This window comes from Salvelinus alpinus, chromosome 12 (genome assembly GCF_045679555.1).
Source record: "Salvelinus alpinus chromosome 12, SLU_Salpinus.1, whole genome shotgun sequence".
Taxonomy (NCBI): domain Eukaryota; kingdom Metazoa; phylum Chordata; class Actinopteri; order Salmoniformes; family Salmonidae; genus Salvelinus; species Salvelinus alpinus.
Window position 1 is genome coordinate 26,055,075 of NC_092097.1, and position 288,358 is coordinate 26,343,432.

A 288,358-nucleotide genomic window follows, 5' to 3' on the forward strand; every position below is an offset into this window, starting at 1 on the left:
AGGCTACGTTCATCTTTAGAACCTTCTTAGCAGCGTTATTACATCTCAGAGCTGTTTCCCAAATCCATCGTTGCTAAAGTTGCACTTGAAAACGCTTGTTATTTACTGAATGTCTCAGACCACTCGTAGAACAGCTAAGTGCGTCGTTTGAATCTTAGAATCATGTTTATCTGTGATTGCGGATAACTTTAGAATGAAGTTGACTACAAATACAAAGTTGCCTATGTATTTGCAATTGTTACAAACAAGTGAATGATAAAAATATTAAATGAAAACCGAGATGACTGCGTTAAAAGATAAATACTACAGTATAGGATATAGGCTAAGGCCAGACAAGGCCAGTCTTAATTAATTGTTAAATTTAACCACAGAGTTGTTTTCATGTTTTAATCCCATCCCAACCTTAATCCTTAATTTAACCAATCAAAATGAATGCCTGCATTTAATTTACCCTATCCCGAACCTTAATCCATAGTTTAACCAATCAGAATTAATGCCTGGACATGATCCTAGAGTTGTTTCTGTTTCAACCCTATCCCAAACCTTAATTTAACCAAGTCGGAAGTAATGCCTTAATTAATTGAACTGTAGAGTTGCTTCTGTGTGCCTAAATACAGGATGTCGGGAGATTAAGTCAGTTTACTAGTCAAAAATAGACAATGCTTATAAGCATTAGAATAAGCTGCCGCAATATTTGCAGCCATAGGTGATAAAATCTCTCTAGAAACTGATCCGTTTTTGGTATTGTGGAATCATTCAATTGTTAAGGTAAGATTTTCATGGAAAAAGCTGATCCGAGAGCAACTCTGCTTTTCTTGTTGACTCCATGTTGACTCCAATGCTTCCCACACTTGTGTCAAGTTTAGCGGTGTAAAGTACTTAAGTAAAAATACTTTAAAGTGCTACTTAAGTGTTTTTTTTGGGTACTTGTACTTTAATTTACTATTTACATTTTTTTACAACTTTTCCGGTTACTTCAATACATTCCTAATGAAAATAATGTACTTACAAAAATATATATATATTGTATTTTACCCCCTATTTCGATAGGAGAACTCTAAACGGGCTCGGGAGGCGAAGGTCGAGTCATGCATCCTCCGAAACATGACTCGCCAAACCACGCTTCTTAACATCCGCCCGCTTAACCCAGAAACCAGCCACACCAATGTGTCGGAGGAAACAAAGTTCAACTGACAACCGAGGTCAGCCTGTAGGTGCCCGGCCCGCCATAAGGAGTCGCTAGTGCGCAATGATCCAAGTAAAGCCCCCCCAGCCAAACCTTCCCATAACCCGGACTACGCTGGGCAAATTGTGCGCCGCCCTATGGGACTCCTGATCACAGCCAGTTGTGAAACAGCCTGAAATCAAACCCAGGTCAGTAGTGACACCTCTAGCAGTGCGATGCAGTGCCTTAGACCAATGCGCCACTTGGGAGGCAATAATGTACATTTTCCCTGACACCCAAAAGTACTCGTTACATTTTGAACGCTTAGCAGGACAGGAAAATGGTCCAATTCACGCACTTATCAAGAGAACATCCATGGTCATCCATCCTGCCTCTGATCTGGCGGACTCATTAAACACGCTTCATTTGTAAATTATGTCTGATTGTTGGACTGTGCCCCAAATTATTTAATTTTTTTTTTTTTTTTTTTAAATACATCAAAATGTTGCCTTCTGGTTTGCTTAATATAAGGAATTTGAAATTATTCATTTTAACAAATATTTTAGGAATTTACTTTTGATACATAAGTATATTTAAAACCAAATACTTTGACTTTTACTCAAGTCGTATTTTACTGGGTGACTTCCACTTTCACTTGAGTCATTTTCTATGAAGGTATCTTTACTTTTACTGAAGTATGACAATTGGGTACTTTTTCCACCACTGGTCAAGTTGGCTGGATATCCTTCCGGTGGTGGATCACTCTTGATACACACGGGAAACTGTTGAGCTTGAAAAACGCAATAGCATTGCAGTTCTTGACACAAACCGGTGTGCCTGGCACCTACTATGATACCCTGTTCAAAGGCACACATCTTTTGTCTTGTCCTTTCACCCTCTGAATGGCACACAAACACAATCTATGTCTCAATTATTTCAAGGCTTAAAAATGATTCTTTAACCTGTCTCCTCCCCTTCATCTACACTGATTTAAGTGGATTTAATGAGAGACATCAATAAGGGATCATATCTCTTACCTGGATTCACCTGGGCAGTCTATGTCATGGAAAGTGCAGGTGTTCTTAATATTTTGTACACTCAGTGTAGAAGTAGTAGTAGGCCTATATTTCATTCAAACATTTCACCTTAAATGGCAAAATAATATATGTAATTTCAAATAACTTTATTAGCCTACATTTACATTTGATTAAACAAAATATAGATTATATAACTCAATCACGATTGACTTGATTTAGTTACACATTTCAAATATGGACAGTCCTGGGATATATTACCCCCGACCTTGATAAGAAATGATTGTACCAGACCACTTTCTTTTAAAGACAGTTGTATTTAATTACATCAATTGGAAACAAATCAAATAATAAGAGCAGGCTACTGTACAGCAACGTTAGTTTTCCATTCATACAACGTGTCAGGTAAATTGCCACAGTAGATTTGCCGTGGAAAACAAGGAAATACTGTATTTCAGTTGTACGGAATGATTGTCAAGTAGATGATTCGCCTTTAGTCTGCTCAAAAAGTAGGACTATGCTGTACCGATGATAATACCTACCAGAGGACGAACATATCTTGAAAGACTTTGGTAGCAAGCAGGACTAAAGTAACACAGACATCAGCTTTTAGGGAGTGGTAATGAGGTGACCAATAATGGATGCAATTGAGATCAGTTGTGGAGCAGGGTTGGGCTCAATTCGAATTGAAGGCAGTCAATTCACTAAGTGATCTGAATATACAATTCAGAAATGTAACTTTTGAATAAATAGCTTCTTCTTTTCAGTTTACTGAGAAGTCATTGAAAATAAATGCACTTTTTCAATTATTGAATTGTAATTTTAGTTTACTTTCTGAATTAACTGCCTTAAATTCAAATTGAGCCCAATCCTGCTTTGCAGGTGAATTTAGCACTTATTGATGGTGATAATCGATGAGCCATCGATGGTTGCAATGTAAGCTTGTTTTACTCCAATTTTTGTAAACATTGTAAATGTGAACACTGTATAGCCTAGGCTACATTTGATATCATGGATGGTCAGTGCTTGCATCCATAGTTCTGTCTATGATTTTGATTGAGTGGTTATATTTCTCCAGCCCCATCCCTTAGCTTTTTAGCGAAACAGGGGGGCAGGCTTTATTATTGTTTCAAATAAGGTTTCTAGCTTTAAAACTCCTGATTACTAAACCAGTGGATTCTCCCAAATAGACATCTCTATGAGTAAACTGAAGCATCTCATCAAAGTCCTACGTTAAGAAACATGAATGTTTGAGAAAAAACGACGGAGAGAGCTTTTTTATATAACATGTTTTTATATAGCATGTTTTTATATAACATGTTTTTATATAGCATGTTTTTATATAGCATGTTTTTATATAACATGTTTTTATATAACATGTTTTTATATAACATATTTTTATATAACATGTTTTTATATAGCATGTTTTTATATAACATGTTTTTATATAGCATGTTTTTATATAACATGTTTTTATATAGCATGTTTTTATATAACATGTTTTTATATAACATGTTTTTATATAACATGTTTTTATATAGCATGTTTTTATATAACATGTTTTTATATAGCATGTTTTTATATAACATGTTTTTATATAGCATGTTTTTATATAACATGTTTTTATATAACATGTTTTTATATAACATGTTTTTATATAGCATGTTTTTATATAACATGTTTTTATATAGCATGTTTTTATATAACATGTTTTTATATAGCATGTTTTTATATAACATGTTTTTATATAGCATGTTTTTATATAGCATGTTTTTATATAACATGTTTTTATATAGCATGTTTTTATATAACATGTTTTTATATAGCATGTTTTTATATAACATGTTTTTATATAGCATGTTTTTATATAGCATGTTTTTATATAACATGTTTTTATATAACATGTTTTTATATAGCATGTTTTTATATAACATGTTTTTATATAGCATGTTTTTATATAACATGTTTTTATATAGCATGTTTTTATATAGCATGTTTTTATATAACATGTTTTTATATAACATGTTTTTATATAGCATGTTTTTATATAACATGTTTTTATATAACATGTTTTTATATAACATGTTTTTATATAGCATGTTTTTATATAACATGTTTTTATATAACATGTTTTTATATAGCATGTTTTTATATAACATGTTTTTATATAGCATGTTTTTATATAACATGTTTTTATATAGCATGTTTTTATATAGCATGTTTTTATATAGCATGTTTTTATATAACATGTTTTTATATAGCATGTTTTTATATAGCATGTTTTTATATAACATGTTTTTATATAACATGTTTTTATATAGCATGTTTTTATATAACATGTTTTTATATAACATGTTTTTATATAGCATGTTTTTATATAACATGTTTTTATATAGCATGTTTTTATATAACATGTTTTTATATAGCATGTTTTTATATAACATGTTTTTATATAACATGTTTTTATATAGCATGTTTTTATATAACATGTTTTTATATAGCATGCCAACAGAAAGCCTGTAGGGAGTAGAGGGGAATTTCAGAACAGACTATTGCTCACAGAGCCTCCCACAGAGAAAGTCAGACACCAGGGATTTAGAATAATCCTGTTATCATGATTATTATGGCCCTGGTATGAAGGATGACAGAGAGCAGATTTGAATGTAATAAAAATAATATGGTCATTTAGCAGGCGCTTTTATCCATCTCTAAAACATATATTCAGTATATGTGGCCCATGAGGGATTAAAACTACCACTTTGTAGGTTTAAACACCATTCTACCAACTGAGCTATGGGAACCGAGTTTATACTGTATCTACACTTCCCATGCTCATATATGTAACTGTAAGTTCTACTCTTCATCTCTAGCGCAAAAAGGGTGCTGCAAGCATCCAATTAGCAACCGACAACCCAACAAACCTGTCAAGGTGGATTAGCCCAACAAGCTCTTGCAAGCTCTTTCCCAACAATGCAGTAATCAATAACACTAGTACTATAAAAAAAGTAAAGTAGTACGTAAACACACGAGAAATATAAATAATAAGAACACGAGAAAGTACGTTTTCTACTGTATGTTTGCATTACTATGTTTGTGTTTGTGTGACTGTAATGACAATAAAATCTCGAAACTATGCCGGTATTATTTTGATTGATAAATTACATCATAGAGGGTTCTATATGGATCCAATGTTGGTTCAGTGAAGAAAAACCTTTGGGGTTTAATATTTGGTTCAGTGAAGGAGAACCCCTATGGTTCTAATCAAAGAACCCTACAAAAGCGTTCTATATAGAACTTTTAGGGGTTCCATATACAGTTCCTTCAGAAAGTATTCACACCCCTTGACTTTTTCCACATTTTGTTGTGTTACTGCCTGAATTTAATTAAATTGAGATTTGTTTTGTCGCTGGTCTACACACAATACCCCATAGTGTTTTTTGAAATTTTTACAAATTAATAAAAAATGAAAGCCTGAAATGTTTTGAGTCAGTAAGTATTCAACCCCTTAGTTTTGGCAATCCTAAATGGGTTCAGGAGTAAACATTTGCTTAACAAGTCACATAATAAGTTGCATGGACTCACTCTGTGTGAAATAGTAGTGTTTAACATGATTTTTGAATGACTATCTCATCTCTGTACCCCACATATACAATGATGTACTGTATTTCCCTCAGTAGAGCAGTGAATTTCAAACACAGGTTCAACCACAAAGACCAGGGAGGTAAAAAAAGCAGGCATTGAATATCCCTTTGAGCATGGTTATGTTATTAATTACACTTTGGATGGTGTATCAATACACCCAGTCACTACAAAGAGAAAGGCGTCCTTCCTAACTCAGTTGCCGAAGAGGAAGGAAACCGCTCAGGGATTTCACCATGAGAGCAATGGTGACTTTAAAACAGGTACAGAGTTTAATGGTTGTGATAGAAGAAAACTGAGGATGGATCAACAACAGTGTGAAAAGGAGGAAGCCTTTACAGAATAAACACATTCCAAAACATGCATCCTGTTTGCACCAAGGCACTAAAGTAATAATGCAAAAAATGTGGCAAAGCGATTAACTTCTTGTCCTGAATACAAAGAGTTATGTTTCGGGCAAATTCAGTACTACACATGACTGAGTACCACTCTCCTTATTTTCACAAGAATAGCGGTGGCTGCATCATGTTATGGGTATGCTTGTAATCATTAAGGATTGGGGAGTTTTCCAGGACAAAAAAGAAACGGAAATAGAGCTAAACACAGACAAAATCCTAGAGGAAAACCTGGTTCAGTCTGCTTTCCAACAGACACAGGGAGATTAATTCACCTTTCAGCAGGACAATAACCTAAAACCCAAGGCAATATCTACACTGAGTTGGTTGCCAAGAAGACAGTGACCGAGTTACAGTTTTGACTTAAATCTACTTGAAAAACTCTGGTAGGATCTGAAAAACGTTGTCTAGCAATGATCAACAACCAATTTGACAGAGCTTGAAACATTTAGAAAATAATAATTTGAAAATGTTGCACAATCCAGGTGTGAAAGCTCTTGGAGACTTACCCAGAAAGACTCACAGCTGTAATCACTGCCAAAGGTGGCTCTACAAAATATTGACTCAAGGGCGTGAATATTTACATACATTTGATATTTCTGTATTTCATTTTAAATACATTTGTAAAAAAATAAATAATAATAATTGTCATGATGGGGTACTGTGTGTAGATGAGTGAGGAATTCAGGCTGTAAAAACAAAATGTAGGATAAGTCAAGGGGTATGAATACTTTCTGAAGGCACTGTATGAAGCGATAGAACCCTTTTTCATATGAGTGTACAGTGATAAATACCGCCGTTCTCTCTCACACGTGTGCATGCACTCACACGCACACACATATATACACATACACCACACACACACTGTCAAGGGGTGTGTAACTGGTGGCATGGAAGTCAAACGCAGTAGAGCAGAACTTGGCAAATGGCCAGAGCCGTTTAATGCACTTAACTACCGGCTTACAAAAATCACAAAAAAACACATGGGCACAAAACCCGCCTTGCACCAGTCACAAAAGGCACACGTACTTACAATGAACAATTCCCGACAAGGACATGGGGGGGGAACAGAGGGAACATATACAACATGTAATTAGGAAATTGAAACCAGGTGAGTGTGACAATCAGACAAAACAAATGGAACATGGAAAATGGATCGGCGATGGCTAGAAGACCGGTGACGTCGACCGCCAAACACCGCCCGAACAAGGAGAGGAACCGACTTCGGCAGAAGTCGTGACACACACACACACACACACACACACACACACACACACACACACACACACACACACACACACACACACACACACACACACACACACACACACACACACACACACACACACACACACACACACACACACCCTGTGCAATTAACTCTGCAACTCATCACATCACATTAAATTGCATCGCACTGAAGCCCCACTGTAGAGTGATGGGTGATGATAAACACAGATGCCTCAGCGGCTCTAATTGAGCCAAGATGGTTGCCAGGTGCCAGTCTCCAGCATGCTGAAGTGTCACGTATTGTGAAGCTGTCAGAGCTCGTTCCACAGATGGCCCACAGCGTTGTTGTCTATAGTTATGTGTTAATAACGAGCAGCAATAATCATCATCTCTAATTCACCTGGAGACGCTGCCAATTTGGCACTTAGAGACTAAGATCACCAATGCTTCTCCAAAAGTACCTTTGTTATTACACTCCTATGTAAACATTTGTGCAGTTTAAAACACCTTAAGATGAATCATCTAATTTCTAAGGGTCCCTGACAACAATGTATACATCTGATAATACAAATAATAAACAGTTATCGTGTAGCTATAAAGTAATAATGTAAACAATGTATAGAATAAATAATGTATACATAGCTTTATAATATCTGTTGTCTTGGTGTTGTGTTAGTGGTGTGTTAACCACAGTGATGATCCAATAAGATCCCAGAGCAGCAGAGACCGTGAGACAGTCTTCACCAGCCAGCTCATCAATAATGAGGTCACACTGATTAAACAGAGAGCTAGGTGTGTGAGTGTATGTGTTTGTGCATGTGTATGTGTGTGTTTGTGTTTGTGTGTGTTTGTGTGTATGTGGTCAGTTTTGTTGTTTTCCTGAATCAGGATAATTAAGGAGTGTTTTTCAGCCTCAAGCCTCCTCTCACAATGAGGAAACACTGTACATCTAACAGCAAAACAAAGTGGAGACTGATGTAGGCCGACTCTGGTTGGGCTTCCTAACAAGCTCATACAATATAGGTAGGCACTTTGAGAAGCAAAGCAATGCATTATTTATAATCCTCATTATGTGTTTTCTATCTAAACCTTGATCTTGTTTTAAATCAGTTCTTTAGATGACATTTCAATAAAAGAGAGAACGGGATATCAGACAACATTTCCATATAGGACACACAGTACCAAATTATGGTGGGGGAGAGAGAGCTGTTATCTTGTCAAGTAGAAAACACTGGTGACTTGCCTTGACTTGTTTTCAGACCCTGAAAGTTGACAGACTGACAGAGAGTTATCCATAGAGACCCAAACAGACTCTCTCTCTGTATGTGTGCGCGCGCGTGTGTGTGTTATAGGGAGGTTCTGGGTTGGAAGATGTGGAACTGAGGAGAGGATAATGGGAGAAAGCGTGTCACTTTACCCTTGGGTTCCGCACTTTCGGAAACAGCAGCATTATATAATTTTTTAAGGTGTTATAAAACTCCCATTTTCAGAGTCTTAACACACACACACACACACACACACACACACACACACACACACACACACACACACACACACACACACACACACACACACACACACACACACACACACACACACACACACACACACACACACACACACACACACACCCCTTTATGGGAGAATAAAGGGAGACTGAAATAGATTGCTGGATTCCTGACAGACAAGGAGCAATACACTGCTGAGGAGACAGCTAGGATCTACCTTTGATCTGTCTACAGGTGTAGGATCTTAATTTGAGCCAGTTTTCTACAGTAGGAAAATAATCCTGTAGCAACCGGAAATGTGAAATATTATGTGTATTATAATTTGATAAATGTTTTGATATGGCAGAAACAAGTATGACATTTTAAAGTGGAAATTACAACATTTAGAAGCCTTTTAAAATATTGAATACACTACAAATGTGCATTTCCTGTTGTGCAGGAAAATTCTCAGCAACAAAAGAGTGATCAAATTTAGATCCTACATCTGTGCCTCTCTCTCTCTCTCTCTCTCTCTCTCTCTCTCTCTCTCTCTCTCTCTCTCTCTCTCTCTCTCTCTCTCTCTCTCTCTCTCTCTCTCTCTCTCTCTCTCCCTCTCTCTCTCTCTCTCTCTCTCTTTCTCTCTCTCTCTCTCTCTCTCTCTCTCTCTCTCTCTCTCTCTCTCTCTCTCTCTCTCTCTCTCTCTCTCTCTCTCTCTCTCTCTCTCTCTCTCTCTCTCTCTCTCTCTCTCTCTCAGGACCCTTTATCGCTGATAAAGAGAGATTTTAAGGGAACAGGAGCAGAGGAAGGAGAGTGCAGAGTGAGAAAGAAGAGAGAAACGCAGGAGGGAGAGAGGAGGAAAGGGGGAGGATATTGGGTAAAAAGAACTGTCACTATGCTGCTGGGCTCTTTGTCACTTTGAGAGTAAAGCGATACTGGAGAGCGAGGGGCGGAGGGGGGTGCAGTGAAAGCAAGTGCGGAGTAAGAGATTATGGGGAACCGTGGGAGGCTGGAAACTAGGAGTGTGGCATCATGGGAAGTGGGGTGAGAGAGAGTTCAGCCTGGTAGATCACTGTAGTATGTTCCTGGGATCAGGGATGAGTCCACAGTTTGTCATTCCAGCACAGGGATGGCCACAGTCCGATAATCCACAGACTGCACGCACACACACATACGCATGCACGCACGCAGCCACGCTTGCACGCACACGCAGACACACACGCAGACACACGCAGACACACGCAGACACACGCAGACACACACACACACACACACACACACACACACACACACACACACACACACACACACACACACACACACACACACACACACACACACACACACACACACACACACACACACACACACACACACACACACACACACACACACACACACACACACAGCAGAGGGACATAAAACACCATACACTAAAAAACTGTGTGTGGTTGGCTATGATTCATCTGCATGGTCAACTCACTATAATGATTCAGTACTAGCCAGAAAATCCTTAAACACACACACATATACACCCGCACACATCAACACACACTGCCAAACACAAACATCTTTCCAAGCATATCAGGTTCTAGACTAATGTTACTAGGGTCAACTTTGTTAAAATAACATTATTACCCAGAAGCATATTCCCATTCACACTTTCATTGGACAATGTCTTCAACAGCAAAGAGTGACGGACAATGATCATTTAGCATGCTTTACCTGCTCAAATAAGGACAGTGTGACTTCTTACAGTTTTTTACAATCCCTTTTGCACTAATTTCAGAACCTTATGGTCATTTTTTAAAACTCTAGACACAAAACTCAAAACGGTCATCACTTGTAACACAGTCTGTCCAATGTTCAAAACATTGCATTGTGCATTCAAATCTTTAAAGAAACCTTGCACTTGCAGAATCATTGGTTCAATTAACTCATTTATCATGAAATACCATAGGAACATTCATTTAGATCACCCACACACAAGATACCGATAGTTTCACTGTGTAGTTGTTCGTTCAATCATTAAATATTGTAGTACAAAATATGTGATACATGTCTCATTATGGTACGACACGTAAATACAACACTGTAAAAGGACTAGTAAAGAGAATACTACAGACACAGTAGAATCATTGAACAAAATATGAAATTTATTGATGAAGTACAATAAAATCACTCATAGGTTTCTTTGAATACTTATTTTCCACTATAATTTGCAAATTAATTAATTAAAAATCCTATGTGACTTTCTGGATATTTTTTCTCATTTTGTCTGTCATAGTTGAAGTGTACCTATGATGACAATTACAGGCCTCTCATCTTTTTAAGTGGGAGAACTTGCACAATTGGTGGCTGACTAAATACTTTTTTGCCCCACTGTACCTTCCACCTCTATGTGGAGAAAAATTCCTCAATCGGGTTTTAGGAAAGGAGAGTATGGGGGTAAGTACAGGGTGGTAAATTGTGGATGGGCCTGAAACCATGCTTGCACCATTTGAGCATGGTGGAACCTGACATTTTCCCACACAATGACATAGGTCATGCCATCAGCTCTACAAACCTGATTTAGCCCGTCAAGGAAGGTTACATTCGAACAGCGAATCATGTGACTACCTGCAACTGAATATATAGAGTATATAGAGTAGAGAGCTTTAGATGTTGTTCGACCAAACATTAGAAAGGGTAAGATGCGTAATCTAAGCAACTTTGACCGTGGTATGATTGTTGATGACACACATGGTGATTCTAGCCTCTCAGAAACAGCTGATAAGATAAGATAAGTAACTGTTGCATTAAGAGTAATGCAACAGTTACTTATCATTTTGAGCCGTTGTATCAATTGATAGTTAGATCATTGTAATGAAATTAAAAGACAGTCATCTCAGATGTAATGTGAATTGCATTTTGAAATGGTAATACTTTGATGTTAAGTTGTGTCATTTTGAACAGGTGATTTTAGTTCAATGAACAAATGATCTTAGCTTTATGTGTATTGTATCCAAGCAATTGGAAAAAGTGTTAGAGTTTTGAAAAATTTGCATTTTGATCATAGGTTGTGAGTTTTGTGTCTAGAGTTTTGTATATTGACATCAAGGTTCCAAAATTAGTGCTAAAGGGATTGTAAAAAACTGTAATTAACACACTCAAACACATCTACACATTATTTTTTGTGCATTTAGGTGCATGTGTCTGTTCGTGTTTGTGTGTGTGAGTGAGTGTGTGTCTGTCCATGTGTGTATGTGAGCACGGCAGGAACAGTGGAGTAATGTTCCTCAGCACACAGCTGCTAACTGACAACAAAATCCCTGTCAGTGTGATTAATGGCAGAGAATGTCTCTGTATGTGTTTTCTGTCCACTACTGTACAGGAGGAGAGGAGGGGAGGGGAGGACAGGATAGGTTTAGGAACCACAATAATACATCTGATTAAATAATCTTCCAACTAATGGGAAAAGAGTGAACTATCAGATAAGAGAGAGCGAGAGAGAGAGAGAGAGAGATAGAGAAAGAAAGAAAGAAAGAAAGAAAGAGAGGGGGTAGGTGGGTGGGAAGAGAGGTAATAAGAACATAAATTAAGACCAAAATGTTCTCTCTTCTGGCTAAACGTGCTAAATGTCGTTATATAAAACCTGAATCCCAGTGACATCGGCAACCTGGGTCGTGTTCATTAGGTACAAACAGGAGAACAGAAGGTTTTGCTATCTTATCTATCTGAATGAAAAACCCTCACTCATACACACACACTCACATTCAATTTTTAAACAAAGGTCACAAGTCCGTGTTGGCATTACCTACGTGAGGGAGAAATAGCAGCACAATAACAGCTGTTGTTGTGAATGTGTACCAAGTGTCTGGTTGAACACAGCGTGTGTGTTACTGAGGTTGAACATGGCGTGTGTGTGTGTGTGGAGCGGAGGGGGGTATTGTGGTTGAACAACGCAAGCGGATGTGTTTGTGTGTGCGTTATTTTGGTTGAACACAGTGTGTGAGTCAGCGGAAGCTCCTCAGAGGGGGAAGGGGAGGACCATCCTCCTCAGTGAATTTCATAAAAATATAACTAGTTACACATTTAAATTAAATCCCTTTTAGATAAAACTATACTAAATATATTGACAGGTCACCAAATAATTGATTAAAACACCCTGTTCTGCAATGAAGGTCTACAGTTGCCTCAAAGGGACTCTGTGTGGTAGCACCATGGTGTGGCCGGAGGACAGCTAGCTTCCGTCCTCCAACCCACCAGAGCTCTTGTAGCATGAACTGACATGTTGTCCACCCAATCAAATGATCAGAGAATTATTCTAGTACTAAACTCATAAGCTGCAGGTAGCTACCACTGCAGTGAATAAAATGCAGTGAGTAGTTGACTCAAAGAGAGAGAAAGACAATAGTTGAACAGTTTTGAACACATTAATTTCTTTGAAAATGAAGGAGAAGCAAGAGACAGATAGAGAGAGATTTTGTGATTTTTTTCTCAATTTCAGTTTTACGTACTTAGCTAGCAAATGCAGCTAGCTAGTTTAGCCTACTCAAACACCCTGCTCAAACAGAGGGATGCTGTGTTAGATAGCTAGCTATGACTATCCAACACAACACTAGAACTCTTCCAAGTCAAGGTTTTACTAATTTAATGCCGGTGTAAGTGCTAAACTGTTTACTGACTACACTGTAACATTACTGCATGATTGTAGCAGGTTTACTAATGCATTAGTTCTATTAGTTATGTTGACTATAATGTTACTTTAGCTAAAATGGTGAGAACGATGTAGGCTGTGTGTAGCGGTTATGATATGGTTTGGCTTGGATATTTTTTTTTTCCTGGTCACATACAGCTGATGTGTTGTGCATTGAAGTCCACAAGCGAAGGGAAAAGGAGAGGAGGAGAGCACATATATGCGAGAAGGAATACAACATGGCTGCTATGAAAGTGAACTGTGTTTACATGTGATCAGTGGTGTATTTATTCTGCTAATTCTGTTGAATTTGTCCAATAGAAACTCTTGTTTGCAACTGTTGGACTAATTACTACACCCTAGATCAGCTAGATGCAGGCAAGAGTGTGCAAGGCGGTATTGAATGTGTCATCGTCTGTCCAAATGTTTCTCCCGACCTGCGTGCATCTACGTTGTAAACTTTGATTCATAGGCTATGTTGTAGAAACCTCATGACGGGTATAGGGAACATTTGAACGTCATGCACTTGCCTAAACCTATCACTGTTACATTGCACTGGGTGAATGGAGTATGAATGGCAGTCATCCAATATGCTGCAACAGAAATAAGGCCATGCTTATAAAAAAATAAACCGCCCTCCTTCATCTTAAATGTCACCGACTGCCACTGTTGTGTGTGTGTGTGTGTTATTGCGCGGAGGAGAAAGAGCTTGGCGAGAAACACTACAGTGGCTCAGTCCCTCTCCTGCTTGCCCTGAACACTGGGGAGACTGAGCACCAAGGTTGTTGTAGTTTTGTGATTTAATATTCATTTTCATTTCTATATGCTTTTTGATTATTGAAATTCAGTTTAGTTTCAGTTAGTTTTCAGACTTGATTTACTCGTTTTTATTTAGTTTAATTTCTATAATATTTGTTTATATTATTTCGTTATAGTGTTAGGGACACAAAGTAGCCTATGTGTCCAAGGCTAGGAGCCATTTATGTGTTGTAGTACAATAGTTCCTTTTTTGGGATGTCACTTCTTGCCACTGGGGGGCAGTAATACATAAGGTATTGGCCAGGACCATAGCCTTGGATAAACATAAAATCTCTGTATCTGTGTCATGATGGCATCTCTGAGAGCATGTGCAGTGCCACAGAGACCATCTCAATCTTAAAATAGTAAATGTTCTTCTTCACAAGTACATTTTTAATTTTTAAATGTAACCGTTATTTAACTAGTAACTAGTAAAATTCATTGGCTGAGCCCTCCTGATGACCTGCCTGTCATGACTCCAACCCCATCATCAGGGGGATCAGCCAATGAAGTTGGAAATCCCGCCCAATTGACTAAATCAAAATGGAGAAAGTCCTCAATGGCACTACACATGCTAACACAGGCTTTTGGCCACTAGAGGACTCCATACAACTCCATGGTCAGGACATAGGTTTGGTTAGGTTTAAATTATAAATCAATCCTAATGTGACTTGGATTTAAAGGATAAGCATCTAGACTAATGTAAAAATAATGGTGGAAAAAAACTCTCTTTCCCATGTTTACACTAATCCAACTGTTAGTAGTAGATGTAATAAGAATCAAGTACCTTTAACCTTATCTGACAGAAAGAGAGAGGAAAAAACAACAAATGAAGTCATGGCACATTTGACATGTTATGTTTATGTAATATTAAACATGTATCACTGACTTAAACCTTCAAATAGGGTTAAACAACTCTGCTTCCCTCATCAGTAGCTCCATCTCTGTTGAGCGAGGTGCCAGAGACACACTTGTGTACATCAGGCAAGCTGCTGCAGGGGTTGTATTGAAGTTGGCTGCAAAGGATTCAGTATGCATGCAAAGCACTCATGCAGTGACTTCAGGAAGACCTGGGCCAATTATTTTGCAACAGTAGTTAACTGCAAGTGTGCCTCAAGGTTGAGAAGGCAAAGCACCACATCCGACAGCGACTGGCTGTACATTTGAAGTTGGTCGGTGTGCATTGCGAACAGCTCCAGAAACTTCACAAGCTGTTCTAGCTTGGCTCAGTCATTGGTCAAAGAGTTGGTCAGTGTGGATTGCAAATGGCTCCACCAACTTCACAAGCTGTTCTAGCTTGGCCCAGTCACGCTCCGTGGTCCCCCTTGGATTTCTTCCCTGTTAGCTAGTGATAGCTAGTGATAGTGATGCACAAGCTAGGCCTATTTGAAACTATTTGAAACGAATCTACTGGCAACATTTACCCGCCAGATTCAGAAGCTCAAAAATCCCATTAGAGCAAAAGCTTGAAAACCCCATTTGATTTTTGGCCAAAGATTAGAAGAAAAAAAGAAACATAACTTATTATGTTTTTTATTTTAGTTCCTTTGCATTCAAAGATAATATTTTCAGTATAGTTTTAGTTTTTCAAATGTTTTCCATTTTTATTTTAGTTTACTAAATAGACTTTACAATTGTATTTTGTATTTTAGGTTCAGTTTTCGTTTACTATAATAACCTTGCTGAGCACAATTAAAACAACCCAGCTGCAATTATTAGAAGCCTCTTTTATTCCTTCCTTCCCTACTTCTCCTCTCTCTCCTCCTCTGTCCAAAACAGAGAGATAAAGACTAGCCCCTGATGCCTGTAATCTTAGGCAGAGTTACTTTCAGAACTGGTGAAATTACAGAAGGGAGAGAGGGAGAGAGGGACTGGGAGAGTTTGACATCGAAGCTGAAGGGAGGAGAGGAGGCTGGGTGTTCCTAATCTTAGCTGGCGGCGCGCAGCTCTGTTGATGTAACAGTGTTTAGGAGAGGCTTATCTCAAACTCCAGCTCTAACGCTACACACACCGGCCCGCCACACACACAAACGCACAAACACACACGGCAAAGGGTGCAGAGACAAAAAGCAGAAATGGAGAGAATGAAGATGAATAGAAATTGTAGCTGTAAGACATCATACAGCCATACAGAGAAGCCGTGGAGAGGAGGAGGACAGGAGACAGTAGTCATGGTGAAGTCTATACCCTGGAGGGTGCTTGACTCTCTGCTCTACTCTCTCTCTCTCTGCTCTACCCTTCTTGCCATAGCATCTCCTTCCATGCCTCAACCCCATCTATATTCTGCTTGGTACCTCTCTCTCTTGCTCTATCTATCTTTCTTTCTCTCTAGGTCAGTTACTGACAGAGCCCAGCTCCTCACAGTGTCCCTACTGACCTGCACTAACACCCAGCTATCCTATAACACTGTCCTGCCCTCCCCTCTTTCCTTTCTGCCCATCCATCATGTCAACCCTCTCCAGCCCCTAACATTCCCTTCACTCACCCTTCACCCCTTTCACTCACCCCTCACCCCTTTATCTTATCCCTCAACGTCTCATTTCACCCCTCACCCATTTCCTGCCATGTCACAGGCTCTGTCTAGGCAGCAACTGGGATTTCCACCCCAGAGTCCAAAGTTTGTGTTTCCAACATGTCCGTGTGATTCTTGCATTTGATGTGTTCATATGTCGTTTACATGCATGTTTCTATGGGGTTGACATGCATGTTTGAGAATGGGTGACATGTGTGATCATGATCATATGGCGAGTGACAGGGGTGTGGCAGAGAGCTCATGGATTGCCGCCCCTACCCCTCCCTTCCTGGTAGGATTGAGTACAGTTCATTAGTTCAGCTTACATAACTATGCTAATGAGTCACTGTTTTTATTGGCCTAATTATACCGGTGGGGATTAAAGCAGATAAAAAGTGAATTACATAAGAGAGCAGAGAGATGAGAGCTTTAACATCTGCTCTGCCACATCGTTAGCTCCGCCAGCAAAGCGGCGTGTTGCTATCGCACAGACGCTATCTCAACATCACAGTGGGAGGTGTGTGTGTGGGAGTGTGTGTGTGTCTGTGTGTGTCTGTGTGTGAATGCACACGCATGCGTAGGCCTAACTCAAGTCTTTGAGAGTTTTTCTTACCCATTAGAATTTGTTCAGTTTTCAGTCTGAATAAATTACAGTTGAGCTCAGTTTGTCATATAGCAGTCCTTCTGTAGACTGAAATACACACGGTGCCTTCAGAAAGTATTCATACCCTTTGACTTATTCCACATTTTCTTGTTACAACCTGCATAAAAAAAATCTCACCCATCTACACACAATACCCCATAATGACAAAGTGAAAACATGTTTTTAGAAATGTTGGCAAAATTATAGAAAATCAAATACAGAACTATCTAATTTACATGTTATAATCACCTTTGGCAGCGATTACAGCTGTGCGTCTTTCTAGGTAAGTCTCTAAGAGCGTTACACAACTGGATTGTGCAACATTTGCATATTATTCTTTTTTAAATTATTTAAGCTCTGTCAATTGCTTGTTGATCATTACTAGACAGTTGTTTTCAAGTCTTGCCATAGATTTTCAAGCCGATTTAAGTCAAAGCTGTAACTTAGGCCACTCAGGAACATTCACTATAGTTTTGGTAAGCAACTCAGGTGTATATTTGGCTTTTTGTTTTAGATTATTGTCCTGCTGAAAGGTGAATTTTTCTCCAAGTGTCTGTGGGAAAACAGACTGAACCAGGTTTTCCTCTAGGATTTTGCTTGTTTTGCCATTTATTTTTATCCTAAAAACTCCCTAGTTCTTGCCGATGACAAGCATACCCATAACATGATGCAGCCACCACCATGCTTGAATATATGAAGAGTGGTACTCAGTGATGTGTTGTGTTGGATTTGTCCCAAACATAACGCTTTGTATTCAGGACATAAAGTTAATTTCTTTGTCACATGATTTACAGTTTTACTTTAGTGCCTCATTGCAAACATGATGCATGTTTTTGAATATTTTAATTCTGTACAGGCTTCCTTCTTTTCACTCTGTCATTTATGTTAGTATAGTGGAGTAACAACAATGTTGTTGATCCATCCTCAGTTTTCTCCTATCATAGCCATTCAACTCTGTTACTGTTTTAAAGTCACCATTGGCATCAAAGTGAAATCCCTGAGCGGTTTCCTTCCTCTCCGGCAACTGAGTTAGGAATGACCTTACTTTGCTACCTGACAACTTTACGGTTTTTACTTTTTAAATTACCGTTTATAATTTTAGTTTTTCCCTCACTCAACTTTTTTTTTTCATTCAACTTTTTCCCTCCGGATGCTTTATCTGGACATGGTTCGTCAGGGCTTCCAACAGCCGAAGCTAAGTAGTAACATTAACATGATGCCTTCTAATTGCAGTCACTGTACTCATAATATACAAGAGAACGATCGCCTTACGGCAAGGATAGCTGTGCTGCAAGCCCAGCACAGTCAGTGTAGACAGCTCAGCTATCCCCATTGAGACCGTGTCTGTGCCTCAACCTAGGTTGGGCAAAACTAAACAAGGCGGTGTTCGCCTAAGCAATCTCACTAGAATAAAGACCTCCTCCATTCCTGCCATTATTGAAAGAGATCGTGATACCTCACATCTCAAAATAGGGCTACTTAATGTTAGATCCCTCACTTCAAAGGCAGTTTTAGTCAATGAACGAATCACTGATCATAATCTTGATGTGATTGGACTGACTGAAACATGGCTTAAGCCTGATGAATTTACTGTGTTAAATGAGGCCTCAACTCCTGGTTACACTAGTGACCATATCCCCCGTGCATCCCGCAAAGGCGGAGGTGTTGCTAACATTTACGATAGCAAATTTCCGACATTTTCGTCTTTTAAGCTTCTAGTCATGAAATCTATGCAGTCTACTCAATCACTTTTTATAGCTACTGTTTACAGGCCTCCTGGGCCATATACAGCATTCCTCACTCAGTTCCCTGAATTCCTATCGGACCTTGTAGTCATAGCAGATAATATTCTAATTTTTGGTGATTTTAATATTCACATGGAAAAGTCCACAGACCCACTCCAGAAGGCTTTCGGAGCCATCATCGACTCAGTGGGTTTTGTCAACATGTCTCTGGACCTACTCACTTTCACAGTCATACTCTGGACCTAGTTTTGTCCCATGGAATAAATGTTGTGGATCTTAATGTTTTTCCTCATAATCCTGGACTATCGGACCACCATTTTATTACATTTGCAATCGCAAGAAATAATCTGCTCAGACCCCAATCAAGGAGCATCAAAAGTTGTGCTATAAATTCTCAGACAACCCAAAGATTGCTTGATGCCCTTCCAGACTCCCTCTGCCTACCCAAGGACGTCAGAGGACAAAAATCAGTTTATCATCTAACTGAGGAACTCAATTTAACCTTGCGCAATACTCTAGATGCAGTTGCACCCCTAAAAACAAAAAACATTTGTCATAAGAAACTAGCTCCCTGGTATACAGAAAATACCCGAGCTCTGAAGCAAGCTTCCAGAAAATTGGAACAGAAATGGCGCCACACCAAACTGGAAGAGTTCCAACTAGCTTGGAAAGACAGTACCGTGCAGTACCGAAGAGCCCTCACTGCTGCTCGATCATCCTATTTTTCCAAATGAATTGAGGAAAATAAGAACAATCTGAAATATATTTTTGATACTGTCGCAAAGCTAAATAAAAAACAGCATTCCCCAAGAGAGGATGGCTTTCACTTCAGCAGTAATAAATTCATGAACTTCTTTGAGGAAAGGATCATGATCATTAGAAAGCAAATTACGGACTCCTCTTTAAATCTGCGTATTCCTCCAAAGCTCAGCTGTCCTGAGTCTGCACAACTCTGCCAGGACCTAGGATCAAGAGAGACACTAAAGCGTTTTAGTACTATATCTCCTGACACAATGATGAAAATAATCATGGCCTCTAAACCTTCAAGCTGCATACTGGACCCTATTCCAACTAAACTACTGAAAGAGCTGCTTCCTGTGCTTGGCCCTCCTATGTTGAACATAATAAACGGCTCTCTATCCACCGGATGTGTACCAAACTCACTAAAAGTGGCAGTAATAAAGCACCTCTTGAAAAAGCCAAACCTTGACCCAGAAAATATAAAAAACAATCGACCTATATCGAATCTTCCATTCCTCTGAAAATTTTTAGAAAAAGCTGTTGCGCAGCAACTCACTGCCTTCCTGAAGACAAACAATGTATACGAAATGCTTCAGTCTGGTTTCAGACCCCATCATAGCACTGAGACTGCACTTGTGAAGGTGGTAAATTACCTTTTAATGGCATCAGACCGAGGCTCTGCATCTGTCCTCGTGCTCCTAGACCTTAGTGCTGCTTTTGATAGCATCGATCACCACATTCTTTTGGAGAGATTGTTAACCCAAATTGGTCTACATGGACAAGTTCTGGCCTGGTTTAGATCTTATCCGTCGGAAAGATATCAGTTTGTCTCTGTGAATGGTTTGGCCTCTGACAAATCAACTATACATTTCGGTGTTCTCCAAGGTTCCATTTTAGGACCACTATTGTTTTCATTATACATTTTACCTCTTGGGGATGTCATTCGAAAACATAAGGTTAACTTTCACTGCTATGCGGATGACACACAGCTGTACATTTCAATGAAACATGGTGAAGCCCCAAAATTGGCCTTGCTAGAAGCCTGTGTTTCAGACATAAGGAAGTGGATGGCTGCAAACTTTCTACTTTTAAACTCGAAAAAAACAGAGATGCTTGTTCTAGGTCCCAAGAAACAAGGAGATCTTCCTGTTGAATCTGACATTTAATCTTGATGGTTGTACAGTCGTCTCAAATAAAACTGTGAAGGACCTCGGCGTTACTCTGGACCCTGATCTCTCTTTTGACGAACATATCAAGACTGTTTCAAGGACAGCTTTTTTTCATCTACGTAACATTGCAAAAATCAGAAACTTTCTGTCCAAAAATGATGCAGAAAAATTTATCCATGCTTCTAGGTTAGACTACTGCAATGCTCTACTTTCCGGCTTCCCGGATAAAGCACTAAATAAACTTCAGTTAGTGCTAAATACGGCTGCTAGAATCCTGACTAGAACCCAAAAATTTGATCATATTACTCCAGTGCTAGCCTCCCTATACTGGCTTCCTGTTAAGGCAAGGGCTGATTTCAAGGTTTTACTGCTAACCTACAAAGCATTACATGGGCTTGCTCCTACCTATCTTTTCGATTTGGTCCTGCCAAATCGCAGGCCTCCTAATTGTCCCTAGAATTTCTAAGCAAACAGCTGGAGGCAGGGCTTTCTCCTATAGAGTTCAATTTTTATGGAATAGTCTGCTTACCCATGTGAGAGACACAGACTCGGTCTCAACCTTTAAGTCTTTACTGAAGACTCATCTCTTCAGTAGGTCATATGATTGAGTGTAGTCTGGCCCAGGAGTGTGAAGGTGAACGGAAAGGCTCTGGAGCAACGAACCGTCCTTGCTGTCTCTGCCTGGCCGGTTCCCCTCTCTCCACTGGGATTCTCTTCCTCTAACCCTATTACAGGGGCTGAGTCACTGGCTTACTGGTGCTCTTCCATGCCGTCCCTAGGAGGGGTGCGTCACTTGAGTGGGTTGAGTCACTGACGTGATCTTCCTGTCTGGGTTGGCGCCCCACCTTGGGTTGTGCCGTGGTGGAGATCTTTGTGGGCTATACTCGGCCTTGTCTCAGGATGGTAAGTTGGTGGTTGAATATATCCCTCTAGTGGTGTGGGGGCTGTGCTTTGGCAAAGTGGGTTGGTTTATATCCTGCCTGCTTGGCCCTGTCCGGGGGTATCATCGGATGGGGCCACAGTGTCTCCTGACCCCTCCTGTCTCAGCCTCCAGTATTTATGCTGCAATAGTTTATGTGTCGGGGGCCAGGGTCAGTCTGTTATATCTGGAGTACTTCTCCTGTCTTATCCGGTGCCCTGTATGAATTTAAGTATTCTCTCTAATTCTCAATTTCTCTCTTTATTTATTTCTCTCTCTCGGAGGACCTGAGCCCTAGGACCGTGCCTCAGGACTACCTGGCATGATGACTCCTTGCTGTCCCCAGTCCACCTGGCCGTGCTGCTGCTCCAGTTTCAACTGTTCTGCCTGTGGCTATGGAACCCTGACCTGTTCACCGAACGTGCTACCTGTCCCAGACCTGCTGTTTTCAACTCTCTAGAGACAGCAGGAGCGGTAGAGATACTCTCAATGATCAGCTATGAAAAGCCAACTGACATTTACTCCTGAGGTGCTGACTTGTTGCACCCTCGACAACCACTGTGATTATTATTATTTGACCATGCTGGTCATTTATGAACATTTGAACATCTTGGCCATGTTCTGTTATAATCTCCACCCGGCACAGCCAGAAGAGGACTGGCCACCCCTCATAGACGGGTTCCTCTCTAGGTTTCTTGTTAGGTTTTGGCCTTTCTAGGGAGTTTTTCCTAGCCACCGTACTTCTACACCTGCATTGCTTGCTGTTTGGGGTTTTAGACTGGGTTTCTGTACAGCACTTAGAGATTTCAGTTGATGTAAGAAGGGCTATATAAATACATTTGATTTGATTTGATTTGATGCCTGTATCCTTGTAGTGACTGGGTGTATTTATACACCTTCCAAAATGTAATTAATAACTTCACCATGCTCAAAGAGACGTTCAATGTCTTTTTTTTATTCTTCTTTTTCCACCAATCTACCAATAGGTGCATTTCTTTGCGAGGCATTAGAATACCTTCCATTTCTTTGTGGTTGAATCTGTGTTTGGAATTCATTGCTTGACTGAGGGACCTTACATATAATTGTATGTATTTTTTTAACCTTTATTTAACTAGGCAAGCCAGTTAAAAACAAATTCTTATTTACAAAGACGGCCTACCGGGGAACAGTGGGTTAACTGCCTTGTTCAGGGGTAGAATGACAGATCTTTACCTTGTCATCTCTGGGATTTTATCCAGAAACCTTTCGGTTACTGGCCCAACTGCTCTAACCGCTAGGCTACCTGCCGCCCCTACATGTTTGGGGTACAGAGATGAGGTAGTCATTCAAAAATCATGGTAAACACTTTTATTGCACACAGAGTGAGTCCATGCAACTTATTATGTGACTTGTTATGCAAATCGTTACTCCTTTCAGATTTTCGTTTGTAATTCATTTGTAAAAACATAATTCCACTTTGACATGATGGGTTATTGTGTGGAGGCCAGTAACATAAAATCTCAATTTAATCCATTTTTAATTCAGGCTGTTACAATTTTTGGGGAAAAAATCAAGGGGTTTGATTACTTCCTGAATTATTTAAAAAAAAATGTATTTAAAATGTATTTAACTAGACATGTCAGTTAAGAACAAATTCTTATTTACAATGACAACCTAGTAAAAGGCAAAAGGCCTCCTGCGGGGATGGGGGCTGGGATAAAAAAAAAGAAAAGAAAAAGGACAAAACACACATCACGACAAGACAGACACCACAACACTACATAAAGAGAGACCTTAGACAACAACATAGCATGACAGCATTGCTGAACGCATTATAGATATTCTATCAAAACTGTCCCTGGTGCCAAATACTTGGAAATTAAACATATCATATTGGAATTAGTTTGGGTATTTTCCTTCACTAACCTCGGACAGCTGCCCTTTAATTTACTACAATATCACCACCAAAAAATGAAATGATTGCTCTGTCTCGTATCTTGAATGAATTTGCTTTAAACACAGAGAGAATCTATTGGATGTGTTTATGAGAGGAGATTGCTAAACATATCAATTAATTGGTTACTTCATTACGGTTGGCTTTGTGTGTTTCATCAAAGACACACCTTGGGACTGGGACACTAATTACCTGGGATGATGGAGTCATTCTTACAGACACACTGGCAGAATAACTCCACACATACATTTGAAGTCAGAAGTTTACATACACTTTAGCCAAATACATTTAAACTCAGTTTTTCACAATTCCTGACATGTAATCCTAGTAAAAATGTACCCCTGTCTTAGGTCAGTTAGAATCACCACTTTACTTTAAGAATGTGAAATGTCAGAATAATAGTAGAGAGAATGCTTTATTTGAGCTTTTATTTCTTTCATCACATTCCCAGTGGGTCAGAAGTTTACATGCACTCAATTAGTATTTGGTAGCATTGCCTTTAAATTGTTTAACTTGGGTCAAACGTGTCGGGTAGCCTTCCACGAGCGTCCCACAATAAGTTGGGTGAATTTTGGCCCATTCCTCCTGACAGAGCTGGTGTAACTGAGTCAGGTTTTGTAGGCCTACTTGCTCGCACATGCTTTTTCAGTTCTGCCCACAAATGTTCTATGGGATTGAGGTCGGGGCTTTGTGATGGCCACTCCAATACCTTGACTTTGTTGTCCTTAAGCCATTTTGCCACAACTTTGGAAGTATGCTTGGGGTCATTGTCCATTTGGAAGACACATTTGCGACCAAGCTTTAAATTCCTGACTGATATCTTGAGAGTTGCTTCAATATATCCACATCATCCACCATCTATTTTGTGAAGTGCACCAGTCCCTCCTGCAGCAAAGCACCCCACAACATGATGCTGCCACCCCCGTGCTTCATGGTTGGGATAATGTTCTTTGGCTTGCAAGCCTCCCCCTTTTTCCTCCAAACATAACGATGGTCATTATGACCAAACAGTTCTATTTTTGTTTCATCAGACCAGAGGACATTTCTCCAAAAAGTACGATCTTTGTCCCCATGTGCAGTTGCAAACCGTAGTCTGGCTTTTTTATGGCGGTTTTGGAGCAGTGTCTTCTTCCTTGCTGAGCGGCCTTTCAGGTTATGTCGATATAGGACTCGTTTTACTGTGGATATAGATATGTTTGTACCTGTTTCCTCCAGCATCCTCACAAGGTCCTTTGCTGTTGTTCTGGGATTGATTTGCACTTTTCGCACCAAAGTACATTCATCTCTAGGACAGAAGGCATCTCCTTCCTGAGCGGTATGACGGCTGCGTGGTCCCATGATGTCAACTTTCTGAAGATGCAACGAAGGGCAATGCCGCTGTCTGTCTGTATGTGCTGTGTGCAGTTTGCGCGTATGTCTACCACTTTGTGTAGAAGTTAGCTATGCTAATGATAACTGCCTTCTGGTAGTTGGAAAGGCTTTCCCAAAAAACTTCTCAATTAAATGTTGACTACAAAGTAGCCTATGCCTACCTGACAGAAAGATATTGTGATTATTGGCATACATCCACTGGGCATTTGTTTTGCAAACTCTGTGGTCTACAGAAACACTGCTAACTAAACAACAGTATATTGCTATAGGTGGATGGTGTGCCCTTGAATTAAAGGGTAACTAAACTCAGAAATACAAATGTCTTCAAAAGTGGTCTCCTGATTTGGTTTAAGCATTGTTGTGGACTTAGAACATCAAATTTTGTAGTTTTTCAACAACAAAAAATTACTGTGATTTTGAGAGAAAAAACCTGGAAAAAAAACCTGGAGAAACCTGAATTTCTTTTACAGAGAAAAAAAGATTTGGCACAAAACAAAAAGTAATTTCAAATCACATTTTATTTGTCATATGCTTGGTAACCAACAGTTATAGACTAACAGTGAAATAAATGCTTACTTATGGGCCCTTCCAAACAATGCGGAGAGAAAGAAAATTGAGAAATAATAGGAAAGTAAGTAGCACATAATAATAAAAGTAATAATAAATATACAATGAGTAAAGATAAGTTGGCTATATACATGGGGTACCAGTTCCAAGTCGATGTGCAGGAGCACAAGGTTATTGAGACAATGTAGATTTTAACATATAACTAGGATAGATAATAAACAGTTGTAGCAGCATATGTGATGAGTAAAAAAATATTTAAGGCCTTCCTCTGACACTGCCTGGTATAGGGGTCCTGGATGGCAGGGAGCTCGGCGCTAGTGATATACTGGGCCATATGTACAACCCTCTGTAGCACCTTGCAGTCGGATGCCAAGCAGTTGCCATTACAAGCGATGATGTAGCCAGTCATGATGCTCTCAATGGTGCAGGTGTATATCTTTTTGAGGATCTGAGGGCCCATGCCAAATCTTTTCCGCCTCCCGAGGGGGAAGAGGCAATGTTGTGCCCTCTTTATGACTGTGCTGGTGTGTGTGGACCATGAAAGATCCTTAATGATCTGTATACAGAGGATCTTGAAGCTCTTGACCAGCTCCACTACAGCCCTGTCAATGTGTAGTTCACGATCAGCTCCTTCGATATTTCAATGACAGGTATTTGTATCAAAATATTTGCTTTTTATAATAAAACAAATCACATTTTATTTGTCACATGGGTCTACACCCGAATACAATGGGTGTAGACTTTACTGTGAAATGCTTGTTTAAGAGTTCTTATTCCCAAAGTGAATAAAAATAAATAGTAACACAAGAGGAATAAAATACACAAGAATGGAGATATATACAGGCAGTACCAGTACCAGATCAATGTGCAGAGGTACAAAGTATTTGAGGTAGATATGTACATGAAGGCAGGGTAAAGTGACTAGGCATCAGGATCCATAATAATAAGAGTAAAATAAAGAACAGAGTAGCAGCAGCAAATGATGATGTAAAAGTGTGTGTATTTGTGTGTGTATGTGTGTGCGTGTGGTGTGTATGTATGTTAGTGTTGTGTCATTATGCGTATGTAGTGTATGTGAATGGGTGTGAGAATGTCAGTGTACTGTGGTGTGTGACTGAGTGTGTACTGGACAGTCTTGTGAGTGTGCATAGAGTCAGTGCAGATAGTCCTAATGTATTTAAGAATGTATTTGAAAAGTTACCTATTAGATTCTAGGGCACAATATGTGCTTCAGAAGTACCTCAAATGTATATAGGCCCAATATAGGCTATAGGCTATATCTCAATCAGTAATTTCTAAATGTTATGTTGTGCTCTTTTTAATTTAACTTTTTAATGTTAGGAGCACCAGTGCTAACAATTATTATTTTTATTTGGAGTCCTGGATGTGTGGCAAAGTAATGAAATGGAGCCATTGAGTGACATTAAAGTAGATGTTTTAAGAAAACCAATTGTAAAATGTGTAGTTTAAAAGAAACCATTTCTTACAGATGTTTACAAATGTTTATAGCCATTAAGCCAATTAAGTTGTATTGCCATTGAGAGTAAGTAATTAGACTAGTACAAGACTATATTTAGGGCAGAGTCAAGTACAGCTGATCCTCTAAGGATACAGCATTTACTGTAGAATACCAGTGACCTTTAAAGCATCCCAGCATGCACAATGTTATCCCCTGTGAAACAGATGTTAACGAACAGGCACCAGCCGCACCGTCCTCTCAACTACACTCCACAAACTACTATATCCCCGGAAAGTAAACTTTTAAAGAAAAAGTGGGTACATCACATGCACTGTTAGATTCACATAGATTTTATGATTGCAATAGTATTTTCAAAAGTAATCAATTTTGGACGTTTTTCATGAGTAGCTCCTATTTGGTGACCATTGCAATGTCATCGACACAAACATAGGGACACCCTGTCACCTCTAAGAGTCAGTGAGGTGTGTGTGTCTGTGAGTCCGTGCATGCGTGCGTGTCTGCGTGTTTACAGAGTAAAAACAGGATTCTACGTAGTCCTAATGAACTTCAGCCCAGTAGCCTCTCCATGACTCTGTCCTCACTGCGGGAAGAGCCATTGTCCCAGTTCACTGTGCCTAAAGTCCATTATGAACGCAGCTCCCAGGCTGTCCCCATGGAACATTCACATAAACAGCATAACAACAGACAGTACAGCTGATTATTTCACACAAGAAGTTCACTTAGGAACTAAGGAAAATCATGAATACATTTTTTCAAAGTTCACTTTATGTGGGTTCTAATGTTTGGGGACCTAGGTTGCTGTTTTCTTAGGCTACTATGCAACTACGATCTGACTGGGGATTGAACCTAGGTTGCCAGTCACAGTATAACAGAGAGATGGTGCAATGAACTACTTTCGCATGATGAAAAGACTTGCCTGTTTGTGTGTGCTTGTGTGTCTGCTTTGGAAGTGTGTGTGGAGATAGCTCACCCTCAATTAAAGATTGAGAACTGCAGTATCACATCATTATCTATCTTACAGTGAGAGGGAAACAGCTGTGTGTGTGTGTGTGTGTGTGTGTGTGTGTGTGTGTGTGTGTGTGTGTGTGTGTGTGTGTGTGTGTGTGTGTGTGTGTGTGTGTGTGTGTGTGTGTTTGCATGCGTGAGTGCATGTGTGTTCATTTCAGCTTGAACTCGTTAGCAGGCCGGAGAGAGATAGTATAAAATTATGATGATGAATATTCAAACTGCTGCAGCAGAAGAACTATGGTTTTGGAACTTCACTGCAGTGGTTCTCTAACTTCTTTCATTATGCTCTAGCCCACTTAAGAGGCCTTTCACAAAAAGAAAAATATTGTCTTACATCACATCCCAGTGTCTAAAAAGGGTACATTCAGACAGTGGGTCACAATTCTGACCTCAGTCTTTTAGGGCATGGTTCTTTGCCATCTATAAGAAAAACAAGTGCTCTTAAGCCAGTAGAGCGGCTCCCCTTTCAAGGACAGGGACATAGCACATTAGTAGAGTTAACAGTGAGGAAACACTGTAGTCATTCTGCAATCAGAAGATTTGATTTCTGCTTGGACCAAGGCTTTGTGTGTTACTGTGCGTGTGTGTGGCTACATTTCTGCATATGTGTGCATGTACTGTATGTCTGAGCAGCTGAATTGTTACACAGGCCTTAATTCTTCTGTCAAACAAAACCAGCCATGTCACCCGTGATACAAGTCAGTATTTGACGTCCATCCATGTCTGAGGATGTCAGGAGACGACGTGGAAACCGGCCACTAGGGGCAAAAGTGAGTGCTGTTACCTCCAAGTAGGTTTTGGTTTTGCTAGTGTTGTGGATGGGGATGGGGATGGTGGATGGGCGTAATCATCTGCCTCTGATTGCAAAGATTGCAAATTTGAATTTTTCTTTTAAGCCTATCCCAAAACTTAACCCTTACCTTAATAACCATTCAGAGTTAATGTCTAACCTTAAGGATTTGGAGTTAATGCCTGAACTTAACCCTAACCTTATAAATTCAGAATGAATGTCTAAATTTAACCTTAAACACTTAAAAATGTGATGTTTGGAACAACTAATTCTGACGTGAGACAGTGAGAGCAGGTAGAACAAAGCACTGCTCACACACCGATAACGCATGGCACACACAAGACATACACTGATAACAAAATTAGTGACTATACAGGTACCACCAAGCTGCTTACGCTCTACTTGGGCCACTGCACTCCAAGGCCCAGTTTTTCAAAAGTTATCTATCTGGATTTTGCCTAATGGATAGGACTACATGTATAGAAATAGAATGAATAGATTAGACAAATCATTGACTTGAATGGGGACCCCAGTTCTATTAATTATATTTCTATGAATTTAATCCTATCTAATAGGGGAAATGCTCAAAGAAGTGTGTGTGCAGCCAGGTCGCTCAAGATTCACTTCGAAATTGGACATCTGTCCCAGTCTTGAGGACGTTGGGAGATGCCTTCAAAACCCACCATTAGGGGCAACTTGAGCACTATTACCATCAAGAAGGCTGTGTGTGTGTGTGTGTGTGTGTGTGTGTGTGTGTGTGTGTGTGTGTGTGTGTGTGTGTGTGTGTGTGTGTGTGTGTGTGTGTGTGTGTGTGTGTGTGTGTGTGTGTGTGTGTGTGTGTGCATGTGTGTGTGTGTCTCTGTTTGTGTGTCTGTGTGTGTGTCTGTGTGTGTGTCTCTGTTTGTGTGTCTCTGTGTGTGTGTCTGTGTGTCTGTGTGCTTGGGTATGATGTGATTGGTTGTGTTTGTATTTACAGTATGACAGTATTTGCAAGAATATAATGCATACTGTATGTATAGCGTGTGTATGTGGGTGTGTTTGTTTTGAGATCTAGCATGTGTGTGTGATGTATTGCTTGCGTGAGTGAGCCTGTGTCCTTGTTGCTTCCGTGACTTGCCAGGGAGCCCCCTGCTGTGCTACTGAGTGCCTCCCCTTCAGATGCATTAAAATATGATGTGAGTGTGTGTGAGTGAGTGTGCATGAGTGTGTGTGTGAAAGAGAGACATTTCAAGTGCACATTCAGTATATCGTGAGTTTATTTACACACACATCTGCCACTGCGCATGCGTGCCTCTGTGTCTGTGATCGTGTGTGTCTCAGGGCCATTAAAGTAAGATGAGAGCCATGAGGGAAAGGAGGAAGAGAGGATAGAGGGAGGGAGGAGGATTGTACTTGGTGGGTAATTGTCTCTTAAGTGCTGCACATGCCTTTACCCAAGAGTCTCTTCTCCCCTGCTCTCATGGCCGCGGCAAACTCCAACCACTTATCCTCTCCACTGGCAGTCACTACAACACACACACACACACACACACACACACACACACACACACACACACACACACACACACACACACACACACACACACACACACACACACACACACACACACACACACACACACACACATAAACATGCGCACACAGACACACACACACACACACAAACAGACACACACACACACAAACAGACACACGCACAAACAGATACAGACACACAGACACACGCACTCACACACGCACACACAGACGCAGACACTGCTGAGACAGCCGCTGAGGGACTAGGGGAGATGCAGTGGGGCTTATAGAGAAGTCAGAGGAGGGCCATGGGAGAAGCACTTGAAGGACACTAGGGAACATTAAACTGACTGTTACTGTCTAAGCTATTAGACCTCTCCATTCATATTTATACTATCCGAACTAGGGCTGTGGCGGTCATAACATTTTGGCAGCCGGTTATTGTCATAAAAATAACTGCCGGTCTCAAGGTAATTGACCGTTGATGAACATAAACAGTTTTAGCATCTCCAGGCCTCCAGGCCTCCTTGCATACAGTGGGGCAAAAAAGTATTTAGTCAGCCACCAATTGTGCAAGTTCTCCCACTTAAAAAGATGAGAGAGGCCTGTAATTTTCATCATAGGTACACTTCAACTATGACAGACAAAATGAGAAGAAAAAAAAATCCAGAAAATCACATTGTAGGATTTTTTATGAATTTATTTGCAAATTATGGTGGAAAATAAGTATTTGGTCACCTACAAACAAGCAAGATTTCTGGCTCTCACAGACCTGTAACTTATTCTTTAAGAGGCTCCTCTGCCCTCCACTCGTTACCTGTATTAATGGCACCTGTTTGAACTTGTTATCAGTATAAAAGACACCTGTCCACAACCTCAAACAGTCACACTCCAAACTCCACTATGGCCAAGACCAAAGAGCTGTCAAAGGACACCAGAAACAAAATTGTAGACCTGCACCAGGCTGGGAAGACTGAATCTGCAATAGGTAAGCAGCTTGGTTTGAAGAAATCAACTGTGGGAGCAATTATTAGGAAATGGAAGACATACAAGACCACTGATAATCTCCCTCGAACTGTTTTTTTTGTTGATACATTGTGGATGGGCCTGAAATTAATAGACAGTCATTTCAGATGTAATTTGTGAATTGCATTTTGAAATGGTAATAATTTCATGTTAAGTTGTGTCATTTTGAACGGTGATTTTAGTTCAATGAACAAATTATCTTAGCTTTGTGTGTATTGTCTCCAAGCAATTGGAAAAAGTGTTAGAGTTTAGAAAAATTAGCATTTTGATCATTGGTTGTGAGTTTTGTGGCTAGACTTTTGAAAAATTACATCAAGGTTCCGAAATTAGTGCCAAAGTGATTGTAAAAAACTGTAATACAAACTGTCACACCAGCCATCGCTTAGGCTCCCCCTCCTGGCCAGCTCAGGCGTTCGGCAATGCCAGCTCTCTAGCTGCTGCCGAACCTGCTGCTGGCAAACGCCCTTCACTCATCAACCCCGGACTTTTCTCGTCATCATCTCACACACCTGGTTCATATCCCCCAAAAAGTTTGGAGTGTAGCATCAGGTAACCAGTCCATCTAGTATGCATAATAATACAGTCCACACTCAAAGGTGATTACTAGAATGTGTTGACTTTGGAGAATATTTTTTTAAATTTTAATTTCACCTTTATTTAACCAGGTAGGCTAGTTGAGAACAAGTTCTCATTTACAACTGCGACCTGGCCAAGATGAAGCAAAGCAGTTCGACACATACAACAACACAGAGTTACACATGAATAAACAAACATACAGTCAATATTACAGTAGAAAAAGTTTATATACAGTGTGTACAAATGAGGTAGGATAAGGGAGGTAAGGCAATAAATAGGCCATGGTGGCGAAGTAATTACAATATAGCAAATTAAACACTGGAATGGTAGATGTGCAGAAGATGAATGTGCAAGTAGAGATACTGGGGTGCAAAGGAGCAAGATAAATAAATAAATAGAGTATGGAGATGAGGTAGTTGGATGAGCTATTTACAGATGGGCTATGTACAGGTGCAGTGATCTGTGAGCTGCTCTGACAGTTGGTGCTTAAAGCTAGTGAGGGAGATATGAGTCTCCAGCTTCAGTGAATTTTGCAGTTTGTTCCAGTCATTGGCAGCAGAGAACTGGAAGGAAAGGCGGCCAAAGGAAGAATTGGCTTTGGGGGTGACCAGAGAGATATACCTGCTGGAGCGCATGCTACAGGTGGGTGCTGCTATGGTGACCAGCGAGCTGAGATAAGGAGGGGCTTTACCTAGCAGGGTCTTGTAGATGACCTGGAGCCAGTGGGTTTGGAGGTGAGTATGAAGCAAGGGCCAGCCAACGAGAGCGTACAGGTTGCAGTGGTGGGTAGTTTATGGGGCTTTGGTGACAAAACGCATGGCACTGTGATAGACTGCATCCAATTTGTTGAGTAGAGTGTTGGAGGCTATTTTGTAAATGACATCGCCAAAGTCAAGGATCGGTAGGATGGTCTGATGGTCAGATTTATGAGGGTATGTTTGGCAGCATGAGTGAAGGATGTTTTGTTGCGAAATAGGAAGCCGATTCTAGATTTACTTTTGGATTGGAGATGCTTAATGTGAGTCTGGAAGGAGAGTTTACAGTCTAACCAGACACCTAGGTATTTGTAGTTTGTAATATGCTAGACCAATTATGTACCAAAGATATCATAAATCAATGTTTTTTTCTTCTTCTGTGCCTAATATGCCATAGGCTATTAGGCTATGTATTGTATAACAGCACCATCATTATTTTAATTCAGTTTTTTTTTCAGGCTTGGGCTCATATATAGGTCATGCGTATGTTTAAAAAAAATGTATCATCACCTTAGAAAGCACTATCCATTTCATTGTGTTTGTCTTTGAAACAACATCCACAACGACCATGTTTTCCACTCACTTTCAACCTGTTGTTGAACTTCTTTCTTCAAACTGATTGATCACAATCAGGTGAGTTTTAAAAGCATGATACTGTTTTGATGATCAGTGTTTGATGTAATTTTCAATGGCATTTGTACTGATGTTAGAGTGGTTAGCGGGGCAAAAGAACACTCAGTACCAGGTCATTAGCGACCGGACGGTTGTTTGCGAGTTGGGTACTACCAATGCATGTTCAGAGTGCATAAAATTAGATTACCGTGGCTCAACAGTCACGTGGAATTTGACTGCGGTCATGACTCATGACTGCCGGCAGTGTGGCGGTAATACAGTCACCGCAACAGCCCCAGTCTGGACATTTTCAGCTCTACAGAAAATGTGTATTTACAATGTAAACCAACACATGTAAATCCCATGAAACAACTTTTCACATGAGTAAAAGGACTGATATTGTTTAAGCATAAAGCTAAAATAGCGCTGATCAAGGATACATACAGCACCACTGAAGCGGACAGCGAAGTCATTGGAATTCTGAAGTACAGCACCACATTACAATGGACAGCGACCATTTAAAATGCGGTCAGCCAGTCACATTTAAAATGCGGTCAGCCAGAATACCTGGAAATATATCCAGGAAGGCTTAACCAGGAAGTGAGAAGCCTAAAAGCCTGGACTGGGAACTCTGTTTGATAGCCTGTGTGACGAAAAATATTGTTATGTGACTGAGCAAAGTAGTCAAAGCATCTGTGAAGTATTTTATGGGCCACATGAGAAAACACTCAAGCTCTCTCCCACTTCCTCTTCCTTTGTCCCTCTCTCTCCCTCTCCCTCTTCCTTCGTCTCCCTCTCTCTCCCACTCCCTCTTCCTTCTTCACTCTCTCTTTCTCTTCTTCCGTCCGTCCCTCTCTCCCGCTCCCACTTCCTTCGTCCCTCTCTCTCTCTCTCCTTCACCCTCCCTCTTCTATATACTCCCTCTTTTTCCTTCATCCTATGCACACACACATATCTAAGTGTGAAACAGAGTGGGAGAAGCGCTCTTCATGAGCTGAAATAAAACATCCCAGAAATGTTTCATACGCACAAAAAGCTTATTTCTCTAAAATGTTGTGCACACATATGTTTACATCCCTGTTAGTGAGCATTTCTCCTTTGACAAGATAATACATCCACCTGACATGTGTGGCGTATCAAGAAGCGAATAAAACAGCATGATCATTACACAGATGCACCTTGTGCTGGGAAAATATAATGCCTCTAAAATGTGTAGTTTTGTCACACAACACAATGCTACAGATGTCTCAAGTTTTGAATGAGTGTGCAAATGGCATGCTGACTGCAAGATATGTCCACCATAGATGTTGCCAGAGAATTTAATGTTCATTCCTCTACCATAAGCTGCCTCCAACGTTGTTTTAGAGAATTTGGTAGTATGTCTGACCAGCCTCATAACCTCAGACCATGTGTAACCAAGCCAGCCCAGGACCTCCACATCCTGCTTCTTCACCTGCGGGATGGTCTCAGAGGAGCCACCCGGACAGCTGATGAAACTGTGGGTTTGCACAACAGAAGAATTTCTGCACACAAATCTAAAGGGGTGAATGAGAATATGTACATATAAGTACATGGATGAGCGATGGCCGAGCGACATAGGCAAGGTGCAGTAGATGGTATAAAATACAGTATATACATGTGATATGAGTAATGTAAGATATGTAACATTATTAAAGTTGCATTGTTTAAAGTGACTAGTGATCCATTTATTAAAGTGTCCAGTGATTGGGTTTCAGTGTAGGCAGCAGCCTCGTTGAGTTAGTGATGGCTATTTAACAGTCTGATGGCCTTGAGATAGAAGCTGTTTTTTAATCTCTCGGTCTCAGCTTTGATGCACCTGTACTGACCTCGCCTTCTGGATGATAGTGGTGTGAACAGGTAGTGGATTGGGTGGTTGTTGTCCTTGATGAAGTTTTTGGCCTTCCTGTGACGTTGGGTGCTGTAGGTGTCATGGAGGGCAGGTAGTTTGCCCCCGGTGGTGCGTTGTGCAGACCGCACAGCCCTCTAAAGAGACTTGCGGTTGAGGGCGGTGCAGTTGCGTACCAGGATGTGATACAGCCCGACAGGATGCTCTCGATTGTGCATCTGTAAAAGTTTGTCAGGGTTTTGGGTGACAGGCCAAATTTCTTCAGCCTCCTGAGGTTGAAGAGGCGCTGTTGCGCATTCTTCACCACACTGTCTGTGTGGGTGGACCATTTCAATTTGTCTGTGATGTGTACCCTCAGGAACTTAAAACTTTCCACCTTCTCCACTGCTGTCCCTTCGATGTGGATAGGGGGGTGCTGTGACAATACAGAGGCGGATGCAAGATGCAAGCAACGATGGTTTAATGAATACAGTTTACAGCAGCAACAGGACAGACAGACTGTACTCAGACGGAATCCGACCCAGGGACTAGAGCGCATCTTCCGATGATAGCGTGCTGAGAAATCCAGGGGAGTGTGTCCGGATGGGTAGGAAGGAGCACAGAAGATAATCCACACAAGGGCGGCGAGAGAAAGAGCACGGACACACGACACAACCTCAGGGAAGTAACAACGATCTGACAACAAGAAACACTGGTTACAGAACATATAAAGGGAAGATAAGTGATTCCAGCTGGCGCAGACAATCAGGCCGAGATTGGGAACCACGCCCACACAAACACGGGAGAGAGAGAGAGAGAGAGAAAAAGAGAAAGAGAGAGGGAGGCAGTGGATTCATGAACCGTGACAATACCCCCCCCCCTAGGAACGCCTCTTGGCGTTCCCAGGCGAATTTACCTGTCGATTGAAATCATCGATAAGGGAGTGATCCAGAATGTCCCTAGCAGGTACCCAACTTCTCTCCTCCGGACCGTAACCCTCCCAGTCCACCAGGTACTGGAATCCGCGTCCCCTCCTTCTAGAGTCCAAAATACGATTGACAGAAAAGGTGGGTTCCCCATCAACAAGTCGTGGCGGCGGGGGAACCGGGACCGGCGGGTTAATGCGTGCCTGAAACACAGGTTTTATTTTAGACACATGAAAGGTAGGATGAATTCTCCTATACGCCGGAGGAAGCTTGAGCCGGACCGCCACCGGACTAATGATCCTGGTGACTTTGAACGGCCCGATAAATTTGGGGGCAAGCTTGTTCGAAACGGATCGGAGTGGAATGTTCTTAGTAGAAAGCCACACTCTTTGGCCAACGACGTATACCGGAGGCTTCGACCGGCGGCGATCGGCCTTAGCCTTGGTGCGCGCCCCCACCCGGAGAAGAGTCTCACGGGCTCTGCTCCATGCGTGACGGCACCTCTGGATGAAAGCGTGAGCGGAGGGAACAGTGACCTCGGACTCCGTACTGGGAAAGATAGGTGGCTGGTAACCTAAACTTCACTCAAACGGAGAGAGACCCGTGGCTGCCACTGGCAACGAATTGTGAGCGTACTCAACCATAGAGAGTTGTTGACTCCAGGAAGAGGGATTCTTAGAAACCAAACATCGCAACACTCTCTCCAAATCTTGGTTGGCCCTCTCCGTTTGACCGTTGCTCTGGGGATGAAACCCTGAAGACAGACTGACACTCGCTCCCAGTAACCTACAAAACTCTTGCCAAAACTTGGACACAAATTGGGGCCCCCTGTCAGAAACTACGTCCATCGGCAGGCCATGTAAGCGAAAGACGTGATCCACGACAGTTACCGCTGTCTCCTTGGCAGATGGTAATTTAGGCAAGGGAATAAAATGAGCCGCCTTCGAGAACCGGTCCACCACGGTCAAAACAACCGTCTTGCCCTGGGAGGGCGGGAGGGCGGTAACAAAATCTAGCGCGATGTGGGACCAGGGTCTCGAAGGGACCGACAGCGGTTGGAGTAACCCATCTGGGGGTCGATTAGAAGTCTTCCCAGTGGCACAAACCGAGCAAGCCGAGACAAAACTGTGAATGTCACGAGCCATCAGTGGCCACCAAAAGCGTTGCTTAACCAAAAAGCTAGTGCGGCTGACTCCTGGATGACACGCTACGTTGGAGCAATGCCCCCACCGAATAACATCGGACCGACACCCCTCCGGCACAAACAACCGATTAGGCGGGCAACCGGGCGGAGGCTTTACCCCTTCTAAGGCCGTTTTGACCCTCGATTCAACCTCCCATGTGAGTGTGGAGACCACTAGGGTCCCGGGTAGGATGCACTCGGGAGTGGATGGGCGTTCGGAATGGTCAAAAATGCGAGAAAGGGAATCGGGTTTGACATTCTTGGAACCCGGGCGATACGAGAGAGAGAAGTCAAAACGTCAGAAAAAGAGTGCCCCCGCGCCTGCCTGGAGTTGAGTCGCTTGGCGGTTCTGATATATTCCAAATTTTTGTGATCGGTCCAAACTATAAAAGGTACCCCCGAACCCTCTAACCAATGGCGCCACTCCTCCAGTGCTAACTTCACTGCCAACAACTCTCTGTTGCCAATGTCGTAGTTGCGTTCCACAGGTGATAACCGATGGGAAAGGAACGCGCAAGGGTGCATCTTGTCGTCAGAAGAGGAACGTTGGGAAAGTACCGCACCTACCCCCACCTCTGAAGCGTCCACCTCCACCACGAACTGACGCGAGGGATCGGGAGCTATGAGGATGGGGGCCGAAACAAAGCGGCTCTTGAGTTTGGCGAATGCAGCCTCGGCTGTATCGGACCACCTGAACGTCACTCTGGGGGAGGTTAAGGCGGTAAGAGAAGCGACTATCTGGCTAAAGTTGCGAACGAAACGCCGGTAGAAATTGGCGAATCCCAGAAACCTCTGTAAGGCCTTACGGGAATCTGGGCTTGGCCAATCCACCACAGCCTTAACCTTGTCAGGATCCATACGAATACCTTCAGTCGAGACGATGTAACCTAGGAATGGAACGGATTGTGCATGAAAAATGCATTTCTCCGCCTTGACAAAAAGTCCATTCTCCAACAACCTCTGAAGCACTCGTCTGACGTGCTGAACGTGTTCCTGGAGAGAAGAAGAAAAAATCAGTATGTCATCCAGGTAAACATATATGAACTGATCAATCATATCTCTCAGCACGTCATTGACGAGTGCCTGGAAAACCGCTGGGGAGTTGGATAGCCCAAAAGGCATGACCAAATATTCGAAGTGCCCTCTGGGGGTGTTAAACGCGGTCTTCCATTCGTCCCCCCTCCTTATGCGAACCAAATGATATGCATTACGTAAATCCAACTTAGTGAACACGGATGCTCCCTGTAACCTTTCAAAGGCTGAGGACATCAACGGTAAGGGATAGGTATTCTTCACTGTGATGTTATTCAACCCACGGTAATCAATGCAAGGACGCAGAGATCCGTCCTTCTTCCCCACAAAGAAGAACCCCGCCCCCGCTGGAGAAGAGGAAGGACGAATGAATCCAGATGCCAGAGAATCAGAGATGTATCTCTCCATAGCCTCCCTCTCAGGAACAGAGAATGAATATAACTTGCCTTTAGGCGGAGACTCACCTGGCAATAATTCTATTGCACAGTCATAGGGACAATGCGGAGGAAGAGAAGCAGCACGGGACTTACTGAACACCTCCTTCAGGTCGAGGTATTCAACGGGCACGTTAGACAAATCCACTGCCTCCTCTAGAAACACAGAATCAGACACAGATGAACAAGCAGACACTAAACAGGACTCAAGACACTTGTTACTCCACATGGATATAGAGTTATGACCCCAGTCAACTCTGGGGTTGTGTTGGGTGAGCCAAGGGTGGCCGAGAACTAATGGTGCAAGGGGTGAGTCCATGAGTAGAAATGATAGTGTCTCAGTGTGATTGCCAGAAGTGATGAGTGTGATAGGTTCAGTGGTGTGAGAAATGTTGGGGAGTTCTTGACCATTGAGAGCGTTGACGGATATCTTGTGCGTGAGTGAGGTGATAGGAATCTGGAGTTTGTGAGCGAGCTTGAAGTCCATGAAATTACCCTCTGCTCCTGAGTCCAGTAAGGCTTGGGTGTCGTGCGTGTGGGTGGCCCATCTTAGTCTTACCGGGAGGAGAGTAGATGATGAGGTCTTCTCTGTGGTGACACCACCCGATAGTAGCCTCATACTTACTACCGGGCCTGATCTTTTACCGGGCAGGAGTGGATAAAGTGGCCCGCTCTACCACAGTAGAGACAGAGTCCTTGGGATCTCCGCCTCTCCCTCTCTTCCCGGGAGAGGCGAGCTCTCCCCAGCTGCATGGGTTCGTGAGCGGAGGCTGAACTGGCCGTGTTCCCGCCGCTGGCATGCCAGCCCTCCGTGTCGTTATACGGTCTGTTAGGGCATGCTCGGCGGCCAATACGACTCAGACGAGCGTCGACCCTCAAGGCTAGTTCCACTAGTCCATTTAAACTCCTGGGAAGGTCCAGAACATAAATCTCCTTCTGGATCCGGTCCTCCAGCCCATGCAGGAACATGTCCCACTGCGCCTCCTCGTTCCACTGACACTCTGCGGCCAGAGTGCGGAATTGGATGGAGTATTCCGATACTGAACGGTCTCCTTGGCGAAGGTCAGCGAGTAGTCTGGCCGCCTCCCTACCCGCCACGGCCCGATCGAAGACCCTTCTCATCTCCTCGGAGAGTGTCTGGAAAGAGGTGCAGCATGGGTCCTGGTTCGCCCACACCGCCGTTCCCCAAAGAGCCGCTTTGCCTGATAGCAGTGTGAGTACGAATGCTACCTTAGACTGTTCACGGTTGAAGGTCCGTGGCTGCAACGAGAAATGCATGGAACATCTCGTAAGAAAAGCTCTGCAATAGTCAGGATCACCTGAATAACCCTCTGGTGTCGGTAGCCGTGGCTCTAGCTGGGAATCCGGCTCTGGCGGGGCGGGTTGAACTGCCGGTGTAGGTGGCGCAGCGAGACCCCTCAGATGTTGTAATTGTTGGGTCAGCTGGGATACCTGCGTCGCAAGGGCTTGTACTGCCCGACCTGTGCTGGAGATGTTCTCCTCTTGTTGATCCATTCTCGTGATACTGCGGGAAATGAATTCGGTCAGACTCGTTGAACTCGCTGCATCCATGGTCTGGTCAGATCGTTCTGTGACAATACAGAGGCGGATGCAAGATGCAAGCAACGATGGTTTAATGAATACAGTTTACAGCAGCAACAGGACAGACAGACTGTACTCAGACGGAATCCGACCCAGGGACTAGAGCGCATCTTCCGATGATAGCGTGCTGAGAAATCCAGGGGAGTGTGTCCGGATGGGTAGGAAGGAGCACAGAAGATAATCCACACAAGGGCGGCGAGAGAAAGAGCACGGACACACGACACAACCTCAGGGAAGTAACAACGATCTGACAACAAGAAACACTGGTTACAGAACATATAAAGGGAAGATAAGTGATTCCAGCTGGCGCAGACAATCAGGCCGAGATTGGGAACCACGCCCACACAAACACGGGAGAGAGAGAGAGAGAGAGAGAGAGAGAAAAAGAGAAAGAGAAAGAGAGAGGGAGGCAGTGGATTCATGAACCGTGACAGGTGCTCCCTCACTGTTTCCTGAAGTCCACAATCATCTCCTTTGTTTTGTTGACGTTGAGTGAGAGGTTGTTTTCCTGACACCACACTCCGAGTGCCCTCACCTCCTCCCTGTAGGCTGTCTCGTCATTGTTGGTGATCAAGCCCACTACTGTTGTGTTGTCTGCAAACTTGATGATTGAGTTGGAGACGTATATGGACACACAGCTGTGGGTGAACAGGGAGTACAGGAGAGGGCTGAGCACACACCCTTGTGGGGCCCCAGAGTTGAGGGTCAGCGAAGTGGAGATGTTGTTTCCTACCTTCACCACCTGGGATGGCCTGTCAGGAAGTCCAGGACCCAGTTGCACAGGGAGGGGTTGAGACCCAGGGCCTCCAGCTTGATGATGAGCTTGGAAGGTACTATCGTGTTGAATGCTGAGCTGTAGTCAATGAACAGTGTTCTTACATAGGTATTATTTTTGTCCAGATGGGATAGGGCAGTGTGCAGTGTGATGGCGATTGTGTCATCTGTGGACCTGTTGGGGCGGTATGCAATCTGAAATGGGTCTAGGGTGGCCGGTAAGGTGGTGGTGATATGATCCTTGACTAGCCTCTCAAAGCACTTCATGATGACAGAAGTGAGTGCTACGGGGCGGTAGTCATTTAGTTCAGTTATCTTTGCCTTCTTGGGTACAGGAACAATGGTAGCCATCTTGAAGCATGTGGGGACAACAGCTTGGGATAGGGAACAATTAAATATGTCTGTAAACACACCAGCCAGCTGGTCTGCGCATGCCCTGAGGACGCGGCTAGGGATGCCGTCTGGGCCAGCAGTGAGGGTTAACACGTTTAAATGATTTACCCACGTCAGCCACTGAGAAGTCTTTGTTAGCGATCCGCGACGGTGGCACTGTATTATCCTCAAAGCATGCAAAGAAGGTGTTTAGTTTGTCTGGAAGCGTGAACTGGGGTGTCCGTGACGTGGCTGTTTTTGTTTTTGTAGTCCGTGATTTCCTGTAGACCCTGCCACATACGTCTCGTGTCTGAGCCGTTGAATTGAGACTCCACCTTGTCCCTGTATCAGCATTTCACTTGTTTGATTGCCTTGCGGAGCAAATAACTACACTGTTTATATTCAGCCATATTACCAGACCTCTTTCCATGATTAAATGCGGTGGATCGCGCTTTCAGGTTTACGCAAATTCTGCCATCCATCCATGGTTTCTGGTTAGGGTAGGTTTTAATAGTCACGGTGGGTACGACGTCTCCAATGCACTTATTTATAAACGCACTCACCGAGTCAGCGTATAGGTCGATGTTGTCCTCTGTGGCTGATCGGAACATATTCCTTGTCCGCGTGATCAAAACAATCTTGGAGCGTGGCTTCTGATTGGTCAGACCAGCGTTGAATGGTTCTCGTCACTGGTACATCCTGTTTGAGTTTCTGCCTATAAGCCGAGACGAGCAAGATGGCGCCGTGGTCGGATATGCCGAAGGGAGGGTGGGTGAGGACTTTACATGCATCGCGGAAGTTAGAGTAGCAGTGGTCGAGAGTATTAGCCCTACGTGTTGTGCAATCAACATGCTAATAAAATGTAGGTAGCATTGTTCTCAAATTTGTTTTGTTAAAATCCCCAGCTACGATAAATGCAGCCTCCGGATATATAGTTTCCGGTTTACATAGAGTCGAGTGAAGTTCCTTGAGGGCCCTCTTGGTGTTAGCTTGAGGGAGGATGTACACAGCTTGACTATAACTGACGAGAATCCTCTTGGTAGGTAAAATGGCCGACATTTGATTGTAAGGAATTCTAGGTCGGGTGAGCAGAAGGACTTGAGTTCCTGTATGTTGTTATGATTACACCAAGAGTTGTTAATCATAAAGCATACACCCCCGCCCTTCCTCTTCCCAGAGAGGTGTTTATCTCTGTCGGCTGAACCGATTCCGACAACATATCCCGAGAGAGCCATGTTTCCGTGAAACAGAATGTTACAATCACTGATGTCTCTCTGGAAGGCAACACTCGCTTGGATTTTGTCTACCTTGTTGTCAAGAGACTGGACATTGGCGAGTAGTATACTCTGGAGCGGAGAGCGATGTGCCTGTTTACGAAGCCTGACCAGAAGACCGCTGCCCTTCTGCGTCGCCGTTGTTTTCAGTCAGCTGCTGGGATTAGATCCATTGTCCTGGGTGGTGTTCCGAAGAGAGGATCTGCTTCAGGAAGTCGTATTCCTGGTCGCAATGTTGGAAAGTTGACGCTGCTCTTATATCCAATAGTTCTTCCCGGCTGTATGTAAGTAATTAGACTTAAGATTTCCTGGGGTAACAATGTAAGAAATAATACATAAAAAAAACGAAATACTGCATAGTTTCCTAAGAACGCGAAGCAAGGTGTAACGCTCGTCTTCCTCCTCTTCTGAGGAGGAGTAGTAGGAAGAATCGGAGGACTAATGCGCAGCGTGGTAAGTGTCCATATTTTAATAAAGCAAATAGAACACTGAACAAAAACAACAAAGTGAAACGAACGAAAACGAAACAGACCCGTATGGTTAAACACAGACACAGGAACAATCACCCACAACCCACAATGACGAAACAGGCTACCTAAATATGGCTCCCAATCAGAGACAACGACTGACACCTGCCTCTGATTGAGAACCATATCAGGCCAAACACATAGAAACAGACAAACTAGACATACAACATAGAATGCCCACTCACATCACACCCTGACCAAACAAAACATAGAAACAAACAAAGCAAACTATGGTCAGGGCGTGACACAAGGCGACCATCTCTGTCGGCTCCATCTTACAACTTACAACTCCACAGGCCACAATCAACAGCCTGATCAACTCTATGCGAAGGAGATGTGTCGCGTTGCATGAGGCAAATCGGGGTCATACAGATACTGACTGGTTTTCTGATCCACACCCCTACCTTTCTTTTAAATGATCTGTGACCAACAGATGCATATCTGTATTGCCAGTCATGTGAAATCCATAGATTAGGGCTTAATTAATGTATTTCAACTGACTGATATCCTTATAGGAACTGTAACTCAGTAAAATATTTGAAATGGTTGCATGTTGCATTTATATTTTTGTTCAGTGTAGCAAAAGATATGAACAATATAAAACAAATTCCAATAATCTCTCAAACAATGACCATTTATCAATATTCTACAGCAATCTTTACATTATAGCTTCAGTCCTACTACTTCCATGCACAAAATTGTGCCTCATGTAAAGTTCCTAGCAATAACACGCTAATGCACACACATAAGCACACATAAGCACACACACACACACACACACACACACACACACACACACACACACACACAGTCTTTGACATGCGATGTGCACCAAACACAATCTTTTTCTCTCTTTGTCTCTTTCTCTCATGACATCCCTACTGGTTGTATCTAGATTTCACTCTTGATGGGGCAGAGTCACAAATGTGTGAGGAGGTGCCTTTACAAATTACCACACGAGTCCTCTCCTTCTCCGGTCACACACACAAACACACACCCACACAAAGCCAACCCCCTACAGTGGGCTCAGCAGGGGTTACACACGCTCTTTCAGACAGCACGAGACCCTTGCATGCCAGACAAGAAGCAAAGTTCTATACACTTAACACACACACAGCCCTGCACACTTGTCAGCAAAATTGCATACACACTCACTATGCAAACCAGACAGTAAAGTTGTCCACCCTGCAGCCTTTTAGTTAATCAGTGAAATAGGGCATGTTTAAAGTGTGTTGTCTCATCCTTAGCAAACATTCCTTTCCTTTGCACTTACATGTTCCATGCTAAACCCTGTTTCATCTGAGCAGCATGGGTTATGCAATGACATGCAGACTACATGCTTCAGGGACACGCTGCATGGAGAGGGCAAACATAACAAGGAAAGGTCTATGATAACACACAAATGACTGTGTGTGTATGTGTGTGTGTGTGTTTGCGTGTCTGTGTCTGAGTTTCCGTGTCTCACAGTCAATAACCCCCATGCCACCCCGACAACACGACTCATTAATGATTCATGATTTAGCAGAAATCATGTCCAACTCTGCACATGCAATCGCTTTTACTCTCCTTCAAACCTCTCTCCCTCATTCCATCTCTCCTTCCCTCCCAGACAGTAATAACAGCTTTAGACTTGACTACTTCCTTAGAATTCAATGACAGATAAGCTGCTCTGGTTTGCAGTCTGCAGTGATAAATGGCTTCTGGACATTTTTCCTCAACAGTGCAGGAGAAAGGCTTCTGTTTATGATTTTCCAAAAACAAATTTATTTCTGACCTCTCGAAAATCCTCGGAAATCCTTTCAATTAGAGAATGTGGAAGTTCTCCTATTACTGGAAACTCCAGTCTAAGGCAAGTGCAGGCAGAGGCAGGGAGTGGGAGATAATTGGCCAATAAAAATGTAAATAGGGGAGCGGAGTAAACCAGCGTGTTGTGATGTGTGTGTGTGTGTGCGTTGGGGGATTGTTGGGCTAAGCCATTTTGACAGGTTTGTTGGTTGCTAATTGGATCCTAGCAGCCCCCGTATTTCACTAATACTGTACAGACATCATTATTGATAGGAGCCATATAGACGGAAATATGCAGGAAACCTTGATAATGTGTGTGTGTGTGTGTGTACATGTATAGGTGGGTGTTGACCCTGTACAGTTGAAGAGTAGAACTTACAGTTACGTATATGAAGCATGGGAAGTTTAGATACAATATAAACTTGGTTTCCATAGCTCAGTTGGTAGTGTCATGACGTCGCCTGCTTGGGTATTGCAAACCCCATCCCCCTCTCCCTGCCTTTCCCTTTCCTCCTTCAACCCATGCTGTGATCACAGAGAGACATCGTAAATTCCTGAGAATCTCCTCATGGCCAAACAGTATTAAGAGAGAGGGTAAACTTTCAGGACAAAGGAATTTTCTCCCACCTCACAGAACTTGAGGTACGAACATATTTCATGTTCCTGCAAAAGTATAAAAGATCGGTGGAGAGTCCAGCTATTAACATGCCCATTGGTCACCATGTCTGAAACTCATGAGAGACTGTGGGACTACATTACCATACCGCTGTTTATATAATAACCTCAGATATGAGGTTTACATCTGTTTGTTGTATAAAATGAATGAGTGAGTATGATACTGTTTGTATAATTGTGTAATATGATTTTGGACTGTTTAATTAAGAAAAATACAATTTGAACTAAACCCGAGGACCCGCCCCTGAGCCAGTTGGGTCAGACATCCACGGACAGCCCCTTCCTGCTATCTGAATAAAAGTCAACTGAGAAATTACCATTAGACCATGTTTTCTCTCCATGGGGAGAACGAAGGTTAAGTAACATTGCTGAATCTTTAACCATACCACGTGGTTAAACTCTTATACGAATAAGAACAAGTTTTGATATTGACTACTAGTCTGCAGCTAGGAATTCGGTATCATTGAACGCGAAGAAAGACAACCGCCGAAACATCCATTCTATAACGAATGTCACTCTGAACTATCCACAATAACCGAGACAGAAGGAACTCCAACAAACTAACTTCACTCCAACGATCAAGACGACACACACCGAGCGTAACTATATATATATTGATTGCAATTGTTCCCGAATGAGTGAGCGTTCATGTGTAAAGGATTAGCATGTCAATTGTTATAATTATGGACTCTGTAGTGAATTCTTAGTCGAACGCAATTCTCCCTTTTGTCTAACGAGCCGCCATGCCGGTTCAGCCACTAGGGCATATTTCTCCCATTTCATGTAACCCTTTTTAAGTTTGTTTGTTTGTGCATTTCTGTGAATTAATTAGTTAGTAATAAATAAATGATTTAAGACAATTGATGTATGGATGACTCATAGTGAAGACTGGGTTCGTGCAGATAATCAACAATTTACAACGTTTGGAATGAGACTAACGTGAGGTAAAGTAAATAAATCATTAATTAGAAGACTATTGATCAGATATGAAAATATCTTTAAGGTTATATTGGGAAATTATAACTTTGTAATCTAATAACTTTCCCTGGTGCCCTCGAATTCATAGTTAATTAGTTACGTTATTACTCAAGTGATCGCGTAATCCCTAATTACAGGAATCTTTGATAAAAACTATAAGTCTTCAATTTAACGATAGCAAAGACACGACAGTAGAATGGTGTTGTCAAAACCCCAGTCTCAGGTGGGACATAATTAACCAATAAAAATGTAAATGGGGGAATGGAGTGAACCAGCATGTTGTGATGTGTGTGTGTGTGCATGAATGCGTTCGGGGGACTAGTGAGATGGAAGCCCCTGCAGCCCCCGAAAGGTGTGTGTGTGCGGGGGGGGGGGGGGGGGGGGTCACGAGCTCTGGGAGCCCATGCGCCCGTCATCTTACACCTAAGTCTAAATTCTATTCGTTTTATTTCAATAAACAGTTTTGACAGTAACTATTCTTTTTAAATTCCTCATGTACCATGTGAAGTGTTTGTGTTGTCCAATTTACAGTACATGGTAGTAGGTGAGTCAGACAGACAATATATAGTTGTTATACTTCTAATTGGCCTATTTCGCAGTGGTGCCGGCGCCAGCCCGCCTCGGACTCATCACCTAATTGGCTATCAAGTTGAAAAAATGTAGGTGAATCAGGTCGGATTGTGTGGAGAGTGAGTGAATCGTTCAATATGGATAAACAAAAGGCGTGTCAAATTACAGAAGATAACCACATCAGAAAAGTTCCTGCCTTGTCCTCGACAAACAAAACACCATCGCAGGGGGAAGCTAGTAGACCAACTTATGCAGCAGCTAGCACCAGCAGCCTCCCAGTTCTGACAGAGACCTCACCGCATGGGCCCGACAATGACAGTGGTCTTGTTCCTCCTCTTCTTCCACCCTCAAATATAGTAACAGTTCCTCTAGTGAGAGTGCCGACCGTCCTTCTCCTCCTCCTCCTCTCCCAGAAAACCAAGATGATGACTGCGAGACCCAGCAGTACTCATGAGAGCGACCCTACTTCTGTGAACACTGGTAAGCCTACAAGTGGTGAGACGGATAGCCCCGACAGCGTGGAATCTGAGTTCCAATGTGTAATATAAATATAGATAGGCTTGTAGTCTAGACTGCATTGTCTGTATAATGAAACAATCCCTAGTAAGCTATTGTTTTGACGGTGGACTGATTACTTTATTTGGCATTAATAGCCTGATTTTATGCAGCACAATTGTTCTATCCAAGATGTGAGACAGCACGAGGACGGCTAAGGTAGACTATATTTAAAAAAAATCTATTGGTTCCGGATTAGTATGCTATTGCATCAAATGTATTTTACAATCTGCAATTTTTAATTTCCCACTTTAATTACTGAACAAGTAAATACATTATTGCCTCCAGCTAGCATTCTAAATAGCAGCATTGTGACACCGTAGGCCTATAGCTTCTTGAAACAAAGAATATGACAACCAAATAAATGACGACCAACTAAAAATAAACATGTATCAATTAATAATGTTATGCTAGTAAAGTATAAATAACATACATTTGTCTAAACTAATCCAATCTGTTACTTGGACTTATTGCACCCGTTACTGAAATGGTTTTTCCAGTTTACATGCTTTAGGTAGTCTCATATCTTATTCTTCTCAACCCTGGCAGTCATTCTGAATGCAGGTTGCGGGTGAGTACAAATTCCAATTTTTGAATATCCACATTCTGGCTGGATTCCAATAGGAATTACACATAATTTTGCAAGCCAGCATAATATGACTTTCAGTTCTGATGTGGCCTGTAAACAATGAGTTTCAGACCACTGTATTAGGGTAAAACTAGACCCTCAAAATAAGAATGAAAGCTTTGGTTTCAAGTTTTATTAGTCGTATGGGATATACATGGTATACATCGTCCAAGGAAAGGCTTACTTGCAGGTTCCTTCTCGATAATGCAACAACAATAATAAAATATAAGCATACGAACATAAAATAAATGGCTCAGTAGAATATAATAAACATTTTGGCATAAGTATAATACAGGAAGGAACAATTTCTAGTCGAATATTGACACGTACACTACCGGTCAAAAGTTTTAGAACACCTACTCATTCAAGGTTTTTTCTTTATTTTTACTATTTTCTGCATTGTAGAATAATAGTGAAGACATTAACACTAGGAAATAACACATATGGAATCATGTAGTAAAAAAGTGTATTTGAGATTCTTCAAATAGAATCTTTGCCTTGATGACAGCTTTGCACACTCTTGGCATTCTCTCAACCAGCTTCACCTGGAATGCTTTTCCAACAGTCTTGAAGGAGGTCCCACATATGCTGAGCACTTGTTGGCTGCTTTTCCTTCACTCTGCGGTCCGACTCATCCCAAACCATCTCAATTTGATTACGGTCAAGGTGATTGTGGAGGACAGGTCATCTGATGCAGCACTCCATCACTCTCCTTACACAGCCTGGAAGTATGCTGGGTCATTGTCCTGTTGAAAAACAAATGATAGTCCCACTAAGTCCAAACCAGATGTGATGGCGTATCGCTGAAAAATGCTGTGGTAGCCATGCTGGTTAAGTGTGCCTTGAATTCTAAATAAATCACAGACAGTGTCACCAGCAAAGCACCCCCACACCATAACTTCTCCTTCTCCATGCTTTACGGTGGGAAATACACATGCGGAGATCATCTGTTCACCCGCAACCCATCTCACAAAGACACGGCAGTTGGAACCAAAAATCTCCAATTTGGACTCCAGACCAAAAGACAAATTTCCACCGGTCTAATGTCCATTGCTTATGTTTCTTGGTCCAAGCAAGTCTCTTCTTCTTATTGGTGCCCTTTAGTAGTGGTTTATCTGCAGCAATATGACCTTGAAAGCCTGATTCAAGCAGTCTCCTCTGAACAGTTGATGTTGAGATGGGTCTGTTACTTGAAGTCTGTGAAGCATTTATTTGGGCTGTAATTTCTGAGGCTGGTAACTCTAATGACCTTGCACGCTGACCACACTGTCTTGTTTAGCACGCTTTGTACAAAATAATAAAATGCAGTACGACAGGATATTTCTTAATGTAGCCCTTTATTAGCTAGTTATAACTGGCATGTTCACGTGTCTCATACCATGATCAACTGACCATGACCCCACCACCTGGGTGGTCTTAACCAATCATAGCGCAGTATGATACGATGGTAAAATGCATCCAAATACAATTCAGTATGTTTACACATATGAATTATACATCCCCCTTCTTTTAAAACAAAAATAAAAATGTTTCTTTTGAATACATGCTCTGTAGTTTGAACTCAAGGTAAGTAACCATTTATACTGCATACTGCACCAACTGAATCAACATAACAGACTCTGAAACAATGATCCAACATACTGTTACTTTTAGAACAAGGGATTCTCAGCAACTCAGTTTTCACTGTAGCAATGACATCTTAACATTTCAAACAAATACAATACCAATGCATTTCAAGTCAACTTTTCAATAACACGTTTACAGTCTGGAACTCTTTTAGGGCAACGATCCGCCAACACCCTTTGACATTTCACAAGTCTACGACAGCTCTGGGCGTGACCTGATGGTGCTGAGCATGCTTCTGTGTCGGTCAACAGTTATTGTGGTGTTGCAGGTATGTATGGTGTATGTTGTGCTGTGTGTGTTTAGTCCATCACGTTCTCTTTCAGGGGAACAGTTAATCTCGTCAGTGTATTGTTCTTTTGTGTTCAGTAGGTGACGACGATTGCAGTGGTACACCGCTCCTTCTGCGGTGCGGACGTGATATGAACGTTCAGTGTCAACTGGCTGGATGACGACTGCTGGCTTCCAGGGGCCATGCTCCTGGATTCTAACTGACTCTCCGTCGTTCAGTGGTGGCAGTGGTCTAGCTGACCTGTCGTAGTATAGCTTTTGTGTTGTTGTCTGTGCACGTTTTTCATGTATTTCCTAGTAGCTGATGACCTCAGGTTGCAGCTGCTGGTTGGTGCTGGGAAGGTTGAGCGAAGTCTGTGGCTCATCAACAGCTGGGCTGGTGATTTGAAGTTGTCAACTGGAGTGTTGCGGTATTCAAGGAGACTGAGGTAGGGGTCTCTCTTGTCTGCTTTTGCTTTGTCCATGAGTGATTTAGCAATCTGCACAGATTTTTCAGCAAGGCCATTACTTTGAGGGTAATGTGGGCTTGTGGTGACATGTGTGAACTCCAATGCTTTTGTGAAGGATTCAAACTTATTTGATTTGTAACAGGGGCCATTGTCAGATAATAAAGTCTATACAATGCCATGCCTGGCAAAGATTGCTTTCAGCTTGTGTATCACAGCTGCAGATGTGGCGCTGTGAAGCTTGTCGAGTTCGAAGTATCTGCTGTAGTTGTCCACTGTTACGATGTAGTCCTCGTTGTTCCAGGTGAACAGATCGGTTGCCACGACCTGCCAGGGTCGGTCTGGGATACAGTAAGGTAACATTGGCTCTTTGGTGTTTGAGGGGCGTCGTTCAAGACAGGTTTACCAACAATGTCCTCTATTTGTTTTCACATTCCGGGCCAAAACAAAATGTCCCGTGCTCTCTGTTTGCACTTTTCCATGCACATGTGTCCAGCATGGATCTTCGTCAAAATCTCTTCATTGAGACTGGTAGGAATGAGGATTTTCTCTCCTTTGAAAATGATTCCGTTGATCTGTGATAGAGTTCTGGAACCATCGTGATGAACTGAGACGCTCTGAAGGCATTTTCTCCTCTCCTCAGGCCATCCATCCTGTATGACTTTCCTCAGCTGTGTGAAATGTGAGTCCTTTTCTGTTTCTGCTCGGATCTCCTTCAGTCTTGTGTCACTAACTGGTAAGTTGCTGTACACAGTGTGCACTTGCATGTCCATGCCTTCACTGAGGCTGCTGTCCTTGTAGGTAGGAAACTTCCTGGAGAGTGTGTCTGCGACAGGGATGTCTTTGCCTGGGCGGTGAGTGATTGTGAAGTCGTTTTTTTGTAGTTGAAGGATCATTCTCTGTAGCCTTGGTGGGGCTGCGGCTAGAGGCTAGTTTCCTCATGATTGACTCGAGGGGCTTGTGGTCGGATTCCACAATGACTTGTTGTCCATATACGTACTGATGGAAACACTTACATCCGAACAGAATGGTGTAGAGCTCCTTTTCGATTTGAGCGTAGTTGATTTCACAGTCTGAGAGATTTGGAAGAGTTGCCGATGGGCTTTCCTTCTTGCAGTAGCACTGCACCTAGTCCATACTTCGAAGCGTCCACTTGTAGTCTGAGCTCTTTGTTGGGGTCGTAGTAGGCAAGGATTGGTCCTGGTTCTCTCGTGATCAATTCTTTCACTCTCTGGAAAGCAATGTTGTGTTGCTTGTCCCAGAGAAACTCACTGGACTGCTTTAGCAGCTGATGCAGGGGTGCATTAGCATTGGAGAAGCTGGGTGCAAACTTGGCTAAGTAGTTGACCATGCAAAGCACTGTTTCCAGCTCTGCATGGCTATTTGGTGGCTCCATTTCTTTTATGGCTGAGATCTTCTGTGAATCTGGCTTGATTCCATTTGCTGTGAGAAGATGTCCGAAGTAGCTGACCTCTGTAGAGCCGACTGTGCTCTTCTCGGGGTTGAGCCGGACTCCTCTCTCGCGGGACCTTTGCAGCACCGTGCGGAGATTTCTGTCACGTTCCTCTTTGGTTCGACCATAGACAAGGATGTCGTCCACAATTGCCACAACTCCGTCGAGGCCTTCGTACACTTCGTCAATCTTTCTCTTAAACTTGTCTTGGGCTGAAATAATCCCAAAAGGCAGGCGACGGAACCTGTAGCGTCTAAATGGTGTGTTGAACATTGTGAGCTTTGATTACTCTTCTGTGAGCTTGATAGCCCAGTGGCTTGATCTGGCGTCAATGACACTGAAGTAGCGTGCTCTCGCTAGCTTGTGTGTGATGCCATCTAGTGTTGGTAAAGGGTAATGGGGGCGTTTGATAGACTTGTTCAAGTCTCTTGGATCTCCACCACCACTAACGCGTTTACCCAATCTGTCGGTTCTGTAACTTTGGTGATTATGTCAGATTGCTCCATGCTCTCTAACTCTTTCTTCAGACGGGCGTGGAGAGCAAGGGGAATCTTTCTCGTGGGTAGACCACAGGGGTTGTGTCTTTATCAAGGTGAATGGTACATTCTCATGGGAATAGTTATATTCCTGTATAAACATCAGCAAACTCCTCCAGTACATGTTCTGTCTCTACTGGTGCTGTCACTGATAAAACTAGCTTGATGAGGTCCATGTTCTGTCTCTACTGGTGCTGTCACTGATTAAACTAGCTTGTTGAGGTCCATGTTCTGTCTTTACTGGTGCTGTCACTGACAAAACTAGCTTGATGAGGTCCATGTTCTGTCTCTACTGTCACTGATAGAACTAGCTTGATGAGGTCCATGTTCTGTCTCTACTGTCACTGATAGAACTAGCTTGATGAGGTCCATGCTCTGTCTCTACTGGTGCTGTCACTGATAAAACTAGCTTGATGAGATCCATGTTCTGTCTTTACTGGTGCTGTCACTGATAGAACTAGCTTGATGAGGTCCATGTTTTGTCTCTACTGGTACTGTCACTGATAAAACTAGCTTGATGAGGTCCATGTTCTGTCTCTACTGGTACTGTCACTGATAAAACCAGCTTGATGAGGTCCATGTTCTGTCTCTACTGGTGCTGTCACTGATTAAACTAGCTTGATGAGGTCCATGTTCTGTCTCTACTGGTACTGTCACTGATAAAACTAGCTTGATGAGGTCCATGTTCTGTCTCTACTGGTACTGTCACTGATAAAACTAGCTTGATGAGGTCCATGTTCTGTCTCTACTGGTGCTGTCACTGATAAAACTAGCTTGATGAGGTCCATGTTCTGTCTTTACTGGTGCTGTCACTGATAAAACTGGCTTGATGAGGTCCATGTTCTGTCTCTACTGGTACTGTCACTGATAAAACTAGCTTGATGAGGTCCATGTTCTGTCTCTACTGGTGCTGTCACTGATAGAACTAGCTTGATGAGGTACATGTCTAAACATGCTTTCAGACCTAGCACTGCAGCTGCTCTAGTGTCAACAACGTAAACGTCCAACATCATGTCACTTTCCTTGTATTTGCATTTGAAAGTGCATGTGCCTTTTACTGGGAGCTGTTCACCACCATAACCAGTCAGTCTGCATGTGGTGGGCTGTAGCTCACACTCAGATATCAAGCTGTGGTACTTATTCAGAGGAATAAAGTTTACTTGTGCACCAGTGTCTAGTTTGAACTTTAGCTCTGTGCCTTGTGTTCCTATCTCAATGTCAGCAAAGGCTTGCTCTGTCTCTGATATTTGATTTTTCTGTGTCACTGAATCAATAAACAGTTCATCAGCATTTGACTCTTTGCTTGACATTTCATCTTCACTCACTGTGTGTACTGTTTTTCCACGGTAAGCTCTGCACACTTTTGCAAAGTGATTCCATTTTCCACATTTAGTACACTGTTTGCCTTTAGCTGGGCAATTTCCATGTTCGCCATGCATTTTGTATCCACAATATCCACATGTTTTGGGACGTTTTGAGTCTGTGTCGCTCTGTTTTGGAGTTATGTCTCTCTCCGTTCTGAAGTGCGCTCTCTGGGCACCGGCACTGCTTGTTCACGTGATGCGCTCGTGCTGCCGCCCAAAAATGTTTTTTTTCTGAACCTGTGCTAGCTCGTGAGATGTCTATGTCGATAGCTTTGTCCAGCGTTACCTCAGACCCAACATTCAAAAGTTTCTCTCTCACTCGTGGTGAGTGTATTCCAAATACAATACGGTCCCTGACCATCTCATCCTTGTTTGCATAATCACAGTCTTTCACAAGCAGATGCAGCTCAGTCACAAACTGTTCAAACGATTCGCTAGCTCCATGTACTTTCTCATGGAATTTGTACCTAGCGAAAATCCTATTGGTCTTCGGCACAACATATGCTTCAAAATGATCGTAGTATGTTTTCTGTACCTTTGATTCAGCCTCGGTAAGTGTCCATGTGTTGTAAATACCTGTCCTTTTTTCACCGATCCAGAGGAGCAGGTAGCTGCACTTTTCCTCTTCTCCTCTTTCCTACAGAGGACCCGTGAACATTAGCTCCACATGCTGTTTAAACTTGCACCATGCACCGGGTAAGTTTGTAGACTCCCAGACCATTCGAGGTGATGGAACTCCAGCAAAATCCATCTTTTAGTCCTTTTCCTCTGACACCATGTCTTGATTTGCACTCTTTGTACAAAATAATAAATGCAGTACAACAGGATATTTCATATTTCATATATATTGTAAGAAGTTAATGTAGCCCTTTATTAGCTAGCTATAACTGGCATGTTCACGTGTCTCATACCATGATCAACTGACCATGACCTCTCCACCTCGGTGGTCTTAACCAATCATAGCACAGTATGATACAGCAGTAAAATGCATCCAATTACAATTCAGTATGTTTACACATATGAATATTACACACACCGCTCGCGTTGCAAAATAAATTTAAACATACATGTTATTAAATGATTGCGCCCGCGCCAACGAGCATCTGCGTTGTCAAGGGCTAAAACAGAAGTCAGTTCTATTCGTGACGCTGATCGCGGTGCAAGTCCTGCCTCTCCCATCTCCTCATTGGTTTATAGAAGCAGATACCCACGTGCCATCTCCTCATTGGCTATACCCACGTGGGTTATTGAAAGATGAGCTGAGTTCGGTCGGTCGTCGTGGTAGCTATGTGATGCCAATCACAATATAAAGTCCAAAGAAGAAAAAGCCTGGAAGGAGGAGAGATGTCTAGAAATGATTTGGTTGACCATTATATGTGTGGATAAATTGTCGAAGTAGAGGAGCTTGTGCATTTCAGGTAAAATAACAACTCAACGTTTATTTCCCAGGACAAATTAGCTAGTAACAGCAAGCTAGCTAAATTGGACAAATTAGCTAGCAACTGCAAGCTAGCTAGCTAAATTACCATAAATGTTTATTACTTTTCGACCGGTCCTCAAATTAATAGAATTGGTTCAGTTTGTTTCGATATTTTAACCTGCGTGTCGTGATCGCGTTTGGTGTGGGGGGGCAAAATTAATTTGCGCATGATAGCGCACGCGCGCAGCCGGTTTGGGTACGGTGTTATCCTCTGCAGCAGAGGTAACTCTGGGTCTTCCATTCCTGTGGCGGTCTTCATGAGAGCCAGTTTCAAGATAGCGCTTGATGGTTTTTGAAACTGCACTTTAAGAAACTTTCAAAGTTCTTGAAATGTTCCGTATTGAGTGACCTTCATGTCTTAAAGTAATGATGGACTGTCATTTCTCCTTGCTTATTTGAGCTGTTATTTGACCTGTAAAAGACCAAGTCCATAATATGGACTTGGTCTTTTACCAAATAGGGCTAACTTCTGTATACCCCTCCTACCTTGTCACAACACAACTGATTGGCTCAAACGCATTAAGAATGAAAGAAATTCCACAAATGTACTTTTAACAAGGCACACCTGTCAATTGAAATGCATTCCAGGTGACTACCTCACGATCTGGTTGAGAGAATGCCAAGAGTGTGCAAACCTGTCATCAAGGCAAAGGGTGGCTATTTGAAGAACCTCAAATGTAAAATATATTCTGATTTGTTTAACACTTTTTTTGGTTACTACATGATTACATATGTGTTACTTCATAGTTTTGATTTCTTCACTTTTATTCTACAATGTAGAAAATAGTCAAAATAAAGAAAAACCCTTGAATGAGTAGGTCTTCTAAAACTTTTTACCGGTAGTGTATATTTGGGAATGGGCAGTGTATAAACTGAGCAGTATAATAAGAGTCTGGTAGCAGCAGTTGTGATGTGTGTGTGTGTGTGTGTGTGTGTGTGTGTGTGTGCATGATTGCTAAAATGTGGCGAATCAGAGCATGTGGTCAGTCCAGTTCATGTGTACAGCAGTCTGATGATTTGCAGATAAAAACTGTCTCTGAGCCTGTTGGTATCCGCCCTCATGCTCCAATACTGTCTGCCTGATGGTAAAGGAGAGAACAGCTTGTGGCTGGGGTGTGTGGGGTCCTTGATGATGCTGCATTCCTTCCTCAGGCACCGTTTTAAGTAGATGTCCTGGATGGGTAGGAGCACGTTCCCAGTGATGTACTGGGCCGTCTTCACCCCCCGCTGGAGGGCCTTGCAGCCGTGGTGGAGCAATTCTCAAAGCAGGCCGTGATGCAACTAGTCAGGATGCTCTCAATGGTGCAGTGGTAGTATTTGGAGAGTATTTCTACAGCCGCCTTAGGAGGTAGATATGCTGTTGCGTACACTGTTGCGTACTCGAAATACAGGAAACTGCAAAAATAATGGAAACACTTCAATAAATGAGGGATACAAAGTTTATTGAAAGCAGGTGCTTCCACACAGGTGAGGTTCCTGAGTTATTTAAGCAATTAACATACGATCATGCTTAGGGTCAAGTATAAAAATGCTGGGCAGGCCATTATTTTGGCCAGTATTTTGGCTACAATGGCTATGCCCCAATAGGATGACAATGCCCCATCAACAGGGCATGAACGGTCACTGAATGGTTTGATGAGCATGAAAACGATGTAAACCATACATATGGCATGGCCATCTCAGTCACCAGATCTCAACCCAATTATACCCTTATGGGAGATTTTAGAGAGGCGCCTGAGACAGCGTTTTCCACCACCATCAACAAAACACCAAATTATGGAATTTCTCATGGAAGAATGGTGTTGCATCCCTCCAATAGAGTTCCAGACACTTGTAGGTTCTATGCCAAGGTGTATTGAATCTTTTCTTGCTCATGGTGGCCCAACACACTATTAAGACACGTGTTGGTGTTTCCTTTATTTTGGCAATTACCTGTATGTATTGTATTGTCTTAAAGAATTTACTTTTAATGAAAAAAATATATTCACTTAGGATCTCACTTGGTGAAGGCCACAGGACTGAATATTTATAAATGCAACAACCCATCCCAGCAAAACAGGAACATTCCCTGAACATTAGCTTAAGTTTTATCTAACATTAGCATGATAACATCCCAACAACATTTAAATAAGGTTCTTGAAAACACATATGTTTTATTCAGAAAATGTTTTCAATGAAATGTCCTTTGATTGTTCTCCTAACATTCACTAAAATGTTTTGCATAACATCTGTAACAACTACCACAGAACATTCCACAAATATTCTCTTTAGGTTTCCAGGTAATGTTAAAACACAATGTACCAGTAATGTGTTTAGAACATTCTGCCGCAACAAAATGTGAGAGCAACATTCTGGGAATGTTCTTGCAACATCAGGTGAATGTTTTATACAAACATTGTATAATCATCAGCACAACTGGACAGTTTTCGTGTTATGATAACATTTTCCGCAACCTAACAAATGTTCTGCAAACTTTCACAGAACCAGTTTTGGTTTGCTGGGATGTGTCTGTCACTTACAAATACAGCCATGTGTGGTAACTCTACAATTCACTAAAAAGGCAAGGAAACCTGAGAAATATGCAAATAAGGCTTTACACTTAACCGTGTGTTAATTTAACACTGAAAAGTGCGAACCCGTATAGACACTGGAACAGCATTACATTTAACACTCTCAGTGTTGATTTAACACTGAATAATTTGCTGTGTACTTTCCTTGTGTGTCACTAACAGTGTAAATCTCATGGTGTCTCTGTCGCTGAGAGTGAGTGTTTCTCATAGTGAGTGAGTATCTCTAAGAGTGTGTCACTTGTCGTGTAGTACATCACACCTCTGGCCCAGCACGATGTTTAAGCTGCAGCTACCTGATAAGTGTGTCACTGACCCAGTATTTAAGAAAGGAGCAGAGGAAAGAGGGACATAACAAAAAGTAGTTTAGAATGACTCCTGCTGAGATTAAAGGGGAGAGGGGGAGGACAGGGGGCGGAGAGGGGGGAGGAGAGGTAGGAAGATGGGGAGATCAATGGGACCGGAGTAGGGGGAGAAGAAAAGGAAAGGAGCGGAAAGGAATGTGTTTGATAAAGTTGAAGTCGGAAGTTTACATACACCTTAGCCAAATACATTTAAACTCAGTTTCTCACAATTCCTGACATTTAATCCTAGTAAAAATTCCCTATTTTAAGTCAGTTAGGATCACCACTTTATTTTAAGAATGTGAAATGTCAGAATAATAGTAGAGAGAATTATTTATTTCAGCTTTTATTTCTTTCATCACATTCCCCGTGGGTCAGAAGTTTACATGCACTCAATTAGTATTTGGTAGCATTGCCTTTAAATTGTTTAACTTGGGTCAAACGTGTCGGGTAGCCGTCCACAAGCTTCCCACAATAAGTTGGGTGAATTTTGGCCCATTCCTCCTGACAGAGCTGGTGTAACTGAATCGGAGTTGTAGGCCTCCTTACTCGCACACGCTTTTTCAGTTCTGCCCACACATTTTCTATAGGATTGAGGTCAGGGCTTTGTGATGGCCACTCCAATACCTTGACTTTGTTGTCCTTAAGCCATTTTGCCACAACTTTGGAAGTATGCTTGGGGTCATTGTCCATTTGGAAGAGACATTGGCAACCAAGCTTTAACTTCCTGACTGAGGTCTTGAGATGTTGCTTCAATATATCCACATAATTTTCCTGCCTCATGATGCCATCTATTTTGTGAAGTGCACCAGTCCCTCCTGCAGAATGCACCCCCACAACATGATCCTGCCACCCCCGTGCTTCACGGTTGGGATGGTGTTCTTCGGTTTGCAAGCTTCCACCTTTTTCCTCCAAACATAACAACGGTCATTATGGCCAAACAGTTCTATTTTTGTTTCATCAGACCAGAGGACATTTCTCAAAAAATTACAATCTCTGTCCCCATGTGCAGATGCAAACCGTAGTCTGGCTTTTTTAATGGCGGTTTTGGAGCAGTGGCTTCTGACTTGCTGAGCGGCCTTTCAGGTTATATCGATATAGGACTTGTTTTACTGTGGATATAGATACTTTTGTACCTGTTTCCTCCAGCATCTTCACAAGTTCCTTTGCTGTTGTTCTGGGATTGATTTGCACTTTCGCACCAAAGTATGTTCATCTCTAGGAGCCAGCACGCATCTCCTTCCTGAGCAGTATGAAGGCTACGTGGTCCCATGGTGTTTATACTTGCGTACAATTGTTTGTACAGATGAAAGTGGTACCTTCAGGCATTTGGAAATTGCTCCCAAGGATGTACCAGACTTGTGGAGGTCTACAATTTTTTTCTGAGGTCTTGGCTGATTTCTTTTGATTTTCCCAGGATGTCAAGCAAAGAGGCACTGAGCTTGAATGTAGGCCTTGAAATACATAAACAGGTACACCTCCAATCGACTCAAATGATGTCAATTAGCCTATCAGAAGCTTCTAAAGCCATGACATCCTTTTCTGGAATTTTTCAAGCTGTTAAAAGGCACAGTCAAATTAGTGTATGTAAACTTCTGACCCACTGGAATTGTAATGCAGTGAATTATAAGTGAAATAATCTGTCTGTAAAAAATTGTTGGAAAAATTACTTGTGTCATGCACAAAGTAAGTGTCCTAACCGACTTGCCACAAGAAATTTGTGGAGTGGTTGAAAAACAAGTTTTAATGACTCCAACCTAAGTGTATGTAAACTTCCGACTTCAACTGTATTTCCAAAACGATTCCTGGTGCTATGAATGATATATTTATCAGAAAAGGTCAAGGACATGTCAGTAGTCAAATGGACAACAGCTTACCTTAACCCCCAAGTAAGCTGTTTGCACCATGGCAATTTTACTGAATGTATTGAATTGAACAAAAAGCAGAGAAGAACAGTGATACATTCAGTTGGTGTGCTCTAAACAGCTCTGTCACTGGTTATATTTAGCCAACAAAACACCAGCAAGCACAGCGACAAATGGTTACAAACTGACCCCTACCATCTGCTCCCCCCCCCCCCCCCCCCCACACACACACACACACTCGTGTTCCCCATCCCCTTTACGTAACAGGGTTAGTTATGTTTCCACATGGTCTGCGGTTGTAAGGCTTGTTGGACGTACAGCCAAATTCTCTAAAACAACATTGGAGGCGGCTTTGGACGCTCCCTCAAAACTAGAGACATCTGTGGCATTGTGCTGTGTGACAAAACCACACATTTTAGAGAGGCATTTTATTGTCCCCAGCAGAAAGTGCACCTGTGTAATGATCATGCTGTTTAATCAGCTTCTTGATATGCCACACCTGTCAAGTGGATGGATTATCATGGCAAAAGAGAAATGCTCACTAACAGGTATGTAAACAAATTTGTGAACAGAATTGGAGAGAAATAAGCTTTTTGTGCATATAGAAAATGTATGCAATCTTTTGTTTCAGCTCATGAACTTTACATGTTGCATTTATATTTTTGTTCAGTATATATACACTATGTATACAAAAGTATGAGGACACTCATAGTGGATTTACGAGTGTTAGTGGATTCGGCTATTTCAGCCACAACTGTTGCTGAAAGGTCTATAAAATCGAGCACATAGCCATGCAATCTCCATAGACAAACATTGGCAGTAGAATGGCCTTACTGAAAACCTCAGTGACTTTCAACGTGGTACCGTCATAGGATGCAATTTTTCCAACAAGTCAGTTTGTCAAGTTTCTGCCTTGCTAGAGCTTCCCCGGTCAACTGTAAGTCCTGCTATTGTGAAGTGGAAACATCTAGGAGCAACAATGGCTCAGCAGCAAAGTAGTGGACCACACAAGCTCACAGAATAAGGCTGCCAATTGCTGAAGCGAGTAGCGTACAAAAATCGTCTGTCCTCGGTTGCATTACTCACTACTGAGTTCCAAACTGCCTCCGGAAGCAACGTCAGCCCAATAACTGTTCGTCGGGAGCTTCATGAAATGGGTTTTCATGGCCGAGCAGCCACACACAAGGCTAAGATCACCATGTGCAATGCTAAGCGTCGGCTGGAGTGGTGAAAAGCTCGCCACCATTGAACTCTGGAGCAGTGGAGTGATGAATCACGCTTCAACATTGACAGTCCGATGGACTAATCTGGGTTTGGTGGATGCCAGGAGAATGCTACCTGCCAGAATGCATAGTTCCAACTAAAGTTTGGTGGAGGAGGAATAATGGTCTGGGGCTGCTTGTCATGGGTCAGGCTAGGCCCCTTAGTTTCAGGGAAGGGAAATCTTAACGCTAAAGCATATAATTACATTCTAGGCGATTCTGTGCTTCCAACTTCATGGCAACAGTTTGGGGAAGGCCATTTCCTGTTTCAGTTTGACAATCCCCCATGCATAAAGGGAGGTCCGTACAGAAATAGTTTGCAGAGATCGGTGTGGTAGAACTTGACTGGCCTGCACAGAGCCCTGACCTCAACCCCATTGAACAGCTTTGGGATGAATTGGAACGCTGACTGCGAGCCAGGCCTAATTGCCCAACATCAGTGCCCGACCTCACTAATGCTCCTGTGGCTGAAGTCCCCTCAGCAATGTTCCAACATCTAGTGGAATAGCTTTGGAGGGAGTTGAAAGTCCGTGTTGCCCAGCAACAGCCCCAAAACATCACTGCTCTAGAGGAGATCTGCATGGAAGAATGGGCCAAAATACCAGCAACAGTGTGTGAAAACCTTGTGAAGACTTACAGAAAACGTTTGACCTCTCATTGCCAACAAAGGGTATATAACAAAGTATTGAGAAACTTTTGTTATTGACCAAATACTTATTTTCCACCATAATTTGCAAATAAATTCATAAAAAATCCTACAATGTGATTTTCTGGAGAACAAAAATCTCATTTTGTCTGTCATAGTTGAAGTGTACCTATGATGACAATTACAGGCCTCTCATCTTTTTAAGTGGGAGAACTTGCACAATTGGTGGCTGACTAAATACTTTTTTGCCCCACTGTATATTTGGCTAAGGTTTTTGTCAGCCGGTTATTGTCATGCAAAAGTTAGCATCTCCAGGCCTCCATACGTACAAGCTGCTGATGCATGCCTTTGGGACATCTACATTTTAACAAGTCTAATAAATCCATGTAATTTACACCATCACAATAAATCCATTATTTAATTTAGGTAGGTCTAAAGAAACATTATGATATGAAGAAAATGTATTTCAGATTAACAGAATATGAGTTGGCCTATTATGTTATCCATAGGCTGTCATTTAGCAGACAAGACATGCTTATAAGTCTTGTGCCATTATTTTAAATTCTATGATTTTATAGTAAGACGAATATAATTGAACTGAACTGAATAACACAGAAATTATATTTTTTCAGAGTGTGCTGATGAAAACTATGTTCAGCGTAAAATTGAGAATTTGAAACAGGTCCTACAGGCTACGCTATATTTAGTTATTTGGCAACTTTATTTGTTAATGACATAGAGTATATGGGCTGCAGGGTGTGACTATAGGCTACTGATGATTTGAAAAAGTTGCAAAAAAAGCTTGCGCTCTGTTCCTTGCCTCAGGCAGCACAGCTGTTCTCTCATCAAGTGATCATAGTATCACCCATTAGACTATTCTCAATGTAACAATGTCTTTACTAATATGTTGAATTAGTTTTGGCCCATTATCAAATGGGTAGGAACAGGGGCAGGGGGAAAAAATACATGTCATCCGCCTATGCACCCGAATAGGAAATGGAAGCAGCTTTCCCGCTTGTTCTTTTTGGTAGGCTACTCTGGTTATTTCACTCCAGGCACCAACCACTGCTTGAGGATCATGCAGCCTCTCGCTGCGTAAAGGGTGATATTCCGTCCCAACTCTGTATGCCATGGGCTTCACAACCCTGTTTCGGCAGCTACCAAGTGCTTAATTTTGGAAACCATGTGAAATCTTTTCGGGAACATGAAAAGTAACATGTTTTCACAACAAAACATATTTAATTAACCTGTTGACAGCTCTTCTCTCTGCTTGAAAAAGTGAGGAGATGGAAATGCACAGTGGTGAGATATTCTGTAGCTAAAGATAGCTTAATGTGTCCTCTTATTAATTACGAAATTATAAACATTCCCTTTACTTTGCTATTCAAAATCAAATACAAATTCACAATAATTGTAGGCTAACTCTGTCAGCCACTCTGCACAATCAATCAACCAACAACATGGCCTAGGCCTATACATTCTCTCCAAGACTCATGGATAGAAAGTTTGGAGTGTAGCATCAGGTAACCAGTCCATCTAGTATGCATAATAATACAGTCCACACTCAAAGGTGATTACTAGAATGTGATGAATTTTGGAATACAGGCTAGTTCAATCAGTTTCTTTTAAAATGTTTTTCTGCAGTACGTAATATGCGGTAGGATATGTATTGTATAAGGAATGGCACAATCATTATTTTAATTCTGTTTTCTTCAGGCTTGGGCTCATATATAGGCCTATGCCTATGTATAAGCTTTAATATGTGTATGGTTGTTAAGAATTAATCATCACCTTAGAAAGCGCTGCCCATTTCATTGTGTTTGTTTTTGAAGCACTCAGTTTCAACCTGTTGTTGAACCTCTTCCTTCAAATTGATCAATCACAGTGAGGTGAGTTGTAAAAGCACAATACTGTTTTGATAATAAAAGTTTGATGTCATTTTCGATTGCTTTGATGTCAGAGTGGTTAGAAGGACAATAGAGCCCTGAGTACCAGGCCATTAGCGAGTTGGATACTACCAAAGCATGCCCTGAATGCATAAAAGGAGATTACCCAGACTCAACGGTCACATGGAATGACTCATGACTGCCAGTGTTGTGGTAAAATGGTCACTGCAACAGCCCTATATTGGATGGAGTACTAAGAATAGCCCTTGTGTTTCATTAAGTAATATCTTTGTACGTCTCACATCATCCCTAAAAACAAATAGAAACAGTCAAAACACACTGACTGAAAATGGCACATTTCTTGTTTCAAGCAAGAATGATTTAAGCTTATTGATACAGTGAATACAGTAAGCATTATGTTAGAAAATCTACATTTGATGAGATTGAAATTGAGGTGAAATGAAGAAGAGGTATAGATGAGATGAAAAGAGGTTGATATGAGTTTGATCAAACATCCTCCAGGGGAGCTGTCTTCCTTGAGTTGTAGCCTGCATATCCCAACCCCCCCTGAGAGTCGGGTCATTGCCAGGGTCAGCCATTATCAACGGTAACCCTGGAGCAATTAAGGTTAAGTGCCTCGCTCAAGGGCACATCAACAGATTTTTCACCTTGTCATCTCAGGGATTAGAATTAGCAACTTTTCGGGTACTGGCCCAATGCTCTAACTGATAGGCTACCTGCCACCCTTGCTGTGTGTGTGTTTTTATATTTGTAAGTGTCTTCCCCTCCTGTATTAAGCCGCTGCACGTAGGCACGAGGCACACTACACATGATGAGGGGGAACCATTGTACCCCCCCGTGTCCCTTTGCCTGGGGAAGGGTTTGGCAGGCTCACCACTGCCCGCATTTGGCCGTGGCACTCATCTCCTCCATCCCTCCCTCTCTCCATCCCTCACTCAGTCTCCCTGTTCACAAGGCCAGCTGCACACACACACACACACACACACACACACACACACACACACACACACACACACACACACACACACACACAGTCTTCTACAGCTAACCTTGTGGGGGCACACAATTCAGACCCATTCCAAATTCTATTTTCCCTAACCTCTAACCCTAAAGCTAATCCTCCCGGGTGGCGCAGTGGTCTAGGGCACTGCATCGCAGTGCTAGCTGCGCCACCAGAGTCTCTGGGTTCGCGCCCAGGCTGGGCTGGGTTCGCGCCCAGGCTCTGTCGCAGCCGGCCGCAACCGGGAGATCCGTGGGGCGACGCACAATTGGCATAGCGTCGTCCGGGTTAGGGAGGGTTTGGCCGGTAGGGATATCCTTGTCTCAGTATGTAAAAAAAAATAAATAAAAAAAATAAATAAAATAATATGTAATAAAATGTATGCACTCTACTGTAAGTCGCTCTGGATAAGAGCGTCTGCTCTTGGCCGGTAGGGATATCCTTGTCTCAGTATGTAAAAAATGTAATAAAATGTATGCACTCTACTGTAAGTCGCTCTGGATAAGAGCGTCTGCTAAATGACTAAAAAAATAATAATAAAAAAAAAATAAAATCCTAACCCATACTCTTACCCTAACTCAACCTTAACCCAAAATCCTAACCCCACAAGAACAGTTAAACACGACCACACACAAACACAGTTGGTGGCCTTTCGATAGTGGGGGCTAAAACAGAGAGACTACATTGCTTTCACCAAGAGCAGTGTCCTCAGAAAACTTTGCTGTGATTGATGGGAAGACAGCCAAAACCCTTGATCCAGTCAGCCTTTAGCTACAGGGAAAACACAGTACTCATTCTGCAATCAGACAAGTTACAGTTTGATGCCAAGTTTCTCTGCATCAGTAGGATCCATAGATGATAATTGTCCTTGATTCACACGCAGGCCCGTATGCGCACGCACTCACACATCCTTCAGTAATAATGTCAATGCCAAGTGAAGTTTCCCTTTGTCAGAAGGATCAATATCTGATCATTGTCCTTGAATCTAACACTCCCACACACTCACACACTCACACTCCCACCAGGACTTCTGACTATCTGAATCAGAAATTCGCCACAGGGAACGTTTAGGATTTGGCTGTATGTAGCAACAAAAAGCTTACACACACACACACACACACACAGATGGACGCACACGCAAGGGTGCACACACACACCTCTAATTATTGATGACCTTCAGTTGAGCATTCTCCTATATTCCACTGTCTCAATCTAAACAGTGTTGAAAGAAATACATTGAATTGATTTCCGTTAATATCAATAGGGAACCTTTTTCTAAAAGAAGAAAAGCTGGTGGAATATGTTCTATGTTGTGGAGTTTTCTTGATATCCAAGAACAGACACAAGACTAGGACATTTGTATGTAAAAAGGACAGAAAATATGATGATAATTAGTTGCAAGTGTTTCTTAAAGAATTTGTAGAAGAGTACAAAAAAGAAAGAGGGGGAGAGGTGAAAGAGTTGAGAGAGTGTGTGAGTGAGTGAGGGAAAGAGGAGTAAGAGCAAGCAAGGCAGAGAGGGAGGCGACAGAGTTGGGAGGGAGAGTAAAAGAGGAGAGATCGAGATGTAGAGAGTGAAAGAGCGAGAGAGGCAGAGAACAGTCGAAAGTGCATGCAAGAGTGAGAGAAAAGAAAGAGAGTGGGAGCGTCAGAGATAGTGAACACGTTAGAGATTGAGAGAAAGAGTCTCTAAGGTAGGATAGGTAAAGGTGAGGTATCGTGAGAGTATTTGGTTAGTGGACCGTCAGAATCCTGCCCTCTAATTGGTTACTGAGAGTTGGAGTGACAGTCTGGTCCCTCCCCTGAGTGTGTATGTATGTGTGAGAGCAGATAGAGAGGCTGAGAGGCACAGAGGCAGTCTCTAACTCTATCCCAGCCCCTCAGACCCACTCTCTCTCACTCACTCACAGACGCACCCTCAGCGCTGGCTCGGGCTCCGCTTCAACACTGGGACACAGAGAGAGGCAGCAAGAGTCTGAGGGAGAGTAAGAGCGAGGGAGTGAGAGAGAGGAAGAGAGAGGGAGATCGGTAGTGCGTGAGTGTGTGTGTGTGTGTTTGTGTGTGTGTGTGTAAGCACCATGTCTTCAGACCCAGGGCTCATAGCACTGTTTCTATGGACTATATCACTACAGACTCTGGGCACCGCCGGAAACAACAACAACGACAACAATGAAGGTAAGGCAGGAGTGTGAATCTGTGTGTGTGTCTGTGTGCGCATGTATGTGTGTGAAGGTATGAAACTGACAGCAGGGGAATACACACTGGCACTCACACTTATATTCGCAAGGACAGGTGTGAATTATTTGTGTCTCATGCCTTCAGCCAGGATTCATTTCATAATTTCATCATGTGTGGAGCTTAGCTGAATTACGATGCACATATATACATACATACATACAAACACACACCCATGCCATCGAACCCCATCTGAACTTCCTATCTGTTAGAATGTTTATCCTGGCAAGGTGATGTGAGTCATAGGCAAGACCTTACGGGGATGCTCTCTGTGTGTGTGCTGATGTGAGCCTATGTGGGTGTTTGCGCACATGCTGAGATTTTCAAGTTGCTTGGATATGCATGAGCTAGTATATGAGTGTGTATCTGCATGAGAGAGATTGGATATGTGTGTCTCTGTCGCATGCCATCTAAATACAGTATTTCCTTAACAAAGTGTTATCTTGGAAAAAGCCTGAAAAACCAGTTACGCTGGGCACTAGGCCAGGGTTAGAAGATTACAGAGAAGTTGATTGATGTGTTCAGTGACAAAATGACACAGGGACAACATGCAGTGACAATAATCATGCCTCAAATTCACAGTAGTGTTTCCCTCTGAGTCCTCTGTAGAATAGACCATGCTGATGGTCAAATCCTGTGAGTGGGATCTTTCTTGGTGTTATTTTTCAGACAGTCTTGTGTTCATGATACAACTGAGAGATGAATCACTGTGTTTCTGAGGGGCACCTAGACAACAACAGATGCTAGGCAAAACAATACCATCCATAACCCTGTGAGAAATATTAGGGTTTGTTTATGTCCTTCTTCCTGTCCTCCGTCCTACGATCTCGTGACAGCATCCATTTGTTTTCACTTGTTAAGCTCGTGTCACTCATCCTCTGGGGTGTTTGTGTGCATGGGTGTGAACGTGCCAGTTTGACCCAGTGTGTGTGTATATCTGGGTGTGTGTGCGTGTGTGCGTGCGTGCGTTCGTCCGTGTGTGTGTGACATGATGGGTCTCTGTCCTTGTCATGGGTCCTGAGACTCAGAGCAGAGTCAGCCTTGGCGTGACTGTCACACCCACGAAAGAGTGATGGAAAGAGAGAGGAAAGGGAAGGGGAGAGATCTCATTATTTATCCCAGAAAAGAGAGAAGTAAGCACACAGGACAGAGGGATGATGGGGAAAAGGGAGGATGGCAGTTTATCCTCAGTTTAGCACAGTGAAGAACGGAGAGAGGAGTTCAGTGATAGGCTGTAACGAGGGTGAGACAACGGATGAAGAGGAATGTTTCAGGGCCATCTCTTTCCTCCTCACTCTTTCCATTCATATCCCTCTCTAGAAGCTAGCAATGATTACAAAAACATAAGAGACAAATGTGTATACAGATGTAGGATCTTAATTTGGTCACCCTGTTGCGGGAGAACTTTCCTGCAGGACATTTGAAACTTGTACCGTATTTGTACTGTAATTTCCACTTTTAGATTTCAGACTTGATTTTCCCTTACGAAAAATATTTCAACCCTCATAAAAAATGGCCAATAATTCTAATCCACATAATAATTCATATTTACCTGCGGTAGCAAACTGGCTCAAATTAAGATCCTACATCTGTAGTTGTACGTTACTCCACTAAAATGAGACCATACAGTTTAGACTACTACAAATAATTGTTCCCACTAGTTTCAAGTTCCTGCTTTCAGTTGGTGATGCAGCGTGTGTGATCTAGTCTGAAGTCTCACCACTGCTGATCACGCAACCCCCTGACTCACTCACGCTAGTGGCTGCTACAGTGCAAATGCATGCTTGCTCACGCACCAGCCAGGTCACTCAAGATCCACTTCGAACTCCAACATTGGTCCAGGTACCCAGGACATCGGGATATGCCTTCAAAACTGGCCACTAGGGGCAACAGTGAGTGCTATTACCATCAAGTAGGCTTGGGTTTTGCAAGGTTGTTGTGGACTGGGGTGACAGAGCAGAGTCAGCCTTGGTGTAAACTCCAAGGGTCAAGTGTTCAATCCCAGTGATAGGAGCAAGATTTTTTTAACCCTATCACAAACCTTAACTGGGACAAGAATTTGGCCCTGGTGCTGTATCCACACCAGCCCACCTCACTGCGTGTTTCCAGCCAACTCACTCTCTCATCACCCTACCGGTGGGCACCAGCCATACACAACTCATACCCACACATAGCCTACACCATGACCTTACACACCCTATTCATTCACAGGCAGTAGTGCTGACACATAACAGAGGCAGTACAGTATAGTGTTCCTCAACTATTGCTGTACCAGTGACTGGCGGGACATGGACACCACTGGAGATACAACTCACCACTATAATTGTGGCTCCACTTTTGTAGCAAACTATGACAAACTTGTAACCCCACATTTGAGAAAATGGCCCATGAATGTTTTGGTACACCTACTGGAGAGCTCTTCTTTGTCTACACCCATTCAGCATCATTCACACCCTCTTAAGCCTTAGTCCCACCCATCTCTTTCAGGATTCACAGTGTAGTAAACAACCAAAGATTTGGTAGTAGTAGAAAGTAGCAGTAAAAATACCAAAAGTAGTAGTAGAAAGTAGCAGGAAAAATACACTTTAACAAGTTCTTTCCCTATATCCTAATCTGACTTTGCTGCAGGTCATGTTGTTCTTCACATTACTGTTTCTGGTAAACACACATTATATAAAAAAATTACAGTTTATTTGTCACATGCATAGGATACAGAAGGTGTAAACGGTACAGTGATATGGTTACTTGCATAGAGTCTTTTGTTTAGACATGTAGCTAGCTAGCTAAACAATGAACCATAATCCCAACTCTAACTTCTTCCGTGTCCTCCAGCAAGTAGTCCATCACAACTTTTTCCCACGGATCTTTGTCAATAGCGCTATTATCTTAAGGGCAGCAATGTTGAGAGCAGTAGCATGATATCTTTCAAAATAAGCTGCGATAGAAAGAATTGTCCACACATACTGAGCAGCTCATGTTATCGAAAGAAGCATTCTACATGGCAGACCAATACGAACTCATTTCTTTGCATGTCCAGCCCACTCATTATCTCAGCCAATCATGGCTAGCTGGAAGGTTCCTGCATTTTTCCGTGGCTAAACCAACTAGGCTCATAATTTAACAATTGTATTCATATTTACAGACGACATACAAGTCTGGCAACTGAAAGTTCACATGTTCCAGAAGGCATTTCTGCCAAGAATGCATTTTGATAAAAATTTACATATTAATTAAACTGCCTCTCCGGTGAATTGCGACATGCTTCTTGAAACAGGTCACAACTATCGGCACAGTTGCTGCCTTTGGCACAAAGGGTTTGGTTTTGATGAATAAACAAGTTGTGGGTGTGTCAAGGCTTGGCCCCTCACTGGCCAATCAGAACGTGTTCCATGGCTAAATATATGGTTTCTTCAAGTTGTGCATTTACAGTCTTATATTTATTGCCTTGGACTCCAATTCCAATGTTAGTCCGTTATAGTTTGTTGAACAGCTTACAGAAACAAAATAAAAAAAATGTATCTTTGCTAAATATGTTAACTTGAATCTGTTTTCAGCCCACATTGTTCTAAGTAATTCCATGGCTTCATTGTTGAAATACATACAGTACCAGTCAAAAGTTTGGACACTCCTACTCTAAGAGTGTGCAAAGTTGTCATCAAAGCAAAGGGTGGCTATTTGAAGAATCTCAAATATAAAATATATTTTGATTTGTTTAACACTTTTTTGGTTACTACATGATTCCATATGTGTTACTTCATAGTTTTGATGTCTTCACTATTATTCTACAATGTAGAAAATGGTAAAAATATAGAAAAACCCTTGAATGAGTAGGTGTTCTAAAACTTTTGACCGGTAGTGTATTTTACAGCTCATTTGGAGTTTATTCCATTAGATTCCCTGATAGTGTAATGACCCATACATGATAGAGAATATGCAAAAAATAGACATTTTTGAGTTATTGCAAACATCTCATATTATTGATTTGATGGAGAAAAAAAAAGAATGGTCTTACATTTGATTCGTCTAGGGATGAAATTCTTATTACTAACAATATGTTAGCATGCATAAGAAAACATATACGAAGATGTGAATTCTAGAGCTTGTTGTGTTTTTATTTGGGAAAATGAATTGCGACACAGCAAACTAGCATTGAACATCCTTGATACAAATGTGAAGTCCCAGAGGACATCAGAGTGCAAAATAGAGCAGTTGCAGTCAGAACTTCAAGCATTCGAAAAATAACATGATTTGACTAGGTCATTTCTACATGACGCGCAGAGAGATTTGTTTGAACAGAGCACAAATAGGCTCTAAATAGCGGGATGGACGCACAGTCAGTCCAACCTACTGGTGTGGTGTGTGAGTCCATGCTGCTCTGTGGTATGCAAACGGGTCAAGCTTCCAAAATAGCTAATCCCAAAGCATTGTTGTGATTTCTGTAAAAGGGAATGGTCAGGCGTTGTTGGAACCTAGGCCGAAGAAATCCTCCTGCACATTTTAGACAGCCTGCAGGCTCACAGAATACACCCAAATATTCAGTTAGGTTTTGTTACTCTTGTCACATAAGTGGTCATACGATGCAGAAATGTTGGGATATAGGTTGAGACAGACCGTCTCGATTCTACTTGCAGCATAGGCTAGATTTAGAGCTTTCTCTAAACAGGATGATGATTATTTGACTATTATGCATTAATATTTTCTTCCTTTGCAACTCAATCATTTCTATATTAATTTATGATGGTTATATAGGTTACTTACATGAATGTGCTTTCTTTGATGTATACAGAGTGTTAGATCAAATGTAATGGCTCCTGTTAAAACACAAAGAATTGTTTGTTTTCCTATTCATGGTGCATATGGCTAAGTCCATCTGAATGTATAGATGTGCGTGTGCTATTTAAAGTCATTGCTTTGTTTGTCACAAAATGGCCTTAGAACTTTGACCATTGATGTGCTAATGTTGGCTGCTTTAAACTGAGATTCTAATATATTTCATGTTCAAATGTGACCCGTTTCAGGAAGCTAGACGTATCTCGCGGGTCACTACTTCACAGGAGAGCCGTTTGAATATAAAAACATTTTTGTTGTTGGAAGAAATGCCTTCTCAAACATGTGAACTTTCATGTGCCTTAATAACAAATGTGTATGCCATCTGTAAATACCAATACAATTGTTAAATTACGAGCCTAGTTGGTTTAGCCACAGAAAACGTCAGCAACCTTCCCACCAGCCATTATTGGCTGAGATAATGAGTAGGCTGGACATGCCGAGAGATGAGTTTGGATTGGTCTGCCATATAGCACGCTTCTGTCTATTTGAGCTGGTCAGTATGTCTAGGTAATCCTGTCTAACACAGTTTAAAAACAAATGTATCACGTAGTAAAACTGCATAAGTGTTGCTCTCCACTTTCTGGAGGACCGAGTTTTGAAATCAGTGTAATTCGAGTATGATAGCAAACTAAGGGCAACCATGGCATCCGACAGAAGACACGTCCATCCATGATGTATACGGTTTAAGATTGTCTAGCTAGCTACATTCAGATATTACACGTTTCTAATTTTGACAGAAAGTGGTTTCATTTCAAGTTAAAGTGTACTGTTAGCTAGCTAACGTTAGCTGACTGGCTCGCTAGCTAACGTTACGTGTATGATCTTATTATTCGTATCGCAGAGCTATTTGCTTGGCTAGTTATAGCCTAATGTTAGCTAGCTAACATTGAACCTGGTTAGTTAGCTACCTGCAGATTCATGCAGGGTAGTAACGTCATGAGTTGGAATTATGGTTCATTGTTTAGTTAGTTAGCTAGCTAGCTACATGTCTTAACAAAAGACTCCATTATGAAAGTTTCTATTTCAATAGAATGTCACTGCAAAAACTGTTGATGGATGTACTAGCTTGTAAATTCGCTCTAGCTATCTACTCCGATTTCAGACCACAGGTAAGATAGTCTAGCTAGCTACATTTTCAGATATTACACGTTTCTAATTTTGACATGAAGTCTTTTAATTTCAAGTTAAAGTGTACTGTTAGCTAACTAAAGCCTAAGAGGGTGTGAACAATGCTGAATGGGTGCAGACAAAAGTGCTCTCCAGTCGGTACCAAAACATTCAAACCCATTTTCTCAAAGGTGAGGTTACAAGTTTATCAACTTTCAAAGCAGAATTACTTTCCCATTGTTCCTCAAATGCAGTGTATGTTATACCATTTTGTAGCTCTGCGTCTCTGCTATTATCCAATGTACAAAAACACAATTTCAAATTTGCTACATAAGACCGATTTGAGCCGGTCACAAATTGGTTGTGAAACCATTCTGAACCTATATTGTAATTCTCACACATAGAATAGGCCTAAAACTTTGTTAGATTTATGCTTGAAAGTTGTTTTGATTTGACTTCAAGAATTGTTCTTGATTGTTTAAAAATTCTGGTTATCCATTTTCTCTCAAAGGGAGGAGAGTTTGAGAGTTTTGTCTCAAATATACTGTCTTTGAGATAGTGATCTTTGATCATATTTTATGTATATTTGACTGATTAGAAAAAAATACATTTGAAGTTGCTATTGACCAATCCAATCAGATAAATAGACAATTGTATATTCGTTGAAATGTTGATTAATCTGTGATATACCTTCAGTTATGTGTTTTGCTTTTACAAAGAAAAATGGAGAGTTGCTTGCAGAAAGGTGTTACCTAAGAACATTTGCATGTCTAAAGAAGAAGACAATGCTAAGGCGCCAAAAAGACACACCTGAAGTGATGCTGCTAGGACCATGAACTGCTGATTGTCTACAGTGACTACAGTGCTAGCCGTCCGGTTTTGAACACTTCTCTCTGATGTAGAATCAGATAAGAACAATCTCTGTGTTAGTCTTGCCAACACCCATTGTCACACTTCTGAGAAGCAGAGGTTACATCATGTAGGTCTGACTTCTGATTGGAGATTAACTTTACAGTAATACTATTGGTCAGCAATTCAGGTTTTGAATCCAAACAACTCAGATGCTTATAAAAGGGTTTACGGTTCCTTGTTCTTTCTTTTATTTGTTCCTGAACTGCTGTGGTGAGATACTCTTCTTTTCATTCTCTCTCTCTCCACCCAATGGACTATTACTGGAACTCAACTATGATGTCCTTGCATATTGCTAAATAATCTTTATGGAGTCAGTTAAATATTTGAATAGTCTAATTGCTTAGTCTTATCACGAGTCGCATGTGATGTACTTATAATATACACATATAACAAATTACTGCCCACTACAAAACCAGAACAGTGAATCCTTCTAATAAGTTTTGTTTTAATCAAATTTAATGAAAAACAAGCAATATGTTTGTTGTTTCAACAACAATAAATACATGTAAAATGTAATCATATCACAAAATCGCCAGGATAAAAAAAAGATATGACACATTGCTGTTGTAGCAGCCTTCATTATAGTAGGCCTAGGGTAAGTAAGGGTAGCCTATGGAGGGCTTGGGTTTTAAAAATATGAAACAGAAAACAAACAATTTATACAAGAAAATAACTTCTAAATATGAGGTTCACCGGTATACACCGAGGTTCAAATCTCTTGTTTCATGATGGGCATGAACACATGTAGCCTACATCATGGAGTTTTTTTTTTACACACATCCAAAGCATGCCTAAAATAATGTAGGCCATATTATACTTGACTAGCCAACTTGATCACATTGGGCAGAACAAAAAGAAAACAGCCTTCATTGAGAGGGGGAGGCTATGCTTGGTTTATAAACAATTAAAACGAAATGGGGAAAAACATTACTGTTTCATGTTTCTAAATACGAAGTATACAGACACCAAAAGCACACAATTAACAATTTGGATCATGAGATGCGTCTCAATATTTGAGACACATCTCAAATATTTCAACCCCTCCCTCTGAGCGCAAGCCTGCTGATGTTAGAAAGGTAAATAACCAAAGCTGGTGTTAGGGCTGGAAAATGCCAGTGCGCTAGTTTTTACATGACGAAATTGCAAACTAACGTGCGCTTGACACTAACGCCACCTTAACGGCAGCTAAAAATAGAGTCCTAAGTGTTAACTACTATAACAGAGCTCCACACTAACATATTCCTCTGGTGTCACTAACTTTTACTATTGGTGGCACCAGCACTGGATTTGGTAGGACCCAAATCATGAGTAATCTTATAAAGTCATTCAGAGTTCTTTAGTAAGAGTCGATTCATCTAATTAAATCCGTCTGTTTAAGCTAGAGATATATGTTTTTTGTATGGGCTGCATCTCAATCCACCGCATCCGCCTGTCAGCCTTCCGCATCTGCAGTGGAAAGTGGCAGAGCTACAGCGCTGTGTCAGGACCCGGTTACGAACTCGGGTCTCCGGTTAGAGAAACAGTCACTTAGCAAACTGAGCCACTAATAGTCGGCAGAACCCAGAAGATGAGGCAGACACAGCAGTACTTGAGACGGTGTTTTAATAAAGTAAAAAGGAAAGTACTTCAGGCAAAAATATAAATCCACAACGTCAAAAGTAATTCCAAGAGAAAAAAGGTATATCCTCCAAGTCACAAGGTAAATCCACAAAAGTGGTAAGTACAGCAGGGAAAAAACCTCAAAAGAAAAATCTAAATAAACGAGTACCTCAAGAGAATCCAACTGGAGTAACAAAAGTTAACAGCATGGCTGGGTGCTAACATTCAAACACAGAGCAAAGAACTGAGGAAAACTACGGGTTTAAATACATACAAGGGAAACGAGGCACAGGTGCAAATAATAACTGGAAATAAGGGAAAACAAAAGGGTCAAAAAAGCCCAATGGGGGCATCTAGTGACCAAAACCGGAACAATCCTGGCCAAATCCTGACACGCTGTTTGTCATAGCAGGAGACATCCTGAAAATTGGTCTTCTCACGTAAATGTCTGTAGCATCAGAATGTTTTTTTGGATGGATTTTAACCCCTAATGACTCTCTGGAAAGAGGAGACTCACGAACTTGATGGTGTTCTCCATTTCGCTCTACAACTCCCACAAGTGCACTCGTCTGACGGTAACCCAGTACTGGCCCCAAAAAATTATGGAAGTATGGAAGTCATTTTGTGCCAGCTAAATAAAAGGGTTGGATATATGTCTAAAAATATTTATTGAGCTTTCTTACATCTCTTAGATAAAAGACTTTAAAACCTTACTCCTTACGATAGTTTTTTAGACTGTCTGTTTTGCTATTTATGATTGTGTTATTCAATGCTTTTCTATGGGCTGTAGTAGTCAAATGGAATATTTTATCAAACAATTGTTTTTGATACCTACAGGGGTCCTACAATTCAAAATCAAATAGCTAAATTATCCATGGTTTGACCTTCTTTAAACAATTCAATATGTTAGCTTAGTAGAAGTGCTTATTTCCTTTGAAATGGGATCTGTTTGAATAGTCTCAAATTAACAACTTTGTATAAGTAAAATGGTGCAGTGGACTAATTCCATGGATAAAAAACAGAAGAACATGAGTTTGAATCTCACTGCCACAACAAAAAAATGTGTTTGCATGATTAATGCCAAAGCAACTGAATTTCCATGTGCTTGGAGTTCAAAACAGTTAACTTAAGCTAGCAATGCTATTAGAAGTCTTATTGAAAACATGTTCTCAGGACGTTAGTTATTTACTGTGTGTGTGTGTGTTTGTGTGTGTGCGTGCGTCCATCAAGATAAATGTAATGTTAAAAAAAAACTTTGCGGTTGGTACTACCCATGAGAGCTATAGGCCTTACAATAGCCTGTGTGCATTTCATGTGCTCGAAGCCATATCAAATAGCTTTGTTGTGAAATAGTTGAGATGAATATTAAATGTTGAGAAATAATAATTATACTTACAGTAAGACCCTACTCTCTTCGGCAGGGACAAAGGTACATTTTGAAATGTTATATGATCAGAACGCATTTTTCTCAGAACACATTTTTCTCTCGGGCACATTGGATCAACCTACCCAACAAAAAAATGTGTCCAGCCCATCTGGCATTTGCCAGAATTCCCAGATGGCCAATCCACCCCTGATTTGGAATAAATGCCTAAACTTAACCATGGACATGCTTTTGTTTTAACCCTATCACAAACCGTAACTCTTATTAACTTAACCATTCAGATTGAATGCCTACATTTAATCAGTTCAACCAGTTAACCGGCGATAGCAGCGGTGCAGCTGCAGCAGGAGTAGTTCCAAAACACCACAAAATGTGTAATTTGGAGCAACAGAAATTTGATGTTTGGCGAAACGTAGACAAATTGGCTAAACAGAGATCTTGTGCGCGCACTGTTCGCCGCCTCCTTATAATACAGTAGTTTGTACCAGGCTACAAGGAACTCCTAATTGCCAGGGAAAATGTGTGTTTTATAACGTTTCTGTCAAACGTTATGTTTAATATATTTTATTCTGTTGATCAACGTTCAAATAACACTCAGTTCATGTGTTCTGCATTTGTTCTAACTTAATTTAAACACTCCAATAAATAAGTCTTTCTGAATAAGTACAGATCTGAATCAGTCCCATGATTACTGTTTCCGATCTACATTAATATTATTATTCATAGTCATATAACTGTGTTCAATTACTTTCCAGTTCTTAATTAATGTTCAATTCAACATATCTTAAAAACAAATAAAACTGTCAATTGGAAATATTTAACTTGTTCTTTGAGATAAAATATTCAGATATATTATATAGAATGTATTATATATATGAAAATATAATTTATTAATCATTTTTTTCCCCTGTTATGTAATACATTGTTCATTTAATTCTGATAACATTGTATTAACTAATTGTAAAATGCTGAATAGAATGTAAATAATTATTCTGCCAGGATAATGTTTATTTGTTATTTTATGCATCTCACTGTAATTCTGTTTAACTCCAAACCCTTATACTGTCAATTGTAATTGTGTGAAATATTATATAGATAATTATGCCAATCTTAATTTTGTATACAATATTGTCAATGGATTTACTTATATATTTGTTTCATAAACCACATATTGAATAGGTAGCCTGTTTTCCCCATTTTGGTTGTGGGTGGTTGTTTCCTGTGTTAGTACCATACGGGACTGTTTCGGTTGTTTGTTTGTACTTTTGTTATTTTGTTCAGTGTTCTGTTGAGTTATTTAATATCTCATTATGGACACTTCCCACGCTGCACATTGGTCCGATCCTTGCTACTCCTCCTCAGACAAAGAGGAAATCCGTTACAGAACCACCCACCAGAAAAGTACCACGCTGCACATTGGTCCGATCCTTGCTACTCCTCCTCAGACGAAGAGGAAATCCGTTACAGAATCATTAATGCGTACATTGTAACGGTACTCGTCCTCGTCTGATGACGAGTATGAAAGATCGGACCAATGTGCAGCGTGGTAAGTGTCCATTTTAATGAAATGCAACTGAACACTGAATGACAAAACAAAAAGAGAATGAACGAGACTGAAACAGTTCTGTATGGAAAAACACAGAAAACAACTACCCACAACCCATAGTGGGAAAACAGGCTACCTAAGTATGATTCTCAATCAGAGACAACGATCGACAGCTGCCTCTGATTGAGAACCATACCAGGCCAAACACAGAAATACAAAACCTAGACTACAAAACATAGAATGCCCACCCCAACTCACGCCCTGACCAAACTAAAATAAAGACATAAAAAAAGGAACTAAGGTCAGAACGTGACATACATACTGTACATACAAAGAGAAAACCATAAAACATGGTTTTGCTATTATCCAACAGATTAATATTCTTAACATTCATTCCGTAAAATATTTACGGATTAAAATCTTAAAATGTCACCAAATCCTTATTTGGAAAATTGTACATTGATAATTTAAAAAAAGCAATTAAGGCCTCCCACTGCATCGCAGTGCTAGAGGTGTCACTACAGACCCAGGTTCGATCCTGGGCAGTATCACAACCGGCCTTGATTGGGAGTCCCATAGGGCCGCGCACAACTGGCCCAGTGTCATCCGGGTTAGGGGAGGGTTTGGCCGTGGGGGTGCATTACTTGGCTCATCCTGCTCTAGCAACTCCTTGCGGCAGGTCAGGTTGACTTCAGTCGTCAGTTGAATGGTGTTTTCTCCGACACATTGATGCGGTTGGCTTCCGGGTTAGCGGGCGGGTGTTAATAAGTGCAGTTTGGCGGATCATGTTTCGGAGGACGCATGACTCGACCTTATCCTCCCGCTCCAATTGGGGAGTTGCAGCAATGAGACAAGATCAAAAAGTGGGTATTTAAACAAAAAATGCAATAAATCTAAAGATATGTCCCACTGATAGCAGATTCCTTTTTAAACACTTCTGTTGGATGTCCTGAAGGTTTCAACTGAGAATTGCTTGGAAAAATGTTTTTCACTTTAGCTGAAGGGCAATTACAAATATTACAAGTACACTGGAAAGCAGATGATCTTACAAATGAAAGTAAGACGAATAAAATGTAGTTTAAAGCTCTCAGGGAAGGCGGTTAACACTCAGTCAAGCGTATACCTTTTTCTGATGAGGAGCACAACACACACACTAATCCCAAACCCACACACACTAACAGACAAACACTCAGACTCCCAAGGACACCGTTATCTGAAGAAAACTGAAAGAATATCCATTGCGTCTCTCTCTCTCACACACACACACACACACAGTGATATATGGCAATGAATTCGCAGAACATACAGAACAACTTATTCACACAGCGTTTTTTGTAAATTCGGTATCCAAAGTCAGATATGTCCATGATCCCAGGCTGAGACTTGGCTGTATTGTACCCATGTTCGATTAGATTGGTCCCATGGTTTTTTATGTTATATTTAAAAATATATATATTTCACCTTTATTTAACCAGGTAGGCCAGTTGAGAACAAAGCAAAGCAGTGCGACAAAAACAACAACACAGAGTTACACATGGGATAAACAAACGTACAGTCAAAAACACAATAGAAAAATCTATATACAGTGTGTGCAAATGTAGTAACATTATGGAGGTAAGGCAATAAATAGGCCATAGTGGCGAAATAATTACAATTTAGCATTAACACTGGAGTGATAAATGTGCAGTTGATGATGTGTAAGTAGAGATACTGGGGTGCAAAAGAGCAAAAATAAATAACAATTTGGGGAATGAGGTAGTTGGGTGGGCTATTTACAGATGGGCTGTGTACATGTGCAGTGATCGTAGGCTGCTCTGAGAGCTGATGCTTAAAGTTAGTGATGGGATATAAGTCTCCAGCTTCAGTGATTTTTGCAATTCGTTCCAGTCATTGGCAGCAGAGAACTGTAAGGAAAGGCGGCCAAAGGAGGAGTTGGCTTTGGGGATGACCAGTGAAATATACCTGCTGGAGCGCGTGCTATGGGTGGGTGTTGCTATGGTGACCAGTGAGCAGAGATACGGCGGGTCCTTACCTAGCAAAGACTTATAGATGACCTGGAGCCAGTGGGTTTGGCAACGAATATGTAGTGAGGGCCAGCCAACGAGAGAATACAGGTCGCAGTGGTGGGTAGTTTATGGGGCTTTGGTGACAAAACGGATGGCACTGTGATAGACTACATCTAATTTGCTGAGTAGAGTGTTGGAGGCTATTTTGTAAATGACATCGCCGAAGTCAAGGATCGGTATGATAGTCAGTTTTACGAGGGTATGTTTAGCAGCTTGGGTGAATGAGGCTTTGTTGTGAAATAGGAAGCCGATTCTAGATTTAATTTTGGATTGGAGATGCTTAATATGAGTCTGGAAGGAGAGTTTACAGTCTAACCAGACACCTACATATTTGTATTTGTCCACATATTGTAAGTCAGAACTGTCCAGAGTAGTGATGCTAGTCGGACGGGCGGCTGCGGGCAGTGATCGGTTGAAAAGCATGTATTTCGTTTTACTAGCATTTAAGAGCAGTTGGAGGCCACGGAAGGAGTGTTGTATGGCATTGAACCTCGTCTGGAGGTTTGTTAACACAGTGTCCAAAGAAGGGCCAGAAGAATACAGAATGGTGTCATCTACATAGAGGTGGAATCAGGGAATCACCAGCAGCAGGAGCGACTTCATTGATATATACAGAGAAAAGAGTCGGCCCGAGAATTGAACCCTGTGGCACCCCCATAGAGACTGCCAGAGGTCCGGACAACAGGCCCTCCAATTTGACACCCTGAACTCTATCTGAGAAGTAGTTGGTGAACCAGGCGAGGCAGTCATTTCAGAAACCATGGCTGTCGAGTCTGCCGATAAGAATGCGGTGATTGACAGAGTCGAAAGCCTTGGCCAGGTCGATGTAGACGGCTGCACAGTACTGTCTTTTATCGATGGCGGTTATGATATTGTTTAGGACCTTGAGCGTGGCTGAGGTGCACCCATGACCAGCTCGGAAACCAGATTGCATAGCGGAGAAGGTACGGTGGGATTCGAAATGGTCGGTGATCTGATTGTTAACTTGGCTTTTGAAGACTTTCGAAAGGCAGGGCAGGATGGATATAGGTCTATAACAGTTTGGGTCTAGAGTGTCTCCCCCTTTGAAGAGGGGGCTGACCGCGGCAGCTTTCCAATCTTTAGGGATCTCAGACGATACGAAAGAGAGGTTGAACAGGCTAGTAATAGGGGTTGCAACAATTGCGGAGGATCATTTTAGAAGAGAGGTTCCAGATTGTCTAGCCCAGCTGATTTGTAGGGATCCAGATTTTGCAGCTCTTTCAGAACATCAGCTGTCTGGATTTGGGTGAAGGAGAAGCGGGGGGGGGGGGGGGGGGTTGGGCAAGTTGCTGTGGGGGGTGCAGAGTTGTTTGCCGGGTAGGGGTAGCCAGGTGGAAAGCAAGGCCAGCCGTCGAGAAAAAGCTTATTGAAATTCTCAATAATCATGGATTTATCGGTGGTAACATTGTTTCCTAGCCCCAGTGCAGTGGGCAGATGGGAGGATGTGCTCGCTCTTATTCTCCATAGATGTTACAGTGTCCCAAAACCTTTGGAATTAGTGCTGCAGGATGCATATTTCTTTTTGAAAAAGCTAGCCTTTGCTTTCTTAACTGAGTGTGTATATTGGTTCCTAACTTCCCTGAAATGTTGCATATCGTGGGGGCTATTCAACGCTAATGCAGTACGCCACAGGATGTTTCTGTGCTGGTCAAGGGCAGTCAAGTCTGGAGTGAACCAACAGCTATATCTGTTCTTAGTTCTACATTTTTTGAACGGGGCATGCTTATTTAAGCATTTTAAAGAATGACCAGGCATCCTCTACTGACGGGATGTGGTCAATATCCTTCCAAGATATCCAGGCCAGGTCGATAAGAAAGGCCTGCTTGCTGAAGTGTTTTAGGGAGTGTTTGACAGTGATGAGGGGTGGTCGTTTGACTGCGGACCCATTACGGACGCAGGCAATGAGGCATTGATCGCTGAGATCCTGGTTGAAGACAGCAGAGGTGTATTTAGAGGGCAGGTTGGTCAGGATTATATCTATGAGGGTGCCCGTGTTTACGGATTTGGGGTTGTACCTGGTGAGTTCCTTGATAATTTGTGTGAGATTGAGGGCATCTAGCTTAGATTGTAGCACGACCGGGGTGTTAAGTTTAGGTCACCCAACAGTACGAACTCTGAAGATGAATGGGGGGCAATCAATTCGCATATGGAGTCCAGGGCACAACTGGGGGCTGAGGGGGGTCTATAGCAAACGGCAACAGTGAGAGACTTATTTTTGGAAAGGTGGAATTTTAGAAGTAGAAGCTCAAACGGTTTGGGCACAGACCTGAATAGCATGACAGAACTCTGCAGACTATCTTGTGGATGGAAATTTCAGAATTTTTGGTGGCCTTCCTAAGCCAGGATTCAGACACGGCTAGGACATCAGGGTTGGCGGAGTGTGCTAAAGCAGTGAATAAAACAAACTTAGGGAGGAGGCTTTTGATGTTAACATGCATGAAACCAAGTCTTTTATGGCTACAGAAGTCAACAAATGATAGCGCCTGGGGAATAGGTGTGGTACTGGTGTCTACAGGGTCTAGGTTAAGCTCTACATCACCAGAGGAAGAGAGGAGGAGTACGATAAGGGTTCGGCTAAAGGCTATTAGAACTGGGGCCTCCCGGGTGGCGCAGTGGTCTAGGGCACTGCATCGCAGCGCTAGCTGTGCCACCAGAGTCTCTGGGTTCGCGCCCAGGCTCTGTCGCAGCCGGCCGCGACCGGGGGGTCCGTGGGGCGACGCACAATTGGCCTAGCGTTGTCCGGGTTAGGGAGGGTTTGGCCGGTAGGGATATCCTTGTCTCATCGCGCTCCAGCGACTCCTGTGGCGGGCCGGGCGCAGTGCGCGCTAACCAAGGGGGGCGGGTGCACGGTGTTTCCTCCGACACATTAGTGCGGCTGGCTTCCGGGTTGGAGGCGCGCTGTGTTAAGAAGCAGTGCGGCTTGGTTGGGTTGTGCTTCGGAGGACGCATGACTTTCGACCTTCGTCTCTCCCGAGCCCGTACGGGAGTTGTAGCGATGAGACAAGATAGTAATTACTAGCGATTGGATACCACGAAAATTGGGGAGAAAAGGGGGTAAAAAAAAAAAAAAATAAATAAAAGGCTATTAGAACTGGTCGTCTAGTGCGTTGGGAACAGAGAATGAAGGGAGCAGATTTCTGGGAATGGTAGAATAGATTCAGGGCATAATGTTCAGACAAGGGTATGGTAGGATGTGAGTACAATGGAGGTAAACCTAGGCGTTGAGTGACGATGAGAGAGGTTTTGTCTCTGGTGAGACCAGTTAAGCCAGGTGAGGTCTCCGCATGTGTGGGGGGTGGGACAAAATAGCTATCTAAGGCAAGGTGAGCGGGACTGAGGGCTCTACAGTGAAATAAAACAATAAGGACTAGCTGAGACGGCAGGAGACAAGGCATATTGACATTAGAGAGAGGCATAAAGCAGTCACAGGTGTTGATCGGGAGAGCTGAGACAACAACGGGTAAATGTCGATGAATGGGCAGAGCGGGTCAGTTAGGTACATACAGGACCTGAGTTCGAGGCTGGGGCCGACAGATAAACAAAATTAGGTACCGTGTTATTGAAACAGTACAGGGGGCATCAGCTGTGTAGCCGAGTGATCATAGGGTCCAAAGAACAGCAATAGGTGAGTCAGGGAGCCATTCAGTAGTCAGTACTACGCTAGGCGAGTGGAAGACACTGCGCTTAGAAAGTTAGCGGTCACCAGACTCTTGCAATTGCCCACATAGACAATGCCAGAGGAAATGTGTTGGTATTTTATCGACTTGTTACAGTGTTATTTGACAGCTAATTTTAATTTGATCAGCTATTTTGACAGGTGAATGTTTGAATTCAACAATATTGTTTTGTATGGTATTTGCCTGGTAGCAAACATATTGTCAAACGTTTACATGTGGGAATGCTAATGAAGAGATCATCTACAAATGGCCTAAAGGTGCACGTCAGGTACAGTGTGTTTCAGTGCACACTGATGGACTAAATGCTGTGTGCTGCATGGGTTTCTGAGCAGTCAGGCACTGTAATAAGTATGTCCATCAAAGTCTGTAGGGTGTGTGTGTTAATGTTTTGACATCTGCTGACAGTTAACTGGGTTTCTGTTAAATCAGGCACAAAGAGTGAGATGCTGAATCAAACCCCTCCTTTGCCCTGAGAGAGAAAAATAGAGAGACAGAGGAATGAGAGAAAAATAGAGAGATAGACAGAAAAAGGATGACGTAGGACAAGTAAAGGTTTTTGGAGGGGAGGAGAGAGGAGAGAATAAATGGAAGATGGATTCCACTACTACATGAGTGTAGAATCTCCATGCATGTATCTCTTCTGCATCTCTGCATCTCTCTCTTCCTTTGAAATCAGTCTCTGGCCAATTCCTAACTTGAGATCCCAATTTTCTTGCATATCTCCCATCGACATAATTTCATGATTTACTAATGTCTAGGTGTACCACGGTTCGAATTTAAATGTGGTCCAGACAGGACGGGATGGGATATAATGGGACATGTGAAACTTTGCCTCGACATCAGATGAAAATGTCTGTCATGTCAGTCTTTGAGGTGTGCCTGCCTTGACAAGGTTGACTCCAACATGAGAAAAAAAGAAAACACATTGCTGCAATACAAAATGAACTTTTTGAATTTGAATTTCTTCCCTTGTCTCTGACAATAAACCAGAATGTGAACTGGTGTCCCTAGTCTCTCTTTCTCTCTCACTCGATCTCTGGTCCCTATTGAAGCACACTAATAGCTTTCCCTCAGCTAGCTTCCCCTCCAGCCTGGTAAACTGCAGGATATGAAAAGCCCCACATAAGAGAATGGGGCATACGCCGAATAAGGCACTGAGTAGGATTACTACAGTATACTCCTCTACTGCAGGGAAGAGCTAATGAGAGATACATCATTTAAATGAGACAGAGATGCAATGTATAATGTGATGGATATCTGGCAAAGTTATGGTTTCAACGTTCTACAGAGTTCAGAGCCACAAAATGGGAGTGCCGAAACGTCTATTGTGACATACAGTACGTCCACGACTCAAACAGCCAATGAATCTAGATGAATAAATATGTAATAATCAGCTGCCGGACTATCACGGCTATGCGGCTGTGGACTCAGATTATATTGTTGAAAGCCTTACAAGGAAGTTAACCAGTGGATAGTCTAGGAAACTAAATGTGTAATGAACTTCAGACTTGTGAGTGAGAGATACCGATGTCCACAGTGGCGACCCGTCATTCAGGGCAGATGGGTGAACATGGTCTCTTTTTTGCTTTGTTGACTAAAGCAGCTCCAAAATGCAGGTGTTTCATTCTAGCTCAGTGCTTTCTGTGGTGGTGGGGCAGCCAGCAGAAAATACAGAGCATACACAAGAGGTATGTGGCAGGGTCTACAGTCAATCACGGATTACAAAAGGAAAACCAGCCCCGTCGCGGACCAGGATGTCTTGCTCCCAGACAGACTAAATCACTTTTTTGCTCGCTTTGAGGACAATACAGTGCCACTGACACGGCCCGCTACCAAAACCTGCGGGCTCTCCTTCACTGCAGCCGAGGTGAGTAAAACATTTAAACGTGTTAACACTCGCAAGGCTGCAGGCCCAGACGGCATTCCCAGCCGCGTCCTCAGAGCATGCGCAGACCAGCTGGCTGGTGTGTTTAAGGACATATTCAATCAATCCTTATCCCAGTGTGCTGTTCCCACATGCTTCAAGAGGGCCACCATTGTTCCTGTTCCCAAGAAAGCTAAGGTAACTGAGCTAAATGACTACCGCCCCGTAGCACTCACTTCCGTCATCATGAAGTGCTTTGAAAGACTAGTCAAGGACCATATCACCTCCACCCTACCTGACACCCTAGACCCACTCCAATTTGCTTACCGACCCAATAGGTCCACAGACGACACAATCGCAACCACACTGCACACTGCCCTAACCCATCTGGACAAGAGGAATACCTATGTGAGAATACATTAAATGTTAAATGCTGACTACAGCTCTGCATTTAACACCATAGTACCCTCCAAACTCGTCATCAAGCTCGAGACCCTGGGTCTCGACCCCGCCCTGTGCAACTGGGTCCTGGACTTCCTGACGGGCCGCCCCCAGGTGGTGAGAGTAGGTAACAACATCTCCACCCCGCTGATCCTCAACACTGAGCCCTCTCCTGTACTCCCTGTTCACCCACAACTGCGTGGCCATGCACGCCTTCAACTCAATCATCAAGTTTGCGGACGACACTACAGTGGTAGGCTTGATTACCAACAACGACGAGACGGCCTACAGGGAGGAGGTGAGGGCCCTCGGAGTGTGGTGTCAGGAAAATAACCTCACACTCAACGTCAACAAAACAAAGGAGATGATTGTGGACTTCAGGAAACAGCAGAGGGAGCACCCCCCTATCCACATCGACGAGACAGTAGTGGAGAAGGTGGAAAGTTAAGTTCCTCGGTGTACACATCACGGACAAACTGAATTGGTCCACCCACACAGACAGCGTTGTGAAGGCGGCGCAGCAGCGCCTCTTCAACCTCAGGAGGCTGAAGAAATTCGGCTTGTCACCAAAAGCACTCACAAACTTCTACAGATGCACAATCGAGAGCATCCTGTCGGGCTGTATCACCGCCTGGTACGGCAACTGCTCCGCCCACAACCGTAAGGATCTCCAGAGGGTAGTGAGGTCTGCACAACACATCACCGGGGGCAAACTACCTGCCCTCCAGGACACCTACACCACCCGATGTCACAGGAAGGCCATAAAGATCATCAAGGACAACAACCACCCGAGCCACTGCCTGTTCAACCCGCTATCATCCAGAAGGCGAGGTCAGTACAGGTGCATCAAAGCGGGGACCGAGAGACTGAAAAACAGCTTCTATCTCAAGGCCATCAGACTGTTAAACAGCCACCACTAACATTTAGTGGCCGCTGCCAACATACTGACTCAACTCCAGTCACTTTAATAATGGGAATTGATGGAAATTATGTAAAAATGTATCACTAGCCACTTTAAACTATGCCACTTTATGTTTACATACCCTACATTACTCATCTCATATGTATAGACTGTACACTATATCATCTACTGCATCTTGCCTATGCCGTTCTGTACCATCACTCATTCATATATCTTTATGTACATATTATTTATCCCATTACACTTGTGTGTATAAGGTAGTAGTTGTGGAATTGTTAGGTTAGATTACTTGTTGGTTATTACTGCATTGTCGGAACTAGAAGCACAAGCATTTCGCTACACTCGCATTAACATCTGCTAACCATGTGTATGTGACAAATAACATTTGATTTTGATTTGATTTGATTTTATAGGGGTTGGTAATGTTCTCTATTTGCGCATGATTGTCTCAGTGTTCTGTCACTCGTGGGGACACTACATTACCACAAAATCTACAGGTAGATTACATTAGAAGTGCTCATCCAAGATGGCTGAAGGTCATTGGCCACAGATATAATGACGTCAAATGACGTTAAATATTCTGGAGCTTTGATTCTGTAGCTTTGATTGGGCGGCAGGTAGCCTAGTGGTTAGAGTGTTGGACTAGTAACCGAAAGTTTGCAAAATCAAATCCCTGCGCTGACAAGGAAAAAATCTGTTGTTCTGCCCCTGAACAAGGCAGTTAACCCACTGTTCCTAGGCTGTCAGTGAAAATAAGAATTTGTTCTTAATTCTTAACTAACTTGCCTAGTTAAATAAAAGTTAGAAATATATATTTAAAAAAAATTGTACTGATCATACTTTCAAAATCTTAGCAGTCGTTATCATGAATCAATTCGACAATCTACTGGCAAATCCTTTTCAATCCTTGTCATATGAAGAGAAATGATAGATAAAACGTATTGGTTTAAGTCTGGGTTTAAGGGTCTCTTTTCCAAGCTTAAAAGGATAAAAATTCACATGCAACACCATGGGCCAGAAAAGGTTGAATATATTGGCCATGCTGTCAATCCAGCATGACTTCTGCCGCTTTCAAAACAACTGGAAACTCGGACCTGGGAAACTCAGAGTTCAAGACACAAAAAATGAGCTACGACTAGGAAAATACGTTTTTAACGGTCATCCAACTTGGCATTCCAAGTCAGGAACTCTGACTTCTTTTTAGAGCTCTAACCTGAAGATCCCTGATGCCATGATTCAAACTTGTTTTTTTATGAGTTCCCAGTTGTCTTGAAAGCGTCACCTTCCTTTTCAAGTGAGCACAGTACAACAAGGTCCAAAAATGTATTGTATGCTGCTGCATAAATTATGTAAATGATGTAACATAACTTCTGACTTGGTGGTGCTATAAGGACCGACGCTGGAGTCGAGAAGCAGGTACAGGGAGTCAAACATTTAATGAGGAACAGACAAGGAACAAGACAGGAACAGCGTCAGCACGGGGGTAACAAAACAACATATGAACCTTAATGCAGAAGCTGGGAACAGAGCTGGTGGACAGACTGATATAGGGAAGGAAATAATGATGGTGGCAGGAGTGCGTAATGCTGGGGGAGCCCGGCGTCCTCGAGCGCCAGGGGGGAAGAACGGGAGCAGGCGAGATAGGGGCACACGTAGCCTATAGCCTGATTTAGACTAATGGAATATTGTAAGAGGTTTCATTGTCTGCTTTTATGCCCCCTTTATTTATCCTGACTTGGTGTACAGGGAGAATACCGTAAGAACGGTCCATGTTCTAAATTCTGTCGCTATACATTTCAAAGGTGCTGAACAAATAGTTATATCACCGCCTGGTATTGCAACTTCTCGGCATCTGACCATAAGGCGCTACAGAGGGTAGTGCGTATGGCCCAATACATCACTGGGGCCAAGCTTCCTGTCATCCAGGACCTGTCAGAGGAAGGCCCCAAAAATTGTCTAAGTCATAGACCGTTCTCTCTGCTATCGCACGTCAAGTGTACTGGAGCACCAAGTCTAGGTTCAAAGCGCTCCTTAACAGCTTCTACCCCCAAGCCATAAGACTGCATAACAATTTCTCAATTGGCTATTTACATTGACCCCCCCCACTGGAGAGCTCTTTGTCTACACCCATTCAGCATCATTCACACCCTGTTGAGCGTTAGCCCCACCCATCTCTTTAAGGATTCATTTGTGAGGCCATTAACTGAACAACCAAAGATTTCAAGACTAGACGAGAGTGTGCCTTTTTTGTTTTTCTTTTATATTGACGACGCTATTGTCCGGTTGAAATATTATCGATTATTTAGGCTATAAACAACCTGAGGATTGATTATAAACATCGTTTCACATGTTTCTACGAACTTTACGGATACTATTTGGAATTTTCGTCTGCCCGTTGTGACCGCATTTGAGCCATTGGATTACAGAACAAAACGCGCCAACAAAATTTAGGTTTTTGGATATAAAGAGGGACTTTATCAAACAAAACAAACATTTATTGTGTAACTGGGAGTCTTGTGAGTGCAACCATACGAAGATCATCAAAGGTAAGTGATTCAATTTATTGCTATTTCTGACTTTTGTGACTAATCTACTTGGCTGCTAACTGTTTGTAATGTTTTGTGTGCTGAGCGCTGTCCTCAGATAATCACATGGTTTGCTTTCGCCGTAAAGCCTTTTTAAAATCTGACACGGCGGCTGGATTAACAACAAGTTAAGCTTATTTTGATGTATTGCACTTGTGATTTCATGAAAGTTAAATATTTTTAGTATAGTATTTATAGTATATTTATTTAATTTGAATTTGGCGTTCTGCAATTTCACCGGAAGTTGTCGATATGGGATGCTAGCGTCCCACTGATCCATATTTAATAATATTTTTGTATTTACATATATTGTTTATGTTTTTATTTTACCTTTATTGAACTAGGCAAGTCAGTTAAGAACAAATTCCTATTTTCAATGACGGCCTAGTAGCAGTGGGTTAACTGCCTTGTTCAGGGGCAGAACAACAGATGGTATACAAGTTTGTTATTAACTTCTTCTTAATAGGGGGCGCCATTTCCACTTTGGGAAAAAATAGTGCCCAAATTACACGACCTCATACTCTGTTCTAGATCATATGATATGCATATTATTATTACTATTGGATGGAAAACACTCTGAAGTTTCTAAAACTGTTTGAATTATATCTGTGAGTAAAACAGAACTCATTTGGCAAGCAAAGTTCCAAACAGGAAGTGAAAATTCTGAAATGGGTCTCTGTGACAGGCCTCGCCTAATTCGACAGAAGAAATGTACATTCTAAAACAAAACAACGATTTATTGTGGAACTAGGACTCCTGGCACTGCATTTTGATGAAAGTTCATCAAAGGTAAGAGAATATTTATGATGTTATTTCGTATTTTTGTTGAATATGTGGACTCCAACATGGCGGAGAATGGCTGAGCGCTGTCTCAGATTATTGTATGCTGTGCTTTTCACTAAAGTTATTTTTTTAAATCTAACACAGCGGTTGCATTAAGAACCAGTGTATCTTTAATTATTTGTCCAACATGTATTTTTCAGCAAAGTTTATGATGAGTTTTTCTGTTAGATTACGTGACTCTCCAAAATTTCTCCGGACATTTTGGTGCTATTTATGACGATGGCTGCGTTGTAAAACCCAGATTTGTAGCTATAAATATGCAAATTTTCGAACAAAACATAAATGTATTGTATAACATGATGTCATAAGACTGTCATCTGATGAAGTTGTTCAAAGGTTAGTGATTCATTTTATCTCTATTTGTGGGTTTTGTGAAAGCTATCTTTGCGGTGAAAAAATGGCGTTGTGTGTTTGGCTATTGTGGTGAGCTAACATAAATATATATTGTGTTTTCGCTGTAAAACATTAAAAAAATCGGAAATGTTGGCTGGATTCACAAGATGTTTATCTTTCATTTGCTGTATTGGACTTGTGATTTCATGAAATTATATTATATTTAAGGGACATGAAAGTTCACATGTTCCAGAAGGCATTTCTGCCAAAAAACATATTTTGATTGAAAACAGGTTTATGTTCAAATGGCTCTCAAATGGCTCTCCTGGCTCTCACTCCTAGTTTCCTGAAACGAGTCACAATTTCCACACCGCTGCTAGGCCAATAACAAATAAAGACATGCGTATTCTGATACTGGTTATAGCATGTGGGGCATCAAAGACTATGCTGGGTCTCTTTCTTTATTCATTATGTTGTTCCGGTGACGAGGCAGGTAGTATATTACTGAAATCCCACCTTTCAGACGGCATTCGTAATCCATCAATTTGTCAATAAAGTCTCTCTCTTGGAAAACTAGCAGAGTCAATGAGACACTATTGAATAATATATATAATCGAAATAGAACCGTAATGATCAGGAGACTATATTGGCTAACACAGTCTACAAAGGATGAGTCTGTAAAGAGTTTGGTCTGAAGTTGCATTGGAAGTGATGGTAACAAAACAAAACTATATGCAATAGCTCTGAATAAATGTACAGTTTTTTTCTCCTCTATTTACAATCACTGACTTTGAATTATTGAGACCCTTTACTCTGTACTTTGTTTAAGCTCCTTTGGCAGCAATTACAGCCTCAAGTCTTCTTTGATGTGACACTACAAGCTTGGCACACCAGTATTTTGGGGGGTTTCTCCCATTCTTCTCTGCAGATCCTCTCAAGCTCTGTCAGGTTGGATGGGGAGCGTTGCCGCACAGCTATTTTCAGGTCTCTCCATAGATGTTCAATCAGGTTCAAGTCCGGGCTCTGGCTGGGCCACACAATGACATTCACAGGCTTGTCCCGAAGCCACTCCTGTGTTGTCTTGGCTGTGTGCTTAGGGTAGTTATCCTGTTAGAAGGTGAACCAGGTTTTCATTAAGGATCTCTGTGTACTTTGCTCCATTCATATTTCCATCGATCCTGACTAGTCTCCCAGCCCCTGCAGCTGAAAAACATCCCCACAGGTGATGCTTGGCCTTCAGGCCAAAGAGTTCAATCTTGGTTTCATCGGAGTAGAGAATCTTGTTTCTCATAGTCTGAGAGTCCTTTAGGTGCCTTTTGGCAAACTCCAAGCGGGCTGTCATGTGCTTTTTATAATGTATTACATTTGTAAAGTGCTTTTCATTATACACAATAATCTCAAAGTGCATAAAATAAAAACCAAACAGGGCTTTAGAAGGCAACTGACGCAAAGAACACAGCTGACACTACAAGGGACTAGGTCACCAAGGAGCATAGCTATCAACAGAAAGCCTTCCTAAAGAGAAAGGTTTTATTGCCCGTTTTAAAGGAGCCCAGAGTCAGTGGTGCCTCCAGGAGGGCATTCCAGAAGCTGGGGGCAGTCGAGCTGAAAGCCTGAGGCACTTGACCACCATTGGCACGTCCCCGCTGTAGGACACGGCATAAGGTTTCCCATTGTCCAGGGTCTCCAGTTCCGCTAGGTAGGCTGTGCCCCTCTCGATTGTATCTGCCAGCCAGCTCAGGAGCAGTCCGCGGTCCTACGCGTCCATGCGTCACCATGGTGACCCAAACCTGAAGGCCTCCCTGGCAGCCTTCACAGCCTTGTCCACATCTGCCTTGTCTGCCTCAGCCACATGACCTCTCCTGTGGCTGGGCTGATGGTGGGGAAGGACCTCTTGCTGACGGCATCATGCCACTCGTTATTGATTAAGCACTTCGGGCTGTGCGCTTGGAACGGGATGGCGGCAACTGAATACTGACAATTCGAAATGCCAGAGATTCAAGGCAAGGTTCGGGACAACACAATTCGGAGCATGGTGCTTCTTCAACACAAACGTGTGTGTCAACATTTTACTGAGGAGTTGCTTCTGTCTGGCCACTCTACCATAAAAGCCTGATTGGTGGAGTGCTGCAGAGATGGTTGTCCATTTGGAAGGTACTCCCATCTCCACAGAGGAACTCTAGAGCTCAGTCAGAGTGACCATCGTGTACTTGATCACCTCCCTGACCAAGGCCCTTCTCACCCAATTGCTCAGTTTGGCCGGGCGGCCAGCTCTAGGAAGAGTCTTGGTGGTTCCAAACTTCTTACATTTAAAACTGATGGAGGCCACTATGTTTTTGGGGACCTTAAATTCTGCAGAAATGTTTTGGTACCCTTCCCCAGATCTGTGCCTTGACATAATCCTGTCTCAGAGCACTACAGACAATTCCCTTGGTTTTTGCTCTGACATGTACTGTCAACTGTGGGACCTTATATAGAAAGGTGTGTGCCTTTCCAAATCATGTCCAATCATTTGAATTTAGTGGACTCCAAAAAGTTGTAGAAACATCTCAATGATGATCAATGGAAACAGGATGCACCTGAGCTCAATTCCATGTCGCATAGGAAAGGGTATGTATACTTATGTAAATAAGGTATATGTGATTTTTAGGTTGAAATACATTTGCAAAAATGTTAAGTCTGTTTTCACTTTGTCATTCTATACAGTGCTCAAAAAAATAAAGGGAACACTCAAACAACACAATGTAACTCCAAGTCAATCACACGTCTGTGAAATCAAACTGTCCACTTAGGAAGCAACATTGATTGACAATAAATTTCACATGCTGTTGTGCAAATGGAATAGACAACAGGTGGAAATTATAGGCAATTAATGGCTGCAGTCCCGATATCGGGACCAATATGACAACAGCCAGTCCAAGTGCAGGGCGCCAAATTCAAAAACCAGAAATCTCGTAATTAAAATTCCTCAAACATACATGTGTCTTATATCATTTTAAAGGTGATCTTGTTGTTAATCCCACCAAAGTGTCGAAGTGTTGATAGCTTCACAAAAACCAGAATAGAGATAAAATGAATCACTAACCTTCGATTTTTTCATCAGATGACACTCATAGGACTTCATGTTACACAATACATGCGTGTTTTGTTTGATTAAATTCATATTTATATAAAAAAATCTGAGTTTACATTGAGGCTACAAGATGCACTAAATGCAAAAGCCCATCGTTTCAACATGAATACTCATCATAAATATAGATGATAATACAAGTTATACACATTGAATTATAGATATACCTCTCCTTAATGCAACCGCTATGTCAGATTTCAAAAAAACTTTACGGAAAAATAATTGCACGCTATAATCTGAGACGGCGCTCAAACTAGCATACCACAGCTGCAAAGATAGCGTCACTATAAACAATAAAATACATGATAAATATTTCATTACCTTTGTTGATTTAGATCAGAAGGCACAGCAGGAATCCCAGGTCCACAATAAATGTTTGTTTTGTTCGAAAATATCCGTTATTTATGTCCAAATACCTTCTTTTGTTAGCGCCTCTGGTTTACATATCCAAAGGCTAATTCTGGTCAGCGTTATATTGGACAAAAACTTCAAAATGTGATATTACCGGTCGAAGAAACATTTCAAACTAAGTACTGAATCAATCATTAGGATGTTTTTAACATATAGCTTCAATAAAGTTCCAACCGGAGTATTCTTTCTTGTCTTCGTGAGCAATGGAACGTCAGTGGCTTGCATGAGGAAGTGGCATGATAAGCGCATGGCTGCTTGATGGACACCTGACTGATTCTGCTCTCATTCTCTCCCACAACATCATAGAAGTCTCATTGGAATTTCTATTGATTGTTGACATCTAGTGGAACCCCTAGGCAGTGCAACCTCAGTCATAACACAATTGGATTTCTTAAAGGACTCTGGTGAATACAGACAAGCTCAGATTTCTGACTTCCTGTTTTGATTTCAACTCAGGATTTTGCCTGCCAATATGAGTTCTGTTAATCTCACAGACATAATTCAAACAGTTTTAGAAACTTTGGAGTGTTTTCTATCCAATACTAATAATAATATGCAAATATTAGGAACTATGACTGGGGAGCAGGCCGTTTGAAATGGGCACCTTTCATCCAAGCTACTCAATACTGCCCCTGCAGCCATAAAAAGTTAACAAGACACCCCCCAATAAAGGAGTGGTTCTGCAGGTGGTGACCACAGACCACTTCTCAGTTCCTATGCTTCCTGGCTGATGTTTTGGTCACTTTTGAATGCTGGTGGTGCTTTCACTCTAGTGGTAGCATGAGACGGAGTCTACAACCCACACAAGTGGCTCAGGTAGTGCAGTTCATCCAGGATGGCACATCAATGCGAGCTGTGGCAAGAAGGTTTGCTGTGTCTGTCAGCGTAGTGTCCAGAGCATGGAGGCGCTACCAGGAGACAGGCCAGTACATCAGGAGACGTGGAGGAGGCCGTAGGAGGGCAACAACCCAGCAACAGGACCGCTACCTCTGCCTTTGTGCATGGAGGAGCACTGCCAGAGCCCTGCAAAATGACCTCCAGCAGGCCACAAATGTGCATGTGTCTGCTCAAACGAACTCCATGAGGGTGGTATGAGAGCCCGACGTCCACAGGTGGGGGTTGTGCTTACAGCCCAACACCGTGCAGGACGTTTGGCATTTGCCAGAGAACACCAAGATTGGCAAATTCGCCACTGGCGCCCTGTGCTCTTCAAAGATGAAAGCAGGTTCACACTGAGCACATGTGACAGACGTGACAGAGTCTGGAGACGCCGTGGAGAACGTTCTGCTGCCTGCAACATCCTCCAGCATGACCGGTTTGGCGGTGGGTCAGTCATGGTGTGGGGTGGCATTTCTTTGGGGGGCCGCACAGCCCTCCATGTGCTCGCCAGAGGTAGCCTGACTGCCATTAGATGAGATCCTCAGACCCCTTGTGAGACCATATGCTGGTGCGGTTGGCCCTTGGTTCCTCCTAATGCAAGACAATGCAAGACCTCATGTGGCTGGAGTGTGTCAGCAGTTCCTGCAAGAGGAAGGCATTGATGCTATGGACTGGCCCGCCCGTTCCCCAGACCTGAATCCAATTGAGCACATCTGGGACATCATGTCTCGCTCCATCCACCAACGCCACGTTGCACCACAGACTGTCCAGGAGTTGGCGGATGCTTTAGTCCAGGTCTGGGAGGAGATCCCTCAGGAGACCATCCGCCACCTCATCAGGAGCATGCCCAGGCGTTGTAGGGAGGTCATACAGGCACGTGGAGGCCACACACACTACTGAGCCTCATTTTGACTTGTTTTAAGAACATTACATCAAAGTTGGATCAGCCTGTAGTGTGGTTTTCCACTTTAATTTTGAGTGTGACTCCAAATCCAGACCTCCATGGGTTGATAAATTTGATTTCCATTGATCATTTTTGTGTGATTTTGTTGTCAGCACATTCAACTATGTAAAGAAAAAAGTATTTAATAAAAATATTTCATTTATTCAGATCTAGGATGTGTTATTTTAGTGTTCCCTTTATTTTTTTGAGCAGTGTATATTGATGAGGATATTTTTTATTGAATCAATTTTAGAATAAGGCTGTAACGTAACAAAAATTGGAAGGGTTCTGAATAGTTTCCGTATGCACTGTAAAGCGGAATATGGACAAAAAATGCATTGGTCTTCACAAGTGACCTTGAATATTATTATGAACCCCTCCCCCCTACTCCAAAGTGAGTGGGTGACATTTAGTTTCAAAACAAGCAGCACTCAGACCTTGCCCAAATAACCTTAAAGCTCCAATGCAGTCTTTTTAATGTTATTTTTTATGTCTAATAAATCACTGTGTGTGTTATTTTTTTTAAATGTAACTCCAGAATATATTGTTAATAACTTATTTCCCTAAGCCTCCTTGGGACACTGAAATTCTCAGTCCGACTGTGAGGGAGTGGGGATGCAAATGTAAATATATTTACATACAGCCCTGATTGGCTGATGGAATCATCTAGAGCCCACCCCCTTACCCCTTCAAAAAACAAAAGAACAAAGGCACATATTCAACCTGTCAGTTGGAGGTGGACTCTGAAAGTAACAAACTTCCACAGGTGTGTAGGCTACTTTGTTTTGTCATCAAAACAAAAGGCATACATCACACATCTTATTTTGCTATGTCATTGTTGTACTGTTTTCAATAGGTCAGCAGAAGATGCAGGACCCAAACATTCTGTTTGCATGGAGGACCATCCTGGCTTATACCCTGTCTCCCATATATTCATTGCAGAATGCAATGATTATTTATAGGGCAGACTATAGGCCTGTGAGATGCAGAGGCCCATGGTATAACCCCAGTATCATCACAAAGTCTATTTCATAATTTTGCAAGATAGACTTTGTGATGATATTGGAGATTATGATTAATAAAAAAATGTCTAATGAGTAAACACTTGAGAATTACACATTTTGGAATGTTTTCTGTCGTTGAAAGTAAAGAAACCAGACTGCAATAAAAGGTTGCTGTCATTCTTCGTAAATGCTCTTGTCAGTTCTTTACATAACATAATAAACTGATCGTAAACAAGGTTATAATGAAAGTCAAAGTCAAGGCATGTAAGAATCTTTTCAAGTTCAGTTAAGCTCTGGAAGGTATAACTCACAGTAAATAGTATTTATGTTCTGATGCTTACAAAATAAGGGACACTGGTTTAAGTGACTGATGGTACTTACAATGTTTTATTTGTAATTATCAGACACTTCCTTATCTGGAGAGTAAATAAAACATATTATCTGGACCCAAAAAAATTACAGAAAACATTGAGTCTTGCATATGATAAGGAACACATACACAAGTAATTGAATATGAATAAAACAATTACTTTATTGAAAGAATAAGGTCAGGGGAATACATTGTTTCATTCAAACCTGAAAAAGTCCAAGTTACATCACTATCATAAAATCATACAGAACCGCTTGCCTTCCCATTCAGGTGCCACACAAGCAAACCACGTCATATTCTCCTTTCTGTCTTTCCTCTAACAAAGCCAACAATTTCTAGAGTAGTCCTCAAGTACATTGAAGTTTCACTCTTTCTGTTCTGACAATCAACGAAATGTTAGCTTGGTATTCGATCTGTTTGTGCTCTAAGGTTAACTCCTATGCATAGCCAACTGCTATGGTAACATGGCATGACAATTATCATACATTAGGATTTAGGGTGACAGAATAAACAGATCTGGGACCAGGCCAGAGCATTTATACACCCTGCACCACCAGCTTGTAAAGCAGCCACCTTTACCAGCATTAACCTAGGAGGGTTAGGGGGGAACCAGTTCAGCTGCTTCTCTGTCAGTCAATGTTCACCTGTCTGTCCTGTGTGTGTGTGTCATACTCTTCATCCTCATCTTCACCAGGTTGCTCCTCATCAAAATCATCTTCCTCCAAAAAGTCCATGACCTCATGGTCCTCCTCATCCTGCAGGCCTTCCTCAGCAATGACCCAATCATAAATGGAAGGGAATTGTGTAACTACAAGTTATCAACCTGTTTGAAAGGTGGCAAAAATACATTTTATAATCCTAAGGTTTTCACTCTAACATTTGAGGAAACATGTAACATCATTTCATATCTGATTGTCCATATCTAATAATATGATCATGTGTATGCTTGTAGCAAAGTCAAACCAACTAGACCTCTAGCCTGAGCTTTCACAAGTCATCTTTGAAGTCTCGTAGATCGATGCATTGCACTCTTTGTGTTTATAAAGCCCTCCTGCATAAACCTCCGCTGTACCTTACTTCATTGTTACCATCCAATTTGTAAGTCGCTCTGGATAAGAGCGTCTGCTAAATGACTTAAATGTAAATGTAAATATAGACGCACGAGATACCAGACCCGGTGTCAGGGATGGCTAACTCTGGAGATCCCTTCAGTCTCCACTGAGTTGGGTAGATCTGCTTTTTGATTTTTTGCAACTTGTGTGGCATGATCTCCAAATCACTTTAAAATTGCAGGAATTGGTGACTCCAGGGCATTTCAAACAACTGTTAGGGTACCTTTTTTTACTGAAGAATGTGTCCATTTTTTATGATTGTGTTATGCTCTTCATGTGTCATTTTGTATAATAACGTGTATTTGGATGTGTACTTTAATGTGTATATTGTATTTTGATGTGTATTGTTGTGCTAAACAGGGCTCATCTAGAAAAGAGACCTTGGTCTCAGAATTGTCTGGCTGTCAAAATAAAGGTGAAATAAAATGTAAAATCACAAGGGTTATACATCCATTCTTTCATTCAACAGCCAGAAGGCTTACTATTTTATAGGAATCATATCACAGATAATCATAAGCCTAATGAGATATATAGCTAGCTAATAATAAACCCTCTCTTTCTTCTCACTGGCAGGCAAGTAGCTATTAATCCAATCACAAGCCAGTTCATTTTAGTTCTAATACCTAATGACGAATAGACTTCAAATTATAAATGTAAGCATTTTATTATGTACAGTCAATGCAAAAACAGCATAAAAAGACAGGACACAAGCAAAGACACATCAAGTAGGCTACCTTGGTCGCAGCTTAAACAACAGTCAGCAGGCTAGTTAGGTAGCTACCATTAGTTAGCTCACAGACTTTGGTAGCTAGCAATCTAGCTAACATTATCGGTAGCTAGCAATCTAGCTAACATTATCGGTAGCTAGCAATCTAGCTAACATTATCTGAGGAGACACTATAGTGGCCTGGAAATATGATGTCATGGCTAAAGTAAGCAAGTAATTAGTAGGTAACAACTTTGCCATCATTATCATGTATTCAAATTTACTTCAGAGAGATGGCAATTACAATAGCTAGAAAAGATTGTAAAAAAATAGCTAGCAAAGTAAAAAAAATTGCTAGTTCAAAATCCAGTCCTGTCACTCAATTTTAGCCAGCTAGCTAAAGTTATTGTCACGCCTGCACCTGCTCTCCCTCTCTGGCACTCGAGGGCGCCAGGTGGCCCATCATTATGCACACCTGTCACCATCATTAAGCGCATCTGTGCAATATTAGAATCACCTGGACTCCATTACTTTGTTGATTGCCCCTCTATATCTGTCTGCTCCTGAGTTTGTTCTCTGTGTCAGTATTGATGTCGTTATGTTTTCCCTTGTCCAGACGCTGTCCTTGTGTCACATGACGCTGGAGAGACGAAGCAGGTACTGGGAGTAAAACATTTAATAAAGACGGACATGGAACGAGACAGAAACAGCGTCAGCAAACTAATACTAAAGACAAAAACAATACAATGCAGCAGCGGGAAACAGAGCTGGGGAACTGACAAATATAGGGGAGGAAGTGAACAGGTGATAAGTGAGTCCAGGTGAGTCCAATAACGCTGATGCACGTGACGAGGGAAGGCAGGTGTGCATGATGGATGGCAGGAGTGAGTGATGCAGGGCAACCTGGCGCCCTCAAGCGCCAGGGAAGAGCGGGAGCAGACGTGACGCCTTGTTTGTTTCTTGTATGTTATTCATTAAATGTTCACTCCCTGTACTTGCTTCTCATCTCCTAGCGTCGGTCCTTACAGTTATACTCCATCTAAAGTCAATCTGGCGACATCACAATGATGACAAAAGGTTTTCCTAGTAATGATTTGCCTCATTTAGAAATGTCATTGTTTTTACAAGTCACTATCATGCACTTTAGACTAAATCTTCATCAGCACATTGCTCAGAGAATGCCATGAGTAGTAGAATGTCCATTCGGGCATCATTCCTCAAGAAAACTTTCAAAACAATATTGTGATGCCCGAATGAAAACCATGAATAGCATGTCCTTTACTTACAATAGAAAAAAATATATTTCCTGTCGACATTTATTTAATGAATGGTTGCTGCTGCTGTCGCTTTGAAGATCCATACGGCACAACCTTGATGGAGCTGTTGGGAAATCCACTTGTGCAACTAGCCTGATTTGCAGTGCAGTCCGATGTGAAGTGTGCTGTGCAAATGCAAAGGTTCGGACTGATCTTCTCTGGAGGTTCGGACTGAACTTCCCTGACACTCATTATGAAAATTATATCAAAGCCACATTTCGATTATGTGATTGTTTGGACGGAAGACAGATTTTGCAGTATGGCTGTCTTTGCACTATCTTGCTTTTGGGGCACCAGCACCAGAACGAGGAGGATATATGCAAATAAACGATGAACGTTCATTGGTCTTTTATAATCAGATCGCCTTAAGATGTTATGGGGCGGGCCAAAAACTCCATCCCACCTGAACAGGCTGGGAATCCCATTATTATTTTTCAAACAGCTCTTACACAAAAAGAGCATCATCATTTTGACAATTTCAGAGTGTTATTTCAACCTCAGTGTGGAAATATTTATTTTTTACTGGAAAATTACTCATTTTATATGTGCTGGACCGTTAACATCTGGAATACATAGGACAGCAGATTTATAGTACTACTGCAAGCGATTGCATTGCACGCAACAGATTTGTGTGCAGTTTATTTAAATGAGTTAAATCATTACTGCCTTTTTACGAACATGCACATAAAGCACAAAATATATATTGACATAGAGAGGGCATGAACTTCTCCCTCCCCCAACAGTATTATCTATGTTGTTTTAATGCAGGTCGCCTGTCTCCCGGTTCCCTTATTAAGAGATCAGCCTTGTTAGCAGCATGTCAGCTCGAGTATATGAGCCAATTGATCGATACAGCCTTCCCAGTCCCCCAGAGCAATGGCCTCAGCCTGATTCTGACACGTCAAGGCCGGAGGATTCTTTATGGGGACTGATGGATGACTGAGATTGGTCTGTGGAGTGAGAGCATCTCTCTGTCTCATAGCACCACAATAAGAATAAGTGGAAAATAGCCAGAGAATGACAGAGAAAAAAAAGTGAGAGGGAGAGAGAGTATTATAAACGAGATGGTGAAAGAAAGTAGGAATAAGAATAGGAGAAAATGACATGTATAGAGAAATGGATAGAAAATGGCACCGATAGAGGGTAGCTGTGCTTCTAGCCCCTAGGCAACTTTGCAGCATTTCGTTTTTTTATGTGTTATTTCTAACATTATTAGGCCAGAATTTTTTTGTGTTATTATATATAGCCGGGAAGAACTTTTGGTTATCAGAGTGGTGGTAACTCACCAGCATTACGACCAGGAATACGACTTTTCCGAATCAGATCCTTTGTTTGTAACCCTCAATGCAATTTAACTGATTCCAGAGGCTGATCCAAAACGTCGCCCGCAGAGAAGAGGTACTTGGAGTAGACTTCTAGTCTGACCCAGGAGATGTGCACACCACCCACCGCTTCCGAGTGTATTACTCGCTAATGTTCAGTCTCTGGATAATAATGTTGACAAGCTGAGGGTGAGGATTTTCTTCCAGAGAGAAATCAGGGATTGTAACATACTCTGTTTCACGGAAACATGGCTCTCTCGGGATATACTGTCTGAGTCCGTACAGCCAGCTGGATTCTCAGTTCATCGCGCAGACAGGAATACATATCTCCCAGAGAAGAAGGGCAAGGGTGTTTTTTTCATGATTATCTACTCTTGGTGTGATTGTGATAACATACAGGAACTCAAGTCAATTTGTTCACCTGACCTAGACTACCTCACAATCAAATTCTCTTCGGTTCTAGTCACAGTCCTCCACCTTACCTGCCACCCTAGACCCATTTATATTTGCTTACCGCCCCAATAGATCCACAGATGATGCAATCGCCATCGCAATGCACACTGCCCTATCCCATCTGGACAAGAGGAATACCTATGTAAGACTGCTGTTCATTGACTACAGCTCAGCATTCAACACGATAGTACACTCCAAGCTCATCATTAAGCTTGAGGCCCTGGGTCTCAACCCCACCATGTGCAACTGGGTCCTGGACTTCGTGTTGGGCCGCCCCCAGGTGGTGAATGTAGGAAATGACACCTCCACTTCGCTGACCCTCAACATTGGGACCCCACAATGGTGTGTGCTCAGCCCCCTCCTGTACTCCCTGTTCACCCATGACTGCGTGGCCATGCACGCCTCCAACTCAATCATCAAGTTGGCAGACGACACAACAGTAGTAATCTTGATTAAAAACAATGATGAGACAGCCTACAGGGAGGAGGTGAGGGCTCTGGTGCCAGGAAATTAACCCTTCACTCAACAACACAGGAGCTGATTGTGGACTTCAGGAAACAGCAGAGGGAGAACCCCCCTACCCACATCGACGGAACAAGAGTGGAGAAGGTGGAAAGCTTCAAGTTCCTCGACGAACACATCACTGACAAACTGAAATGGTCCACCCACACAGACAGTGTGGTGAAGGCACAACAGCGCCTCTTCAACTTCAGGAGGCTGAAATTTGGCTTGGCACCTAAAACCCTCACAAACTTCTACAGATGCACAATTGAGATTATCCTGTCGGGCTGTATCACCGCCTGGTATGGCAACTGAACCATCCTCAACCGCAGGGCTCTCCAGAGGGTGGTGCGGTCTGCCCAACGCATCACCGGGGGAAAACTACCTGCCCTCCAGGACACCTACAGTAGCCGATGTCACAGAAAGGCCAAAAAGATCATCAAGGACAACAACCACCCGAGCCACTGCCTGTTCATCCAGAAGGCGAGGTCAGTACAGGTGCATCAAAGCTAGGACCGAGAGAGTGAAAAACAGCTTCTATCTCAAGTCCATCAGACTGTTAATCAGCCATCACTAGCTCATTAGAGGCTGTTGCCTATAGACAGACTTGAAATCACTGGCTAATAATAGAACACTAGTCACTTTAATAAAGTTTACATATTGTAGCAGGATCAAGTGTGTGGTGTATCAACGTCACCAAGTTCAATAAGAAAACAGGCACTAGTAGCACAAATAGCACAAATGCTAAGGGGACGTGAATTACGGATTTTTGTACACCGGGAAAGAAGGGGGAATTCACCAATCACCGCACAGTCCACAAGCCGTTCTCTTTGTCCGTTCCTTTTTCCAGGGGTAATCCTCACACTCGGGTTCTCAGCCAATCCGGTCCGGTACACAAGGGGGTTAGTCCGACAGTCCAGGTCACAACATGTGATCAGTATGCTCTCTTCTCCCGATCTTCATATCACACTTGGTTCTCTCATACTCTGCCCTGTTGTGCAGGCTGCTTCCCCCTTTCATCCCCAAACCCTCCCTGGCTTAATGAGTTACAGTCTTTCCTCGTTGGGGCAGGAAGTCCACATAAGGCCCGGGGGTGGAGCCAACAGACTGCCAGATATCTCCCCTCAATCACCACTCCCCCCACCTCTCCCTGCCGGCTGCCACAATATTTTGCATTACTCATCTCATATGTTTATACTGTATTCTATTCTACTGTATCTTAGTCTATGCCGCAATGACACTGGTCGTCCATATATTTATAGATTCTTAATTCCATTCCTTTACTTAGATTTGTGAACATTGTGTGTATTGTTGTGAAATTGTTAAATTTTACTTATTAGATATTACTGCACTGTCGGAGCTAGAAACACAAGAATTTTGCTACACAATTACATCTGCTAAACACGTGCATGTTACCCTCTACAATTTGATTTGATTTGAAAGGGTGAGACAGTTTAAATGAGAGAGAGGGAGAGAAAGGTGAAGAGAGCGGATGGAGGAGTGAGAGAGAGACACACATGTTCCATTCTGTCAGTATCTTTATCAACAGCGCACGGCAGCGTTTGCCTGATAAGTCTTGACTCCCTCAATTCAGCCCAATCTATTACGGGATTTAAATGTTCATTAAGTTTAATAGAAGCCTCGCGGAGGTCTAATACCCTCTGATAAATATCTGCAAACCTGGCTACCTTCTCCAATTGCTGCGATGACAGAGATGTATGACAGTAATAAGGTCAAACAGGACAGCCGTAACCCATCTCAAACTTTCTGTTTGTTTGTTGAGAGCTTTGTCCACTTATTAAGTGCTTGAATATTCCAACAAGCAATATGTGTACTTGTTGCAACAAGCAATATGTGAAGTCGAAGCATGTGTATTGAATAGGTTTAGAGATGCTCTCTCTCTCTCTCTATCTCTGGCTCGTAAGCTTACTACTCAGATATGATGTAGTGATCCACAAACCCAGTGTGATCCAGTGTGATAGATTCCTCACTGGGACTGTTTCCATGAGGAACTAATGCATTTTATGCCAGTAATCTGTCCATAAATCACCAGGCCAACATAATTAAGACACAGATATAGGGAGGGGAGAGGAGCACACACCTCTCCTCTAACAAACACAATACTATCTCTGCACAGTGATATTAATGCCTGGAACACACAACCATTACTCTTAATGTACCCAAATCATCTATAATGCATGAGAGAGAGAGAGAGAGAGAGCGAGAGCGAGAGAGCGAGAGCGAGAGCGAGAGCGAGAGCGAGAGAGAGAGAGAGAGAGAGAGAGAGAGAGAGAGAGAGAGAGAGAGAGAGAGAGAGAGAGAGAGAGAGAGAGAGAGAGAGAGAGAGAGAGAGAGAGAGAGAGAGAGAGAGAGAGAGAGAGAGAGAGATGAAATGGAGGGAATTCGGGGAAAAGGGTTCAATTTCACACTATAAAGTCTATTTCACACTCTTGCATCAGCGCTCGGCCCCTAAGCTACCTAGTGGCCCGGAACCCCAGAGGAAATACTTACTGACGCTCCAGTCATTTGTTACAAGAGAGGACGGTCCCTCCCTCGCTCCACTCATCTATTAGAGGAGGAGAAGATCTAGGATCTGTTTGAAAGCGGAATGAACCGAACTACAGAAGCCTATAAACGGCACTCTCCAATGAACTCTCGGAAACTGAGAAACTCAAAGAGAAACTCAGCAGAGCCATTACACTCCCTTACCCATTGTACTTTCTGTACTAGTGGTTGAAGTGAAGTGGTGCGATGCTGATCAGTATGGAGAACCAGCACCTCAAACATTTTTTTTTAAATATCTTACTTTCTTTTATTATATTATTTTAATTCAGTTTGTATCTTTTACACAGAATGCAGTACATTCGGAAAGTATTCAGAACCCTTAACCTTTTCCACATTTTGTTACGTTACAACCTTATTCTAAATTGGATTAAATGAAACAAATTTGCTCATCAATCTAAACACAACACCCCAAAAAACAGTTTTTTAGACATTTTTGCAAAAGTATTAAATATAAAACACAGAAACACCGTATTCACATAAGTACTCAAACCCTTTGCAAAATTGAGCTCAGGTACATCCTGTTTCCATTGATCTTCCTTGACATGTTTCTACAACTTGATTGGAGTCCACTTGTGGTAAATTCAATTGATTGGACTTGATTTGGAAAGGCACACACCTGTCTATATAAGATCCCACAGTTGAAAGTGCATGTCATAGCAAAAACCTAGCCATGAGGTCAAAGAAATTGTCTGTAGAACTCTGAGACATGATTGTGTCGAGGCACAGATCTGGGGAAGGGTACCAAAACATTTCTGCAGCATTGAAGGTCCCCAAGAACACAGTGGCCTCTATTATTCTTAAATGGAAGAAGTTTGGAACCACCAAGTCTTTTCCTAGAGCTGTCCGCCCGGCCAAACTGAGCAATCAGGGTCAGGGAGGTGACCATGAACCCAATGATCACTCTGACAGAGCTCCAGAGTTCCTCTGTGGAGATGGGAGAACCTTCCAGTAGGACAACCATCTCTGCAGCACATTATGGTAGCGTGGCCAGACGGAAGCCACTCCTCAGTAAAAGGCACATGACAGCTGGCTTGGAGTTTGCCAAAAGGCACCTAAAGGACTCTCAGACCATGAGAGACAAGATTCTCTTGGCTTGAATGCCAAGCGTCACGTCTGGAGGAAACCAGGCACCGCTCAACAGCTGGCCAATACCATCACTATGGTTAAACATGGTGGTGGCAGCATCATGCTGTCGGGATGTTTTTCAGCAAGAGGGAATGGTCAGGATCAAGGGAAAAATGAAAGGAGCAAATTACAGAGAGATCCGTGATGAAAACCTGCTCCAGAGCGCTCTGGACCTCAGACTGGGGCGAAGGTTCACCTTACAACAGGACAATGATTCTAAGCACACAACCAAGACAATGCAGGAGTGGCTTCGGGACAAGTCACTGAATGTCCTTGAGTGGCTCAGCCAGACCCCGGACTTGAACCGGATCGAACATCTCTGGAGAGACCTGGAAATAGCTGTGCAGCGACCTGACAGAGTTTGAGAGGATCTGCAGAGAAAAATGGCAGAAACTCCCCAAATACAGTGTCAAGCTTGTAGCATCATACCCAAGAAGACTTGAGGCTGTAATCGCTGCCAAAGGTATATCAAATTTGCAAAAAATTCTAAAAAGTTTGTGTAGATTGATGAAAAAAACAACAATTTAATACATTTTAGAATAAGACTTTAACTTAACAAAATATGGAAAAAGTCAAGGGGTCTGAACACTTTCGGAATGCACTGTATATAAGCATAAAAAATGCACATAACAAACCCTTCTATCAGATCAAATTGAAAACAGCTCAAAGCTTTCCTTTTTTAGCATTCACCACAGTACTTATTCTTGACGCAATATTGGTCAAATGTTTTACACTGTTTACATCTCCTCCTCCTAACAACCAAACAGCACAATAGCTCTGCATGCTTGGACAAATAATATTCATTGACCAGCACTGTATGACAACAAAACAGAGAAATACATTCTGAATTCAACTTTAAGTTCAAAACTCTTTTGTGTCTGACGAAAAACAAATGCATTAATCTGACATCATGTCAAAACAGACAGGATAAGACTTTATCCTCGGATACACTGCCACGCGTTGTTTATTCCTTCCATTTTTATATCAGTCCTCCTAATAATGGATTGTATCTCTGTGTGTCATGGTGTCAGCACACGGACAGCTGGTGACGGTGTGTCACATGCATGGGCTCAGTCAGACATGCTACAGCAGGACTTAATACTGCATGGATACACACACACACACACACACACACACACACACACACACACACACACACACACACACACACACACACACACACACACACACACACACACACACACACACACACACACACACACACACACACACACACACACACACACACACACACACACACACACAATGATACAGGTCTTTAAGGGGAACAGGAATAGGTCTATAATGCATGGCACTATAGACACAGACTGAAAGCAATTATTAAGGCTCATCAGTAGACAGGAGCAGAGTGTGTTAGATAATATCTCTGGACAGGTCGACACGATTAAAGGTCTTTGTTTGACATTTGATTAATTGAACTGATGAAAGGTTTCTATGTGAAATAGAGACATTAAAGTAGACCTTCCCAGGTCTGAACTAACCTGACAGCAGAGCCACAGGCTGAAAGTGAAAGAGAGAGAGAAAATAAATAAGAGATATTTAGTTGACTTATTTATGAGGAGAGTAGACTGTGGAGAGGAGCTGAGATACAGTACAACATTTGAGGGAGAGTCAGGGTTGTATTGATGAAAGATCGCTGGGTAAATTCAATCACTTTTTTGACAGCATCCCTTTTGATTTATGCAAATCTTTCCATACATGTCTGTGTTCAGAAGTGGTCAGAAAGGTACTTTTTGTACCTGAATGCCAAAACATTCAGGAGATAAAGGTGCTCAAAGTTGACACATTTTGCATACCCCAGCATACTGTGAGAAATCCATGTCTTCATCACTGGAAAAGATAAACAATTGAGTTTGATATAATTTAAAAGCATATATATATTTTTTTACATTGAACCTCAATTACCTAAAAATTAGTAAACTCATTTTCTAAAAACATTTGCATATGTTGTAGCTTAAACCCTACTTTACATCATCTGAGGTTTTTGTGTTGTACCTGCCCTTGGTTGAGACACAACTCTCAACATTGAACACTCTTGAATACAGGGTGGGTGTCATTTGAAAGTAGAAGACATTTCAATTGTATTCCCATTTTAGTACAATTAACAGCCAAAACATGACAACCACCCTGTATTCAAGAGCGTCTAGTATCTCAACCAATGGTGGGCACAACACAAAAACATTTGATAATGTGAAATAGGATCTAAGTTACAACATATGCAAATATAGAAAAAATCTGTACTTAAATGTTTTTAGACAGTTGACGTTAAACCCGTAAGAGTCTAAGCCCCCCAACTTTAAACAAGTTTGGCATTCTCTCAACCAGATTCACTTGGAATGATTTCCAACAGTCTTGAAGGAGTTTCCACATAGGCTGAGCACTTGTTGTCTGCTTTTCCTTCACTCTACGGTCCAACTCATCCCAAACCATCTCAATTGGGTTGAAGCCCAGGTGATTGTGGAGGCCAGGTAACCTGAAACAGCACTCCATCACTCTCCTTCTTGGTCAAATTGCCCTTATACAGCCTGGGGGTGTGTTGAGTCATTGTCCTGTTGAAAAACAAATGATAGTCCCACTAAGCGCAAACCAGATGGGATGGCGTATCACTGCAGAATGCTGTGGTAGCCATGCTGATTAAGTGTGTCTTGAATTCTAAATAAATCGTGTCACCAGCAAAACACACCCACACCATCACACCTCCTCCTCCATGCTTCACGGTGGGAACCACACAGAGATCATCTGTTCACCTACTCTGCATCTCACAAAGACACGACAGTTGGAACCAAAAATCCAAAAGACTCATCAGAACAAACAACTTATTTCCACCGGTCTAATGTCCATTGCATGTGTTTCTTGGCCAAAGTAAGTCTATTCTTATTATTGGTGTCCTTTAGTAGTGGTTTCCTTGCAGCAATTTGACCATGGAGACCTGATTCACACAGTCTCCTCTGATCAGTTGATATTGAGATGTGTCTGTTACTTGAACTCTGTGAAGCATTTATTTGGGCAAACATTTTTGAGGCTGGTAACTCTAATGAACTTATCCTCTGCAGCAGAGGTAGCTCTGGGTCTTCCTTTCCTTTGGCGGTCCTCTTGAGAGCTAGTTTCATCATAGTTCTTGATGGTTTTGCGACTGCACTTGGAGAAACTTTCAAAGTTCTTGAAATGTTCTGGATTGACTGACCTTCATGTCTTAAAGTAATGATGGACTGTCATTTCTCTTTGCTTAATTGAGCTGTTCTTACCATAATATGGACTTGGTTTTTTACCAAATAGGGCTTTCTTCCTTATATCATCCCTACGTTGTCACAACACAACTGATTAACTCAAATGCATTAACTTCATATGGCTGCAATCCCGGTAACGGGATCGATATGACAACAGCCAGTGAAAGTGCAGGGCGCCAAATTCAAACAACAGAAATCTCATAATTAAAATTCCTCAAATATACATGTGTCTTATACCATTTTAAAGGTAATCTTGTTGTTAATCCCACCAAAGTGTCCGATTTCAAATAGGCTTTTCAGCAAAAGCACCACAAACGATTATGTTAGGTCACCACCAACTCAAAGAAAAATTCTGCCATTTTTCCAGCCAAAGAGAGGAGCCACAAATAGCACAAATAGAGATAAAATTAATCACTAACCTTTGATGATCTTCATCAGATGACACTCATAGGACTTCATGTTACACAATACATACATGTTTTGTTTGATAAAGTTCATATTTATATAAAAAAGTTTACATTGGCGCGTTACATATCACTAAAAACATCCAGTGATAGTGCATAGCCACATCGTTTCATCCGAAATACTCATCATAAATGTAGATGATAATACACATGGAATTATAGATATACCTCTCCTTAATGCAACCGCTGTGTCAGATTTCAATTTTTTTTTACGGAAAAAGCAAACTATGCAATAATCTGATACCGAGCTCAGAACAATAGTAAAATTAGCCGCCATGTTGGAGTCAACAGAAACCAGAAAATACATGATAAATGTTTCCTTACCTTTGATGAACTTCATCAGAATGCAGTCCTAGGAATCCCAGGTCCACAATAAATGCTTGATTTGTTCGATAATGTCCGTTATTTATGTCCAAAAAGCGCGTCCACAATAACGTGACGAAATGTCCAAAAGTTCCGTAACAGTCAGTAGAAACATGTCAAACGATGTATTGAATCAATCTTAAGAATGTTGTTAACATACATCTTGAATAACGTTCCAACCGGAGAATTACATTGACTTCAGTTGTGCGATGGAACGGAGCTGCCTCCCACGTGAACGCGCGTGGTCAAAGAGTGGTCACCTCATGGCTTTGGTTACTCATTCCTGTCTCCTTCGGCCCCCCTTCACAGCAGAGTCATCAGACAAAGTTCTATTGACTGTTGACATCTAGTGGAAGCCATAGGAAGTGAAAACTCATCCATATCTCGCTGTAATTTCAATGAGAGGTTGGTTGAAAAACTACCAGCCTCAGAAAAATTCCAAACAGGAAGTGGAACTTCTCAGGTTTTTGCCTGCCATATGAGTTCTGTTATACTCACAGACATAATTCAAACAGTTTTAGAAACTTCAGAGTGTTTCCTATCCAATACTAATAATAATATGCATATATTAGCAACTCTGACTGAGGAGCAGGCCGTTTACTCTGGGCACCTCTGTGTACCTTTCATCCAAGCTACTCAATACTGCCCCTGCAGCCATAAGAAGTTTTAAGAAGGAAAGAAATTCCACAAATTGACTTTTAAGAAGGCACACCTGTTAATTGAAATGCATTCCAGGTGACTACCTCATGAAGCTGGTTGAGAGAATGCCAAGAGTGTGCAAAGCTGTCATCAAGGCAAAGGATGGCTACTTTGAAGAATCTGAAATGTATTTGGATGTTTAACACATTTTTGTTTACTGCAGGATTCCAAACAATGTAGAAAATAGTAAAAAATAAAGAACAACCCTTGAATGAGTAGGTGATTCCAAACTTTTGACTAGTACTGTACGTGTTCGTGACAGTCTCACCTTCATATTAGTGTGTAGCCCAAACTTTTCGTAAGCTGCAGACAGAAGTTGGCAGATCGGCTGTACCGACTTTAAACGAGTCCCAAGACGCTTGTGGGGGTCGTAGAACAAAACGGAAAACACGTCAAAACGGGAAGACGTCGTGTTTGTGAGAGTCTCATCTTTGTAATAGTTTGTAGGCCAAACCGTTCAGATGCTACAGATGATCTTCGTGATGTCTCATGGTCTGACAAACACTCTCTGGCTCTGTCACCTTTCACCGCAGATGCGCAAGTGTGACATAGGCAGATGCGGTGGATTGAGACGTATCCAATGCAAAAATATATATACAGTATATCTAGCTTAAACTGACAGATGTTTATGGGATTCATTATGCTAATTCGATTTCAGGCTAACCCCCTAGAGTCTATTGGCGCACTGGAGTTGCTTACCAAGACGCCATTGAATATTCCTGAGTGGCTTAGTTACAGTTTTGACTTAAATTGGCTTGAAAATCTATGGCAAGACTTGAAAATGATTGCCTAGCAATGATCAACAACTAGCTTGACGGAACTTTCAGAATTTCTAAATAATAATGTCCAACTATTGTACAATCTAGGCGTGCAAAGCTCTTACAGACTTACCCAGATAGACTCACAGCTGTAATCATTACAAAGGTGATTCTAACATGTATTGACTCAGGGGGTTGAATACTGATGGAAATGAGATATTTCTGTATTTCATTTTCAATACATTTACAAACATTTCTAAAAATATGTTTTCACTTTGTCATTATGGAGTATAGTGTGTACATGGGTGAGAAAACAAATCTGTTTAATCCATTTTGAATTCAGACTGTAACACAACAAAATGTGGAATAAGTTACTGTTCTGAATAATTTCTGAAGGCACTGTACATTTTTTCATTAACAGGTTATGGTCAATAAAATCAAAGGCTACAGCTCTCACAATCTTCTTCTTGTTCATTTCTTTCAACCAATCACCAGTCATTTGTGTCAGTGCAGTACTGCCCATCTGTATAAAGTCTGTTGTTAATTTGTTTACAGAAAAAAATAGCATTGTGTTTGGTCAAACAAACAGCTTGCTAAGAGCTGGCAACAAGCTGATAGGTCGGCTGTTAGAATCAGTAAAGGCCTCTGCCGTTCCTGGGTAGCGGACGGACTTTGGCTTCCCTCCAGGCCTGAGAACAAACACTTTCCTCTAGGCTCAGATTAAAGATATGACAGATAGGAGTGGCTATAGAGTCAGCTACCATCCTCAGTGGCTTTCCATCTAAGTTTTCAATGCCATAACTCCCCTATCTTAAATTAATACGTGTGTCTGTACATGGTTAGCTTCTGTAGCTAGCTACACTCCTGCAGAACACTTCTAAAACGTTCACTTTTACCAACCAGCAGCCTCCTAATGTCTGTACATACCTGTATTATGTGAACTTGTATTATGTCAACCTGTATTATGTCTACAATATGTGCTGTGTCTATATGGTGCGGTTTACTCTCCCTACTCTCTTCTACTCTCTCTCTCTCTCTCTCTCTCTCTCTCTCTCTCTCTCTCTCTCTCTCTCTCTCTCTCTCTCTCTCTCTCTCTCCTCTCTCTCTCTCTCTCTCTCTCTCTCTCTCTCTCTCTCTCTCTCTCTCTCTCTCTCTCTCTCTCTCTCTCTCTCTCTCTCTCTCTCTCTCTCTCTCGTCTTTCTCCTTCCCCATTTTCTCCTTTCCCATTTTCTCCTTTCCTCTCACATTTCCTCTTTCTCAATCACTACCTGGTCTATAAATAGTGTTGCATACCTCTCATCCTCTCCTCCACACCTCTGGAGGTGTTCCCTAAGGGCCCAGGCCTCAATGGCAGTATGCCCAACTATACGCTGCTCTCTGGGGACAGAGGGGGCCTAGCTCCCCTGTAGCATCCCCCATCCTCTATCCTGCAGCAAAGCTAATGCCATGCAGCCAGGGAAAGGGAGAAACACCCATAACAGAAGCTCAGTCTTTATCTGCTATAAAAGATGCTTAACACTGCTAAAACAGTAGCAGATAGAAGGGCCATATAGAGTTGCATCTGAGATAATATTTGAGTGTTTGTTTGCTTACTCACAGTGAGAGGTGAAAACATGTGTGTGGTTCTGGTATCCAGGTGCCTGTCATCAGCATCCTTGATGCAGCAGTCAGGTCAATAGCAGGTGAAATATTACAAGAAGACCAAAGACTAGTTTGTTGCGAGTCTACAAAATATAATAACATGCAGAATGATATTCACAGTTTACACAGCTTCCGGGACCTGTTTGAATTCACAGATTTTAGCAAATTTTTTAATGCAGGGCTGTGAGGTAGGCTTTAGGGCTGGGGTTGTTCATTCTGTTTACAGCTTCACGCCTCCAGGGAATTGTTCTCTCACTCATGACAAAGAGGAGGAGGAGATGAAATGTAAGGGATGAAAACGACAGTTTGGGGGACGTCTAAGTCAGAGGGGTAAAAAGTCTCCCCACAGACTCTCCCTCTGTTTCTGCGGCTGTTCTAAGCTAGTGTTCTTATTCCTGAGGAGACAATGCTCCAAGGACAAACATTTATACTAGGAGAGAGGGGGAGGGTGAAGAGGAGGAAGAGTTGGGGGATGATGAGGTACAGAAATGGAGAGATGGGGTGAGGAGTGAGAGATAATGGGGAGGGAAAAGTAGAGGAGATGATGGGGGATGGACAGGTAGAGGAGTGAGAGGTGGGGTAGATGGATACATTGTGGAGATGGGGTGGTGAAGTAGAGTAAGAGTCACCTGAAAGGCAGTGGTGTGATGTGGAGTTCTCATAATTGGAGAGTGGGGAATTCGATTTGGACTACAGTACAATCATAACACTTTACAAAACAAGAGGACAAAAAACAGTTCACATTGCTAACCGTAGCTCTGTATTTGAAGTGGATGGTAGGATTCCTGTCTCTCATGTTGTGAGGAAGCTTTTATCCTATCTGGAGCTCTGCTGGTGATAAGTGGAGAGAGAAACTTGTTAGATAGGAGGGGGGTTGATGAAGTCATTACAGAGATGTTGGTAACACTTTACAATAAGGTTCCATTTGTACAGTGTTTATAAAAGGGTTATAATTACGTTATTAACGGTTATTTAAAAATGTGTGAATGCATTATAAACCATGAAAAAACAGTTATATTGCATTGGTCAAAATAGTGCAATAAATGGTCAATGCTTGCCAAATAGTGAGCCAATACTTACCCCCAGTTATTAACCATTTATAAATGCCCTTACAAGGGCTTATAAGATTAATCCTTAGGTATCATCAATAAAACCTATTTTCAATGGGTGCACAGTTGAACAATAGTTATTTTCTCACTTTTGGGTGTGAAGCATTGGTGCTCTGTCCCAGAAACAGAAAAGATTGTTTTTTATGATCTTGACCCACCTTTGAAACCTTCATGCCCTGGCCAAATGTACATCCTGGACATTATTCAATCATATCATTCCTAACATATTACTACCCCTTACCAGAATATAAACACACTTACCACTTCTCTGTCATAGTCCAAGTATAGTGAACACTCTGGTGTGAAATGGTAACTATAATACTTTTGGTTGGTGAAACAGTGGAGGAGGTATCCTCTCACAACGTTGAATGTTTTGGTCTTCATAACCGCCAATTATTGACTGAACATGTTTAACAGAAGTGTTGAATCTTCTCTCATTTATGCAGTGATGAGTATCAAACTACTGCCTATATGTATATCTAAGCTCTGAGTGAACTCTCAATTCATCTGTAAATGATTTGCCAACATGTATAACTGTTAAAAGTATACCTTATTTTAAAGTGACAGACCTATGGGCATTTATAACTATGTTATCAAAGTGCATAACTACTAAAATGATATCTTATTTTCAAGTGGGAGTCCACTGACTATTAACAGATGAGTTACCTGTCACGAATCCCGCCGAAGGTAGTTCCTCTTCCTGTTCGGGCGGCGCTCGGCGGTCGTCGTCGCGGGTCTACTAGCTTCCACCGATCCCCTTTTCTGTTTCAGTTAGTTTTGTCTGATTTGTTACACCTGTTTCTTGTTTGGGTTTTGATTTGGGCTATTTAAACCAGGTATGCCCGCCTGCTTTTGTGCGGGCTTGTTTTTCTGTTCATGTGGTGTGTATTCTCGTGGACTATTTTCTCCGGACTGTTTGGTCCTGTTTTTGGGCTGGTTTAAGTGATGCGCCGTAGTGTTTGGCGTTACGGTTACTTGTTGTTCTGGATTTAAAGATCACGATTGAACTACCTCTGCTCTCTGCGCCTGACTCCTCCACCCACTACTCCTAGAAGCCCTGACATTACCCACATTTATAACTGCTGAAAAATCGCTTTAAATAAAGTAGAAACCTTCTGATCATTTATTGATGAGTAACCAGCAGGTATAAATTCTAAAATGATAGTGGACACCTACTGTCCATTTATTAATGAGGTACAACATGTATAACAGCATATCATCTCCTCATAAACATGCAATACATAGTAAGACCAACATTTAATTTAATAATAGGATACATTGGGAGAAAAATCTATATCAGTGACTCAAATCTGTAGCCTATCATTGCTAGTAGCCTAGCTGTATCAGTAGCCTAGCTGTATCAGTTAACATGGGTTGTCTTTTTCTCCCCTTTTTAATAGTCAAAATAGAAATTGATAACATATTAAAAGGTCATGAACAGTCAAAATCATGTTTTTAATGAAATTGGATGATATTTGGATGAAACCAGATCAAAGTACGATGATCAAAGTATGAATAATGACTGTTGCTTCTACATTGATAAAGTTTGATCATAAAGTTACTGGTCCCCTCCCCCATGTCAACCACTTGGATTCAGGAGATGTAATTATTAAGGGGATAGGGTGACATCACCCTAACTCAGATTTTTATACATAGTAACATGATATTCTCTTACCTAATTTAAATAAGTACCGCCCTGTAACCAACATCAGAGAAGGCGTGTTTGCAGAGGGACAGGGTTTATATAGGTAGATAGCTGCTCTACTGGTTCCAAAATGTCCAAAATGTGATGTATGGTGTCAGTAAATATAATTAAAAGTTTGCACTATTAATCTATGGCAAAGATACTTATATGTTTCCCTTTCATCTGTGTCTGGTGTTGGGAAGTTACTGGGTAGCTAGGTCTTCAGGCAGCATGGAACAAAATGGGTCGTTCAAAACTCTGACATCCATCAGTGCTGCTGTGAACCGCATCATAAGAGACATGCCAAACACGAGATGCATAAAGAAAATTGAAATCACTGATGCAATTTCAATGTTGTTTGAGTTGCTTTGAGTATCACCACATTTTCTTAAGATGATTCTACTGCAACACTGGATCCAAGTTTCTTGACATAGGTGTTTCAAAGAACTGCCAGTCAAGGCGAGGTCATGAATATAAGCTCCCCGCCCACTCAGCCTGTCTTTTCAAACTTCCTGGTACTTAGCCATGAGAGAAAAAGTATTTTCCTAAACAATTTTGCATTTCTGTTAGTTACTAAAAATACTATTTTACATGGAAATCAGAATGCCTGTTTGGGACCTTTACCTATTTCGAGTACAACCTAGGGTCTCATGTTCCCCTTCTGTGTCTTCATCAGTTTCTTCATGTTAAGCATTTTAACATCCTGGAGTCTGTGAATTTAGAAAAGTAATTGATGGCAATGTAGCATACACACTAGCTACATTATCCTAGCTACTATCATCATTATCATGATTTATTTAATTTAGGTTTATGGCTAGCCTTGTTGTCATAATTGTGGCTAATAGGTCATTATCAATAAAACATCACAATGAGGTACAGAGCATTCGATTTGGCTGCTGGAGGGCAAGGAGACCCCCAGCTCGGCTAAAACCATTGACAACTAAGTGACGTTTTCAAAAGATTGTTAAATAAATATTATAACTCATTGGTTTTAATATCATCACCTCTTGAAGAATATAGACATTTTGGATTATTCCACGTAGCTCTATCCATATTCTAGCTAGCTAGCTAACATTTCCTAGCTAGGTCGGACAGAGGTCCTAGCAAACATTAGCTAGCTAGCTACTTAGCTTGCAGAGCAGCGTGATTAATCATCCAGAATAACTTGTGTATCCAAAAAAGAAAGTGCATAGAGATTTATTAATTTTTATTTCACCTTTATTTAACCAGGTAGGCTAGTTGAGAACAAGTTCTCATTTACAACTGCGACCTGGCCAAGATAAAGCAAAGCAGTTTGACACATACAACAACACAGAGTTACACATGGAATAAACAAACATACAGACAATAATACAGTTGAACAAGTCTATATACAGTGTGTGCAAATGAGGTAAGATAAGGCAATAAATAGGCCATGGTGGCGACGTAATTACAATATAGCAAATTAAACACTGGAGTGATGTGCAGAAGAGGAATGTGCAAGTAGAGATACTGGGGTGCAAAGGAGCAAGATAAATAAATAAATACAGTATGGGGATGAGGAAGTTGGATGGGCTATTTACAGAGTTACCCTCTTTACGAAGTTACCCTCTTTCCTATGTCAACATTTGTATCTTGTGAACAACATTTATTTTGCCAATCTCTTCTGCCTGGCCTTTGCAACAAACGTGAATTCAACTTAAAAATAAACTAACCCTTTAAATGCTGTTAGGTCATTCTTGAATTACGATGGCATTTGGGCATGGCATTTTGGAGAAAGAAAAACATAATCTTTCCAGATTTGTTTATTTATTTAAATGTATCTGGGTACATCTTCCCATTCTAAATCAATTAATATGGTAGCTTAATGATTTAAAAAAAATTTTTTTACCACTATGATAACATTGTGCAACCAGTAGGAGTGGTAACGCCAATGATGTTAGCAACATTTACAGTACCAGTCAAAAGTTTGTGTGCAAAGCTGTCAATAAGGCAAAGGGTGGCTACTTTGAAGAATTTCAAATATAAAATATATTTTTATTTGTTTAACACTTTTTTGGTTACTACATGATTCCATATGTGTTATTTCATGGTTTTGATATCTTCACTATTATTCTGCAATGTAGAAAATAGTAAAAAATAAAGAAAAACCCTGAAATGAGTAGGTGTGTCCAACTTTTGACAGGTACTGTAGATTTTCTGAAATGGAGGCCATATATTCTCAAATCTAAGGTAATCAATCCTTTAAAAATAATTTACTAAAGTGATATGATTCATGATTTACTCACAATGTTATTGCTCTTCATTTAAATTGACTAACACCAAGTGACACTTTGGATTTAGACACACCAAATTTTCAATGGAATCCTTAAATCACTGGTCACCAACCGATCGACTGGTCGATCTCCAAGGCCTTCCTAGTCGATGACCAACATTTCTGAAAAACAAAACAATGATAAAGCCTTGCGTTCCTCTTTTTTTATATATTTTTGCTCTTTTGGCGGTAGGTGAACTTGATTCAGCAGCCCTAGCGCTGGGATGGCAAAGTGTTCCCATTTTGAACCATTTCATGTGTCTGAATGTAGAACTCTGAGAGAGCAATTCAAGTCCAGCTAAAGGCCTACCGCTGGCCAATCAGATAGCTCAGATCACCATGTATGCACAGTTTCCTCACGCCATAGACTGTAAAATGAAGCCTTGAACGCACAACAAAGTTGATCATGTAAGATTTCAAAACTTTTAAAACCATGATTGGAGAGGAACTCAACGAATACAGCAAAGAGCTGCTGTTTGTAAGAGTAAGTTCATGTTTAGGTTGTTATTCAGCACTGTCAACACCTTGTTCAACACTTTATAAGCCATAAATTGCGTTTTCTCCCTAATTCCACTTACGCTACAACCAGCATTGCAGCTGCAATGAATAAGTATAGCAACATGTTTCGATAAGCTTGCTTTGTTATTATTAGGTGCTTGTATCTTTTTTAATATCGAGGAATATTTCACTTTCTCTGGTCATAGGATTAACAACATGAATTGATGCATGAGATAGAAATAATGCAGTGCAACTTGAGTTTTGCCATCAGCTGGAAGACTGTGTCCCCTTTTCAAATCAAATCAAATCAAATTGTATTTGTCACATGCGCCAAATACAACAGGTGTAGTAGACCTTGCAGTGAAATGCTTACTTACAAGCTCTTAACCAACAATGCAGTTTTAAGAAAATACATAAAAAAAGAGATGAGAATAATTAAAGAGCAGCAGTAAATAACAATAGAGGGGCTATATACAGGGGGTATCGGTACAGAGTCAATGTACGGGGGGGCATCAGCGTGCGGGGGCACCGGTTTTCTCAGCGGATTTGAGGGAAAGCGGAGGGATGGTGAGTTGGGTGAGATGCAAACTCACTGCTGCCCCCTCCATCCCCTCAGACTGTCCATGAGATGCAGGCCATCAGTCCAGTAAAAATATATATATATATATACACTCACTCATCTGTGCAAATTATCTTTTACCAGTGTGATCATATGCCTACAATTTTGAAATATTATTTTAAAAATGGTCTGAGAAGAACAACATTGGGAGGAGGGTCACGTGACCAACCGGTGTTATGGTTGCTAGTCACCAGAGCTCTGCAAACCCAATACCTCTTTTTCATACTTTATTACATTATTTCAATAATGAACTCTTAAAAAATGAACCCAAGACTGACTAACAATGCCGACTACCCAAAGAGGTAAGAAAAATGGTGCTTCTCTTACTTCTTCACCTTTAATTAAGAGTCAGAAGACAGCCCTCAGCACTGAAACTGAGGCCTTCGTAGCTGGTGCAATTTCTGAGTTGTTAGCCAAGCAACAGAACTCTCTCAAGGCTATGCTACAATGGGTGTTAGCTGAGGCGGTGGAACCACTCAACAAAAAACATCAAGAGATTGTAGCGGCTGTTGAAGCCCTAACAATTGACGTTGATAGACGGATGAAAGTGACTGACAATCTTTCTAAGAAAGTGGACAATCTGCAAGGTGGAAATGGGGAAAGCAAATGGAAAATCAAAGTCTGTTCTTCACATCTGGAGAAGATGCAGCTCAAGATGGCTTAAATGGAGGACTGTTCACGTCACTCAAATGTACGATTAATTTCTTTAAAAGAACCAGACGAGACTGATGATCCCATCGAATTCCTAAAGAGAATGATCTCTAAATGGATCCCATCCATTTCTCACAAGGTTGAGATAGAAGGAGCCCATCTACACATCTACATCTAATGCTTCAGACAGACCGAGGACATGGATCTTCAAGGTTCTCCGGTACAAGGACTGCCAAGCCATTCTACCAGGAGCCAGAGCAGCAGAGCTCATTTGTCTATCCAGCTACGCTCTGGGCCACACAGAGGGGAGAGCGCCTGTCATTCACCACAGCACAAGACGCCGAGGAGTTTGTGGCATCACTGGGAGAGGACAACCATGAGCACCACAGTGAACACCACACCGCTGGTCCTGTTGTGAGGAGGAAGACTCAACAACGGGGCCACGCAAGCACCTGGGAACCTATGGAAGAAGTGAACTGGTCAAGAGGATTTATCCACAACTTCAAGGAACCTTGAGGAACATTTGATCTAATTACTTGTGATCATTATGAACTTCGACAACGGAGCACCAGCAAAGCTAGCTAGCTAGCGAACTAATTTTCCAGCTAGCTGGGTGATTGGGACCGTAACGTTACAGCTAACGTTAGCAGCTAGCTAAGTAAGTCATCAACACAACTCTTAGCTAGCTAACTGGTTATCTCTTCAGTAGTGTTCAGTATAACCAACATGTTATTGAAGGTTTATCTGGCTTCGATTAACTAAAATTGTGTTTTACAACTAAGTCACGTTTACAACATTCGTTTGATAACTTTGTCTGGTGGTAGCTGGCTAGCTAACTTGTCTCATGTTGCTATGACAACAACTGCATAGCTAGAGAAGTCAACTATCACAATCACCACTGAATTATTTTGCAAGATAATTCTCCATTCTTTGTGCTACATCCTCGGCTTAATAATTCAGTCAATTGAGCATTTCTTGCCATTCTCATATCTCCATTGTGTCAGTTAATGCAAGATATTTAGGAAATAGAGTAAGAGATTAAGGGGTGTTAGGAGGGTTTTAGTGATAGACACTGCTGGGTTCAGTTACGGGTATAACATTGAGTGGAGAGGGAGGACTGTGGTGTCCTAACTTGTCAGGGAGTGGAGGGATTCTTTATTTCAATTGTTGTGATACATTTTGCAGGGTTATTGTGGTGGAATGGAAATCTGAAGGGTTTTGTAATTTTATATATTATTTCATCCAACAATGGATATGTTTACTGTTTTTATGGAATATCTGGTTTTAAATGATTTAGTTGGTAGCTGAATAGTCATTTTATAACTATCATAAGTTAACCCCCCCCTTTTATCCATCAAACTGGTATTCACGTCACCTCAGATGGATCATGGCTAATTTAGTGATAATTTCCTCTAATCTGAGGGGTTCTAATGAGCCAAATAAGTTAATTAAATGTCTTGATTTATTACATAGGAAGAAAGTTGACATTGCTCTATTGCAAGAGACACATATTTTAGAGGGTGATGTCCATAGACTTCAAAAACAAATACTACAAACCGGCAGCTGCTTCCGGCTTCATATCTAAATCTAAAGGGGTTCTTAAACAGGGCAGATTTACTTGCATATGTTCCACTCTGTATGGAAGGAAAACGGAATTTGTATCTATTTAGGCTCCTAACTCATATGACAAAGATTTTCTCCCTACTGTAAACAGAAGCCTGCTCAATTTATCAGAATATACACTTATTATTGGAACTGACATGAATGCCATTATTGATTCTAAGCTAGGTAGATGTGGACCTTCTCATAGCTCATCACAAGTGAATGCTTCCAATGCACTTAAACCATTTCTTAAAGATCTCCATTTTAATGACTGTTGGAGAAGTTATAATCCCACAACTAAGGACTATACATGCTTTTCTGCTAGATTGAAACTTTCTAGAGAACTGACTACGTTTTAACATCTACTGATATTACAGGTAACATGAAATTTATAAAAACATTACCAGCCATTCTATCTGATCATAATCCCATTCTTTGTAAATTGTAAATCTTCCCAATGAAAAAGTATGCACTGAGAGGATTAATAATACTTTACTACACAACTCTGACTTCATCTTTCAATTTAGATCCAATTTAAAATATGTTTTAGAAATAAATGATTACTCAGTGGAGGACTCGACTATGGTATGGTTAGCTGTTAAAGGTTTCAGAAGAGGAAACACTCCACATTTTTCCTCTAATTTACAGAAACGAAGACTCCAGAAGATCAGTGAAACAGAAAATCATTTTAAAATTCTGGAAGACTCCTTTAAAAACAACTATTCAACAGAGAAAGAAATTGAATGAAAAACAATTAGACCGAAACTTAATGACCTGTTGCAAAGTAGAGCAGAATTCATTATGCAGAGGGTGTAACAAAAATACTATTTTCAAGCGAGTAGGCCTAGCAACTTACTGGCGCTGCAGCTTAAACATGCTGAAACAAGATACAATACAGCTGATCAGATCCCCTACTAAAGGAGGGATATCTGATCAGCAGTTCCTGGAGAACCTTACGTTGCCCAAACTCTCTCAAGAAGAAACAGTTTTAATAGAGGAACCTGTCACTTTATCTGAACTTAAAGCTGCTCTTTTAAATATGAAGAAAGATAAAGCACCTGGTATTGATGGAATACCTCCTGAACTCATTCTCAACTTTTCGGATGAGCTTGGACCAGTTATTCTTGAATCGCTTAACATTTCTATTGAAAAAGGACAATTCCACAGAGACATCAATAGAGCAATTATATTCCTAATCTCTAAGAAAGGAAATACCTCACAAATTTTGATAACTGTCAGCCAATCAGTTTAATCCGAACCTAAATGAAGCTGTATGCCAAAGTTCTAGCCTTGCGCCTACATGAAGTTATTAACAAGCTCATACATCCTGACCAAACAGGGTTTTGTAAGGGTCGTCAGGCAGCAATCAGGCATTAATGTGGTTGCTGCAAACTTCCAATCTTGATACCCCGTGTTCTGTGTTATCATTAAATGCAGAGAAAGCCTTTGACTGCTTAGAGTGGGAAAATGTATGACTTGTTCTTGAACATAATGGTTTTGGGGCTAGATTGATACATATGATCCGCACCGTGTACAGAAGACGGAAGTTTACATACACCTCAGCCAAATACATTTAAACTCAGTTTTTCACAATTCCTGACGTTTAATCCTAGTAAAAATTCCCTGTCTTAGGTCAGTTATGATCACCACTTTATTTTCAGAATGTGAAATGTCAGAATAGTTTTGAGAATGATTTATTTAAGCTTTTATTTCTTTCATCACATTCCCAGTGGGTCAGAAGTTTACATACACTCGATTAGTATTTGGTAGCATTGCCTTTCAAATGTTTAACTTGGGTCAAACGTTTCGGGTAGCCTTCCACAAGCTTCCCACAATAAGTTGGGTGAATTTTGGCCCATTCCTCCTGACAGAGCTGCTGTAACTGAGTCAGGTTTCTAGGCCTCATTGCTCACACGCACTTTTTCAGTTCTGCCCACAAATGTTCTATAGGACTGAGATCAGGGCTTTGTGATGGCCACTCCAATACCTTGACTTTGTTGTCTTTAAGCCATTTTGCCACAACTTTGGAAGGATGCTTGGGGTCAATGTCCATTTGGAAGACACATTTGCGACCAAGCTTTAACTTCCTGACTGATGTCTTGAGATGTTGCTTCAATATATCCACATCATTTTCCTGCCTCATGATGCCATCTATTTTGTGAAGTGCACCAGTCCCTCCTGCAGCAAAGCACCCCACAACATGATGCTGCCACCCCCGTGCTTCACGGTTGGGATGATGTTCTTCGGCTTGCAATCCTCCCCCTTTTTCCTCCAAACATAACGATGGTCATTATGGCCAAACAGTTCTATTTTTGTTTCATCAGACCAGAGGACCTTTTCTCCAAAAGTACGATCGTTGTCCCCATGTGCAGTTGCAAACCGTAGTCTGGCTTTTTTATGGCGGTTTTGGAGCAGTGGCTTCTTCCTTGCTGAGCGGCCTTTCAGGTTATGTCGATATAGGACTCGTTTTACTGTGGATATAGATACTTTGTACCTGTTTCCTCCAGCATCTTCACAAGGTCCTTTGCTGTTGTTCTGGGGTTGATTTGCACTTTTCGCACCAAAGTACGTTCATCTCTAGGAGACAGAACGCGTCTCCTTCCTGAGCGGTATGACGGCTGCATGGTCCCATGGTGCTTAGACTCGCGTGCTATTGTTTGTACAGATGAACGTGGTACCTTCAGACGTTTGGAAATTGTTCCCAAGGATGAACCAGACTTGTGGAGGTCTACAATTTATTTTCTGAGTTCTTGGCTGATTTCTTTTGATTTTCCCATGGTGTCAAGCAAAAATGCACTACGTTAGAAGGTAGGCCTTGAAATACATCCACAGGTGCACCTCCAGTTAACTCAAATTACGTCAATTAACCTATCAGAAGCTTCTAAAGCCATTACATCATTTTCTGGAATTTTCCAAGCTGTTTAAAAGCACAGTCAACTTAGTGTATGTAATCTTCTGACCCACTGGAATTGTGATACAGTGAATAATTGTAACGAAAGTCGTCGGGAAAAGGAGAGGAGGACCAAAGTGCAGCGTTGTATGTATCCATAATTACTTTTAATCAAGATGAATACACGAACAAAAACAACAAAACAGTACCCCCCCCCCCCAAAGGTGCGGACTCCGGCCGCAAAACCTGAACTAATAGGAGAGGGTCTGGGTGGGCATTTTACCGCGGTGGCGGCTCTGGTGCGGGACGTGGACCCCGCTCCACCTTAGTCTTGGCCCCCTTATGTAGCGCCTCTGGAGTGGCGACCCTCGCCGCCGACCCCGGACTGGGGACCCTTACAACGGACCCCGAATAGGAGGGAAACTCTGGCAGCGCCGGACAGGCGGGAGGCTCTGGCAGCGCCGGACAGGCGGGAGGCTCTGGCAGCGCCCGACAGGCGGGAGGCTCTGGCAGCGCCCGACAGGCGGGAGGCTCTGGCAGCGCCCGACAGGCGGGAGGCTCTGGCTGCACCCGACAGGAGGGAGACTCTGGCTGCTCCGGACAGGAGGGAGACTCTGGCTGCTCCGGACAGGAGGGAGACTCTGGCTGCTCCGGACAGGAGGGAGACTCTGGCTGCTCCGGACAGGAGGGAGACTCTGGCTGCTCCGGACAGGAGGGAGACTCTGGCTGCTCCGGACAGGAGGGAGACTCTGGCTGCTCCGGACAGGAGGGAGACTCTGGCTGCTCCGGACAGGAGGGAGACTCTGGCTGCTCCTGACTGAAGCTCGTCGCTGGAGGCTCCGGACTAGAGGGCGTCGCTGGAGACTACGGACTAGAGGGCGACGCTGGAGGCTCCGGACTAGCGTCCTTCGTTGGAGGCCTCGTGCCATAACTCCTCACTGGAGATTTCGTGCCATGGATCCTCACTGGAGGCTTCGTGCCCTGGATCCTCACTGGAGGCTTCGTGCCATGGATCATCACTGGAGGCTTCGTGCCATGGGTCATCACTGGAGGCTTCTTGCCATGAATCATCACTGGAGGCTTCATGCCATGGATCATCACTGGAGGCTTCGTGTCATGGATCATCACTGGAGGCTTCGTGCCATGGATCATCACTGGAGGCTTCGTGCCATGGATCATCACCGGAGGCTTCTTGCCATGGATCATCACTGGAGGCTTCTTGCCATGGATCATCACTGGAGGCTTCTAGCCATGGATCATCACTGGAGGCTTCTTGCCATGGATCATCACTGGAGTGGAGAGACACACAGGAGGCCTGGCTCTGGGAGAAGTCACAGGACTCACCAGGCTGGGGATACATGCAGGAGGGTTAGGGCTTAGCACAGGCACAGAACTCATCAGGCTGGGGATACATGCAGGAGGCCTTGTCCTTGGCCGAGGCACCGGATGCACTGGACCGTGGAGGAGCACTGGCGGTCTCGAGCGCAGAGCTAGCACCACTCGTCCTGGCAGGATCCTCCCTGTAGCCCGGCAAGTGCGGGGAGTTGGAACAGGCCGCACTGGGCTGTGCTGGCGAACTGGGGACACCGTGCGTAGGGCTGGTGCAGTATACCCCGGGCCGAGGAGACGCACTGGAGACCAGATGCGCTGAGCCGGCATCATCCCTCCTGGCTCGATGCCCACTCTAGCCCGGCCGATTCGAGGAGCTGCGATGTAGCGCACCGGGCGGGCTATGCGTGCGCACTGGGGACACCTTGCGCTTCCTCGCATAACACGGTGCCTGCCCAGTCACTCTCTCGCCACGGTAAGCACGGGGAGTTGGCTCAGGTCTCCTACCTGAGTCCGCCAATCTCCCTGTGTGTTCCCCCCCCAAAAATCTGGGGCTGCCTCTCGTGCACTTCTCCTCGAGCCAACTCCTCATAGCATCGCCGCTCCGCTTTAGCTGCCTCGGACGGCGATACTCTCCCGGCTGTGCCCATGGTCCTTTGCCGTCCAAAATTTCCTCCCATGTCCAGGAGTCCATTTTCCCACGCTGCTTGGTCCTTTGTTGGTGGGTGGTTCTGTAACGAAAGTCGCCGGGAGAAGGAGAGGAGGACCAAAGTGCAGCGTGGTACGTATCCATAATTACTTTTAATCAAGATGAATACACAAACAAAAACAACAAAACGACCAACGAACAGTTCTGACAGGTGCAACAAACACTAACCAGAAAATAACCACCCACAAACAAAAGTGGGAAAACAGGCTACCTAAGTATGGCTCTCAATCAGAGACAACGATAGACAGCTGCCTCTGATTGAGAACCATACCAGGCCAAACACATAGAAATTGAAAACCTATACCTACAACATAGAATACCCACCCACATCACACCCTGACCAAACTAAAAATAGAAACATACAAAGCAATCTACGGTCAGGGCGTGACAATAATAAGTGAAATAATCTGTCTGTAAAAAATTGTTAGAAAAAAAACTGTCATGCACAAAGTAGATGTCTTAAAAGACTTGCCAAAACTATAGTTTGTTAACAAGAAATTTGTGGAATGGTAGAGAAACGAGTTTTAATGACTCCAACCTAAGTGTATGTAAACTTCCGACTTCAACTGTATGTGAGTCCTTCTATTATATTTACTGGAATACCAATTCTAATCCATGTACCATACAAAAAGGATGTCAAATCAAATCAAATTGTATTGGTCACATACACATGGTTAGCAGATGTTAATGCGAGTGTAGCGAAATGCTTGTGCTTCTAGTTCCGACAGTGTAGTAATATATAACAAGTATTCTAACAATTCCACAACAACTACCTAATACACACAAATCTAAAAGGATGGAATAAGGATATGTACATATAAATATATGGATGAGTGAAGACAGAGCGGAATAGGCAAGATGCAATAGATAGTATAAGATGAAGTATATATATATGAGATGAGTAATATAAGATATGTAAACATCATTAAAGTGGCATTATTTAAAGTGACTAGTGATCCATTTATTAAAGTGGCCAATGATTTGAATCTGTATGTAGGCAGCAGTCTCTCTGTGTTAGTGATGGCTGTTTAAAAGTCTGATGGTCTTGAGATAGAAGCTGTTTTTCAGTCTCTCAGTCCCAGCTTTGATGCACCTGTACTGACCTCACCTTCTGGATGTTAGCAGGGTGAACAGGCAGTGACTCGGGTGGTTGTTGTCCTTGATCCTCTTTTTGGCCTTCCTGTGACATCGGGTGCTGTAGGTGTCCTGGAGTGCAGGTAATTTGCCTCCGGTGATGCGTTGTGCAGACCGCACGACCACACCCTCTGGAGAGCCTTGCAGTTGAGGGCGGTGCAGTTGCCATACCAGTTGATTATACAGCCCGACAGGATGCTCTCAATTGTGCATTAGTAAAAGTTTGTCAGGGTTTTAGGTGACAAGCAAATTTCCTCAGCCTCCTGAAGTTGAAGAGGAGCTGTTGTGCCTTCTTCACCACATTGTCTGTGTGGGTGGACCATTTCAGTTTGTCTGTGATGTGTACGCCGAGGAACTTAACACTTTCCACCTTCTCCACTACTGTCCTGTTGATGTGGATAGGGGGGTGCTCCCTCTGCTGTTTCCTGGAGTCCATGATCATCTCCTTTGTTTTGCTGACGTTGAGTGAGAGGTTGTCAAAATCACATATCAAAATCAAACAAACTGTCACGCCCTGATCTGTTCCACCTGTCTTTGTGCCTGTCTCCACCCCCTCCAGGTGTCGCTCATCATCCCAGTGTATTTATCCCTGTGTTTTCTGTCTCTCTGTGCCATTTCGTCTTATTTGCCATGTCAACCAGCGTTTATCTCCTAGCTCCAATTTTTCCCAGTCTCTGTTTTTCCAAGTCCTCCTGGTTTTGACCTTTGCCTGTCCTGACACTGAACCCGTCTGCCTGACCATTCTTCCTGCCCTGACCTCGAGCCTGCCTACTATTTGGACTCTGACCTGGTTACTGAACCCCTGCCTGTCCTGACCTTAAGACTGTCGATCACCCTGTACTGTTTGGACTCTGACCTGCTTTATGAACTCTCTCTTGTACCCGACCTGCCTTTTGCCTACCCCTTGTGTTATAAAAAATATCGGAGCTCAACCATCTGCCTCCTGTGTCTGTATATGGCTCTCGCCTTCTGCCCTTATAGTACAAACTAGCCATGATAGACCCGGCAGACTTGGACCAGCTCCGTCACGCTGTCTCCCTGCAGGGAGCCACCGTTGGGAGGCATGAGGAGCAACTTCGGGACCTTTTGGAAGGGCTTCATTCTCTGGCGGAACGCCATGACCAAGGGTTGAAGGCGGTAACGGAACCGTGAATTAGCTCATAGGGCAGCACACCAAATCTGAGACCTCTCAACCACTCAGTAACCTCTCTACTCGTGGTGGATTTGTTCAACCTACCCCGGCTCCCCGAGAACTCCGCTTACCTCCTCCGGAGCATTATGCTGGCAATCCTGGTACTTGCAATCCTGGTACTTATACAAACTGAACAAGCAATTTTTCTGTATGCAGATGACATACTACTCTACGTCGTAAATGCTCAGAAATCCCTCCAGACAATAATGTCTATTTTCACAGCATTCAGCTCATGATCTGGTTACAAGATCAACTGGTCCAAATCAGCTCTTCTACCTCTTAACTCAGCTAAGGGAATCGTGCAACTAACACCCATGATCCCAGTGAAGAAACAAATCACCTACTTAGGCTTTACCATATCCCCCTTTATTCACACTACTTGTAGGAAGACTACTTAGAAACCTTTAAAAAGATCCAAAAATACATAGAAATATGGTCTGCTATGGCCACTTCTTTGCATGCTAGAATCTCAATTATTAAAATGAATGTCCTCCCTCGTATCAGTTTTATGAGTTCCATGTTACCTCTGCCTCCTCCTATTGGTCTAAACTTGACTCTGTCATAAAGAAGTTAATTTCGGGGAGAAAGAGACCACAGATTAAATATGCAATCCTACAGAGAACAAAAGCATCAGGTGGACTTGCAGTTGCAAATCAAAAATGTTATCACCTATCATTCCAAATGAATTTCCTGAAGACCTGGTTAAACCCAGAGGCTTCTGTTCCTTGGCGTGCTGAAGAAGAGTCAATAGTTTCACCAATTAGATTACAAGATGTATTATTTTCTGGATTGACTCCTAAAAAATTTGCTATATTGTTTGGACTAGTTATAGCATACTCAGTACATGTGTGGAAAGCTACAGAGAAGCACATGAGATCTGATCTTAAATGGCATTCATACTCTCCAATATGGCGTAATAAAGAATTCTTAGCATGTAAGAAACCATTCATATCAGATTCTTGGTCTAAGAAAGGTATTTATACTTTCAAAGACATACTCAATGTGAATGGACACCTCAGTTTCTAGGAAATCCGCCAGTGTTTTAATTCATAGTTTTGTCTTTACCTTCAACTCCACCTATACATGCGAGCCTATGGTGTCCCCTGGGGAGCGGAATAACCAGTATACCCATTGGTTAAACTTCTAACAGACAGACGCCCCTCAAAATGAGTTGTTTCTGATATCTATAGTCAATTCATTCTAGCAGCACAGAAAACATCCACTGTATGGGAAAAAATATATTACACTTGCTGACAGACAAATAAATTGGGAGACAGTATCCCCATTATCTGAGTTCTGCACCACAGGGGACCTAGGTACTTTTCAGCATGTGCTGTGGAAATGCCCGGGGGTGGTTGAATTCTGGGGGAAAGTCAACGATGCAATCTCTGTACATATTGATAAAATATTGCCATTAGATCCAATAGTGATGTTGCATTGTGATGACTCTGATTTGCACTTGTCAGAATGCCAACGGAGAGTGTGGTTGGCAGGAACCACGGACGCTTAGAAAATTATTATAAAAGGGTGTATTCCACCTCATTAGTTACCATTACAACAATGGCTGCTCACAACAATGGAGCTCTCCACGGCCAAGATCCACAGGGCCAAAGTTTCCACTCGGGACACATGGAAAAAGCAGCAGCAGACATTTCTGAACTCTTAACCAATGGACATTTACATCCATGATTGTGTATCAATAATTTGTCACTATTTCTGAGGCTAGATGATGTATTGTTCAGTAGATTTACTATGTAAATAAATGTATTTGTTTCTATTTTATGATTTACTTTACGTGCTATCAGATTGAGGGCAGTGGGGACCTTAAAAAAAATATTTATAAATGTATTATATTAATCCTATGAAATGAAATAATAAAAACTTGATGTAAAAAAAAAAGAAACAATTTGAAAGAGTTTGAAGAATTTTGAAAATAATAATGGGCAAATGTTGCACAATGCAGAAAGACTCACAGCTGTAATCGCTGCTAAAGATACTTCTACAAAGTTTGACTCAGGGTGTGAATACTTATGTAAATTAGATATTTCTGTATTGAATTTTCAATACATTTGCAAACAAAACAATTATGGGAAAAAAAGAAGAACAATTCAAGCATAGCCAATATGCAGTAATAATATATTTGCGCCTTTAGTCTACTGCACAAACCCTATTGCTACAAAACTGTTTTAAATAAATTAATGTTGCATAGGTTCATGTTTTTTAAAGTCATGTTTAAAAAAAGATCTGAGCAATAGATCTCAGCCTACATTTTGATTCAGAAAGGGATCTTGACGCAGAAAAGGTTGGTGTGATTAGCTAATAATTTTCTATACGACCACACCGGGTTCCACTCCTATCAGCTAAAAACAAGAAGAAACGGCTTCAGTGCGAACACGATCACCAACAGTGGACAATTGAGGAGTGGAAAAATATTGCCTGGTCCGACAAATCCCAGCTCCTGTTGCGTCATGCTGATGGCAGAGTCAGGATTTGGCATAAGCAACCTGAGTCCATGGACCCATCCTGCCTGGTGGCAACGTTTCACGCTGGTGGTGGTGATGTACCGCCGTTCAATCTGCAGAAACTGCATGATGCCAGTGCATTAGCATGGACCAATATCCCTGTGGAACGTTTCCGAGAATCCATGCCCCGAGAATCCATGCCCCGAAGAATTCAGGTTATTCTGGAGGAAAAGGGGGGTCCAACACGGTACTATATAGGTGTACCTAATAAACTGAACTGTGAGTGTATATCTTTGTAATCAGTGATTTTTAAGGCGGCAACACCAACGACATAAAACTGAGGGACACACATTATACTAGTAAAAAAAGGGATTTTAATTTCCTTCTTTCTTTTTATTGATCTATACAATATATGAAATACTTCTGCTCACTGTCTAGCATTCAAAATAATAGATAGGTATCTCAAAATCCCCAAAACATATCACTACACCTCAACACATGAACAGTGGGACATGCCAATTTACATGCATACAAATAGATGTTTTACAGTATAAAGGACTTACATATATTTTTTATTAAATAACAAATAAAACAGAACATTTACTATGGTGCCAAAGTAAAGGGAAAGCATTTATCACCACAATTCACAAATGACACTGTTTATTTGTGGTTATACAAACAATAAAATAGCACATAAGGTGATGGTTGAGAAATTGTGTATTTCCTAGAGGAAAAGTTGACTTTCAAAAGTGAAGTTCAAAAGTTTAAAAAACCCAATGATGTTCTGTTGGAAACCTGACCCTATGAGGGAAATTTGATTTTGAACACTTGCTCTCTCAGGTTATTTTTCCTTCATGTTTATTTTCCCTGTTTGATTTTAAACGTGTTGTTGTGCTGGAGACTGCATTGCAGGCATTAAACCTAACTTCCTCTCCTTCTGCCCAGTCCATAATTCACCTGTGTTTCCTGAGACACACGCCTCGGCACGGCCTGCCGTGACCAGCGCTGTTAGAGCGGGAGAGAGAGAATGACAGAGAGAGAGAGAGAGAGAGAGAGAGAGAGAGAGAGAGAGAGAGAGAGAGAGAGAGAGAGAGAGAGAGAGAGAGAGAGAGAGAGAGAGAGAGAGAGAGAGAGAGAGAGAGAGAGAGAGAGAGAGAGAGAGAGAGAGAGAGAGAGAGAGAGAGAGAGATAGAGAGATAGAGAGATGAGGGTTTCTTTTTGTGGGTTTCTGTTATGAACAGAGAGCAGTGAAAGATGAAAAAACAACATTTTAAGCTGAGAGCCCTTTAGGAGAAGCACTCTGGCCCCTCAAGCAAAATATTTAACTCTCTCATTGCTGGCACTACTGGAGTGGGTGTACTTGGAAAACAGCAATATCATAATATACTGTTATACTACTACTATCTTTCTCTGCCAGTCTGTCAGTTTCAACTATGACGACTTTGTGCAGTCATTTAGGTTTATTGTGGGTTCTTGAATGGCTCAGGAGTCAGAGTTCTGAAGCTCATACTCTGAGAAATTTTCGACACTTGCTTCTGCTGGTGTTGCTGGTCTGATTATGCGGGAATGACGCTTTGCTCTGGCTGCAGTTAGTTGTGTCTGTCCTGCTCAAAGTTGTCACTGCTGTGAGGGGTTTGGAGTGCCAGGTGGATCAGAAGGAAGTGATGTCTGTGAGTTGGCTGGGTTGTGATTATAGATTTTCAAAGAGTGATAGTTGAGTATCTTGTTCTGAGGCTGAGGCCATCCCAATGACTGGCTTGCTTTCTGGTTTCTGCTTATTATCTACTGGTCGAGTGAGCCGTCCTTGGAGATGGTGCTCCCCAGATATGTGAAGTGGTCTACATTCTGGAGCGCAGATCTACTGAGGTGGATGCTGGGGGGGTCACTGGGTTGGACATGGGTGATAGTTGACTGAGGACTATGTTCCTGTGGCCCCCTGTACTATAACCATATTGAAACTGCACCACAACTGCTACTGTCACAATTAGTGCAAGCGATAACCTATCCACTCTTATTTACTCTCTCCAGGGTAGTGATAGATAAACAGTCTGCAGACCTGGCATTGAGTTAGGCTATGCTCCGGGGCATGTCTGGGTGTCTGCACCAGTCAAGGGCTAGCTAATTCATATTACTATCTGGTCTCTATCTAATCACTCTGTGAATACCTCTCTCTTTCTCTCTGTCTCTCGTTCTCTCTCCCACATCTCTTTCTCTCATATATCAGAGAAGAAGATGTGAACAACAACTGGCTAATTACTGTCTCACTGCCCACTTCTTCCACACTATCTACAGTATGTCACAATAAAGAGACATCTACAGCGCTGATGGTTGTGTATAAGTCCTATTCCAGACAGGCAGAGCAAATTAAATAAATGACTTGTACCATCCTCAAAAACAGGGGAATTTTTTATTTGAGAGGAAATTAAATGAATACCTTTGGGACACCTCTTATGTCTCAAAGGCTTTGGCGTGATATGATGTATCAATGTCTGCCAGAGAAACTTGTCTTGTTTTTTGTCCTGTATTCACAACAGCATAGCGGTATTCCCCCAGTGCCTGGCAGAATGACTAAATCCAGTCACATTGGGCTGATATTTTCATCATGTCATTTGAGCTAACACTTAAAGGCGCGTAATAGTGACATCAATTTGTGACCTTGGATTGAGAGAGGGGCTGAACGCATCATCAGCGCAAAATGGTGGGAGAGATGCACCCTGGGGGAGGGAGAGGGGGAGAAAGATGACAGAGGGAGATGGGGGTGAGGGGTGGCAGTGCCATCTGTTTCAGTGTTCTGACCCACTGCCCTCCTCAGCACCACCACACCCAAATTAGGACCTCCACCATGCCAACGATTTACAATACGAGAGAGAGCAGGAGCGAGTGAGAGAGAGAGAGAGAAAGCAGGAGCGAGAGAGAGAGAGAGAGAGAGAGCGCGAGAGCGAGAGAGCGAGAGAGCGAGAGAGCGAGAGAGCGAGAGAGCGAGAGAGAGCGAGAGAGCGAGAGAGCGAGAGAGCGAGAGAGCAAGAGAGCGAGAGAGCGAGAGAGCGAGAGAGCGAGCGAGAGAGAGAGAGAGAGAGAGAGAGAGAGAGAGAGAGAGAGAGAGAGAGGGTGTGAATAGTCCTGTAAAGCTCATTTTAATGTGTGGAACATCAGCTGGTGTGACTGTAAACCCTGGGGCAGACATCAATTCCTCTTGATAAGTTTGTGAGAACTGAAGGAAGCTGGTAAACAAACAAACACACACACACAGAAAGAAAGAGAGAGAGAAGGAGAGAGAGAGAGAAATTGAGAAAAAGCACACGCGCAAGAGAGAGAGATGGAGAGAAAGCAAGAGACAGAGCAAGAGAGATAGAGAGAGAGATGGAGAGAGAGATGGAGAGAAAGCAAGAGAGAGAGAGAGAACGATAAAGGGAGGGAGATAGAGGGAGGTAGAGAGTGGTGTAGCTATGCAGACCTCCCTGAGTATGAGGTGGAGGTTTGGGCTCCCAGGGCTCGGAGGGTAAACTGGGTCAAGGCGACATAACTGCGGTGATGCTCTGCTCCAGGATGCTGTGACAACGACCCCGGCCTCAGGCATCCCACCTCATCTGTCACACAGGTATGTGTATCTCTGTATGGTGACAGCCTTTCCCTCAATGTCAGTAAGTCCAAGGACCTAATCGTGGACTACAGGAAACAGGGGGGAGAGCACGTTTCCATCCACATCAACGCGGCTGTAGTGGAGCGGGTCCAGAGCTTTGTTCCTTGGCGTCCACATCACTGAGAACTTAACATGGTCCACACACACCTGCACAGTCGTGAAGAGGGCACGACAGCACCTCTTCCTCTTCTGGGGCCGAGCTCCCTGCCACTTGGACCTCTATATCAGACGGTGTCAGAGGAAGGCCTGAAGAATTGCCAAATACTCCAGCCACCCTAGCCATAGACTGTTCACTCTGCGACAGTCCTGCAAACAGTACCAGAGAATCGGCAATCGGACTAACAGGCTCCGAGACAGATGCCACCCCCAAGCCATAAGACGACTAAATATTTAATAAAGTGGTTACCCTGTCTATTCTGAATTGACTCTATCTTGCACTGACTCTATGCACACTCACAAGACTATATATACACTCACTCACACACACTACACTGGCTCTCTCACACAAACACACACACATACACATACACATACACATACACATACACATGCACACAAACACTACATACTGTACACACACACACACACACAACAAACACACACATACACACACACACACACACTTTCACAGTCATCATATACTGCTACTCTGTTCTTTATTTTACTCTTATTATTATCTATCCTGATGCCTAGTCCCTTTACCCTGCCTTTACATACTGTATCTTCCTCAAACACCTTGCACCCCTGCACAGTTATACGGGACAGGTATTGGTACTCCCTGTATATAGCTTCATTCTTGTGTACTTTACTCCTCTTGTGTTAGAGCGATTAGAGCGTTGGGCCAGTAACCGAAAGGTTCTAGTTCACATTTCCATTTCACAACACAGGTGACACATTTTGTACGTGTGAAACTAAAATGCAAATGTGAAAAGGACAAATATAAACATTTGACCTTTTTGCAATTTCTATTCTTATTTTTAACTCTGAATCATTAGGAAAGACTCGTAAGTGAGCATTTCACAGTAAAGTCTACACCTGTTGTATTCTACGCATGTGACAAATAACATTTGATTTGATTTGGTGTCACATCCCAGTACAGTTTGAGCTGTGCAACATGAAGCAGTGTGACACAGAGATACATAACCTTCCCAAACAAACTCACCTACACCACTACATTTCTCAGGGTCACCTTGGAGCCTGCTTTAACAACCCTTAGCATTATGTGGCTGTCAATAAACGTGGGTAGAGCCCAGGGGATGGCTGGCTGTCTGGGCCTGCAATTTGTCTCCATGCTGGATGGAGGGCTGAGGTTGGGGTTGGAATGGAGAAGTGTGAGTTTTGGATGGGAGTGTTTGTGTGCTAATCAACTTTATTGATCACCCAGTGAGAAACTTCAGCACTAAGGTGATTAGCAAGCCTAATAGAGTCAGACCCAGCAGCCACACAAGTGCTAGCACAGACACACAGACTGTTGCCAATATTCTGGTAATATTGTGCTGCTGTCCATGCACTCTGTTCATTATAGTGTGTGTGACTGTGAGTACTACACACATTTCATTGACGTTTATCCTCACAGATGTTCTTTCTGTTTCGCAGTGAATCTACTAGACACCTCCTCGATATCAGGAGACTGGGGCTGGCTAACATACCCATCACATGGGGTAAGATATATTTTGTGTGTGTGCATGTTTGCACTTATGGTTGTGTGTGTGTAATCCATCTGAATACTGAGGCAGAGATACAGTGGAGTGGTAAAGTGCATTAACTAGAACTTGTTGTTGAAAGTGCCAGTAAAGGTCCCTTTATTCTCCTATCAGCTTCCTTTCCCACTATCCCATGTCAGTCTGACACATTGTTTGATCTAGCAAAGAGGAGAGGGAAGACGTAGAGGGAGAGAGAAGGACGAGAACAAGGGGAAAGAAGGGGAGACAAGTGTAAAGCGTTTTGAGACGCAGTGAAAAGTGGGAAGAAATGCAATCCATTTATATTGTTATTGTTAAGAGCCAGAGGGGAGAGAGAGAGGAGAGGGGAAGGTAGAGGACGAGGACGAGGGGGGATGGTGTGGAGGTCGAGGAAAGAAAAAACCAATAGAACTGGGGAGGGAGGAAAAAGAGGCGAGAAGTAGAGGGAGGAGAAGTGGAAGATGGAGGAGAGGAAAGAGAGTAAGGGGAGGACAGGGGAGGACAGAGCTACCCCCTGTTTCCTCCTCAGTAAATGTGCATATTGTAACAGCAGGGGATGATGCATGGGGTATTGAATTAGCCACTCTCAGAGTGATCAGAGCATAGAGCTGTCACTGTCCTGCCACACACACACACACACACACACACACACACACACACACACACACACACATCCATGTGTGTTAGAACTGTCACTTTATTTTCCATGCTCCTGTCAGAGATGTCATCATGGTGATTTATCCAACATGCCTCCCTCCCCTGCTGAGACACAATTACCCAATCAACCAATCAGCTCATTGTCTGGTGATGTGATTGTTAAGACACAGACATGAATGAATAGACTCCTCCGGGTGCAGAGTTTGGCAAACACTTTGAGATGTCAGTTTGAAGTTGGCATAAAAGTTTGAAGACGACTACCTGACATATAGGGAGTTCTAATCCGCATCACATATGTTAAAGAATTCTCATATGTTCTTGTAGGTAAAAATACCCTTAATCTAAAGTGTAAGCCTTTGGGGGGAGGGGGGTTCTACTAAACTAACATATGGAATTGTTTTAAGATGGTCATACCATGGATCATTTAGCTATTTGATTTTGAATTTTAGAACCCCTGGAGGTATAAAGTGCATTGGGAAAGTTTTCAGACCCCTTGACTTTTTTCACATTACAGCCTTATTTTAAAATTGATTCTTTCACCCACTCATCAATCTATACACAATACCCCATAATGACAAAGCAAAAACGGTTTTTAATTTTAATTTTGCAAAAGAAAAATGAAATGTGACATTTACATAAGTATTCAGTACTCAGAACTTTGTTGAAGCACCTTTGGCAGCGATTACAGCCTCGAGTCTTCCTGGGTATGACACTACAAGATCGGCATGCCTGTATTTGGGAAGTTTCTCCCATTCTTCTCTGCAGATCCTCTCAAACTCTGTCAGGTTGGATGGGGAGAGTCGCTGCACAGCTATTTTCAGTTCTCTCCAGAGATGTTCGATTAGGTTCAAGTCCAAGCTCTGGATGGGCAACTCAAGGACATTCAGAGACTTGTCCCAAAGCCACTCCTGCGTGTCTTGGCGGTGTGCTTAAGGTCATTGTCATGTTGGAAGGTGAAGCTTCATCCAAGTCTAAGGTCCTGAGCACTCTGGAGCAGGTTTTCATCAAGGATCCGTTTGCTATAAGACTGAAAAATTGAGCTCAGGGGCATCCTGTTTCCATTTATCAACCTTGAGATGGTTCTAAAAATGTATTGGAGTCAATTGATTCGACAAGATTTGGAAAGGCACACACCTGTCTATATAAGGTCCCACAGTTAACAGTGCATGTCAGAGCAAAACCCAAGATTTGAAGTCGAAGGAATTGTCCGTAGAGCCCCGAGACAGGATTGTGTCGAGCCGTTGAAGTTCCCGAAGAACACAGTGGCCTCCATCATGAAGTTTGGATTCACCAAGACTCTCCCTAGAGCTGGCCAAACTGAGCAATTGGGGGAGAAAGGCCTTGGTCAAGGAGGTGTCCAAAAACCTGATGGTCACTTTAACAGAGCTCCAGAGTTACTCTGTGGAGATGGGGGAACCTTACAGAAAGACAACCATCTTTACAGCACTCCATCAAGCAGAGTGGCCAGACGGAAGCCACTTCTCAGTAAAAGGCACATGACAGCCCCTTGGAGTTTGCCGAAAGGTACTTAAAGGACTCTCAGACCATGAAAACAAGATTAACGACTGGAGGAAACCTGGCACCATTCCTACGGCGGAGCATGATGGTGGCAGTATCATGCTGTGCGGATGTTTTTCAGTGGCAGGGACTGGGAGACTAGTCAGGCCGAGGGAAAGATGAACGGAGCAAAGTACAGAGAGATCCCTGATGAAAACCTGTTCCAGGGCGCTCAGGACCTCAGAAAAGGGGGCGAAGGTTCACCTTCCAACAGGACAATGACCCTGCCAAGTCAACGCAGGAGTGGCTTCGGGATTGAATGTCTTTGAGTCTCTGAATGTCCTTGAGTGGCCCAGCCAGAGCCCAGTCAAGAAACTGATCGAACACCTCTGGAAAGACGTGAAAATAGCTGTGCAGCGACAATTCCCATCAAACATGACAGAGCTTGAGAGGATCTGCAGAAAACAATGGGAGAAACTCCCCAAATACAGGTGTGCCAAGCTTGTAGCGTCATACCCAAGAAGACTCAAGGCTGTAATCGCTGCCAAAGGTGGTTCAACAAAGTACTGAGTAAAGGGTCTGAATACTTACAGTGGCAAGAAATATATGTGAACCCTTTGGAATTACCTGGATTTCTGCATAAATTGGTCATCAAATTTGATCTGATCTTCATCTAAGTCACAACAATTGACAAACATAGTGTGCTTAAATTAATAACACACAAATTGTTTTTTAATTATTTTTATTTACTATATTTAATACATCATTTAAACATTCACAGTGTAGGTTGGGAAAAGTATGTGAACCCCTAGGCTAATGACTTCTCCAAAAGCTAATTGGAGTCAGGGGTCAGCTAACCTGGAGTCCAATCAATGAGACGAGATTGGAGATGTTGGTTAGAGCTGCCTTGCCCTATAAAAAACACTCACAAAATTTGAGGTTGCTATTCACAAGAAGCATTGTCTGATGTGAGCCATGCCTCGAACAAATGGGATCTCAGAAGACCTACATTTAAGAATTGTTGACTTGCATAAAGCTGGAAAGACTTACAAAAGTATCTCTAGAAGTCTTGATGTTCAGTCCACGGTAAGACCAATTGTCTGTGAATGGAGAAAGTTCAGCACTGTTGATACTCTCCCTAGGAGTGGCCATCCTGCAAAGATGACTGGCATGAGACAACAGGATATAATGTGATGCCTAAGACAAATTTTTACTTGCAGTCATTAGTGGCCGTAGACTCTATGTTCCTTCTTCCTTTTTTGGATATAATGAGGACTACATGCAATATGTCTTGCATGTAATAGACATAAAAAAGGGACTGGTCTTGCGATATATTTAGGTTGTTTTCTTTTTTTTTTCTTTTTTTCTTTACCAACAATCGAATCCAATGGACTGAGCAGGCTGAGCTGACATGCTTATAGCCTTGCTAGGACTTTCAAATATGAGCATGCATGTATACGATTTGCTGTTATTATTTATATTAATATGATCTATTATTGTTACTATTTATATTTTTTCTGACTGTTTTCCATGATATTTGGTTAGTTTTCTTGGGAATCCTCATAGATAATTATGTTATCATGGGACTGCACATATTTCCCTCTGGCCAACGCCAATTGGCGGCTAAGTGTTTGCCTTAGGACGCAAAGGTGCGTCATGAGTCAGAGAGATGGTCTGATGGTCTTAGTGACAACAGACCTAGATATGGGGGGAGGTTTTAGTGGGTGGGATATTAGGACAATTGGAGGATTACAAAGTTGCAGCTACAGTATGCTTAACAGTGCAAATTATTTTGGTACAGCTATATGGACACTTAATCATCATGGTGCTTTTTAATGATAAGTTTACAAACATTGTTTGTGGTAAGTATAATTGAAACTTGGATATCATTATGGTAAGTGGGGAAATAAGTATAGCAAGTTATAATTGTAATGGTTTAGCAGATCATCAAAAAAGAAGATACATTTTTACATGACTAAAAGAGAAAGAATATAATATCTATTGTTTACAGGAAACTCATTCTACAAATATAGGTGAGTTTGGGTGGAAAAAGGACTGGGAGGGAGAAATATATTTTTGGCACGGTCAAAGAAACTCAAAAGGGGTGATTATACTAATTAATACAAATGTTGATCCGATTGTGCAATCTGTGCAAAACAGATCCGCAAGGAAGATGGATTATATTAAATATGCTATTGGACCAAAAACAGATCTGGCTAATTTATCTATATGGTGCAAATAATGATGACCCACACTTTTTTGAGAATATATATATATAATAATCTATTGAGCTCACAAGCAACAAAATAATCTATTATGGTGAGAGATTATAATAAGGTTTCGAGTACCTCAATGGATCGTAAAGGAAATCATTCTACAAACTATCACCCTCAAACACTTAAGGAGATTACAAAGATCATGGATACATTAGAACTAGTGGATATATGGAGGTTGAAAAACCCTGACCTAGTGAGATATACATGGAGGAGGCTTAATCAAGCTAGCCGTCTTGATTACTTCCTAGTCTCATTCTTGCTGGCATCAAAAGTTGTAAAAGTATTAATAGGAAACAGAATGCAATCGGACCACCATCTAATTGGCCTCCATATAACTCTTACAGAATGTCCATGTGGATGGGGATATTGGAAATTTAATCAAAGCCTATTGGATGACAATTTGTTATTAACTAAGACAAAATAATTCATAATTTACTTCTTTTTTTTTCAACATAGGTACAGCAGATCCCCTTATTGTATTGGACACTTTCAAATGTACTTTTAGAGTCCATTCAATACAATACTCATCATTAAAACAAAATCAGTTTAGGTCAAAAGAGATTAGACTAATAAAGGAAATTTCCTAATCATCAAAATAATAATGTAGAATTAACAAATTGACAGAAAGACCGGTGTGAAGGCCAACTTACAGAAAAGGGACATTTTGCGGCAATACCATATTTTCAGTCTGGAAAAACTCCAGGGCTTGACGGTATACCAATAGAGGTATATCAGACCTTTTTTGATGTACTCAAAGATCCATAATTCGCATGTTTTAATTACTCTTACACAAATGGTAGACTTTCAGGTACCCAACAGGAAGGTCTGATTTCATTACTACTAAAACAGGGCCCAGGTGGTAAGTATAAAGTTCCAGTCCATTTAAACAACTGGAGGCCTCTAATACTTAAATGTTGTGATGCAAAAATCCTGGCAAAATGCATAACACAGAATATAAAAGGTTACACCAGATATTGTTCATCCTGATCAGACAGGTTTCTTACATGGACGATATATTGGAGATAATATACGACAGTTACTTGAAACAATTGAACATTATGCAACATTGAAGATACCAGGTCTGGTATCGTCAATGTTTCATAATGTTCAATTGTTTCAAGTTATTGTCATATATTATCTCCAATATATTGTCCATGTAAAAAACCTTCATAACAGATTTTGAAAAGACGTTTGATAATGTACGATTAGAATTTATATTTAAATGCCTGGAATAGTTTAATTTTGGTGAATCTCAGCAACCCCAGATGTAAAATAGTAAACAATTGTTAGTTCTCAGAAAGTATTGAGCTTTTAAGAGGAGTAAAACAAGGCTGTCCATTGTACCAATATCCATTTATTATGGCCATTGAAATGCTAGCTATTAAAATTAGATCCAACAAGAACATCAAACGGTTAGAAATCCAGGGGATAAAAACAAAAGTGTCAATGTATGCTGATGCCTTTTTCTTAAGTCCGCAATCTGGATCCCTGCACAGTCTCATTGAAGATCTTGATCACTTTTCTAGCCTCTCTGGATTAAAACCTAATTATGACAAGTGTACCATATTACGAATTGGATCATTAAAAAATACAGTGTTTACACTACCTTGTAGATTACCAATAAAATGGGCGGATGTTGAAGTAGACATACTTGGTATTTACATCTTAAAAAATATAAATGAACTTACCACAATTCATTTCAATGGAAAGTTAGCAAAATAGATAAGATGTTGCAACCATGGAGAGGTAAATACCTGTCTATTTATGGACAAAATGACATTGATGAACTCTTTGGTCTGTTCACAGTTGACTTACTTACGAATGAGATTAATCTTTTCTTTTAAATCATATGAGCAAAAAATATTTCATTTTATTTGGAATGCTAAGCCAGACAAAATTAAACATGCCTATTTATATAATGAATATGAGTTTGGGGGGCTAAAATTATTAAATATTAAAGCTTTATTAAACCTCTCACTTAAAGCTTCACTCATACATAAGTTATACTTAAACCCAAAATGGTTCTCCAGTAGATTATTAAGAAAAGCCTTTGTTCAAAAATTGCTTTTTTGCCTTCATACAGATTACAACTCCTCATTTCCGACTAAATGAAAATTACATTTTGTTTAAAGTATTGCCCTTTCTTAAACAAGCCATACAAGTTGGTTAAAATTTCAGTTTTATCCTCCAGAAAAGATCGATTTTTTTTAATAGTTAAACTCAAATATATTGATTATTAAAAAAACATTCTTTGTGGAATTTAAAAAAAAGTTATATTTTTATTAATGATATTATGAATAGAAGTGGAGGAGTTATGTCACATATGCAGTTATCATTGAGCATGTTGCTCTACCAAGGGGACGAGGTAACATTGAGATCCTACTACTACAAAGAGAGGCTTACTGGATATCCTATCTAAAAACATTGACCCCTAGTGGTCTGAATATTGACTTTGATCTCAAGCCCTTCTTATGAACACATTTTCCTTTATGAACAAGTCTAATACATTTTAAAATTATTTTTACAGCTTATTAGCGTACACCTAATATGTTCCCGCTGTTGATGATGCTAATTATATATTAAGGTTGAACCAATATTACAGTTAACAAAAATGAAATACGAAATTATTATGTGAAATTGAATGAAACAATAATGTATGTTGACGCTAATATGATGTACAATATTCCATTATGTTTCTATATGATAACAATAGCTTAATATATTTAATATGCCATATACTATTTTTTAACAGTTTCACTAATTCATTTTAATTAACTGAATCATTATGACACACCCCTCACCACTGTCATTGGTTACACTAATTGCACTGTGTGTCTACATAACCTGGTTCAAGTATTCATGACATTACCCTGATGAAGGCACAGTGATGCCGAAACGTTGGTAAATACCAATTAAATTGCTGGGAGATTATAGATGGAGTCTGCACCTCCACACAAACTATTATTCTGGGTGTGCGCCAGCTCATGTTTTTTAATCTACGTATGCAGTTATCGAAAAATACATTGGAATATCTGCTCAATCAAACTTACAACCAACTGATTGCAGCACTACCACAAAAATGGAGGCAAGTGGAAAAGGGAGAAGGTAGGGAACTTGTTTGCCTGCCATATATTAAAGATACAAATTGGCTGAAAGGAACTGGCATAAATTGAAAAATATACCAGTTTCATCTGAGGACAAAAATGTCCACAGCTGCGCCATACAGGTTGCAAAGTAAATGGGAGGAGATTTTCGATGTACCAGATCCATTGCACATGGTTTATGAACTGGTACAAAAACTACACTTGACTCAACACTTAGAATTTTTCCATTTAAATTATTACGTCACATTCTTGCCACCAAGAGAATGCTATATACGGTTGAAGTCAGAAGTTTACATACACCTTAGCCAAATACATTTAATTAAACTCAGTTTTTCACAATTCCTGACATTTAAGCCTAGTAAAAATTCCCTGTCTTATGTCAGTTGGGATCACCACTTTATTTTAAGAATGTGAAATGTCAGAATAATAGTAGAGAATTATTTATTTCAGCTTCTATTTCTTTCATCACATTCCCAGTGGGTCAGAAGTTTACATGCACTCAATTAGTAGTTGGTAGCATTGCCTTTAAATTGTTTAACTTGGGTCAAACGTTTTGGGTATCCTTCCACAAGCTTCCCACAATAAGTTGGGTGAATTTTGGTCCAGGTTTGTAGGATTTGCACATTTCGCACCAAAGTACGTTCATCTCTAGGAGACAGAACGCCTCTCCTTCCTGAGCAGTATGACGGCTGCGTGGTCCCATGGTGTTTATACTTGCGTACTATTGTTTGTACAGATGAACGTGGTATCTTGTATCCGTTTGGAAATTGCTCCCAAGGATGAACCAGACTTGTGGAGGTCTACCATTTTTTTATGAGGTCTTGGCTGATTTATTTTGGTTTTCCCATGATGTCAAGCAAAGAGGCACTGAGTTTAAAGGTAGGCCTTGAAATACATCCACAGGTATCCACAGCCTATCAGAAGCTTCTAAAGCATGACTTCATTTTCTGGAATTTTCCAAGCTGTTTAAAGGCAGTCAACTTAGTGTATGTAAACCTCTGACCCACTGGAATTGTGATACAGTGAAATAATCTGTCTTTAAACAATTGCTGGAAAAATTACTTGTGTCATGCACAAAGTAGACGTCCTAACCGACTTGCCAAAACTATAGTTTGTTAACAAGAAATTTGTGGAGTGTTTGAAAAACAAGTTTTAATGACTCCAACCTAAGTGTATGTAAACTTCCGACTTCAACTGTATATGGGGCATACAACAATCTCAGCTCTGTGGATTTTGTTGTGAAGAGCCAGAATCAAAAGATCACTTATTCTGGTATTGCCCCTATGTAGCTTGTTTCTCGTCACAGGTTCAGGAATGGTTAAAAATCACAACATGCACTTAAAATTAACCTTACAAATAGCAGTGTTGGGTGATCTGGAAAGCCATAGCCAATCAATAAATAATATAATAATACTCGTAGGAAAGGTTTTCATTTTTAGCTCACAATCTGTGGATAATATATGATTAAAAAGATTAAAAACTTTGTAAAACATCACAGCACAATTGAAAAATATATGACACATGGAAACCAAACAAGGGCGGTCTATGGTGTTAGGTGGGATGGGCTGAGAGTGACTGAGTGTTGGGATTGAAGAGTTTGTTTGGTTATGTATTGTTGTTATATTTAAAAGTACCATGTATATGTAACATGTATGTCTATGTAGGAAAAAAGCTGTGAAAAAAACAAAGATATTTGTCCTCTGAAGAGTGGTTAAATTTTTTTAAATATATATTTTTAAATTATGACTGCAAGAGCACAGCGTAGAATGCTCAATGAGGTGAAGAAGAGTCCTAGAGTGTCAGCTAAAGACTTGCAGAAATCTCTGGAACATGCTAACATCACTGTTGACGAGTTTACGATACGTAAAACACTAAACTAGAATGGTGTTCATGGGAGGACACCACGGAAGAAGCCACTGCTCTCCAAAAACACATTGCTGCACGTCTGAAGTTTGCAAAAGAGCACCGGGATGTTCCACAGCGCTACTGGCAAAATATTCTGTGGACAGATGAAACTACAGTTGAGTTGTTTGGAAGGAACACACAACACTATGTGTGGAGAAAAAAAGGCACAGCACACCAACATCAAAACCTTATCCCAGCTGTAAAGTATGGTGGAGGGAGCATAATGATTTGGGGCTGCTTTGCTGCCTCAGGGCCTGGATATGGAGGGCCTATCATTGATGGAAAAATACATTTCCAGTTGATCAAGACCTTTTGCAGGAGAATGTTAGGCTATCTGTCCACCAATTGAAGCTCAACAGAAGTTGGGTGATGCAACACGACAACGACCCATAACACAGAATAAGTAAATCAACAACAGAATGGTTTCAACAGAAGAAAATACACCTTCTGGAGTGGCCCAGTCAGAGTCCTGACCTCAACCTGATTGAGCTGCTGTGGCATGACCTCAAGCAAGCGGTTCACACCAGACATCCCAAGAATATTGCTGAACTGAAATAGTTTTGTAAAGAGGAATGGTCCAAAATTCCCCTTGACCGTTGTGCAGGTCTGATTCGCAACTACAGAAAACGCTTGGTTGAGGTTATTGCTGCCAAAAGAGGGTCAACCAGTTATAAAATCCAAGGGTTCACATACTTTATCCACCCTGCACTGTGAATGTTTATGTAACGGATGTGAAATGGCTAGCTAGTTAGCGGGTACGCGCTAGTAGCGTTTCAATCAGTTACGTCACTTGCTCTGAAACCTAGAAGTAGTGTTGCACCTTGCTCTGCAAGGGCCGTGGCCCTTGGCGAGGGGACGCCGTAAAGTTATACTGTTACATTTACACGATGTGTTCAATAAAGACATGAAAACATTTCATTTTTGTGTGTTATTAGTTTAAGCAGACTGTATGACCAATTTATGCAGAACTCCAGGTATTTCCAAAGGGTTCACATACTTTTTTTTGCCACTATGTAAATGTGATATTTCAGTTTGTTTGTTTTGATCAATTCCTCCATTCTTCCATTCATTAGTTTAAACTAGTATTGGGTTACCTTCAGACAGGGCTCGTACATCAAAATGAAAGAACACCATCATATTCGTGAGATTCATCTTGTGGTCATATTAGCCAAACTGTTCTGACGTTACAGACAATTTTGTGAAAAGACAGATTTTCAGGATGTCTCATGGTCTGACAAACATCGCTGTAGCTCGACCACCTTCCACCGCAGATGCAGAAGGCCGACATAGGCAGATGTGGTGGATTCAGACGCAGCCCATGCAAACATATCTCTAGCTTAAACTGAGGGATTTTGATGGGGACTTTTTCAACTATGTTACTTAGAATCTTTTGCCCTTAAAAGCTATTCAGTTTTAGAAGGCTCTCAGTCAGGACCATAGCAATGGTTAGCAGAGGCCTCTCTACCACACTTCTCTGCACTCAAGACTTTAGAAATGTCTGGGTAATATAAAAATTGGAGGTATAATCAAAATGTACTGGATCATTTGCAGTGATAGATTTGACCGATGTGAGGATTTATGTTGGTATTCCTTAAATTTTCTGTGTATGTGTGACTGTGTGCACATCCCTGTAGTGACACGTTTTATTGTGAGGCCTCTCACAGTGCGTGTGTGTGTGGAAAAGAGTCATATAAATATTAGAGGCAAACTGCCGGGATGGAGGGACAGAAAGAGAAGACTGGGCAGAAAATGTATAGTATGGGAATGTGTGTGTGTGTGTGTGCACGTGGTGTGTGTTGGCAGTAGTGGTAAGCAGCCAGATCAGTCTAGATCCACTTCAAAATCCTGCATCTGTCCAGGTACACAGGACGTCGGGAGATGCCTTGAAAACCAGCTAGGGCATGTGGACGGGGATGGCGGATGGGCGTAAGCCGCAAGGGCCTGCTCCGAGGGTCAATTGTTCAATCCCAGTCTTATTTTTTACCGTATCCTAAACCTTAACCCTTAACCATTCTGAATTAATGGCTAAATGTCACTGTGGAGTTGTTGTTTTTAACCCTATCCCAAACCTTAAGTTAACTAATAACTAATTAAAGCCTAAATTTAACCAGCCACGAGGTGCCGGCAACAGCAGCAGAGCAACCCAGGGATGCAGCCGCAGCAGGAGGAGCAACCCAGGGTGTCCAAAACACCTAGAAATGTGATGTTTGGATGAACTTCGAAATTTGACATTTGGAGAAACATGGTCAAAAGTCATAATCTAAAGTCAAATTGGTGAAACCGTGAGATCTTGTTGCGGTGAGTGGCTGAGCTCTGGTAGCAGTGCCCTTGTGGAGGAAAGGCGCTCCCCTATGGGGTCTGTGATAAACGGGTGTCATGACAGTTTCTGTCACGAGAAGCAGACTGATAGGCCCCTACACATACACACACACACACACACACAGGCTCACATACAGACAACACTATGGTCATTTTGCCACTCTGACATTTTGCAGTGTATGAAATGTGCCACCCCAGCAACACCAGTTTTCTATAATGTATTTTCTTTTCTTCAGAAACCCTCTGATGAAGAGGGTGAAAGACATATGGACAGAGAGTGCCCAGCAAACCAAAATCTTTTCTGCGAAGGTTCTCAGAACATTTGTTAGTTCGTGGCAAATATTTGCATAAAAAAAATATTATAGAATGTTTGTATAAAATATTCATCTGATGTTACAAGAACGTTCCTAGAACACATTTCATTTGTTAATTTCTTCCTGCTGCTCATCAAGTGTGAAATTCTGGACAGGCCTAGCGAGAGAAAAATCATACCGATGTGTGTGTGAGCATCAGCTAGAGATGAAGGGAAGGAAAGGGGGAGTATAGAGAGAGGGGATGGAGAAGACGTTTAGGTTTCTTGTGAATGTTCCAAAGCTTATGGCTGACTGTGTGTCCAGGAAATAAAGCATAGAATATGTATAGAATAGGCAAAGTGTGAACACTGTCTTACACTTCTGCAGAGAGAGGAAGGGAATGGTTGATGTTCAGTATAGGCTACATACCTGTGGAAAGAGGATAGCCATAGATATTCTCAGAATGGAGATATCAAGTAAATTGCAGACTGGGCATAATATCTATTGACAAGAGAGAGGTGTTGAAATAGATTTTATCTGGACTGACCGATGAGACATATGAAATAGACTGCTAATTAGCCCTGTGTGTGTGTGTATAACAGATTAAGAGGTCTTTATTAGCACCCCTAGCTCTCCCCACTGTCTGCGGCTCGTTTATATGACATGACGGATCACGTCTCCCCATCAGGGGGCCTCCTTCCTTCCAATTTAGTCAGGCAGCACTGAGGATGCCCGTGGGCAGCTCTTGGAACCCCATAGAGCTGCAAAACTCTCTCTCTCTCTCACACACACACACACACACACACACACACACACACACACACACACACACACACACACACACACACACACACACACACACACACACACACACACAGATGTCAGGAGCCATCAGACAGAGTAGAAAGACTTCATTATCCTGCCGTTCGCCCCTTGTTGGCCATGACAGGTTCATCCACCAGTAGCCTCGAGATGTGATCGATACCGCTGACAGGACCGTGTGTGTGCGTGTATTTGTGTGTGAAGGGGGGGTGATAAACGCAGACAGTAGAAACCATGATTTGGATGAGATAATGATGAAACCAAGTGTCAAACTCACCCACACCCCCTGTCATCACACACGCTGTCAGACACACATACACATACACGAACACGCACGTATGGGCACGCATGCACACACAGAACCCCCCAAGGGTCTTAAGCAGGTGCAGTTGTCACCCATAACGTTGTGTGATTGATAGGACAGTACAGATGGATCCTGTCGGAAAAACAGCTCTGACACAGTCTCAGCACGGACTAGATTCCAGAGAGAGATAAAGATGGAGAGTAAGAGGGATAGAGACCTGAGAGAGAAAGGACATGAACAAATGAAGGGAAGACGTGAGAGAAAAGATTGTATAACTTTTATATAGCTTCCTGAATATGGTGAATACCTGTGTACTAACGTAAACTGTGTTTTTATTCAATCATCCTGTCTGTTTTATAGACTCCATAGAGCAAGATACGGGGTTGGATCATGAGAGCATCAAGGCATAGATTAGTTGATCCATATCTATAGAATACACACACACACATAGTTGAAATTGGATCTCAGAATAGACACCAATTACACCGTATAACCCATTGATACCAGACCTGTGCAATTAGCACTCATATTCCTGAAAGGTTATCGTTGTCACCACACTCACCCACATAGACACACAAACGCAGACACACTGTTGGGCATCCAGATTATTAAGAGATGCTGGGTTCATATCCTGATTGTGTGGTAGAGAGTGACTGGGTAATGGGTGATATTTTTATTTATTTTTTTAAATGGGGGGGGGGGGGGGTAGGTAGATCAACTTTAATATTGCAGATTGACTGTAGCTTCCATCAATGTAATTGTCTGCATCATTTCCATCTTTGCCTTCTCACCAAGCTGCTTGCCTATTGTCCTGTAGCCCATCCCAGCCTTGTGCAGGTCTACAATTTTACCCCTGATGTCCTTACACAGCTCTCTGGTCTTGGCCATTGTGGAGAGGTTGGAGTCTGTTTGATTGAGTGTGTGGACAGGTGTCTTTTATACAGGTAACGAGTTCAAACAGGTAATAAGTGGAGAACAGGAGGGCTTCTTAAAGAAAAACTAACAGGTGTCAGAGCTGCTAGGAGTACTGGGTGGAGGAGTCAAGCGCAGAGAGCAGGTATTCAAGAACGTGGATTTTATTTCCTGTAGACAGGGAAAACGATCATGCCCAAACACACGTGCGCATGAAAATACCAGTCCAAACACACAGGACTAAACTGTCCGGAAAATATAGAATCCACATAAAATCCAACACCAAATAACAGAGAACAAGCCCGCACAAAAGCCAGCGGGCCTACTGCCCTTAAATAGCCTACCCACAAAACTAAACTCAAAACAGGTGCACCCAATCAGCCCAAACTAACAGAAACAAAAAGAAGGGAATCGATGGCAGCTAGTAGGCCGGTGACGACGACCGCCGAGCGCCGCCCGAACAGGAAGAGGCACCATCTTCGGCGGGATTCGTGGCAACAGGTCTGTGAGAGCCGGAATTCTTACTGGTTGGTAGGTGATCAAATACTTATGTCATACAATAAAATGCAAATGAATTACTTAAAAATCATACAATGTGATTTTCTGGATTTTTGTTTTAGATTCTGTCTCTCACAGTTGAAGTGTACCTATGATAAAAATTGCAGACCTCTACATGCTTTGTAAGTAGGAAAACTGCAGAATCGACAGTGTTTCAAATACTTGTTCTCCCCACTGTATCTCTTAACACCATCCACATTGGATTTCTATTTGCCATATATTTTTCAACTGTGCTGTGGTGTTTGACAAAAGTTCTGAACCTTTCTGTTCTCATAGTTTCTACAGATTGTAATTTAAAGGTAAACATTTTTGCTTAAAGTATTATTATAATATTGATCGAATGACTATGACTTTTCAAATCACCCAGTAGTGCTATCTGCATTTAGCTCCAGGTACATGTTGCAATTCTTCAGTTATTCCTGGACCTGCGATCAAAAACAAGCTCCATACGGACAGTAACAAAACATTTCGCAATAAAATCTTTAAAATATTCCCACCAATATTAATATGCAGGACTTTAACTTCATATAGACAGCATCACCACCACTGCAAATTCCACAGCACAGCATGCCCTAGTCCCAGTCAGTTTACCACTTTCTTTCTTTCTTGCTACCTCCCTCTTCTCTCACTTTCTCTCACTTTCTCTCTCTATCAGTATTTCTGTCTCTCTGTCTATCTATCCTACTCTTTTTCTCTTTCTCTGTTCAAACTGACTCAAAGGGTTCTTCCATGCCATACACTAATCTGAAATGAAATCTCTCTAAGAGCAGAGAGTATTTTTCTCTGTGGTTTCTTTCCTCTATTATGGAATGGATGAGTTTCTGCATGCTGTGGGAGCTTTGATGGGACTGAGCAGGATCGTGTTAAGATTGGTCTTTGGGTGACATAGGTACTAAATCTGACTCTACACTGTCAACAATCTCATGTTGTTTTTATGGTAACTTACTGGCAGCCAGTTACCTGCAAGTTACTATAAATAAAGGTACAGTATGTTATCGTAAATTCCAAATAAACTTTATTTTAACAGTACATTACTGTAAACTTGCATTGGAATTTGTTTATATGGAATTCATGGTACCATACTATATATACCATTTTTACAGTAGCTTACAGGTAACTAACTGGCTGCCAATAAATTACGTTAAAAACAACAGGATTCTTTTGCAGTGTACTCCTGCCTCATCCAGTATGAGGGGAGAGGGGTGTTATAGACAGCCGGAAATTGTTGTGTGAAACTTATGCACCATATTCACTCTCTTTCTGACAGTGTATGTAGGTGCTCATTGTCCTTCTGACAATCTGTTATGCTCTCTGTCGCTCTCTGTTGCTCTCTGTCGCTCTGTCTCTCTGTCTCCCATTCTTCTTGGTGCATACTATGTATCTCTACCAGTACTGGTGGTCTGTTAGGCAGAGGATGTATTAGATCTCATCAGGGCTTTGTATGCGTTGGTTACCGCTCATTTCTTTTTCTCAGCCACTTAGACAACACAAGCCCAGCTCTTTGTACTTAAAGGGATTCTTTCACTTCAATGGACATGTTAAATGACTTGGAAATTGAATAAAACGGTAACACTTTAGTTGACACCCAGTGTCAAAACACGTTGTGACAGGGTCATAAACATGTCATAATGTCATAACAGCTGACATAACTTGTCATAACCCATGCCTTAAACAGCTTGGAAAATTCCAGAAAATTATGTCATGGCTTTAGAAGCTTCTGATAGCCTAATTGACATCATTAGAGTCAATTGGAGGTGTACCTGTGGATGTATTTCAAGGCCTACCTTCAAACTCAGTGCCTCTTTGTTTTTAGATTTTCCCACGATGTCAAGCAATGTTGACCTTCACAAGTCTGGTTCATCCTTGGGAGCAATTTCCAAACGCATGAAGGTACCACGTTCATCTGTACAAACAACAGTACACAAGTAAAAACACCATGGGACCACGCAGCCGTCATACCGCTCAGGAAGGAGACGCGTTCTGTCTCCTAGAGATGAACGTACTTTGGTGCGAAAAGTGCAAATCAATCCCAGAACAACAGCAAAGGACCTTGTGAAGATGCTGGAGGAAACAGGTACAAAAGTATCTATATCCACATTAAAACGAGTCCTATATCGACATAACCTGAAAGGCCGCTCAGCAAGGAAGAAGCCACTGCTCCAAAACCGCCATTAAAAAATCCAGACTACGGTTTGCAACTGCAAATGGGGACAGAGATTGTAATTTTTTGAGAAATGTCCTCTGGTCTGATGAAACAAAAATAGAACTGTTTGGTCATAATGACCATTGTTATGTTTGGAGGAAAAAGGTGGAGGCTTGCAAGCCAAAGAACACCATCCCAACCGCAAAGCACGGGGGTGGCAGCAACATGTTGTGAGGGTGCTTTGCTGCAGGAGGGACTGGTACACTTCACAAAATAGATGGCATCATGAGGCAGGAAAATTATGTGGATATATTGAAGCAACATCCCAAGACATCAGTCAGGAGTTTAAAGCTTGGTCGCAAATGGGTCTTCCAAATGGACAATGACCCCAAGCATACTTCCAAAGTTGTGGCAAAATGGCTTAAGGACAACAAGTCAAGGTATTGGAGTGGCCATCACAAAGCCCTGATCTCAGTCCTATAGAACATTTGTTGGCAAAACTGAAAAAATGTGTGCGAGCAAGGAGGCCTACAAACCTGACTCAGTTACACCAGCTCTGTCAGGAGGAATGGGTCAAAATTTACCCAACTTATTGTGGGAAGCTTGTGGAAGGCTACCCGACACGTTTGACCCAAGTTGAACAATTTAAAGGCAATTCTACCGAATACTAATTGAGTGTATGTAAACTTCTGACCCACTGGGTGTCAGGACCCGGTGCGAGAAACAGTCACTAAATCGGCAGAACCCAGAAGATGAGGCAGACACAGCAGTACTAGAGATGGTGGTTTAATAAAAAATAGATATCTTCCAAAATACAAAGAAAATCCACAAAGTGGTAAAAACAGCAAGGGAAAAACAAACCTCAAAAGACTAATACAAAATACAAAAGAACAAAACCAGAGAACCTCTGGAAAATCCAACAAGAGAAAAATATATGTTCACAACAAGGCTTGGGCTGGGGCTGGGTGCTAACATACAAACACTGAGCAAGGAACTGAGGAACACACAGGGATTAAATACTAACAAGGGAACGACATACAGGTGCAAACAATAACTAGAGCAAGGGAAAAACAAAAGGTACAAAAAAGGTGCAATGGGGACATCTAGTGACAAAAAACCAGAACAGTCCTGGCCAAAACCTGACAGAATCCCCCTCCTAGGAACGGCTCCTGACGTTCCTACCAGCCTTCTCAGGGTGGAGGGCCCTGAACTGACGAATGAGGTCAGGGTCCAGTATGTCCTTGGCAGGAACCCAGGAGCGCTCCTCGGGACCGTAGCCTTCCCAGTCCACCAGATACTGCCAGGACCGCTGCACCCGGCGGGAGTCCAGTATCCGGTGGACGGTATAAGCCGACTGGCCTCCGATGACACGGGGCGGAGGGGGAGGTCTGCCTGCCGGAATAAGGGGAGAAAAAACAACAGGTTTTAATAAAGAAATGTGAAATGTGGGATTGATTTTAAGGGATCTGGGTAAGTGCAGGCGAAAAGTAACGGGATTGACTCTCCTGGCAATCTTAAAGGGTCCGATGAATCTCTGGGACAGCTTGCGAGACTCCACCCGTAGCGGTAAGTTTTTTGTTGAGAGCCATACTCTCTGGCCGGGGTACAGGGTAGGACCGGGACGGCGACGTCTGTTGGCTTGTCGTTGGTACTGCTGTGAGGAACGCAGAAGATTAAGACGGGCCTTCTTCCACGTAAGCCGACAGCGTCTGATGAACCTCGAGGCTGAAGGCACTCTGACTTCTGCCTCCTGGTCCGGGAACAATAGAGGAGCATAGCCAAACTGACACTCGTGCGGGGATATACCAGTGGAGGAGGAGCACAAGGTGTTGTGCGCGTACTCAGCCCAAACAATGAAGGATGACCATGTGGATGGGTTGTTGGAAACCATACATCTGAGGGTGGTTTCCAGCTCCTGATTCATCCTCTCAGTTTGGCCGTTGGACTCCGGATGGTACCCTGAAGATAAACTGGCCGTGGCCCCTATGAGTTGGCAGAAGGCCTTCCAAAACCTTGAGGCGAACTGGGGACCTCTGTCGGAAACCATATCTTGCGGGATGCCAAAGACTCGGAACACATGGTTAATCACCAACTCAGCTGTTTCCTTGGCAGAAGGTAATTTGGTCAAGGGAACAAACCTGGCCGCCTTAGAAAACCTGTCGATGATGACTAGGATCGTAGTATTACCATGGGACGGAGGAAGGCCAGTAATAAAGTCCAGCGAGATATGGGACCAGGGTCGGTGGGGAATAGATAAAGGGTGAAGGAGTCCTTGAGGGCGGAGGTGAGAAGATTTGCCCTGGCAGCACACGGAACAGGCCTTGACGAAAGTGGCAACGTCTTCTTTTATGGTGGGCCACCAGAACTTACGCTGGATGAACTCCAAGGTGCGACCTACGCCCGGGTGACAGGTGAGGCGAGAGGAGTGCCCCCACAGAAGGACTTGGGACCTTGCTGCCTTGGGAACAAACAACCGATTAGCAGGACCTCCTCCAGGGCCCGGTTCGATGGCTTGAGCTTGTTTCACGGTATCCTCCACTTGCCACGAGATCGGAGCCACGATCTTAGCGGCAGGAAGAACAGTCATGTCAGTATCTTCTCGAATGGCAGGAGAGTAGACTCGTGACAAGGCATCCGGTTTGAGATTCTTCGACCCGGGTCTATAGGTGAGAATAAACTGGAATCGGCTGAAGAAAAGAGACCATCGAGCTTGTCTGGAGTTCAACCGCTTCGCCTGCTGGATATACTCCAGATTTGTGGTCCGTAAGCACTTGAAACGGTTGAGAAGCCCCCTCGAGCCAGTGTCTCCATTCCTTCAATGCCATCTTAACCGCTAGGAGTTCACGATCCCCCACATCGTAATTCCTCTCGGCCGGGGTAAGCCGGTGAGAGAAGGCGCAAGGATGAAGCCTCTTGTCTTCCCCCCTCTGAGACAGGACAGCTCCAACACCAACCTCTGATGCGTCTACCTCCACCACAAAAGGTTCATCCGCCGTCGGTAGTGTCAGGATGGGAGCAGAGAGGATGCGCTGCTTGAGTCCTTGGAAGGCCGTCTCAGCTTCTCTTCCCCACAGAAACCTTGTGTTGCCACCCTTGGTTAAAGCTGAGAGAGGGGCTGCCACCGAGCTGAAGTTCTTGATGAACTTGCGGTAGAAGTTAGTGAAGCCCAGGAAACGCTGAACTTCCTTAACGGACTTGGGGGTGGGCCAATCTGCTACCGCCCCTACCTTCTTGGGGTCCATCTGGACTCGACCGGGTTCCACTACAAATCCCAGGAACTGTACTCGAGAGGAATGGAATTCACACTTTTCCGGCTTAACGTACAAATGGCTGTCTAGGAGGCGTTTGAGCACTTGTCTGACATGCTTAGTGTGTTCTTGAAGGGAGCTCGAAAAGATGAGGATGTCATCCAAGTAAACAAACACGAAAATGTTAAGCATATCCCTAAGCACATCGTTTATGAGCGCTTGGAACACAGCCGGGGCGTTGGTCAGGCCGAAGGGCATCACCAAGTATTCGTAGTGACCAGTAGGCGTGTTGAAAGCGGTCTTCCACTCGTCACCGGGTTTGATCCGCACAAGATGGTATGCGTTCCGCAGGTCAAGCTTAGTGAAGACCACTGCTTCCTGGAGCAGCTCAAAGGCTGTGGCCATAAGGGGTAGCGGGTAGCGGTTACGGACGGTTATGGCATTAAGTCCCCGGTAGTCGATGCAAGGACGTAATCCCCCGTCTTTTTTGGCCACAAAGAAAAACCCTGCTCCCGCCGGCGAGGTGGATGGACGCATGAGGCCTGCTGCCAGAGCGTCCTTGATGTAGGTATCCATAGCAGCTCGTTCGGGAGGAGATAAGGAAAAGATCCGACCCCTGGGGGGGCAGGTGCCCGGAAACAGGTCGATGGGGCAATCGTAAGGTCTATGAGGTGGTAGTTTGGTGGCCCTCTGTTTGCTAAATACCGGTTTGAGGTCATGGTAACACTCGGGAACTCGGGACAGGTCGATGGATTCTAGAGACTCGGGAGGGGAACTCGGGGAACTTGGGAAGATACAAGTGGCTTGGCACGTAGGACCCCACTGCTTGATAGTGCCCACAGACCAGTCGATGTGAGGGTTATGGCTGTGAAGCCAGGGGTATCCAAGGACGAGAGGGAACTCGGAACACGAGGTCAGATGAAAGTTCATCACTTCCTGGTGTTGGGAAACTGAAAGACGCAAGGGGGTAGTGACACGAGTGACAAGTCCAGATCCCAAAGGGCTTCCATCCAACGTAGTAACCCTTATGGGGTCACTTAGAGGTTCAGAGGGAACGCCATTCTCCTTCGCCCAGACACCATCCATGAAGTTACCTGCGGCTCCAGAGTCTACCAAGGCTTGAAGGGGAAGCTCGTGGTTGTCCCAGGAAAGGGTAACTGGAATGAGCAGGCGGGAGTTGGATGGATGAGAGGAGGTTATGTTTCCCGTTACCGTCCTCCCAGGCCTGCACGGGAGAGTGCGTTTTCCCTGGAGCCCGGGACACGTGGAGAGGAAATGGCCCAGTTTGCCGCAATATAGACAGCATCGCTCCCTCATCCGGCGGTCTCTCTCAGCCTGGGAGATGCGTCCAACCTGCATGGGTTCCGGTGGAGTCAGCGGGGATAAAGGTGGAGACTCGGAGCTGGGACCGATAGGAGCTAGGGTGAGAGATCTACGGTTGAGCTCTCTCTCTCTCAGACGCTGGTCTATGCGTGAAGCCAACTTGATCAGGGACTCGAGGTTGTCCGGTGGTTCCCGAGTGACCAGTTCATCTTGGATGGTGTCGGAAAGACCCTTCAAAAAGCACACTGAGCGCCTCGTCATTCCAGCCACTCGCTGCTGCCACCGTGCGGAACTGGATGGCATAGTCCGTCACGCTGCGCCGACCTTGGCGGAGAGTCAGGAGCTGTTTGGCTGAGTCAGGACCGCTGGTAGGACCTTGAAACACTCGCTTGAATTCTTCAGCAAAGGTAGAGTAGCTGGCACAGCAGGGACTTTGGGCATCCCACACAGCAGTAGCCCAGGCTAGGGCTTTTTCCGACAGCAGGGTGATGATATATGCTATCTTGGACCGGTCGGTGGGAAATGACGAGGGTTGCAGCTCGAAGGAGAGAGAACATTGGGTGAAAAACCCCTTACAACCACTCGGATCACCTGAGAACCGTTGGGGAGGCGGCAGACGAGGTTCAGCCAGGGGGTTAACTGCCACGGGCACTTGAATCTGATGAACTGGAGCAGAAGCGGTTGCAGGAGAAAGTTGATCAGAAATCTGCTTTATGGAAGTCATCATCTCCGACAGAAGTTGAGAATGTCCAGCCATTAAGGCCTCTTGCTGAACCAGAGCAGCTTCATGACGTTGGACAGTCCCCTCGTGGTGGGACAGCATGGGAAAAAAGTCCTGGGTACTGGCTGCCTCTGGGTTCATTTTAATGGCTCAGTGTTTCTGTCAGGACCCGGTGCGAGAAACAGTCACTAAATCGGCAGAACCCAGAAGATGAGGCAGACACAGCAGTACTAGAGATGGTGGTTTAATAAAAAATCGATATCTTCCAAAATACAAAGAAAATCCACAAAGTGGTAAAAACAGCAAGGGAAAAACAAACCTCAAAAGACTAATCCAAAATACAAAAGAACAAAACCAGAGAACCTCTGGAAAATCCAACAAGAGAAAAATATATGTTCACAACAAGGCTTGGGCTGGGGCTGGGTGCTAACATACAAACACTGAGCAAGGAACTGAGGAACACACAGGGATTAAATACTAACAAGGGAACGACATACAGGTGCAAACAATAATTAGAGCAAGGGAAAAACAAAAGGTACAAAAAAGGTGCAATGGGGACATCTAGTGACAAAAAACCAGAACAGTCCTGGCCAAAACCTGACACTGGGAATGTGATGAAAGAAATAAAAACTGAAACAAATCCTTCTCTGTACTATTATTCTGACATTTCACATTCTTAAAATAAAGTGGTGATCCTAACTGACTGAAGACAGGGAATTGTTACTAGGATTAAATGTCAGGAATTGTGAAAAGCTGGGTTTAACCAAATACATTTAAGGTGTATGTAAACTTCTGACTTCAACTGTATATGTATATCTGTGGCCTCGTTCTTATTTAATATGTGTGTATGCGATGTTTGAGTGTGTGTGCATACGTGCGCGCACGCATGTGTTAGTGTGAATGGGACAACTCTGTTGTCTGTGATTGCCACATCTGATGAATCCTGATTGGAGATTGTCTGGGTTGGCAGGCAGGAAACAGATGTGCAATGTACAACCCAATTAATTCCCCTCTCCCTCTCTCTCTCTTGCTCTCACACACACACACATACACACACACAGCCACATGTCTCTGTGGCCGTTTACATGTGTTGTCGGGGCGATAGAGTCATATCATCTCCATGTCACCCAGGCATACAAAGAAACACTCCTTGGATCCCTCAGTAGAGCTGACAGCAGCCAGTCAATCACTTTAACCTTTTATCCTACTGTCACAACACATTGAAATTCCATCTCATATACCATACGGATCATAATCTAGTCAAATCACCAGCTCTCAAGTCTCTCAAATGTGCCAAGGAACCGCATCAGGTGTGCCTGATTCATTATGTGAAAATTTCCTCTAACAGGAATATTACTGGAGAGAAAATGTTAGTTTCCCATTAAAGATGAGAGTGGGAAAGAAGATGTTGATGGGAAGGTGGGGTAATGAGAAAGGCTAATTAAAGCAGGGCTTCATGAGTTCAAGGGCAATTTCAATTTAGCAGATAAAGATGAGAGGATGAGCGGTTGACACGGGTGAGACGTCCAAGATCTTAATTACTGCACTGTTTCTGTCTCGTGGGGAGGGGGAGGGGGGAGGAGAGGTGGTGGGTCTCTTTGTGAAACTTCGTCTTAGCTGGGGCCAAGTTCAGTTGACTCCGGCCAAAAGCTCTTCCCAGGTCATCTCTTTCATTTCAATAACCCAGACACTCACATAATGCATTTAGCTCAGGAGGAACCCACTAAGCCCCAAGGATGGATACATACATACAGACAGACAGACAGACAGACAGACAGACAGACAGACAGACAGACAGACAGACAGACAGACAGACAGACAGACAGACAGACAGGCACACAGACAGACAGGCACACACACAGACAGACACACACACAGACAGACACACACACACACACAGACAGACACACACACAGACAGACACGCACACACACCTACACACAATCTCTCTCTTTTGCTCTTTCTCTCTCCCTCTCTCTTTTATTCCCTACACTACACTGCTCAGTGAAAATAATCATTTTTGATAACCATTGAGGAATTCTATCAAAAAGGGTAAAAGCTGCCTCAGCAACCTCATTGCCAATTGCTCTATTTGACCTGAGTTCTACATCAGTAGAATCACTTGAAAGTTGTGGAGTTTTAATACATTTAAATGTGGACTAGGAATAGTACTTTTTGTCTAGCAATGAGTGTTTGTTTGTGGTTACGTGTGTGTGAGTCCACTATTCCTGGTCACGGCTGGATGGGGGGAATCATATAAAGGTCATCTATAGAAGTGAAGACTTCTTCCTCAAGGAAAAAGTTTAAGTGTAGCCATTGCTCATATTCCCTCTAGACAGCTGGGCTAATCACAGCGCACTCATAAAGTTCTCAGCATTACAACAAGACAGCAGTAACACAAACACACAACTTAAACAGTACTGAAAAGAGAATGATGCAATGCTTCAGATATACAATGAAACACACTGCTTGTAGAAGGAACACAGACTGGCATACAGCAAGTAATGGGAATCGAGTCGCTTAGAACATATTTTCAATTGATATGCCTGTCGTATAGAGGTCTGTCTCCAGACACTTGTACACTTGGCAGAATGAATGAAGTCTTTATGCCTGACACATTGAGGGAGTGTGTAACCATACTAAGAGACTAATTAAAGCAGTATTCTGTTGTTAAAGGGGTTATGATCATGTGTATCAGTGGTTATTAATGGGTTTTGTGAATGTAATCATGCTGTTACTGTAGCAGATCTGTATGACTGACCCTATGATGTTACTTAGCCTGCACTGTTTTCTGGAATTAGACAAACATTCTGTCAGAGCAGTTAAGAAACATATGTGACACCAGATGTATTTTGGAAACCTTGGATATTCAGGACCGTCTCTTTCCCCCTTCCTGACTAACTTTATTCTCTTAACCCTTTCCTCCATTCCATTTTCTATCTCTCTTTTACCCTTATCCTCCTCCCTCTATCTCTCCATCTCCTGCAGTGGGATGCTATAAATGAGATGGATGAGTATTTCAGTCCCATCCACACGTACCAGGTGTGTAACGTGATGAGTCCCAGTCAGAACAACTGGCTGAGGACAGGCTGGATCCCTCGTGACGGAGCCAGGAGGATCTACATCGAGGTCAAGTTCACCCTCCGGGACTGTAACAGCATGCCTGGAGTCCTGGGAACCTGCAAGGTACAAGGGATCGGAGAGAGTGGTTGGGAATGTGGGGCGAGGGAGGACGGGAGGGAGAAAGAGATGAAGATAAGTACGTGTTTTGCTTCAAAGATCAACACAGACTATTGACAGCTCTGTCTTTGATCATTTCTTTGTGTGTGTTATGATGAGCAGGAGACATTTAACCTGTACTACTATGAGTCGGACCGAGCTGTAGGCACGGCCATCAGAGAGACCCAGTTCACCAAGATCGATACCATCGCTGCTGATGAGAGCTTTACTGGAGTGGACCTGGGAGTCAGGAGACTCAAACTCAACACAGAGGTATGCTAACTTATTTGACTTTCATGTTTTGAGTGAGCAGTGTTTCAGCACTGTGCTTCTCCTGCACGGAGTTGTCCATGGTGCTGAAATGGGTGCCTTTCACAGTGCCACCCCTGACGTTTGCTCCCATTCCACATTTACTGAAACGTTTTGAGATGGATTATTGTGATGTATTGTCCTTTGTCTCCTCCCAGGTGCGAGGTGTGGGCCCCCTCACTAGACGAGGCTTCTACCTGGCCTTCCAGGACATTGGGGCGTGCATCGCCCTGACCTCAGTCAGGGTGTACTACAAGCGCTGCTCAGGCGTGGGCCGCAACCTGGCCGTGTTCACTGACGTGGTGACAGGCGCTGACTCCTCCTCCCTGGTGGAGGTCAGGGGTCAGTGTGTGGACCACGCCGAAGAGAGAGACACGCCCAAGATGTACTGCAGCGCTGAGGGGGAGTGGCTGGTGCCCATCGGGAGGTGTATATGCAGCGCGGGGTTCGAGGAGCACAGGGAGTCCTGCATCGGTGAGTCACACTCTGAATTAGGGACGTATTTGGCTATCTTGTTTTACATTATGTTACTATCCAGCATTTTTTTTAATCTTACTTTACTTTACCTGTGCCCAATCTGTGTGTTTATGGTCAATGTTCAGCCTTGGACATTTTCTGTGTGGTTCAAGATCTTTCAAACCTATAATACTAGTCCAGCTATGGCTATAGGTTGAATAGCTCATAGTCCTGAATAATTTTTCAATTTCTGAGATAAGCTGTGGTGAGTCATGAAAGATACCTCAAGTATTGTTTTCCATTCCTTGTCTTGCTTCAATTTTTGTTTTGTTTATTTTCTCTGATGGACTGACTTCATTTAGGGACCTGTGCATATTTTAGGTTGCCAGGGTTATGGCAATTAAAAACTATTAATCACAGCCGCTGGATAATTAAACGCTAAAAGCGTTCCTTCGGCATAATGTGCCAAACGAACGAGGCACAGAACACTGGTTCACCTGTCTTGTTTCTAACACACACATCTCCACTCATCTACGTACCTGTTTACAGTACCTGTTTACAGTACCTGTTTACTGCCTGAAGGAAACACACTCACCTGCGAACAAGGCATTGACGGCTCCTGGCAAACACACACACACACACACACACACACACACACACACACACACACACACACACACACACACACAGAGAGAGAGTTTTGTTTTGTGTTAGATGCTTATCTTCTTATGGCTGCAATCCCGTTAACGGGATCGATATGACAACAGCCAGTGAAAGTGCAGGGCGCCAAATTCAAACAACAGAAATCTCATAATTAAAATTCCTCAAACATACATTTATCTTCTACCATTTTAACCTTTCTGAACCACCCATCCCGGATCTGGGATAATTGTCATCAGAAACGCTGACTAGCATAGCCTAGCCTAGCGCAAACGGTATATAATAAAATATCATTTCATGAAATCACAAGTGCAATATTGCAAAACACAGCTTAGCCTTTTGTTAATCCATCTGTCTTCTCAGATTTTGAAATTATGCTTTACAGCGCAAGCAATACTTGCATTTGTGTAAATTTATTGATCGCTCGACAAAACAATAAGAACACCTAGCGTCAGGTAACTTGGTCACGAAAATCAGAAAAGCAATCAAATTAATCGTTTACCTTTGATGATCTTCGGATGGTTTCACTCACGAGACTCCCAGTTAGACAGCAAATGTTCCTTTTGTTCCATAAAGATATTTTTTATATCCAAATACCTCCGTTTGTTTGCTGCGTTATGCAGGAATCCAGGAATCCACCGGAAATAGCGTTCGCGACAACGCCGGAAAAAATTCCAAATTATATCCATAATGTCCACAGAAACATGTCAAACGTTGTTTATAATCCATCTTCAGGGTGTTTTTCAAATATCTATTCGATAATATATCAACCGGGACAGTTGGCTTTTCACTAGGACCGTGAGAAACTATGGCTGCCTTTCACTTTTGCGCAAAAATCACTCAGAGCCCCCACCTATCTACTTACACAATGTGGTCGTTCACGCTCATCCTTCAAAATAAAAGCCTGAAACTATGTCTAAAGGCTGTTGACACCTTAGGGAAGACATAGAAAAAGAAGTCTGGTTGATATCCCTTTATGTGGGCATGGGATGCATGGGAACAGAGAGGTCTCAAAAACAGGGCCACTTCCTGGTTGGATTTTCCTCAGGTTTTAGCCTGCAATATCAGTTCTGTTTAACTCACAGACAAAAAATTTACAGTTTTGGAAACTTCAGAGTGTTTTCTATCCAGATCTGACTATTATATGCATATTCTAGTTTCGGGGTCTGAGAAATAGGCAGTTTCAAATGGGTACGCCTTTTTAGCCAAAAGCGAAAACTGCGCCCCCTAGTCTTAATTAAAGGTAATCTTGTTGTTAATCCCACCAAAGTGTCTGATTTCAAATAGGCTTTTCAGCGACAGCACCACAAACGATTATGTTAGGTCACCGCAAAATCACAGACAAACACAGTCATTTTTCCAGCCAAAGACAGGAGTCACAAAAAGCAGAAATAGAGATAAAATGAATCACTAACCTTTGATCTTCATCAGATGACACTCATAGGACTTTAGGTTACACAATGTTTTGTTCGATTAAGTTCATATTTATATCCAAAAACCTCAGTTTACATTGGCGCCATGTTTAGAAATGCCTCCAAAATATTCAGGGGAAATTGCAGAGAGCCACGTCAAATAACATAAATACTCATCATAAACTTTGATGAAAGATACATGTTTTACATAGAATTAAAGATACACTTGTTCTAAATGCAATCGCTGTGTCAGATTTCAAAAAGCTTTATGGCAAAACACAATATTAAATCATCTGAAAATAGCGTTCAGCCACAAAAGCAAGCCATACAGTTACCCACCAAATTGTGCAGTCAACAAAAATCATAAAATGCATTATAAATCTTCACTTACCTTTGCTGATCTTCGTCGGAATGCACTCCCAGGACTCCCACTTCCACAAGAAATGTTCGTTTTGTTCGGTAATGTCCATCATTTATGTCCAAATAGCTATTTTTGTTAGCGTGTATGGTAAACAAATCCAACGTCAGGAAGCGCGTTCACTAAAAGCTGACGAAATGTCCAAAAGTTCCATAACAGTCAGTACAAACATGTCAAACGATGTATTGAATCAATCTTTAGAATGTTTTTAACATAAATCTTGAATAACGTTCCAACCGGAGAATTACATTGACTTCAGATGAGCGACGGAACAGAGCTCCCTCTCATGTGAACGCACATGGTCAGGTCATGGCAGACCTGACTAATTCTCCTCTCATTCGGCCCCCCTTCACAGTAGAGGCATCATACAAGGTTCTGCAGACTGTTGACATCTAGTGGAAGCCGTAAGAAATGCAAACTCATCCATTTCTCGCTGTGAATTCAATAGGATCTTGTTTGAAAATCGACCAGCCTCAGAATTCCCACAACCTTTTTTCTCAGGTTTTTGCCTGCCATATGAGTTCTGTTATACTCACAGACATCATTCAAACAGTTTTAGAAACTTCAGAGTGTTTTCTATCCAATACGAATAATAATATGCATATATTAGCAACTGGGACTGAGGAGCAGGTAGTTTACTATGGGCACCTCTGTGCACCTTTCATCCAAGCTACTCAATACTGCCCCTGCAGCCATAAGAAGTTATCTCATGAATCTCTCCATTTGTCTATAGTCAAGACATCATCCTAGTGCTTTGTAGTAGCACTAGTGGCTGTAGTAGAGAGCTGGCGTGTGTGGAGGACTCGTCTCTCTGTGACCAAACTGGGTCACTGTGCTAATTCACCTCTCTCCAGTCACGCACATCCCAGGACACGACACGAGACGAGACGAGTTGTTGCCATGCAGACAACCTTGAGCACGATAGAGAGAGAGATGGGTTAAGTGGATAAGCAGTATGAATGCAAGAGAAAATGTGTGTGTGTGTGTTTAAGGGGTTCTTCCCTAACAAAGGCTCACTAGAGCCCCTGAGTTTTACAGTAAGCATGAGATTATCTGAATGATTGCAGGATGTCACATTAAAGGTGTCACAGAAAGGAAAGAGTGGAAGTAGAAAAGAGTGAAGAGAATGATAGAGGGAGGAGAATGGGAGAGGAGAGACAGACCCCTCTCTTTGATATAGGAGGCCGGTCGACAGCTCTCTTGTCACGGTTAAAGTGACATTTGAAATAGAGCATGTCACTACTGTGTGTGTTTGTGTGTGTAAGCCCACACCAGGGCTTTTGACTGCCGGGGTAGAATGGAGTAAAATGGCCCATACAGAGAGATAGAGATACGGCGAGAGCGACCGAGGACACACTGATATGGGCACACACTTAGCCTGATCACATTCACTCAAGTCAACCAGCCTATCTGACCTTGTTACATAGAAAGAGGTGGGGACACACACACACACACACACACACACACAAACATAGACGAGCAGAGAGCGAGAGAGCGAGACAGAGAAAAAGCGAGAGAGACAGAGCGTAAGAGAAACGGCGAGAGAGACAGAGCGTAAGAGAAACGGCGAGAGAGACAGAACGTAAGAGAAACGGCGAGAGAGACGGAACGTAAGAGAAACGGCGAGAGAGACGGCGAGAGAGACGGCGAGAGAGACGGCGAGAGAGACGGCGAGAGAGACGGCGAGAGAGACGGCGAGAGAGACGGCGAGAGAGACAGCGACAGCCAGAGAGACAGCGACAGCCAGAGAGACAGCGACAGCCAGAGAGACAGCGACAGCCAGAGCGACAGCCAGAGCGACAGCCAGAGTGACAGCCAGAGCGACAGCGAGCGAGAGAGACAGCGACAGCCAGAGAGACAGCCAGAGAGAGAGAGAGACAGCAAGCGACAGAGCGCGAGAGAGACAGTGACAGCGACAGCCAGAGAGACAGCCAGAGAGACAGCGAGAGCGAGCGAGACAGCAACAGAGAGACATCGAGAGACAGCGAGAGAGAGACAGAGACAGCTAGAGAGACAGCGAGAGAGACAGCTATACAGAGAGACAGAGACAGAGAGTAGGCGAAAAAGCGAGCGAGACGGCGAGAGAGAGAGAGAGAGAGAGAGAGAGAGAGAGAGAGAGAGAGAGAGAGAGAGAGAGAGAGAGAGAGAGAGAGAGAGAGAGAGAGAGAGAGAGAGAGAGAGAGAGAGAGAGAGAGAGAGAGAGAGAGAGAGAGAGAGAGAGAGAGAGAGAGAGAGAGAGAGAGAGAGAGAGAGAGAGAGAGAGAGAGAGAGAGAGAGAGAGAGAGAGAGAGAGAGAGAGAGAGAGAGAGAGAGAGAGAGAGACTTGGGGGTAACAGCACGCACTGTTGACCCTAGGGGCCGGTTCTCCCGACATCCTCAGACATGGATGCACGTCTAATACTGACATATCACGGGTGACCTGGCTGCAGAAAACATAGTGAAAATGTGATTATGTCTGCAACAATGTTATGATCATTTCAAATACAGATTCCTCTTTAAATGAGGTTCAGCTTATAAAGGCTTTATAAAGCCCTTCATTATGCCTTCATAAGCACTACGTGAATGTTATACAAAGCATCTATAACAGTATGTCATGCTTTATAAAGGGTTCATACATTTGGAATAACTGTGTGACACAATTACAAATGTCAAATGTGACATAACCCACTATGTTGAATATGATATAAACATGTGCTTTATGATGACATGTTGTGCTGAAGGACGGCTTACGCTCTTATTAAGTGATGTCATGTTAGTCACATTACACCTAATCTCAGACACTTCCGCCCAAGTACGCGGAATGTCTGGTGGACCAATGCATCAAACTTGGACTTCATTAGTTAGGGTTAGGTTTAAAATCACATTTTAAGAAGATAAATGATGGAAATGGTCAGGGTTAAGCAATAAGTATGACTTTTTGACTGTGTTAAACCTCTCTTGGGTACGTGAGACGTTAGCGTCCCACCTCTTCAACAGCCAGTGAAACTGCTGGGCGCCAAATTCAAATACAGAAATACTCATTATAAAAATTCAGAAAACAAAACATATTTTACATAGGTTTAAAGATTAACTTCTTGTGAATCCAACCATGATGTCAGATTTAAAAAATGCTTTACGGCGAAAGCATACCTTACGATTATTTGAGAACATAGCCCACTAGACAAATCATTACAAACAGTAACCAGCCAAGTAGAACAGTTACACAAGTCAGAAATAGAGTTCAAATTAATCCCTTACCTTTGATGATCTTCATATGGTTGCACTCAGCAGACATTCATTTACTCAATAAATGTTCCTTTTGTTCGATAAAGTCTCTTTATATCCAAAAACCTCAGTTTTGTTCGCATTTTCTTCAGTAATCCACAGGCTCAAACGCAGTCAAAACAGGAAGACAAAAAAATCAAAATTGTATCCGTAAAGTTCATAGAAACATGTCAAACGATGTTTATATCCAATCCTCAGGTTGTTTTTAGCCTAAATAATCTATAATATTTCAACCGGACAATAACGTTGTCAATTTAAAAGGTAAACAAGAAAGGCACTCTCTCGGTCGCGCGCATGAAAAAGCTCTGTGACACTTTAGGGTCCACTCATTCAGACTGCTCTTACTTCCTCATTTTTCAGGATACAAGCCTGAAACAATTTCTAAAGACTGTTGACATCTAGTGGAAGGCATAGAAACTGCAATTTGAGTCCTAAGTCAATGGATACGGTAATGGCATTGAATAGAAAACTACAAAACCAAAAAAGAAACTAATTCCTGAATGGATTTTTCTCAGGTTTTCGCCTGCCAAATCAGTTCTGTTATACTCACAGACACTATTTTAACAATTTTGGAAACTTTAGAGTGTTTTCTATCCATATCTACCAGTTATATGCATATCATATCTTCTGGGCCCGAGAAGCAGGTAGTTTAATTTGGGCATGCATTTCATCCAAAATTCCGAATGCTGCCCCCTACCCTAGAGAAGTTTTAAGTAGTGACGATGAGAAATACTTTACTCAGTAAGGTCACTCCTATAGAATTCTATGGTCACTCCCACTAAGGCCAACTTTGAATGGTTGATATCCCAGGCTTATATGTGCTGTGTGTGCAATAGCCTGGGGACAATGTTACAACAAAAAAACACTTACCTTAATGAAAGCCCCCAACCTAAAGTAATTGAAAGTGTCTTTCATCTGGAACCAAGTTAGATGTTCCTCAGTACACAAACATGCACACAACAAAAGCAAGCCATATCGTGCGGTGTTGGTCCCAGTCAGGTCTTTGACACATTCACCCACTCCTCCACTGAAAGATCAGCCACAAAATGTTGGCACCATTGTAACAGGTTGTAATCAAGCCCTGGTCTCCAGCATGTGAAAAGAAGAGGAATACCTGGTGCGGTAGTATCAGGTTGGACTTCTCCAAATCATCTTGGTTCTGACACACACACAAACGCAAGCTTTGCAGGTCCATCGAGCCATTTAAATATCTCTCACACCCTACATTAACCTGTGGATCATGAGAGAACCTTCATAAGACAGGAGAGCGTTAATAACTTATTTGAGACACCTTCGGTCATTCATAGCAGGTATATTTTCTGGGTGATTAAATATTGACTGGCTTTCATCAAGCTGCTCATTCAAGAAAAAGCTTCAAACTGCAACATGGTTCAGGTTATCAGTCAACCTAACAGGGTAGTTACAAACAGCACAGGAATTAAATCATCAACATCTATTGATCATATCTTTACTAATGCTGCAGATATTTGCTTGAAGGCAGTATTCAGATCCATCGGATGTAGTGATCACAATATAGTACCAATATCTAGGAAAACCAACATTTCAAAAGCTGGGCCTAATATAGTGTATAAGAGGTCATACAATAAGTTTCGTAGTGATTCCTATGTTGTAGATGTAAAGAATATTTATTAGTCTGTGGTGTGTAATGAGGAGCAACCAGACGCTGCACTTGACACATTTATGAAATTGCTCTTTTCAAATCAAATCAAATGATATTGATCACATACACATATTTAGCTGATGTTATTGTGGGTGTTGCGAAGTGCTTGTGTTCCTGGCTCCAACAGTGCAGTAATATCTAACAATTCACAACAATACACACAAATCTAAAATTTAATGAATGGAATTAAGAAATGTATAAATATTAGGACGAGCAATGTCGGAGTGGCATTTACTAAAATACATTAGAATAGAATACAGTATATACATATGAGATGAGTAAAGCAGTATGTAAACATTAATTAAAGTGATTAGTGTTCCATTATTAAAGTGGCTAGTGATTCCATGTCTATGTGCAGTGGCTTGCGAAAGTGTTCACTCCCTTGGCATTTTTCCAATTTTGTTGCCTTATTTGGGGGAGTATGTATAATTTGATTTACACCACATGCAAAACATTTTGAAGATGCAAAAAAAAAATGTATGAAATGTTTGCCCATTCTTCAAGACAAAACTGCAACAGCTCCTTCAAGTTGGATGGGTTCCACTGGTGTACAGCAATCTTTAAGTCATACCACAGCTTCTCAATTGGATTGAGGTTTGGGCTTTGACTAGGCCATTCCAAGACATTTAAACGATTCGCCTTAAACCACTCAAGTGTTGCTTTAGCAGTATGCTTAGGGTCATTGTCCTGCTGGAAGATGAACCTCCGTCCCAGTCTCAAATCTCTGGAAGACTGAAACAGGTTTCCCTCAAGAATTTCCCTGTATTTAGCGCCATCCATCATTCCTTCAATTCTGACCAGTTTCCCAGTCCCGGCCGATGGAAAAACATCCCCACAGCATGATGCTGCCACCACCATGCTTCACTGTGGGGATGGTGTTCTCGGGGTGATGAGAGGTGTTGGGTTTGCACCAGACATAGCTTTTTTCTTGATGGCCAAAAAGCTACATTTTAGAGTCATATGACCAGAGTACCTTCTTCCATATGTTTGGGGAGTCTCCCACATGCCTTTTGGTGAACACCAAACGTGTTTGCTTATTTTTTTCTTTAAGCAATGGCTTCTTTCTGTCCACTCTTCCGTAAAGCCCAGCTCTGTGGAGTGTACGGCTTAAAGTGGTCCTATGGACAGATACTCCAATCTCCGCTGAGGAGCTTTGCAACTCCTTCAGGGTTATCTTTGGTCTCTTTGTTACCTCTCTGATTAATGTCCTCCTTGCCTGGTTCGTGAGTTTTGGTGGGCAGCCCTCTCTTGGCAGGTTTGTTGTAGAGTCATATTCTTTCCATTTTTTAATAATGAATTTAATGGTGCTCCATGGGATGTTCAAAGTTTCTGATATTTTTTTATAACCCAACCCTGATCTGTACTTCTCCACAACTTTGTCCCTGATCTGTTTGGAGAGCTCCTTGATCTTCATGGAGCCAGCTGCTAGTGGAGCCCCTTGCTCAGTGGTGTTGCAGACTCTGGGGCCTTTCAGAACAGGTGTATATACACTGCTCAAAAAAATAAAGGGAACACATCCTAGATCTGAATGAATGAAATATTCTTATTAAATACTTTTTTCTTTACATAGTTGAATGTGCTGACAACAAAATCACACAAAAATTATCAATGGAAATCAAATTTATCAACCCATGGAGGTCTGGATTTGGAGTCACACTCAAAATTAAAGTGGAAAACCACACTACAGGCTGATCCAACTTTGATGTAATGTCCTTAAAACAAGTCAAAATAAGGCTCAGTATTGTGTGTGTGGCCTCCACGTGCCTGTATGACCTCCCTACAACGCCTGGGCATGCTCCTGATGAGGTGTCTGGGGAACGGTCTGGGGAACGGGCGGGCCAGTCCATAGCATCAATGCCTTCCTCTTGCAGGAACTGCTGACACTCCAGCCACATATGATCTAGCATTGTCTTGCATTAGGAGGAACCCAGGGCCAACCGCACCAGCATATGGTCTCACAAGGGGTCCGAGGATCTCATCTCGGTACCTAATGGCAGTCAGGCTACCTCTGGCGAGCACATGGAGGGCTGTGTGGCCCCCCAAAGAAATGCCACCCCACACCATGACTGACCCACCGCCAAACCGGTCATGCTGGAGGATGTTGCAGGCAGCAGAACGTTCTCCACGGTGTCTCCAGATTCTGTCACGTCTGTCACATGTGCGTGTGAACCTGCTTTCATCTGTGAAGAGCACAGGGCGCCAGTGGCGAATTTGCCAATCTTGGTGTTCTCTGGCAAATGCCAAACGTCCTGCACGGTGTTGGGCTGTAAGCACAACCCCCACCTGTGGACGTCGGGCCCTCATACCACCCTCATGGAGTTCGTTTCTGACCGTTTGAGCAGACACATGCACATTTGTGGCCTGCTGGAGGTCATTTTGCAGGGCTCTGGCAGTGCTCCACCTTCTCCTCCTTGCACAAAGGCGGAGGTAGCGGTCCTGCTGCTGGGTTGTTGCCCTCCTACGGCCTCCTCCACGTCTCCTGATGTACTGGCCTGTCTCCTGGTAGCGCCTCCATGCTCTGGACACTACGCTGACAGACACAGCAAACCTTCTTGCCACAGCTCGCATTGATGTGCCATCCTGGATGAGCTGCACTACCTGAGCCACTTGTGTGGGTTGTAGACTCTGTCTCATGCTACCACTAGAGTGAAAGCACCGCCAGCATTCAAAAGTGACCAAAACATCAGCCAGGAAGCATAGGAACTGAGATGTGGTCTGTGGTCACCACCTGCAGAACCACTCCTTTATTGGGGGTGTCTTGATAATTGCCTATAATTTCCACCTTTTGTCTATTCCATTTGCACAACAGCATGTGAAATTTATTGTCAATCAGTGTTGCTTCCTAAGTGGACAGTTTGATTTCACAGAAGTGTGATTGACTTGGAGTTACATTGTGTTGTTTAAGTGTTCCCTTTATTTTTTTGAGCAGTGTATAATGAGATCATGTGACACTTAGATTGCACACAGGTAGACTTTATTTAACTAATTATGTGACTTCTGAACATAATTGGTTGCACCAGATCTTATTTAGGGGCTTCATAGCAAAGGGGGTGAATACATATGCACGCACCACTTTTACATTTACAGATTTCAATTTTTGGGGGGAAACAAGTAATTTTTTCCACTTCACCAATTTGGACTATTTTGTGTATGTCCATTACATGAAATCCAAATAAAAATATATTTAAATTACAGTTTGTAATGCAACAAAATAGGAAAAATGGCAAGGGGAGTGAATACTTTTGCAAGGCACTGTATATAGGGCAGCAGCCTCTAAGGTGCAGGGTTGAGTAACCTGATGGTAGCCAGCTAGTGATGGCTATTTAACCTCGGGCAACCTCTAGGGCATGTGGGACGGTAGCGTCTCACCTCGTCAACAGCCATTGAAACTGCAGGGCGCCAAATTCAAAACAACAGAAATCCCATAATTAAAATTCCTCAAACATACAAGTATTTACACCATTTTAAAGATACACTTGTTGTAAATCCAGCCGCAGTGTCCGATTTCAAAAAGGCTTTACGACGAAAGCACACCAAACGATTATGTTAGGTCAGAGCCAATTCACAGAAACACAGCCATTTTTCCAGCCAAAGAGAGGAGTCACAAAAAGATAAAATTAATTTGATCTTCATCAGATGACACTCATAGGACTTCATGTTACAGTATACATGTATGTTTTGTTCGGTAAAGTTCATATTTCTATCCAAAAATCTGAGTTTACATTGGCGCGTTATGTTCAGTAGTTCCAAAACATCCGGTGATTTTGCAGAGAGCCACGTCAATTTACAGAAATACTCATAATAAACATTGCTAAAAGATACAACTGTTATGCATGGAATTTTAGATCCACTTCTCCTTAATGCAACCGCTGTGTCAGATTTCAAAAAAACTTTACGGAAAAAGCAAACCATGCAATAATCTGAGTACAGCGCTCAGAGACCAAGACAACCCAAAGAGATATCCGCCATGTTGTGTAGTCAACAGATGACAGAATAGCATTATAAATATTCCCTTACCTTTGATCTTCATCAAAATGCACTCCCAGGAATCCCAGTTCCACAATAAATGTTTGTTTTGTTCGATGAAGTCCATCATTTATGTCCAAATACCTCCTTTTTGTTAGCGCGTTTAGCCCAGTAATCAAAATTCATGACGCGCGATCACTAGGTGCAGACAAAGTCAAAAAGTTCAGTTACAGTGTATAGAATCAATCTTTAGGATGTTTTAAACATAAATCTTCAAAAATGTTCCAACCGGAGAATTCCTTTGTCTTCAGAAATGCAATGGAACGCAAGCTAACTCTCACGTGAACGCGCCTGGTCAGCTCGTGGCTCTCTGGCAGACCTCTGACTCATTCCCCTCTCATTCGCCCCCACTTCCCAGTAGAAGCCTCAAACAAGGTTCTAAAGACTGTTGACATCTAGTGGAAGCCTTAGGAAGTGAAACATGACCCCATTTCCACTGTATCTTGGATAAGCAAAGAGTTGAAAAACTACAAACCTCAGATTTCCCACTTCCTGGTTGGATTTTTTCTCAGGTTTCTGCCTGCCATATGAGTTCTGTTATACTCACAGACATCATTCAAACAGTGTTAGAAACTTCAGAGTGTTTTCTATCCAAATCTACTAATAATATGCATATCCTAGCATCTGGGCCTGAATAGCAGGCAGTTTACTCTGGGCACGATTTTCATCCGGACGTGAAAATACTGCCCCCTACCCAAGAGAGGTTAACAGTGATGGCCTTGAGACAGAAGCTGTTTTTCAGTCTCTCGGTCCCAGCTTTGATGGACCTGTACTGACCTCGCTTTCTGGATAATAACGGGGTGAACAGGCCATGGCTCGGGTGGTTGATGTCCTTGAGGATCTTTTTGGCCTTCCTGTTACATCGGGTGCTGTAGGTGTCCTGAAGGGCAGGCAGTGTGGGCCAGACGGATTGCCAAGGCGTTTACTCAGAGCATGTGTGGACCAACTGGCAAGTGTCTTCACTAACATTTTCAAACTCTCCCTGACCGAGTCTGTATTACCCATATGGTTCAAGCAGACCACCATAGTGCCTGTGCACAAGAATGCAAATGTAACCTGCCTAAATGACTACTGCCCCGTAGCACTCACATTGGTAGCCATGAAGTGCTTTGAAAGGCTGGTTATGGCTCACATCACCACCATCATCCCTGAAACCCTAGACCCACTCCAATTCGCATACAATCCCAACAGCTCCACAGATTACACAATCTCGATCGCACTCCACACTGCCCTTTCCCACCTGGACAAAAGGAAGACCTATGAGCGAATGCTATTCATTGACTACAGCTCAGAGTTCAACACCATAGTGCCCACTAAGCTCATCACTAAGCTAAGGACCCTGGGACTAAACACTTCCCTCTGCAACTGGATCCTGGACTTCCTGACAGGCCGTCACCAGGTGGTAAGGGTAGGCAACAACACATCTGCCACGCTGATCCTCAACACCAGGGCCACTCAGGGGGGTGTGCTTAGTATCCCTCCTGTACTCCCTGTTCACCCACGATGTCGTGGTCAAGCACTACTCCAACTCCATCATTAAGATTGCTAACGACACAACAGTGGTAGGCCTGATCACCGACAATGATGAGACAGCTTATAGGGAGGTCAGAGACCTGGCAGTGTGGTGCCAGGGCAATAACCTCTCCCTCAATGTGAGCAAGACCATGGAGATGATCATGGACTACAGGAAAAGGAGAGCCGAACAGGCCCGTTAACATTGAGGGTGCTGTAGTGGAGCATGTCGAGAGTTTCAAGTTCCTTGGTGTCCACATCACCAACAAACTGTCATGGTCCAAACACACCAAGACAGTTGTGAAGAGGGCACGACAACACCTTTTCCTCCTCAGGAGACTGAAAAGATTTGGCATGGGTCCCCAGACCCTCAAAGTTCTACAGCTGCACCATCGAGAGCATCCTGACCAGTTGCATCACTGCCTGGTATGACAACTGCTCGGCATCCGACCGTAAGGTGCTACAGAGGGTAGTGCACACTCTACCCCCAAGTTATAAGACTGCTGAACAAGGTCTACACTTGTTGTATTCTGCGCATGATTGAAGTAGCTACAGTACGTAATCTAACTCAACACTTAACTACTACAAACTAATTTAAATTACAATAAATAAAGGTTACCTTGCTTGTTTTTTTCTATCCAGTGGAAGCACAAGTGGTGCATTTGATTTGCGAACTCATCACATGATCAACATCTTCTTCGATGAGTTTTAACGATGGTTGGCGTCCAATAAATGTTGCAATACCGCCACCTATTAGATTGTTGTATAACTCAAATCAAATCAAATCAAATCAAATTTATTAGTCACATACACATGGTTAGCAGATGTTAATGCGAGTGTAGCGAAATGCTTGTGCTTCTAGTTCCGACAATGCAGTAATAACCAACAAGTAATCTAACCTAACAATTCCACAACTACTACCTTACACACACACACAAGTGTAAAGGGATAAAGAATATGTACATAAAGATATATGAATGAGTGGTGGTACAGAACGGCATGGCAGATGCAGTAGATGGTATAGAGTACGGTATATACATATGAGATGAGTACTGTAGGGTATGTAAACATAAAGTGGCATAGTTTAAAGTGGCTAGTGGTACATGTATTACATAAAGATGGCAAGATGCAGTAGATGATATAGAGTACAGTATATACATATGAGATGGGTAATGTAGGGTATGTAAACATTATATTAAGTGGCATTGTTTAAAGTGGCTAGTGGTACATTTTTACATAATTTCCATCAATTCCCATTTTTAAAGTGGCTGGAGTTGAGTCAGTATGTTGGCAGCGGCCGCTAAATGTTAGTGGTGGCTGTTTAACAGTCTGATGGCCTTGAGATAGAAGCTGTTTTTCAGTCTCTCGGTCCCTGCTTTGATGCACCTGTACTGACCTCGCCTTCTGGATGATAGCGGGGTGAACAGGCAGTGGCTTGGGTGGTTGTTGTCTTTGATGATCTTTATGGCCTTCCTGTGACATCGGGTGGTGTAGGTGTCCTGGAGGGCAGGTAGTTTGCCCCTGGTGATGCGTTCTGCAGACCTCACTACCCTCTGGAGAGCCTTACGGTTGTGGGCGGAGCAGTTGCCGTACCAGGCGGTGATACAGCCCGACAGGATGCTCTCGATTGTGCATCTGTAGAAGTTTGTGAGTGCTTTATGTGACAAGCCGAATTTCTTCAGCCTCCTGAGGTTGAAGAGGCGCTGCTGCGCCTTCTTCACAACGCTGTCTGTGTGGGTGGACCAATTCAGTTTGTCCGTGATGTGTACACCGAGGAACTTAAAACTTTCCACCTTCTCCACTACTGACCCGTCGATGTGGATAGGGGGGTGCTCCCTCTGCTGTTTCCTGAAGTCCACAATCATCTCCTTTGTTTTGTTGACGTTGAGTGTGAGGTTATTTTCCTGACACCACACTCCGAGGGCCCTCACCTCCTCCCTGTAGGCCGTCTAGTCGTTGTTGGTAATCAAGCCTACCACTGTAGTGTCATCCGCAAACTTGATGATTGAGTTGGAGGCGTGCATGGCCACGCAGTCGTGGGTGAACAGGGAGTACAGGAGAGGGCTCAGAACGCACCCTTGTGGGGCCCCAGTGTTGAGGATCAGCGGGGTGGAGATGTTGTTACCTACCCTCACCACCTGGGGGCGGCCCGTCAGGAAGTCCAGGACCCAGTTGCACAGGGCGGGGTCGAGACCCAGGGTCTCGAGCTTGATGACGAGTTTGGAGGGTACTATGGTGTTAAATGCTGAGCTGTAATCGATGAACAGCATTCTCACATGGGTATTCCTCTTGTCCAGATGGGTTAGGGCAGTGTGCAGTGTGGTTGCGATTGCGTCGTCTGTGGACCTATTGGGTCGGTAAGCAAATTGGAGTGGGTCTAGGGTGTCCGGTAGGGTGGAGGTGATATGGTCCTTGACTAGTCTCTCAAAGCACTTCATGATGACGGAAGTGAGTGCTACGGGGCGGTAGTCGTTTAGCTCAGTTACCTTAGCTTTCTTGGGAACAGGAACAATGGTGGCCCTCTTGAAGCATGTGGGAACAGCAGACTGGGATAAGGATTGATTGAATATGTCCGTAAACACACCAGCCAGCTGGTCTGCGCATGCTCTGAGGACGCGGCTGGGAATGCCGTCTGGGCCTGCAGCCTTGCGAGGGTTAACACGTTTAAATGTTTTACTCACCTCGGCTGCAGTGAAGGAGAGCCCGCAGGTTTTGGTAGGGGGCCGTGTCAGTGGCACTGTATTGTCCTCAAAGCGGGCAAAAAAGTTGTTTAGCCTGTCTGGGAGCAAGACATCCTGGTCCGCGACGGGGCTGGTTTTCTTTTTGTAATCCGTGATTGACTGTAGACCCTGCCACATACCTCTTGTGTCTGAGCTGTTGAATTGCGACTCGATTTTGTCTCTGTACTGGGACTTAGCCTGTTTGATTGCCTTGCGGAGAGAATAGCTACACTGTTTGTATTCGGTCATGCTTCCGGTCACCTTGCCCTGGTTAAAAGCAGTGGTTCGCGCTTTCAGTTTCACGCGAATGCTGCCGTCAATCCACGGTTTCTGGTTTGGGAATGTTTTAATCGTTGCTGTGGGTACGACATCGTCAATGCACTTCCTAATGAACTCGCTCACCGAATCAGCATATTCGTCAATATTGTTGTTGGACGCGATGCGGAACATATTCCAATCCGCGTGATCGAAGCAGTCTTGAAGCGTGGATTCAGATTGGTCGGACCAGCGTTGAACAGACCTGAGCGCGGGAGCTTGTTGTTTGAGTTTCTGTTTGTAGGCTGGAATCAACAAAATGGAGTCGTGGTCAGCTTTTCCGAAAGGGGGGCGGGGGAGGGCCTTATATGCGTCGCGGAAATTAGTATAACAATGATCTAGGGTTTTCCCTCCCTTATAATTTGCTTGGAAAAATAAAAAAATAATCAACTAACTATTTAATACCCTACACTCACTGAAAACCCACCACCCTACTCCACTATTTAAATATATCTAGTCCTAACTCAGGCCAACAGCCTGAAAGGACGGGACACCAGCACACTTTCTACAGTGTCTCAGCATAAGACAGCTTCTGCACTACTCTAACCCTGGAAACCTCTGGGCACCCATACAATTAACACATATCACTACTTTCCCCAATGCTACGCATTCCTTTGTCTCATACCCTTCTGCACACTTCTCACAGCTAGGAGCCTTCCTCCTACACACTGCTGCCACATGCCCATAAGCCTGACACCTGTAACAATGTAATGTATTCAGCACAAAAGCGTGTATGGTAAAACGTATATATCCTAACATCACTTTGTCGGGCAAAGACTGAACATCAAAACTCAAAAGAACAGACGACTCTTTTGTTTCACCACTCTCGCTACCCTATCTGCGTCACACCAAACGACGAGCATCACAAACATTGGGAATCTTCCCCTTCAGTTGGTCAACTTTCACATTTACCGCTACCCCAGTAACCACTCCTTTCAGTTAAGCCCTTTTCTTGAGAGCAAAACAATTCACATCTCTTGTCCCCATTCGCTTTAACACGGAGCACCTGCTCCCTCTGACCAGCATAAACACAAACATTTATCACCAGACCACTTCTGGTTAGCTTCACCGATTCCACAGCACCTAACTCTGTTTTCACCCACCCTGAAACCACAAATGGATCAGACTAAAGGCAAGGGTCCACTTTTTCCAAAAATGTCACTTCTACCATCACAGACTCATCTTTATCCTGATCCTCGGTGCGAGCCTTGGGCTCAGAACTTCACCACACCTACCCCCTGCGATTCTATTTCTTATCCTGTCTTCGATCCGGGGTCCAGCTCATTCTGCTTACACTTTCTACCATTCTTCTTTAACAAACCATCCCTTTTCCCACCATTTTTAACCGATTCAAGCTCTCCCACTTCCTCTCTTCGACCTCTTCGTTGAACTTTTCTGATGAAGCCTGTTGAATGTTATTAATTACCCTAATGCCTGATGTGTTTATTTGTTTCTATATTTACTGCAGTTTGGTTAATAAAATCCAGATGATTCTAAATATATCTATTGTCCTTGTTACATGGTTGCATACAATGAAATGCAATGTTTTGGGCTAAATCTTGGAGGGATTTTGATAGTAAACTAAACTATTTTATATGGAAACCGTGTCTCTTCAACCCTGTTACAGTATTCAACCCTGTCACCCTAGTCTCAACCCCGTCACATGACAATATTTGTTAAATAAAATGGCAAAGATGAATAAATATGAATTTAATGTTTTCTGAACTCAGTCTGAAATGTTAAGGACAATCCCAATGTCACGGCTGTTGAATGAACAGGACCAAGGTGCAGCGTGGTGAGCGTACATTTTCTTTTATTTAAAAAAATGACTCCAACAAAACAACAAACGAGAAAACAACCGTGAAGCTAAAGGCTATAGTGCCAACAACATAGACAACTTCCCACAAAGACAGGTGGGAAAAAGGGCTACCTAAGTATGGTTCTCAATCAGAGACAACGATAGACAGGTGTCCCTGATTGAGAACCCTACCCGGCCAAAACATAGAAATACAAATAATAGAATATAGAATACCCACCCCAACTCACACCCTGACCAAACCAAAATAGAGACATAAACAGGATCTCTAAGGTCAGGGCGTGACACCCAAGAAGATTAGATTTATGTCAAAATTCAAAACATCTTTTATTTAAATGATGAGCCCGCTGACGTGTCTATTTCAGGGTTTAATATAGCAACATTATGAGATTTTACAAACATTTTATATTTATAATAATTGAATTAGTTTGTGGGGGACATGAGCATTAGGTAAATGTTGATTTTATACCAAGTATCTTTTATAATCATATTCAGACAACTTCCATATTGTCCATGATAGGGTTGAAGATATATGGTGTCCAAATCAGACATAAATGGACAAGAGGTGGGAAAATATGTTTTCTTGAAGGTTTAATATTTACCTAATGTTGTGGGGTGTTCAGAAAAGGCATTCATTGTATTGAATTTTTTAATTTTTTAATTTAATATTTCAGCATCCCAAGAATGATCCATATATGAAAAATGATTGCCTAAACATTAACAATGATTCATATTTGTTCATATTTAAGCGACATTTGCATTACATGTGGGTTTTAAAACATGTCCCACGGTCAAATAAATCTCACCAATGCAAATTACTGTATATGGAATACATATTGGCTTAGAGCAAGACCTATTCTGGGTGAAACAATAAAAGTATTGTCGGGAATACTCAGTAGGATCTATAGAATGTATATTTTATGGTGTTATTTCATGGGGCTCTGATTAATACGGAGTGTTGCTGCCCTTTTACTCCACCCATTCCATTGGACTCCGAATCACATCGCATATGGCTTAATGCACTACAGAAACAACAGTGCAGGGCATGCTCACTGAATTAAAGGGAAACTACAGTTAAAAAATCAACGTTTCTTAGATTTTTCCCAGACCTCAAAAGTCATCCCCTGATGTGGTTTAAGCATCGTTGTGAAAAACAGAAAATCCTGTTTTATTAAAAAGGTGTGATTTTTTTTGTTTGTTGTTGTTGAAAAAACTGAAGTAGGCAAACAATAAAAACTGATTTTAAAAGGCCCTACCAAAGGTTTTTTTGTTGCTTTTTACACTTTAGAGTGTGTGCATCCTGCAGCACAGCATTTTGGGGGAAGTTGAGGTCAGGTCCAATATTCACTATTCACCCAAGAGGGAAAGAGGTTGGGCCATCCTAGAAATGTTTTATTGATATATAATATAATATACACAATTTAGCAGACACTTTTATCCAAAGCGACTTACAGTCATGCATGAATACATTTTTCCATATGGGTGATCCCGTGAATCGAAACCCAATATCCTGGAGTTGCAATGCTCTACCAAGATGCATGACAGGGTTAAATGCTTTGTGAAGCCTCAATTTAATATGATTTATAAGGTCATATTTGACATAGTGGGTTGTCATATTTGACATTGGTGGTTGTCACACAGTTATGCCACATTTATGAACCCTTTATAAAGCATTACATACTGTTATAGATGATTTGTAACACATTTATGTAGGCTTTATGAAGCCGTCCAGTACCATCATTGGGCCGCGGGTGTGAAAGATTCAACAGATTGCTGGCAAGACACATCTGGCTAAAAGACTACTGTAGCTCTGCTGGAGTCACTTTTATTGATAACTTTGACATCTTCTGGAAACAGAAGATACTCTACAGGAATGACGGAGTCCATCCAAATCATCTTGGCTCCTGGACTCTGTCCACGCATTTCAAGGCTGCGTTGAAACAATGACTGGTAAATGATCCAAGACTAGCTCAGTTAATCCCTACCATTGTGACAATGAGTTGTCATAATGCTGTATCAAATGTACATGATCTTAGGGGCATTGGCAAACACAATGTAAGTAATTTAATGTATGTACCCCTAATTGCATCGAATACATCTGTTTATCTTACAGCTATTGTAAGCAGTAATCATGAGCCTATAAACCAGAGTTACACTGTTAGCACTGAAGCGGTGTGCAATAGTAGGAAGACCACTTTATGCAGCTCACCCTGTACTATCAATGTAAATAACATGAGTAAGTCTACCTCTGATAACCTTCCCAGTAAAGCATTAAGAACAATCAAGCAACCCAGAAAAGTGATAAAATACTCCATATTAACTTAAGTAGCCTAAGAAACAAGGTCCATGAAGTCAATAACTTGCTTGTAACAGATGACATTCATATTCTGACTATCTCTGAAACTCACTTCGATAATAACTTTGATGATACAGTGGTAGCAATGCATGGTTATAACATCTACCGAAAAGACAGAAATGCCAACGGAGGCAGTGTTGAGGTCTATATTCAGAACCACATTCCTGTAAAGCTTAGAGAAGATTTAATGTTAAATACTGTTGAAGTAATATGGCTACAGGTTGAACAGCCTCACCTAAAGCCCATTCTTGTGGGACGCTGCTATAGACCACCACGTGCTAACAGTCAGTATCTGGACAATATGTGTGAAATGCTTGATAATGTATGTGATATCAACAGGGAAGTATATTTTCTGGGTGATTTTAAATATTGACTGGCTGTCATCAAGCTGCCCACTCAGGAAAGAAATTCACACTGTGACCAGTGCCTGCAACCTGGATCAGGATGTCAGTCAACCTACCAGGGTAGTTACAAACAGCACAGGAATTAAATCATCAACATGTATTGATCACGTCTTTACTAATGCTGCAGATATTTGCTCTGAAGCAGTATCCAAATCCATAGGATGTAGTGATCACAATATAATAGCCATATCTAGGAAAACCAAAGTTCCAAAGGTTGGGCCTAATATAGTGTATACAATGTCATACAAGAAGTTTGGTAGTGATTAATATGATGATGATGTAAAGAATATTTGCTGGTCTGTGTTGTGTAATGAGGAGCAACCAGATGCTGCATTTGACGCATTTATGAAACTACTTATTCCAGTTACTTATAAGAACTCACCCATTAAGAAAATGACTGTAAAAACTGTTAAATCCCCTTGGATTGATGAGGAATTGAAAAATTGTATGGTTGAGAGGGATGAGGCAAGAGGTATGGCAATTAAGTCTGGCAGCCCAAATGATTGGCAAACATACTCCAAATTAAGAAATCATGTGAATAAACTAAATAAAAATAAAAATAAACTACACTATAAAACACAGGTAAATTATATAAAGAATGATAGTAAAAAGCTTTGCGGCACCTTAAATAACATTTTGGGGAAAAAGGTCAACTCGGCTCCTTCATTCATTGAATCAGATGGCTCATTCATCACAAAGCCCACTGACATTGCAACTACTTTAATTACTTTTTCATTGGCAAGATAAGCAAACTTAGGGATGACTTGCCAGCAACAAACACTGACACTTCACATCCAAGTATATTGGACCAAATTATGAAAGACAAGAATTGTACTTTTGAATGCCGTAAAGTCAGTGTGGAAGAAAAATATTGTTGTCTATCAACAATGACAAGCCACCGGGGTCTGACAATCTGGATGGAACATTTCTGAGGATATTATCAGACGGTATTGCCACTCCTATTTGCCACATCTTCAATTTAAGCCTACTAGAGAGCGTGTGCCCTCAGGCCTGGAGGGAAGCTAAAGTCATTCCACTACCCAAGAATAGTAAAGCGCCCTTTACTGGCTCAAATAGCTGACCAATCAGCTTGTTACCAACCCTTAGTAAACTTCTGGAAAAAATGGTATTTGACCAGATACAATGCTATTTTACAGTAAACAAATTGACAACAGAATTTCAGCATGCTTATAGGGAAGGACACTCAACAAGCACAGCACTTACACAAATTACTGATTGGCTGAGAGAAATTGATGATAAACGATTGTGGGGGCTGTCTTGTTAGACTTCAGTGCAGCTTTTGACATTATCGATCATAGTCTGCTGCTGGAAAAACGTATGTCTTATGGCTTTACACGCCCTGCTATAATGTGGATAAAGTGTTACTTGTCTAACAGAACACTGAGGGTGTTCTTTAATGGAAGCCTCTCAAATATAATCCAGTTAGAATCAGGAATTCCCCAGGGTAGCCATTTATGCCCTTTACTTTTTTCAATTTTTACTAACGACATGCCACTGACTTTGAGTAAAGCCAGAGTGTCTATGTGTGCGATGACTCAACACTATACACGTCAGCTACTACAGCACCTGAAATGACTGCAACACTCAACAAAGAGCTGCAGTTAGTTTCAGAGTGGGTGGCAAGGAATAAGTTATCCCTAAATATTTCTGAAACTAAAAGTATTGTATTTGGAACAAAACACTCACTAAACCCTAAACCTCAACCAAAACTTGTAATAAATCATGTGGAAATTGAGCAAGTTGAGATGACTAAACTGCCTGGAGTAACCCAAGATTGTAAACTGTCATGGTCAAAACATATTGATGCAGTAGTAGCTAACATGGGGAGCAGTCTGTCTATAATGAAGCGATGCTCTGCCTTCTTAACACTATCAACAAGGCAGGTCCTACAGGCCCTAGTTTTGTCGCACCTTGACTACTGTTCAGTCATGTGATCAGGTGCCAAAAAAAAGGACTTGGGAAAATTGCAATTGGCTCAGAACAGGGCAGCATGCCCTTGGATGTACACAGAGAGCTAATATTAATAATATGCATGTCAATCTCTCCTGGCTGTAAGTGGAGGAGAGAAATTTTAAAAACAAAAAAACACCTTATGGAATAGCGGGGACTGTGAAACAACACAAACATTGGCACAGACACATGCATACACACACACACACCCGATAGCATATTCAATAGACATACACATGAATTTAGTACTGTAGATATGTGGTAGTGATGGAGTAGGGCCCTGAGGGCATGCGGTGTGTTGTGAAATCTGTGAATGTATTGTAATGTTTTTAAAATTGTATAAACTGGCTTAATTTTGCTGGGCCCCAGGAAGAGTAGGTGTTGCTTTGGCAGCAGCTAATGGGGTTCCATAATAAATATACATATAAATATAAATAAGCTGCAAGTCATTTTAAGCGGGACCATTTGGGTCAGTTATGACATTATTTTGGGTTACCCTTGATTTTATTCAGGTACTAGACTGTGTCAAATATGTCTTGAATAAACTATGCTTTCCAAGGGACCAAAAAATATCAGAGTGAAATATTTTGTTTTTCATATTTACAGTTCCTCTATAAGACTCCCCAAAGCTGTCTGTTTTTGAATTGCATTTTCCCAGCTATGTGTGTGTGGGTGTGTGTGTGCGTGTGTGTGCATGCATGCGTGTTTCGCAGCGGCTGGCAGCTCTTGTAATTTGTCACTTTTCCCTCTTAGAAAACAATTATTGGCTCTTCCAGACACTGAGGGATTGTGGGTTTGTTTGGGGCCTCTTTGACTCTCCGGTAAGCGCACATTCATCCCTGTCACTCAGAGAGAGAGAGAGAGAGAGAGAGAGGGTAGAGAGATGGAGGGGGTAGAGAGGGAGAGAGAGATGGGGGTAGAGAGGGAGAGACCGAAGGAGTGGTAGAAAGAAAAGGGAAAGAGAAAGGAGAGAAAGAGGGAGACTTTACCACGTAATGTGATCATTATCTGTCAATGGGCCGCTGTAGAAAATATCACAGAGAGGCGCAGCGAGTCAACAACAAATATTTAATACGCATTTATTATTTATTAAATTTATCACACAAAGACGATCCTGGAAGGGGCCTTTTATACTGCCTGTCCTTTCATTGGCCTCCCCCGTTCCTCTGTCTCTCTCTTTCTCTCACACACACAAATGCCCCAACGCACACACACATTCGGAAAGTATTCAGACCCCTTGACTCATTCCACATTTTGTTACATTTCAGCCTTTTCCTAAAATGTATTAAATATTTTTTTTTCCTCATCAATCTACACACAATACGCCATAATGACAAAGCAAAAATAGGTTTTTAGAAACGTTTGCAAATGCATTACATTTTAAAAACTGAAATATCACATTTACATAATATCAGACCTCAGGATAAGACCCAGATGCAGAGGAGTCTTGTTCTGAACACAGACAGTGCAGGCGGCGACGAATGCTGAGACGTCAGGGACCATGGTGGGCCACCAAAAGGGTTGCTGCACGAAGACCAGGGTCCGACGGGAGCCAGGGTGGCAGGCAAGCCTGGAGGAATGAGCCCATTCCAGGACCGGAGAGCGTGCAGCCCCCAAGCTCATCCTTAACCTCCTCTGATAATCCATGCAGGAATGTGTCGAACAGGGATTCCGGGTTCCAGGCACTTGCGGCAGCCAACGTGCGGAAATCAACCGCATAGTCCGCCACACTGCGGGAGTGAAGCTGGAATAACTTCTGGGCAGTCGCTCTCCCTGACAACGGAGAATCTAAGATTTTTTTTACCTCAGCCACGAACTCCTCCAGGCCGAAACAAACGGCGAGAGCCCTCCTGGACATTAGCGTTATGAGCTTCAAGCAGTCCGAGGGGACGGAAGAGGGCTGCAGCTCGAAGACAAGGTAACATTGTGAAAGAAACCCCTGACAGGTTCCTGACCCTCCAGCGGAGAGTTCTGGAGGAGGTGAGCTGGGTTCTCGGGAAGCCGTTGTGGTGTGGAGAGATGCACTGCTGACAGCAGTGTTACTGAGGGGCTGGGAGTTTACTGTCATGGCAGGCTGCCGGACTTGATTGGACTTGATCCAGCAATGCATTCAGGGCACAGTCATGGGGTTCTGCCAAGGTATGGAATCCTCCATAAGACATTGAAGTAACTCCTCGTGTCTCCCGATGGTGGCTCCTTGGGAGGAGACGGCGTTGCGTTGCTGGTCCGAGTCTACCGGGTCAGTCATGGCCAGTTCGTACAATCAGACCTCAGGATAAGACCCAGATGCAGACAGTGTGAAATAATCAGTAATCCAAGGCAGTGTCAAGAGGTACAGAATGGCAGGCAGGCTCAGGCTCAGGGCAGGCAGAATGGTAAAAAACCGGGAGAACTAGAAAACGGGAACTAATGAGAAATAGGAGCACGGGGAAAAATGCTGGTAGGCTTGAACGAGACAATACGAACTGGCATTAGACAAACAGAAAACACAGGTATAAATGCACAGGGGTTAATGGGGGAAATGGGCGACACCTGGGGGGTGGAGACAAGCACAAGACAGGTGAATCAGATCAGGGTGTGACACATAAGTATTCAGACCCTTTACTGAGTACTTTGTTGAAGCACCCCTTGGCAGCGATTACAGCCTCTAACATTTTGGTATGACGCTACAAGCTTGGCACACCTGTATTTGGAGAGTTTCTGCCATTCTTCTCTGCAGATCCTCTCAAGCTCTGTCAGTTTGGATGGGGAGCGTCGTTGCACAGCTATTTTCAGGTCTATCTATGTTCGATCGGGTTCAAGTCCGGTCTCTGACTGGGCCACTCAAGGACATTCAGAGACTTGTCCCGAAGCCACTCCTGCATTGACTTTGCTGTGTGCTTAGGGTCGTTGTCCTGTTGGAAGGTGAACCTTCACCCCAGTCTGATGTCCTGAGCACTCTGGAGCAGGTTTTCATCTAGGATCTCTCTGTACTTTACTCCATTCATCTTTCCCTAGATCCTGACTAGTCTCCCATTCCTCCCCACAGCATGATGCTGCCACCACTATGCTTCACCCTAGGGATGGTGCCAGGTTTCCTCCAGACGTGACACTTGACATTCAGGCCAAAGAGTTCAATCTTGGTTTCATTAGACCAGATAATCTTTTTCCATTGGTCTGGGAGTCCTTTAGGTGCGTTTTGGCAAACTCCAAGCGGGCTGTTGTGCCTTTTACTGAGGAGTGGCTTCCGTCTGGCCACTCTACCATAAAGGCCTGATTGATGGAGTGCTGCAGACATGGTTGTACTTCTGGAAGGTTCTCTCATCTCCACAGAGGAACTCTGGAGCTCTGTCAGAGTGACCATTGGGTTCATGGTCACCTCCCTGACCAATTGACCTGATTGATCAGTTTGGCCGTATGGCCAGCTCTAGGAAGAGTCTTGGTGGTTCCAAACTTCTTCCATTTAAGAATGATGGAGACCACTGTGTTCTTGGGAACAATCAGTGCTTCTTGGGATCTTCAATTACCTTATAAAGACTGTTGTGTGCCTTTCCAAATCATGTCCAATCAATTGAATTTACCGCAGGTGGACTACAATCAAATTGTAGAAACATCTCAAGGATGATCAATGGAAACAGCATGCACCTAAGCTCAATTTCGAATCTCATAGCAAAGTGTCTGAATACGTGTGTAAATAGGATATTTCTGTTTTAAAATTTTAGTAAATTTGCAAAATATTCTAAAAAACTGTTTTCCCTTTGTCATTATGGGATATTGTTTCTAGATTGGTGAGGGGAAAAAATGAATCAATCCATTTTAGAATAAGGATGTAATGTAACAAATGTGGATAAAGTCAAGGGGTCTGAATACTTTCCGAATGCACTGTACATGCACACACACTTACACAGCGGGTAGACAACTGTGTGTGCCCTACTTTTACAGGGTGATAGAGTGAAGCACCTTTGTGTCCCTGGGGTCCTTCCAGAGGGGAACATCTGAGAGTCAGCTTGAAGAGGGACATCAGAGGGGTACTACACTACTCTGCAACTTCAGTACACACATACTGTAGTAAAAGTATTCACTTGTAATTGACAGCTAGGATAGAACCGATCATTAAGGAGATGATTGTGGACTACAGGAAAAGGAGGACTGAGCACGCCCCCATTCTCACCGACGGGGCTGTAGTGGAGCAGGTTGACGGCTTCAAATTCCTTGGTGTCCACATCACCAACAAACTATCATGGTCTAAACACACCAAGACAGACGTGAAGAGGGCAAAAAAAAAACTATTCCCCGTCAGGAGACTGAAAATATTTGGCATGGGTCCCCAGATCCTCAAAAAGTTCTACAGGTGCACCATCGAGAGCATCCTGACTGGTTGCATCACTGCTTGATATGGCAACTGCTCTGCATCTGACCGCAAGGCACTACAGAGTAGAGGTCGACCGATTAATCAGGAATGGCCGATTAATTAGGGCCGATTTCAAGTTTTCATAACAATCGGAAATCGGTATTTTTGGACACCAATTTGGCCGATTTTTTTTATTTATAATTTTTTTTCTTTTTTTTACACCTTTATTTATCTGGGCAAGTCAGTTAAGAACACATTCTTATTTTTAATGACGGCCTAGGAACGGTGGGTTAACTGCCTTGTTCAGGGGCAGAACGACAGATTTTAAAATTGTCAGCTCGGGGATTCAATCTTGCAACCTTGCGGTTAAGATCTGACATGGAAATGGGCTTCCATGTCTCTTTCTTGCCTGCCTGCTTCTTAGCTCCGTACTTATTAGTGTTCAACACCAGGGAATCAACAACTGCCGAGGTGAAAAACAACTGAAAATGTTGTATGGGGCTGTACTTTGAGTTCATGTCCAGCTGAGGTCCTGGTGGCCTTTTCGGTCTGAATATTGGAGGTGGTGGGGCCACATCCTCCTCCAGCACAGAGTGCTAGTCCAACGCTCTAACCACCTGCCTTACATTGCACTCCAAGAGGAGCCTGCCTGTTACGCGAATGCAGTAAGAAGCCAAGGAAAGTTGCTAGCTAGCATTAAACTTATCTTATAAAAAACAATCAATCAATCATAATCACTAGTTAACTACACATGGTTGATGATATTACTAGTTTATCTAGCATGTCCTGCGTTGCATATAATCGTTGAAGGTGCGCATTCGCGAAAAAGGACTGTCGTTGCTCCAACGTGTACCTAACCATAAACATCCATGCCTTTCTTAAAATCAATACACAAGTATATATTTTTAAACCTGCATATTTAGTTAATTTTGCCTGCTAACATGAATTTCTTTTAACTACGGAAATTGTGTCACTTCTCTTGCAACAGAGTCAGGGTATATGCAGCAGTTTGGGCCACCTGGCTCGTTGCAAACTGTGTGAAGACTATTTCTTCCTAACAAAGACAGCCAACTTCGCCAAACGGGGGATGATTTAACCAAAGCACATTTGCGAAAAAAGCACAATCGTTGCACGACTGTACCTAACCATAAACATCAATGCCTTTCTTATTAAAATCAATACACAGAAGTATATCTTTTTAAACCTGCATATTTAGCTAAAAGAAATCCAGGTTAGCAGGCAATATTAATCAGGTGAAATTGTGTCACTTCTCTTGCGTTCATTGCACGCAGAGTCAGGGTATATGCAACAGTTTGAGCCGCCCCTAAACTCGTTGCGAACTAATTTGCCAGAATTTTACGTAATTATTACATAACATTGAAGGTTGTGCAATGTAACAGGAATATTTAGACTTATGGATGCCACCCGTTAGATAAAATACGGAACGGTTCCGTATTTCACTGAAAGAATAAACGTTTTGTTTTCGAGATGATAGTTTCCGGATTCGACCATATTAATGACCTATGGCTCGTATTTCTGTGTGTTATTATGTTATAATTAAGTCTATGATTTGATAGAGCAGTATGACTGAGCGATGGTAGGCAGCAGCAGGCTCGTAAGCATTCATTCAAACAGCACTTTCATGCATTTTGCCAGCAGCTTTTTGCAATGCTACAAGCATTGCGCTGTTTATGACTTCAAGCCTATCCACTCCCAAGATTAGGCTGGTGTAACCAATGTAAAATGGCTAGCTAGTTAGTGGGGTGCGTGCTAATAGCGTTTCAAACGTCACTCGCTCTGAGACTTGTTCCCCTTGCTCTGCATGGGTAACGCTGCTTCGAGGGTGGCTGTTGTCGATGTGTTCCTGGTTCGAGCCCAGGTAGGAGCGAGGAGAGGGGCGGAAGCTATATTGTTACACTGGCAATACTAAAGTGCCTATAAGAACATCCAATAGTCAAAGGTATATGAAATACAAATCATATAGAGAGATATAATTCTATAAATTCTCTAATAACTACAACCTAAAACTTCTTACCTGGGAATATTGAAGACTCATGTTAAAAGGAACCACCAGCTTTCATATGTTCTCATGTTCTGAGAAAGGACCTTAAACGTTAGCTTTCTTACATGGCACATATTGCACTTTTACTTTCTTCTCCAACACTTTGTTTTTGCATTATTTAAACCAAATTGAACATGTTTCATTATTTATTTGAGGCTAAATTGATTTTATTGATGTATTATATTAAGTTAAAATAACTGTTCATTCAGTATTGTTGTAATTGTCATTATTACAAATACATTTAAAAAAAATTGGCCGATTAATCAGTATCGGCTTGTTTATGTCCTCCAATAATCGGTATCGGTATCGGCATTGACAAATCATAATCGGTCGACCTCTACTACCGAGGGTAGTGCGTACGGCCCAGTGTATCACTGGGGCCAAGCTTCCTGCCATCCAGGACCTCTATACTAGGGGGTGTCAGAAGAAGGCCTAAAAATTGTCAAAGACTCCAGCCACCCTAGTCATAGACTGTTCTCTCTGCTACCGCCAAGTCTAGGTCCAAAAGGCTTCTGAACATCTTCTATCCCCAAGCCATAAGACTCCTGAACAGACTCCTGAACGGCTACCCAGACTATTTGCATTGTCGTCGTTCCCCACCCCTTCTTTTACGCTGCTGCTACTCTGTTTATTATCTATGCATAGTCACTTTACCTCTACCTACATGTACATATTACCTCGACAAACCTGTACCCCCGCACATTGACTCTGTACCGGTACCCCCTGTATATAGCCTTGCTTCTGTTGTTTTACTGCTGCTCTTTAATTAGTTGTTATTTTTCTATTTTAATTTTACATTTTTTACTAATATATATGTTTTACTTAACACTTATTTTTCTTAAGGGTGTCACGTTCGTCATAACGATGAGACCGAGGCGCAGCGGGATTTGAATACATTCTTCTTTAATAAACAAATAAACACTTGTCACGTTCCTGACGTGTTTTCCGTTGTTTTTTGTATTTGTTTAGTATGGTCAGGGCGTGAGCTGGGTGGGTAGTCTATGTTATGTGTTTCTATGTTGGGTTCAATGTGTTGCCTTATATGGTTCTCAATTAGGGGCAGGTGTTTGACGTTTCCTCTGATTGAGAACCATATTAAGGTAGGCTGTTCTCACTGTTTGTTTGTGGGTGATTGTCTTCCGTGTTAGTGTTTGTACCACACGGGACTGTATCGTTTGTTCTAGTCTGTACCTGTTCGTGCGTTCTTCGTGTTTATGTATGTTCATATGTTCAGGTCGGTCTACGTCGTTTTTTGTTTTGTAATTTCTCTAGTGTGTTACGTGTTCGTCTGGCTTTAATAAAGCATTCATGTCTTCATACCTCGCTGCATTTTGGTCCGATCCCTACACCTCCTCTTCAGACTAAGAGCGGGGAAATCAGCCGTTACAACACTAAACAAACTAACAAAAACAACAAAACGAACGTGAAGCTATTTAAACCGAGTGCTAACATGCAACTACACATAGACAACTACCCACAAATTCAGGTGGGAAAAGGCAACCTAAGTATGGTTCTCAATCAGAGACAATGATAGACAGCTGCCTCTGAGAACCACACCCGGCCAAACACACAGAAATACAAATCATAGAAAAAGGAATATAGAATGCCCACCCAAATCACACCCTGACCAAACCAAAATAGAGACATAAAAAGCTCTCTACGCTCAGTGCGTGACAAAGGGCTTGTAAATAAGCATTTCTGTAACGGCAGCCTTCCTTCTCTTCAAGAGAAGAGGAGGTGTAGCAGGGATCGGACCAACACGCAGCGTAGCCAGTGCTCAACATGTTTAATTAAATGATTAACAGAGAACACTTACAAATACAAAATAACAAAAAGTGGCAAACCGATACAGTCCTAGCTGGTGCAGAGAAAACACAGAGACAGGAAACAACCACCCACAAACCCCAACACAAAACAAGCCACCTATATATGATTCCCAATCAGAGACAACACAAAACATCTGCCTCTGATTGAGAACCATATTAGGCCAAACATAGAAACAGACAAACTAGACACACAACATAGAATGCCCACCCAGCTCACGTCCTGACCAACACTAAAACAAGCAAAACACACAAGAACTATGGTCAGAACGTGACAGGACCCCCCTCCTGAGGTGCGGACTCCGAACGCACCCCCTAAAACTCTAGGGGAGGGTCTGGGTGGGCATCTGTCCGCGGTGGCGGCTCCGGCGCTGGACGAGGACACCACTCCACCATTGTCTTTGTCCCCCTCCTTAGCGTCCTTTGAGTGGCGACCCTCGCCACCGACCTTGGCCTAGGAACCCTCACAAAAGGCCCCATCAGACTGAGGAGACAGCTCCGAACCGAGAGGTAGCACAGGACAGAGAGGTAGCACAGGACAGAATGGCAGCTCCGGACTGAATGGCAGCTCCGGACTGAATGGCAGCTGATGACTGGCGGGCGGCTCATGACTGGCGGGCGGCTCATGACTGGCGGGCGGCTCATGACTGGAGGGCGGCTCATGACTGGAGGGCGGCTCATGACTGGAGGGAGGCTCTGACGGGCGGCTCTGACGGGCGGCTCTGACGGCTCGGGACAGACGGGCGGCTCTGACGGCTCGGGACAGACGGGCGGCTCTGACGGCTCGGGACAGACGGGCGGCTCTGCCTTGCTAGCGCCTCATAATGCCGCCTCTCTGCTTTTGCTGCCTCCAGCTCTGCTTTAGGGCGGCGACATTCCTCTGGCTCTGCCCAGGGTCCTTTTCCGTCCAGCTCATCCTCCCATGTCCACTCCTGAACTCGCTGCTGCTGCTGCTGTCGCTGCTGCCCGTTGCTACGCTGCTTGGTCCGAGATTGGTGGGTGGTTCTGTAACGCTCGTCTTTATGTGGAAGAGAGGAGAACCAAGGCGCAGCGTGGTGAATGTTCATTCCTAGCTGGTGCAGAGAAAACACAGAGACAGGAAACAACCACCCACAAACCCCAACACAAAACAAGCCAACTATATATGATTCCCAATCAGAGACAACACAAAACATCTGCCTCTGATTGAGAACCATATTAGGCCAAACATAGAAACATACAAACTAGACACACAACATAGAATGCCCACCCAGCTCACGTCCTGACCAACACTAAAACAAGCAAACCACACAAGAACTATGGTCAGAACGTGACAATTTCACTGTATTCGGTGCATGTGACAAAGAAAAAAATTGATTTGATTTGAAATGAGGTAAAAGATAAAAATACAAATAATTAGGTGAGAACTTCATTACTCTCTGGCTCAGGTCCACTTCATCAAATGTACTTATAAAGCCCTTTTTACATCAGCAGATGTCACAAAGTGCTTATACAGAAACCCAACCTTAAACCCCAAATAGCAAGCAATACAGATGTAGATGGCTAGGAAAAACTCCCTAGAAAGACGGGAACCTAGGAAAAGCAGAGCAGGGGGTGCGAAGGGGGGTTGCTGTGGGTTTATTTAAGATACTCTTTGAAGAGGTAAGGTTTTCGGAGAGTGGGCAGGGACTGATGTCCTAGCTTCAGGGGGAAACTGGTTCCACCATTGGGGTGCCAGGACAGAGAAGAGCTTGGACTGGGCTGAGCGGGAGCTGCACTCCCGTAGAGGTAGGAGGGCCAAGAGACCAGAGGTGGCAAAACTGAGTGCTCGGGTTTGTAACGCCCAGCACAGGAGATGAGAAGCAGGTACAGGGAGTGATCCATTAAATGTAGACGGACATGCAACGGAACAGGAACAGCATCTGGACATAAACACGACACGACAAACAGTGCTACTACAGGGAACAACACAGAGGAGCAGACATATATGCAGGGGCAATCAATAAAGTGAGGGAGTCCAGGTGAGTCCAAAGAGCGCAGCTGCGCGTAATGATGGTAACAGGTGAGTATAATGACAGGTAGCCTGGCGATCCCTCGAGCGCCAGGGAGGGGGAGCGGGAGCAGGTGTGACAGGGTTGGGGTGTAGGGTTTGAGCATAGCCTGAAGGTAGGGATACACACACATACATACAGTATGATCTCATTTTCTCAAGTGGCTGTCAACATCTCCACCTTAATGTGAACTCCCACGAAGGAAATTATTATTTCATCAATTCATTGTCATTGTTTAATCATAAACTGATCAAATATCATTAGTTTGGTTAGAACTGTTCAACTCTCAACACTAAACTCACTCACGCAAAAACACAGTTAAGCAAACACTCACTTTCTCTCTCACACATATACACACACACACACACACACACACACACACACACACACACACACACACACACACACACACACACACACACACACACACACACACACACACACACACACACACACACAATCATAGACATGCCAATAACAATTTGTGCTGTGCCCCATTGGTCAGTTTGGGTTGTGCAAAACAGCAAGAAAACAAAAAACAGCAACAACAACAATCACTATCGTAACTGATAACCGCAGCAGCTGCTGGCAGCGAGAGGAGAGAAGAAGGGATTGGGAGGGTACGTGTGTGTGTGTTGTGGTGGGGAATGTTGTTATTTTGCCAGGACTAATTAGCCGTCTTTGTTTGTTGGTCTGGTCCTGATGCTTTCTTCTGGCCAACATAATAAACTGGGATTAGAGGAGAGGCCATTATTAAAAGCCTTCTCTCACTTCTGGGCCATTGTAACATAGGCAGTGTAAGTGAGGTGGGGGGGAGGAGGAGAGAAGAGGGAAAGGGAGAGAGAGCAGCGAATAGAATGAATCATATCTGGACCAGACGAGGCAGCATCGTGTCACTCAAACTTTCCCCCAATCTCCACTCTGATTGGTCAGACGGATACCTCCACAGCAGGTACAGGCGGCTAGAATTCACATCATGGCACAAAGCAACAGAGCTTACTCAGTGTGCTGACACACACACAAACACACACAGCACCGGCATTCTCTGACAGTGAAATCCATGTTATTTATGTTTAATACTCTGTCAGTCTGGGTCTGATATACAGTATCAATATTGGTGTGTTTGTCTGTATGGATTCAATATATATTGTTTTAAAGGATGGACACACACACACACACACACACACACACACACACACACACACACACACACACACACACACACACACACACACACACACACACACACACACACACACACACACACACACACACACACACACACACACACACACACACACACAGGTTGTAAAAAAGTGGCTGGTAGTGGGTGAGTTATTAATGAAGTGTGTGCCACCTCTGGCCTACACAACACTGTCCACCCATGCCCACGTACAGGCCCGAGCTTAACAACTACAGTGTAAAGACATGAATACAAGACAGGAGATCACTGATACACTGAGGCACTGCCAGCCAGCCTGGGTCTGGGGGGAGTTAGAGGACTTTATTAAATTATTTCCTGCTCTGACTTTACCGTTTTGAGTTAAACTGATGGGAGCACAGGAGCTGTCTCCTCTTTCAGACCCCTGCCTGCTGAAATGGCCTGCGTGAGTGTGTGCTGAAATATCATCACAGAAATGGAGGGTGACATTTTGACAACCACTGTCACCATATCACTTTGAATATTCCCTGTAGCCATTTTCAAAACAAGGTTGGGTTGCAACAGGTACACATTGCCCTTCATGGACAATGAAAGAAGTATTGAGTTGAGTTAATTATTGCCGTGCAATGACATGTTTTGAAATACATGGTTGTACTGTACTGCACGTACTCCTGTAGCAGCTAGATGGTCTTTACCATTCGGCCATCAGATTTGCCACCAATGCTCCTTATAGGCACATCACTGTACTCTATACTCCTCTGTAAACTGGTCATCTCTGTAAACCCGTCACAAGACCCACTGGTTGATGCTTATTTATAAATCCCTCTTAGGCCTCAATCCGCCCTATCTGAGATACTAACTGCAGCCCTCATCCTCCACATACAACACCTTTTCTGCCAGTCACATTCTTTGAGTAGCTTGGATGAATAAGGTGCCCAGAGTAAACTGCCTGCTACTCAGGCCCAAAATCTAGAATATGCATATAATTAGTAGATTTGGATAGAAAACACTCTGAAGTTTCAAAAACTGTTTGAATGATGTCTGAGTATAACAGAACTCATATGGCAGGCAAAAACCAGAGAAAAAATCCAACCAGGAAGTGGGAAATCTGAGGTTTGTAGGTTTTCAAGTCTTTGCCTATCCAATATACAGTGTCTATGGGGTCATATTGCACTTCCTAGGGCTTCCACTAGATGTCAACAGTCTTTAAAACCTTGTTTGAAGCTTCTACTATGAAGGGGGAGCGAATAAGAGCTGTTTGACTAAGAGGTCTGGCAAAATGCCATGAGCTAAGTCATGCGCGCGGCCGTGAGAGCGAGCTCTGTTCCTTTTCATTTCTAAAGACAAAGGAATTGTCCGGTTGAAACATTATTGAAGATTTATGATAAAAACATCCTAAAGATTGATTCTATACATCGTTTGACATGTTTCTACGAACTGTAATATAACTTTTTTGACTTTCTGTCTGAACTAATTGCTCGCGCATTGTGCATTTGGATTACTGGGCTAAACGCGCGAACAAAAAAGGGGTATTTGGACATAAATTATGGACTTTATCGAACAAAACAAACATTTATTGTGGAACTGGGATTCCTGGGAGTGCATTCCGATGAAGATCATCAAAGGTAACTCAGACCAGAGATATCTATCAACTATGCTAGTGCTTTTAGAGACTGTCGATTTAATATGAATTAATAAATATAACTTGTTATGCTCAGTAGAGGCAGCTGTGATAGGTACAGGATTCTTGTCTTTGTACCATCTCTCACAGCCCACTTTGTCCTTTTGAATTAAATAAATGAAAACACTTGATTAATTTCCTCTCTGATACTTCACAGTGAATCATGAAACAGACTCAAAAGTGGAGACAAGGCTCCTCTCTCACGTTCTCTCTCACTCCCTCTCCTATTTGCCTGCTGTGTGCTTTACACACATTCGTCAACTTTCTCCCTACATTTCTGTGAAGGTCTCCTTTTTTGTCTGGTATTTTCCTCTCTCTCTCTTCGTCTCACCCTTTCTTTCTGACTGTCCTCAGCTCTTACTCTTTCTTTGTATCACTCTCTCGCTCCTCTAACCTCTTTTCCCTTTTTCTCTTTCTTCCTCTCCTTTTGACCCCCCTCTCCCCTCTGTCTCTCCGCTCTGTTCCATCAGACACGGTTAGATGGTGACAGCCATTCAATTGGATAATTAACACCAGTTTAATGCTTGTTACCCACAATGCATTTGTCTCGTTTGATTTGTAATTATGAGGCGTTTTCAAAGGATAACATGTTTAGATCTGTGTAGCGCTCTCTTTGTGGTGGTTTTATCAGTGCCATTGATTTAAACCTACAGGGAAAGCAGGAGTTATATGACGGTCTATTATTATAAATTACTGTACTCTACTTGCCTGTGTATCAGATTATGTCTGTTCATTTCCTCGAAATAGAAATAGAATAAAATCTATTGTATTTGCACATCTTCCTTTTGGAGGTTTGCGTTTTTTTCTAAGCTGTTTGTTTAAATATGTTCCTGACTGTTTGTTGTACTTAGGTCATTTAATTAGCCGGTAAAGTGACTATAAAGACATATTACGGTCAAATTCCAGCCTCTGGGATAAAAAAATATGTTCTACTTGTACAACTTCAGATGTGTCATTTGTCTCCAGGGGAATGCAAAGCACTTGGTGAAATGAAGTCATGCTCTGGTGTCAGAGTACTGTTGCCCCGATCTCTTCTAACATTGTTTTAATAGTGTTGGTTTTGTTTTGTTTTCCATCCTCAATGTAATTTCACCACCTGAAATGTAATTCCACCACCTGCATGTACAGGTAACTGCCAAAATAAAGGAAACACCCAGAAAAAGTGTCTAATAGGGTGTTGAGACACCAAGAGCTGCCAGAACAGCTTCAATGTACCTTGGCATAGATTCTACAAATGTCTGGAACTCTATTGGAGGGATGCGACACCCTTCTATCACGATAAATTCTATTATTTGTTGTTTTGTTAATGGTGGTGGAAAACAGTTACATAATTTAATTGTATCTGGTCTAAGGTCTAACGTTTATATCCAATGATAAACCATTGAATTAATTAGCCGACTGTCTAATATCAGGACAAAGTTAGTGTGAATGTTTTAAATTTAAATAAGGAGATATGGTTCAAGTTAGACACACAGTTTACTTTTTATCCAGAATACCTTCAGAATTATCTTGTGCTGTCTCCAGTTACATTCATATTTTAATGAAATGGTCACAGCTTCTTCGTCCTTTACTGACCCCTGTTGAGAAAAAACAATCCCATCCACCCATTCTCTATCATTCCTCAACAACCCATCCCTCCATCCACCACTCTGTCCACAGTCTTCCAGCTCTGAGCTCATGTACATAGACACAGTCAGTCAGTCAATCAAAGACGTATCTAAATTGAAAGCAGAACATGTCATTTGAGACAACAACTGTGTTTCAAATGACTCAATCTATTCCATATAGTGCAATACAGTACTTATGGCAAGAGCCGTAGAGGGTGTAGTGTATAACGCTAAAGCCTCAAGCATTGGGTCAGATTAGTAACTCAGATAGTGGGACACAACCTTGTCTAGGAGTTTGGAGAGATTCACACCAGACTAACTCTAACCCATTTCCACCTGACTTTACTGACAAAGTTATCTATCACTCCTACCAGAACGGCAGTTCTACCTGCTTATTATTGACCGTTGTTTTGTCCCTGTAGAGAACTATAAAAGTGTGTGTGCATGTGCCTGTGCCTGGCTAGATTTCTTTGAGTTAGGCCACACTAGCTTTTTACTAACTGAATGCGGTCTATAGCTATGTATGTTAGTATAGTCCAGGTGATATGTGCCAAATTTTAGATGCCGTTCATTTTTTCATAAAAGCATGAAACTTGGTACACTTGTACAGTTTGGGATCCTGAACATTTTCAGAAAGGGAGCCATTGCAAAAACGCCTCCTGGTGGCTGTGGTGGACATTTTTCTATTCCTGATGTTTGATGATCAAAGATTACAATGGTGCCATGTACAACATCATAAACTATTCAGGTTATTATATAATGGTGGACCGCCATGGAAGGAAATGTCTGTCTGTGGCATAGAGAGCCATAGTGGTCTGCTACTGTCTTCTTGCCCCTGGTTGTGAAAGTGGATACTGTGTGTAAATTCACAGAACACAGGAAGGGCATTTGATTTCTCTGGACCCAGGGACTTCAAGGGGTGATTTCATTTGCAGGTATGTACCTCAAGTGCTTGCTGGTCCCAAATGCCACCCACCACTCCTCAAATTATATTTCAGAAGGGAACATTTTCAGTTTCGAGCAATTCACAATTCTCCTTTATGATTGCACTAGCAGTCAATAAAACAGAAATCAAACTCATTTTGCATCACATCAAAATCAATGACTACAAATTGCATTTATTTAGTGCTTTTCACAACAACAATTGTCAGAAAGTGCTTTACATTAACCCGGCCTAAACCCCCAAAGAGCAATCAGCAGCTGCACTATGTGGCAAGATAAAGAAAAGATGGAAGGAGCCTTCTTTAGCCGTACAGAGAAGATGGTTGGAGTGCAAGCTGTAAACTTTGGCAAGAAAGTACAGTAGAGTATATCTGACAACCAGACATTTAGATAAGACAAGTCATAATAAGTTAATGGCATGGATGACCAACAAGGTCATAGTAGATCAGAGTGTACAAGACCCTAGTCTGAGAGTTGTCCACATATGCGGACATAGATCTAATATTCTATATACTTATTCAATCCACGTCATCCCAAAATTTGTCTATATGTGGGCTTCTCTTGATGTGTTGTGTGAAATATTTGCAAACAGTTTTCTTGTACTGCTCATTGTTATGTATTTTGTTCAGCCAGAAGATGCAGCATATTCTCCTGAGACATCCACTGCTGAAAGACTTAATCCGTCTCATGTCGTTCTTGACAACACGCCAGTAATCCAAACCATACAATAGAACCGATTTGACATTGCTGTTATGTAGGTGGATATTTGTTTTGAGGCTGCTCTGCTCAGACCACCAGATGGGATGAGTTGGGCAAATGCACAATGTGGGGTTTTTGGCTAAGTTTAGAGATCTTCCAGCTGGGAGAACAGGCTCCACTGAATACCTCTGGGTTTATATGATGTGGTTTTGGTCATGATGCAGTCAATGGTAATAAGGAAGAGGATCTGAGAGATGAAGGAACACTGTCTCCCTCCAGACTGCACAGTGAACCACTCAGACTTGCGCAATCTGTGTGCGCAACCAATACACTTTGATTTGATATGATTTGATTTCATAATGACGTTGCATTCGAAGTGGTCGAAAATGTTCCCTATGATTGTCACAATCTTGAATAGTATATAGATCTTCCAGGAAGTGTCACCACTACCAAATGCCTTGAAGTCTATGACGTGAGAATGGGGAAGTCAGTGGACGATACGTCCTTGTACAAATCAGAATCATGCTTGCTTTGCCTTAGCTTGGTGTCAATGGCTGACGCCATACATTTTAGGTGATGCTGAATCAAAAGTAGCTGATGGCATTACCCCCAAACCGAGCTTCACTTTCCAGAATAAAAATAAATGTATCAAATCAACAACAGACATAATATTATATTGTGTACATTGTCAGACACAGTGATTTAATTGTATTTCTTCTTACACACATTCACCAATATATCATATTCTGAACTGTTTATTGTGTTGTACTTGGCGTTATTGTAATTCTTTACCATCAAAACATAGCTGTAGACATCACCTTTTCTGTGTTATGTTTGGTTCAGCAGATGTGAAGGAAAATGCATTGTCCTGCTACTGTACAGTATAAGGTGGGAAATAAAAATGGTTGCCACAACCGCCAAGAGGAGTTTTTGCGATGGCTCCCTTTCTGAAAATGTACAGGACCCAAAACTGTACAAGTTTCATGCTTTTATGAAAAAGTTAACAGAATTTTCAAACATCACCTGGACTAGTAAGAAAATAGCAATATGTGACCTTTTGCCAGCAGACCAGGTTGCACTCAAGACTCCTCCACTCCCGTTCCCCCTCAGTCTCCTCACGTGTGTAGGAATGATTTGCTTTTCCAACTCCTCTTTCTATACCGTGTTGTTTATTTATCCACTTATTCTGAGAATAAATCAAGGTCAGCACACAAAGCCAACACATAGCCACTAAGATTCATTGTAATGCAAATACTCCTGCATCTGGAACACTAGGCTGACAGACACTGACATGCCAAACAATACACAATACAAACACACACAAACACACACATAGAGTGCGCTGTCTGGTCTCTCCATTCTTGTTCTCCCGCTCTTCTCTCTCTCATTTCCTCTCTCTATTCAGTGTGTCAGACCAGAGTGAATCAGGATTGAAAGATCATACATCAGGGGTTATCTAAGGCACTGCATCTCAGTGCAAGATGCATCAGTACAGTCCCTGGTTCGAATCCAGGCTGTATCACATCCGGCCGTGATTGGGTGTCCCATAGGGCGGCCCACAATTGGCCCAGCATCGTCCGGGTTTGGCCGGGGTAGGCCGTCATTGTAAATAAGATTTTGTTATTAACTGACTTGCCTTTTTAAATAAAGGCAAGTATTCTCCCATACAGTGGGGAGAACAAGTATTTGATACACTGCCGATTTTGCAGGTTTTCCTACTTACAAAGCATGTAGAGGTCTGTAATTTTTATCATAGGTACACTTCAACTGTGAGAGACGGAATCTAAAATCAATCAAAAATCCAGAAAATCACATTGTATGATTTTTAAGTAATTCATTTGCATTTTATTGCATGACATAAGTATTTGATCACCTACCAACCAGTAAGAATTCCAGCTCTCACAGACCTGTTAGTTTTTCTTTAAGAAGCCCTCCTGTTGTCACGAATCCCGCTTCCTGAGTCTGTTTTTGCCTGTGTTCTGTCCTGGAGTGTTTTTTCCGGTGTCCTGGAACACACCCTGTCTGGTTGCCGGGCGACGTAGCTAGTTGGAGGATCTCTGAGTACCCGCACCTGTATCCCATCAGCTATCTGCACACCTGGTCCTGATCATCACCCCTCCACTTCATAAGCGCTGACCTGACATCCATTCCCTGCCGGATCGTTAGCCATGAACAGTATGCTGTGCCAGCGTATCAGCCTCCAGTTTGATAGAGTTTGTTTTGTTGTTTTGTACGTCTTGCTTGCCTTGAACTTACCTCCGTTTTTTCTGTCTACAGTCATTCACCCGGAACACTCATCCCATCCCTACCTGGTCGTCGGTGACTTCAGTTACTTCCTTGGATCTGCTTACTCAATTCCATCAACTCACCTCCGCTGCCCGCTCCGCTACTTGGATTTTTCTATCACTACATTTAAACTTGTAAATAAATACTCACCTTCGTCTTACTCTCCTTGTCCTGGTCTGCTTCTGGGTTCTACTTTAGAGAACCGTGACAGAACGATCCGGCCAGGAATGAACCCAGCGGACCTGGACTCCGTTCGACATGCCATTACCCATCAGGGGAAGATATTGGGACAACACAGCACGGCGCTACAGGAGATAGCGATTTCAGTCCAGAACTTCTCTGCTAGCTTGGCGAGTATCCAGGATCAGCTCAGTTTGCCGGCGGATTCTCCACCACCTGTTTCACCCCTCTCACCTGCCGCTTCTGGAGCGGTTTCCTTCCGTGAGCCCAAGGTACCGAAGCCTGATAAATACGAAGGGGATTTGGGAAGATGCCGTTCATTTCTTATGCAGTGTGGTTTAGTGTTTGATCTGCAGCCCCACTCTTACGCCACAGACAAGGCTAGGATAGCTTTTGTTATTGAATTGCTGCGTGGTAGAGCTTTGGAATGGGCTTCAGCTGTTTGGGAACAACAGGACACCTGCATGGCGTCATACCAGGAGTTCACGGCAGAGATGAGAAAGCTTTTTGACCATCCAGTCCGAGGTAAGGACGCAGCTAAGCGGTTGTTCTCTCTTCGCCAAGGAGCTCGTTACGTGGCAGACTTTGTGATTGAGTTCCGGACATTGGCTGTGGAGAGTGGGTGGAATGAGGAGGCACTACAAGCGGCTTTTTACCAGGGGTTGTCGGAGCAACTCAAGGATGAGCTGATCTCCTATCCGGAGCCTTGTGACCTGGACAGTTTGGTCGCATTATCTATTAGGGTGGATAACAGAGTTCGAGAGAGAAGGAGGGAGAAGCAGTGGGTCCGGTCCAATCAATCAGCTACTCGGTTACCATTCGGGTCAGGAGGTGGACCAGAAGGTGTTAATCATGTTTCCTCACACGGGATTAGTGGAGGAGTCCTGCCGCCAGATCCTGAACCTATGCAAGTGGGGCGGCACGGGTTAACTAAGGACGAGCGCCAACGTAGACGTGAGACCAACAGCTGCCTCTACTGTGGTAGCTCGGGACATTACATCTCCGTTTGTCCTCAGCGCCCGTTATACTGCTCGGCTCGTTAAGTTTGGGAGGTTTGTTAGCGAGCCAGTTTCAACCTCTCAAGAGCCCTGTCAGACCTCGTTTTCCTGCTACCCTCATAAATAAGAATCAGAGTTTAGCGATTAACGCTTTCATCGATTCAGGTGCCGATGACAGCTTCATTGATGCCGACTTAGTGGAACAGCTGGGGCTTTCCAAGGAGCAATTACCGGAAGCCATTGAAGCAACCACTCTGAATGGCAGTAGTCTGGCACGGATCACTATGAGGACTGAACCGGTTAAGATGTTGTTGTCGGGGAATCATTCAGAGGTTATTTCTTTTTTCATTTTGCCTTCCCCCATGTTCCTCTGGTTCTTGGATACCCCTGGCTAAGAGAACACAATCCCTCGTTCGATTGGGTGACTGGAAAGGTAACTAGTTGGAGCATTGAGTGCCATGCTAACTGCCTCAGGACTGCCTGTTCTCATGCTGTCCCCAGTCGGGTCAGTGAGTCTGCTCCTCCTGATTTGTCCCTGGTTCCTGAAACATATCACAAGTTGGGTGAGGTGTTCAGTAAGCAGAAGGCTCAGTCACTTACTCCACACCGACCTTATGATTGTACGATTAATCTGTTCCCTGGAGCTGCCTTTCCCAAGGGACGGTTATACAGTATCTCTCGACCTGAGCGGGAAGCCCTGGAGACCTACATAAAGGAGTCTCTTGCTGCAGGTCTCATTCGTCCCTCGTCATCACCCCTGGGAGCTGGATTTTTTTTTGTGAGTAAGAAGGATGGCTCTCTTCGACCGTGTATTGATTATCGGGGGTTGAATGATATTACGGTCAAGAACAAGTACCCCCTGCCCTTGATGAGCTCCGCTTTCGATTCTTTACAGGGTGCTACTGTGTTTACGAAGCTTGATCTACGCAATGCGTATCATCTGGTTCGGATCAAAGAGGGGGACGAGTGGTTGACTGGGTTCAATACACCTATGGGACATTTCGAGTACCAGGTGATGCCGTTTGGACTTTCCAACGCTCCAGCAGTGTTCCAGAGTTTGGTGAATGACGTGCTGAGGGATATGATCGGTCTGTTTGTGTTCGTTTACCTGGATGACATCCTGATTTTCTCCAAGGAGCTTTCCAGCCACATCCAGCATGTTAAGCAGGTCCTGCAGCGGTTATTGGAGAACCGTCTGTTTGTGAAGGCAGAGAAGTGTGATTTTCACGCCCACACTACATCCTTCCTCGGGTACATCATCTCCAGGGGTGAGATCAAGATGGACCAAGCGAAGGTTCGGGCGGTTCGGGATTGGGCCCGGCCCGGCACGAGATTGCAGCTCCAGAGATTCCTGGGATTTGCGAACTTCTATCGGAGGTTTATCCGTGATTACAGCCGGGTGGCCGCCCCTTTAACTGCTCTGACGTCTTGCACCAGAATTTTCTGTTGGACTCCTGAGGCAGACCGAGCATTTCTGAACTTGAAGAGCCGATTCACCAATGCCCCGATTCTCTCTCAACCTGACACTTCCCGTCAGTTTGTTGTTGAGGTGGACGCATCTGATGTGGGGGTGGGCGCCATCCTGTCCCAGCATAGCTCCACTCACGGTAAACTCCATCCCTGCGCCTTCTACTCTTGTCGTCTTTCACCAGCTGAGAGAAACTACGATGTGGGTAAACGGGAGCTTCTCGCTGTGAAGCTTGCCTTGGAGGAGTGGCGTCACTGGTTGGAGGGAGCGGAGCAACCGTTTGTGGTCTGGACTGACCACAAGAATCTGGCTTACGTGCAATCGGCTAAACGTCTCAACTCCCGTCAGGCCAGGTGGGCTTTGTTTTTTGGACGCTTCAATTTTTCCCTGACGTTCCGACCTGGGTCGAAGAACGGCAAGGCGGACGCCTTGTCCCGGATGTTCTCCAAGACGGAGGAGAGTGGGGCCAAGACTGAGACGATTATTCCCCAGAACCTTGTCGTGGGAGCCGTTACATGGAGGATTGAGGAGGATGTGATGGCGGCCCTTCGGACGCAGCCCGGCCCCGGTAACGGTCCAACCGGTCGGTTGTTCGTGCCTGAGTCGGTCCGTTCTGATGTCCTTCAGTGGTCCCACGCCAGCAAGATAGCTTGTCACCCTGGCGTTGCCCGGACTATGGCGCTACTGCGCAGACGATTTTGGTGGCCTGCCATGGGAGAAGATACCCGGAGGTTTGTTGCCGCTTGTCCTGTTTGTGCGCAGAATAAAAGTACCAATCAGCCCAGCTCTGGGCTTCTTCACCCCCTACCTATTCCCCGGCGACCTTGGTCGCATCTGGCCCTGGACTTTGTCACAGGGTTGCCCTCTTCTGTTGGGAACACGGTCATTCTGACCATTGTGGACAGATTCAGTAAGTTCGCTCACTTTGTCCCCATCTCCAAGCTTCCATCTGCCACTGAGACGTCCGAGATCCTTGTTAGGGAGGTTTTCAGGGTCCACGGATTGCCCAGTGACATTGTTTCTGACCGTGGTCCTCAGTTTACCTCTGCTGTCTGGAGATCTTTCTGTTTGGCCATTGGAGCTACAGTCAGTCTCACATCTGGTTTTCACCCCCAATCTAATGGTCAGGCGGAGAGAGCCAACCAGAAGATGGAGTCCACGCTGCGCTGTCTTGTCTCCTCTGATCCCACCTCTTGGTCCTCTCAGTTACCCTGGGTCGAGTATGCCCATAATACTCTCCCTTCATCTGCAACTGGGATGTCTCCCTTCCAGTGCCTGTATGGTTACCAACCTCCCTTGTTTCCTTCTCAGGAGAGGGATCTCTCGGTTCCCTCTGTCCAGGCCCACATTCGTTGTTGCCACCGGACCTGGCATCGGGCCAGGAAGGCCCTCCTTAGAGTTTCGGACCGGTATCAGATCCAGGCGAATCGTCGCCGTATTCCTGCTCCCTCTTATACCGTCGGAGATAAGGTTTGGTTGGCTACACGGGATCTTCCTCTACGGACTGAGTCGAAGAAACTGTCACAGAAGTTCATTGGTCCGTTTGTGGTAGAGAGAATCATTAATCCTGTTGTGGTTCGACTCAAGTTGCCTGCAACGCTTAGAGTACACCCCACCTTTCATGTCTCCTGCCTCAAGCCGGTTCTCCTCAGTCCTCTGTTGCCCCCTCCTCCTCGTCCTCCTCCCCCTCGGATGATCGGAGGTGGTCCTGCCTACACGGTGCGCCGCATCATGGACTCCAGACGGCGGGGTCGAGGGTTCCAGTATCTTGTGGATTGGGAAGGATATGGTCCAGAGGAGAGGAGTTGGATTCCTCGGCGTCAGATCCTTGATGCTGACCTGCTTCGTGACTTCTACCGCCTTCACCCTGGCGCTCCGGGTAGTACGCCAGGTGGCGTTCGTCGGAGGGGGGGTACTGTCACGAATCCCGCTTCCTGAGTCTGTTTTTGCCTGTGTTCTGTCCTGGAGTGTTTTTTCCGGTGTCCTGGAACGCACCCTGTCTGGTTGCAAGGGCGACGTAGCTAGTTGGAGGATCTCTGAGTACCCGCACCTGTATCCCATCAGCTATCTGCACACCTGGTCCTGATCATCACCCCTCCACTTCATAAGCGCTGACCTGACATCCATTCCCTGCCGGATCGTTAGCCATGAACAGTATGTTGTGCCAGCGTATCAGCCTCCAGTTTGATAGAGTTTGTTTTGTTGTTTTGTACGTCTTGCTTGCCTTGAACTTACCTCCGTTTTTTCTGTCTACAGTCATTCACCCGGAACACTCATCCCATCCCTACCTGGCCGTCGGTGACTTCAGTTACTTCCTTGGATCTGCTTACTCAATTCCATCAACTCACCTCCGCTGCCCGCTCCGCTACATGGATTTTTCTATCACTACATTTAAACTTGTAAATAAATACTCCCCTTCGTCTTACTCTCCTTGTCCTGGTCTGCTTCTGGGTTCTACTTTAGAGAACCGTGACACCTGTTCTCCACTCATTACCTGTATTAACTGCACCTGTTTGAACTCGTTACCTGTATAAAAGACACCTGTCCACACACTCAATCAAACAGACTCCAACCTCTCCACAATGGCCAAGACCAGAGAGCCTTGTAAGGACATCAGGGCTACAAATGTAGACCTGCACAAGGCTGGGATGGGCTACAGGACAATAGGCAAGCAGTTTGGTGAGAAGGCAACACTGTTGGAGCAATTATTCAAGATGACGGTCAATCACCCTCGGTCTGTGGCTCCATGCAAGATCTCACCTCGTGGGGCATCAATGATCATGAGGAAGGTGAGGGATCAGCCCAGAACTACACGGCAGGACCTGGTCAATGACCTGAAGAGAGCTGGGACCACAGTCTCAAAGAAAACCATTAGTAACACACTACGCCGTCATGGATTAAAATCCTGCAGCGCACGCAAGGTCCCCCTGCTCAAGCCAGCACATGTCCAGGCCCGTCTGAAGTTTGCCAATGACCATCTGGATGATCCAGAGGAGGAATGGGAGAAGGTCATGTGGTCTGATGAGACAAAAATAGAGCTTTTTGGTCTAAACTACACTCGCCGTGTTTGGAGGAAGAAGAAGGATGAGTACAACCCCAAGAACACCATCCCAACCGTGAAGCATGGAGGTGGAAACATCATTCTTTGGGGATGCTTTTCTGCAAAGGTGGACAGAACGACTGCACCGTATTGAGGGGAGGATGGATAGGGTCATACAGTGAGGGAAAAAAGTATTTGATCCCCTGCTGATTTTGTACGTTTGCCCACTGACAAAGAAATTATCAGTCTATAATTTTAATGGTAGGTTTATTTGAACAGTGAGAGACAGAATAACAACAAAAATATCCAGAAAAACGCATGTCAAAAATGTTATAAATTGATTTGCATTTTAATGAGGGAAATAAGTATTTGACCCCCTCTCAATCAGAAAGATTTCTGGCTCCCAGGTGTCTTTCATACAGGTAACGAGCTGAGATTAGGAGCACACTCTTAAAGGGAGTGCTCCTAATCTCAGTTTCTTTCCTGTATAAAAGACACCTATCCACAGAAGCAATCAATCAATCAGATTCCAAACTCTCCACCATGGCCAAGACCAAAGAGCTCTCCAAGGATGTCAGGGACAAGATTGTAGATCTACACAAGGCTGGAATGGGCTACAAGACCATTGCCAAGCAGTTTGGTGAGTAGGTGACAACAGTTGGTGCGATTATTCGCAATTGGAAGAAACACAAAAGAACTGTCAAACTCCCTTGGCCTGGGGCTCCATGTAAGATCTCACCTCGTGGAGTTGCAATGATCATGAGAATGGTGAGGAATCAGCCCAGAACTACACAGGAGGATCTTGTCAATGATCTCAAGGCAGCTGGGACCATAGTCACCAAGAAAACAATTGGTAACACACTACGCCGTGAAGGACTGAAATCCTGCAGCGCCCGCAAGGTCCCCCTGCTCAAGAAAGCACATATACATGCCCGTCTGAAGTTTGCCAATGAACATCTGAATGATTCAGAGGACAACTGGGTGAACGTGTTGTGGTCAGATGAGACCAAAATGGAGTTCTTTGGCATCAACTCAACTTGCCGTGTTTGGAGGAGGAGGAATGCTGCCTATGACCCCAAGAAACCATCCCCACCGTCAAACATGGAGGTGGAAACATTATGCTTTGGGGGTGTTTTTCTGCTAAGGGGACAGGACAACTTCACAGCATCAAAGGGACGATGGACGGGGCCATGTACCGTCAAATCTTGGGTGAAAACCTCCTTCCCTCAGCCAGGGTATTGAAAATGGGTCGTGGATGGGTATTCCAGCATGACAATGACCCAAAACACACGGCCAAGGCAACAAAGGAGTGGCTCAAGAAAAAGCACATTAAGGTCCTGGAGTGGCCTAGCCAGTCTCCAGACCTTAATCCCATAGAAAATCTGTGGAGGGAGCTGAAGGTTCGAGTTGCCAAACGTCAGCCTCGAAACCTTAATGACTTGAAGAAGATCTGCAAAGAGGAGTGGGACAAAATCCCTCCTGAGATGTGTGCAAACCTGGTGGCCAACTACAAGAAACATCTGACCTCTGTGATTGCCAACAAGGGTTTTGCCACCAAGTACTAAGTCATGTTTTGCAGAGGGGTCAAATACTTATTTCCCTCATTAAAATGCAAATCAATTTATAACATTTTTGACATGCGTTTTTCTGGATTTTTTTGTTGATATTCTGTCTCTCACTGTTCAAATAAACCTACCATTAAAATTACAGACTGACAACCAACCTTACAGACAACCAGGGCAACTAAGGAGTGGCTCCGTAAGAAGCATCTCAAGGTCCTGGAGTGGCCTAGCCAGTCTCCAGACCTGAACCCAATAGAAAATCTTTGGAGGGAGCTGAAAGTCCGTATTGCCCAGCGACAGCCCCGAAACCTGAAGGATCTGGAGAAGGTCTGTATGGAGGAGTGGGCCAAAATCCCTGCTGCAGTGTGTGCAAACCTGGTCAAGAACTACAGGAAATGTATGATCTCTGTAATTGCAAACAAATGTTTCTGTACCAAATATTAAGTTCTGCTTTTCTGATGTATCAAATACTTATGTCATGCAATAAAATGCAAAGTAATTACTTAAAAATCATACAATGTGATTTTCTGGATTTTTTGATTCCGTCTCTCACAGTTGAAGTGTACCTATGATAAAAATTACAGACCTCTACATGCTTTGTAAGTAGGAAAACCTGCAGAATCGGCAGTGTATCAAATACTTGTTCTCCCCACTGTATCTGTGTGTGTGTGGGTGCTACTGCGTTTATAGTTTTACTGCTTCTATTATTTGTGTGCGTGTGTGTGTGTTCTTGAGTGCATGTGGTGTGTGACATGTGTGTAGTATTATCGTTATTTCGAACTGTGTGTGAATGTGTGCATGCTCCTGGTAAATCTGTCAGAGACTTCAAAGTGCTAGCCGCCTCCCTCCTTGATGAGCGAGCTATTCCGATGTTTATCATGACCAGCTTTTCAACTCAGGAGCCTCACAAAAAACATCAAGGGATGGAGGGATTAATGGGGAAAAAAGGAAGAGAGAAAACAGTGTGGGAATAATATTGCAAATAGAAATAGTTTCCGGTTCCCTGGGGGACACTGACGTAAGAGAGAGGTGCGTATCAGCCCCGTCTGTTAATCTGTTTGTTTCCAAACTGTCTGTCTGTGTGTTCCAGATGGTATATTCAGCATCAGTACTGGCACTCTTACTGTCAGGGTTCATTGTTAATGTAGCCCTTTCCTGCAATCAAATGACCTAGTGGCTGTCACGACTTCCGCCGAAGTCGGTCCCTCTCCTTGTTCGGCGGCATTCGCCTGTCGACGTCACCGGCTTTTTAGCTACCGCCGATCCACTTTTCATTTTCCATTTGTTTTGTCTTTGTTTCACACACCTGTTTTCAATCCCACAATCACCTATTCATTATTTAACCCTCTGTTCCCCCCATGGTTTTTGTGAGTGATTGTTTATTTTGTATTTTCGGTCTGTCAGGGTGTATGTGTATTTGTTACTTTGTATATTTTACCTTTTGAGTAAAGCACGTTTGATTACTCATATCTGCTGTCCTGCGCCTGACTCTCTACACCAGCTACACCTAGGGCCCATTACAGTGGCCTCATGGGTGGAATGTTATTAATATTTTTCAGAATTTCAGAATTAATAAACTTTTATTTTTTTACGCCTAAATTCTTGTGTTTCTATGTCAAACTGTTTTGTTATATTGTGATGTATACAAAGTTTAATATTGGGATGCACACTCAAAATGTAATACATCTCAACTCTATGTCTGACATGGTACAGGTGTCTTCTTTTTTTAGCCCATAACCATGTGAGGTGTTTACTTTTGTTTCAAAGTACATTTGTTTAAGACCGTGATTTTTTTGTTTTTATTTTTTTAATTAAACCTTTATTTAACTAGGCAAGTCAGTTAAGAACAAATTGTTATTTACAATGACGGCCTACCAAAAGGCAAAAGGCCTCCTGCGGGGACGGGTGCTGGGATAAAAAAAATATATACAGTGGGGAGAACAAGTATTTGATACAAATGCAATAAAATGCAAATTATTTACTTAAAAATCATACAATGTGATTTTCTGTATTTTTGTTTTAGATTCCGTCTCTCACAGTTGAAGTGTACCTATGATAAAAATTACAGACCTCTACATGCTTTGTAAGTAGGAAAACCTGCAAAATCGACAGTGTATCAAACACTTGTTCTCCCCACTGTATGTATATATATATATATATATATATATATATATATATATATATATATATATATATAGGAACATAACACACATCACGACAAGAGAGACAACACTACATAAATAGAGACCTAAGACAACAACATAGCAAGAGCGCATCACAACACACCATGGTAGCAACACAACATGACATCAACATGGTAGCAACACAACATGACAACAACATGGTAGCAACACAACATGGTAGCAGCACAAAACATGGTACAAATATTATTGGGCTCAGACAACAGCACAAAGGGCAAGAAGTTAGAGACAACAATACACCTCGTAAAGCAGCCACAACTGTCAGTAAGAGTGTCCATGATTGAGTCTTTGAATGAAGAGATTGAGATAAAACTGTCCAGTTTGAATGTTTGTTGCAGCCCGTCCCAGTCGCCAGCTGCAGCAAACTGAAAAGAGGAGCAACCCAGGGATGTGTGTGCTTTGGGGATCTTTAACAGAATGTGACTAGCAGAACAGGTGTTGTATGTGGAGGATGAGGGCTGCAGTATATCTCAGATAGGGGGGAGTGAGGCCTAAGAGGGTTTTATAATTAAGCATCATTTTTTTTAGCACACTGCAGTAAAATTAAGGGGTATTGAGAGACTTTAGTAAATTACGGAAAGGCATAAAGAAATATAATCAACAACATTGAGTGCTGTACAATACAGTAATACAATATAGTAACACACACGTTTTTTGTGATCCATATTCTGTATTTTTTTAAATAATGGTCAAAATGAGGTAATAGGATGGTCATCCTTCTGGCAGATCGCTCGAGATTGACTTCGAAATTGGACGTCTGCCCATGTCGTGAGGATGTCGGGAAATGCCTTTAAAGCAGCCCACTAGGGGCAACAGCGAGCACTATTACCATGAAGTGGACGGGGGTGGTGGATGGGCTTAATCCCATGACTCCGGATCTGAAGTGGTAGACACAAATGTTTAATTTCTTTGATTTAACCCTATCCCAAACCATGCACCTAAACACACGTATGACTCCTTTCTATGTGCACCAATATTACAGTCTGTTTAACTGAATTGCCCTGTGAAAGATCATATTTTAGAACTTAGCTGGTTATGTTGGCAATTGAACAAGCTTTCAAATGATGCCACCTGACCCAGATTGCGGTTTATAATGGGCCGTAAACAACAACAGTAATTGTGGGATGGCGGGGATGCAAAACAACAAAACAAGAGTGCTTGCTCTAGTCCCTCAATGGCACAGCTAGGAGGGTTCAATGAAGCACCTTATTGTTGATGACTCTTCTTTGAGTCGTAAAAATGTATTGGAATTACTTAGGAACTCCTTGGAGAGGTGTGTGGCCACTTGGAGACACCACTTACTCCTCTCATTCAGACCCTTGTCATTTTTTTGTCTTATGTTACACGTACCCAATATTTTCCAGGAATATTCTTATTATGCTACTAAGTGTATCCAGAATATTGTCAGTTTTCGTTATCAACAAACGCAGCAAAAAGTATAGTAAATATAACATGCACATAAAATCAACAGTGTAGTGTCCTCATCTTTGGTCTAATAATGTTTCCACTATTTCGAAACTGTTCCATTTCAATTGCTATCATGCTTATGCATATGCATTTCTTCTGTAAGAAACATTTCAATGTATCCCAGTCCATATAGGCCAATTCCCACGAGTATAAAGGGTTAATGTTTTAACCCTATCCAAAACCTTAACCTTTCATTTCTAAATGTAACGTTTGGAGCGACTTTACATTTGAGGTTGGGGAAATGTAATGATGCTGAGCAGGAGGAGTCAAGCCAGGGTGTCAAAAACACCAAGAAATCTGACGTTTGGCGCAACTTTGAAATTTGGAGAAATGTGGAAAAACATCAGAATCTGAAGTCAAATTGGAAAAACCATGAGATCTTGTTGCATCCTTTACAGAGCAGAGACGTGTTGGTAAGCTTTTTTCTTTTTTTACTGAGGAGGCACGATGAAACCATGATGTTGCCAGATATTTCCGTTTCACCTGCCACATAAACCATCATTTATCAGTGGAGCCTGTATTATTGAAAGTTAATATGTAGTATGTGTGCTGAATAAGGTTGAAACGTGGTCTACATTTAGATTATCCTACGGGAGTATGAACAGTGCACTGACTCTTTGGCCCAAATGTGTGTGTAAAAGTCTAACTTTCTTCTCCCTCCTCTCCAGTCAGTGAGTCTATGCAGGGTTCCAATTACATATTGACTGTTGGAGTTTCCCTAGAAATAATGGGGTGGACCAAAGAATAATATTTTCCAAGATTATTATGCGTATTCATATACATTTTTGTTTCTCTCTCCTTTCTTTCCACTCTCTCCCTTCCCTTCTCAATTTCAATTTTCAAATTCAATTTAAGGGCTTTATTGGCATGGGAAACGTATGTCTACATTGCCAAAGCAAGTGAAATAGATAATAAACAAACGATAAATTAACAATAGTCTAATAAACAATAGTCATCAGTAGTCTTAAGTCTGTCTACGTTCAGCCGCAAGCCGACTTTAAAGGCGAAGCTGACTAATCTATAAATCACATTGTATTAACTGCTCAATGGTAAAATGGTAAAACATTATCAGTGAGCATTACACTTACAAAAATGTAATATTATAGTGTTGTAATGATGTGCAAATAGTCTCTCTCTCCCCCTCTCTCCCTTTATTTCTCTCTCTCCACTTTGCTCTCTCCCTCTCTCTCTCCCCCCTCTCTCTTCCCCCCTCTCTCTTCCCCCCTTCTCTCTCCAACCCTCTCTTTCCCATGCAGCGTGTGAGGTGGGTTTCTATAAGCCAATGGCAGGTGATGGGTTGTGTGGGAGGTGTCCTCTACAAAGCCACTCAGAGACCAGAGCTGCCCTCTACTGCCCCTGTGACTCCATCCACTACAGGGCCCTTACAGACCCCCCTGCTGCACCCTGCACAAGTACATAACTCACAAACGCACACAGTTATGCACACACACAGACTGAATAATCCACTACACATGTAGGTCCACCTCTCTCACACATGGCCTGGGTGACCTGTGTGATTTGGTTAATTGGGCATATGCTACTTTTCTATGATTATTTATTTGAATTTCCCTTTTAGAGGGCCTCTCTAAACACCAGATGAACATAAACATCTGAAAGAGAAAATAGAAGCACATTCCACTGGTTCAGGTGCTAGTCATGAAGAAACACATGAAAATATACACCACTTTCTCTCTCTTCTCCCTTCAAATTTTTCTCCTCCATCTCTTTTTCTCTCTATCCTCTACTTAGGCCCCCCAACAGCTCCAGTAAACATGATATCGTCGGTTAACGGTACGTCAGTGAATCTGGAGTGGGGTCGACCGATGGACTCGGGGGGTCGCAGTGACCTGCTGTACAGCGTGCTCTGTCAGAAGTGCTCTGGGGAAGTGGGGCAGTGTGAGGACTGTACAGCAGGGATGGGTTCAACCAGTGGGGGAGAGGGGATGGGAGGAGGGGGTGGAGGGACGGTGGACCGCTCTGGGGTGGTCCCGGTGCGGTTTGTTCCCCGGCAGAGCTCGCTGACCGAACCCTGGGTTACCGTTCTAAACCTGGTTGCCCACGCCAACTATACCTTCCGTATCCTTGCGATGAATGCCGTGACTCACCTAAGCAATGAGCCAGCGCCCTTCATATCTGTCAACATCACCACGAACCAGGCAGGTAGGGGACACCTGTATCGATTTAAAACATATAAATGTATGCATCTAGGTTGTTTTACCTGTGGATCAAACACATACAGTTTACACATTAAAAATAACATCTCAACAGCTAGGCTGCATGATACAGTACATACAGTGCATTCAGAAAGTATTCAGACCACTTGACTTTTTCAACATTTTGTTATGTTACAGCCTTATTCTAAAATGGATTAAACAAAACATTTACCTCATCTACTTGCAACCAATAACCGATAATGGCAAAGACAAAAATGTATTACAAATAAAAAACAGAAATACCTTATTTACATAAGTTTTCCGACCCTTTGCTATGAGACTCGAAACAGGTGCATCCTGTTTCCATTGATCATTCTTCAGATGTTTCTACAACTTGATTGGAGTCTACCTGTGGTAAATTGAATTGTTTGGACATGACATGGAAAGGTACACACCTGTCTATATAAAGTCCCACAGTTGACAGTCCATGTTAGAGCAAAAACCATAAGGTCAAAGGACTTGTCAGTAGAGCTCCGAGACAGGATTTTGTCGAGGCACAGATCTGGGGAAGGGTACCAAAAATGTCTGCAGCATTGAAGGTCCCCAAGAACACAGTGGCCTCCATCATTCTTAAATGGAAGAAGTCTTCCGAGAGCTGGCAATTGGGGAAAAGGGGTGAGAGGTGGTGAGGTGACTAAGAACCCGATGGTCACGCTCCTTCTGGGAGAACCTTTCAGAAGGACAACCATCTCTGCAGCACTCCATCAATCTGGCCTTTATGGTAGAGTGGCCGGACGGAAGCAACTCCTCAGTAAAAGGCACATGACAGCCTGCTTGGAGTTTGCCAAAAGGCACCTAAAGGATTATCAGACCATGAGAAACAAGATTCTCTGGTATGATGAAACCAAGATTGAACTATTTGGTCTGAATGCCAAGCGTCACGTCTGGAGGAAACCTGGCACCATCAATACGGTGAAGCATGGTGTTGGCATCATCATGCTGTTGGGATGGTTTTCAGCGGCAGGGACTGGGAGACTAGTCAGGGTCAAGGGAAAGATGAACGGAGCAAGGTATAGAGAGATCCTTGATGAAAACCTGCTCCAGACTGGGGCGAAGGTTCACCTTCCAACAGGACAATGACCCTAAGTACACAGCAAAGACAACACAGGAGTAGCTTCTGGACAAGTCTCTGAATGTCCTTGAGTGGCCCAGCCAGAGCCCGGACTTGAACCCGATTGAACATCTCTGGAGAGACCTGAAAATAGCTGTGCAGCGACGCTCCCCATCCAACCTGACAGAACTTGAAAGGATCTGCTGAGAAGAATGGGAGAAACTCCCCAAATACAGGTGTGCCAAGCTTGTATCTGTAACGTCTCTCGTCGGAAGGCATGTACCAAAGCGCAGCGTGGTAAGTGTTCATGATATTTTATTTCACAAAAACAATCGAACAAAATAACAAAGTAAAAAACCAAAACAGTTCTGTCAGGTGCAGACACTAAACAGAAACGGAAAAAGGCTGCCTAAGTATGATTCCCAATCAGAGACAACGATAGACAGCTGCCTCTGATTGGGAACCACACTCGGCCAAAAACAAGGAAATAGAAAACATAGAATGCCCACCCTAATCACACCCTGACCTAACCAAATAGAGAAATAAAAATACTCTCTAAGGTCAGTGTCACGTTCCTGACCTGTTTTCTGTTGTTTTGTATGTGTGTGATGGTCAGGGCGTGAGTTTTGGGTGGGCATTCTATGTTGTGTGTTTCTATGTTGGTTTAGGGTTGCCTGGTATGGCTCTTAATTAGAGGCAGGTGTTTTGCGTTCCTCTAATTAAGAGTCATATTTAGGTAGGTTGTTTCACTGTGTTCGTTGTGGGTGGTTGTTACCTGTCTCTGTGTTTGTGTTCTGCACCAGATAGGTCTGTATCGGTTTTCACGGTTTGTTGTTTTGTTTGTTGTTTGTAGTGTTCACTTGTCGTCAAATTAAACATGTTGAACACTAACCGCGCTGCACTTTGGTCCTCTCCTTCACCCCTGGAAGAAAGCCGTTACAGAACCACCCACCAAACCCGGACCAAGCAGCGTGGCAACAGGCAACGGCGGCAGCAGCAGCAGCAGCGGGAGCTAGCAAGGCAGAGTGGCTGGAAGCCCGAGAGGCTCCCCCAAAAAATTCTTGGGGGGGGGGGGCACACGGGGAGTATGGCTGGGTCAAGTGGGAGATTTGAGCCAGTTCCCCGTGCTTACCAGAAGGAGCAGTGGGCTAAATTGAGGTACGAGTCGGAGAATGTGGAGGAGTTATTGGACAGATTGGAGGAAAGTGAAAGGATGGGAGATTATGAGACATTTGATGAGTTGTTGGTGATATTGGGGGAGAGCGAAGAGAGAGAGATGTTGGTTTGGCGTAGCATACACGGTACTCGCCCTGAGGTGTGTGATTACCGTGGAGAGCGGGAGTACGGGCAGACACCGTGTTATGCGGAAGAACGCACGGTGTCCCCAGTACGCGTGCTTAGCCCAGTGCGGGCTATTCCACCTTGCCGCACTGGGAGGGCTAGGTTGGGCATCGAGCCGAGTGCCATGAAGCCGGCCCAACGTATCTGGTCTCCAGTACGTCTCCTCGGGCCGGCGTACATGGCACCAGCCTTACAGGTGGTGTCCCCGGTTCGCCTGCATAGCCCAGTGCGGGCTATTCCACCTCGCCGCACTGGCAGGGCTACGGGGACCATTCAACCTGGTAAGGTTGGGGAGGCTCGGTGCTCAAGAGCACGTGTCCTCCTTCACGGTCCGGTATATCCGGCGCCACCTTCCCACCCCAGCTCAGTACCATCAGTGCCTACACCACGCACCAGGCTTCCAGTGCATCTCCAGAGCCCTGTTCCTCCTCCACGCACTCTCCCTATGGTGCGTGTCTCCAGCCCAGTGCCTCCAGTTCCGGCACCACGCACCAAGCCTCCTGTGCGTCTCCAGAGCCCGGTACGCACTGTTCCTTCTCCCCGCACTCGCCCTAAGGTGCGTGCCCTCAGCCCGGTACCTCCAGTTCCGGTACCACGCACCAGGCCTAGAGTGCGCCACGAGAGTCCAGTGTGCCCTGTTGTTGTTCCCCGCACTAGCCTGAAGGTGCGTGTCCTTAGCCCGGTACCTCCAGTTCCGGTACCACGCACCAGGCCTACAGTGCGTCTCAGCCGGCCAGAGTCTGCCGTCTGCCCAGCGGCGCCTGAACTGCCCGTCTGCCCAGCGGCGCCTGAACTGCCCGTCTGCCCAGCGGCGCCTGAACTGCCCGTCTGCCCAGCGGCGCCTGAACTGCCCATCTGCCCAGCGGCGCCTGAACTGCCCGTCTGCCCAGCGGCGCCTGAACTGCCCGTCTGCCCAGCGGCGCCTGAACTGCCCGTCTGCCCAGCGGCGCCTGAACTGCCCGTCTGCCATACGCCGTCTGAACTGTCCGTCTGCCAGGAGCCTGCAAAGCCGCCCGTCTGCCATGAGCCTGCAAAGCCGCCCGTCTGCCATGAGCCTGCAAAGCCGCCCGTCTGCCATGAGCCTACAGAGCCGTCCGCCAGACAGGAGCCGCTAGAGCCGTCCGCCAGACAGGAGCCGCTAGAGCCTTCCGCCAGACCGGATCAGCCAGAGCCTTCCGCCAGACCGGATCAGCCAGAGCCTTCCGCCAGACCGGATCAGCCAGAGCCTTCCGCCAGACCGGATCAGCCAGAGCCTTCCGCCAGACCGGATCAGCCAGAGCCTTCCGTCAGCCCGGACCTGCCAGAGTCCCTCAGCCCGGACCTGCCAGAGTCCCTCAGCCCGGACCTGCCAGAGTCCCTCAGCCCGGACCTGCCAGAGTCCCTCAGCCCGGACCTGCCAGAGTCCCTCAGCCAGGACCTGCCAGAGTCCCTCAGCCAGGACCTGCCAGAGTCCCTCAGCCAGGACCTGCCAGAGTTCCTCAGCCAGGACCTGCCGCCCCTTATCCCGGTGCTGCCCCTTATCCCGGTGCTGCCCCTTATCCCGGTGCTGCCCCTTCATTTAGGTGGTTTTAGTTGGAGGGTGGTCATTGGGAGGGGGATACAGAAGCGGGGAGTGACTATGGTGGTGTGGGGACAGCGTCCGGAGCCTGAGCCACCACCGTGGTCAGATGCCCACCCAGACCCTCCCCTGGACTTTGTGCTGGTGCGCCCGGCGTTCGCACCTTGAGGGGGGGGTTCTGTCACGTCCCTGACCTGTTTTCTGTTGTTTTGTATGTGTGTGATGGTCAGGGCGTGAGTTTTGGGTGGGCATTCTATGTTGTGTGTTTCTATGTTGGTTTAGGGTTGCCTGGTATGGCTCTTAATTAGAGGCAGGTGTTTTGCGTTCCTCTAATTAAGAGTCATATTTAGGTAGGTTGTTTCACTGTGTTCGTTGTGGGTGGTTGTTACCTGTCTCTGTGTTTGTGTTCTGCACCAGATAGGTCTGTATCGGTTTTCACGGTTTGTTGTTTTGTTTGTTGTTTGTAGTGTTCACTTGTCGTCAAATTAAACATGTTGAACACTAACCGCGCTGCACTTTGGTCCTCTCCTTCACCCCTGGAAGAAAGCCGTTACAGTCAGGGTGTGACAGTAGCGTCATACCAAAGAAGACTTGAGGCTGTAAAGTTGTTTCAACAAAGTACTGAGTAAAGGGTCTGAAGTCTTATGTAAATGTAATATTTCAGTTTTAATGTTGAATAAATTTGCCAAAATGTATAAAAAACTGTTTTTGCTTTGTCATTATGGGGTATTGTGTGTCGATTGATAAGGGGGGGACAATGTAATCCATTTTAGAATAAGACTGTAATGTAACCAAATGTCTAGAAAGTCAAGGGGTCTGAATACTTGTTTTGACATATATTGACGTTTTGTAGTTGGGCTCCATGGAACATTGATGTATGTATGTTCTGGTTTTCTAATAAATAAAAAAAAATGTTTCTGTACTTCCTGTTTCCTGCTTTCTGTTCAGCCCCTTCCCAGGTGATCGCCATTCGCCAGGAGAACGCCAGTCAGAACAGCGTCACTCTGCAGTGGCACGAGCCTGACCAGCCCAATGGAGTCATACTAGAGTATGACATCAAATACTATGAGAAGGTAGAGTAGATACATACATACATACAAACATACGTACATACATACAGTAGATACATACAGTAGATACATACAGTAGATACATACAGTAGATACATATATGCATGTATGTCTCTCTCTGTCTGTGTTTATGTATGCTGATTGATTCGTGAAAGTGACAGCCTAGCAGCGAAAACAAGTTAATTGCTTCGTGGTTCTGCATGCCCTGACACACAGCTAATGAGGTAAGAGAGATCTGAGCAACACACACACAGACCAGGATCCCCACAGTGGGGGTGGTCACTGGAGACTTGAGGTTGTGTTTATAGAGTGAATAGTGTCATACACACACACATGCCTGGATAGTACAGACAGATTAGTGTGGCTGCTGTGTTATCTTAATCTGTGCAAACTCCTGGGGTTACTACTGGATACATCTGCAATATCAACACTGCTTGTACAGCCTGTCTTTATCAGCTCTCCTCCACCAGGATAAGGAGCAGCAAAGTTATTCCACCCTGAAGGCTAAGGGGACCACGGCCCTGGTGTCTGGCCTGAAGCCTGGTACCAGGTACATTTTTCAGGTCCGGGCCAGAACCTCAGCAGGCTGCGGACGCTTCAGCCAGAATGTGGAGATCCAGACCGGGAAAGCAAGTAAGAGAATGAGAGTGGAGCACTATTTTCATTTGTAAAATCTCTCACTAGGTTTAGAAGTGCTTTGTATTCTATTGGTGTCTATTGGTGCCAACCTATCTGTAGTGTTTTTACAGACTTTACTGTAATATTTACTGCAGTGTTTTTGCAGACTACTGTAGTATGCTATAGTATTCACTATAGTACTATAGAAAAAACACTACAATAAATACTAATGTATATTCCACAAAAACAATACTATAGTATACTACGGTCATGTCTGCAAAACACTACAATGAGTACTATAGCATACTACAGTTATGTATGCAAAAACACTACAGTAAATACTACGGTATACTACAGTAATGTCTTCAAACACACTGCTGTGAACACTACAGTAATGTCTGCAAAAACACTACAGTGAATACTATAGTATATAAATATAGTAATACTACAGTATTTAAACCATAATATATTATAGTATATTTTCATGAGGGACAGAATGGTGCTGGGTTGAAGAGCCATGAATGTCAGTGGGACCAGGAAGCCTTCAGACAATCCCATAATGCTATAGATCTGTGCTTTGTGTGAGGGCCACCCCTGTCAGGAAAGCTGCTGCTGCAGACCTAAGCCTCAAAGAGCACTGAACACACACACACACACACACACACACACACACACTCACACAAACTGGTTGTGTTGTTGTGTGTCCAGTTCCTCTGCGCTACAACACTATGACTATCATCTGGATCTGTATGGCGCTGGTCTCTGGCCTGGTCACCTTCCTGGCCATCGTCATCTGCAGGAAACGGCAAGGCAACCCTTTCTTACACTACACCACTACCCGTGATGTGGATGAGTCCTCTCTGACTCTACGTCACTCATATACGTATGTGGGATATTTTTTACTCTACCTTAACAAGGGTTCAAGTAAATTATACCATTGTCTCTATAGGATTCATTTCTTTTATAATCAACATTCATATTAGTATTTTCATTTTTATCGTTAATCTGTCTCTGATGTTGTATACCCATATGCATTGATATCCATAGGATGACCTCTAATCTCCTCTGAGGTCCGCTGTAGCTCAGTTGGTAGGGCATGGCTCTTGCCATTCCAAGATAGTGGGTTTGATTCCTGGGACCACCCATCCGTAAATAACGTATGCAAGCATGACTGTAAGGTGCATTTGATAAAAGAGTCTGATAAATTGATTTATTTTTTTACCCCCATAGGCTCCAGTGCTACAGTAACTGTCTATTTTCAGTCCAACAGTCCCACAATAGTCTCTCTAACTATGTTCCACTAATGCTTTTAAATAGCCCAGAGTAGTTCTCACTCTAGATTATGGCATGTGTTTGTTAGCAGTGGAAAGTCAGGTCATCTCCCAGAGTTTCTGCATGGGTAATGTTCAGACCCAGCTGAGTTTTGTACTTCTAAACAGTCAGTTTAATTATTATGGCTGTTCATGTTAGTTAAATAACAATGCTAATGTTTTCACTTATCCCTCTCCTTCTCTCCTTTGATGTCTAGAATTTACATCTTCCACAAATCATTTGTGGATTTAATTATTTCCAACTTCAATGCATGTTAGCGTTTTCAAGCGGAGTCTGAAAGATAGAATGAGAGGAAACCCGTGAGAAGTGTGGTGTATCCCCGTGTGACTAAACTATTCTAAAGTACTGTTTGATATACAGACACTGTGGCTATAGCAAGGCCTTCCAGGACTCTGATGAGGAGAAGATGCACTACCAGAATGGCCATGGTATGTTTGTATTATTATTATTACTGGTTTGTTTTTATTGCCATGTTTTATTATACCCCCCCAGCCTTCACTCCATTAACTTGCCTGTTTAAATAAAGGTTAAATAAAATACAATCATTTTCATCCTCAGTGTACACAGTTCACTTACCGTTTGATTCAGATTTATTGAGGTACAAAATCTCAGTACTGCAGTCTCTCTCTCCCTCCTCTCCCTCTGTCTCTCTCTCTCCCACCCTCCATTTTCTCTCGCTGTCTCTCTCTGTATCTCCCCCTCTCTCTCTCTCTCTCTTTCTCTCTCTGTGTCTCTCTCCCCCTCTCTCTCTTTCTCCCTCGCTTTCCTGTGACAGTCTCATGTAGCATATTGTTTCCATCCAATGGTATGTGACCAGATGCTAATGTTGTTTATTTTAGTGTCATTCCCCGACGTGCGATTCTACATCGACCCACACACCTACGAGGACCCTTGCCAGGCCGTCCACGAGTTCGCCCGAGAAATTGAAGCTTCCAGGATCAGAATAGAGAAAATCATTGGGTCAGGTAAACTGAAAATCATGGCTGAAGTAAAGGCTGCGGTGTGCAGCGGAGAGGAATGGCACAGTGGAATCAGAGCGTTGCATGGGGCTGTCAATCAAACACAGAGACACACAGGGAATAATAACATCACACTGGCACAGCAGGACATGGTAACACACAGGCGTTATAATCATGGCTGTTAACAATGACCTTTAGGGTTGTAGTTGTTGATAAGACACATTAGACAGAAAGGGAAAGGGGAAGGAATGTAATGATGTGTTCTGTGACTTTTCAAAGCACAAAGCAGGAGATGAGATTAGGAAACAATTTATTTTTGTTCGAATGAATCTATCACTCAATGAATAGATTAGTCTATATTGTGGTCGTCGGGGAGGAGTTCACCTAAACGTGTGTGCAGGTGAGTTTGGGGAGGTGTGTTACGGGCAGATGCGTCTCCCAGGGAAGAGAGACATTCCGGTGGCTTTGAAGACACTGAAAGCAGGATACAGTGACAAGCAGAGGAGGGACTTCCTGGCTGAGGCATCAATCATGGCCCAGTTTGACCACCCTAACGTCATTCACCTGGAGGGAGTGGTCACACGCAGTAAGATTCCATATGATTTGATTCAACTCCATTTTCAGTTTGATGCAATTCAATGTCTTTGCTGCGTATGAATTCAATTCAAGAAGAAAGTACATACGCCCATAGAAATAAGAATTAATAGAATGGGCTTGTAAGCTCTAACCCTGGGTACACTCACAATGGCTGACTGGTATTGTGATGCAATAATTTCCATGGTATTTTGGAATGTTCTATCAACTGATGCTGGATTGCCATGGTAATGTAGAATGTTCATTCAAATAATGCTAAGGCTCCTGCAATATAATGTATTTTTGTAATGTCAGTTATCACAGCACAGATTAAAGGGTACACTTCCTGCTTTTACTTCCTGGCATGGATACACTCAAAATGGCTGCCAGTCCACCCATTATGCCATCATTGACTTGAATGGAGATGCCCTTTCTATTCATTCTTATTTCTATGCATACGCCGACCTGATGTAAGTTACTCCTGTATAGTTACTGTGGAATAACTCTTCCTCTCTCCCTTCCTCCCTTACTACCTTACACCCTCCCTCCCTTATTCCCTTATCCCCCCCTTCTCCCTTACCCTCCCTCCCTCACTTACTCCTCCCTCCCTCCATAACCCCCTTACTCCCTTACGCCCCTCCATCCCGTACTCCCTTACCCCCCTCCATCCCTTACCTTGCCTTATCCCCCTCCTTCCTGTATTCACCCTACCTTACTCCGCCCCACCTCCTCTCCCTCCCTTACTATTTTACCCCCCCCCCCCCCTCCCTCCCCTCCCTCCCTTACTATTTTAACCCCCCCCCCCCCCCAGGTAAACCAGTCATGATCATCACTGAGTACATGGAGAATGGATCTCTGGACTCTTTCCTGAGGGTTTGTTGCTTTTATAAGGATTTCATATTTTTTTCCCATACCCTCTCACTCTCCCTCTCTCCCACTCTCACTCTCTTTCTTTCTCTTGTAGAGAAATAGTTTTTGAAGCACTTGACATCTGAAATCTCAATCAATATGCCTCTAACTAACACTACAATCTCTCTCAATCTCAATCCCCGTTCCTCTCCTCCTCATCTCCTCCTCTCAGAAACATGATGGTCAGTTCACTATAATCCAGCTGGTGGGCGTGATGCGTGGCATCGCGGCGGGTATGACCTACCTGGCAGACCTAGGCTACATCCATCGTGACCTGGCAGCTCGTAACATCCTGGTCAACAGCAACATGGTGTGTAAGGTGTCTGACTTCGGCCTGTCCAGAGTCCTGGAGGACGATCCTGATGCAGCATACACCACCAGCGTGAGTTCACACTTTAATGATAGCTCAATTCTAAAACTCTAATATGTACTAGATTATAATACTGTTGTAGCCCGAGTTCTCTAGTTCTGGTTCTGTTTTATATTCCGTGGCGATACCAGTGGTTGTTCTAGTTCTGGTTGAAGTGCGTTTCTGTTCCCTTCAGGGTGGTAAGATTCCAATCCGCTGGACAGCACCGGAGGCCATTGCCTACAGGAAGTTCTCCTCTTCCAGTGACGTGTGGAGCTATGGCGTGGTCATGTGGGAGGTCATGTCATATGGGGAGAGGCCATACTGGAACCTCACCAACAGAGATGTGAGTGGATTGGAGAGGACATGCACACACACATACAGTACATAGTACATGCAAACCACACATACACTCATAAGAAAACATGTGTGTAATGATACCTGCATATCTCTCTTTCTGTGTGTGTGTGTGTGTGTGTGTGTGTGTGTGTGTGTGTGTGTGTGTGTGTGTGTGTGTGTGTATAGGTGATAAAGTCAGTAGAGGAGGGCTACAGGCTACCTGCTCCTATGGGCTGTTCAGGTGCTCTACACACTCTCATGCTGGACTGCTGGCAGAAGGACCGCAACGAGAGGCCCCGGTTCTGCCAGATCGTTACAGTTTTAGACAAGCTGATCCGGAACCCAGAGCACCTCAAGTCCATGGACACGCTGTGCAGGTGAACAGGCTGCTAGGCAACCATCGCCGGGGCAACCATCGCTTGGGCAATACATTGTCTGGACAATGCACTGCAAATCCACTCTCAACTCATCTGTCAAACATGAGCTGTGGGATAAAGTTACAGCCCAAAGTTTCCCTCAAACTTCCCCAGGAGATGCGAGGGAGACAGGTTGCCTTAAGAACGGCCTTGTTCGTTTTCCAATAAGCTCATCTCTGATAGACATGCGCTCTGTTAAATAAGAGCCTGGCTGTGATATTGACATTGATAGTCCGGGAATCAGAGAGCAGAGTGAAGAGCGGCTCGAGTTAGAGTTGGACCTGTGTTAAATTGCTTCTTTCAGATCCATGGTCCCATAGAGTTACTGGTGCATGTCGGGGAGATGGAGGGATGAGGAGAAGAGGAGGAGAGGGGGAGGAGGGGGTGTTAATCTAGCCAAACCAGCCATCCTGCAATCAGAGCAGCCACCCCTTCTCTATCATTTTAACAGCTATTGATTTTCTGCCTTAGCTGCTAGTGCATTTCAACACCTTTTTTCCTCCCCACCTCTTTTTTTCCACATCTCTCCCTTCATGTCTCCCCTCTCCCTTCTGTCTGTGTGTTTGTCCTATATCCTTTTCTTCCTCTTTTCTCTCTTTCTCACTCTTTCTCTCTCTGTCACTTCTCTCTCTTTCTGTCTCTCAGGTTAGGCACACCTCCCATGATGGACAGAAGTATCCCAGACTTCAGCAGCTGTAGTTCTGTGGATGAGTGGCTGGACACCATCAAGATGGGCCGATACAAGGACCATTTTGCTGCAGGAGGCTACCTGACCCTAGGCCACGTCATAGGCATGAACCAAGGGTGAGAGGCAAGGCCGTAGCATCATTCTCCAATCACATCATCCACATGTCATTGATGCTTAAGAGTAATTTAGGCTGTTTGATGAGTGTGTTCATGTGTGACTCTGTCCCATCTCTGTGTGTCCTACAGGGATATCCACAGGCTGGGGGTGACACTGATGGGCCACCAGAAGAAGATCATGACCAGTGTACAGCTGATGCGTGTCCAGGTGCTCAACAGAAGTGTGCCCTCGGTGCACGTATAACTTCAGCCTCAAGGCTTCTCCAGCCAGACGATTTTCAAATCTAGGCCCAGGCTTCTGAGGCCTAGTCGGAACTCATGGGAATTGATCTATGACTATCAGAGAAACTACAATGTCCAGGTGACAATTTGGTTAACTTTTCAAGACTTCTTCTTTGAGAGTTTGAAACTTCAAGAGTACGGATATGAAGGGACTTGAGTACCATAGCCTTTGTTTTTCCTATTCAGATATGTTTCATGTCTTGTTTGTAAAAATGTATGGACTGCCTTAATCTCCACAAATGATTTAAATGTTGTTGTATACAAAGAGAGATTCTATTCATATTAATGTATCAGTTAAGTATACGTTACAATGGATCTGAGTGATAGCCTAGCATACAGTAAGCGAGAGACTGGCAGGGGCTGGAGCACTGAGCTGTGTCCCCCAGCACACAGCTTCTCCTATGGTTCCCCTGAGAACCGGCCCCAGACCCCTGTCCACTTACATGGCACAAGAAGACCCTGGATCTGAACCTGACAGTGGACAAACAGCAACAACCTAGTTGACTCACCAGAAATTCCAAGTCTCCTCCACTAAGAAGGAGGCCAGTTCCAACTTGGCTATGAAAGACTGTACGGAGTCACAATCTCACACAGTAAACGTTCGAAGGACCCTAGGAGAGAAGCACTGTGTTCTCTCCCTGGTACAGCTGCGTAGCTCACAACTACTGTAGAACAGATGGATGGATGATGACTCATTGTGATTATAGTGTTTTGACTCTGTGGTGGTAAGGACAAAACAAGGAATAGGGAAAGTGCTGTATGTGGAATGTTTTTATCTATATACTCTGAAAACAATATTATTGACGGTCCTAGTTCCACTGTGCAATCAAGAGAATGGTTTTCTAATGCACCTATGTTTGATTTCCTGAATAAGTGGTCTATGTCTCTTTTTATTAGAGAAGAAGCTCATTATATTCCCTGAATATGCAGTGTTTAACTATGGTGACGTTTCAATAATGTTTTTCTCCTGAGACACTTTTTTTTAAACACTGGACTTCAATAGAAATTCCATATTTTATGAAAGTATGTTTTATTAGATCTATCAATTGACAAACAACCTTCAGTTTTCTATACCAGTACATACCTACGGTCACTACAACTGTTTTCTATACCAGTACATACCTACGGTCACTACAACAGGATGTACTAACCTCTGTCTGAAATTAGGGGCTCTAGTCAATCAGTATCGCTGAATCGTTACAGATTGCTCAATAGATATTTTAAGGTAATTTCCGATTAAGCCGAAAAATGCAGTGTTTAACGTGAATGTTGTCTCCACTAACGCAGGAACATTGCCTTTAAATTTCAATCATGCTGTAACGCTGAACTTCCGGAATACAGATTAAATAGAGCCCTAGGTCTATTTGCTCTCAAACAAAATTCAAAAGACAAAAGCTTTTTGCAAAGATTGATGGATCATCCTTGTTTGTCATGTTGAATCATATAATACAAATAGTGACTGAAAAAGCAATACCCCTCTGTATGCACGGCTCAGTGCTGAGTCCACTGCCATGATTCACCTGGGAATAAATAAAATGGGTTTAACACAACTGACCTGTCTCACCTGGGATGTTGCAGAATGTTTCACATTCCAATTCGGACCACAACACAGTGAATAATGTAGGAATTAATAGAAATTGAACAAAACAGGGTTAGGGTTACAGTAATGGATAGGGTTAGGGTCTATGTGTGTGGACATGAAGCTTGGGTTAGGGTTGTGGTTAGGGTCTATCCAGAATGTGGGCATGTAGTTTGGGTTAAGGTTGGGGTTAGGGTATGATAATAGCTATGGTTTGGGTTGATCCGGAGTGTGGCCTTGAAGCTATACATTCCATCCCTAGATTTAGGTATGTTTTAAACCATTTCACCAGAAGTTCATTGAAGCTAAGGTTAAGGTTAGGGTTAGTGCTCGGGTTGATCCGTGGTGTGGCCTTGGAGCTACACACTCCATCCCTGGATTGAGGTAAGATTTAATCAATTTCACTTGAAGTTCACCGAGGCTAGGGTTAAGGTTAGGGCTAAAAAAATATATATTTGATGAAAAATTGTATTTGGCCTTCCTGCTATTAGCCGATGCAAACACATTGAATAACATATTCACCACATGGAACAACAGATAGTCCCAAAAACTAATCTAAAGGAAGTTTGTTCTGAAGTGTCTGTCCTAGTATATCTGAGAGATATAAGAAAGATCAGGATATATATATATATATATATATATATATATATATATATATATAAACATATTTAACCCCTTATTTTTGGCACTAAACAGTCTCCACATATACTTCCATGATTTTTTTCCACTGGTACCGGGGGAACTTCAGACGAGACATGAGGCCTGTGGGCGTCCTAGAGCAAAACAACCGACATGTACAGTACGTGTTCGTGAGACACTTACCTTTCCACAAACCGTTCAGATGCTACAGACAGAAGTTGGAAGATCGACAGTACTGACTTCAGACAGGTCACAAGACACTTGTGGGGGTCATAGAGCAAAAGAGATCTTATCTTTCCATAGAGGGATCAACATATTTTTCCTAGGCCAAACCGTTCGGAGGGTACTTTACACACCTGTGTGCTTGTAATAGTTTGTAGGCCAGACCGTTACGCCAGATCAGAGGCAGTAGGGATGACGAGTTATATTGATAGGTGCGTGAATTGGACCATATTGCTGTCCTGCCTGAGCATTCTAAATGTAACTTGTACTTTTGGGTGTCAGGAAAAATGTATGGGAGTAACAAGTACATATTTTCTTTAGGATGAGGTAGGTAGAATGGGTGGGCTATTTACAGATGGGCTATGTACAGCTGCAGCAATCGGTTAGCTGCTCAGTTAGCTGATGTTTAAAGTTAGTGAGGGAAATATAAGTCTCCAGCTTCAGCGATTTTTGCAGTTTGTCCCAGTCATTGGCACCAGAGAACTGGAACGAAAGTCAGCCAAACGAGGTGTTGGCTTTGGGGATGACCAGTAAGATATACCTGCTGAAGCGCGTGCTACAGGTGGGTGTTGTTATTGTGACCAGTGAGCTGAGGTAAGGCGGAGCTTTACCTAGCAGAGACTTATAGATGAGATGACCTGTAGCCAGTGGGTCTGGTGACGAATACGTAGCGAGGGCCAGCCGACTAGAGCATACAGGTCGCAGTGGTGGGTGGTATAAGGGGCTTTGGTGACAAAACGGATGGCACTGTGATAGACTGCATCCAGTTTGCTGAGTAGAGTATTGGAAGCTATTTTGTAAATGACATCGCCGAAGTCGAGGATTGGTAGGATAGTAAGTTTTACGGGGGTATGTTTGGCGGCAAGTGAAGGAGGCTTTGTTGCGAAATAGGAAGCCGATTCTAGATTTAATTTTGGATTGGAGATGTTTACTATGAGTCTGTAAGGAGAGTTTACATTCTAGCCAGACACCTAGGTATTTGTAGTTGTCCACATATTCTAAGTCAGAACCGTCCAGAGTAGTGATGCTAGTCGGGTGGGCGGATGAGGGCAGCGAACGGTTGAAAAGCATGCATTTGGTTTTACTAGCGTTTAAGAGCAGTTGGAGGCCACGGAAGGAATAGTAAAGTAAAGTACAGATACCCCAAAAAAAGTATTTTTACTTAAGAACTTTACACCACTGTGTGCTTGTAATAGTTTGTATGCCAAACCTTTCGGACGCTACAGACGATTTTGTGAGAAGACTGATTTTCGGGATGTCTCATAGTCTGATATGATATGAATTGTGGACAAGAAGCTAGGGTTAGGGTTAGGTTTAGTGCTAGGGTTGATCTGAGTTGTGGACAAGAAGCTAGGGTTAGGGTTAGGTTTAGTGCTAGGGTTGATCTGAGCTGTGGACAAGAAGCTAGGGTTAGGGTTAGGTGTATTGCTAGGGTTGATCTGAGTTGTGGACAAGAAGCTAGGGTTAGGGTTAGGTTTAGTGCCAGGGTTGATCTGAGTTGTGGACAAGAAGCTAGGGTTAGGGTTAGGTTTAGTGCTAGGGTTGATCTGAGTTGTGGACAATAAGCTAGGGTTAGGGTTAGGTTTAGTGCCAGGGTTGATCTGAGTTGTGGACAAGAAGCTAGGGTTAGGGTTAGGTTTAGTGCTAGGGTTGATCTGAGTTGTGGACAAGAAGCTAGGGTTAGGGTTAGGTGTATTGCTAGGGTTGATCTGAGTTGTGGACAAGAAGCTAAGGTTAGGGTTAGGTTTAGTGCTAGGGTTGATCTGAGTTGTAGACAAGAAGCTAGGGTTAGGGTTAGGTTTAGTGCTAGGGTTGATCTGAGTTGTGGACAAGAAGCTAGGGTTAGGTTTAGTGCTAGGGTTGATCTGAGTTGTGGACAAGAAGCTAGGTTTAGGTTTAGTGCTAGGGTTGATCTGAGTTGTGGACAAGAAGCTAGGTTTAGGTTTAGTGCTAGGGTTGATCTGAGTTGTGGACAAGAAGCTAGGTTTAGGGTTGCAAAATCCCAACATTGTGGTTCTGAATGCTTTGATCTGACTGGGACTGCTGGAACAAAACTCTGCCCGATTGCAAGGCTGTCACAGGTCGGAAACAATGGACTTCGACTGCTTGACTTATTGTTGCTGAGTGTGTCTGTGCTTCTCTGTGCTATTAAACTTCATTTCAACCACAGAAACTAAACAAAAAAATCTGTGTTGAATCTTGGTCAGGGTGTCTGAGTAATTGGCCTCCCATTCACCTTTAAGAGAGCTAGAGCTAATCCTCTACTCGGTGAAAGTGAAACGAGACAGAAAGAACACTATTAATCTCATTATGGCCATGTGCTTTGTTACCATGGAATCCCACACCGAATTATCAGTTGCTGACCCATCCCCATGACGACATTGTACCCGTCCTACTCATAACTGTGAGTGTTCTAGACTGTCCCCTGGTTGACTTGTTGCTGGGCGACACAGAGTGGGTCATGATGAGTCATGACAGGAGTGTGTTTGCTGTTTGTTATCGCTAATACCCAGGTCCTCATTGCAAAAGAAACCACCAACATTAGAGATTCATTATAATCCTTAAGCATTTAATGTAAAACTCCCCATCAAAAATACACATTAATTAAAATGCTTGAGCATTCAATGTAAATTTCATCTCCGCTATATAATGAAGTCTTTTGAACAACCATGGAACAATGCAACACTAAATTTATATAGTTGTGTATCCTAATGTGCTGCTGTCAATGCATCACATCCAATAAATAATTACGTTTGCCCTTGACACAGAGCCAGAAGGGTCTGTCCAATACTGTGTATTGTTTCCTGGTTGTTTCAGACATTTTTGTCAAGGTATGTGTCTGTGGCAGCAGGGTGTGATTGTGGGTTGGCTGTTGTGTTAATTGGACACAGTACCCTCGTCTGACATCTGAGGAAAGAGATGGGTTGATTGAGATCGTTCAAGCAGTACATGATAGAGTGCTGGGAGCCATAGGGTTGTATGAGGTCAGAGTGTGAATCTCCTACCAGTTTAATAACTGCACACAAACTTAGCTCCTACTGATGCCTCCATCTCTGTGTCTTATTCTGAAAATAGGAATCATATATATTCTAATTTTACACTAGCTAACTGACTACAAGAGACTTTGCTGGCTGCATCAGTCACTGTTAAAATACTAGAGACGCACGTGCTAGATTGAACAGTAATTACCACATTGAGAATGGGATTGATACACTAGCAGGGCAGAGGGAAGATATAAAAAGAACCCACATACTGTTAAAGCCCTCCGCCAGTTATAAAAGGTGCAGCAAAATGCTTATGTGCTAGCTCCCTCAACAATGCATTACATTTTATCAATAATAATATTGAAAAGTAAAAAATAACAAGTAATAGAAGAGGTAGTATGCATAGTAATAATGGACTGTATTTATAATATATTTACAAATATAAAGTGGGTAGTGGAATTAATGGTATATATTAGAACAGCAGCATTGACTGTGCGTGTGTGTAGGAGTTCTGAGAGTGTGTGTGCTTGCAGTGGTAGAAAAAGTACTCAATTATCATACTTGAGTAAAAGTAAAGATACATTAATAGAAAATCACTCACTTAAAAGTCACCCAGTAAAATACTACTTGAGAAAAAGTCTCAAAGTATCTGGTTTTAAATCTCTTTAAGTACAGTTGTGGGAAAAGTACAAAATTGTCATACTTTAGTAAAAGTATAAACTAAAAGTAAATGCTATACATAAAATGTCTGATATTAAAGCTGCAATATGTAACTTTTAACCAAATTCACAGAGAAATGAGAGTTATAGATCTGTAATTCTCAATGAAAGCAAGTCTAAGAAGCGGTAGATCTGTTCTATGTGAGCTATTTCTATGCTTCCCATTCTTATTTTCGGTTTTGTACACCAGCTTCAAACAGCTGAAAATACAATATCTTTGGTTATGGAAAATATATTTTTCCGCGGTTTAGATGGTACAATGATTCTCTACACTATACTTACTGGTTTTGTCACATAAACTGAAATTAGGCGAACTATTAGAATTTTAGCAACCAGGAAATGCATAGAAATGCATCTTTAAGCAAACCAGATTGCACAATTTTCCATTATTTTTTTATTCATTTACGGACAGACAGGGGCACACTCCAACACTCAGACATAATTTACAAATGCAGTATTTGAGTTTAGTGAGTCCGCCAGATCAGAGGTAGTAGGAATGACAACGCGTTATATTGATAGGTGCGTGAATTGGACCACATTCCTCTCCTGTCTAAGCATTCTAAATGTAACTAGTACTTTTAGGTGTCACGAAAGTTGTATGGGAGTAAAAAGTACATACAGTGCATTCGGGAAGTATTCGGACCCCTCGACTTTTCCACATTTAGTTACGTTACAGCCTTTTCTAAAATGGATTAAATTATTGTTTTTCCTCATAAATCTACACACAATACCACATAATGACAAAGCGAAAACAGGTTCTTAGAAATGTTTGCAAATGTATTAAAAAGGAAAAAGTTTGTCTTGTTTGTCAAGCTTACCAGCGTTTGTCCTGTCAGCTCCTGTCTTTTCCCTGCTTCTCTTTTTCTCGTCCTCCTCGTCCTTGCCTGTCCTGACCCTGTACCTGCCCGCCTGACCACTCTGCCTGTCCCTGGGAAAGGGAGACACCACTCTGCCTGCAGCCAGGGAAAGGGAGAAACATCCAGAACAAAAGCTCAGTATTTATCTGCTCTTTGTATGCTTACCACTGCTAAAACAGTAGCAGATAGAAGGGCCATATAGAGTTGCATCTGAGATAATATTTGAGTGTTTGTTTGCTTACTCACAGTGAGAGGTGAAAACATGTGTGTGGTTCTGGTGTCCAGGTGCCCTCTGACAATCAACTAAGATCAGTTTTGCAGGATCTCCAGGCATAATGGTTAAGGTTAGTGATATGGGAAGGTACACTGATCCTAGATCTGTGTCCCCTACCAGGACTAACAGGGAAACAGATCAATCATACATGGTTGATATGCACTATTATAGACAAACCATATTATGCATTCATGACCTCATGCTATTGTTGGGTAAATATGGCATGTATTATGCATGAGGTACACATAGCCTGACAGTGTAAATATAAATATATAAATCAACATTTAAATATAAATGTGAACACATTAACTTTAGTATGTACACAGTGCTGAGTGGTTTGTATTTCCTGACAGTGTCCTAGGTAAAAGATGTAGATGAGGTGATATCAGGGTTGTAGTACAGTATCAGTCAAGCCCATATAGAAGATCAAAGAGAAGGGGGATTGAAAGGAGACTTTGTACTTTCAATGTTAGAGCTGCAAGGACTTTTTCAAGACAAACCCCATTCTTTTTAGCCCCACGTTCCATAAACAAAGACGTTCTGTCACTCATCCTCTCTGTAAGAGCCTATACTGTAAACACGGTCTCGACAGCTAGGATATAAGCTGTAGGCTACTATATCTATCTAGTACAGGATGTTTGCCATGAAATGAATAGTAATTGCTCTCTAAATGTTTACTCTATGATAAGTGACCAAATGCTAACCCATTGGCCATGTCCAATCTTTCTAATATTTGTGCAGAACAAATCGCATGAACTCATTCAGATTACCATTAAGCTTATTATGACACTCTACATTGTTTTCTCAGTTGGTCAAATGCCACTGATGATTTGCTCACGTCGGTGCTGTCATTTCTAGCAGTGGGCATTGAGTCTAAAGGGGCCATTTGCTATAAGGTATTCTGTTTTACTCTGTTCTCTTCTAGCCATAGGCTTCTGTATTCATGCGTATTAGAGAGAAATGGTATTAACCTTCTTGACCGGAAAAAAATATATACAAAAAATATGTTTGAGGCTTTAGGCCAGAAGCACTATCAGTAAGACTTTAAGATGACTTTCTATAAATCTCTGAATTGCTGTGAATTGCCCATAAGCTTAGACAAGAGCATGGCACAAGACAATTTCCTCTTTTGATTTACTTACTTACTTATTTATCTATTTATATAAGTATTTGTGCTGAATGAACCCCCTGGAGAGGAATCCTGATTTCCAAGTCCCTTATCAAACATATTAAAAAATTATGAATGATTAAAATGGCAATAAGCAGGACCGTTTCCCTCTCTCCTTAATGGCCTCATTCAAAGCAAATTAAATCAAAGGACGAAGCATCTACTAAATGTATGATTGCTTTGATAGAATAATGTGTTGTTTTTGTCACAGCAGACCATAGACAAGACAAACTATTCTTCACAGACACTAAAGAAGATAAATTATCTGGTCAAAAGTGGCATTGTTTCAAATAAACTATTAATATAACTTTGGAGTGTGACTCTGAACATTTCATAATTCATGTCCCAGTTGCAAAGGTTTTAGAAGAGACATCACATTAAAATGTTGACAGGGTAATGATGTGCTTTCAAACACATCAATGAACCGGCCAATGTGCTAAGACATCAAAGACATCATTCATATCAGTGTTAACACAGACACTAGCAGAAAATCAATTGTGTGTGTGTGAGTGTGTGAGTGTGTGCCTTCCTGCATGCCTGCATGCAAGTGCGTGTGCCTAGAGTATGTACATGCATGCACTTCAGTATGTGTAAATCAATGACTTAAAGAAGATTCAGCAATATGTCTGTCTGTGTGTACCCATTTCCCTGACCCTCTCCCGTGTGGACCTTCCTCCCTAAGCATGCAGTCAAACATCATGATTTAATAACAATACTGTCTGTTAATCAGGATTAATTTCCATAAATGTAACTGCTGCGTGGTTGTGAGCAGCCACCTCTCCCCTCGTGCCCGCTGTATGCACTCAGCCTGTGTTCAGTGTGTGTGTTTGTGTGCCCGCTGTGTGCACCCAACTTTCCATTCTGGGGGGGAAATGATCGCTTTGATGTTCCCCCGCGCTGCCTGCCACCGGTGCCCCTATAAACTAGCACTAGGCTGACGCAAGATATGCTACCCTACACTCAGCATAGTTCAGAGCAACACGGGGCTGACGCAAGCTCACGCTACATAACACAAGCTAGCATTGCTCTACTTACATTGATCACACCCCGGGGATATGAGCACACAGAAAAAAACACACTCTTTATTTAAGGAGATAAGAGTCTAAAATTAACATGATGATAATGATGATGATAAACCAGGCTTCCAACAGTATAGCCAAGGGGGAATGTTGAATCAGAGAGAGAGGGAGAGGAGAAATGGAGAGGAGGGATTGGAGGTAAGAGAGGAGTGGGAATGAGAGGGGGGATGCAGAAGAGGAGGAAGATGGTTGTGAAGAGGTGATGGGAAGAGAAGGACAGGGAGAGGGGTGGGACAATTGGGCTAGTAGGAGAAGCAGGATGGAAAAGTGGTGGACGAGAAGGGGAGAAAGAAAGAGAAAGCTCCTGTTTGTGGATTATTGCGTTCAACACACACACACACACACACACACACACACACACACACACACACACACACACACACACACACACACACACACACACACACACACACACACACACACACACACACACACACACACACACCCTGACCTCAGATTCAACTGCAACCTGATTCTCTTTCAGCAGTGTGGGCGTCGACATAACAGTCTCAGAGAGAGACGGGTGAGAAGGGGGCGGTAGTTTCTTTTTGGGCTAATGTTCTACCTTCCCTCCGTTCTAATTTCTTCTCTTCTCTTCTCCTCTCCTCCTCTCCTCTCCTCCTCTCCTCTCCTCTCCTCTCCTCTCCTCTCCTCTCCTCTCCTCTCCTCTATTTCCCATCTACTCCTCTCTTCTCTCATCCTCTTCTTTCCTTTCTTCTCCTATCCCATTCACTCCTCTGTTCTCATCCGTTCTTCTCCTTTCCCATCCTCTTCCCTCACCTCCTCTCCCATCATCTCCTCTTCTCTCCTCCTGAAACTTTAGGCACATGCTCGTAACTCAGCCTTTCACATACATCATGTTTTAATGTAAATTGGAGATTTGCAAATGATGTGCAGATTTAGAGTTAGGATTTGTCCCCTACTGAATGCATTAGGTAGGGACTGTTCATGTGCACAGAATAGTGTCACTAAGCTACAATTAGAGATGAAGGAAGGAGGGGACAGGAGCTTACATAGAAACAGGCCATGGTGCTGCAGTATGGTAGATAAAGCCTATTGTGTGGCTGTTGACAAGAAGCAGCAAACCTCTGACTTCCACCTCCGTGACTTGAAGAACACGTCAAAGAGCATAAAGAAGAAGCGTGACAAAATTCCTGTCTGGCTCTAAGTCACCGAGCTATTAATGAGGAGGGGGAAAAAACATCTTTATCTCTCTACCAACCCCTTTACATGAAAACTGGTACATTTGGGCAGACACTCTCTAATGAAAGAAAAGGAAAGGAGAGCAATCAACAACAACAAAAAACTGGTACATTTGGGCAGACACTCTCTAATGAAAGAAAAGGAAAGGAGAGCAATCAACAACAACAACAAACTGGTACATTTGGGCAGACACTCTCTAATGAAAGAAAAGGAAAGGAGAGCAATCAACAACAACAACAAACTGGTACATTTGGGCAGACACTCTCTAATGAAAGAAAAGGAAAGGAGAGCAATCAACAACAACAACAAACTGGTACATTTGGGCAGACACTCTCTAATGAAAGAAAAGGAAAGGAGAGCAATCAACAACAACAACAAACTCCACCTGGAAGAATCAGATGTTTTTCCTCAGTATGTCAGAGAAAGTGGTGTGTGTGTGAATGGAATGTCCCAGTTTAACCGTAGATCTTGCCAATGGTTAGTGTTCCCAGCATGCAATAGCTCCCCTGTTGCTACATTAAGAGATAAGGAAAGAGAGCTAAAGGGGTAGTCACATACTACCCCTGAGTGAGCAGGGGTAGGACAATATAAATAAAATGCTTAAGAATTTACTCATCAGTAGAACCATGTCTGGCAGCGACACAGTTCATTCAGCCTCATTAACTGCCTTTTAAAAAAACATACCTGATATGGCTGACTTGCTTAACCAAATGTGGTTTCTAGTGACAATTGAGATTTACAAACTATGGCATAAGGGGACGATGAGCAGATAAGAGGATTTCAATTAAGACATTAATGAGGGAGCTAGGATGGACATAGTCAATATAACTATTTGTTCAGGAATTGTTTTATGTACAGCGACAGAATTCACTTTCTTAGCTACAGTGTACATATCTCCCTGGTATATTACATAATTTATGAAGCAGCATACAATACATTTTTGGACTCACCTTGTTGTACTGTGCTTACTTGAACAGGAAGGTGGCGCGGTGGCACATTTTGTCATCAAACATTGTCATCAAAGTCTGGCATTCTCCAGATTTATGGTGCTTTCATGTCACGTTCTGACCATAGTTATTTTGTGTTTTTTTTGTTTTAGTTTTGGTGAGCTGGGTGGGCATTCTATGTTGTGTGTCTAGTTTTCCCGTTTCTTGTTTGGCCTGATATGGTTCTCAATCAGAGGCAGGTGTTAGTCATTGTCTCTGATTGGGAACCATATTTAGGTAGCCTGTTTTGTAGTGTGTTTTGTGGGTGATTGTTCCTGTTCGTGTGTTCCTGGTTTGTCTGTGTTCACTAGTTCGGGACTGTAGCTTCGTTGGTTTTCGTCTGTTTATTGTTTTGTTCATTATTGAAAAGTATTCAAATAAATATGGATACGTACCACGCTGCGCATTGGTCCCCCTCTCCTTCCACCGACGAAAGCCATTACATTTCAAGACAACTGGGGACTCAATAAAAACAAGGTTGAATCATGACGTCAGTGATCTTCAGGTCGGAGCTCTAGAAAGAGGCCTGAGTTCCCAACTTGCAATTCCGAGTTGGATGACCTTTCAAAATGTATTTTCTCATTTTTTTCTGAGTTCCTAGTTGTCTTGAACTTACTGAATTCTGAGATTCCCAGTTCCGAGTTTCCTGTTTTTTTGAACGTGCCAGAAGTCATGCTGGATTGACAGCATGGCCAACGTATTCAACCTTTTCTGGCCCATGCTGTTGAATGTTTATCCTTTAAAGCTTGGAAAAGAGACCCTTAAACCCAGACTTGGACCACACACCCACTCCACTGAATAGCCGGCTAGTGATTGCTTTGCAATGCTTGCCGTTAGCCACTGTCACTGTTTCCTTCCAAACCACTCATTGTTGAATTTGCCATTTTTAACTTGTTGTGTAATGTTTATGTCCAATGGCCGATGATCACCGATACGTTTTATCTGTAATTTCTCTTCATATGACAAGGATTGAAAAGAATTTGCCACTAGATTGTCGACGGAAATCATGACGATGACTGCTTGTCTAGCTTGCTAGCTAAGATTTTGAAAGTATGATGTTGACATCAGTCCGATCAAAGATACAGTAGATATAACGTGATTTGACGTAATTTTATCTGTGGCCAATGACCGTGAGCCTTCTTGGATGGGCACTTGTAATATAACTCTATGGCAGCACCCATGGAGCTTGAATTTTTGAGCTTTCCCTGTAGATTTAGCAGTGACGTAGTGTCCCCATGAGTGACAGAACACTGAGCCAATCACGGCGCAACTAGAGAACATTACTAACCCCTACGCTCCGTATTTTCCGTTGGCTGCCCCACCACCACAGAAGCACTGAGCTCGGCTGAACCACCTGCATCTTGGAGCTGCATTACTCAAGAAAGAAAAAAAGAGACCATGTTCGTATGCGTCTTTATTACCTCAATTATTATTATTGTTTGCAAACTGATATGTGACACATATTAATGCCAAAATATCATGCAAAACAGCATAAAGAATTTAATATATTTATATATATTTTTTAATGCTAAACAGGTGGGGCTCTGATTTTAATTGTACTTTTGTTGTCAACAATCTACACAAAATACTCTGTAATGTCAAAGTGGATGGAAAATTCTAACATTTAAAAAAATATGTATGGTAAAAAAACACAAATATACTGTATCTTGACTAGATAAGTATTCAACCACCTGAGTCAAAACATGTTAGAATCACCTTTGGCAGAAATTACAGCTGTGAGTCTATCTGGGTAAGTCTCTAAGAGCTTTGCACACCTAGATTGTACAATATTTGCCCATTATTCTTTAAAAAATTCTTCAAGCTCTGTCCAGTTGGTTGATGATCATTGTTAGACAACCCTTTTCAAGTCTTGCCATAGATTTTCAAACCTATTTAAGTCAAAACTGTAACTAGGCCACTCAGGAACATTCAATGTCCTCTTGATAAGCAACTCCAGTGTATATTTGACCTTGTGTTTTAGGCAATTGTGCTGCGGAAAGGTGCATTTTTCTCCCAGTCTATGTTGGAAATCACACTGAACCAGGCTTTCCTCTAGGATTTTACCTTTGCTTAGCTTAATTCCATTTATGGAATATTTTTCCTTCTTTTCACTCTTTCATTTATGTTAGTATTGTGACTTAGTGGGCTAAGTCAAGGTCACACAGAGTGTTTCCTGGTAGTCTGACACAAATCTACTTTGAAACGAAAGTATGAACCTCACACACATGGTTATGGGCATACAAAAAAGGAAAACACTTGCAAACCTTCCAACTAGAGTGCCAATTGGCTCTCAAACGTCATGTGGCTCATCCCTTCCTCTATTAATGAGTATGTCTGTTTGGTGGACTTGTTTTATTGCTGTATAAGTCTGTCTATTTGGTAGATGTTATAAAGGCTGTCTGTCTGGCAGATGCAATACAAGTCTGTCTGTCTGGTAGATGCAATACAAGTCTGTCTGTCTGGTAGATGCAATACAAGTCTGTCTGTCTGTGAGATACAATACAAGTCTGTCTGTCTGGTAGATGCAATACAAGTCTGTCTGTCTGGTAGATGCTATACAAGTCGGACTGTCTGGTAGATGCTATACAAGTCTGTCTGTCTGGTAGATGCAATACAAGTCTGTCTGTCTGTGAGATGCAATACAAGTCTGTCTGTCTGGTAGATGCAATACAAGTCTGTCTGTCTGGTAGATGCTATACATGTCTGTCTGTCTGGTAGATGCTACACAAGTCTGTCTGTCTGGTAGATGCTATACAAGTCTGTCTGTCTGGTAGATGCTACACAAGTCTGTCTGTCTGGTAGATAATATACAAGTCTGTCTGTCTGGTAGATGTTATAAAGGCTGTCTGTCTGTGAGATGCTATACACGTATGTATGTATGTCTGTCTGTCTGTCTGTCTGTCTGTCTGTCTGTCTGTCTGTCTGTCTGTCTGTCTGTCTGTCTGTCTGTCTGTCTGTCTGTCTGTCTGTCTGTCTGTCTGTCTGTCTGTCTGTCTGTCTGTCTGTGAGATGCAATACAAGTCTGACTGTCTGGTAGATGCTAGACAAGTCTGTCTAACTGTCTGGTAGATGCTATACAAGTCTGTCTGACTGTCTGGTAGATAATATACAAGTCTGTCTGTCTGTCTGGTAGATGCTATACAAGTCTGTCTGTCTGTCTGGTAGATGCTATACAAGTCTGTCTGTCTGTCTGGTAGATGCTATACAAGTCTGTCTGTCTGTCTGGTAGATGCTATACAAGTCTGTCTGTCTGGTAGATGCTATACAAGTCTGTCTGTCTGTCTGGTAGATGCTATAAATGTCTGTCTGTCTGTCTGGTATATGCTATACATGTCTGTCTGTCTGGTAGATGCTACACAAGTCTGTCTGTCTGGTAGATGCTATACAAGTCTGTCTGTCTGTCTGGTAGATGCTATACAAGTCTGTCTGTCTGGTAGACGCTATACAAGTCTGTCTGTCTGTCTGATAGATGCTATACATGTCTGTCTGTCTGGTATATGCTATACATGTCTGTCTGTCTGGTAGATGCTATACATGTCTGTCTGTCTGGTAGATGCAATACAAGTCTGTCTGTCTGTCTGGTAGATGCTATACATGTCTGTCTGTCTGGTAGATGCTACACAAGTCTGTCTGTCTGGCAGATGCAATACAAGTCTGTCTGTCTGTCTGGTAGATGCTACACAAGTCTGTCTGTCTGTCTGGTAGATGCTACACAAGTCTGTCTGTCTGTCTGGTAGATGCTACACAAGTCTGTCTGTCTGGTAGATGCTACACAAGTCTGTCTGTCTGTCTGGTAGATGCTATACAAGTCTGTCTGTCTGGTAGATGCAATACAAGTCTGTATGTCTGGTAGATGCAATACAAGTCTGTCTGTCTGGTAGATGTTATAAAGGCTGTCTGTCTGTGAGATGCTATACATGTCTGTCTGTCTGTCTGTCTGTCTGTCTGTCTGTCTGTCTGTCTGTCTGTCTGTCTGTCTGTCTGTCTGTCTGTCTGTCTGTCTGTCTGTCTGTCTGTCTGTCTGTCTGTCTGTCTGTCTGTCTGTCTGTCTGTCTGGTAGATGCTATACAAGTCTGTCTGTCTGTCTGGTAGATGCTATAAATGTATTAATGAGTATGTCTGTTTGGTGGACTTGTTTTATTGCTGTATAAGTCTGTCTATTTGGTAGATGTTATAAAGGCTGTCTGTCTGGCAGATGCAATACAAGTCTGTCTGTCTGGTAGATGCAATACAAGTCTGTCTGTCTGGTAGATGCAATACAAGTCTGTCTGTCTGTGAGATACAATACAAGTCTGTCTGTCTGGTAGATGCTATACATGTCTGTCTGTCTGGTAGATGCTACACAAGTCTGTCTGTCTGGTAGATGCTATACAAGTCTGTCTGTCTGGTAGATGCTACACAAGTCTGTCTGTCTGGTAGATAATATACAAGTCTGTCTGTCTGGTAGATGTTATAAAGGCTGTCTGTCTGTGAGATGCTATACACGTATGTATGTATGTCTGTCTGTCTGTCTGTCTGTCTGTCTGTCTGTCTGTCTGTCTGTCTGTCTGTCTGTCTGTCTGTCTGTCTGTCTGTCTGTCTGTCTGTCTGTCTGTCTGTCTGTCTGTCTGTCTGTCTGTCTGTCTGTCTGTGAGATGCAATACAAGTCTGACTGTCTGGTAGATGCTAGACAAGTCTGTCTAACTGTCTGGTAGATGCTATACAAGTCTGTCTGACTGTCTGGTAGATGTTATACAAGTCTGTCTGTCTGGTAGATGCTATACAAGTCTGTCTGTCTGTCTGGTAGATGCTATAAATGTCTGTCTGTCTGTCTGGTATATGCTATACATGTCTGTCTGTCTGGTAGATGCTACACAAGTCTGTCTGTCTGGTAGATGCTATACAAGTCTGTCTGTCTGTCTGGTAGATGCTATACAAGTCTGTCTGTCTGGTAGACGCTATACAAGTCTGTCTGTCTGTCTGATAGATGCTATACATGTCTGTCTGTCTGGTATATGCTATACATGTCTGTCTGTCTGGTAGATGCTATACAAGTCTGTCTGTCTGGTAGATGCTATACATGTCTGTCTGTCTGGTAGATGCAATACAAGTCTGTCTGTCTGTCTGGTAGATGCTATACATGTCTGTCTGTCTGGTAGATGCTACACAAGTCTGTCTGTCTGGCAGATGCAATACAAGTCTGTCTGTCTGTCTGGTAGATGCTACACAAGTCTGTCTGTCTGTCTGGTAGATGCTACACAAGTCTGTCTGTCTGTCTGGTAGATGCTACACAAGTCTGTCTGTCTGGTAGATGCTACACAAGTCTGTCTGTCTGTCTGGTAGATGCTATACAAGTCTGTCTGTCTGGTAGATGCAATACAAGTCTGTATGTCTGGTAGATGCAATACAAGTCTGTCTGTCTGGTAGATGTTATAAAGGCTGTCTGTCTGTGAGATGCTATACATGTCTGTCTGTCTGTCTGTCTGTCTGTCTGTCTGTCTGTCTGTCTGTCTGTCTGTCTGTCTGTCTGTCTGTCTGGTAGATGCTATACAAGTCTGTCTGTCTGTCTGGTAGATGCTATAAATGTCTGTCTGTCTGTCTGGTATATGCTATACATGTCTGTCTGTCTGGTAGATGCTACACAAGTCTGTCTGTCTGGTAGATGCTATACAAGTATGTCTGTCTGTCTGGTAGATGCTATACAAGTCTGTCTGTCTGGTAGACGCTATACAAGTCTGTCTGTCTGTCTGATAGATGCTATACATGTCTGTCTGTCTGGTATATGCTATACATGTCTGTCTGTCTGGTAGATGCTATACATGTCTGTCTGTCTGGTAGATGCAATACAAGGCTGTCTGTCTGTCTGGTAGATGCTATACATGTCTGTCTGTCTGGTAGATGCTACACAAGTCTGTCTGTCTGGCAGATGCAACACAAGTCTGTCTGTCTGTCTGGTAGATGCTACACAAGTCTGTCTGTCTGTCTGGTAGATGCTACACAAGTCTGTCTGTCTGGTAGATGCTACACAAGTCTGTCTGTCTGTCTGGTAGATGCTATACAAGTCTGTCTGTCTGGTAGATGCAATACAAGTCTGTATGTCTGGTAGATGCAATACAAGTCTGTCTGTCTGGTAGATGTTATAAAGGCTGTCTGTCTGTGAGATGCTATACAAGTCTGTCTGTCTGTCTGTCTGTCTGTCTGTCTGTCTGTCTGTCTGTCTGTCTGTCTGTCTGTCTGTCTGTCTGTCTGTCTGTCTCTGTCTGTCTGTCTGTCTGGTAGATGCTATACAAGTCTGTCTGTCTGTCTGGTAGATGCTATAAATGTCTGTCTGTCTGTCTGGTATATGCTATACATGTCTGTCTGTCTGGTAGATGCTACACAAGTCTGTCTGTCTGGTAGATGCTATACAAGTATGTCTGTCTGTCTGGTAGATGCTATACAAGTCTGTCTGTCTGGTAGACGCTATACAAGTCTGTCTGTCTGTCTGATAGATGCTATACATGTCTGTCTGTCTGGTATATGCTATACATGTATGTCTGTCTGGTAGATGCAATACAAGTCTGTCTGTCTGTCTGGTAGATGCTATACATGTCTGTCTGTCAGGTAGATGCTATAAATGTATTAATGAGTATGTCTGTTTGGTGGACTTGTTTTATTGCTGTATAAGTCTGTCTATTTGGTAGATGTTATAAAGGCTGTCTGTCTGGCAGATGCAATACAAGTCTGTCTGTCTGGTAGATGCAATACAAGTCTGTCTGTCTGGTAGATGCAATACAAGTCTGTCTGTCTGTGAGATACAATACAAGTCTGTCTGTCTGGTAGATGCTATACATGTCTGTCTGTCTGGTAGATGCTACACAAGTCTGTCTGTCTGGTAGATGCTATACAAGTCTGTCTGTCTGGTAGATGCTACACAAGTCTGTCTGTCTGGTAGATAATATACAAGTCTGTCTGTCTGGTAGATGTTATAAAGGCTGTCTGTCTGTGAGATGCTATACACGTATGTCTGTCTGTCTGTCTGTCTGTCTGTCTGTCTGTCTGTCTGTCTGTCTGTCTGTCTGTCTGTCTGTCTGTCTGTCTGTCTGTCTGTCTGTCTGTCTGTCTGTGAGATGCAATACAAGTCTGACTGTCTGGTAGATGCTAGACAAGTCTGTCTAACTGTCTGGTAGATGCTATACAAGTCTGTCTGACTGTCTGGTAGATGCTATACAAGTCTGTCTGTCTGGTAGATGCTATACAAGTCTGTCTGTCTGTCTGGTAGATGCTATAAATGTCTGTCTGTCTGTCTGGTATATGCTATACATGTCTGTCTGTCTGGTAGATGCTACACAAGTCTGTCTGTCTGGTAGATGCTATACAAGTCTGTCTGTCTGTCTGGTAGATGCTATACAAGTCTGTCTGTCTGGTAGACGCTATACAAGTCTGTCTGTCTGTCTGATAGATGCTATACATGTCTGTCTGTCTGGTATATGCTATACATGTCTGTCTGTCTGGTAGATGCTATACATGTCTGTCTGTCTGGTAGATGCAATACAAGTCTGTCTGTCTGGTAGATGCTATACATGTCTGTCTGTCTGGTAGATGCAATACAAGTCTGTCTGTCTGTCTGGTAGATGCTATACATGTCTGTCTGTCTGGTAGATGCTACACAAGTCTGTCTGTCTGGCAGATGCAATACAAGTCTGTCTGTCTGTCTGGTAGATGCTACACAAGTCTGTCTGTCTGTCTGGTAGATGCTACACAAGTCTGTCTGTCTGTCTGGTAGATGCTACACAAGTCTGTCTGTCTGGTAGATGCTACACAAGTCTGTCTGTCTGTCTGGTAGATGCTATACAAGTCTGTCTGTCTGGTAGATGCAATACAAGTCTGTATGTCTGGTAGATGCAATACAAGTCTGTCTGTCTGGTAGATGTTATAAAGGCTGTCTGTCTGTGAGATGCTATACATGTCTGTCTGTCTGTCTGTCTGTCTGTCTGTCTGTCTGTCTGTCTGTCTGTCTGTCTGTCTGTCTGTCTGTCTGGTAGATGCTATACAAGTCTGTCTGTCTGTCTGGTAGATGCTATAAATGTCTGTCTGTCTGTCTGGTATATGCTATACATGTCTGTCTGTCTGGTAGATGCTACACAAGTCTGTCTGTCTGGTAGATGCTATACAAGTATGTCTGTCTGTCTGGTAGATGCTATACAAGTCTGTCTGTCTGGTAGACGCTATACAAGTCTGTCTGTCTGTCTGATAGATGCTATACATGTCTGTCTGTCTGGTATATGCTATACATGTCTGTCTGTCTGGTAGATGCTATACATGTCTGTCTGTCTGGTAGATGCAATACAAGGCTGTCTGTCTGTCTGGTAGATGCTATACATGTCTGTCTGTCTGGTAGATGCTACACAAGTCTGTCTGTCTGGCAGATGCAACACAAGTCTGTCTGTCTGTCTGGTAGATGCTACACAAGTCTGTCTGTCTGTCTGGTAGATGCTACACAAGTCTGTCTGTCTGGTAGATGCTACACAAGTCTGTCTGTCTGTCTGGTAGATGCTATACAAGTCTGTCTGTCTGGTAGATGCAATACAAGTCTGTATGTCTGGTAGATGCAATACAAGTCTGTCTGTCTGGTAGATGTTATAAAGGCTGTCTGTCTGTGAGATGCTATACAAGTCTGTCTGTCTGTCTGTCTGTCTGTCTGTCTGTCTGTCTGTCTGTCTGTCTGTCTGTCTGTCTGTCTGTCTCTGTCTGTCTGTCTGTCTGGTAGATGCTATACAAGTCTGTCTGTCTGTCTGGTAGATGCTATAAATGTCTGTCTGTCTGTCTGGTATATGCTATACATGTCTGTCTGTCTGGTAGATGCTACACAAGTCTGTCTGTCTGGTAGATGCTATACAAGTATGTCTGTCTGTCTGGTAGATGCTATACAAGTCTGTCTGTCTGGTAGACGCTATACAAGTCTGTCTGTCTGTCTGATAGATGCTATACATGTCTGTCTGTCTGGTATATGCTATACATGTATGTCTGTCTGGTAGATGCAATACAAGTCTGTCTGTCTGTCTGGTAGATGCTATACATGTCTGTCTGTCAGGTAGATGCTACACAAGTCTGTCTGTCTGGCAGATGCAACACAAGTCTGTCTGTCTGTCTGGTAGATGCTACACAAGTCTGTCTGTCTGTCTGGTATATGCTACACAAGTCTGTCTGTCTGGTAGATGCTACACAAGTCTGTCTGTCTGTCTGGTAGATGCTATACAAGTCTGTCTGTCTGGTAGATGCAATACAAGTCTGTATGTCTGGTAGATGCAATACAAGTCTGTCTGTCTGGTAGATGATATAAAGGCTGTCTGTCTGTGAGATGCTATACAAGTATGTCTGTCTGTCTGTCTGTCTGTCTGTCTGTCTGTCTGTCTGTCTGTCTGTCTGTCTGTCTGTCTGTCTGTCTGTCTGTCTGTCTGTCTGGTAGATGCTATACAAGTCTGTCTGTCTGTCTGGTAGATGCTATACAAGTCTGTCTGTCTGGTAGATGTTATAAAGGCTGTCTGTCTGTCTGGTAGATGTTATAAAGGCTGTCTGTCTGTCTGGTATATGCTATACATGTCTGTCTGTCTGTCTGTCTTGTAGATGCTATACAAGTCTGTCTGTCTGGTAGATGTTATAAAGGCTGTCTGTCTGTCTGGTAGATGATATAAAGGCTGTCTGTCTGTCTGGTATATGCTATACATGTCTGTCTGTCTGTCTGTCTGGTAGATGCTATACAAGTCTGTCTGTCTGTCTGTCTGGTAGATGCTATACATGTCTGTCTGTCTGGTAGATGCTATACATGTCTGTCTGTCTGTCTGGTAGATGCTATACAAGTCTGTCTGTCTGTCTGGTAGATGCTATACATGTCTGTCTGTCTGGTAGATGCTATACAAGTCTGTCTGTCTGTCTGGTAGATGCTATACATGTCTGTCTGTCTGGTAGATGCTATACATGTCTGTCTGTCTGGTAGATGCTATACAAGTCTGCCTGTCTGTCTGTCTGTCTGGTAGATGCTATACATGTCTGTCTGTCTGGTAGATGCTATACATGTCTGTCTGTCTTTCTGGTAGATGCTATACAAGTCTGTCTGTCTGTCTGGTAGATGCTATACATGTCTGTCTGTCTGGTAGATGCTATACATGTCTGTCTGTCTGTCTGTCCGTCTGTCCGTCTGTCCGTCTGTCCGTCTGTCCGTCTGTCCGTCTGTCCGTCTGTCTGTGTCTGTCTGTCTGTCTGTCTGTCTGTCTGTCTGTCTGGTAGATGCTATACAGGTCTGTCTGTCTGTCTGTCTGTCTGGTAGATGCTATACATGTCTGTCTGTCTGGTAGATGCTATACATGTCTGTCTGTCTGTCTGTCTGGTAGATGCTATACATGTCTGTCTGTCTGTCTGTCTGTCTGTCTGTCTGTCTGTCTGTCTGTCTGGTAGATGCTATACAAGTCTGTCTGTTTGGTGAATGCTATACATGTCTGTCTGTCTGTCTGTTGGGTAGATGCTATACAAGTCTGTCTGTCTGTCTGTCTGGTTGATGCTATACATGTCTGTCTGTCTGGTATATGCTATACATGTCTGTCTGTCTGGTAGATGCTGTACAAGTCTGTCTGTCTAGTAGATGTTATACATGTCTGTCTGTCTGGTAGATGCTGTACAAGTCTGTCTGTCTGGTTGATGCTATACATGTCTGTCTGTCTGGTAGATGCTGTACAAGTCTGTCTGTCTGGTTGATGCTATACATGTCTGTCTGTCTGGTATATGCTATACATGTCTGTCTGTCTGGTAGATGCTTCACAAGTCTGTCTGTCTGGCAGATGCAATACAAGTCTGTCTGTCTGTCTGGTAGATGCTACACAAGTCTGTCTGTCTGTCTGGTAGATGCTACACAAGTCTGTCTGTCTGTCTGGTAGATGCTACACAAGTCTGTCTGTCTGGTAGATGCTACACAAGTCTGTCTGTCTGTCTGGTAGATGCTATACAAGTCTGTCTGTCTGGTAGATGCAATACAAGTCTGTATGTCTGGTAGATGCAATACAAGTCTGTCTGTCTGGTAGATGTTATAAAGGCTGTCTGTCTGTGAGATGCTATACAAGTATGTATGTATGTCTGTCTGTCTGTCTGTCTGTCTGTCTGTCTGTCTGTCTGTCTGTCTGTCTGTCTGGTAGATGTTATAAAGGCTGTCTGTCCGTCTGGTATATGCTATACATGTCTGTCTGTCTGTCTTGTAGATGCTATACAAGTCTGTCTGTCTGGTAGATGTTATAAAGGCTGTCTGTCTGTCTGGTAGATGATATAAAGGCTGTCTGTCTGTCTGGTATATGCTATACATGTCTGTCTGTCTGTCTGTCTGGTAGATGCTATACAAGTCTGTCTGTCTGTCTAGTAAATGCTATACATGTCTGTCTGTCTGGTAGATGCTATACATGTCTGTCTGTCTGTCTGGTAGATGCTATACATGTCTGTCTGTCTGTCTGTCTGGTAGATGCTACACAAGTCTGTCTGTCTGTCTGGTAGATGCTATACATGTCTGTCTGTCTGGTAGATGCTATACATGTCTGTCTGTCTGGTAGATGCTATACAAGTCTGCCTGTCTGTCTGTCTGTCTGGTAGATGCTATACATGTCTGTCTGTCTGGTAGATGCTATACATGTCTGTCTGTCTTTCTGGTAGATGCTATACAAGTCTGTCTGTCTGTCTGGTAGATGCTATACATGTCTGTCTGTCTGGTAGATGCTATACATGTCTGTCTGTCTGTCTGTCCGTCTGTCCGTCTGTCCGTCTGTCCGTCTGTCCGTCTGTCCGTCTGTCTGTGTCTGTCTGTCTGTCTGTCTGTCTGTCTGTCTGTCTGTCTGGTAGATGCTATACAGGTCTGTCTGTCTGTCTGTCTGTCTGGTAGATGCTATACATGTCTGTCTGTCTGGTAGATGCTATACATGTCTGTCTGTCTGTCTGTCTGGTAGATGCTATACATGTCTGTCTGTCTGTCTGTCTGTCTGTCTGTCTGTCTGTCTGTCTGTCTGGTAGATGCTATACAAGTCTGTCTGTTTGGTGAATGCTATACATGTCTGTCTGTCTGTCTGTTGGGTAGATGCTATACAAGTCTGTCTGTCTGTCTGGTTGATGCTATACATGTCTGTCTGTCTGGTATATGCTATACATGTCTGTCTGTCTGGTAGATGCTGTACAAGTCTGTCTGTCTAGTAGATGTTATACATGTCTGTCTGTCTGGTAGATGCTGTACAAGTCTGTCTGTCTGGTTGATGCTATACATGTCTGTCTGTCTGGTAGATGCTGTACAAGTCTGTCTGTCTGGTTGATGCTATACATGTCTGTCTGTCTGGTATATGCTATACATGTCTGTCTGTCTGGTAGATGCTTCACAAGTCTGTCTGTCTGGCAGATGCAATACAAGTCTGTCTGTCTGTCTGGTAGATGCTACACAAGTCTGTCTGTCTGTCTGGTAGATGCTACACAAGTCTGTCTGTCTGTCTGGTAGATGCTACACAAGTCTGTCTGTCTGGTAGATGCTACACAAGTCTGTCTGTCTGTCTGGTAGATGCTATACAAGTCTGTCTGTCTGGTAGATGCAATACAAGTCTGTATGTCTGGTAGATGCAATACAAGTCTGTCTGTCTGGTAGATGTTATAAAGGCTGTCTGTCTGTGAGATGCTATACAAGTATGTATGTATGTCTGTCTGTCTGTCTGTCTGTCTGTCTGTCTGTCTGTCTGTCTGTCTGTCTGGTAGATGTTATAAAGGCTGTCTGTCCGTCTGGTATATGCTATACATGTCTGTCTGTCTGTCTTGTAGATGCTATACAAGTCTGTCTGTCTGGTAGATGTTATAAAGGCTGTCTGTCTGTCTGGTAGATGATATAAAGGCTGTCTGTCTGTCTGGTATATGCTATACATGTCTGTCTGTCTGTCTGTCTGGTAGATGCTATACAAGTCTGTCTGTCTGTCTAGTAAATGCTATACATGTCTGTCTGTCTGGTAGATGCTATACATGTCTGTCTGTCTGTCTGGTAGATGCTATACATGTCTGTCTGTCTGTCTGTCTGGTAGATGCTACACAAGTCTGTCTGTCTGTCTGGTAGATGCTATACATGTCTGTCTGTCTGGTAGATGCTATACATGTCTGTCTGTCTGTCTGGTAGATGCTATACAAGTCTGTCTGTCTGTCTGGTAGATGCTATACATGTCTGTCTGTCTGGTAGATGCTATACATGTCTGTCTGTCTGTCTGTCTGGTAGATGCTATACATGTCTGTCTGTCTGTCTGTCTGGTAGATGCTATACATGTCTGTCTGTCTGGTAGATGCTATACATGTCTGTCTGTCTGGTAGATGCTATACAAGTCTGCCTGTCTGTCTGTCTGTCTGGTAGATGCTATACATGTCTGTCTGTCTGGTAGATGCTATACATGTCTGTCTGTCTTTCTGGTAGATGCTATACAAGTCTGTCTGTCTGTCTGGTAGATGCTATACATGTCTGTCTGTCTGGTAGATGCTATACATGTCTGTCTGTCTGTCTGTCCGTCTGTCCGTCTGTCCGTCTGTCCGTCTGTCCGTCTGTCCGTCTGTCTGTGTCTGTCTGTCTGTCTGTCTGTCTGTCTGTCTGTCTGTCTGGTAGATGCTATACAGGTCTGTCTGTCTGTCTGTCTGTCTGGTAGATGCTATACATGTCTGTCTGTCTGGTAGATGCTATACATGTCTGTCTGTCTGTCTGTCTGGTAGATGCTATACATGTCTGTCTGTCTGTCTGTCTGTCTGTCTGTCTGTCTGTCTGTCTGTCTGGTAGATGCTATACAAGTCTGTCTGTTTGGTGAATGCTATACATGTCTGTCTGTCTGTCTGTTGGGTAGATGCTATACAAGTCTGTCTGTCTGTCTGGTTGATGCTATACATGTCTGTCTGTCTGGTATATGCTATACATGTCTGTCTGTCTGGTAGATGCTGTACAAGTCTGTCTGTCTAGTAGATGTTATACATGTCTGTCTGTCTGGTAGATGCTGTACAAGTCTGTCTGTCTGGTTGATGCTATACATGTCTGTCTGTCTGGTAGATGCTGTACAAGTCTGTCTGTCTGGTTGATGCTATACATGTCTGTCTGTCTGGTATATGCTATACATGTCTGTCTGTCTGGTAGATGCTTCACAAGTCTGTCTGTCTGGCAGATGCAATACAAGTCTGTCTGTCTGTCTGGTAGATGCTACACAAGTCTGTCTGTCTGTCTGGTAGATGCTACACAAGTCTGTCTGTCTGTCTGGTAGATGCTACACAAGTCTGTCTGTCTGGTAGATGCTACACAAGTCTGTCTGTCTGTCTGGTAGATGCTATACAAGTCTGTCTGTCTGGTAGATGCAATACAAGTCTGTATGTCTGGTAGATGCAATACAAGTCTGTCTGTCTGGTAGATGTTATAAAGGCTGTCTGTCTGTGAGATGCTATACAAGTATGTATGTATGTCTGTCTGTCTGTCTGTCTGTCTGTCTGTCTGTCTGTCTGTCTGTCTGTCTGGTAGATGTTATAAAGGCTGTCTGTCCGTCTGGTATATGCTATACATGTCTGTCTGTCTGTCTTGTAGATGCTATACAAGTCTGTCTGTCTGGTAGATGTTATAAAGGCTGTCTGTCTGTCTGGTAGATGATATAAAGGCTGTCTGTCTGTCTGGTATATGCTATACATGTCTGTCTGTCTGTCTGTCTGGTAGATGCTATACAAGTCTGTCTGTCTGTCTAGTAAATGCTATACATGTCTGTCTGTCTGGTAGATGCTATACATGTCTGTCTGTCTGTCTGGTAGATGCTATACATGTCTGTCTGTCTGTCTGGTAGATGCTACACAAGTCTGTCTGTCTGTCTGGTAGATGCTATACATGTCTGTCTGTCTGGTAGATGCTATACATGTCTGTCTGTCTGTCTGGTAGATGCTATACAAGTCTGTCTGTCTGTCTGGTAGATGCTATACATGTCTGTCTGTCTGGTAGATGCTATACATGTCTGTCTGTCTGTCTGTCTGGTAGATGCTATACATGTCTGTCTGTCTGTCTGTCTGGTAGATGCTATACAGGTCTGTCTGTCTGTCTGTCTGGTAGATGCTATACATGTCTGTCTGTCTGGTAGATGCTATACATGTCTGTCTGTCTGTCTGTCTGGTAGATGCTATACAAGTCTGTCTGTCTGTCTGTCTGGTAGATGCTATACAAGTCTGTCTGTTTGGTAGATGCTATACAAGTCTGTCTGTCTGTCTGTCTGGTAGATGCTATACAAGTCTGTCTGTCTGTCTGTCTGGTAGATGCTATACAAGTCTGTCTGTCTGGTAGATGCTATACAAGTCTGTCTGTCTGGTAGATGCTATACAAGTCTGTCTGTCTGTCTGGTAGATGCTATACATGTCTGTCTGTCTGGTAGATGCTATACATGTCTGTCTGTCTGTCTGTCTGGTAGATGCTATACATGTCTGTCTGTCTGTCTGTCTGGTAGATGCTATACAGGTCTGTCTGTCTGTCTGTCTGGTAGATGCTATACATGTCTGTCTGTCTGGTAGATGCTATACATGTCTGTCTGTCTGTCTGTCTGGTAGATGCTATACATGTCTGTCTGTCTGTCTGTCTGGTAGATGCTATACATGTCTGTCTGTCTGTCTGTCTGGTAGATGCTATACAAGTCTGTCTGTTTGGTGAATGCTATACATGTCTGTCTGTCTGTCTGTTGGGTAGATGCTATACAAGTCTGTCTGTCTGTCTGGTTGATGCTATACATGTCTGTCTGTCTGGTATATGCTATACATGTCTGTCTGTCTGGTAGATGCTGTACAAGTCTGTCTGTCTGGTAGATGCTATACATGTCTGTCTGTCTGGTAGATGCTATACATGTCTGTCTGTCTGGTAGATGCTATACATGTCTGTCTGTCTGGTAGATGCTATACAAGTCTGTCTGTCTGGTAGATGCTATACATGTCTGTCTGTCTGTTAGATGCTATACATGTCTGTCTGTCTGGTAGATGCTGTACAAGTCTGTCTGTCTGGTAGATGCTATACATGTCTGTCTGTCTGGTAGATGCTATACATGTCTGTCTGTCTGTTAGATGCTATACATGTCTGTCTGTCTGGTAGATGCTATACATGTCTGTCTGTCTGGTAGATGCTGTACAAGTCTGTCTGTCTGGTAGATGCTATACATGTCTGTCTGTCTGGTAGATGCTATACATGTCTGTCTGTCTGTTAGATGCTATACATGTCTGTCTGTCTGGTAGATGCTGTACAAGTCTGTCTGTCTGGTAGATGCTATACATGTCTGTCTGTCTGGTAGATGCTATACATGTCTGTCTGTCTGGTAGATGCTATACATGTCTGTCTGTCTGTTAGATGCTATACATGTCTGTCTGTCTGGTAGATGCTGTACAAGTCTGTCTGTCTGGTAGATGCTGTACAAGTCTGTCTGTCTGGTAGATGCTATACATGTCTGTCTGTCTGTTAGATGCTATACATGTCTGTCTGTCTGGTAGATGCTATACATGTCTGTCTGTCTGGTAGATGCTATACAAGTCTGTCTGTCTGGTAGATGCTATACAAGTCTGTCTGTCTGGTAGATGCTATACAAGTCTGTCTGTCTGGTAGATGCTATACAAGTCTGTCTGTCTGGTAGATGTTATAAAGGCTGTCTGTCTGTCTGGTAGATGTTGTAAAGGCTGTCTGTCTGTCTGGTATATGCTATACAAGTCTGTCTGTCTGTCTGGTAGATGTTATACAAGTCTGTCTGTCTGTCTGGTAGATGCTATACATGTCTGTCTGTTTGGTAGATGCTATACATGTCTGTCTGTCTGTCTGTCGGGTAGATGCTATACAAGTCTGTCTGTCTGGTAGATGCTATACATGTCTGTCTGTCTGGTAGATGCTATACATGTCTGTCTGTCTGTCTGTCTGTCTGTCTGTCTGTCTGTCTGTCTGTCTGTCTGTCTGTCTGTCTGTCTGTCTGTCTGTCTGTCTGTCTGTCTGTCTGTCTGTCTGTCTGTCTGTCTGTCTGTCTGTCTGTCTGTCTGGTAGATGCTATACAAGTCGGTCTGTTTGGTAGATGCTATACATGTCTGTCTGTCTGTCTGTCGGGTAGATGCTATACAAGTCTGTCTGTCTGTCTGGTTGATGCTATACATGTCTGTCTTTTTGGTAGATGCTATACATGTGTGTCTGTCTGGTAGATGCTATACAAGTCTGTCTGTCTGGTAGATGCTATACATGTCTGTCTGTCTGTCTGTCTGGTAGATGCTATACAAGTCTGTCTGTCTGGTAGATGCTATACAAGTCTGTCTGTCTGGTAGATGCTATACAAGTCTGTCTGTCTGGTAGATGTTAAAAAGGCTGTCTGTCTGTCTGGTAGATGTTGTAAAGGCTGTCTGTCTGTCTGGTATATGCTATACAAGTCTGTCTGTCTGTCTGGTAGATGTTATACAAGTCTGTCTGTCTGTCTGGTAGATGCTACACAAGTCTGTCTGTCTGGTAGATGCTACACAAGTCTGTCTGTTTGGTAGATGCTATACATGTCTGTCTGTCTGTCTGTCTGTCGGGTAGATGCTATACAAGTCTGTCTGTCTGTCTGGTAGATGCTATACATGTCTGTCTGTCTGGTAGATGCTATACATGTCTGTCTGTCTGTCTGTCTGTCTGGTAGATGCAATACAAGTCTCTCTGTCTGTCTGTCTGTCTGTCTGGTAGATGCTATACATGTCTGTCTGTCTGGTAGATGTTATACAAGTCTGTCTGTCTGTCTGTCTGGTATATGCTATACAAGTGTGTCTGTCTGGTAGATGCTATACATGTCTGTCTGTCTGGTAGATGCTATACAAGTCTGTCTGTTTGTCTGTCTGGTAGATGCTATACAAGTCTGTCTGTCTGTCTGGTAGATGCTATACATGTCTGTGTATATGGTAGCTGTTTTCCTCTGTGTGTGAGTATATCTGTAAGCCAGTGGGTTTGTTATTCAAGTCTGTCTGTTTTGTAGCTGCTCATCTCTGTATGTCTGCGTTGCTGTGTTTGATGAGTAGGTGTGTGTGTAGATTAGATTGGTCTCTCTGGAGATAGCTGTACTCGCTGTCCCCTATCCCCTGTCTCTTCCCTGTGTGCTTCAACCTCCGGACATTGGCACGGCCAATCTTGTTAATTGAGACTAAGTGGCTCTAAATATTAGCTAAACACTAACTTTTCAGGGGCTGCTAGGCTGTCAAAGGTTCAGTCGTATCAAACTACTACACAATTAAACGTACTATGCTGTGCATCCGCCTTACAGATCCTTCTCGATGAGTCACGAAGCCAGGATCCCAGCCACCACATTCAGCAATGTGTGTGTATGTGTGTGTGGCCTCACATTTTAGCCTGGGGGGTCTCCAGGGTGTTGGGTTGGAGAGCACTGCACGCATACCCAGACCCAGCCTCACACACTCTCACGGAACACTTTACCTGACTGCTAGTACCACATAGACACAATGAACCAGCATCACACTCTTTAAGAACCCTACCAGTCTCGCGACTACTCCCTCTTCATATTATTCCTCCTTCTCCTCCTCCTCTTCCATCCTGTCATCCTCCACTCATGTTGAAAATGCGACTATCGCAATTAAAAATAAATGGATCATTGTGTGTGTGTGTGTGTGTGTGTGTGTGTGTTTGAGTGAGCATGTGTGTGCTTGGGTTTTGGTCGTGTCTGGTGTGATTGGCTGGTGTATCATTCCGTGACTGGGCCCTGCATCAGACCAGCAGAGAGCGAGGGGTGAGAGGGAGAGAGAGGGAGAGAGAGGGGGAGAGAGCGGGGAGAACGGGTGAGGCAGGGAGAGAGCACTCATGAATGAAACATAGAGGGTAATGAAACGTGTAGCTTAACACTCAGACTCACACACACACAATCAGACTCAGCCCAAACACAAACACATGCAAATATACTGACAGAATTCTCACAGCAGAATCAAATGGACGATGGTAGAGAGTAGAAATATCAACAAAGTACTAGGATTGCCACCCCTCCCCCATTAGAATATACGGTGCATAATGTCTGCCAATGACAACCATTAAAGAGTCAAGGAGTGCATACTGTATAGGTCATAGGGCCATGAGCAGTGGTGCAGAGGTGACATGGCAGGTTATAGCAGGTTGTAGTCTAATGCTAATTAGGTCTGTTTATTGGGTAAATAAGCTAACACTAATTGGCGGTCAGGGACATTTCAGGAAATCTCAACCACTGGCATCTGCTGCACACACACACACACACACACACACACACACACACCCTCTCTCTCTCTCTTTCTCTCAAAACAAAATCAACCACACACACACACTCTCTCTTTTTCAAAACAAAATCAACCACACAAGCACACAAACACAGACAGGCAATTGGATACACCCCCCCTCCACACACACAGTCTGTGTAGACAATAGCAATGTCTCTCTAGGATGGATTGTTTCATGACGAGGATTCTGCTCCATAAATGAAGTGGCCACATTACTGGGAGTGTTATCATGATTTTAACAGTACTGCTTTTAGGTAAATGTTCAACTTGCCATGTTGTGTTGACATCACAAACACAGTTATAACGGTCACCCATCTTTGAGTGTGTGTGTGTGTGTGTGTTTGTGTGTCTGTGTGTGTGTGTGTGCATGCATCCACATGTGGCATGTCTGTCTATAAAGAGTGTCACTCCTGTCATCCTCCCTACTACGGACTAGACGCTGACCGGGAGGGAAACATGCAGACAGATGTTCGAAGGGGAAAATCATCAAGCACAGAGAAGCCCAGCAGGATAAAAAGACAGCCGGGAGAGAAAAAAAGCTTTTTCTTTTCTCCCGGCTGCTAAAAGCAGGATTAGGGCTTCTTACCACAGAACAATGGGCAGACTGTTGTGCTGATAACGAGGTGTTAATCAGCCATGCTTTCTCCCTCTCTTTCTCCTTCCCCTTCCGGCACTGGAGGCTCAAATCTGCTCTATGCTCCTCTTAACTCCTAAATAGGAGAATGGATTTGGTCCCTTTATTGAATGTCCTAACTGTCAAAACAAAATGTAATAGCGGTAATCAGGAATTCAGCGCCACTGAAGTGGACAGCGACACAATTTGGTTCAGCACAAGTTCAGGACCTGGACAGTGTTGACAGTGACCGTCTCACAAGACTCGACACGGAGTACACTGCAACTAAAATAGAACTGTTCATTGTATCTACAGTCACAACATGTCTGTATCATGACTTTCTTGAGATAGATGTCTGTATAATTGTTTCAGCAGCAGTATGTAATGTGTATCCGGATGTGTGTGTTATGTCTATTTATGGTAATTAGGTGAAGTCCAGTATAACAGCAGACCAAGCTGCTCTCATCTCCTCCTTCTATCTTCATGCCTCACTGGTCTAACACTGTCTGGAGCACTTCAAGTGTATGTATGTATGTATGTATGTATGTATGTATGTATGTATGTATGTATGTATGTATGTATGTATGTATGTATGTATGTGTGTGTGTGTGTGTGTGTGTGTGTGTGTGTGTGTGTGTGTGTGCTGAGGGGGGGTAGGTAGGTGTGATAACCAACACTCAGAAATGATAGTTTAGCCCTGGAGAGGACTTGACACGCAATATCTCCCTCCTCGGAGCGACAGGCACACACACAACCACACACACAGCTGCCATGATGAAGGGTAGGCAACCACTGCCAAGGGCTTTAAGAGACACCAGAGAAGGAGACAGATCTGTGTGTGTGTGTGTGTGTGTGTGTGTGTGTGTCTGAAACACACAGACGTCTTACCATAGCTTGGTTAGAGTATAGGAGGAGTATACAAAGAAGACACAGACTCAAAATAGTTAACGAGGTGCAGACTTACTGATCAGAGCTTTTTTCACCACACACAGCTGGGAACAACATGATGTAAACTCAGCAAGAGAGACGAGAAAGGCAAATGGACTTTTCCTGAAGACAATATGCTTTACTTTTCCAGGGTGCCAGTCTGTCTCTGAAACTGAATTGTCATATGATTTAATCCGGAGACCAGGTATGCTCAGTAACATCAATGACGCGGCAGAGAGAAATAGAAACCAGCAGAGCTGCGGCTGTCCGGGAGTGGGGTTGGTCTATGGGACGTTTTCACATTTGTTTTGATATCCTAGAACTTTAAAGATCAACTCACTCTGTCTACTACTCATCCCCATGCCCATCACCATGCCCATCACCAAGCCCATCACCATGCCTATCCCCATGCCCATGCCCATCCCCATGCCCATCACCATGCCCACCCCCATGCCCATCCTCATCACCATGCCCATCACCATGCCCATCACCATGCCCATCCCCATGCCCATCCCCATCACCATGCCCGTCACCATGCCCGTCACCATGCCCATCACCATGCCTATCCCCATCACCATGCCCATCACCATGCCTATCCCCATGTCCATCCCCATGCCCATCCCCATGCCCAGTCGTTTGAGCATAGACGACAGTAACTCGTTTTGGAAGTCTATACCCAAGAGACACATTTAAAGGTCCCTCCGCTTCAGTTGAAAGGCTTCTAAAATGCCTCTCCTCCCTAATAGTTGCGGCTCAAGTAAGCCATTATTTTGAGATGGACTGACCCCAGCTGCCTTGGAGACGTCTCCAGGCAGCTTGTTAGCGCTTTGTAACGATGTACACAGAGTTGGGAAGCAACTTCAGGGAGTGAATACATTTCATTAATAAATGAACAAAACAAGAAACACGAACAGGGAAACCGACATGAAACAGCAACAATGACGACTGGGGAAGGAACCAAAGGGAGTGACATATAAAGGGCAGGTAATCAAGGAGGTGATGGAGTCCAGGTGAGTGTCATTATGCACGTAACGCTGGTGACAGGTGTGCGCCATAATGAGCAGCCTGGTGACCTAGAGGCTGGAGAGGGAGCACACGTGACACACTTACTCAGGCTTTGAATGTGTAACATTACAGATTATGAGAATCCTCTCCGCTGGCTCATTCTGAGGGACAATTTCAACAACACTAAAATATGGTGCTAGATTATAAAATAGCATTCTCTATATTTGTTAGGAAATGTATGCCTACTCCAAAACCAATTATTCTGTGATGTCAGTGTATTGATGATTTATGCAGGTTGAGAATAAGGTTGAGTCACATGATGTTGTATCTTATGTTATTTCGAGAAAATAGATCTAACAGAAACTACACAGGACAGTGAGACAGAGACATGCCCTCACATACACCCATGCATGACACACACACACTTTGTGACAGAACAGACCCATAGACATCCACCCAGACCACAGGGCTACAAATGACCCTGTCATCCACCAAGCAGAGCATCATCAATGTTACCACATAAAACACGTGAGCTGTAACGGACTGGAGGGACTGAAGAGGTTCTGTACGGTGCAGGCCAGCCAATGTGGGTGAATACCAGTGTGAGTGAATACCAGTGTGGGTGAATACCAGTGTGAGTAAATACCAGTGTGAGTGAATACCAGTGTGAGTGAATACTAGTGTGGGTGAATACCAGTGTGAGTGAATACCAGTGTGGGTGAATACCAGTGTGAGTGAATACCAGTGTGAGTGAATACTAGTGTGAGTGAATACCAGTGTGAGTGAATACTAGTCCTGTGACTGTATGTTATGAATGGGGAACATTATGAACTCCTTACAGGCCATAAGATGACAGGCCAATCTGCTGAGTATGCATCACAGAAAAATCAGAGAGAGGAGCAGAAACTCTGGTATTGACACGCACACACACACAGCCCTCAGCTAGTGTCTCCCAATGGTAAAACAAGTAGGTTTTTACTTCAGATTTTTACTGGGTCTGCTTTTTGTCAGACCACATCCTGAGGCAAAGGAAAAAGTAGCTTTTCTTTAAAAACTACGCACAGACCCGCACATGCACGCGCACACACACACTCACAAATACACACACACACACAAATACACACACACACATACTACACACACTGGTATTATCCTTCAACTTTTCTAACGCGTAATCGGAATGAATTTGCGTACATTCTACTTTCTAAATGTAAGCACTGAACTTTTTAATTATAGGAAACCTTGAGTCTGTGAGTCTGAGTTAATGTGTGTGTGAGGAGATGTGTTTAGAGTAAGGGAGAGCGCCTTTGCCAAACGCAGCCCATAGGCAGCTGTCCAACAGATGTGGACACACACATACACACACACAGACACACAGCTACTACAGACCCATTGGGACAGTACATTCCTTTTGGTATTTCCGTGACACAGGCGATCATAACTAAACTCATAGCGTAAGGCAAACAGACGCCCTGGTGCATCTGATACACACAGAGAAACAGGATGACACTCCATGGGTTTACAGGGAGTTCATCACATCCTCAAACACCCTCAGCTACAGAGGCTTCCTGATGATAGTCACTACATGGTAGCCATATCGTCGAGAGAGGAGAGGACAAAAGAAGACCTGGATGGTCACCTTGGCCATAGGCTTCGATTAAGGGCACCATTAGTAATAATACATAACAATCTGCTCCATAACCCCTCCTGCCCAGGCTCACAGTTGCCAAGGGCACGGATTACCATAGAAACCAATTTGGAGGGAGCAGGGCACCAAAACAGCAATTTCAGACTGGAGGGAAAAGAGACCGCAGGTCATTATTCTGCCTGACATTTGTCTGGATGGGCTAAAACAGGAAGTGGTCCCCCAGGTCGCTCCTGTGGTATTAGACTGATATATGTAGATATGCATCTCAAGGAAATATTAGAGCATCACAAGCCTGGATTTAGCAACAAGTTCCAATTACTGATGGTCTGATCTGTAATTAAAACAGTCAACGGGTGGTGCCCAGACAGTCCTGGATGACTGAGGGGCAGTGTACATCTCCGCAAAACCAAAGAAGATTTTTTTGTCACATTGTGACATTTCAGGTCAAATGTGCTTGTAGATATTTTCTGTCTCACGAGAGAACCAATGGGGTGCAACTTTAACTATGCTACAGTTAATTACAAAACTGTAGACATTAGTGATTGGCAAGCCCACAGCATTGTCACCGGACCCAAAAACAAGTAACACGGCTGTAGACAAGACGCTGCTTATTATCCCCCATCGCCTGGTGCTTCCACATAGAAATATAGGTTTGATCCTAAAGGCAGCTAAATTGATTTCCCTTAAAACACAACTTAAAAGATACAGTTTTGTTTACTATTTCAAAGTATGTTGTACAGCAGCATTATCAAACCCTCTTATGTAGTGGTCACGCATTCCCTGGCCCAGTAAAGAGGACCAACCCGCACCAAGTTGAAAAAGTAACAATTACATAAAAAATAGAGAACCCTCTGCACCGCTCTCTCGTTCACTCCATTCTAATCTAAGTTAAAGCACAGAGATGAATCATCTGCTGTGAAGTGGAGAGGGCACCTTGAAAACCCGGTATTTATTTGTTTGAAACATTCCCTCTCTTTCTTGCCCTCCGTTAGCCACGGGGGATCCGCCCATTGAATTTTACTTCAATGCTTTGGCCTTTAACCCATGGGGGACGTGGTGTCCCTCTCACTGCCGTTCCCAGTCAGGTGCAACTGGGGGAAACTGCCAGCACTCTCACCCACACTGTCATTAACATATTTTAAAAGAGAAAATATATAAAAAAATGTAATCCAACTTCCGGGAAAAACTTGTTGAGCTGGACTATTGATTGGCTGAATTCTCTCCATGCCCAGAATTAGTTGAACTATTGTAATATTGTATGTGTGCAAAAGTTCAGCTGTGTTTAGGGCGAGCTAGGGCAACTATCTGACTGTCAAATAACATGACAAGTTCTCTCCATTTCTTGTGCACGAGAGATTGTTGCGTGAGAGATTTCAAGGGCTCTGTACTGTTTGCAGACGGACTGCTTTGCTGTAATTAAGCCAGAGCTTCTCCTTCTCTGCTCCATCCTGCTTCCTGTGAATGACATAAACTCAGGCCACAATGTGGCAGATGGGTGCAACCCAGGTGTCGTGGAAACCATTGGTAACTGGGCTACAGCTTCCCCTGACTGTCCTTAGCAACATCAGGAAGTAAAAGTAGATCATAAGTTTCCATCTGCACCGCCAGTGGCATCTTAACCAGAGCACTAATCTGTTTGACATTCAGGATTTTAATAGGAGTCATGGTGGCATCAGAACTTCCAAGACCCTGACATTCTAGCGAGAATGCAAATTAGAATGTTATTGTTGTGTAATGTTTCGTGAAAACATGGAGGAGAGCCGAACTAATATCCCTTTTAGACACATGGAATGTGGCGCCTTGAAAGCGCCTCGGCTACGGCATGTTTGTTTGTCTGAAAGGGTACATTACGGATTTTCAAATGCCGCCACGAAACCGTCTCTGAAGATAGTTTAGAAGCGCCACTGAATAGGCATTTAAATTGTCTGTGACGTTATAGGGGCTAACGTCCATCACTAGGCAACCAGAACTGTCAATCAAAATATATTGCGCAGCCTGCCTCTGCGCAGACCACTCACTCCTAAGAAAAACACATCTACCCGACCATAAAAAACTGCTGAAAAACAATACAAAAATACATGAACGTTTATTATTATCAGGCAAACAGTACCGAACACTCTATGCCGGAGCAGAATTCTACTGTTTGGAAAGGTACAGACGCTGCTGATGTGGCACTTTGTTTCTTGTCTGAAAGGTTATCAATTGTCGCTAATCAACCCATTACTGCTGTGGCTTCCTATGTATGAAAAGGGTGCAATAATAAGGTTTCTGGGACAATGTTGTTTACAATCAGTTGCTACAGTAGCTTTGTTATTAGTTACTGTAGAGTTCTGTAGACATATAGATATATATAGTTCTGTAGATATTATGTTGAATAATAAACTACATTCATTAATTTGACTCCATTATTATGTGAATAAATGCAACAGGCACTGTGCGTTTCTGGAGGATCTAGCAAGATAGCGAATCATTTCATTACTCCTTATGACTATAATGAACATTTCTATCTTGCACTTTATGCAATTATTAAGAGGCTAGAAACTTACAAATAGCTAATCATGGCAGCTAATGGTCTAGCATTAATTTATTGAGTCAAGTAGATCAGGGATGTCAAGGTGGAACCCAAACATATGATATGTGTAGTTTAAATAACTCCAAATATACCTACTAAATTATGAACTTATAGTCAATCAAATAATCACTCTGTAAAATGAGGAATGCATTTACTCAATTCAACTAATAGGATTTATTAGTCAGAAAATAATTAACACTCAGGTAATTACAGTGTACATTAAATACATGATGCATTACAGAATATACTGAGTAAATTACTATCAACTAAATAAGAATTAACGTGGTTGCACCTGTCTTCAGTTCAGAATAATCTTTAAGGGAAAAAAACTGAGTGTGTCTGATACACACAGGAGCTTGCTAAGAAATTCTCAAAGTATGAACAAATTCACTGCCCTTTTAACTAAATTCAAGCTTGGACTCACCCCCAACCTGAATTAAAACGTCTTTGCACTTTTCTAGTGAAAACAAAAGGCAGGAACAACACACCAACATTCTAATCAACTCAATTTGAATGTTATGACCAAACACCAGTAATGTTCCTCAACCCAACATACAATTTCAATCATCCTGTCACTTTAAAATACGTTAACCAGAAAACATATAACGCTATGAGATATATCAACATTTTCACAGCTCTTTAAACAAACACAACAATTTAATTCACTAGGCAAGTCAGTTAAGAACAAAATATTATTTTCATTGACAGCCTAGGAACAGTGGGTTTGGTTAGCTGCCTTGTTCAGGGGCAGAACGACAGATATCAGCTCGGGGATTTGATCTTGCAACCTTTCATTTTACTAGTCCAATGCTCTAACCACTAGGCTACCTACCGCCCCATAGTAACATCCATTTAATCGACTCCAAGTTTTCATCTGTGTTCACACCTCCAACTGTGTCGGTGCTCCCAGGATTCTGTGGGAATGTCCTGGAGTTTTCCACGGCAAATGTTTGTTTGAGCCATATGATAGCCCACAGATGGTCAGCCATCCAAACAATGTAATAAATCGCAAGACGCATCTTCATCATTGGCCTTCATCATCATTTACATTTGTTCACTCGTTTTTTCGACTAAAGTTCCATGTAATTACAGTATTCTATGTCAGCCTTTTTTCCAAAGTGGGTCGCGACGTGTCAGAGTAAATGTATAATTATTTTATTAATTACTGGAATTGATTTGGCAAAGTGCATCTTTTGTTATTCTTATCTCTTACTTTTATTTTAAATGTTTTACTTTTCTAGGTATTTTCTTAACTGCATTTGTAACCGATGTGAAATGGCTAGCTAGCTAGCGCGCTAATAGCGTTTCAATCGGTGGCGTCACTCGCTTTGAGACCTTGAAGTAGTGGTTCCCCTTGCTCTGCAAGAGCCGCGGCTTTTGTGGAGCGATGGGTAAGGATGCTTTGTGGGTGACTGTTGTTGATGTGTGCAGAGGGTCCCTGGTTCGCGCCCGGGGCGAGGGGACGGGCTAAAGTTATACTGTTACATTGATGCTGTTGACCCGGATCACTGGTTGCTGTGGAAAGGTGGGTGAGTGTAACCGATGTGAAATGGCTAGCTAGTTAGCGGTGGTGTGCGTTAATAGCGTTTCAATCGGTTGCGTCACTCGCTTTGAGACCTTGAAGTAGTGGTTCCCCTTGCTCTGCAAGAGCCGTGGCTTTTGTGGAGCGATGGGTAACGATGCTTCATGGGTGACTGTTGTTGATGTGTGCAGAGGGTCCCTGGTTCGTGCCCGGGTCGGGGCGAGGGAACGGACTAAGGTTATACTGTTACACATTGTTGGTTAAGGGCTTGTAAGTAAGCATTTCACTGTAAGGTCTACACTTGTTGTATTCGGCGCATGTGACAAATACATTTGATTTGGCCAAGTGCATCTGCGCTCTCTGTTCAGTGCGGTCTCTGCTCACTTTTTTCTGCAGTTTTCTTGAAGATCACTCTGCGACACACACGATGCAGCGCTGTCAGCCATTGACTTGTCATTCCCACTCGCCATCACTCACCGATGTCATCATATGGACTCATGCTAGCCACAAGTTCTGACTGATTTCAATTGTCATGAAACGCAAATACAGCGATGTATGAAAGAGAGAGAAACTCAAACTTTGAGAAATAACGAGGAGCGCCCACAATGTGTTTTGTGTGGGGAAGTGCTTAGTAATGAGTCTCTCAAAATGAACAAATGAATAAAACGACACGTCCTGACCAAACATCCACAGCATGATGATAAACCCAGGGAGTTCTTTCAGAACAGGAAACAGTGCTTCGACAGTGGAAAAGTAAGTCAGCTAGCAAGGCATTGTTGTCATTTTATAACAGGTGATGATAAGCAGAAATAAGGGAGTACTAACTCTCATAGTAGTAGATGTGAGTTTCACTTTAAAACAATCCCCTGGTATTGTACACAGCTAATAGTTTACATTAGCCAAAGCTAAAGCTAGCTACAGTAGCTAGTAACAGTAACAGCACAGATGAAGATGAAAAATGATCAGGCCCACTGTACATCTTACTGTAGAAATGATTGTTAAACTAGTCTAGGTTGGAACTGTTGCTGTTAAAATACAGTGAGGGAAAAAAGTATTTGATCCCCTGCTGATTTTGTACGTTTGCCCACTGACAAAGAAATGATCAGTCTATAATTTTAATGGTAGGTTTATTTGAACAGTGAGAGACAGAATAACAACAAAAATATCCAGAAAAACGCATGTCAAAAATGTTATAAATTGATTTGCATTTTAATGAGGGAAATAAGTATTTGACCCCCTCTCAATCAGAAAGATTTCTGGCTCCCAGGTGTCTTTCATACAGGTAACGAGCTGAGATTAGGAGCACACTCTTAAAGGGAGTGCTCCTAATCTCAGTTTCTTACCTGTATAAAAGACACCTGTCCACAGAAGCAATCAATCAATCAGATTCCAAACTCTCCACCATGGCCAAGACCAAAGAGCTCTCCAAGGATGTCAGGGACAAGATTGTAGATCTACACAAGGCTGGAATGGGCTACAAGACCATTGCCAAGCAGCTTGGTGAGAAGGTGACAACAGTTGGTGCGATTATTCGCAAATGGAAGAAACACAAAACAACTGTCAAACTCCCTTGGCCTAGGGCTCCATGCAAGATCTCACCTCGTGGAGTTGCAATGATCATGAGAATGGTGAGGAATCTGCCCAGAACTAAACAGGAGGATCTTGTCAATGATCTCAAGGCAGCTGGGACCATAGTCACCAAGAAAACAATTGGTAACACACTACGCCGTGAAGGACTGAAATCCTGCAGCGCCCGCAAGGTCCCCCTGCTCAAGAAAGCTCATATACATACCCGTCTGAAGTTTGCCAATGAACATCTGAATGATTCAGAGGACAACTGGGTGAACGTGTTGTGGTCAGACGAGACCAAAGTGGAGTTCTTTGGCATCAACTCAACTTGCCGTGTTTGGAGGAGGAGGAATGCTGCCTATGACCCCAAGAAACCATCCCCACCGTCAAACATGGAGGTGGAAACATTATGCTTTGGGGGTGTTTTTCTGCTAAGGGGACAGGACAACTTCACCGCATCAAAGGGACGATGGACGGGGCCATGTACCGTCAAATCTTGGGTGAAAACCTCCTTCCCTCAGCCAGGGCATTGAAAATGGGTCGTGGATGGGTATTCCAGCATGACAATGACCCAAAACACACGGCCAAGGCAACAAAGGAGTGGCTCAAGAAAAAGCACATTAAGGTCCTGGAGTGGCCTAGCCAGTCTCCAGACCTTAATCCTATAGAAAATCTGTGGAGGGAGCTGAAGGTTCGAGTTGCCAAACGTCAGCCTCGAAATCTTAATGACTTGAAGAAGATCTGCAAAGAGGAGTGGGACAAAATCCCTCCTGAGATGTGTGCAAACCTGGTGGCCAACTACAAGAAACATCTGACCTCTGTGATTGCCAACAAGGGTTTTGCCACCAAGTACTAAGTCATGTTTTGAAGAGGGGTCAAATACTTATTTCCCTCATTAAAATGCAAATCAATTTATAACATTTTTGACATGTGTTTTTCTGGATTTTTTTGTTGATATTCTGTCTCTCACTGTTCAAATAAACATACCATTAAAATTACAGACTGATCATTTCATTGTCAGTGGGCAAACGAACAAAATCAGCAGGGGATCAAATACTTTTTTCCCTCACTGTACAAGTAATAATTTTTATTCTGAACTGGAATAAACTGATTGAAGCCAGATGCTTTTTCAGGCAAACAAACACACAGTTCTGGGTTGCTCATGTACAGCAGGAAGTGGTCTCCTGTCTGACTGAGAAAGCAGTAGATTTTCTGGTCCAGTTTGGCACCACATACCTATGTTAGTCAGGGTTCTCAACTCTGACAAACTTATAAAACAAGTACAGAAACAGTTTCAAGGCTGAGCATGACCTCAGTGTTGCACTGTCAAAAACAGAGCCCAGAATAGACATGCTCTCATTAGGACTGTGTGTGTGTTTTCTAGTCTACATCTGTGTGATGTTATCAATCAGTTTATTCTAGTTCAGAATATAAAAGATGCATTGTATTTTAACAGCAACAGTTCCAACCTAGACTAGTTTAACAATCATTTCTACAGTAAGATGTACAATATATCACGACTCAGGATATGACCCAGATGCAGACACAGGTGGCGGATAGTACAGTTCTCAGATATGTATTGTAAACATGGGGCAGGCAAAGGGCAGGTCGAGGACACGCATGGGTTCGTGATCAGGTCAGAGTCAGGCAGGTACAAGACGACAGGCAGGCTTGGGGTCAGGACAGGCAGAGGTTCGTAAACAGGTCAGAGTCAGGCAGGTACAGGACGGCAGGTAGGCTTGGGGTCAGGACACGCAGAAAAGTCAGACCCGGGAAAACTAGGAAACAGAACTCGAGAAACAGGAAAGCACGCTGGTAAGACCTGACAAGACAAGACAAACTGACAACAGACAAACAGAGAACACAGGTATAAATACACACGGGATTAAGGGGAAGATCTGCGACACCTGGATGGGAGTGGAGACAAGCACAAAGACAGGTGAAACAGATCAGGGTGTGACACAGTAGGCCTGATCATTTTTCATCTGTACTGTTACTTAGGGACTATCAAGCACTATCAAAACGCCTGTGTGTAGTCCGTTATTCATCTGTGTGATGTGATCAAACAGTTTATTCCAGTTCAGAATGAAAATGATTTATTGTATTTTAACAGCAACAGTTCCAACCTAGACAGATATGTATGTAAGAGTGTTTTTAATGGGGGAAATAAACATAGATATAGAGTATATAGAGTAGATATTTATATGGATATTTAATTTAATTGTTATTTGTTTTTGTCTATATTGCATTTGTTTTAGGCATAAGTGCAATGAAATGTACCAATATTTACGTATAGTTGCATATTTTCTTAAGCTTGGGTCCCAGGAAGACACAGAATTTCTAATTTGGGTCCCAGGCTGAAAAAGTTAGAACCCCTGTTCTATGTAACTACATGGACTAGAAATTACAGAGTGGGTGCCTCTGTGATTTCATAAAACAGCATATAACCAGCCCAATTGTAGTGGCGTGAATACTTTGGCCTGTTTCGACATTGGGTGAAATATAACAACGTTAAATAACATGAGCAGTATCCAAAGGGTTATCCTAAACAATGCCATGGCCAGTTGATGCGTCTGTTACAGCTAGGCTGATACCCTAATTTGCTCTCCTGTCCTTTCTGATTGTCTGCAGACAAAAGCGACCCAGTGTAGACATAGTTAGACATGGGTGTGTGTTATTTCAGGATGACACACAGACACCTGCTAGTGTCCTTCTGGAGAACCCCCCTGGTCTGGCTCAACCATAACCTGGCTCTGGCCCATCCGGCTGCTAAAAACAACATTTACTGAGCAGGAAAATCACACTGGGCAAAGGCTACTGCCTGCCTTACCCTGTGACTAGTCACATCTCTAAATTATAGTACAGCACCGGTCCACAAAATCATCTACGGGCCAGCATAAATCATGGAAAAGTGCTATTAACCCTTTCCTGTTTCTGGACTTTGTACCCGCCTGCCTGAGCATTCTGCCTGCCTTGACCACGAGCGTGTCTGCCACTCTGTACCTCCTGGACTCTGATCTGGTTTTGACCTTTTGCCTGTCCACAACCATTCTCTTACCTACTCCTTTTGGATGAATAAACATTGTAAGACTCCAACCATCGGCCTCATGTGTCTGCATCTGGGTCTCGCCTTGTGTCCTGATAAATACACCCTAACTGAATAAATATATGATTAGAGCTTATTGGAAATAATTAGAGATAGTTAGAGATGAGTGATCTCCTCAGACATGACCACGACTGAGCAGCAGAAGATCTCAGGTCAGGTGGACGGAACTGAAACTACACGTAGCTTAATCACCCAAACACTCTCACCACTAACATACGGCCATGAGTGGCCTAAAGGACTGAGTGACTGGCTTCTCTCTCCCAAACCCCCTTCCCTCTCACTCCCCTCTCTCTCCACTCAAAATTAATCTGTCTGATGGAGTGAGTCAGGACATGGGCAGATCAGACAATTTAGGCACTTGAAATTACACACCCTCACATACACACACACACACACACACACACACCCAGGAAATGGAAGCACTAATCATCACAACAGGTTGGCTGCTCAGAGCCAGGCAGAGAGTGCCATGTTCGTCTATCAGAGGAGATGAGAGGGTGGACAGCGTCAGTCAGGACATGAGAGGAAGTGACACGGTCATGACACAGCCCGCCCTTTCCCATCAAACCCCGCTAAACCCAATCAGGACTTGAAGTGTCAGTCACCTCTCACCTAAACACTTTTCACCCCATCTGCCCTGAGAACACCACTTCTTTCTCATGTGTTTTAACTGCTTGGGGGAAATTAATAAAGGGAAAAGTGAAAACATAAAAGGTTGTATGTGTGTGTGTATGTGTGTGTGTGTGTGTGTGTGTGTGTGTGTGTGTGTGTGTGTGTGTGTGTGTGTGTGTGTGTGTGTGTGTGTGTGTGTGTGTGTGTGTGTGTGTGTGTGTGTGTGTGTGTGTGTGTGTGTCTCTGTGTGTGTGTCTCTGTGTGTGTGTCTCTGTGTGTGTGTCTCTGTGTGTGTGTCTCTGTGTGTGTGTCTCTGTGTGTTGTGTGCGTGCATCCGGGAGTGTGTGTGTGAGAGAGTTAGACAGGAGGCCCTGTGGCATGCTGCCCCAAGGCTCTGACCTGATCAAAGCACAGTCTGTCAGTCTGCAGGTACACAAACACAACACACAACACTGCACCCTGAGAACACACACACACATATTCACATCCAACATCCAGCACTGCATTCTGACAACAGAGGGAGAGGAGGAGGAGGGAAGACAGAGAGATACAGAGATCAGACAGTAGCTGTCTGACTATGAACAGGGGTTATGTGGAGGGCATAGGGCCATGTGGAGCACTCCACTTCCTTTTTAGGACAAAAGGAAAGGTTCTAGTCTGTTTCACAGTGGAAGTGCCAGTTAAGCAAAGCAGGCCAGTGTACACATCACACTAAATCAGAGTAATGACACTGACCCACTCTAAGGTCTAACCTGTCCCTGTTTCATTAATAACATTTTCATGCGTGAGTTTCAAATATCTCTAACAGTCGTCCTAGCGTGAATTTTTTTATGTGCATGATGTCAGAATGCACTCACTGTTCCAAAATGTGATTGTTACGCAACAGGACAGTTAACCAGCGCTGACCTCAAACCAAGCCATGCTGCCTGCTAATTATCTATAGGCTATGTTTCAATTAGTCCATTTTAGAGTTGTATTTTCTACCAGTTTGAATTGAGGTGTATTCCGCCTTCTCATTAATTCACAAAAGAAGTAACCCATTTCACTGCTGCGTACAATTTATGTTGATACTTTACTGAGCCGGACAAACTTCTCTCTTCAACAAGAGCCCAAGCACTTCCCCAGTGTTTCCCCTGATTAAGTATGCAGACATTTGCACATCTCTAGTCAGAACAGGCCTTGAAAGAACTGTTTCCCCGTGACATATTTTCTGTCTGGCACCCACGTTGCCTTCATTGTTGTTTTCCTTACAAATAATACCTTTGGACAAGCGTGCGTTCCTATCAAAGTAAGTACCTCATTTTCTATATATAGTGTGGTCGTTTCTACTGTAGCATTCCATATGTATGTATGGAATATAATCTATTTACCGTTTTATTCACATATTTTTAAGTCCTGATGACAAATCATGCATTCCGATTCTTGCATAGATTGTAATGGACACATGATGTGTGTCACGTCTACTCCTGCTCCTCCTCTCTGGCGCTCGTTGTCGCCAGGTTACTCATTATTATGCACACCTGTCACCATCGTTACGAGCAGCTGCGCCTCATGAGACTCACCTGGACTCCATCACCTTCCTGATTACGTCCCCTATATCTGTCACTCCCTTTGGTTCTTTCCTCAGGCGTTATTGACTGTTTCTGTTTATATGTTTCATGTCTGTACACTACTCGTGTTTCTTGTTTTGTTCCATGTTTGTTTATCTATTAAATTCACTCCCTGTACTTGCTTCCCGATTATTAGCGTGCACGTTACAGAATAATGTATCACCAAAGGGAAGCAACATGGATTTTTTTAAATATTTTTTACTGGTGACGTCAGTTCCAAGGGCGGCTGCCGAAACAACCGGGGATGCCTCAGCTAGCTCATCAGGTTTCCATGCCTCAGCTGGCTCGACAGGTTCTCAAGCCTCGGTTGGCTCGTCAGGATCTCGTGCCTCAACCGGCTCGTCGGGATCCCGTGCCTCAATTGATAAATTGGGAATTTATTTTTCCGTCAATGATAGCAAGCTGTCCAGGCCCTGAGGCAGCAAAGCAGCCCCAAACCATGATGCTCCCTCCACCATACTTTACAGTTGGGATGAGGTTTTGATGTTGGTGTGCTGTGCCTTTTTTTCTCCACACATAGTGTTGTGTGTTCCTTCCAAACAACTCAACTGTAGTTTCATCTGTCCACAGAATATTTTGCCGGTAGCACTGTGGAACATCCCGGTGCCCTTTTGCAAACTTCAGACGTGCAGCAATGTTTTTTTTGGACAACAGTGGCTTCTTCCATGGTGTCCTCCCATGAACACCATTATTGTTTAGTGTTTTACGTATCGTAGACTCGTCAACAGAGTTGTTAGCATGATCCAGAGGATTTCTGTAAGTCTTCAGCTGACACTCTAGGATTCTTCTTAACCTCATTGAGCATTCTGCGCTGTGCTCTTGCAGTCATCTTCACAGGATGGCCACTCCTAGGGAGAGTAGCAACAGTGCTGAACTTTCACCATTTATAGACAATTTGTCTTACCGTGGACTGATGAATATCAAGGCTTTTAGGAGATATTTTGTAACCCTTTCCAGCTTTATGCAAGTCAACAATTCTTAATCTTAGGTCTTCTGAGATCTCTTTTGTTTGAGGCATGATTCACATCAGACAATGCTTCTTGTGAATAGCAAACTCAAATTGTGTGAATGTTTTTATAGGGCAAGGCAGCTCTAACCAACGTCTCCAATCTTCTTCTCATTAATTGGACTAGGTTAGGTTAGCTGACTCCTGACTCCAATTAGCTTTTGGAGAAGTCATTAGCCTAGGGGTTCATATACTTTTTCCAACCTAGACTGTGAATGTTTAAATTAAGTATTCAATATATACAAGAAAAATACAATAATTTGTGTGTCATTAGTTTAAGCACACTATGTTTGTCTATTGTTGTGATCTGAAGATCAGATCAAACTTGATCACCAATTTATGCAGGAATCAAGGTAATTCCAAAGGGTTCACATACTTTTTCTTGCCACTATGTGTATCACCATGTTTGTTGACATCATACAATGCATTCTGGTTGTCACGTAAGCATCTGTCAGACCAAAGATATTATAACAAAACGAGGTGAAGGGATGCTTCACTCGACTGACGTATGGTGCTTTCAAAACAGCTGGGAATTAGGGAAGAAAAATCTCTCCAAATCTGGCAACCCTGATTAGCTTTTGTGCTACGGTTAGGTTAGGCAATAGGCTTGTATTTGCGGTGATGATCTGTGAGGTGATAACATTTTATTTGCTTTGTGATTTGTCAAACTGTAAACGACTTGTCAAGTCATGTGCTCCAGTTCTTGTATACACTGTAACAAGTGCATCGAAGATTTGTAAATGGCATTCTGGGATTAGGAAGTTTTCGCTTGTCAAACATAAACAAATATGGCTGCCATCAAAGAATATTGCTGCTGTTAGCTTAGCTGCTGTTAGCTTTCTCTTTTCTAAACAATATTATATTTCTTCCCTGTGCTCACCAGAGATGTGGTACATTGTAAACAAGTCTAGTTGTCAGGTCAATAACTTATGTTTTGTTTTTTGTCTGCGCAATTTTTTATTTTGATTGATTAATGGAATGAGTTTGGCTGTGGATGTGTTCCGTGTGATGCTTGGATGATGAAGTTCGAATTTATTGTTTACAATAAAAGGTGAAATTAAGAAATCAAGTTGTGAAAACCTTTATTTCCCATCAGTACAAAACATTGTTTAGATGCTTTACAGAGATCAATACTGTTTAGATGTATGTGTTCCATCATATGTTCTGTTGCAACTGTTCCAATCACATATCTGCGATGGTACTCTGCAGGGACCACTCATCAATGATCACAAATACACTATATACATAAAATTGTGGACACCCCTTAAAATTAGAGGATTTGGCTATTTCAGCCACACCCGTTGCTGACAGGTGTATAAAATCTAGCACACAGGCATGCAATCTCCTTAGACAAACATTGGCAGTAGAATGGCCTTACTGAAGAGCTCAGTGACTTTCAACGTGGCACCATCATAGGATGCCACCTTTCCAACAAGTCAGTTCGTCAAATTTCTGCCCTGGTAGAGCTGCCCGGTCAACTGTACGTGCTGTTATTGTGAAATGGAAACATCTAGGAGCAACACCAGCTTAGCCGCAAGGTGGTAGGCCACACAAGCTCACAGAACGAGATCACAGAGTGTTGAAGCGCGTAGTGCATACAAATCGTCTGTCCTCGGTTGCAACACTCACTACTGAGTTTCAAACTGCTTCTGGAAGCAACGTCAGCACAAGAACTGTTCGTTGGGAGCTTCATAAAATGAGTTTCCATGGCCAAGCAGCTGCACACAACCCTAAGATGACCATGCACAATGCCAAGCGTCGGCTGGAGTGGAGTAAAGCTTGCCGCCACTGGACTCTGGAGCAGTGGAAACGCGTTCTCTGGAGTGATGAATCATGCTTCACCATCTGGCAGTCCGACGGACGACTCTGGGTTTGGCAGATGCCAGGAAAACGCTACCTGCCCCAATGCAGGTAGTGCTTCCAACTTTGTGGCAACAGTTTGGGGAAGGTCCTTTCCTGTATCAGCATGAAAATGCTCTATGCACAAGCAAGGATCATAAAGAAATGGTTTGTCAAAATCGGTGTGGAAAAACTTGACTGGCCTGCACAGAGCCCTGACCTTAACCCCATTGAACACCTTTGGGATGAATTGGAACGCCGACTGCGAGCCAGGCCTAATTGCCCAACCTCACTAATGCTCTTGTGGCTGAAGTTCCAACATCTAGTGGAAAGCCTTCCCAGAAGAGCGGAGGCTGTTAGAGCAGCAAAGGGGGGACCAACTCCATATTAATGCCCATGATTTTGTAATGAGATGTTCGACGAGTAGGTGTCCACATAATTTTGGTAATGTAGTGTATGTGATTGTACGCGTCAAATAGTTAATAATTTATACACATGCCAGAACTATCCAGATCTCCAGAATCATCACTCTGGGTTAGGTCAGCATGTGGAGGTGACCTTGGTGAGCTAGATATAACTAAATCAGCCATCACAATGTGACCACGTCCCTTCTCCCTAACAGAGCCTGACCACATTAAACAGACTTATGGTTTGGAAAGTACATTTGTGCACTGTACCTCCATTTAGTATGATATGTTAGGTAACAGTAAGTAAGAAGGTTGGTGTATACCGCGACCGTCTAGCAATCCAAAAGTTGCGCGTTTGAGTCGCGGCGGGGACATCTGAAGCATTTGAGCTAACCCTTCCCCTAACCCTTTTCCTAACCCTAACCTAATTCTCCAAACCTGCTATGTAAATTTCCCTAACCTTTGTCATTACCACAAATGCTAACGACCCAACAACCAGCCTGGTCTCAGAACAAGATTTATAATACGATACGTCCTCCAAGATACATTACTTATAAATTCTCACATAAGTTTTACTGGAAGTCAGCTCCATCAAAGTTCTAAAAGACCTCACAAACATCTCATTTGAATGTCGTTTTGGCCATGGTATGTCTTTAATGTCATGTACAGCAAAAATTTAAAAAGGGTACGATCCTTAAGAGGTTTTAATGTCATGTACAGCGATGTCTATGTGTTTCTACTCCGAGACTCATATCTATCTAGCGTTTGATTCAGTGAAAGGGTAAAAAGGCTAAGCAGAGGAAACAACACATGATGTATTCCAGACGTGTTTCAAAATGCTGTGTCCCCCTAAAAGTTTAGGAGCCAGGGGGAGAACCATTAAGAACATCAATTGACTGGGAAAATGAGAAAGTTGGTCACTGTCACTCCTGTCAGAATAAACTATTAAGATATCTAATATGATATTTAAAGCTGTAGGGCAAGCTGATAAGCTTCTCTCCCTTGCTCATCCTTGCACGTTAATTCGTTTCTGGGCTGGTTTTGTTTTATCCATTTAAGGCTTTGAAGGAAAAGAAAGACACCTGCATCAATCATAATTATTTTTACTGATGCTAAAATTAGCGGGGGAGAGGAAGAACACGGTCTCCTTCACACAGCGAGAGAGAGGGAGTGGAGAGAGAGAGGGAAGACAGATAAAGGAAGAGTGAGAGATGGAAGGTGAGAGTGAGGAAGACAAAGGGTGGATGAGAGAGAGAGGAGGGAGGTGAGAGAAAGAAGAGGGAGGTGAATGGATAAATATCATTCCAGCTGATTGGACCAAATTCGAGACATAGAGAGGCATTCTGCGAGAAGCTGAGTGGAATTCAGTTGGCCAGGTTGTCAGAGCCAATTAGACGGCTGTATTATTGCAATAGAAAAACACATAGATTACATTAAGTGTGCTGTGCTTGTGCTGTGCTTATTGAGTGTGTGCTTGTGGTGTTCGTATTGAGTGTGTGTTTGTGTTGGAAATAATGTTAGACCTCCCTGTAGGAAGATGAGGACAGGTAGGTACAGTATCTTTTCAGAGGGTCATTGTCCTTGACACTGACACTATGTATTTCTGTCTCTGAGACCCTTATATAGAGATTGGACCAGGACACACCCACTCACATACACACAATAAACACTCCAACGCCAGCGTTTGCTCCAGCTTTCAGCTGCTGGAATTGGTTGCAGCTGCAGAAAGCTCCTGAACACACTTTCAACTGGGCAGTGAGTAAGAGAGTGAGAGAAAGTGTGAGAATGTTTGAGTGAGAGAGAGACTGGAGAAGCTCTCTGTTTGAATGAGTGAGAATAAACTGTCTTACTAATGAACCTCATTATTTACAGTATATCTCTGCCAAACAAACTTGTTGGAGTTTTTCTGACAAAAAAACAGGAATGCAAACAGTACAGTATGCTTCAGACCTATGGCCTAAGGAGCTCAGATTACAACCCCCAGATGATATACAGCCTGAAGCTCTCATCAGTTCAGCTACAGTGGTCAGTTCCCTCAGGTCTTAAGGAAGGTGACACCACTGCATGAAGATGAACATGTGTGTATGCGTGTGATTATGCATGTATGTGTTTGCTGTGTTGGCAGTGCCTGTGGATCACCAGTGATTGTTTTTAGAGTCATCTTTGTGAGCTGTGGTGTGAGGTGATGTAGTTTATCCTTGTATACAGCCTCAGACAGCAAAGATATGGCTGCTCCAGTGTCCACTTGCATCCGTGCTGCTTTTCCATCCAGTAGCGGTGTCAACCAGTATCTGTGCTCAAGTTTTAAAAAATGTTGACTCACCCTTAGTTGAACGCCAATGCAATCCTCCTCTCTTTCATGTTGGCAAAACGGTCGATGGCTCTTTCGTAGAGTATGCTTTTAGTTTTTGTTGTCAAAGGCTACCTGGCTAAAATGCTTGCTAGCCTAACTTCCTCGCATTGGAACAATGAACAAGCGAAGTTAGCTAGCTAGTTAACCATAGTCTGTCCGGTGGCAAATTTTGGTTTGTGCCCTAGCACTACGCAGCTGATTCAAATAATCAAAGTTTGATGATGAGTTGTGTAGTGCTAGGGTAGTGCTGTGTAATGCTAGGGCAAAAAACAAAATGTGCCCCAGGACAGAGTTTAGCAATTTAGAAAGCTAGCTACTGCAGGACATCAACATAAGCAGACCAGAAACAGACATGTTTCTCTGACAATTACATTTTGCTTTGGTTGTGATTTGAACGGTGTGAAGCCAATTCAAACTGGCCTCCCTTGGGAGGCATTTTGCTGAGCCAGGACAACTCCCAGTTGAGCTCAGCTCAACGTTGACTGGATAATTATTTTATATTTTTTTATGAAGGGAGGCCAAATGCTTTCTGGCATCAATCAATGAAATGCTACGGCAGCAACATGTCATACTCTTTTGGTCCAGACAGCGTCAGATACATAGGCTACACATACTGAGCCACAGGGGCTATTGAGCCACTAGCAAATTGAAGAAAAATTTAGGAAACACAGAGAGACGAAATATAATTATTTTTGTTTTCTTTATTGATCAAATATTTGGGGAACCCTGGCTTCCTTTAGCAGCCATGGATAAACGCCACTGCATGTCCATGACATATTGGTGGACTATGGGCAATCATGTTACACTGGTTACAGCACAACACCACATCCTATGTATGTAAAAGACACTGTTGTGACACTGACTTGTTTGGTAGACAGCTGCCTCTGATTGGGAACCATACCAGGCCAACATAGAAATATACAAACTAGAGTACCTACCCTAGTCACACCCTGACCTAACCAAAATAAAGAATCAAAAGGCTCTAAGGTCAGGGCGTGACAGTACCCCCTCCCAAAGGTGCGGACTCCGGCCGCAAAACCTGACTCTATGGGGAGGGTCCGGGTGGGCATCTAGTCTCGGTGGCGGCTCCGGTTCGGGACGTAGACCCCGCTCCGGTCGCGGATCCCTCCGTTTCAGTGGAACCGGACCGTGGATCGTCGCCGGAGGCTCCGGGACATGGATCGTCACTGGAGGCTCCGGGCCATGGATCGTCACTTGAGGCTCCGGGCCATGGATCGTCACTGGAGGCTCCGGGCCATGGATCGCCACTGGAGGCTCCGGGCCATGGATCGTCACTGGAGGCTCCGGGCCATGGATCGTCACTGGAGGCTTCGGGCCATGGATCATCACTGGAGGCTCCGGGCCATGGATCATCACTGGAGGCTCCGGGCCATGGATCATCACTGGAGACTCCGGGCCATGGATCATCACTTGAGGCTTCGGGCCATGGATCATCACTGGAGGCTTCGGGCCATGGATCATCACTGGAGGCTTCGGGCCATGGATCATCACTGGAGGCTACGGACTGCGAACCGTTGCTGGAGGTTCCGTACTGTGAACCCTCGCTGGAGGTTCCGGGCTGCAGACCGTCGCCGGAGGCTCTGGACTGGGAACCGTCGCTGGAGGCCTGGTGCGTGGAGCTGGCACAGGATTTACTGGGCCCTGGAGGCGTACTGGAGACCAGGAGCACTGAGCTGGCACAACGCGTCCTGGACAAATGACCACTTTAGCACGACAAGTGCGGGGAGCTGGCACAGAACGCACCGGGCTGTGGAGGCGCACTGGAGACACGGTGCGTAGAACCGGAAAACATGGCACCTGAACGGTGACCAACTCCACACGGTGAATACAGGGAGTTGGTTCTGGTTCCCACCTTGGCTCCGTGTGCCCCTCCCCCAAACTGTTTTGAGGCTGCCTCTCTGGCTTTCGTCGTGGCCGCGAATCCCAGTGCCGTTGTTGTTGCTCCTTCGCTGCTTCCGCCTGCTTCCATGGCAGGCTTCTGTCTCCTGCCATAATCTCTTCCCACGTCCAGGATGTCCTCCACTCCTGGCTTTCCTCCCAGGCCCAGGATCCCTGCTGGGCCTGCTTGGTCCGTGGGTGGTGGGATCTTCTGTAACGTTCGTTGTTGGAAGGATTGGACCAAGGTGCAGCGTGGAAGGCATTCATAATTTGTATTAATGTGAACCAGCAACAAAACAATAAAGAGTAACAAAACGAAATGTACAGCCTTGCAGGGCTAAAAAGCAACAATACAAAATCAAGATCCCACACACAACAGGTGGCAAAAGGCTGCCTAATTATAATCCCCAATCAGAGACAACGACAGACAGCTACCTCTGTTTGGGAACCATAGCAGGCCAACATAGAAATATACAAACTAGAGTACCCACCCTAGTCACACCCTGACCTAACCAAAATAGAGAAAAAAAGGCTCTCTAAGGTCAGGGCGTGACAGTGAGACCATAGACAGTATATTACCTACCTCCTCTCTCTCAGGTGAGACCATAGACAGTATATTACCTACCTCCTCTCTCTCAGGTGAGACCATAGACAGTATATTACCTACCTCCTCTCTCTCAGGTGAGACCATAGACAGTATATTACCTACCTCCTCTCTCTCAGGTGAGACCATAGACAGTATATTACCTACCTCCTCTCTCTCAGGTGAGACCATAGACAGTATATTACCTACCACCTCTCTCTCAGGTGAGACCATAGACAGTATATTACCTACCTCCTCTCTCTCAGGTGAGACCATAGACAGTATATTACCTACCACCTCTCTCTCAGGTGAGACCATAGACAGTATATTACCTACCACCTCTCTCTCAGATGAGACCATAGACAGTATATTACCTACCTCCTCTCTCTCAGGTGAGACCATAGACAGTATATTACCTACCACCTCTCTCTCAGGTGAGACCATAGACAGTATATTACCTACCTCCTCTCTCTCAGGTGAGACCATAGACAGTATATTACCTACCACCTCTCTCTCAGGTGAGACCATAGACAGTATATTACCTACCACCTCTCTCTCAGGTGAGACCATAGACAGTATATTACCTACCTCCTCTCTCTCAGGTGAGACCATAGACAGTATATTACCTACCACCTCTCTCTCAGGTGAGACCATAGACAGTATATTACCTACCACCTCTCTCTCAGGTGAGACCATAGACAGTATATTACCTACCACCTCTCTCTCAGGTGAGACCATAGACAGTATATTACCTACCTCCTCTCTCTCAGGTGAGACCATAGACAGTATATTACCTACCACCTCTCTCTCAGGTGAGACCATAGACAGTATATTACCTACCTCCTCTCTCTCAGGTGAGACCATGTCCAGTATGTTACCAACCATCAATTAATTGATGGTGAATTAGTGGTTGAATTCATAAACGGTGCATACATTCTCACTATAATTTACCCATATTCCATCAATATTATCTTATTAAGTAAAAATCAATGTTCATCTGGCAAATGCACAATACGGGAATATTACATTGCGGTGTACTATAGACGTAACAATTTGTTTGATGTTTTCCCAAACAGTGCCAACAACCCCCACAGACTCAGACTCGTCCCTTCTGTCCCACTACCAACCAGGAGAGTTTGTTCAGGAACATCGGTGAAAAGGAGTTGGTAGGAAACATTTGTTCATACAGAATGGCAGACATTACACTCATTACAAGTATTTTCCCTTTTCCTGATGAAACTTATTAATAATAATATACAATTACATTGAGTTAGAATCAATACAATGAAAGCGTGGTTTGGAAAGGCCATTGAAACTTGCGCTAAAAAGTTATATCAATATATTTCAGTGATATGATTTTTCCCCCCCCATCAACATCAACACTGCCGGAGTAACAGAACCATGGATGACTTGGTTGGACTACTTGCTGCATGATTTAAAAAAAAAATGACCACATAAATCTCTGTTATTTAATAATTCACGCTTTCATTTTAATTCACAATTAAAAACTTTACAAGGTAATGGGACAATTACAATGACAAATGAGCACTTGTAGAACTTATATAAAACACATATACAAGGCAGCACCTATACGGCTAGCTCCCAGGAAAAAAGCCTACATGGTGCCACAGCGGATCACAGGAGGCCAGTACTTGCCACACGCAGCAGCTTGGCATGACGACCCTGTTGCCAGGCCCCACACCTCCAGGCATCAAACTGTTATGTGCTGCTCCCACCTCCCCCTACTAGGTGGTCGTCAGAGCCGGTTTGACCACAATGCATCCTTACAGCCCAGCTAAAGAGGTTATTTTCTCAATGGCTGACTCGCACGTTCATTCTATCTTGTCAATTGAAATGATGAGAAATAAAGTTGATTTGGTTTTTGGTTGGTCTCTGGTGTAGCAGGTAGAACATCACATTGACACAATGCTGATGGCGACACATGTAGCGTAGTTGAAGGGTTAGGATGTTCGTCATCATCTATGGCAGACTTTGTTTCCTCCATCCAACAGGTCCTGTGCATTATAGGTTGACATTGGGAAAACATTAAACAAATTGTTACATCAATAGTACACGGTACAATGCAATATCATATTCTCATATATACCCCACTGTATCCTGTGCATATGCCAATTAAACATTGATTTTGGTTTGATAACATATTGATATTACACTGTAACCAGTGGAACATGTTATGCTGAAGTACCATCCTTCAATGTAACATCGATAGGTTTAGGCTACTACATGGTACTCAAATTTTCCCTATACCCATCATGAGGCTGCTACAATGAAAGTTTACAGCGTAGGTACACAGGTCGAGAGAAAAATTTGAGGTGACAGACAGTGACACATGGACAGACAATACCGCCTTGCACACTCTTGCCTGAATCTAGCTTATCTATGGTGTAATCATTAGTCCAACAGTTGCAAACGAGAGTTTCTATTAGACAAATTCTGGTATTTTTATCCCATTTTGTTTGCTTCCGTTTAAGAAACGTTTTTCAACAGAATCGGCAGAATGAATACACCCCTGGTCACGCGTAAACACAGCTCACTTTCATAGCAGCCAAGTTGTATTTTTTCTCGCATCTATGCGCTCTCCTCCTCTTATCTTTTCTCTTCGTTTGTGGACTTCAATGCACAACAAATCAGCTGTATGTGACCAGGCGAAAAACCTTTCCAAGCCAAACCTCTACAAACAGCCTACATTGTTGTCACCATATTAGCTAAAGTAACGTCCTAGTCAACATGACTAATATAACTAATGCATTAATAAACTAGCTACAATAATGCAGCAATGTTACACTGTATAGTCAGTAAGCAGTTTAGCATTGACACCGGTGGGCCCCGGTGGCAATAAATTAGTAAAACCAAAGCCTACCTTGACTTGGAATAGTTCCAGTGTTGTGTTGGATAGGCTGGATTCAACACAAATACACACCTTGCCCAGAAGGCCAGACCACCGTGGCTCAGGGCTCAACCCCCTTGTTTTTGTTCAAAGTGAAAACACTACACAAGAAGTAGGGCAACATAGGGTTGCCCACGACCTGCAGATTCCTGCGTTAAAAGATGCTTAAGACAAAAAAGAGATTGCGATTGTGTTGAAATGGGTTTGGGAAATAAAGATAGATAGATTGTTACACAACCCGTGGAATGAAGCAAAGACCACCTAGGTGGAAATAGGTTATAAATTCCTGGGTTAAATGTTTATGAGACTTGGTGAATGGACTTAGGGCGAAATTCTAAGTATAAATGCCGATTGTTATGATTATTGTGAGACTTGGTGATAGGTTTAGGGCGAAATTCCAAGTATAAATGCTGATTGTTATAATTTTTTAAATTTTTAAACCCCTTTTTCTCCCCAATTTTGTGGTATCCAATTGGTAGTAGTTACTGTCTTGTCTCATCGCTGCAACTCCCATACAGACTCGGGAGAGAGCCATGCGTCCTCCGAAACACAACCCAACCAAGCCGCACTGCTTCTTGACACAGCGCACATCCAACCCGGAAGCCAGCCGCATCAATGTGTCGGAGGAAACACCGTACACCTAG

The 288,358-nt window shown here is 43.0% G+C and overlaps 1 protein-coding gene across 2 annotated transcripts; it reads left to right on the top strand.

The window, feature by feature from the left end:
• The first annotated feature begins 67,325 nt into the window (after positions 1–67,325).
• Positions 67,326–232,123, top strand: LOC139535761 (ephrin type-A receptor 8-like). Of its 2 annotated transcripts, none has more exons than XM_071335532.1 (19): positions 67,326–67,904; positions 138,513–138,577; positions 163,669–163,866; positions 164,023–164,172; positions 164,367–164,682; positions 218,014–218,169; positions 218,507–218,917; positions 223,869–223,993; positions 224,461–224,623; positions 225,317–225,491; positions 226,301–226,368; positions 226,780–226,905; positions 227,300–227,485; positions 228,284–228,345; positions 228,554–228,763; positions 228,927–229,076; positions 229,256–229,446; positions 230,131–230,289; positions 230,419–232,123. In XM_071335532.1, exons 1-19 carry the CDS (start codon positions 67,808–67,810, stop codon positions 230,531–230,533), a joined length of 3,123 nt encoding a protein of 1,040 aa, XP_071191633.1. In that variant the 5' UTR covers positions 67,326–67,807; the 3' UTR covers positions 230,534–232,123. The 2 variants fall into 2 exon arrangements, with proteins under 2 accessions (XP_071191633.1, XP_071191634.1); XM_071335533.1 differs by having other exon boundaries at positions 225,317–225,413.
• The last annotated feature ends 56,235 nt before the right edge of the window (positions 232,124–288,358 follow it).

Coding starts and splice junctions, on each gene's coding strand:
- LOC139535761 (XM_071335532.1), top strand. CDS start 67,808: ATGTCTTCAGACCCAGGGCTCATAGCACTGTTTCTATGGACTATATCA. Junction 138,578..163,668: donor TAACATACCCATCACATGGG/GTAAGATATATT, acceptor CATCTCCTGCAG/TGGGATGCTATAAATGAGAT. Junction 228,764..228,926: donor ATGCAGCATACACCACCAGC/GTGAGTTCACAC, acceptor TGTTCCCTTCAG/GGTGGTAAGATTCCAATCCG.